General features: G+C 38.7%; 6 protein-coding genes and 1 long non-coding RNA gene across 13 annotated transcripts in view; 1 reads left to right on the forward strand and 6 right to left on the reverse strand.

Annotated features, from left to right (window-relative positions):
- Positions 1 to 999, reverse strand: part of isl1a (ISL LIM homeobox 1a) — a 5,584-nt gene extending 4,585 nt beyond the window's left edge. For all 4 annotated transcript variants that reach the window (XM_053480493.1, XM_053480495.1, XM_053480492.1 and 1 more), the window contains exons 1-2: positions 734 to 999; positions 141 to 330 (exon numbers count right to left, since the gene is read on the reverse strand). In XM_053480493.1, coding sequence (XP_053336468.1) covers positions 141 to 330; positions 734 to 965 — 422 coding nt within the window. In that variant the 5' untranslated portion in view covers positions 966 to 999. The remainder of the gene's footprint in view (positions 1 to 140; positions 331 to 733) is intronic.
- A 55,189-nt stretch (positions 1,000 to 56,188) lies between these two features.
- On the reverse strand, positions 56,189 to 64,561 carry LOC128509019 (uncharacterized). Its single transcript, XR_008355991.1, has 3 exons — positions 64,078 to 64,561; positions 63,485 to 63,531; positions 56,189 to 59,180 (listed from the first exon to the last, which is right to left on the reverse strand). It is a non-coding gene; the product is annotated as an uncharacterized LOC128509019 (long non-coding RNA).
- Positions 64,562 to 66,733: 2,172 nt separating this feature from the next.
- On the forward strand, positions 66,734 to 72,707 carry si:dkey-3h3.3 (uncharacterized protein LOC100144568 homolog). Of its 2 annotated transcripts, none has more exons than XM_053480472.1 (4): positions 66,734 to 66,982; positions 68,630 to 69,577; positions 70,859 to 71,076; positions 71,175 to 72,707. In XM_053480472.1, the coding sequence occupies exons 1-4, from the start codon at positions 66,959 to 66,961 to the stop codon at positions 71,242 to 71,244; spliced, it is 1,260 nt and encodes a 419-aa protein (XP_053336447.1). In that variant the 5' UTR covers positions 66,734 to 66,958; the 3' UTR covers positions 71,245 to 72,707. The 2 variants fall into 2 exon arrangements, with proteins under 2 accessions (XP_053336447.1, XP_053336446.1); XM_053480471.1 differs by lacking the exon at positions 66,734 to 66,982 and adding an exon at positions 66,999 to 67,321.
- Positions 72,708 to 74,966: 2,259 nt separating this feature from the next.
- Positions 74,967 to 130,567, reverse strand: parp8 (poly (ADP-ribose) polymerase family, member 8). Its single transcript, XM_053480919.1, has 26 exons — positions 129,890 to 130,567; positions 129,370 to 129,424; positions 104,848 to 104,885; positions 101,451 to 101,540; positions 99,156 to 99,223; positions 99,009 to 99,077; positions 95,100 to 95,194; positions 88,695 to 88,755; positions 87,519 to 87,609; positions 87,256 to 87,322; positions 87,024 to 87,152; positions 86,084 to 86,609; positions 85,731 to 85,784; positions 85,550 to 85,645; positions 84,383 to 84,475; positions 84,161 to 84,286; positions 83,999 to 84,064; positions 83,842 to 83,909; positions 82,947 to 82,995; positions 82,452 to 82,564; positions 80,719 to 80,791; positions 80,499 to 80,568; positions 80,283 to 80,356; positions 80,121 to 80,190; positions 79,926 to 80,010; positions 74,967 to 77,178 (listed from the first exon to the last, which is right to left on the reverse strand). The coding sequence occupies exons 1-26, from the start codon at positions 129,972 to 129,974 to the stop codon at positions 77,076 to 77,078; spliced, it is 2,514 nt and encodes an 837-aa protein (XP_053336894.1). The 5' UTR covers positions 129,975 to 130,567; the 3' UTR covers positions 74,967 to 77,075.
- A 16,622-nt stretch (positions 130,568 to 147,189) lies between these two features.
- pdzd2 (PDZ domain containing 2) lies at positions 147,190 to 239,956 on the reverse strand. 2 transcript variants are annotated; one of them, XM_053481132.1, is made up of 25 exons: positions 239,700 to 239,956; positions 222,586 to 223,483; positions 188,093 to 188,567; positions 180,527 to 180,672; positions 177,226 to 177,358; positions 176,924 to 177,094; positions 171,580 to 171,676; positions 171,341 to 171,489; positions 170,172 to 170,291; positions 169,788 to 169,902; positions 168,665 to 168,738; positions 168,233 to 168,449; positions 162,750 to 162,867; positions 162,397 to 162,529; positions 159,399 to 159,480; positions 159,104 to 159,207; positions 158,773 to 158,935; positions 157,927 to 158,663; positions 157,694 to 157,838; positions 151,576 to 154,252; positions 151,208 to 151,325; positions 150,965 to 151,066; positions 149,874 to 150,147; positions 148,728 to 148,862; positions 147,190 to 148,481 (listed from the first exon to the last, which is right to left on the reverse strand). In XM_053481132.1, exons 2-25 carry the CDS (start codon positions 223,077 to 223,079, stop codon positions 148,315 to 148,317), a joined length of 7,146 nt encoding a protein of 2,381 aa, XP_053337107.1. In that variant the 5' UTR covers positions 223,080 to 223,483; positions 239,700 to 239,956; the 3' UTR covers positions 147,190 to 148,314. The 2 variants fall into 2 exon arrangements, with proteins under 2 accessions (XP_053337107.1, XP_053337108.1); XM_053481133.1 differs by lacking the exons at positions 222,586 to 223,483; positions 239,700 to 239,956 and adding an exon at positions 208,469 to 208,808.
- Positions 239,957 to 248,166: 8,210 nt separating this feature from the next.
- golph3a (golgi phosphoprotein 3a) lies at positions 248,167 to 263,132 on the reverse strand. Its single transcript, XM_053481646.1, has 4 exons — positions 262,708 to 263,132; positions 254,160 to 254,291; positions 252,949 to 253,063; positions 248,167 to 250,944 (listed from the first exon to the last, which is right to left on the reverse strand). Exons 1-4 carry the CDS (start codon positions 262,915 to 262,917, stop codon positions 250,520 to 250,522), a joined length of 882 nt encoding a protein of 293 aa, XP_053337621.1. The 5' UTR covers positions 262,918 to 263,132; the 3' UTR covers positions 248,167 to 250,519.
- A 7,350-nt stretch (positions 263,133 to 270,482) lies between these two features.
- The window catches only part of mtmr12 (myotubularin related protein 12), a 28,238-nt gene continuing 10,362 nt past the window's right edge, over positions 270,483 to 288,358 (reverse strand). Inside the window, exons 5-16 of one of the 2 annotated variants that reach the window (XM_053481332.1) lie at positions 288,147 to 288,283; positions 287,979 to 288,066; positions 287,320 to 287,443; positions 286,511 to 286,586; positions 281,057 to 281,154; positions 280,531 to 280,655; positions 278,540 to 278,618; positions 278,367 to 278,437; positions 278,106 to 278,275; positions 275,101 to 275,277; positions 273,954 to 274,112; positions 270,483 to 273,268 (exon numbers count right to left, since the gene is read on the reverse strand). In XM_053481332.1, the coding sequence (XP_053337307.1) occupies positions 272,678 to 273,268; positions 273,954 to 274,112; positions 275,101 to 275,277; positions 278,106 to 278,275; positions 278,367 to 278,437; positions 278,540 to 278,618; positions 280,531 to 280,655; positions 281,057 to 281,154; positions 286,511 to 286,586; positions 287,320 to 287,443; positions 287,979 to 288,066; positions 288,147 to 288,283 (1,895 nt within the window). In that variant the 3' untranslated portion in view covers positions 270,483 to 272,677. Of the gene's footprint in view, positions 273,272 to 273,953; positions 274,113 to 275,100; positions 275,278 to 278,105; positions 278,276 to 278,366; positions 278,438 to 278,539; positions 278,619 to 280,530; positions 280,656 to 281,056; positions 281,155 to 286,510; positions 286,587 to 287,319; positions 287,444 to 287,978; positions 288,067 to 288,146; positions 288,284 to 288,358 lie in introns of both variants that reach the window. The other variant, XM_053481331.1, reaches the window with a different exon arrangement.

Here is a 288,358-nt window from a genome sequence, read left to right on the forward strand (position 1 = left end):
TGCATTAGCATATAGGTGCAGTGGTTTAAAGAAGAGGGAGAGGGCACCAGGGTGACAGCGCAAGCACCAGCCGCAGCTTCTTCACTAAATCATGAGAGCTTTTTTTCTTAAATGCATGTGGCTTAACATGTCTGTCTTACCTGATGTAGTCGCGTTTACAGTACGTCTTGCCGTCCCGGACAAAACAAGTGCACGACTCATCCAGATACTGGTTACACTCCGCGCATTTGAGACACGCCGCGTGCCACTCGAGGTCGGGCGCCACGCGCAGGATGTACTGGTCGTGGATCTGATTCCCGCAGCCCACGCACAAAGACACCAAGCGTTTCTCTGCACACCAAACATGGGGAGAAGTGGTTCAGTTTTTATTCCTAGTGCTCCCAAATGTTTTAATATAATTAGTAGCAAGAACAAGCATTAAATAATTTCTTTCCTGCAGTAATTTCGTGCGCTAATTGTAATAATAATAATAATAATAATAATAATTCAATTGCCAGTTACAGAGGGGGATACATTATTTAAAAATAATTTTATTGTATGCTATTTATTTAATTTAGTTGTTACTATGTGGGGAAAAAAATACTAATAACTTGTCACACACAGTTCAGTTTTCGTTTCCAGAAACAAAATGCAAAACATAATCTCCAAAATCCATGCACCATCTCTCTCTCTCTCTCTCTCTCTCTCTCTCTCTCTCTATAAGCTTAACCAAAAAAATAGTTAACCAACTCACTTTTCGGTGGGTCCCCCATGTCTCCCATGTCCAGAAAGTAAGGCGGTGTTAGGTCCACTTTCAAAACCGTGCGCAGGCCCGTAGTGCCCGGGACTTCTTGGGGGAAAAAAAGACTGCGGCTCCGAGGTGTCAAACTTCCCGGAATCGGGATTAGAGTTCGGGCTGTGTGCGTGTGTATGAGTGTGTGTGGGTGTGTGTGTGCATGTGAGTGTGTGTCTGAGCTCCAGCGCATCGAGGGGCCGCTCCTGTCCGTATCTCTTGTCTTGCTCTCTCAAAACTCCGTCGGCTCCGACTCTTCTCTCTCTCTCTCGCCATTGGACTGACGTAGGACAGCCACACGTCACTCTCGCGCGCTGCTGATTGGTCGTAAAAAGGAGCGAGCAGAGCATGGCTCATTAGCGCAGCGCGAGCGCTTAACGGGAGCCGCGCGCTCCCGTTACTGCCTTCAAACCTAAACCGTAATTTGTCCGATCTGGAAATGGGCCTGAACTGAATTATATATATTTTTTTAATTATAAAGGATTTTTTTTTTTTAATCATCATCAATCTCAATATGGCCTGGAACTTGAGAAGTAAATAGTATTTTTGCATTGCAATAATAATAATAATAATAATAATAATAACAATAATAATAATAGCAGCAACAACAGCAATAGAAAAAATGAGATTATTATTATTGTTGTCGTTGTTGTTATTGTTTTGTTGTTCAAAACAAATACAAACTATCAATACAACCTACAGGTTTAAAGATGTATTGGCGCATAGATTTTGATAGCTTGACTAAATAAACAACTGCAATTTTTTTTCCTGGTACGACTTAATACTACTTTATGCTTCTCTCCAGCGAGCAATGCATTTTTTTTTTTATTTCGTTAAAAGTTTACAGCTCATGCTGCAGGTCTGTGTTTAGGCCCAGGCCCACGCCTAATGACTGAAATCCACGGCACGCTTCTGCGCTCATGCTCTTTAAACCAAAAACGCAATTACGGCACCTAATTGCGGATAATGAGCGTTTAAAACGGCGTGAGGCACGTGGTAACCGAATCTCAACGGAAGAAAATGATTGGATAATGGGGAGAGAAAGAAAGAAAAAAGAAGAGAGAGAGCAACACTGTAAATCCAGCTTCAAGCTTCCGACTTAAAATAAATCTAAGTATTTGAAATAACCTAAAAGGCTCAATATTTTTGTTGAATATTTCCATTTTGCACAAATACAACAGAGAAAAAGCAACACATTTTAATGTTATATATATATATATATATATATATATATATATATATATATATATATATATATATATATATATATATATAATAAAGATATTTTAAAGATTAACATATGACAGGTATATTCCCATGTTTATTTATAGATAAAGTTAAATCATCTTGTTCACTACAAAGTCTTTGTCTCTCAAAAAAAAGCACATAAGCACATCATAAGCAGATAATGATTATAGCTTTATTATTCTTTGCATCACTTGTTTAATCTTGTGCTTTGCATGCGTCACAACTTTATAAACTTAAACACAAAGCATGCAGGTGTGTAAAAATGGCTTTAAGATACTTATGCTTTTTTAATTATAGAATTTCAAGCCCTTCTCGTGTGTTAGAGTCTGCATTTCTGCTCATAGCCTTATTAAAATCATTCTCTCTGCACGCTCTGTTAGTCAGGACTGGGTGATGCACTTGACTGAGATGAGGAGGCTGCAGAGCTGCACGAGCTGAGACGCAGAGCAGAAATACAGGAGACACACACGCCCTCTTGTGTTGGCACTACAGTCCAGTGTAACCAACCACCAAACAAAGGCAAGCTGAGGGGACTAAACCACTGTAGCTCATGCATGCTTAATACTCATCCTTACATTTTTTTTAGTTTGTCTATTTTTTATGTTTGCAGCATTTCCTATAGGTCATGGCTTAGTTTTAATAATGATAAATAATGATTATGTTTAATCTAAAATGTTCTTGACACTTGGCAAAGACTCTTGAAGCCCTAGTGCTTGTATAATGTGCACTGTATGTGGGGCTGTACTTATTTTAATGAGTGACTGATGGTTCATAGGAGCTGTGTAGATTTAATGCAGATGCAGAGCCATGATCCTAATTCTGTATGGCATGTCATCAAAGTTCACATATACAATAAGCAGGTGATGTGTGTCTCATTTTCAACAGACTATTATTATTTTTGAAATATAAGATGTGCCAGTAGAAATATTTTATATATATATATATATATATATATATATATATATATATATATATATATATATATATATATATATATATATATATATATATATATATAGCTTTTTAAATGCTATTGGTGTATACACATATTATTAAATCAACGAGCAGAGGTTTTAATTGATCACAATTTGGTGTTTTCATTAATGACATTCATTTCTCAGACATGGGGAACAACTGGTCACTGAGCTGAGCACAACATAGAAATATGGAGTTGAGTTTGTTACAGATTAAAGAGTTATAATTTTTCCTTTTCCCCTGATAGGTTTTTTAAAGATATATTTATGTGTTTTAAAAACATAACCTGACATTTTGTGAATGCACATTTCCTTAAGTCCCTCTTACAAAAATATTAGCCTCAAAACATACATTCATAACTGGTTAGATGAAATATTTAGTTATTTCATGTTTACAGTATGTCTTGTTATGGTGCCACATAATTGATTTTAGTACATTCTTTACATTCTTTCTGAGTTTCTGAAAAAAAAAGTATCTTTCTACTGATTTTAGTAATGTTCCTTAACAACCCCAACCACTCTTTATTTTTTTTTAGATTACCATGAAACCTTCCAAAATAGTAATTTTCATCTAGTGATTTTATGATCACTCAGTAATAGGGCTAGTCATAGAATGCTAAATCTTGGGTGAGGATTATAAAAAGAAAAATATTAGCACAAGAGGTTTAAATGTTTAGTCGAGATGCTCCAGTAAACATAAAATGCTTAAGAACTTAACCCCTTCTGTCGCAAAGTAGACAGATGTGTGCATTACAGAAACGCCCTCAACCCTGAATGACCTTAAACCATTTATAACACACTTAATAACAAAGTAGTTTGTGTTTGTTTTATAATACAAATATCTACAAATATTTTTGCAAAAAATCCATAAAAGGCAAAAAACAAGATTTGGGCTTTATGTTTACATAAAATTATCATAAAATCAAGAAAATACATTAAATATTATAATATATATGTGCTTTTTCTTAAGTTTATTTAGCTATCCAAGATGCTCTGTGGTCAACAAATACTTTGCAGTTCATTCCTTGTCATAGTTTGTTGTGGTGAAAATATCAATGCTTATAAAAAATATTTAACTGGTGGTCAACATTTTTATGCTTGCACAACCTTTTAGGACAAATGTCTGTGGTCAAATGATTAACCATCACCATCAAACAATGGAGGTTAACACACCCTAACTTATTCTGACTTATTGCTCTAAGGAATCATATCCCATATATCATACTTATACCACAACAATTTACAGGTTTATATCAACATGCTCATTTTAATACATTTCTTCCACACTTCATTTTTAGGACTTCTATGGCAGACTGTCCATATACACTAAACCTACTAATAGATGGAAGATGGATAAAAAAAGTGCAATGTAACATAGAAGAGTGTCGCATAATAGAAAAGTCTTCATAACAGATGAGATTGAGCTTTCTAGTTTAAAAGTTACATGACAAACTGCATTTAAAAAAAAAATCTGATTAGCTTAAAGCAACACATTTACAATAAACAGTGGCTATTGAAGGTAACAACTGTTTATACGTAGCTACTGTGGTGCAAGAGATAGAAGGAAATGCCTGGATTGTTGTTGTTGTTTTTTTGTTTGTTAGTTTTTTGATGTATGACATTGATGTTCATGGATATATATATAAAAAATTATATTTGACTAATTTCTCAAAGTTTTTTTTTTCATTCCTTATATATAGATTATGCATATGATAGTTTATAATTTATTGCTACTACTTACTTCATAGGCCTGCACATGTGAGTAAGTATGTGATGTATGTTGATACATACTGTATACATCGACATATTTCCTCTATTGTAGATTTTCAAATCATGGTTACTGGAGATATTTACTGGAGATATTTATATTGTACTTTACTGTCTTGATATTTAATACTGACTAAATCCTCATTGACTTGAAAACAATTGCAGTACTCATGCACAAGTCTAGTGCTGACTCTGCAAAGAACTTACCAAAACAATCACTGTTTGTTTTAAGGCTTTTTAAAAGTGTGCTTAGCTTTTCTTTAGTGTTACCACCAATTCCCACTGTATGGTAATCAGTTGAAAACAATCTAAAGGAGGAGTCATGCTAAATACCAGAGAGATAAGTAATGCTTCCTGTCCTTATAAAGTCACACTGACGGATTCTTTTCATCCATAACGCAAACTAAATGTATTTCTATTTTACGACCAGTTGCATGAGCATGAAGTGACATAACTTTTATAATTACCTGTGACGAGACCTCTCATTAACCTCCTCATTTCCACTCATCACCCTTCACATGGTGATGCTTGGCTGCATTCGGGAAAGCCATTAAAAGGAACAGAAGTTCCACATGAGGAAGACTCACTATTCACACACACACACACACACACACACGCACACACACACACACACGCACACACACACACACACACACACACACACACACACACACACACACACACACACACACACACAGCTTATGTAATGCTATTCACACCGTGCATTAGTTCCTCTTGAGAAAGTCTTGAAATGAGCAACGTGTACAGGTTTGAATTATGCCTCAGTGTTGAGAACGTTTGTCCTTGAATGCATGTTCTCATGAGCAAGTGATTATATTTACAGCTTGGGGAATTTAAAGGCTGAAAAAATGTTTTATTTTTTTTCTTTTTATTATTATTTATTTTAAAAAACCTTGCCATTAACGTGCAGCATTTCAAATCTTGTAAATGAGGTAATGAGGTGATTTATTCTGGCCCTGCTATTTTTTTTATGTGCTAGTTGTGTAAAGGCAGCATAAGCTGTTACTAACCCTGCTCATGCAGTGTGCTTTCTCAGCCAATTTTAGACAGATTGAAATTTCAATGTGCTTGTGAATCCAGGCCATTGGATTTCAGGCACAAGCCACCATCAGCGGCAGTAGCCAGTTTTTACGGCTCAGCAGGAGTCCTCTTAGTTGAGTGGCACAAGCAGTGTTCGAGACTTTTTTTTTTTTTTTCATGTGTGGTGCGTGTCGTGTATGACTGTGGGCATGTTTTAATGTATTTTTGGGAACCAAATGTCTTTGCACTAGAAAAAAAGTGTTGACCTTATGGGGACATTGTGGGGACATTCAGTTGTCAATGACAACAGCCTTATTTATTTTAAATAAATAAATAAATAAATAAATAAATAAATAAATAAACCAAAGCATTCCTTTTGGGTACTGAGATTAAGAACTAAGTATAACTGTAGCATGACAAGGTCCTCACAAGGATAAGAAAACAAACTTGCAACGTCCATAGACCTAATGCTCTCCTGTCTGCCTGAGGGCTCTTTAAACCTGATGTCTGTTTAGCTCTTTGAATGGACAAAAAGTCCCTGATGATGGGAATGCACCACATAGGGTATTTGCAGTGCAATATATGAAACAAATAATGGATAATAACAAATTATGAAATAAATAAGTAAACATTTTTTTAGTAAAAATAATTTTTAAAAAAATGTTCTAAAAAGATCTTAGTTATTATGCGCTACCAATACATTCATATCATGGTATCCAGTATTCCATTCATTATAATATTATAATTCTTAATATGATAGAAGTAGTCTGTTTTCTTAACACATTATAACCACAAAAAACAGATCTGTTTTCATGTTTTACTTTTGTTTACCTTTAAAAAAAAATCAATAATATATATATATATATATATATATATATATATATATATATATATATATATATATATATATATATATTAATAATTTTTTTAAAAGGTAAACAAAATTAAAATATGAAAACATCTATATATATATATGTATATATATATATAAACATATATATATATATATATATATATATATATATATATATAAATGCAATAAAAAACAAGCTTTATAATGTGTTTTAATAACTGCTATAACCTGTAATAAAAATCATAAATTATTATAATAATGCATAATAGATTGCATATACCAAATTACCAGGTTATGTTTTGAATATTAGGGTTAGGCAATGGGAAATACATCACAAAAATAGTAATACAAGTAAGTGTGTGTGTGTGTGTGTGTGTGTGTGTGTGTGTGTGTGTGTGTGTGTGTGTGTGTGTGTGTGTGTGTGTGTGTGTGCACGTTCTCCTGCCAGATGTGCTCTTTCTGTAACAATGCCTCGTTATGATTACAGCTTGGCACAGACTAAGGAACACCGCTAGAAACACACACTTCACGTATCAAAAAGAAAATAATGTAGAATCAAATAGAGGGCTTTCAGCACCACAGTGACAGGGCTTTTGGTGACTCGTTGCTTTGTAGTGTATCTGCTGTCTATCTCTATTTATCACGTCCTTGATCAGAACAGAATGGAAAGTGTTGAATTGTGCACTCGAGCAGAAGCCCACCTTCCTAAACTTTTCGCACCAGAATATTGTGCACTCACTTTTAGAGAATGTGTGAAAATGGTGCACTCACATCATGATGCTTATTTACACAGTCTCTCACAGTCTCGGAGGAAAAACATGCAGGCACCAAACACTTCATCTTTATTCAGTCAGAATTAATGATGTGTCGGTTTTGTTCCGTTTAAGAGCATTGTATAGGATTTGATCTAAGATTTTTAAACGATATCTTCCTTAAATGCATTAGCTGATATGATGCATCATGTTTTAGTGATAGCCCTTAAAACCCAGAGCATTTTAGTCTTTTTTTTGTTTTACAGTTTTATTAATAAACATATATGGGGCTCAGGATTGTGCAGTATAGACTGACAAATCCTTTTTTTCCAACTATACAAATATGACTGAGCTGCACAACATCTTGACATAGGTTTTATGCCGAATGCCCTTCCTGATGCAACACTCCTATTTTATCTGTGCTTGGGACTGGCACTGCATCCAGTGGCTGGGGTTTAAGCACTGGCTGGAAATCAAACCCGGGCCTTCCGCTTGGAGGGCGAAAAACCTACCACTGAGCCTCTAATGGCCCACAAACATGATTAAGCAAAATAAATAAATAAATATTTATTATCTCCATTTTTACTTGTATAAAAAATTGCTCTTTATATCGCATCTTGTGCAGTTGAATAGCATAAAATCATTCACTTTATATAAAAGCACCAATTTCTTTTTGTTCCTGTATTAGTAGGTGCTATACCTCCTGTTGAGAGGAGACTTTTTTTTTATATAACTTTAAAACATTAAGTTGTTGGCTGGTCTTTTACGCTTCCTATTTTTATTATTTACACCCGTGCTGTTGATACTGATGTTGATACAAGTCTCACATAGGGCAGACAGGGCATTATTTTTTTGCTTGCCAGTTACATTGAAATGAGAAATTCAACATTCTATCATCATCATCTCATCATCTATATTACTTTATCCTGTATACAGGGTCACAAGGGTTGGGCAGCCTATCCCATTGGACTTAGGGGTGGGGCCGGGTACACCCTGGACAGGGTTTCAATCCATCGCAGGGCACACACATACCCTCATTCACACACTATGGGCGATTTGGGAATGCCAATTAGCCTAATCCGCATGTCTTTGGACTGTGGGAGGAAAAATGTTCTCCCCATCAAGCATGAGGAGAACATGCAAACTCCATGCACAGAGACCTGAGGTGGGAATCGAACCCTGACCCTGGAAGTGGAAGGCAAAACTGCTAACCAATACACCATCATGCCTTTATGTTTTAATTTTTATATGATATTTAGGATGGGGGAGGTGTACTGGCCATTCTGGGGGGTTATATCTCCTCATCCACCTGTAAGTTATGTCTATAAATTAGATTGGTGTTTAAAGATGCGACCCTGCGAAGTGGACTGTACGATTTCAAACTGCTGGGAGCGAAACCACCAATTTCAAAGGGAGCTATGAAGGGTGTAGGGAACAATGGTTTATCGTGGATCATTATTATAGATGGCATATTAATGATATGACACAATAAGAATTTGTAATTAATGTTATATAATATATATATATATATATATATATATATATATAATTATTTTAATTAAATAAAGAATATATATATTTGATCGATGATTACCTTACTAAAAGATACAATAATAATTTCTTTAAACATCTTAATTAATAAAATAATTAAACAAGTTATACACAATTAACAAGTTACCAAGTTCATCAGTATCAGTTTGGTATCAGGAAAAAGTCACACAGATTTAGTTCGTTTCATGATTGTTACTATATGTGCATTCGTGACGTATTAAGTTTTTTTTTTTTTTTACTTTATACTCTAAGCAGTGTTCCAACATGTTTGTACGTAGTATCATATTTGAGTTTAAAGTTCATTTTATTCTTCCAATATTCTTTTGTTATGGCTACCAAAAGCATGCCTCACAGTCAAAAATCTTGCACACTGACAATTGCTTCCTTCTCATATACTACATCGTATACTTGACATCAGACCCTGGATCATTGTAATTATCCATATTTCCTCACATCATCTACACTAGATAATTACCATGTTCAGTGTCTTCTTCCTTCCTCTTGACTGGGTGACCACGATATACAACAATTTATTCCATTATCTAGCCTTTATGATTTATTACAAGGTCTATCATTATTATATCTTTCACCTTTCTGACTGATTAACCAACATATCTCATGTAGGTTTTGTACAAAAGGGAAATAAACAATAATCTTTTACAACATTAATGCCCTAATTTCAAATGATGTACACTATTTAGTGTGTCTATTGAAAATAATTTGTAGGATTACATTACATGTACAGTACTGGGAGGAAGCAATATGCAAATTAGTCTTGATAGTCACAATAGGGGGGTGAGTCAAAAATTATCCGCACTCTGGTTGTATTAAAATTTCTGTTTTGCTGCACTGTCTTATTAGTATTTTCCTTTTCAGGCTACTTTCAGTCTTTTTTTTTTTTTTGTTGGTGAAGTTAGTTATTGAAGACTACGCTGTATGAAGAAAGTGTTTTGTCACAAAAGTGTGTATGAAAGGATAGAGAGCATCCTCCCTATAGTCCTGACCTTGCTCCATCTGACTTTCACCTGTTCGATCTTCTAAAAGCAGCCCTAAGAGGATGAAGATGCACTTCTGATGAAGAAGTGAAGACAGCTGTGCATTAATGGCTCACAGTGCAGACTAAATTTTTTTTTTTATAAAAAGTATTGAAAAAGCAAAAAGATTACATAGGATAAAAGATGTATTTGTTAATACTTTGTCTAAAAGTTAATTAAAATAAAGTCCACAGCCAGAGTGCGAATCATTTTTTTACTCGTACATTCAGCTTTTTAAGGATTGCTTGCACAACTGTCTTGTTTAAATTGGTTAAATCGAACTCTGGTTAATTTTCTTCTTTGGTGCAGTTCATTTTAGCAGGTCTGAATGCAGCAATTACACTCCATTGTAGACCAAAACAACTGCATTGAGACCCCTTTTTGAATGTGATCTTAGTCTCGTCCCAGGCGAACTCTGGAGTAGGTTATTTGTGATGGGAATGTGTGAGCTAAGCGGCTCCCATAGGCAGGGGAACTTTTTTTATTTTTACATTTTTTCTGCTTAACAAATACGTCTTTGATTTAACAAGTTGAAGCTCACTAAATCGCTGTTCACGCTCAATATTAGCACCCTAGTTCAGTTAAGTTAACTTCGTGCCTTTTTTTTTTGCAAAGTGTAAAGCAGTTTTATGGACTTTAAAGACATTTTCTGTCTTTAAGTCAATTCAGCATTATGTTTTTTGTTGGTTTGTTTGTGTGACTACGTAATTACTACACTTAGGCAAATGCTGACTGTGTCATTTCTCCATGTTGCACAGCAAATTTCTTTCACAGAAAGTTTTAGCATTATAGAGCATGGATCTTCTTCCTGTGTTTATACAGCAGTATTCTCATAGAAAAAATGTAAATGCAGATAATCTAATCCAGCCACCCTAAAAATATTACCAATATAACAAATTTCCAACACTACACCCTAAAAAATGCTGGGTTAAAAACAACCCAATCTGGGTTGTTTTTAACCCAGCTGCTGGGTAACTATTGGACTAACTAAATGCTGGGTTAATTTAACCCAGCAAAATGGTTTAAATATTTAACCCAAATGCTGGGTCATATTTAACTATAATGCTGGGTTAATTCTACCACATAAATTGGTTAAATGTTTTACCCAGATGTTGGTTCATTTTAACTGGAATGTTGAGTTAATTTTACCTCACAAATAGGTTATTATTATTTTCATGTTTTACAGTAAATCTGTAAAAAAAATAAATAATAATAACTACCCACGTCTATTAAACAGTTAAATTACTTTGATTATACTGGTTTATTACAACAAAAAAAAAACTTAAAGGTTTTGCAAACCATACATATATGCAATAAACAACATCCTATTAAATGTTCATAGAAAAAACGTTTATTTTTCAAAAGCACAAGAACAGATAAGCAACAGTGACATCATTACTATACTATTACTCACAAGGGCAGAATGGAGTAATAACACAAATAGGCTGAGGCAGCTTCTACAGAGCAGGATCTCTTGGTGACATTAGATATCTTTTCTGCAGAACAAAACTATCCAGCCCTGGTTCCGTTTTAACATACAAACACTGTATGACTTTTTAAGTAGGCCTCGCTATTTCATAGCAACATTACAAAAAGTCCTATACAGGAGCACACTACTTTGGAGTATATAAAAATATAAAATGCCTTGAAGCACACATCAACCGCCCCAAGTAGTGTGCATTGCTCCAGAGCCTGTCCCACCAGAATGACGAATGCCTGAGAGCAGCGCTGGTCATTATCTCCCAACGTCAGGATGTACAGTAAGGGTACGGCCTTGACACTTCAGCCTGCTGGAGGTATTCCACCATGTTGGTGCCAACCTTAGAAAGAAATAAAAGAAAGTTAAAAATTTGTTGAATAACAAAGATTAAACTGAATAAGACTATTAATTTAATGTGTAATAGGATTTATACTAAATAAAAAAAATGACAAAGCTAGGGTATAGGTAACGTGAAACAAAAACATGGAAAATAAGCAAAATAAGCATGGCTTTTGGATTAAAGCTTATATATACAGTGGTGTGAAAAACTATTTGCCCCCTTCCTGATTTCTTATTCTTTTGCATGTTTGTCACACAAAATGTTTCTGATCATCAAACACATTTAACTATTAGTCAAAGATAACACAAGTAAACACAAAATGCAGTTTTTAAATGATGGTTTTTATTATTAAGGAAAAAAAAAAATCCAAACCTCCATGGCCCTGTGTGAAAAAGTAATTGCCCCCTGAACCTAATAACTGGTTGGGCCACCTTTAGCAGCAATAACTGCAATCAAGCGTTTGCGATAACTTGCAACGAGTCTTTTACAGTGCTCTGGAGGAATTTTGGCCCACTCATCTTTGCAGAATTGTTGTAATTCAGCTTTATTTGAGGGTTTTTTAGCATGAACCGCCTTTTTAAGGTCATGCCACAACATCTCAATAGGATTCAGGTCAGGACTTTGACTAGGCCACTCCAAAGTCTTCATTTTGTTTTCCTTCATCCATTCAGAGGTGGATTTGCTGGTGTGTTTTGGGTCATTGTCCTGCTGCAGCACCCAAGATCGCTTCAGCTTGAGGTGACTGAGAGATGGCCGTACATTCTCCTTCAGGATTTTTTGGTAGACAGTAGAATTCATGGTTCCATCTATTACAGCAAGCCTTCCAGGTCCTGAGGCAGCAAAACAACCCCAGACCATCACACTACCACCACAATATTTTACTGTTGGTATGATGTTCTTTTTCTGAAATGCTGTGTTCCTTTTACGCCAGATGTAACAGGACACGCACCTTCCAAAAAATTCAACTTTTGTCTCGTCGGTCCACAAGGTATTTTCCCAAAAGTCTTGGCAATCATTGAGATGTTTTTTTAGCAAAATTGAGACCAGCCTTAATGTTCTTTTTGCTTAAAAGTGGTTTGCGCCTTGGAAATCTGCCATGCAGGCCGTTTTTGCCCAGTCTATTTCTTAAGGTGAAGTCGTGAACACTGCCCTTAATTGAGGCAAGTGAGGCCTGCAGTTCTTTAGATGTTGTCCTAGGGTCTTTTGTGGCCTTTCGGATGAGTTGTCTCTGCGCTCTTGGGGTAATTTTGGTCAGCCGGCCACTCCTGGGAAGGTTCACCACTGTTCCATGTTTTTGCCATTTGTGGATAATGGCTCTCACTGTGGTTCGCTGGAGTCCCAAAGCTTTAGAAATGGCTTTATAACCTTTACCAGACTGATAGATCTCAATTACTTTTGTTCTCATTTGTTCCTAAATTTCTTTGGATCTTGGCATGATGTCTAGCTTTTGAGGTGCTTTTGGTCTACTTCTCTGTGTCAGGTAGCTCCTACTGTATTTAAGTGATTTCTTGATTGAAACAGGTGTGGCAGTAATCAGGCCTGGGGGTGACTACAGAAATTGAACTCAGGTGTAATAAACCACAGTTAAGTTATTTTTTAACAAGGGGGGCAATCATTTTTTCACACAGGGCCATGTAGATTTGGAGTTTTTTTTCTTCCTTAATAACGTAAACCTTCATTTAAAAACTGCATTTTGTGTTCAATTATGTTATCTTTGACTAATAGTTAACGGTTTTTGATGAGCAGAAACATTTAAGTGTGACAAACATGCAAAAGAATAAGAAATCAGAAAGGGGGCAAATAGTTTTTCACACCACTGTATAGTCTGCGTTGATTTTAAGCTAATTACCGAGGAGATGCATTGTCATAGCTGGGGTCATACTGGCACGTTACAATCACCCAAATATTAATACTTTCATCTAGTAGTTATCTGTACAGCTGACTGATAGTTAATTTAGTCTGAGTCACAAGCAACTTTGGTTAAAGAGGGCTACATGGTTAGCTTACATGCAGCAGTCATATTTGCATACTTGCCAAAGGGGGAAAGGTGTAAAATATTGTTATAACTCGGGAGAAACGCGGGCGACTTTTGACCGCGGAGTAAATTACTAGCTAGTGAAAAACGGGATGGTTAGCAGGTGCAGGGGCGGACTGGCCATCGGGAGCACCGGGACATTTCCCGGTGGCCTGACGGTCGTTCTGGCCTGCCGGCTGCCGCTGTGCAGACGATCAGCCTGGCATGTGATAGGCTGGTGTATAACTACGAATTAATTGACGGGTCTCTCAATCTACGAATCAGGCAATGGAAAGGGAGGGGAAGATTAGAAGATCAGGAGGAAAAATTACACTCCCACATCACATGACCCAACGTCAGCGACGCACTGCTTAATATCTGGCTATATCCGGAGACAGGGTATATCTGACTAAATCGTTCAAAAAATGGAGCGTAAACGCAAAGGAGGAGCAGAGAGTCAGCGTATAAAAAAAGGAAAAAAGCCCTGGCCGCAGACGCAGCAAGCTGCTGCAAAATCCCAGCCATGTTCGCCAGTAAGGGAACAGGTCGGTCAAGATTACATCTACATTATATTTATAATAATTTGGCAGACGAACACTTTCATCCAAATCACTTAGATCATCACAATCGATAAAACTAAACCAACAAACGAGTAACAATATGTAAGTGCTGCTGTGCTGTGTCAAGTCTCGTTTCGTCTGAAAAGGTGACGAAGGAAGCAGCAGCAGTAGCACTAGCGCTGCAAATGCTCCTGCTGTTGAGCTAGAGGTGGTGGACAGTTCAGCGTTTGAGTCAGAGCAGGGACCTTCAGGTAAAGTTAAAGATAAGCAAAACTAAACATGCAGGCAGCAGGCTATACTTTTTAAACAACATGTGCTTTTTTATGATTTATAAGATCAGTAGTAGGACTGTGATTTTGGGGACATACAACTGATGGCTGCACAATTATAAGTACAGATTATTGAACACGCTTATTTCATATTGCAGAGCAACTACATGTGCAGAGTGATAGAGAGAAGGATTCAGGGAAAGATTAAGGAGACAGTGAAAGCCTTTATATCTCTTTTGATTATTTTGCCTGTCCACAGTCTAAAGATTTAGATTTTTTTTTTTAAGTATCACCCAATTCAAACGCCTACTGGTGTACTAGTAGTGCTAATTACTTACTGTTTACTCTTACTGGTCTGTTTCACATAATGCCATAATTGAGTAAACATTGTTATCTGTTACTTACGCTGTTATAGGTTTTGTTAAGTTTATTTGTGTTTGTGTTTCTGATGCATTCGATATACTAGAGTTGAGCACTGAAAATACATAAAATGTAAATATTTCAACATGTGAATGTGTCTCTTATTATCTCTTTTAAAAAGCCAATTTTCTATTTGTCATTGGTTTGGTAGTATAAATGGTGTATTCCTAGTGAGTTGTTAAGGGCTATTTTTTTATTCATTTATATTGCATCTGGTAGTCTACCTGTTACAATAATAGGGTTAGCCTACAAGTTTATCAGTCCAGTAGATTACATGAATAGGGTGGTGGTGACTGCAGCAGCAGAGGTGGCCTGGGAGTGGAGTCCAATTCCTGGCCTGAATTATTGTCCCAGTCCGCCACTGAGCAGGTGTGTATATTTGTGAGAGGGTCAGTGTTTTGTAACACCCCAGCATTTTATTTTCTCAAACAGTGAGATTAATAAAGTTCTAATGTTAATGTGGTTGCTAACGCTAGCAACCTAACTAAATGCTAGCGTCATGCTAATACTACAGTTACAGTTTCGTCACCCTGCAAACATTCTACAGAGAAAGATAAAAAGCTCAGACATCTTATCCGTTTCTTTCACACACAGGTGGGGTTCTTTGGCTAACTATAGCAGCTATTGTCAGCTAAATTATCTTACCTCAGACCAGCCTGAAAGTGTAACCTTAACACGGTAACAGTAATAAATCTTACATATAGTAATAATATTTCAGTCATATGTGACTTAGGTGAGTGAACATGTGTATACAGACCTTGTATTTAACGTCATTTTCCCTTAAATGAACCGTCATCAGCGGTGTGGGAGCTGAAGAGAGACACGAAGCTCTGACTGACAGCCGCTGAATACACGGTGAACTTTGGGGGGGGAGCCAATCAAACTTCAACCCAGCAGCTGGGTTACACAAAAACTACCCAACTCTCTGTAAATAACCCAGAAAAATGACCCAACAGAGGCAACCCAGCGCTTGGGTAGAAAAAACAACCCAGCGTTTTTTAGAGTGTATTATCATTTTTTTGCATATAAAACAATCACAACATTTATAAAAGCCATGTAAATAATGTAAAACATGAAATAACTGTTTAAAAATAAAACTTAGTGGCTCCCTTTTTTCTTGCTACCGTCCTTGCCAACATTCTTGGGACCCATGGTGCTATGTCTTCACAAAAAAACAAAAAAACACATGTATGCACAACTTGTTCATATGCCAGGGTATCACTGTATCTCTGTTCCAAAACAGAACCAATAAATTGAGGCACATTCAGACCAGTGCAAATGAACTACAGGTTTTAAAATGACCTAAGATATTCTTAACAAAATGAAGTTAAGTTATTATGATGAATATTTGATTCCTTCTTTCAGATTCAAAATGCCAAAGAAATTTCGGATTTTCAAAGAGGCTGGATTGTTGGTCAGTCTGAGAGTGAACTGCCATGGCGGCCATGCTAATCATTAGAGAAAAGGGCCACTTGACACCAGCATGACACATAGTGTTCCTAGGCCAGCGTGCCTGGACTCAGTGCTGGTGCCTCGACCCTGCACTCAGATTGAGAGACACAATGAGGGTGATGATGTGTCAGAGATGATTAAACGTGATGCTGACTGCAGTTTGCTTGTTTTGTCCCTCAGGTACCTTCTTGCCTCCAGCTACAGTCAAGAGCAGATTTCAACACTTTTAAAGTAAAGGCACTAACAACCTTTCTGGAGCAAATAGTTACTGTAGGAGTCTGGGATTTGTTTGTTTGTTTGTTTGTTTGTTTGTTTGTTTGTTTGTTTTGGTGGGGAGGTTATGGGGATTAGTCAGCTTGTTCTGATCTCTTAATTTGAGTAATTAATAGCATGCCATAAGCAATTTAAAAATGTAAAATGTTTCTTTGGAATGAGCAAAGACTTGGGAGATCACACTCAGTAAGTTTGTTCATGTTTAAATCATATCTGATGCAATATTTAATATTTCTATTCACTAAAAATTGATTTCTGTTTTTGTTCGACTAAAACACAGTATTGGTGCTGATTTTATTTTTTATGCTGTCTGTCTTCCCTAAAAATTTCTAGTTGCTAACTTCATTTTGAGATGATTTTATATGTGCTCTAAAAACAGAAACTTTTTCAGTATTATACTGTCTCGCTTTAAACAATAATAATTTTTTATGCAAATGAATCATATTTCTTTATAAGTATTGATACGTAAGTTGGTGTAAGCTTCTAGAAGCATAATGACCTGCAAAAAATTGCTGCTTAAATATTTTTTTTGTTTAAAGCTTGAAAAGCAACAAACATGGTGTCTGTAACCATGTCAAATTTATACTGCATTTTTGCATTTTAGAATTATACACATTTTCAGGTTTGTGTTTTCATGTGAAATCTTAATTGGCCAAGTTTCATCTGAATGACAAATAAGATCATTAAAAGATTTTTTTTTTTTTTTAAAGTTATGGACACTACATACCGGAGCATTAAACTGTATTTAGGAAATGCATTTCTTTTTATCTGATAAAAATATAAATGTGTATGCATATTTACAAAAAAACAAAGCATGGATTAGGAGATAAGATTTTACTATTTCATCTAGTTTCATTTAGTTTTATGAAAAATGGTGTTATATGATCCTATCTGAAAAATCCCCTTTTCACTTTGTTAAGTCACTTTTTAGCACCAATACCATGATTTAAGATCAGTCTATACATTTGCAATGTTTTATTCAGCATTCAGTTAACCCTTCTCTTGAATAAAATTAACAGACATCTGAGGCAGTTTACTTATAAAGATAGGAAATACAGTACTGTATGTATCTGCTGAACTTGAATAAAATTCAGGCCTTATGTGGTGCTTGACTACAAAACAATACACAATCAGAGAGTTGTAATCTTCTCTGAAAGAGGAAAAAAAAACTTTTTTTTAGGTCAGGGCCTGAGTGAAAAGAGTAAATGAGATTTGATGCTTTTGTTAAAGAGTGAAGCGAAAGCGAATTTAGATGATTTATGTGCTGCCTGCTGGAAATGGTAATTTCCAAAAGAAAAAGCTTTAAGATTTAGGTGTGCAGGTTGGTATTAGTACTGATTGGGTGAATGGTTGTAAAGTTCTTTCCTCTAATAGTACACATTGTCTAGAGCTATTTGACTCCAGAGAGCTGATTTTAATGATTATTCTGCATACTAACATTTTGACACAACTAAACTTATGTTGAATACAAACTAACAGAGGTGACTATCAGACTATCACTGTCATAGCCACTGTCTAAGGTTTTACTGTTTATCAATGTTGAATTATCAGCTTTTTAAGCTCTATTATTTTGAAGTTGTGCAAGCAAGTGCAAGTTGTTCTTTTCTCTCATCTGTTCCAGTTTGGGATCACTGCAGTGGATTTCGCCAGTGGAGGTTTCAGGCTGGATGCAGTTCCTGATGAAACCTTTCCTGATTGGGTCCAACAATGTGAGTGCACTGACTTGTTTAACCCGAGGGATGGGTCTTCAGTGAGAACGGTTGAGATACAATGTAAGGTAAAGTAAACAAATGTATAGAAAAATGATGCGGAGGGCTAATATTTTTACCCTGTAGATTCATGCAGCTGATTACAAGTTAAATGCCCCCTAGATTTGATCTTAGTATAGGCTGATCACAATGTAACACAATTTTTGTTTTTGAATTGTAATTGTTATTTTCTATAAGCGTACATCTGGAAATGTTGTAAAATGGGTACAATTTCCTTTAAACTTTGTTTTTGCGATCGAGACAATAATATGATATAAATTTACAAAGTATACATATGAAAACTGGCAGGTTTAAACTTTCTGGCTTACACAAAGTCATAACAAGACCAAAATTATAATGCAAAAACATTTATTTTTAAATTGCGCAAAACAGTTTAAACGTTTTCCTTGCTTTATGCTTATGCTGTAAATTGTTTAAAGGTATTAGAGTCCAAATGTAGTCACACCCCCATGTCTTCGTCATATGCACCATAATATATAATATGATAAAATATAATATATATATATACATATATATATATATATATATATATATATATATATATATATATATATATTACATTTACATCAAATCAAAACCAGGGCAAATACAAATAAGATTCCAAAGCCTGTGCAATTTGTACAGTATGAATGCTGTTGGTTAATCGACTCAGAATATTCAGCAATCATCCTGACCATTGGCTTGTCGATCAGCATTTGTTAATCAGGTTTGCATTTAAATAAATATGACACACAACATTTGTGCTGTGTTTTTTTTTTTCTGAGCTGCTGGAAATTATGTACGAGATGGCAGATCAAACCGATATGCCGCATCAAGTGGAAAGTAAATCTGCTTTCTTCATCAGATTAGCAGGGATTTGCTGGGACAGTAAATGTGGGTTTGCTGTCCCCTGACAGACAGGGAGAAGCAGTGAAAGCTCAGCCGGCTGATGTATCAAGCTGAGGGACTGCTATGTTTGTCTTCTGGCGCCAAGGGCTTTCTGGGTTTGAATGTCTGTCTAGGAAAAAAAAAAAAAAGGAGAAGAGCAGGGGGAGAGGGGGTTGCGTTGGGTTAGTTGTGCTAATTCCTCCAGCAAGGTGATCATTCTGTCTTATCTGTAAGATGGTAAAACAAGCTATTGACCTGGAATTTGATAAGATTTTATTGTTCGTGATCTGTGCATGGAATAATGTCGAATATCTGACAGTGAATAATGATGTCTTTTTTTTTTTTTCAAACATTAGAATCAAAACTAGAATCATTAAAATTATACAGGTATGTATGCAATATATGCATGATATAAGAATTTATTCAGGAATATTTAGATTATAAGCTTTTCGCAAACCCCTTTTGATAGTACTTTACACATAGACACATCAGGAAGATAGGACTGCTGCTTTAGGATTCAGTGACAATGTAAATAATATCAACAGTTTAACATATCCACACTTATAGATTATAAACCAAAGATTGTTTTAAAAATAGGTACATTTAGATCCAACTCCAATTGAAGACACATTATTATCCTCAATTTTATTACCCTATTAAATGGACATGGGTGACAGATGCAACATGTCTGGGGCATTTTTGTTTAAACTTTCGACAGAAAAAGATCTTATCGAGTATCAAGGAGCGAATCATGGCTTAAAAAAAAAAAGACATCATGTTGCTGATGAAAAGCCCACTGAAGCAATGAAGTGCTCCTGATAGTCCAAATGAGGTCAAAGATTTCATTGTAAATGCCTGTATGATTTTTCCAGTAAGCATTTTTTTTATAATGTTGGAAGATGTCCATTTAAAAAACGAAAAATACGCAAAGAACATACACGCAAGTCTGTAAATTGATCAGAAATGTATGCATATAAAGGGTTTTTCACTATTCCAGAACCATGATTGGACTGATTGGTTCATCCCGGTCTTCCAGGAACTCCTTTAATGGCTTGGATCGAGTGATTTCAGGACAGTACTGGAGATGTGGCAATAACTCCCAGCTGAGTTCCTGTAATGTGCAAGTGGTGTTTATGTATGAGTGTGTGTACAGTTCCCACAAGCAGATGCGTCCCTTTCACAAGTTGGCAACAAGTTATCCAACAATTTTCAAGGATCTGTGGGCTCTGAGCCACCTTGGCCAGGAACGTCATTCACTGCCATATTTCCTTCTTTAATACGTTTGCACCATTCAATTTTTTTTTACTATGGCTAAGAGTCTCATCATCGTGCTATAATTAAAGTCTTCTGTAAATGTCAATTGGTTGTACGCCTTTATTCGCAAGAATGTGCATTTTAGAAAAAGTCAAGTTGGCCTATTTGCATGGAATTTGTAACTAATAACACAATGGATCTGTTCTATAATAATTTATCTACAAAAGGTTTAACTGCACAACATAACAGCTTCCAAAATCCTACAATGATTGCTGACTTTTAATACGTGTTTGTTAAAACTAGTAATCAGCAATAGACTAAAAAAAAATGAGATGCAGTAAATATTTACAGCGTTTGAATGTCTACATCCAAAACCCCTCTGTATTCTATAAGCAATCTTTAACTGGCCCAGAGAAAGCATAATCCAATTTAAATAATACTCTAACATGGCAAGAGGCAGCTAGAATGCAGCTGTTCTCCAAGTTGTTAGGATAATCTTAATCTTTGCTACGATCTGAACAAATGGACAAAACATTTCACGCCACCACTTCTACATGATGGCCCACAGACAGAGAGACTACTCTGCAATTTCCTATTGTATCGAAGGTTATTTTTTTCCCCCAAAAAAAATTGAATGCCACTGTTGAGAGGCTCTTGGAAAAATAACAGTGAATTAGACAGATTTTTGGAGTGCCATTTTTTTTTTTTTTTTTGCATTCATTCCCTTACCTACCACAGAGGCTGTACCTGCAGGTGGACTGGAGGAACTGAAGGAGCAAAGACAAGGTGGAACATTGGCAAGGCTGAGAAATAGAGGGATTTAACTACCTGACAGCCTGGAGCGGTACGCTGACACGACAAGTCATCTCATGTCAAGTGTCACAGGAAAGCCACACACAAACCCAGGCCTTCTACAGAGGGGAGTGAAAGAGTGGGAAGATGGTTAAAGGGCAAATCCCCCCCAGCTTTCCCTTGCAGTGAACAACAAGCTGCTTTCATGCTTCATGTAACTCTGGGGGAAACTGACACCTTTTTCAGTCGTAGTCACCAGCTTGCCTTGGGGAACTGCTATCTTGTCATCTATATTTTTTCATAAGGCCAAACAGGAAGTGGCCTGTTTACTTTAGATTCATTTTAGAAAAATGTGTGGGCCAAAAAAGCTACTTCTGAAGTTTATGCAACATGAAAGTGACCAATCTCGCTTCCCAAAAAATTTCAGCCATTTTTGGAGAGATGATTTTGATGAGTTATTTTCAGTGTTATACTTTCTCGCTTTAGACAAGAATGATTTAAAATGCATATTTCTTTACGAGTATTGATACAAAAATTGGTGTAAACCTCTATTGGTGTGAACATATGACCTGTAAAAATTGTTGCTTAAATTTAAAAGATTTGGTTTTTGGTAAAAGCTTAAAAAGTGAGAAATCTGTAGTGTCCGTAACCATGTCAAATTTGTGTTGCAATATCTTAACAATTTAGCATTTTAGAATAATAAATTTTTTCAGGTTTATGTTTTTTCATGTGAAATCTAAATTTATCCTAAATTACAGTTAAGATCACTGAAAAATTTGAATTCACAAAAAGTTATGTACACTACATAAAAGGGCATGAAATTGTATTTAGCGAATGTGTTTCTTTTTATCTGATAAAAAATATATGTATGCATATTTACAAAAAATGGAGCACAGATTAGGAGATAAGAAGCCTTAAGTATTATGAAAAATAGTGCTATATGATGCTGTCTGAAAGTAAATTTTTCCCCTTGGTGACACTTTTTAACACCAATACTATGCTTTTGGCCGTAACATATTAACTTTTGTTGACTAAAATAACCAGGATTTTTGTATATTGTATATTTTTTAGAATGCATTATTGACATGATTTACATTGTACCTGTTTCAACCATCACACTGACACTTAGCTCTTCAGCTAAAGATCTACTCTCATGTTTCACACTAAATACACACGGAACAACTCTGTAACCCAATAGTCACATTTGGGCTCTCTCATTGGCGTCAGCAAGCCCGCAGCCAGCTACAAAAAAGACATAACTGGCATTCCACCCTTATCTTTACACTTTCTAAATGGATTGGAGACAAGAGAACCACAACATTTGCTCGTAAGCAACAAGAGTGACCTCCATGACAGGCAGGCAATGGGTGAAGTCAGCTTTGCAATGCCCAATTACGCCTGTTGTGTTAGAGTTTCCATGATCCTATTGGTATAAACCCCATCATGCTGTAGTGATGTTTTAAATAAGAACTTTGTTAAAGCAGCAGCAGTGATGAAAGACAGAGTGCTTCATCTCTGCAGAGCAGTTTACTTTCACGAACAGGTGAGGCATGACGGAATGAACCAGACAGGTTATTTATGGTTTTAAAGTACAGCGTTGTTGAATTCTTGGTTCTGATTGGTCTGATTGATGACGCATTTTCTACTACAGTGGCTTTTTCAGGCTACCCAGCAAATCACAGGTCTATATTAATGCATTCATTAAATTATTGTTTCTATAGTAACAAGATACAGTATTTGAGGATTCTCTGGTACTTTTAAGTATGTAATTTTTGACATGGTGGGATTATTTATAAAGGCAATTTATATTTAGCATTTTTGTAAAGATGTTCGAATGTGACTACATTTTCCAAAAAGGGAAAGTCTTTAGGATTGATTTTTTTATTTTATTTATTTTTTTGTCTGGTTTATATTTTTTGATTTTGCCCATTTTTTGCAGTGTTTTGTTTTGGTTTATTTTGTCTTAATAGTTTTAAGACCAAGGACGAAATGAGAATTCTTTATAGCCGTTGTAAAAGCACTTGTACACATTCATCATTAAACAGAATTATAAATGATTATTAAACAGTTACTTGTTTAATGAGCAGCACTAGTAATTTTGACATAAGAGGAAGAGAACACTACAAGACATGTTGTAGGAAAAAAAAACTTTGGATTAGTAACAGGTTGGTAACTCCACATTATATCGGTCCAGATCAACCTCTCAACCTCATGATGTACATTATGTCATTTGTTCCCATCCCAAATCTCTATCGCAAAAAGATTAAAACACACTTGAAAAACAAAAAACAGCAAGTGAGCACCAGTTCTGTGAGTGGAGAGGTCCTCCTGATGAGACAGCTTGAACGTAAATCACCAGATTGGTTGGAGCTGTCAGGAAGGATGTAGTATCTTAAATAAGAATTTCTTTATAGCTATGGTAAACAGCAAAGCATCTCAGCATGCACAAAATATCCGACCTTGATGTGAATGGGTTTTCTTACGTCAGTCAAGAGAATGTCTTTGAGGGACTCACAAAAACCAGACACCTGAAGATTAAAACAAAAAAAACTTTTTTCCTTTTTTTCCTACTTTAAATGTTCAATATCCTCAGCTTCTTGTTCTTAGCTTACATGAGAAGACCCTGATCCACCATAAGGTTTGATGTCTTGTGCATTCTGAGATGCTCTTCCGTTCACCACTACAAATCTCCTGTCAATTCAGATCATGATGATCATTCTCCACTGATCTCTCTCATTAACAAGCCAATAGAGCCTGTACACCACACACTGGACTTGTGACACACCATTCTGTATGAACTCTAGATACTATCACTCTCTCATCATCTGTACCACTTGTATGGTCCTGTTTACAGGATCATTGGGGGCTCCGGGAGCATATCCCAGGAGACTTAGGACACAAGGTTGGGTACACCCTGGATGGGGTGCCAATCCATCTAAGGGCACCACAAACATACACGCACATACACACTAAGGGCAATTTGGGAAAATGTGGACTGTGGGAGGAAATGGAAGAAACCCATCAAGCGCGAGATGGAACGCAAACTTTATACACAACAACCCGAGGTGCAAGGTCACAGTGCTAACCCCTACACCCCTGTGCCGCCCTCTAAAGACTATTGTTCTACAAATCCCAAGAGATCACCAGTTTCTGAAATAATCAAACCAGTCAACATAGTAGAAACTTTTATGTTACACTAATCCAAGTCATACAGATCGTAATTTCTTTGTTGTAAAAAAAAAAAAAATGTAATGAAGCTCTTGACTTGTCCATGCACAGTTTTATGCATTGTGCTGCTGCCACATGACTGGCTCATTAAATGTATAGGCGAACAGGTGCTCCTTGTAAAGTGGACACTGAGCGTATATAATACAATGGTGAAATTTTGAGATTTCCACTCCCACCGTGCATATGAGACTTCCTGAATCCCAGTTTTTTTTTTTTTCCTCCTGGCACCTTTATTTAAAGTATACGCTGTGCTTTTGAAAAGAAAAAAAATATGCATGCAATACATAGGTCAAATAGATTAGTCCTTATATATATTTGCCATATCTGTTAAATACCATCAGAAAGATGATGAACAGTCACTCTGGGGAAATCGCTCTTAAACATCCAGAGGTTGATAGGTGAACCTCAGCACTCCGTAGGGAGGCAGAAAGAGTGATCCTGTTTTCATATGCTAGAATCATCCGCGCCAGCAATTATCATAGTGAATAGGGCCCGTGCAAGGTAATTGCTTTGTTTTTCAATTATTTGGTGAGGCTCTAGTAATTTACTTCATTCTATGAAATATGCCAATTAGACATTTTAATTACAGTTTTCACTGTATCACTTCTCCCTGTCTCTGAAAGAAGGTAATACTGCTATTAGCTAGATGAAGAGTTTGAGAGGGGAGAAGGAAAAAAAAGGCCTATGTTTCTCAAGCAGATTCAGATTGGTGAGATTGGCTTTTTAGCTACACACGCTACACTTAAAACCCTACCGGCTAATAACAGCAAAATGAATTCTGTTTGTACTCCATGTGTAATAGTAGAAGAGACCAAACAGTATTTCTGGACGCATCAGCAGGCCTAATGGTAGTGCAGAAAATAATGGTAACACACGATGCACTCATTTGTTTGAACATTTTTATGCACATAATAAGGCTTTGTGCACCAAGTGCCTTGCATTTGTTTTAGACACAGGTGGTCTATTATATGCCAGAGTTTTTATTGGGTGCTCTTTATCAGACCTTTCTTTGTGTAAGGTTCACATTTCTTTTTTTTTTTCCCCCTCGCTGTGGGATTTGGTGAAAATAATAATAATAATAATAATAATAATAAAAAGCGGGTTTGAGGAAGGGGGGTGGTGGAGGGGGGGGGTGTCAAAGGTGTTGCGGCAAGTCCTTCAATTTCGGCGTCATTCCAAGATAACCTTCCAAAATTCTTCTCATTACCATATTTGCCCTCAAGTGCCCCAATTTGATTTAATTTCTGAAGATAAGATTCTGTTTTCCCCAACCAAACAGTTGGACTCTCTTTTCTTTTCTCTTTGTGAGCACTTAGGCATCTGAAACGCAGACATCTGTCTTGAATTTGGCCATCTCTGCCAGCCAGCAAGGGCATCAGAGAGCATCATGCATCTTGTGGAGAGTCAGAGGCTTTTGTCTATACCTACTGTAACACGGGGCTGATGAATGATTCCAATCGCTGCCTCTCAGTCATATATAAAGTCATCCCACAATGTAGCTTTGCACTAAATTACGCTCACTCAATAAGGCTTGACAGGTGCGGGTACTTCACTGGGTTCTTTTATTTCTCTCAAGCATCAGATGGTCTCCATTTATCAGTGGCCAACCACCTACGCATTTCTTTCTCTCTGTCTCTCTGTCTCTCTTTCTCTCTCCTGCTTTCTATCTATTCATTTAGTGCATGCACACTGGAGTCATGAAATTGTTTGGGTCGTAGCCTGTTCCAGAAAAAAAAAAAAAAAGTATTTAAAAAAAAAATGCCCATTCTATTTAAAAGAAAAAAGGAAAAAAAAGTAGACGGTGAATTAACTCTTGATGTATTTGCGTATGTGTGTGTTCAGTCTGGCACAGAGGGTTTAGCAGCACCAATGTGGGGACGTTACTTCATTGTCAGTGATACATTAGCGGAAACTCAGGATTAATGAACATATAAACATTTCGGTAATCTCTGGAACTAGGTGATGGGTTGAATAAGTGCCGCCCGGCTCTGGGAACCTTTTTGCGAATTATATCTCCAGCACACGGAGTGGGAAGAGCAGACTGGGAGTTAAGGAGCATCCATTTGACTTCGGGGCTTACACGTAGAAGTATTCGTGTATGTAAACAAGTCTGACCTAGTAGTGCATTGTCTCCTGCTTGATTTATACGTCAGTGTTTATAACAAGACATTTCGGGGAGATGGGTATCATTTGTCTTTTGGATAACGTGCTGGTTTTTAAACTGTCTAAAGGAATATAAATGATCTCTCACTCTTATAGTCACATGAGGGAAACGATGATACTGTATACTGTATTTCCATTTCGGGTATTTGATTTTGCCTGTATTTGCCTTTTATGCGCATATAATCAAAAGTTTTGTTGGTTCTGAATTTAACATTTTCTTGAATTTGCCATTTTTATATATATCACATATACAGACAGCCTCATAGGAATTACTGCACGATTCAATTGGCATGAGCAGATCTAATTATTTCAGACACAAGCCTGGTCTTTACAATAAAAATTACAGCCCCCCAGCCTTTACAAGCTTCCAGCTTAGACTCTGACACAAGAGAATCAGCAGGTTACAGCAGCCACAGCCCCCCTCACAAAAAAAAAAAAAAAAAAAAACCTGTCCTTAGGGCTCCAATTAATCATGGCAGTCATTAGGTTCGTCTGTCAAGCTGTGTGTTCAGGCCAAGGGATTCCCTTTTAAGCTAAGCAAATATTAGCATTATGTGCATTCGGCTAACAACCTGCCCAGGGGAAATGAATGTAGCACAACTGAAGTCATTGCATTTACGTGGGGTGGGCAAATATTTTCCTGTGGTTTTTGAAAAGGAAGATTGTCTACAGTGGATCAACGGATTACAAGTAGGAAGTTTGAGTTTTACTGTTGTGGAAATAGTATTACAATACAGCATTTGGTGGGGGGGGGGGCGATGTGTGGTAATTCGAAACCATTTAGATTAAAATTTATTTACAAAGAGTTTCTCTTTATAAATAATAAAATGAAATGTTAAATATTTACGTATCAGTGATATAGAATATGTAAAATACTAAAAGATAAGAAAAAATAACAAATAGTACAATCAAACAAACAATAAATAGAAACCGGTGCATTAAAAAAAAATGTATAGTAATTTAAAAAATGAAAAAAATGAAAGAAAAAAAACAAGTACAAAAAAAATTGTGGAATAATTTCTATATTTATGATATAAATTTTTAACAAAATGCAAATAATCTTTGCATTTTTCAACTTTGCATTTACCTGGGTAACCCCACAGCAAAATTGCATTAATATAACAACCCAAATCTAGCAGTCATTTTTTTTTTTTATTCTTTAAATTTAAGAAAACTACTTTGGTTTTGTATTAATGCAATTTTGCTGTAGGTTTACACATTCTACAATAGTAATGAAAAAGGTGTGCAACTTTAAATCTAACTTTTAATACGCACTTACCAGTACATTTATTCTCAAAAATACATTCTTAATGAATAAATTAAATCTACTATATCGCAAATCATCTGTGTGGCTTTAACAGATCATATTAAGATATTTAATGTTGTTGGTATAAACATTTTTGACTTAGGGTTAGGGTTAGGGTTAGGAAAAAAAAGGGTTAGAAAAGTGGCCCTAAATAGAAACGGTTGTGTAACACTTCTTTAAAAAGTGTCAAGATACTCAGTAGTAAGAGTCAGAATTGTAAATCTAACTAAGTGAAATAAAGCAACATTGATATGCATAGCAACATACAAGTGTTCAGAGGGGTACAGGTGCTGCTGATGGGTAGGCCAGCGGTTATAGATCGTGATGCCAAAAAAAAGCTTTAAAAAAAAAAACTCTCAATAAAATATATTTTTTTAAAAGGCACACATAAATAACCATTTAAGTACTTAAATACTAAAAATTCTGGTAAAACACAATTAGAACTTACTTACTTTCAGCCATTCGTGTGGAAAATGGCCTTAGTGAGCAAGATTTTCTGCATCTAAATGCTACCTGATGAAACTGAATCCAATCAAGTCAAACAAGCTATTAAGAAGTTTCTTCTAATAGTAAAAAATGAATTACGCTACAGAGTCTGCCCTGCGACGGATTATATATATATATATATATATATATATATATATATATATATATATATACTGTATATATAAAATAGAATATACAAGATGGATAAAACTTAATCATATTTTGAATTTATTCAAGCCAACATCACAATGATGCTGAATGTGAAAACCGTAAGTGAAACTTCTTGTTCAGCTACACATTCTGAAATCGTTTGGACGTGATCAGTGAATCCTCAGTCAGTTTGAAATCATAGCTAATCAGGATGGCCTCTTGTTCCTCTCCCCATTCGTCCATATGGCCGGCTGTCAAAAGATTTCATGGTGGAGGCTTTTTTTTTTCCTCCCCTCCCTTCATCTCTCCTCCTCTTCCCAGCTGGAGAGACAGCCCTAGTTTTCAGTGTTTTACCCTCCCTAACCCTCATCCTCGCCCAGCCGGCTCTAAGCATATGACTGCAGGCGATCCTTCTTATTTACTGCCATTAGACTAGTGCTGAAGTGTGTATGTTTGTGTGTGAGAGCGAGACAGGCAGAGAAAACCAGGTCAAACTGTGTGATGGTTTATTCAAATCGAGCCATTTTTCAGACTGTCATTTTGAAGTAGCTATATTCACACTCAAGCATGTATACCAACATGTTCTGATGCCGTACTTGCTGTTGATGCCATATTTAACAGAGGAAGCCAAATTCACGCCGTAAAATACACTACTTGGGGGATGCACCAGAGAAAGAGAAAGAAAGTCACAGCACATCTTCAGTAAGTGTCCTAAATTTAGTCACAGGTCGTGCCCTTTTTCTAATTGAATGCTGTAAAACAAAGCCCGGCCCGGCAGATCCTCAGATTATAGGAGGCAGCCGACGGCCTTTTGGAGAGGGGTGTACAGCCAGGGTGCAGCCGTATAACTTACTCACTGGGCGGGACTTAATATATAATGCAATATACCCGCACTGCTGCCTGCAATTTGTCATTTGAAGTGAGATACAGATTATGGCTCAGGGCAGTGCATCTGTCCAGTAAGTGGCTAAAAGCTTCCCCAGCTGAGCCTGCTGATTCAGCCTCTAGAGCAGAGGTCAGTCTGTGCTTCTCCTCCCTCCCTCTGTCTGTGTGTGTGTGCGTGAGTTTGGATGTATGTGTGTGTGTGTGTGTGAGTGTGCATGTGTGTGTGTGCGTGTGTGTGTGTGTGTGTGTTGATGTGTGTGTGTGTGTGTGTGTGTGCGCGCGCATGTGTGTGCACTTGTGTTCTACCCAACAGTACAACAGCATTTGTTTTAATAGTGTTTAATATAGAGTTCATTGCAAAGAAACAACCTTATTAAAAAAGACGCCATAATACATCTAAAGTATGTCCATCAACTACAGTCTATAGTTACTGATATCCAACTAACTGAGAAATTATAAAATTATGTTATTAAATATAATAACATTATTATAAATTAATGCTTGTGTTTAAGTAATGAATACTTACTTTGCAACTTTATATATATATATATTTTTTTTTATGAACAACCAAAAGTCAAACTAAGTTTTTAACCTTTAAAAAGTAAAATTTGCTAAAACTGCAATGTAAAGACAATAATCTACAAAATCCAAAACATCTTAGGTTGAAATCTAAAAAATATTTACACACAAGAAAAAATTCTACACACTTCAACAATTGTTATTTATTCCCTTCTTTAAAACTCGAATTTAATTATGACAGTAATGTATAGTGTTATGTTCCCTCTAAAGATGTCAGTAGTCGCAGCATTGTTGATGCTATCATGTGACTATCAGAATAGAGGAATATGTGTACCATTCCAGTCGTTTAATTTTATTAAACATTACGTTGTCCACATGAAAAGACTCCACGGTATGGACTTTCTGTAAAATATTTAATTCTTGTTATCACTTGCACTATAGCAGCTATAAACCTTTGGTTCCTTAAACATCTTTTCTCTCTCCTGACTTTCTAGTCAAAAGAATCTTTTCCAGAGACTCTTTCCAAGGATGCTATATAAAACACAAAAATGTGTTAAATTTATAACTTATATATAAGGTGGTGCAGTGGTATAGTGGTTAGACTGTCGCCTTGCACCCCCAGGTTCTGGGTTCGAGTCCCACCCCGGGGTCTATGTGCATGGAGTTTGCATGTTCTCCCCCTGCTTGGTGGGTTTCCTCCTGGTACTCCAGTTTCCTCCGACAGTCCAAAGACCTTCAGATTAGGCTGATTGCCCGTAGTGTGTGACTGACCATGTGAGTGTGCATAAAGCAATATAGATGATGATATACAGCATAAAGCGTATAGATGATGAGTGAGTGAGAGTGGGCTTCTATATATTTTATACTGTTCTGTTATAAGTGAAAAAGTCCTTGTGTAAGCAGTCAAGAATAATGCATCTAAACTAGTACATTAATATGACCTTTGTAGTGTTAGAGTTGATCAAAACGTCTGACCAATCGACGAAGCCGGTAATGGTATTACCGTGAGTCTGACGTTTATATCTGGTTTATGTTAATATAACAATGACGCCTATTTACTAGATGCACATCTTACCCTTAAGCGTGTGAAATTGCGAGCGGCACACCGGTTCCAAGCAACTATTTACTAACACAGCATCCTTTTCTTAGCTGCGAGTAAGCTGCCTTAGTGAGTGAATAAATGGAGCATATTGACGTCCTGCTGCGCTCAGGTTGTGCTGTATTTGATCAATCAAAGCTCCTCAATGGGGAGTGGAACAAACTGATATATGAGGGGAGCTACAGTATAGCGAAGAGCGTGTTTATTCATTTGTATGTGTATCTGTTAGGTTGGTAAGCAATTGTGTATGTGTGTGTGTGTGTGTGTGTGTGTGTGTGTGCACGCTATTCATTTTGGCCTCGTACGCACTGCCCCTCTTGGTCCGTCCCTGCAATTTGCCCGCCATGCACACGCGCCTAAAATGAAAAGCTAGGGGTGTGTGTGTGTGTGTGTATGTCTGTGTATGAGCGTGCTGGGTGTGTGCGTGGGGGTGGGGGGGTTGTGGGGGCTGATCAACGAGCTCTTACAAAGCTGACATAAGTTACAAGCAAAAATTTTAATTAGCAGGGCGGCACATGGCGATAATTCACTGCCTCTTTTGTCTGTCTGCTTGTTTGTCATTGTGCGGGTCTATTCATTGCTTTCGGCATCTGCATGCCCTGGGAGGAGATTGAGAGAGTGGCAACACAGGCAGCATTTATACTCGGGGGAATACAGAAACTTAGCCATACACTCGTCACAGTGGTATTTAGAGACCCAGACTGATTAGTGGTTGTTGTAACATCACTTGTGCTCAAGTGTTCTTTATCCATAAATCTTTCAAAGACTGCTCACACGGCTTGTTTATGTTTGCTTTCATCGCACGACATCATGTTTTGGATGCTTTTGTGTCTTTTTTTTTCCTTTTTTTTGCTTTTGTACAGGCTGTGTTTATTATCAGCCGAAAATATTAAAGTACAATTAATGTAAGGATAATTTCATGTTTCAGCCCATAATTCATGTTATCAGGTGACATCTGACATGGACTTCCTGTCCATGTCATGTAACTTGACAGAAATTGACAGAAATCCGTGTCCAAATCGAATCCGGTCTTATCAGCAGTCCATCTCGTCGGAGAGGACGGCAGAACACCATCCACAGCTGGAAAAAAAAAAAACATGACGAAAGCCACATGCTTCAAATTAGTGTTCTAAAATAAAGCAGGACTGCATGTTACAGTAGAAATACCATCCCGCTATGCTGTACTGTACTGCGTATAAACTGGGGATCTGGATCCATGCATTCTGTCCTGCGCGAGCTGAAATGAGAACATTTGGCATCCATCTGTCAAAGTAGGTGAAATATTCACTGAAGCTAGTGTCACGTCAGCAGGAAGCAATCAAACCTATAAATATTTCACACGGCGCATTATGCCGTCTGCTACCCCACAAGCTCCGTGCATCCTGCCCTGTTGTTCATCTTTTATTTACCCCGGGGTGTGTTTGTGAAAGCACCAATAATTCTAGAGGGGTTCTGAAAGCCAGTACTGCTGCCATGAAGACCTGTGTGTGCATGTGTGTGTGTGTGCATGTGTGTGTGTGTGGGACAGAGGGTGAGGGGCTCAAAGCTAAAGGGTGGTAATTAGAGAAGAACCCCCTACACACACACACACACACCAAAGTATATATGCATGTAAACAGGCTCTTTTGAATATAAAGTGTTCTTAAACCCCGATAATGAAGCGCTAAATGCACAAGTCTCTAGAGTTCACACACCGAATGGAACTGATTCAAACTGAACAATCATTACTCCTTACAATCATCGTAAGCAGAAAAGCATCTCACATGAAATCCTGACATGGATCAGTTAGAATTGCAGAACTACCAACATGATTTTTTTTTCTCTCCAAGCTGTTCAGTTATGCATGCATGTCCTGAAAAGACAAAAAGCAAACGTGTGTGTATCCCTAACTAGCTCATTGTGCACTCCTATCTATGACCCCAAACAAAGCATGGCAATGTTCTTCCCACACCTCAGTCTGGTTTGTCCCATATCCTACAGCCCCCTGAAGCCTGAGGCCCTCCTGCTTTTCCTCCGTTCATTGTCTTCCTCACCATGTACATCAGCAGCACACTGACATGCTAGCAGGCTTGTTAGTGACCCGAGCATTCCCCAGGCTCAAACTGTTGCCATCTGGCCCCGGTGCCTCTTAACCTTGGGCGCTTTGTCTTTCGTTTAACTCCTGGTGCTCTGATTTATCACCGTAACCGGGTACACAGACCCCCCCACTAAGCTCACAGCTCAGGGCAAGATGTTGGCTAAAAGGGATTATTTATGGATTCGGGTTTGATCTTTAATTGAAGATGGTTATTATAACATAATCAGGCGATGAAGACTCTTTTAACAGAATGCATAATGAGAACTTCCTCCGTGACAAGTGACATGTATGTGCGGTTTTTTTTATAATAAATAATAATGAGTAAAAAATTGCAGAATGTATATGATTATAAATTGAACCCAGACCAACCAATCAGAACACCTTAATCAGCATGATGTAACTGTAGAATTAGATTTTTTGCTTATTCTTAATTTTATCATTGGCTAAATAAATAACCCATCCATCCAGGAACCTCTGTAGTCCAACTAGGAGGCCAATGGTGACTATTGTATTTATTCCCATTTTCACAACCGTGGTAGGACCTCTGAGCAACATTCCCAAGGCAAATATGGGAACACCAATTAACCTAGCCTGCATGTCCTTAGAAAGAAAACGGAGAACCCTAAAGAAACCCACCAAGCATGGAGAGAACATGCAAACTCCATGCACACAGACCCCGAGGTGGGAATCGAACCCAGACCCTGGAGGTCCAAGGTGATGTGGCTAACCACTAAGCCAACGTTCCACTATGAATAACACTAATTAAACAAACCTCAACCCCAATTTTCCTACATGCATTTAAAAAAATGCAAAAGATACATTGATTTATTAATTCAAATATCATCTATGACCAGTAAACCCTTCCGTAGAAAAGCCAAGCTCAAAACTCTCTTCTTTTTATCCCAGTCATTGTGCATGCATGTGTGTGTGTGTGTGTGTGTGTGTGTGTTTGAACATACCTCTGTGTCTCTTTTATGCAGGATATTTCTTGCGTGACTAATATTTCTGCATCTACAAGTTCACCCCAAAGAACAGAACCGGAGGCATTTCCATAAATTTGCTTAATGCAACAATTTCCTGTTAACAAAGGACAATTTGGGGGCCACAATGTTGCGTTTTGTGCCTTTCATCATGCTCGCCTGATTTTCATATAAAAGTCTTGTTTAAGGCACTCCGCACTACACAGGGCATTATGTCCCTGAATGAGAGAGACAGAATGAGAGACAGAGAGAGAAAGAGGGGAGAAGAGCTGTTAGTGGATATTCATTTATGGCCTGCTTTTTAGAAGGAAGCCTGGAAAACAATGAAATATTCATCATCGAAAGACAAATGGCACAGACAGGGAGAGGGCGCTAAATTATACAGGAAAGGTTAGGATCTAATTGAATTAGGATCCATGGAGAGCACAAGCTAGCCAACTGCAGGGGGTTCACGGTTCCACAAGTCTCTCTCTCTCTCTCTCTCTCTCTCTCTAACTAATTCCCTTGCTTTCTTTTCAAGCCCCTCCTCCAACCGTTCTGCCTTTTAATAATACCAATTTTCCAGCGCAAAATGCCCGCGTAGCAATAAATCGCAACACAAATTATTTATTCGTTTGTTTCCAAATCGCGAGGCTGTAATAGCCAGCGTGTTGTGCATGTGTTTGTCTTTGAAAATGGCTGTAATTGACAGCATAACCTACAGGGAGAAAGTTCTCCAGACATTAGACGAAATGAATGCGGATGATATGAGATAAATTAATGTTCCAACCGTCATTTTTTTTTTTTTTTTTTTTTTGGGGCGTCATTAATCTCAAAAATGCACGATCACTGAATGCGAAATGTAGATGTCTTGCTTTTCCAGGAAATGTCATTCTTTTGCATGATTTAAAATAGATATATTCCAAAATGACAATAAGAAATATGAATCTAAACAGATTTGCTGCCGAAATGTATTTAACTTGATCAACAAAGGCAAACCAGGATAAAGCCCACCATGCAAGCATGTACCACCCCCCCCCCCCCCCCCCAACCCTACACACACACACACACATACACACATACACACACAATCTCGCAACGCTGTTACCAAAATAACCTTATTAGAATCGAGGGAATCTGATTGTGTATTCCCCTGAGATTAGCATTTTACTAGTTAATTTAATTTGAAGGGAGGAACGGCTGAGCAGCACACAGCACAGGGGAGAAAAGAAAGACAAGTGCACGTCTCTAACAGGTGGCTGAGCCGACCTCAGCTGATGTAGCTTCGCCCTCTGACACTGACCTTGCCCACTTAGGTTTCTCTCTTATGTCGCTTCCTGTCCCCATCTCTCTCTCTCTCTCTCTCTCTTTCTCTCTTCTTTTTGTTTCCTCCCACTAAATAAATAGCTCTCCTTGCTTCAAGAGGTCCAAGAGAAAGACACCAGTAGGTAAATATGTTACAGCACTCGCAACAGCGGAAGCTATTCGAGGGAAAATAATTCCTCCTCCTGGTCTCCTTAGGGACCCTCTTGTCTCTACATTTCTTGTTCTTTTTTTTTCCCGAAGGGGGCTGGATTTACATAAAAGGAGCAGCAGCTATAGCACTCTGAAAGGGCCCCTAACTGGTGGGAGGATTAAGTGTATCATTGAATGGAATTATGTTGTAAATGACAGGGTGGCATAGGGACTCCTCTTGGCCCCCTTCTCTCCTCTAGTCCCCCCCCCCACCCCCATCCCTCCATCCGCCACACCAGTCACCCCCCACACACACACTCCCTCAGTGCCGTGGTCCCATCTGGTCCTTTAAAAAAAAATACCTAGTAGTAATTACCCACAGATGGCTTAGGGGGCTTGAACGTGGGTCGTCCAGCCAGGTGCCTGTGAATCCTGCTGGGCTTCTGCATTCACCACCAGGCAGCATGGAGAAGTGGACCTGGGATCACTGACCCACCACTTTATTTAGCTTTTCTCTATCTTTTTATTATTATTATTATTATTATTAAACTCAATCTACTGATTCATATTGATAAAGTGTTGCCATGAGGGCTGTATTCATGTATAGCTTTACAGCTGTACATTTATGCCACTCAGAAACACATACAGTACATATGACGAGAAAGGCATTTACATTGGTTTGTTTTCAATCAATCTATTTGTTTTGTAGTTGCAGTCAGGTTGGAACCTGAAATAATCTGTATCTGTTGGGTGTTTATTATTATTATTATTATTATTATTATTATTATTATTATTATTATTATTATTAATTAAAATTGTACATTTTGGTTATTAGTAATAGTTACTAGTTGCGTAGTTATTTGGGGTGTATATGAGGGTGGAGGGTATAAACATAAAAATTAACTACAGGAATCTACTCCTACTATTACTACTACTCCTACTACTACTACTAATAATAATAATAATAATAATAATAATAATAATAATAAAAATTGTAGACAAATTCCATGATCCGTCCTGATCTTTATTTTTTTCTACACTGTAAAACGATGCTAAAGGCGTCCAAAATATACAATCATCTCCTTTAAACAGTTGATGTCTGCTACTTACAGTATGCTCTGTAAATCCTTCATAACAGCTCTAATCTGAGTGGATGTTAATTGCTGATTTCTGAAGCTGGTGACTCTAAATGAACTTTTCCTCTGCAGCAGAGTTAAGTTTTGGTCTTGCTTTCCTGGGATGGTCTTCATGAGAGACATGAGTTTCATCATGGTGCTCGATGGGTTTCGCAAATGCAGAAATCGACAATACTGTTTTTGCAAGAACAATTCCAGAATGGCTGACCTTGGTGTCTTCAAATAACAAATAAAATTGTTGTTGTTGTTGTTGTTGTTATTGTTGTTGTTTAAGAAAAAAACATTGATTGCTCCAAAATGTAGAATATAAATCTAAATTTTATGTCAAAACTTCTGACTGGTACCTTGTGTGTTATATATGATAATATAATACATTAGAATATTGTATCACTATTTGTATAAATAAGTACTATTTAATATTTTTTGTATTAATTACAGTACTTTGGCTAGACTATTAATGCAATCTGCATCTCCATTCCTTTTATGTCAGCAGGGAGACTGCATGTTACTCCGGTTGTAAGTCAAGCTGTGTCCTCATAATGAAGGGATGCCATACTGTATCGATCTGTTGTGACTGGCCAGAGAAGAAAACAGAGAAAAACAGGAATGTTGAAGCCTTTGTAGAAAGTCTCATCTGAGGAAGCATATCTGTGTATCTTCTTATGTTGGAGGTCTTTGGTGCTTTTTCAGTGATAACCATTAAAAGACACTTTTTTTGCTCTCTTTTGGTGGGTGAGATGTGTGTGTGGTGGGTGTTTAGGGCATTTAGATTCATTCTACCATATGTTTCCCTACTGTCATAAAGCAGCTTTTGCAGAGAAACATGATGCTTTACAATGAATGGGACAGATATGATTTCAGGTCTTATCATTTACATCTCACCTACAGATTACGTCACGCTTATATTCAACACAAAACCCAGCATCAAAAGCATTGATTCTAGAAGAAGAAAAAAATCAAAGACTCTAATCACACCTCCTTTTGACACATTCCCCCAGAAGCCCAACGGTTTTAGAAGAATTGTGTCACATAGTGGCTGATTTTCTAAATAGCTCGTCTTATAGATTAGTATTGATCCCTTCCTAATTATGGTGATGATCACACACAATAGCTTGCATTATGAGATCCCGAATAACCGATTTCGGAGTAAAAACGTTCCTGCTTAGTTCTACTGAGACTAAACACAATTACACACTTGTTTGGAAAGTATAATAAACCTGAATTGCCATCACAGCACGTTTTTATAAAACCTCCAATCTAAGAATAGTTTATTAATATTATCCCAACTGACTTTATTATAAGGTCTTCGGTCAGCCGGTGGATTATTATTTTTTTTTTTCCATGCAGGCTCCCTGTTCTAACACCGAGTGCTATTCAGGCTGCTGGTACAGGGTGAATACAGTCACTCTCTCAGTAAACAATAGACGCTTGACCCCTGGCACAGACACACATAAAACTCCAGTGCCTCTCGTCAATGGCCCACTGCCTTTAACATTATTCATGGGGAGAGGACCGCGACAAAGGTATGATGCGGGACCTTTTCCTCCATTAAATTTGCAAGAGAAGCACGTTTTTTTAGAAGCCGGCCAATGGCACAGAGAAGGTGTCGAGCTGCGCTGGTATTGGCTGTGTAGCTCTAATAGCTTTGACATTCACGCTGGGCGTTGATGGAAATTACAAATTCAGCATGTAGTGCCCGAGAAGGGTCTCATTTATGAATTGCTGCAAACCTACAGTGATAAAGTATTTTATTTGATTGCGAAAGTTAGATATAATGAGCCACATAAGGTGTTGCACAAAGGAATTATTAGCGAAATCTTTTCACCGAGTCCTTCAGTGATGAAGAGTAGGGGTTCTCAAACCTTACAATTACTGAAAAACTCCTCAGTAAAGAACCTCCTCAGTACAGATGTATTTTATGAACATGAAGCAACTTACCAAATATTTAACATTATTTGAACAGTGATATTTGCGCTATTTATTCTAGCTGTAAAGCGTTTTTTCACATTTTACAGGTTATTTATATATAACAGAAAACAGTTATAAAAGTACATTCTACCTTTATTTCTCTATATAATCTACGGCAACGTACACCAATGCACTCACCGCATCATTTCTTTAGTACTTGGTTTCCATCAAGGTGGAAAGTTTGCTCAGTAGTGTTGGTGAATGATTGCGTGTTTAGTTCTGTGTCTGAAAACAAGTTATCTGTTGATTTTAACCTCATAGGACCGGCGCTTGAATTTTCCATGCATTTTTTATTTGTCCTTTGGGACAAATGCATATTTGGTATTAGTAAAAGCAGATGAAGTGTAACATCTAACTATTGTCTTTGAACAAAAAACAGAGTTTGACACACTCTCGTGTTTCTACTAATTAGTGTATTGCGTTTTTGCTTCCATTATATGACGCTATAATAAAGTGCAGTTAACACCCCCCCCCCCCCCCCCCAAAAAAAAAATTGTCTCCATATGAGGATGCAGGGTCCCAGAAGACTAAAGGATCAGGTGTTTCACTTGTTGAACGTCCATAGGATTGACCGCAGGAAGCTCTGAACCACCTCGGCCAGGATCATCATCGAGTACATTCAAATGTTTTATCGCGGGTCTCATCAAAGTCTTCTGTAAATGTTAGTTTGGCTGTATACCTTCATTCACAAGGTTTATCATCAGAATTTCATAATAATGCGCCCTGTACAGTATTTTTACTGTGAGATTTGGATTAAACCCAGTAAACCAAAGAAGCGACCAAGGAAATGTTCTAATAACTTAAATAATTCGTCAGGATATGTTATATACAGTAAAAGTTAAAAGTTTAGACACAAGTTTGGATTTATTCTCTACATTTTAGAACAATACTGGATTATTTTCAAAAAGATGAAATAGATACATATGGCATTGGGTAATTAAGTGACATTAACAGTCAGTTGTTTTAAGACACTGGAGTAGTTCTTGCAAGAACAGTATTTTCAAGTGCACGTCAAGCAACATGATGTAATATATAAAAAATATATATATATACATACATACATACACACACACCAAGCATAACCAGACAATTGTATACGAGACCCTATACAACGCCATAATTGTTCTGAAAAATGGATCCAGTATTTCCATCTCCATCTCCACAGAGCCATTTTGTCCACAATCATGGAACAGGTCAACAGATATGATAGCACGACTCCCACAAGGGCAGTGGAGCCTGGAGGCAGCCGGACTCCATCATTGCCCTGGAGTGCTATTGATTCTTTATTAAGCCAGTGAGGAGTTCATAGGAAAGGTCTGAGGAGCTCCTTCTCACAGTTATCCTTGAAAGAAAGGTGGCATTTATTTGTTGTGACAAAGAGGACTGAAAGCAAGGAACTCAGCATCCTTAAAGCATTCTTCTCCAAAGCCTAGCCGCTGCTTAGATTCCTGAGCGGAAGTGTTACATGACATAGCTCGTGAGTGTTCAAATACATTTTTAAGAAGTGTGGTTAAATAGGAAGTATTATATTTCTCATAATTCAGGGTTTTGCCAAAACATGATAAAAGACTTATATATATTTATAACGCAATGAAAGACTATATAGATTCATAACGCAATGAACCTCTTCGGATACAAGGATGTGTTCAGGTTATTCATCCATCCCACTTTATCGAGTGCTTTATTCTGATTGCTAATTCAGAGTACATCCCAGGAACACACACACACACACACACACACACACACCCACAAGTCTAGCGAAAATCTGCATGGTGGGTCTTTCTTCTGCTCCCGGCAAGGGGTCGCCACAGCGGAATACCCAGCCCGCACTACAACTTGGCACAGGTTTTACGCCAGATGCCCTTCCTGACGCAACCCTCCTATTTTATCCGGGCTGGGGTTTGGGCACTGGCTGGGAGTTGAATCCGGGCCTTACGCATGGCAGGCGAAACACCTACCACTGAGCCACCAGTGCCCTTTTAGGGGAAATCTGCATACAGTACCCAATCCACCTATGTGAAGCACATGCACAAGTGTATACAGGCATTTTATATTGCATTAGGAAAAAAATCAAGAGCCAATTCTGATCTAACATAATTTATTGCAATAACATTGTATTGTACATTTGTACATTGTACAGTTACACACTTTCTCACCCTTGTAACTTTATGTAATTTTATTCTACATGGACAAAAATTTTTTTTTTTTATATAGCCAGCATTTTACATATCTTAAGAACAGATTTCTGCCCATTTGCAGCAAGGTGTAAGATGCATGCACTAATTAGCTTAGACATCATGGCATTGTGTCAGCTGGACCACCGTGGACGAGAGTGTCCTCATGCTCCCTCCAGCAGCAGCAGCAGCAGACACAGTAGAGTTGCTGGCTGAACATATGCCAAAGCAGAGATAATCAGATTGTCTACTGTGTAACTGATTATTGAATATGTGCTTTACAAAAACGACCAAAGGAAAGTGACAATCTCCGAAAAAATATTAAATCCAAATGTTATGGCAGTTTGAAAATTTGTCTTTTTATCCAATACTATTCCGTTATCCATTGGGACTTTATTTATTTATCAAACAATTTCCTGTAATCATGCAGAAACTATTAGAGATGAATCCTGGCAATTAATGCAAGAAATGCTGCCTTGTGTTTGGTTTAATTTCAGCACTATCACGGTGAGGCTGGAGATTTTTGGAGGAAATAAATGCCAGGAATAATGAGTTAGGACTCTGACACCTATTTCCCGTTCCACTAACCTGGGTTGGCTCTTGGTGCAGGTGAAATGGCGAGTGACTGTTTTAGCTGGAACTTCGCTGTTGTTAGTGTGATGGCAGCGCTTCATCCGAGGGTTAATTAACGCTGAAATGTTCTCCCAGCCACCACAGCTGTGGCATAATTGATAGAGTGCTATTTACTGTGCAAAGTAAAATTATGCATGCAATACACTTAAAATATACAATTATAGCTGGGTAGTAATGTTCGAAAAGGTTGTGTTGGTTACATTTGCCTGATGTAATTAACGTTACTTAGAAGCAGGAGGGGAACATATTGGCAAGAACATGCCATAAATGGCTTAGGTTTGGGGGAAACGGAGAGCAAGAGAGAGATGGTAATTAATGTTGTGGGAGGCATGTTGTAGAAGTGTGGTGTCCTTAGAAATGAAATTTGATTGTATTTGGCTACATAGTATGTTTCTTTGTACTCATCGTTTTACTGTAGATTTTAAATACTATGCATACAGTATATGGAAGAATAACCACAGCGTATCACGGTATATCACAGTATATCACGGTATATAACAGTATATACTCTACAGTAGTTGTGTAAATGTCTTAGGCAACATATTATCTTTAGTACAAGTTTGTTATATTTGTTTATCATATCTGCATTATTATGTACAAAACTATTGAATATTTACAAACATAACATAAATAAATTACAATACAGAAGAATATTTGCATGCCTGTAACGAAAGCAAGTTTTCAGATGGAAACTAAAGAAACCTTCTGGGATTTGCATGAAAGTGTGATAAAGTTAACAGAAGAACTTATATTCTCCAGCACGCTTAATAAAACCTAACAGATTTACTTTTAGTACTGTGCAAACGTCTTGGACACATCCAAAAATAAATAAAATTGCATAAGAAAATATGCCTTTAAAAACACTTCTACATAAAAGATATTTCTATAAAAGAACTAGAGAGTGAGAAAATAACCAGTTAATACTTGGTGTAAAAACTCTTGCGTGGTGTTAGTAGTGTACAGATTTGTACAGTTTTGTAAGTAAAACAGCCGGGAGAATATGTCAGAGTTTTTTTGGTAACTTTTTCATACTTGTTTGCTTGTTATGAATAAATAAAAGCTATTTTATAAATTACTAAGTTAAATATGAATAAATAAATATCACTGGAGCTATAGGTGGCGGTAATGCAACTTACGGGATGCCAACCGCCGTATAACAAGAGCAGCAAATAAATAATAAATAAATACATACATACATATTTATATTTTATCATATAAATAAATATATTATAAAAATAATTATAGCAGCAACAACAACAACAACAACAATAATAATAATAATAATAATAATAATAATAATTAGAAAATTACCAATAATAAAAAATCTACATTAATTCACTTGTTTTTTTACATTTACATTGTGTATGGGTGGCGCTAAAACAAACAAAATCAACAAACTAAGTAGCTAACCAAATCAAACTAACAAAAATAATAGGTAAACAGACAGACAGACATACAGACAGACAGACAGACGCTTGCATTCTTATCCATAACAATAATTATTACTCATTTAAATTTATTTAATTAATAAGGAGTTTTTTATTTGTTTATTGGGGTTTTTATTATTATTATCACAGAATAGAAAGTATATATATTATTATTATAGAAAGTAATATATTATTTATATATTATGAATATATGTAAGGCCTGATTTCAAATACTGTTCCAATGTCTTTATTTCTTTCCAACAGAGTGGTGAATATTTTACCCACACATTTGTAAAAATATACTCCAAAACTGAGCTTAGCACCCACCTGCTATTACTCAATCATTGACTTTACTTGTACTATGTGTTTCCCTTTAGCTTGTCTTTACCTCCTGTCTGACGAAAAAGAAACTCACCCTCCCGTAATAAGTCATGGTCAGGCCACCTTTTATTACTCTCTCCTGGTTTCCAGCAACAGTTTCCATTTCGTTTGGGCCGAACGAATAAGGGGACTACACACGCCATCCATTGGCCTTCTTATTGATTTGCCAGGGTGTTGAAAAGGTCTTTGGTCATGCCCTTACCAAAGCATACTAATTTGCTCGATCAAGTCTGTCAGAATATCGACTGGGAGGAGGTACAGCTCGCGCCATTGTGCTCCCTTCAGCGGGGGAGCCATGCCGTGAAACAGGATTACCAGAGGTCACACAGGCACTGAAAGGATGTCCATCACTTTCTGTCTGAGAACACAAAAGGGGTGGGAACTGGGACGTGATTGAGATGTAGAAGACGAGAGGAATGGCGGAAAAAAAAAGAGAGGCGGGGGAGCAAGGAGGAAAACACTTCTTGCATGCAAATGATTGGCCTGTTAATGTATTCATGGCCTTCTCGCAGAGGTTTAATCACAGTGCATGCTTGGCAGTCCTTCAGACACTGCACTTTGAAATGTATGGGTATAATGTTTCAAAAATATTTTTTTGCTGTGATGCTAATGGCCTGTTAGCTGAAACATAGGCAAATAAGTGATGAATATTAGACAGATATCTCCACATGACCCGCTGCACTAATATAATAACAATATAGTAATATTAGAAACACACTTGCACCTTCAGCCAAAATAAAACATTGGGTGCATCACAGCTCTACACCTTTACCATGCTGACAAGCCGACAATCACTGAAACAGACACCAATGCTAAGATGATATTTCGATTGGGATGTGATGATAGAAATCTATATTTTGTCTATGATTGTAAAACTAACCCTAGTGACCTACACGAAGGAAAATAAGATATGTAAAAATAAACATATGTTTTAACATTACATTTAAAGGTTATTTTAGTCTAAGGAATTCTAATTCTTATTATTAATTTGTCCTATTTAATATTTATTTTAAAGTCATATACGGTATATATAAATATACAGTTTAAAAGTTGCTTCTACTCAATACATATACTTTCCATGTGTTCGCTCATTATGTTAAAGTTGTCTTCCATCAGTGAACCGCTGAACTCCATCTGGGATCACCCTGTCTCTTTGTTTAGCACGTTTTTTATTATTATTATTATTATTATCATTAGCCCTGTGATTCAAACAAATATCCAGTTATCCATTATCTCCTGGGTCTGATTGTGCACCTCTTTATGGTGATGTCAAATCCTCTTACCTCTATAGGTGAGACATCTGCCGGTGCTTCCTGGCTCATCAGAGGCACTCGTCGCTCACCGCCCCTTCTAACCTGATCACATAGGTATTTCGCTTTCAGCTCGCCCTCTGCGTTTTGTTTGTTTGATTTGCCGAGCAGGTGTTTTATAACCATTAAAGCCTCCAGTGTGACCCCGGCTCTGAGGAGTAGGCAAATAGAGCGAGCGGACAGTCGAGTCATGCGAGTGATTTTTTTTCTTCTTTTTCTTTTTTTGCCCTCAATGGAACCATCTGGTGACTGAATAAGAGGGGGAAAAAAAGGGAGGGGGGCGGAGGATGGAGAGTACATCTAGCTGTTTACCTTTGCCCGTGTTATTGTGTTTTTGGGGAAAGCAGAGGGACACCAGAGAGGACGGTGTCTGTACTGATGGTTTAAAAACCAATGATGCTGTTTACAGGAACAAATTTGTTAGCAAGCACCTGCCTTTTCAAAATGAAGTAGAGAAGCTGTCTAATGATTACGAAATTTCAAGCAGTTAGAAGAAGAAAAAGAACAACATAAAGTGAGTCACTGTTTTCTTTTGCGATAAAAAAGATAAATACTGTTTGGCAACAGTGATTTATTCCATGATTCACATGTAAAATTTATGTACTTCAATGTTAACATGTAGAGCATGTTGTCATTCGTCCATGTTTCATTTATTTTCACATGGGAAACGGGTTTCATATTTGCATGTGAATTTCTTCCACATTTTTTATTTCATGTTACATTTTTTCTATTTTGATGACATATTACTCATATGATGTAATTAAAATTTATATTTTATATGCAAATAGTTATGCTTAGGTCATACAACCAAGACATTGACCATTGTATAATTTTTTCAAGTTTTCACCCAATTACATGCAACAAATAGTCTCATGAAATGATGATTATGATTCATGTCAGGAATTTTTAAACCAAATTATAACATTATTGTAAATAATCTCCTATATAATTTTTATATACATATATATATATATATATATATATATATATATATATATATATATATATATATATTAACCTCTGATATTTTTTTAATCATTGAATTCTTGATTTTAAGCTACCCGTGCCTTTCCTGATAGACTAAACAAAAGTGCTTTTATTTTGTACTTTATCCTAGTAGTAATGTTGCATTGATTGTCCTCATAGCCAGTAGAGTTGAGTTGTTCGACTCATTTTCATATCAGAGGCAACAAACCAGTGACAGCATCAAGCTCTCAGCCTTGACATTTGTAAGACTGTTTGTTTAGAATTTTTCCAGTGGTGTCAATGAACGGACATTAATCCCAGCACTTATTAAACCGAGCGTTATGCTATGCCACTACATATAATTATGAAATTGATGATAATTGCTGTGCGACTCATTAATGACTCATTAGGCTATTATGTTTAAGCTCAATGGCATGCAAATCAGCCTGAATGAACATGGGAGAAGGAGATAAATACTGAAAACAAACACCAAAGGACAACTGATTAATTATGATCAAGCCATTGCAATTAAATCTCAGAGAGATCCTGCATTATTGTACAAACAGTAATTATTTTATGAGGACCTGAGAGTGATTATACAGTATATGTACACATTAGAATCATTACGGCTAATATTGTAATATTTTACATGAATTTATTTTTTTTATAGCTTGGTTAAAAATAAAGCTTTCATAATCTGGCTTATTGGTGATCTTATCTTTCTTTAAAATAAAAGAGTGGCACTAATTAAATATTTATAATTCATCTACTAAATATGCTGTATTATTATTATTATTATTATTATTATTATTATTATTATTATTATGGATTCATTATTAAAGTATTGAATATGTAATTATTTTATATGGGGTACAATATTATGCAATATTTATTTGTTTTTTATTATTTTTTATATATGTTTTTCTTTATTTATTTATTGGGGTACACCCATATATAACTTTACATAAAAAGTATACCAAAACATGATTTACTACAGCAATGCATACATGTTTGTGTATACACACACTAATTGCTGAGTGTATTTTTAAATATTTCTTTTATTCCACGTTTTCACATGTACGCCTTTTCAAAAAAAGACTATTTATTTATTCGTGTATTTTTGCATATATTTATTTTTGTTACACAAATGTTCTATTACTTTGATTACTCTTTTTTAAACAAATTATACTTTATATATTTATACTTATGTGTAAAGTATCATTTTATATAATAAGCATACGTATATATATATATATATATATATATATATATATATATATATATATATATATATACACACAAACTTATGCTTATTGTTTTTCTGTTCATTGTTATTGTTTTACAAGCACACATTATTATCACAGTATTTATCATCAGATCAATACAACACCTCTTATTACCTTAATTAATTTATGAATTATTGTAGATGATTTATTTTAAAATAATCTCCTTGTTTGGTCTTGTGGTAATAATAAAAAGAAAAACACACAACCTATAAAAAAAAGAGAGATGTTTCAATGTCCAGTGACTAAACCCTTAAGCAGCCTCTGAACTATAATAATTCAAAAAAAAAAAAAAAAAGCTCGACCCTTGCAGTCTAATTGATTTATTTACAATGACTCTATCCAAGTGGAAAGCCACTTTCATGTTGATTGATCACTGCAACATGCTGCAGATTTAATACCACAACAAAGCTCTTTGTACTAATAACCTGGGGACATTAAAGCTCTCGGGCGATGTTTCCATTCACTCCAAAGTGTGGATTTGCTGCTCAAGTGAGCAAGGGGGACTTGCTTTATGTCTTCCAGAGAAGCCGTCCACAAAATATTCCTCCTAATGGCAAATTATCGCTGTTTCTATTTCCTGAAGCAGAGCCTCTTGCAAATTGACGTATCTGTCCTCTGAGGGTTTACAGCTGCATTATGGCGTTTTAAAATATTAATATGAGAGTGCATTTAGCCCAGAGTAGCTGTGCTGGGTATTCTCTCATGGCTTTCATTTAGGTCACAAGAGACTGACTGTTTTCCTCTCTCTCTCTCTCTCTCTCTCTCTCTCTTTCATACTCTTGATTTTATCTGAATTGAATATTAAGCAATCACTCCCTCGTTCTCTTTAAAGCTATTTCTCTCACACTGTTGCTCAGAATAAAGAGCTTCCAGACATAAATTAACTAAAAGTCCTTATTTATCTGTCCTGGCCAGCACCCGAGTGACAGCCGGTGTGTCCTCTCCAACATCTCCCTATCAGCTTCAGCAGCTCAAACCATGATCATAACAGACTGCGTGTCACATCCTGTTACAATATCAACTGAACCAGTGCATCATGGGAAATCATAGTGCAGAGTACTCACATAGATTTCTAATTCCAATACAAAAAGGAGGAGGAGGATTTTTGCTTCCAGAGCAGGCCGGATCGCTGTCACGACTCTGAGGCTTTTAATTTCTTGCACATTAGAAGACAGAGGCAAGATTTATGTACATCACTCATGTTTGTGTAGGTAATATATTCCTGTTACACTGCCTAAATAAATATCCAAATCAAAGATTCTTGACTCTTGGTTTCTGCACCACGAGGCGCTTAAATGTAGTTTTTTTTTTATCATTAAAGATGCAATTTTTTACTATTAGTTTTTTTTTTCTGTAGGTACAGAATCATTCAAAATACTCAAAAATGAATAGTTGAGTAATAAAAAATGTAAGATATTTAGACTCGAATGCAGCTACAGTATCTAGTGCTGATCTTATTAGTGATCATCATTAACACAATCCATTTAATTTTATTCATTAATTAATTAATTTATCAATTAATTTATTTATTTATCTCATGATCAATGTTACTGGGAAAACCTGTAAGTCCAGGATTATAAAGAACAAAAGTTATTTTTTATATTTTTTATGATGTGTTTTTTTTAGCTCCTTTTATTTATTTGTTTGTTTATTAATTAATTAATTTATTTATTTATTTTTAGTTCTGTAACATTTGTACATTTTGAAAACAACATTCAAAAGTTCTCCTAGGGAATCCAACTAAAAATGATTAAGAATTTAAAATTCAGCCTTTTTTTAAGTGCATAAGGTGAACATTAAAAACATGTTTTTTTATTGCCTAATTAATTCTATAAAGATTTGTTTAATAAAAGTTGGCAATGTTAATTGTTTTTATTTTAAACATTAAAAAAAATTGTTAAATTTTTTTTTTTTATTTAAGCTACATTTTTTTACTGTGTTTTTTGTTTTGTTGCTCAAATTTGTGGCTACAGGTTCTTATATGTAAATGCAGTTAGAAATGGATCAATGGAGAAATAGAGCAATATGTAAGAAATCCTTACAATTTGCAATGTACTGTAAAGATAAATAATAACATAATTGGTGTTTTTTTTATCAGAAGAGAAAAATGCAAAAAAAATTTTTACTATTAGTAGTAAAATATTTCTTCAGTAAAAATGTGCCATTCACCATATAATTAAATCTAATATCAATATGTCCTAAAAATAAATATAGATTATTTATCTTATTTTACTATTAGTGTCTTATATTTCAACCAGTATATTAGATGTGTTCTACTCAGTGATTTTAATTTGTGTAGCTTAACATCAGACTACACTATATGGACACACAGTACTGTATAGTAGAGAACCTGGTGCATCTCTTTCAGGCTTTTCAAGGTTTTTTTAAGCATTATAAATAGCATTATTATGTTGGAAATAAAACCTTTGAAAGAACATATGACCTACTGTAGGTACAGAGTGTTCTGTGTGCTTCCCCTCCTGTGTAAAGGTATGTTTCTGTGCTTTTATAAGCTATGGCAAGGTTATCGGGGTCAGAGATGTTGTGCTGAGAAAACGTGACAGTTGTTGTGGTTTGCTCGAAATCGTTGCTGACAGAACAGTTGGAGCGACGTGTTTAAAAATTGATCGGGTAACATCCATGCAGCATTCTGACCCTGACCTCTTCCTCTCTGCCTTTTAGGCATCTCTTGCACACGTCAGCTGACTTCCTACAAAACAATGTTAAGTGGAGAAAGGTCTGATAGGGTGACGAGATATACTTATATTTATTTTGCATTATATTATTATTCATGGTTAAATAAAAATAGTTAATGAATACTTATTGGAATAATTATAAAAATATGTAAATAAATTATCTGGGCTCTCAGAAACACTTTTGACAAGATTTAATATATACTGTTACTATATATATATATATATATATATATATATATATATATATATATAAAGAAGAAAAAAAGAGGTTTCTCCTGGCAACCCTTCAAAGCAAACTGTACTTCTTCAGTCTTCTTCTAATTGTGCTGTCATTGCCTTTAACATTTAACATGCTCAATGAGGCCTGTAGCATCCAAGAGTTTTCTCTTTGCCCAATCAGACCCTGGGGGAAATAGAAAGTCCATGCCTGGGAAGATTGGCAACTATCTTAAATGTTTTCCACTTTTCTCAGACATGGTTTTATAACCATTTCCAGATTGATGTGCAGTAAAAATTGCTTTTCCAAGACCATTGCTAATGTCTTTCCCTCTTGGCACTGTACACACATATCTGAACACTCCAGATCAGCAAAGTGCCAAAACTTCTGGTTTTTAGAGTTTTGAACACCTGATGATGAGAGCTGATGATTAGCAGCACGTAGCTGCAACTACCCACTTAAATCCGGCGGCAGCAGTAGGGGGGTACTGTACTTAGTATTGCCCACATGCTTTTTTTTTTTGCATAATTTTTGTTAAATAAATATTAAGACATGCTATGATCAAATGACTTTTATTACATTTTTATACAAACAAATTGAGGATCTGAGTTGACGATCATCTTTTTTAAAACAATAAAACAATTGGAATATTCCCAATATTCATAATTCATATTTGCACATGCAGTCCTTTTTTAAGTGCAAAAAGATGGGATACAAAAAATACACATCTGTGTTTTTTGCACCCCCCCCCCCCCCCTCTTGTGTGAAGGTACGTATTATGTTTGTTTTTATGAGATGAATATGGCAAAGTGCATGCAAGCAGAACAGTGCAATATGTTAATCAAATTAGCACAACACATCAAAGGTCTTGGCTTTTACTAGGCTATTTTCATAGCACAATTCACAATGGCAAGAGGCAATACAATAAAAGCACTTGGCAGCAAAAGCGCTCATTCTCTTGGCAGAGGACCTGAAAGAGAGATGGTACGTACACTAAGGCAGTAAAATAAAGGCAGGAGCTTTACTGAAATCCTGACAAGGGAAAAATATGCGTTTTAAAATGATGAGATGAGTGCTAAAGATTTTGTCTTGAATCATGATATTAATGTGAAAATGATTTTTTTTTTCAAAAAGCTCAGGGTCAGTGTGACAGTGCTAAAGTATTAGAGATAAGACATAACTTGCATTCAAAAAGAAGTGTTTGTGTAATCCTCTCACTTACCGTAAGTGAGGTTTATGTTAAAATAAGTTGATTGTAAATGAAAAAGATGAAGCACCTGAGCCATATTAGGACATAGTGCACATCATTTTCTTTTTTTTCTACCAACTATCTTAGATAAAACCACCACAAATTATGGGTATTATAGCGATTACTGATGTCTACAGTGGATGAAGGAACTCTATGAGTAATGGTAAATACATTTAAATATTGAACAATTGCATAGCTTTTGCATGCAACAATATTTGGGGTTATTTAGTGGTTGGCACTGTTGTCTTGTACCTCCAGGGTCTGGGTTTGATTCCTGCCTGGGTCTGATTTCCGCCTCTGTGTGCATGTTTTTATTCGTCAAACCAGGGCTTTTTCTTGTGCAGAAAAACAGTTACAAGAGTGAAAACTACCTTGATTTCTCTATATAATCCCCTGTTATACTAATGCACTTATCCCAGTGTTTCACTAGTGCTTGGATACCATCAAGTTAGAAAGTATTTTCAGTACGCAAGAACCATGATCAGACTGCCTCCTTCACGTCTAAAACGCTGGCCTCCCAGGAACTCCTTTAATGGCTCAAACATGTGAAAATGTCTTGGAGTGAGGTCAGGACTATATGGGGGAATGTGGTAATAAAACCCAGCCAAGTTCCTGTAATGTGCAAGTGGTTTTGGTGAATGATTGAATGTTTCGCCCACAAGTCTTTCATTGATTTTTTTTAAGTGAGCTCAAAGCCACCTAGACCGGGGATTGTCATTTACAGATGTATGGCTTCTTTTTAACATTTGCACCATTCTCATCATCGTACACCTTCATTTACAGGAAATTTCATCACAAGTCCCAGTTTGACTTGAACGGCCCTCATATTCTTTTAAATATACCAGCCACTATTGATACCCAACACAATTATATAGTGTATGACTGTTTTCCTTCTAAAAGCATAGTGACAGATGTTCCAGTTGTCATTTATAGCAAACTCCTAAATAATTAAGTACACACTCAGCTGTCCATCTCCGTTATTAACAGGGGAGTGGAAGCAGATGAGCAACAACAACAAAAAAATGTGTCAACCTGCAACACAATAAGAAATAAGCTGGTCTGCTTATTATCTTACCTGCTTATATACAGTATGAGTGAAAGACTCATTCTGCTGTAATGTCCTTTCTATGTTCCTTACAACACACACAGGACTCAGGATTAATGTAGCAGGTATTCCCTGTCCACATCTGGCACGACGCTGCTCCTCATGTCACCATTAAAGTTTCAGATCAGAGCTGGTTGAAGCTAAGGAGACGCTTGTTCCAGTTTCTGTTATGTGCAAGGAGATCCCTGAAGAAGCACGACTGGAAGGCAGCCATGGGCAAGAGCATGTCAAGAACATCGGACATCGGTCTCTGGGTGCCGCAGTGGCAAAAAGGTTCTTGTTCTATTAAAGGCTTGGAGGACACATTGAATGGTACGTACTTTATATGCAGAAGTGACAGGTCTTGTCTGTCTTTACAGTAATTAGCGTTTGATAGTTCCGTGATTAAAGTGGTGCAGCAGTGAATAAATACAATGTGGATATATATTTTCTAGAACAGCGCTGCTCTGACAGGCTGTGACACAAATCACAAGTTTATATTAATATGTAGCTCTAATACAATATATTGATTGCGCAGAATAACCGAACACAATTACAGTATAAGAGTAAAAACTCCATTTATTTCTCTTTATAATCCCCTGCTACACTAATGCCCTTCTAGAAAGTGCTAGAAGAACTAGAAAGTTCCTTCGCTACACCAGAGCCGGGATCATCCGCTTTACCACTAAAACGCTGGCCTTCCAGGAACTCCTTCAATTACCCAAACATGTGGAAGTGGCTTGGAGTGGTTAGGACTGTACGGGGGTTGTGCATCACCCCCGGATGAGTTTCTGTAAGGTGCAAGTCTAGGTTGGTGAATGATTGTGTGTACACGTTCCACAGACAGATGCGTCTCTTTTGCAAGACAAGTTATTTGTTGATTTTCAAGGATTCAGGTGTTTTGAATTCTTCTGTAATTTCATTTTTGATGGGATTTTCACGTGAAATTTCTCAGTGGTTAAGGCATTGGACTACGGTTCGGAAAATCCCAGGTTCAAACCCCACAACCACCAAGTTGCCACTGTTGGGCCCTTGAGCAAGGCCATTAACCCTCAACTGCTCAGATGTATAATGAGATAAAAATGTAAGTCGCTCTGGATAAGAGCGTCTGCCAAATGCCTAAATGTCAATGTCATCACAAGTCCCGGTTTGACTTGAACGCCCCTTATATTAATAAACTAGCTCTAATACAGTATAATTTCTTACGTATGATATTCTATGATAATTTCCTTTAATAATAGAAGGCAAACAAATGGATAGGGGAAAAAAAGCCTTTTTTATTTACAAAACAGTCAGTCATTAATACAGTATAATGTAATATGGTATGTTTTCTATTAGGTGACATTTAAGTAATATTTATGGAAGGAGTCTCTAGTGTTACTGATTTATAGCAGTCAGTAAGTTTCCCTCCACAGGACAGACTTTAGGACGGACAAATTTACACTTACTGATTTTCCAAGAATATCAAAAGTTTTTTTTTTAACTACCTTAAAAAGAGAGAGAATACAGATGAGACTGGTTATACCTATTATAATATCAGCAGTATAGAGACATAACTTGTTTTACAGGCAGTCCTTATCATGCCACAGCCCTCCGTGTCTAGTAGTCCAAGGGAGAAAAATTGTCTGTGCTTTTAGGGGAAGTGTGGCATGCTTACACTTGTACATCAAAGCGACTAGACTGGTATTGAGACAGTGACTAGACAGTCTTGGTGGAAAGATGCTTTTTCATCCCTAATTAGTAGCTGTCGGTTCATAAGGGAGATGCTCCACGACATTAAATGTAAAGAAGCATTCTATTATATGAATATAACAATAAACAGTTAAACTGTGAGTTTTCTTATTTATGAATAAATGTACAATTGTAGTTTTAAATAATAAAATACAATGCTTTAGTCTAAAAGGGTACCTAAATCCCCTTATTTAATCATTTTTAGACATTCAGATGGATTACCATGCATGCAAACATAAATATATATATATATATATATTTTGGATTAGCTGGACTTTAAAAAGCCAATTTTAAAAAATTGTCCCTCTTATTGCAAGCTCATTTAAAGGGGAACCCTCTCCCAGCTCATTGCTCAGCTTTGCAGTTCTCTGAAGGGGCGTGGCTCAGGAGTGGCTCATTTAGATAGACACTGAAACGGTGTGTTCGGAGAAGGAGTGAACCAAAGGGAATTTAAAAAAAAGCATTATCTTTGAGTTATTTTAGCTGAAGCTTTAACAGACTTATTTTAGGGGAACATATCCTATTCTAGATTTTTCTGAGAGTGTATTGTAGTTTACAGGATTATACTCGGTCGGTTCACTGGTTTAAAGAAGGCATGCTTTTTCAAAATCAGACAGCATTTCACGTACAACCCTTTTCACTTGGGGAAGGTTTTCTAGGCTGCTTAGAATTGAACTCCTCTGTGCTGCTATACAATAGTGGGATCATTATGGAGCACAGCAAGAAGCAGTACTGCCTCACAGCTTAGGGGTCATTGTGTCCAGGTTCCTCCGGGTTCCCTGGTTTTCTCCCACCTCCTAAAAACGTGCTGGTAGATGAGTTTTTGCCGCTGAAATTCTCCTGAGAAGTGTGTGCATGTTACCTTGTAATGGACTGGTGTGTCATTTATCGTGTATTCCTACCAGACCATCAGTGCTTCTGAGAAGGGCTTTGGATTCATCGCGTCCCTGACTAGCGTAAAAAAACTTACTCAAAATGAACAAAAGACCGATACTATTGTAATGTCATATTTAAAGCTATCATTTGTTTTAGACTCGCTAAACCTGCTATGATTTTTCCCCCCATTGATATCAGTTGGAACTTTGCAATAAACAATCTGTTTTACCCAAAATTTTTAGCACGTTCCTCTCATCTTTCTTTCAAGACAAAAAGCCTTCCTGGCTTGAGGAAGCCTGCCAACGGCGCCTACTTTCCCGTCTCCATTATCTGTGTTTGCAGTGCACTCATCCAAAGGTAGCCATCTCATGTGGCCCAAAGCCCATCCACAATGGCACTCGTGGAAATATCTGAATGTGAGGTGAATATAATATCTCTTAATTAAAGAATAATTTCAAATGCGCAGAGCTCTGCTTTTCACGAAGGCTTGAAATGGCTACTCCAGCGCAGAGAGATCTGAAGTGGTGTTTTCATCCGATCCTGGCAAAAAAAAAAAAAAAAAAAAAGTGAACGTGCAGATTCATTATGTAGTGGGCCACAGGGTTGCTAATGGATTTTGAATTAAGGGAAACATTTTTACTTGCACGCCAATAGTGAGGTATGCCTGTTTTTTGTCCCGGCCATTTGAAAGCATGATTTTATTTTCCTCACACCAGTTAAGTGTTACCTTCAGTTGGGGATATGTATATATATATATATATATATATATATATATATATATATATATATATATATATATAATGACCTGTGAAGAGATCAGAGGTAACTATACACTGATTTATGAGTTTCTTCGTACACCGTTTCTTCAATAACCATTTTTAGCAAGTCCTTAAATTTGTTTAATACATCTGTTTACATAAAGATGTCAATGATTTATGACACATTACTTGATATTGTGCTAATAGCAACATATTATAAAAGCAGATTTGAAAGATCTAGTTCCTCAAGAAATGACTAAGAGACAGACAATTATAATTACATTTATTTTATCTGGAAAAAAAAGTATTGAAATCAAGTACCGGACATAAAGCACTTAGCATCTCATAGAGAACATGTGATGAAATGAAACATAATGTGTCATTTTATGATTTATTTTTGCAATCAGAAATTGATTCAGAATAACCTGAGAAATTCACCACAGCAGGTTTGCAAGATAAAATTTGATTTTAAACACCTTTCACGTACAGTATTTTGGAGCACATTTTTATTTTGTTATATGAATATAACCACAAACACATTTCATTCACAATTGCTGTACAGAAAAAATATATATATACACAAGACAAGAAATCCCCAACAAAAGAAAACTTTTTCATGACAAGAGCAAGAACATTTTTAAATATAAAAAAAAATTTTTTTTTTACAAAAATGCTGCAAGCTTTTTCAGCATCCATTGCTACAGCCATAGAAAAATGGTATCAAAGCCATCAATTTATAAATTTGTTGTTTACTGTATCATTAACTTAAATCTTTATTACTAGATAGCTTGAAGTTCCTCCAGCTGCAATAACTGTGATCTTTGATCGCAACACACAGTACATAAATGTTTTTTTTTTTTTTTGTTAATAACTTTTATCCTCTTTTCTCATTGTGATTGGCTTCTGTAACATGTACACCTGTTTAACTGCTTGTTAACACAATCAACTGATCAGCCAATCACATGTCGGCAACTCAATGCGTTTAAGCATGTAGACATGGACAATGCAAGAAAAGTGATTTAAGCGTGTCATGGTAGTGGGTGCCAGACAGGCCGGTCTGAGTATTTTTTCCAAAACTGCTGATCTACTGGGATTTTAATATACACAACCATTCTCTAGGGTTTACAGAGGATGGTCTGGAAAAAAGAGAAAATCCAGTGAGCAGCAGTTCTTTGGGTGATAATGCCTTGTTGATGCTGGAGGTCAGAGGACAATGATCAGACTGGTTGGAAAGGCAACAGTAACACGAATAACATCTTGTTACACCCGAGGTATGCCAAAGAGCATCTCTGAAGATAGAACACATCAAACCTTGAAGCAGCCGGACTCCAGCAGCAAAAGAGCACACCGGGTGCCACTCCTGTCTGAGTCTGGATTTCTGCTGCAACATCCAGATGGTGGGGTCAGAATTTGGCATGAACAAGATAAAAGCATGGATCCATCCTTCAGTTCAGGCAGCTGGTGGAGGTTTAATGGTGTGGGGAATATTTTCTTGCCACACCTTAGTACCACAGCCAACCCAAGTATTGTTGCTGACCATGTCCATCCCTTTATGACTGCAGGATGAACATGTTATGTCATAAAGCTAAAATCATGATCTCTTGAATATATTGAACTGTACTCAAATGGCCTCCACAGGCACTAAATCTCAATCTAGTAGAGCACCTTTGGGATGTGGTGGAATGGGAGATTCACATCACGGATGTGCAGCTGACAAATCTGTGTGATGCTCTCATGTCAATCTGGGGAAAATCTCTAAGAAATGTTTCTAATACATTGTTGAATCTACAGTACGCCATGTAGAATTAAGGTAAATGGGGGTCAAACCCAGTACTGACAAGGTGTACCTAATGAATACTGGATACACCACTAATGTATCCTGTATATAAAAAGACCACCGATTTCATACTTGCACCATATATCAAACTCGTATAGGTCAATATATTACATTTTCGTATGTGAAAAAAATGGGCCATGCTCTAAAAGTACTTTCTGCTCTACATGTACCAGTGTGTGGGCGAAGGTCCTCCAGAACACACACCGCCATGTTCTTGGTGGAAGAAAAGGACAGCCGAGTCACTTTCTCAGCGATATAACTGCCAATGGAGGGGCAACTTGGTCATGTGGAAGAGTTGAGCACTTAGCCTTCTTCTTCAAGTATGTTAAGGTGCTCAACCATGCACTTGGAGCTTTACACACACACACACATACGCGCGCACACACACTATGGTTGTGCATTAGACTGTACGAGATGTCCACAACACTGAGCAAAGGTGGTATCAAAGGTAGCACTTTAATACACTCGGGAAAGACTATACATTTTTATTACAGCTAAGTTCTTCTTCTCATTCCTGTATGCTGGCTTTTTGAAGACACAAAAGAAGAAGTTGTACAGTACAGTGTTGTACAGTGTACATGCTTAACTTTCGCTCTTCTCATTAGTGCCTACAGCAATGGAAGGCTTTTATGTCCATAGATTTATAGTCACAGAGCCAAGGACACTGCAAGTGAGCCAAGAGGCGAGCCGAACGCATAGAGGAATCCAGCTACTCATGGTCTGATGATCCTTATAATAATAAAAATATACGCAGTGAAAGCTGTTAAACCATGCATTATTATAATTAGTAGTAGTAGTAGTAGTAGTAGTCAAAGTATTCCCTGGTGGATGTTTACTTTAATTTAAAGTAAAAAGGCATCTATGATTTTACTACATCAGACAATGTTATGAATGATTAGCCATTTTTTCTTATAAATCAGTTCTTAACAGTAATGTGAAATATATTTTTGTTTTTCTTGACTATCCTTCGTTATAAGCTATTGTCAACGATTATTAAATTATTTGTAGTTTATTAATTAATAGAAAACAAAGCACTGTTTTCCGTAAAATGTCACGGTCTATGCTTGTTTTCTAAACTTTTTGTTCTCTTATAATTCTAAATCAATGCCCAATCCACCATTTATGTTCATCATCATCATCATAATAAATGATTAAGGAGGAAAATGTCAAAAGCGTCTCCAAGAAATTACTTCCTGAGCTTGGCCACTGTCTAAAAAAAAAAAAAAAAAAAAATTCAATGCAGTGGACTGGTCTATTTTCCACCCTATTTAAGAGTGTTTAATTTATGGTGGTCTCTGTGGGAACGAGCTCATTTGTTTACGTCACCTTAAACTTAAAACCCTGTCATGGGTGAGAAGTCCATTTGTAAATTCACCTCCTATGTGCTTCGATTTTCATACTCGGCTCCTCTTACATGCCCGGCCTTAACTATTAGTCTAAACAAAGCATTTGTCATCGTGTCATTTCAGCACCTTAAAGTGATGGCCTCAGGTTTTTCTTGCATGATTCTACGTGTCGAGGTTGAAGAATGGCCCCTTTTTATCCTGGAGTAGAGGATGTCTGTTCTTTATCAAGTTTTACACCAGCCAAAAAACCACTTCAGGAGAATCTTCAGTTCCTCCATGAATGTGTCAGGTGTGGTCTTGGAAAAAAAAAAAAAAAAAAGAGGTAGTGTGAATAAACTAGACTAAGATTTTTGCAATCTGAACTATTTTGAAAAATTTTCAAAATCAAGATTTTATCAAGTCAGCAGCTTAAAATAAATAGTGATGATGTTTATGTAATTTAACCGGACAGGTTTATGAAATTTAACCCTTTAAAATGGTACTCTTGAAATTCTCGTTCGGATCGGTTTAACACGAGCATCCAGGCATTACAGAGATAAAAGGTTTAAGACATCAGTCATTTGGCCAGTTCTGTCCAGTTGTTATGTCTCACATTCAGCTGTTCCTAATGTCCTCATGCTTTTGACATGGCTGTATGACTCCAACACACACACACACACACACACACACACACACACATCAATTCAGCTCATTTAAGTTGGCCTTACGTAGCACGGTAACACACTCATAACATCATAATTAGAATTTTTGTTTAATTTAGCTAACAATGATGAGTGAAATTATCTTTTTTAGCATTTGAGGTATTTTTATAGAAACTGGTGCTAGTTCATTTTGACTCGTGTAGGGAAAAATATGGCACGTAAGCCTCGCAAAGTGTATTTAAATCATTTTTCATAATCATAGGTTTTATGGTTTAAGCCATATTCTATATTTAAAATTAATAACACACATTAATAGGGTTAGTTACATTTATACATAAGTACATTTTATACACTACTGTGTGAAGTTTTTTTTTTGCAGAACAGCACATTAATACATTAGGGTTCATTAGAAAATATTTAGAAAATAATATTTGTCCAATTTTCTCCAAATGCATTAATGGAATTAATGTAACACTATAAAAATGGGTATAAGCAATGAATGTGATCTTTTTTAATAATGTTAAAACAATGTAGACAATAAAAATACAATACACAATTTTTTGTATGTTCTGTTAATATTTAGTTGATGTCTTATCCAACACAGTTTGCACATTATTCATGACGGAATGTAGTTTTATAACTGTATATTACTAATTATTAATTGACACTAGACTACGCACACACACACACACACACTCTCCACATCTCCAAATGCATTACTAGACTTAATGTAACACCTACTGTAGATATTGTACAGTACATTATGTCTAATGCTTATCCACTTAAACTCTCTTTTGTTCCTTATCTTAAGGAAATGTTAAATTGCTTAAAATATATAGTTGAGTGATGCGATTAATGTATAAGTTAACTTAAATAAATTAAATAATTGGACACAAATTACAGATTTAAGGTTTAATAGTGAAAACATTATCTTTAGCAATTTCCCCCTGGGATTAATAAAGTTCTTTGAATTTTTGAATCTTGAATCTGAATCTTTAGTTTTAGTCATTTACTTATCAAGTATTAACAGGATAAATAGATAAAACAAAAAAAAACTTACAGTGTAAAAGAAATTGTTGTCCACTTTCAATAGTATTATTCTTTATATTGATACTGAATTAAAGTGTCTCAAAACATTTTTTCCATTCATTCCGGTAGGATTCAAAATCCAGCGGAAGATACTTTCTTTTATCAGATAAACATGAGTACGCCTGTTTAATAAATCAGTTTCTTTCATCGTAAATGTAACAAAGGACAAATTACAGGCCATCGCTCGTCTCTGTGATGTTGTCTCGGTCTATTATATCATCTGAGAGGCTCGTAACAATGAACCTAATTGCGATCCAACTAATCCACAGAACCATCAAGAAGTTCACCGGCACGACCCAAGCACTGGGTCAAGTAAACAGTAAGTTATGAGGGCTGAGCTGTTTGTTTAGGACGAGGCTCGAACGCAATTAATTAGCATGTATGAATAACAATCGGGTCAACTCATTAGCTTTAGAATTATGCTTAGTCTTTTCTGACACTTACAAGTTCAGCCCTCGGGGCTTTTGGTGTCAGTCTTCATAAATATGCTGTATCTCCTTACACAAACGTGGCCTGAGTAACCATTAGTCATCGTCGACTGTCCTTTTTTTCCTGCTTGGAAAACGTCTTTCTTTCTTTCTTTCTTTCGTGTTCTTTCGTTAATGCACCGGCTCGTTCTTAAAATCTAGCTTAGGCAGGAAGGACAGTGTCTGGTACTGCAATAGAAATATCAGACTTCTGAATAATGCATAATGTTGGAGTTGTAAGCCCTATAATATCCATCACATTTGTATATCTGAACCATCCCCTGCTTTCTGACTGGGGTATCATTAACCTGACAACTTCTTTTTTTTTATTATTGATATTTTTTTAATCTTGCTTAATTGCAAAGTTATCTTAATTATTGTTTTCTATCTAAATCCTTCGGATCAGTTCCAAAAATGCTTTTTAGACATCTTAATTCTGCAACCCTCCCATTAAAATCAAGTCACATAAGATGTTACAGCCGACCTTTTATGAGGATTTTGCACTTTCATAAAGTCGAAAAACCCAGAGATCTAAGAGAAAGGTCACACAGTTTCAATAGTCTTAGATTATGCTCACATTACTAAACTTGTGTTAATGTCTCTCTTTACAGCACTGTATTCTCCTGTACACCTCTGAGTATTTAAATCTCCTGCCACTCATTGCATCTTTTGTTCGTTATATTAACATGGAAGAGCTGAGCTACTGTCACTGTGACTGCCTTAAGCTGGCACTTAAACGTATGTTTGAAAGGACGAAACGCCTATGCTGTGTGTTAAAAATATAGAAATGAGGGTAGAAATTCGTCGTTCTGGTTTGAGAACAAAATTATCCAGACTTTATTCAATAGAAACCTGGCAATACATGGCGCATAGTGTGACAGGGGAAGTTAAAGGCTGACAAGCAAAATGATGAGATTACTCCCTGGTACATTTTGCTCCTTTTAAAGAGAAACCTCTATAGCAAGATTTAAGCTTGAGTTAACATTCAGATAGCTGTACTTAGCAGAAATCGGGCATAGCTAATCCTCTCGATGGTTAAGAAGACTGAAATCCTCTTTCTATCTTTCTGTTTATTGCTTATCCGGTCAAGCAGCATTGTTATTACTCTTCTGCTTTGCTCTTGATATTACATAAAGCAGCTTTTCCCGAACACACAGAAGGTTTAGGCTGTTCATCGGCTTGAGCATGTGTGTTTACAGGGATCGGGACAATAATGTGAGTATGTGATACATGGGGAAAGCCTTGCAGTGTTTCACGTGACGAAGCAGCATGAAGAAGAGACAACGATGATGATCCATGAGACAAAAAGATGACACAGCGTCTCGTATACCCTAATCACCCAAACACAAACATCTGCAGCAGCACTGAATACAACACTGATGTGCATAATTTTTGTAAACATGCTGTAAAGACAAGAAAAAAAGTTAACAACCAAGATATTATTTTTAAAACAAGGGCTCAGATGCAGAACCCCAAAGCTGTGTTTCCCTTTCGTAAATGTTTCCAATTAAAATCCTTTTAGAAAGCCAAGATTCCTATTTATAAAACAAACCATCGAAGAACCATTATTGTCTAAGAGTGCATATCAATGATATAGTTGTACTGTAAACAGTGTACCAGCCTGCAATAGTCTAATCCCGTAATAATAAGCAGAGACCACATTAAGGTGCTCGACTAAAGCCCTTTGCATCCAAATATATGACAAAATATTTGGTGGGGAAATAAGTCTTTAATAAAAGCAGATGTGTGCAACACGGCATTACAGTTTAAACCAATAACCATCACTATGTATGTTTAAAATTATTTCAATTGGCATAATGATACAGTAGCTCTCTCTCTCTCTCTCACACACACACACACACACACATTGACACACTTCATCCATGTTTAGACTAGATTAACTCTGGCTCCTTTCTGGGCTAATATATAATCCCAAACATGGATTATGGACTATTTTATACAAAGCAATATTTATTTTAGTCTTAAATTTATTTATTTTTTTAAACTAAAAAGACTAAAATGAAGATCCTGTTCCTTTGTGCCTATTAAAACACAGTGTAATGTGCATGTAATGTAATAACTATAATACAGGCTTCTGACATTAAACTAAAACAGCATAATTTTGACAATCAGTTTATTTTATTTATTTGTTTAAAATAAATTAATTATAAGCAGCATCTAACACTTTTCTTTATGCGACAGACAATACCATCGGGATGAAGAATAATATTTTGTGTGTTAAAAGCTCCTGCAGAGTGTGTGTGTGTGTGTAGGCTTTTGGAGGCACCAGGCTGAGGATCAGATTAAGAGTTAGTTGGGTTTAATCCCATGGCTGCCTTTTGTCTCTTCAATATTACTAATGTACATGAGATTGGCTGCATTTGACAGATGTCTAAATCTCACCCGAGCCGATTGAGGAAGACTTTCTCTGCCTTTCCAAGCCGATTTCACTGTACACACAAAGCACGATTCACTCTTTAGTGCAAACATGAAAGAAATTCTGCAAGCATAGACACACTGGATTATTATTATTATTATTATTATTATTTACAGCACACTTCTATTATTAGCAACTGTTATTATTTTACAGTTGATCTGATAGATGTTTTAGGATAAATATTTATTTTGGAACAAATATATTTTTCATATTATGTACACACACACACACACACACACTGTGAAATTAGAAATTTGTCCAAAACATATTAATATAATATTAACAAAATAATATCTTATATTATTTATCCTAAAACGTCTATCAGACTGACAACTATTTTATTTATTTAAGCCTTCACACATTCTTCTTAAATAGAAATACAAGAAAAAGAAACAACAGTTAATTATAACATACTGTAAATTGTCATTTAAAAAAACAATACAAACATAAACTAAACTAGCTTTGCAATTGTTTGGTATAAAGTGTAAAAAAGTGTATAAATATAGGGTAAATATATGAACAGGCATGAGGAGTAAATATGGAAGAATAATAAAAACACCTGTTATAGGAAGCAGAAGCTCGCGCGCGCGCGTTCCCGTGCCGCAGTGGCCGCGCGGGCTGAAGCTCTCGAGACTCGCGCGCGGAACTCATCATTCCTTCATTGGGGGGGTCACCCAGTGAGCGCGCGCAGCTCGCTGAGCCGGTCCCGATTCGGTCCAGTTCTAAACACACAGCACCAAGCATTCTGCCTTCACTTCAGCTCCATGGTATGAAAAATGCATACAGGAGAAAGGAAAACAAACACACGCACGCACACAAACCGAGAGCGCGCGAGGTCCTCGCTTAAAGTGCAGTGCAACAGCGGCCCGGTTCTGTGCATGCGTGCCTTTTATAGCCTATGGGGACTCATACACAAGCTGTCTTTCTCCTGAGCGGCACGACTAAAACATGGTGGAGTAGGTGCTGTAAAAATCGATTAAGCGTGGATTTGCTTGATGCGCGTGTTGTTAAAATGGAAGTCTCGCGCTAACATAAGCTAATTATTAGACCAGGATGGTTTATGCACAGTGCACTCACTGTAAGTTTCTGTAATGCTTTTCCCGTCATCTAGCGGTGCAAGTAAAAATTATGCTGAAAGAGTTCTGTGCTAAAGGTCTCTACTGCCCTCTAGTGAAAAAAATATTTAACTACTCCCAAAAAAACATCAGCTTGTGCCTGCCTGTGTGTATCAGCTGGAGCGCAGGGTCAGACAGGTTACAGTGCTCCTGGAGCAGATAGGGTTAAGGGCCTTGCTCAAGGCCTCAACAGTGGGAACTTGCCAGTGCTGCGCCTCGAACCTCCAACCTCCCCATCAGTAACCTACAGCCTGAACAGTGGTTTAAGCCACCCACCACTGCCCCTAGCATTTTCTGCATGTGGAAGGGAACCCGGAGTACCCGGATAAGACCCACCACGCACAGGGAGAACATGCAAACTCCATGCACGCTGACCCTGAGATGGGAATCAAACCCAGACATTGAACGTGCAAGGCGACTGTACTAAACACTACCCCATCATGCCGCCAGCAGGATACATATTTGCTGTTAATAATCACTTAGCTATCTTACATACATTATCCTTAACCTTAATTAATATGGTTGGACTTTCCATGCCTCTCAAGTTACTAATTCTATGCCAATGCTCTGTTGGTGCGCTGTCTGTATGTACTACGAATCAACCCCTCCATTGCAAGACTCATTGCAAAAATAATAGATTAGGATGCAGAAGCAGTAGTTGACATGACCATGGTCCTCTTGTTTTTACAGACTTCAACCAGATTTTGTTGAGCAAAATGACACCAAGTGTACAAAATAAGAATAACAGCTTAAAATAAATCAGCTCTTCCACTGTTAGTCAGTATTACAATAGTCGTGAGAGCTTGCTGGTTCATGAATGATGAGGTTTATAATGTAGATTATAAGAAATTTGCACAATTAAATACAATCACACAGCAAAATCTTCCAATAGAGATAAGCGCAGCGGGCTCCAGATTTTTGGTGTCATGATTTAAGTTCATTAGAATATTTTTATCCTTTGATTAAACATTTCTATAGGATAGCACAGTGCACGGGGGCTTACTAAATCTGTTGATAAGGGAACTTATTCAAATCATTTACTATAAAGTTCACTCCAAGAATATTTTGGAGTAATGTTATAGCACTCAGTATCATTTCATGGATGACTATAATGTCAAGTATGATGCTTGTATTAATTTTCCTTTTCTTTCTTTCTTTTTACTTTCATTCTTTAATATCTTCTTTCAATCATTCTTCCTTTCCTTTTATTTTCATCCTTTTTTCCTTATTTTTCTTTTTTGTTTCTTTCTTTTATCACCCTTCTTAGATCAGTCATTAAAGAATTAACCCTAAGTCTAACCAGTTCAGTTTGTAAACAGACACTGGCTGCCAAAGTGTCTATGATCTATACTCCTGAGCTGTGACATCATAAAAAGCATGGATGGGTGGGTGAGTGACTGACTTGTAGCTTAGCTTGAATATGTGTTGTTATGAATATATGGAGATTTAGCCCTCCAAGATCACAGTGTAGGTTCACTGTAGTAGCTAAATGTTTAAACGATGATTAAGATATTTATTTAGTTTAAATAATTTGTATGACAGGACACTCCCAATAAAAAAGGGAGAATAATGCGTTAGATTAAAAAAAATGCGTTTTGTTTTTTTTTATAAAAAAAACAAAAAGTTTCTAAGGCATACTTGGTCACGTGACGACCCCTTGCCGTATAAAACTTGGTCAGGTGACTAAGGATTATCCCTTAGTCACCTGACCAAGTTATTAGTGAATGAATCCCTGGCAACACTTCCGGTTTCCTGCTCTGTCGCGTCATGCACGCTTTGATACAAAATGTGACGTTTAAAAAGGTACATCATAGTAAATATAGTTTTTGTACATTCACCGTACCTTTTATATCTTATTACGCGAAAATGTTAAAAGGTCAAAATAATCATAAAATAATCCGGAAACATTTATACTGTAAGTAAGCAAACATTACCGTTGCTTGGCAACAAGAAGAAGCGCATCTGCAAATAAACCCGCCATGGATAAGTAGTGTAAAACTCCCAAATAATGTAGTGATGATTGGGCCAGTTTTAACTTTATAGTAGTTAGAATACTTAACATGCCTCCAAAATTCAATAGGACAAAACGACATGAAGCAAAGTCGTCCATGTTTTTATTTAGGCGCTCATATTTCTAACATTACGGTACTTTTCCTGTTTGTTTTTTCGCTCAAACCGAAAGTGAAAGGCGCGCGCGAGATGGCGGGCTAATATGACTTAAACGTGAGCTAGTTACAGCAAAGGTGTATTTACTTTTAACATTAGCATTAGCTTTGTGACCAACTAACTACTGTGTGTTTGTGTGGGTGTGGGTGCTGCTGCGTGATGACGGAATCACCCTTACCAGAAGTGAGTCCTAATTCTCTTTCATAACCAAGACCTACTCTTAATATACTGCTTTTAAAAGCTTTACAATAATATTTAATGACCATGATCATGCATTGTGTCTTCATTCCTTGTATGCTATGACGTGTAATGTACTCATTATAAAGTTCTGTTTTGTTTTTCACTGAGCCATGCAACATGTACTGAAACTGGCAGAACAAGTTAAAGAAGACTATTGCATTCATTTCAGACAGCATTTTATTCTCGTCAGAAGGAAATAAACTGGCCATGGGGCAGGAATTCATCCAGTCCGGTGAACTGGTGGTCTGTGTGCCTGGAGTTTGCATGTTCTCTCCGTGCTTGGTGGGTTTCCTCCGGGTACTCCGGTTTCCTCCCACAGTCCAAAGACATGCTGATTTGGTTAATAGGCGTTCCCAAATTACCCACACTGTGTGAGTGATTGTGAAGAAGGACGATTTTGCTACATGTCGTTTTGTCTTCTTGGTTGTTGGAGACATGTTAAGTATTCTAACTGCTAAAAAGTTCAAAATGGCACGATTAACATGAAGTGGTTGTTTTTCTTTTACTGTGCCCCTTCCTGTGGCCAAGCAACAGTAGTGTCACTAGTGTAGAACTTGTTTGCTTACTTATAAATGTTTCCCGATTATCTATACAATAGCAGGTGGATTGAAGGTGTCAGACTATACACACACCTTTTACATTATTTAGTACTGTAGTGTTGTTGATAGTCTTTCAGCTACTTCTTTATCAAGGAGTCGCCACAGCGGACCATCCGAACCACACGCCACTTGGCACAGGTTTTACACTGGATGTCCAGTAGCTGGGGTTTGGGCATTGGGTGGGAATTGAACCTGGGCCTTTCGCATGGCAGGCGAGAAACCTACTACTGAGCCACTGAACCCCCAAACTAAACTAATCCCCAAACCCCAGCCACTTGATACACTGTACTATGGTATATTTTATCCTTTATCCCCAGACAATCAAACTATTGCACTTCTTTTTGAAGGTTCAATTAAATATTTAATATTACAGTTTTCAGATTGTACTTTGTTCTTTGATTATAAGTAGAGTTAGGATCTGTGACATATAGGAGTAACCCTAGGAGCTGTGACATATTAAAACCTCAAATACAAAACATATATAAAGTAAAAACTTATTTTAGAAAATTATTTTGGAGTCAGTATGGCGATAAATGAATTTCCACATAAAGTAATCATGGTGAAGGAAGTACAGTGGTGTAGTGGTTAACACTGTGACCTTGCATCTCTAGGGTCGAGGGGTCGATTCCCGCCTTGGGTTTGTGTGCATGGAGTTTGCATGTTTTCCCCGTGCCCATGGTGGGTTTCCTCTCACAGTCAAAGACATGCAGAGTAGGCTAACTGGCGTTCCCAAATTGCCCAAACTGAATGAGTGTGTGCGTGCGCGCATGTGTGCTGGACTGGTACCCTGTACAGGGTGTACCCTACCTTTTGGAATAGACATTAAGTGTCCCTTGACCCTGTACTGGATAAGAAACGGTAAAGAAAATTCATTAATTAGTGTGTGAAAGTAGCAGTAGACCATTGCAGCTTTTAGGTTTCTTGCTAGACGAGTTAATAAATCCCTGCCCAAATGTCACTTTTTTAACCTGCAGTGCCATTTTATTTTCAGATATTTCCTAACGTGACACTTCTTATCGATCACGAAGCATGTAAGGAGCCATGGCGAGTTTCTAAAAAGTCTGACCCAACACGCATCAGTGGAACCTTTAAATGTATTGAGGATACCTTTTTGGAACTTTCACGCAAGCAGAGTGGTCATAGTGGTCCGTACGGGGCACCTAAAGAGAGGAGCAGCGAATACGAGCACACATCACCCACGATGAAGTCGGCTTCCAGTGCGACAGTTGAACCGGTTGAGGTCGACGATGTCATCATGAGTTACATAAAACAAAAATGCTCTGCAGAGCTCAATAAAATCACTCCTTCTAAGATAAGCATGCAAGTTAATAAAACTCAGGTGACCTTTCACCCACAGGACACAGTCCTGGCTCAACTGGCAAGAGAGAGCTTTGTAACTTTCTATCAGAAAATCGCTACGACACTGCAGAGTAGATCATATGATTTAGACGCAAGGCACCATCAGCCATTGTTTGCAAAGTTTCCAGAGCTCCTAATCAGCAGTGGACCAAGGCAAACCGATGAAGTAACGCTCACTGGGAGATTCATTAGCCTTGAAAAGTTCGAGCAGTTTTTGAAAATTCCTTCTCCAAGACAAACCAACAACCCCGTGAACATGAGCGCTGCTGCCTCCAGCCAGGCGGTACAGAATACAAGCGCTGACAAAGAGGAAACCTGTTCCATTTGTTTGGAGCCAATGGTGAAATCAGAAATAAAAATGCTGGAGAAATGTAAGCATTCCTTCTGTAAAGACTGTTTAAAGCAAGCTTTTAAAGTTAAACCCGTCTGTCCTACATGCGGCCTTATATATGGTGCGCTAAATGGAACCCAACCCAAAGGAGGCAAAATGAAAGTCACGCATGAAAGGGATTCTTTACCTGGTTATGAAAAATATGGAACAATCGTCATTCACTATATCATTCCAAATGGGGTTCAGAAGGTGAGTATTACAAATTATTTTATATTATTATACAATATTAATAATTCTAAATGCTGATTGGTCAGGAGGCACTCTTTTTTTTTTTTTAATAATAACAGCAACAATGTTAATTTGTTTATTTAAATTCTAAGCTGCTCATACTAATATATTTTTGTTGCTGTAGTACAGTAACAACTAATTTGCAGAGACTTCCATGGACGTGGTACATAGACAGAATAACTAATGTTTAAATCACTGACATGATGAATTTTTTTGTAAGGAAACATTTTTGGAAAATTACAGAAGGAGTCACCAGTGCCAGATCTATGTAACAGTCAAGCTTTTTCCGACTTGAGAAAATCTTCATGATGGAGGCGTTTGTGGCTTCTTAATGTGAAATGCGGTATTTTTATCTCATTAAATTGAAGAGAAATGAGTAGAATATGTTGAGAATTACCAGTTTTTGGAAATTTGTGAACTTCAGGTTGCCAACAGTACTGTAGCTTGGTTTCAAATCCAGCCGCAACACCACCTAGCTGTTGATAACTCTGTCGTGACTGCAGATTCTGTCATGTTTTGTTTTTACTTTCTTTGATAAAAGGTCCAAAATGACTTAAAAACAGAATGTTATAAGCTTTATATTCGGTAAATATAACTTATAAAATCTTACCCTATTTTGTGTCAACTATTTGAGTTAAATCTACTAATCATCAGAATCAAACTGTTTTTATTTCATAAGACAATTTAATTTTTTCACCTCACAAAAAAAGTTGGGAAGTACAATGAATGAAATTTCTTGTGACATTTACAGAATACTTTAATCAAAGTATGGTTATGAGACTCTTAAATTTAGTAAAACATTTGAATGGTGCAAAGAAGGCCTTACGTCTGTGAATGACAGAGGTGGCTCAGAGCCGGAAGAGACTGCACACACAGTTATTACCATACAGTACAGTAATGACCTCACATCAAGCCATTTCAATATGTTTGGGCCATTAAAGGAGTTCCTGGGAGGCCAGCATTTTAGACATGAAGCAGGAAGTACTGAGAAAACGTTCTACCTTGATGGTATCAAAGCACTAGTAAAACACTAGAGAAAAAAAAGAATTTTTTTCAACTTTCATAACTATTTCGGTCTTCTGGACAATCAAAATGCCTCGTAAGATGTTTCAATTTAGAAAAGGTACTAAATACATGTTTTTACCCTACTCTAATATTCCTGTCATATTTGACCTGCCCATTTAGTATTTCATGACATTTCCACACTGTGATCTCATTTTCGTGTAACTACTGTATCTGTAGGATGAACACCCAAATCCAGGCCAGCCTTACCAAGGTGCTGTACGTTTGGCCTACTTGCCAGACTGCACAGAAGGAAGAAAAGTCCTTAAGCTCCTTCAACAAGCATTTGATCAAAGGTTAACCTTCACAGTCGGACGGTCATCAACCACTGGCAGAAGTAACGTTGTCACCTGGAATGACATTCACCACAAGACATCCCGCACTGGTGGACCTACTGCGTAAGTTCACACAGAAGCTCTAAAGACATTAAATCGGATATACTACATAGCTGTACTTGTACGTTCACTAACAATTTTTTGTTTCTGTCTTTGTCTAGTTACGGGTACCCAGACTCTGAATATTTGAAACGAGTCCAAGAGGAGCTGAAAGATAAAGGAATTTACTGACATTTAATACAGACTAAGCTTTGGCAGCCATGTAAAACTAGCACAGGACAAACACTACCAAAACTTGTGAAAACTTGTGTGAAAATGATTCCTCATGCACTTTCACAAACTGAATCCTGGAATATAGTATGCCTGTGCAATCAGAAAAAATTAAAAACTTTATAGGTGTGATAACCTGTTCATTCAGGTCATCAGCTGACTTAATTTTTTTACCACATTAGCTGAAGTAACCGTCATCGACATCAAAAGAGTTAAAAATAGTAGAAATAGTTAAAAAATTTTAAAGCTAAGAAATATTGTTGCAAGGGCCCAAGCACCCTGCGCCATCACCACCCAGGCACACCACACAACCTGTTTATCTTTTGAGCGTGTTAAGACCTACAAAAAGCCATCGCCGTCCGGGTGCACTTTGACATAATAGGGCTGATGTCAGCTTGGGCCCTAAATATTTACATTTGTGCTGTGTATGTATGTAGAATAGGCCGCAGATACTGGAAAAAAAGCATCACGCTATGATGTCACTGAACTTAATGTTAAAAGTTTTGTCTTAGCATTTTAAAAGTCACTTACAGTGCAAAAGATTTTATACCCCTTTAAACTTTTCCACATTTTGTTACGTTACAACCACAAACATAAATGTGTTTTATTGGCCTTTTTATGTGATAGACCAACACAAAGTGACACATAATTAAAGGGGGAAGGCTTAAAAGTGTGGTGTACATTTCTATTTACCCCCCTTCACTTTAATATTTGACTCTTCTGAAATTGTGGCTTTTTTTGACCAGGCAGTGTAAAGTGGTACCTCGGCATACAAATTTAACGCTCCGGAGGCGAGTTCTTAAATTTCATTTTGCAAAACACATTTTTTCATAGGAAATAAAGTAAATGCAGCCACCTAAAAATATTACAAATTATCCTCACTACAAGTGTAAGTGTAGTAAATAAGAAGCTAGTGCGCTAGGGTGTACTGTATCAGCCTTTGATCATCGGTTAGAGAGGGATTTGGGATTCAGCTTTTTATTAGAAGCTAGCTAGCTTTGTAGCTCACATTAGCAATGAATGAAACATGGACGGTTCAGAGCCGTTCAGGCTGATGTACCACTTATTGAGGTACTGTATTATTTCAAATAAAATGTTAATGACTGAAGTGTTATGATCCTTTTTTTTTCTTTATATCTGTTGAATAATTGTTCCATATGTTAAATTGATCGGAATGTACATTCACAGACTTGATTACTGTCTCTGACAATGAATATTAAATGATTACGTGATAACTAGAGAGGAGGTCTTTTGTAAAAAAATATTTTATACAAGCAAGTTTTCAGGTGTAGGAGAGAATCCAAAATGACAGATGGAACACATGTCGGCCACATCCACAAACTACTGTATTCATTCTTGTCGAATATGAACAAAACCTGGAAATGTACTTTCTGTTGGTTTCATTAAAGAGGAGATGAGCGTCATTTTTTCTTTCCCTTGTTTTACTGGATAAAGTTATTTTTTTTCTTTCAAGTACCACATTGGTCATGAAAATTTGAATGAAACTTATTACCTGAGTCAGTACACTAAACACACCCCCACATCATGTTGGTTCAGCACCATAATTCTTTATACAGATTGTTCATTATAGAGATTGTAGCGTATAGTGTACTTCAACATAAATGTTGTGCGTATATAAAATTATATAATTTCCTGAAGGTTAAAGCAGTACAGTTGGTAGTTTCTAACATTATTTTTTAATTACCTTTAAGCTACATATTCAATGCACAGTAAACATACCAATGGTAAAGTGTGTTGAATTTATATTCGACATATAATCTAATATAAACAAGCTCTTAAAAAAAAAAAAGTAATATCTTGCAACCTGCCATTCAATCCCATTAAAACAATCTATAAACAAGCTCTTAAAAAAAAAAAAGTAATATCTTGCAACCTGCCATTCAATCCCATTAAAACAATCTAAAGTTTAATAAATTGCAAGTACTAAAACTGCAGCTAGATATAAGTGGTGAAATAAAACCATAAGATTTGTAGAATAGAAGCCGACCAGAGACAACTCTAAGAAATTAAATTTCATTAAGTGTGACTGTTCTCCTAAATTGCCTGCATTTAAAAATCAGTATTTCTTTTAATTTTGTATGGGATTTGAAAATGATCTTAAAGTAGGTATCTTCTGTAAAGTAAAAATAATTGATTTAAGGAAGCTCAAAAGTCTGTGACTGAGCTTTAAATACAGGCATATAAACCCAAGTTAGAGAGAAAACTTTTTTTCAGATAACTGAAACTTTTTTTAACAGATAACTAGCAGCAGGTGAGATTAATTAAGTGCCGGAACAGAGAACCTGGGACCATATATGGTCAAGTGGCAGGCAGGATAGGATAAAATGGAGTAGACCATATAGAGAGAGTAAACAGGGACAAAATTATGGCAGATGTGACAATTGAACTGTCTTATTCTGCTAATGGAAAGAGTTTAATTTTTTAATAAGTGGAATAATGATTAAGGGAACAACGTTTTGAAGTATGTGTTCTTTGTAGAGGGAAAAATAAATTTATTCACAAGTGTCTTTTCATGTAAGCTTTTAAACATAAGACAAATTATTGAAATATGCATCGATATGGAGGGAGAAGGATGTACAAAACATATAGCATTTATAAGTAAATTCAACTTTATTGAACATAAACAGGTACAGAAGCTACTGTTTCCAGAACTTGTAAAAAGCCCCAACGCTCGATCTTTTTCGCAAAATAAGGAGAAAAAGTAAAAACTGAATACAGAAAATAGTTGGACTCCATGTTGTTCTGGCAGTATTTACAGAATGTACAGTTTTGTTATATACTTCCCAATAATCCTTCACTGTAAGGCACCAAATGCTAAGTGGCGTGAAAGTGAAATATACAAAACCATACAAACAAAACACTGAGCACACTTCATTTAGAAACCATATTCATGGGTCAAAGTTCTTTTAATTTAATTTTAATTTTTACTTTCATGAGAATGAATAATTGCTATCTAAAGGCTGAGAATTTACACTTTAATGTTTTAAAACTTTTGTTTAAAACTGGAATACAGTAATAGACCAGTGTTTAAATATATATAGCACTGTTTTATATAAGTGTTGAGCCCCCAACATTTCTTCATATTTTTGCTTCCAAAGACTTATTTTTTTAGTGTAGTCTTGAGAAATAGTTCTCCCGACTTTCTGGCGAGCTTTCTTTGTCTCTTATTTTTGCAGAGTTTTTGTCTCTCGTTTTTAGTCCAGTCCCTGTACCTGACAAGTGTTAGAGAAATGTTTTTTGTTTAAGCCACACAGTGCCCTTTGAATCATTTAAGCATAAAAAACAGGTCGGTAATTAGTATACTGCTGATGCTGAATACTGAGTGATTAGTACCGACGAGAGGGGAAAAGAGGTTGCTGCTGAGGTTGTTACATAAACAGTTAGTTTTTAAATCTATCCTCAGGCACTTTGCAGCCTGTCACAAATAAACGTTAGTTCCCATTTCTTTAATCTACATCATTTAATTTAATGTAATATAGTGGAACCTCGAATTGCGAGTGTTTCGCAAGATGAGCAAAGATTTTTAAGGAATTTTGACTTGAAAAATAAACAAGTCTCGGTTTATGAGTACAAAGTATCATGTAGCGCGCATGCGCTTCTTGTTTTGATCCCGAACGTCACGTGATCACAACTGAGCCAATGGTTTTTCTTTTTTTTTGCGCTGCGGAATTGTGGGTAATCATGTCCCCAGCTGGGTCTTTGTACGCATCTCTTACTGGTTTAATGAACATCCGTGCATGCGTGTACTGTTAACTATAATACTGTGACCACGTGTGTGTGCATAAAACATTTTGTGTCTGTATGCGTGTATGTACAGTGCTTTTGTACTGTTTATTATAACACGTGTGTGCGAGGGTACAAAACAAAAGAAAGTCTTATTAGAGGTTAAAGATCTATTTTCTCTTTCCCTGGGTCTCACATACACACACACCCTCCTCCTCTCACCTTCACCCCCTCCCCCCTCGCCCATTCTCACACACATACACACACACACACACTCTGCTTTACACAGAAACACTGCTCTGTCGCGATTCTTTTCAAAGGTAAAGTGCAGGTTAATTACTTTTTTGCATTTTAAGATGAAAAGAGGGGAGGGGCTGATTCCTCCTCTCCTCTCACTTTAGCTTCACACACACACACACAGCGCCTGCGCGCATAAACGAAAACAATTATCTGTCAGGATTTATTTTTAAAGTGCAGGTTAATTTGTTTTATTTTTACTTTATATTTTGTATTAATTATTTTTATGTATTTATTTTTTTTGGGCTGTGGAACGAATAATTTGAGTTTCCATTATCCCTTATGGGGAAATTCATTTTGTTCTGGTTTACGAGTGTTTTGAAATACTGGAACGAATTATGTTCATAATCCAAGGTTCCACTGTATGATGAAATAAAGGGTGGCTCAAGACTTTTGCACAGTGCTGCATATAGTTAAAAAATTATGCAAGAAAGGTCAAATTATTTGTATAAACAAAATCCATCTGAAGTCTCTTACAAATTTCATGCTAATTCAGTTTCATTGTACATTTATAGTTAACATCAGTCCAGATCTAAAAATCATGTTTGTCATTTAATTTTTGTTATAATTACAGAATAATACCTGTTTTTAGCACTCTCCTTTGACTGGAATTAATTTAATAAATGATCAGTGAATATTTTTTGTTTATTTATTTTTTATTTTTTTAAAGATGATCAGTCTTCAGAAAGCACCAGCATCATTTAAACTCATTGAATCAATTGTAAAGAAGTACTAGAATAACCATGAAGTACTTTCTCATTTGGATTGGACCCAAAAACATAAATATGCAGCAAGCTTTTATTTCACCTTAAATCAACTGCACAAAAAAAATATATACCGAAATATTTAAATACATTTGTAACTGGGTGCCAGTTTGTCTTCTATAAAAAAGCTATTAAAATATCTAAGAACACAAACCGACAATGTAAATGTAAGGAAAGCCACATGCATTTTGTTTTCCCATCAGTGTCATTCAAATATGTATTAAATACTTTTTAATAATTTTTGTAACTATAATACCAAAATGGCAACTTAATGTCACAGTTATTGGGTTGAAAAAATAGCAGAGTGGGATCAGAAGGGATTAACTGTGACTTCTTTTTGGGAAACTGTAAACCAGCAGCTACTGCCAGGTAGCATGTAAAAACTCATATAGCTCAGGAACATGGGATTTGTAAACACGACAACCTTTAAGCTGTCTAACGTCTCAGCTCTGCTCACCTTCGCTGAAGTCAATATGCAATCCATTGGCTTTAAAGGCATTTGAATATAATAAAGTTGGAACTAAAACTTTACGTTAAGAAAAAAAAAATAAAGTGCATATCAACACGTTCGGTAAGCACAAAGTCGTACTTTTAAAAGTCCAATCCTTAGTAAACAATGCAGAATGGTGTATTACCACAAAGGCCAAATAACATCCGGCAGAAGTCTCAAAATGTTTCAGAAAGAACGACCTTTTTTTTTGTTAATTAAAAAAGAAAAAGAAAAAAAAAACAGGCAGTCTGTCATCTAAACTGAAAGATGTACCACAGCCTTTAAAAATGTTTACCGTATTAAGAATCCTGGCAAAATGTTCAGCGTGAGTTTAGCCAGTGTAAATCCACAAGTATTTGATTTCGTAGTTTGGAAATATTTTCTTATCTTGTGTTTTGTGATTAGTAAAATACTTATGATAAAACCTCCCAAGCTCAAATATCCAGCTCTGAGTTCAGGAGGGCAGGTTTGGGCAGCGGTATTGCTTTTGGAGTCGTTCATCCTGTGGCTGTTTGGTTGCCAATGACTCGTAAGATCTCTCGATGGATGGAGGGGTCCTGTGTGTTGATGCTTGTGTCGCCCACCTGTCCATTCTCATAGCTAGTTGAGGAGGAAAATGGATGAATGAAACAGAACAGATTTTAGTCATTGGAACAACTACATTTAATAAGATTATTCCACAGCATGGTTTAACTCTTTGCAAAGGTGATGTAACACTGAGTCTTGAGTGTCAAGCTGTAACATTCAGCGCTGCATGTTTTCTGTGATATTAAAGCTCCCATATTTTATTATTTCTTTAACAAGTTAAGGTAGGTCTCAGAGCTCCCCCGAAAGTTTGTCTGATAACATTCTGAAAATCTCCTCAGATAATGCATTTTTTTTATCCCCTTGGTGCATTCCTCCTTCAAATGTACCTTCTGAATGCCTAAAAATGACAAAAAGCTGTATAATCTGCACGCCCCTCCTCCCCCACTGTGTTCTGCAAGGTTAAATAGCTTATAATTAAACAGGATTTGAAGATTTGAAGTACAGTAGATCCCTGTCCAGTCACAAAAATCTAAAAAGTATGTGTATATATACAGTACAGGGGTTGGACAATGAAACTGAAACGCCTGGTTTTAGACCACAATAATTCATTTGTATGGTGTACGACCTCCTTTTGTGACCAATACAGCATCAATTTGTCTTGGGAATGACAGGTACAAGTCCTGCACAGTGGCCAGAGAGATTTTGAGACATTCTTCTTGCAGAATAGTGGCCAGGTCACAACATGATGCTGGTGGAGGAAAACGTTTCCTGACTCGCTTCTCCAAAACACCCCAAAGTGGCTCAATAATATTTACATCTGGTGACTGCGCAGGCCATGGGAGATATTCCAACTTCACTTTCATGTTCATCAAACCACTCTGTCACCAGACTTGCTGTGTGTATTGGTGCATTATCATCCTGATACATGGCACCGCCTTCAGGATACAATGTTTGAACCATTGCACATGATCTTCAAGAATGGTTCGGTAGTCCTTGGCAGTGACGCGCCCATCTAGCACAAGTATTGGGCCTAGGGAATGCCATGATATTACAGCCCAAACCATCACCGATCCACCTCCATGATTCACTCCATACAATCCGGGTTATCATCATCCCTTTCAGACAGCTTCCTCTTGCGTCCACGGTTCCTATTGTTGGATGTGGTTCGTCCTTCTTGGTGGTATACTGACATTACCCTGGATACCGTGGCTCTTGATACATTATAAAGACTTGCTGTCTTGGTCACAGATGCGCCAGCAAGACGCACACCAACAATCTCTTGATATGTCACCCATAATGTTGTGTGCTAGCAGGCAAAACTGTGCTATTACTCTGCTAATTAAACCTTCACACTCTGCTCTTACTGGTGGATTGTGCAATCAAAGAAGATTGGCTAATAGGATGGTCAAATTTAGCCAGAAATCCTTCAACACTAAATTGGCCAGTGTTTCAGTTTCACAGTTTCATAGTCCAACATACTGTATATACAGTATATATATATAATTTTGTTTCTCGCAGCCACTGGCCAGGGTTTTCCTGAAACTTCGAAATTTGCTGCAGTTCATTCTGGGATACTGTATTAAAAGAAACTCTTGAAATGAAACAAAAAGAAAGAGAGCGAGAGAGAGATCCTTTTGTGAAACTATGTAACCTTAGCCATGACCGTCAAATCTGTAAAAGACTATGATTCAGTATTTGTCGAAATGTAATGAGATATTTGACATTTACTGCAGGCTTGTCTGAGGCAGCATGTGGCTGAGTAAATTGCATTCCTGACACAAATTTTACATTTTATTTCATTTTTTACTCCCGTAATGCTCTATAGCACATTTTAAAAAATGCTGGTGTAACTTATTCATTCTTGGGGCTTTTAGATATTAAATACATTTGTCATGATTACCACTACATTTTATCAATCTTTTAATTCTAATTTTAGTTTTTATACATTATTCCTTTTATACCGCCTGATTTCCAAGGTATACGACATACTGTATGTTATATGGTGGAAGTTCCACATAATCATATAAACTGATATATTAAAAAGCTTTCACAAAGAAAAATGTTTTCTGTGAGAGGACATTTAATTTAGCATTTTAAGAATGAGTCTCCAATGTCAGTGGTTTGTAACCATCAGTATGTTTTCAACATGAGAATGTTTTCAACATCATTTTAGGACAGATATACTGTATTCTTTCATTCTATTAACCTCAAGAGAGAGTAAATAATTAGAGTGGTAAATAAATAAATGTTTATCTCTGTTGTAACTTCAAGTTCACAAAAGTTTTCTGCCATGGGAAAGTTTGTAGGATGGAGAATGTTGTCCTTTCCTGGTTTCTTGGTATCAGTAACTTAAAGAGAAAGGAAAATTCTAACTTTTTTATAGCCTTTACAATGTAAATGATAACATAACCTAGTTTCGGGGAAGTTCCGCGACATAAAATGCTGACTAAAAGGTATGATGTCATTCTGTGGTTAAAAAAAAAAAGAAAAGTTGTTAGTAATTTGCCTCTGATAGAAGATCTCTGTTTTTTTACTTATGATAAATAAATCATTCTGACATTGTGATTTGAGAACTGAAGCACTATATAATAAAAGATTATTACATGTTGTTTTTCATTATACGGCTTGAGCAATGAGAAAAACACCTCAACAAAGGTTCGGGATATCTATAGCGGTTTACTTACGAAAAACAGGACGTTGTCTGGATCAAAGCAACTGCTATTCCCAAGTTTATTAGAACCCTAATAGTTTACTAAATGATATTAAGTGGCATGAGTACAGCTAAGAGTATAACAGTTTCATAAAAAAAATAAACTTACACAAAGAAAAATCGTGTGCAGACATGATCAGTGTTTGGGACTACCCAGATATCTCCATGCTTCTGAAGGTCCAGCGAAGTAATAACTGAAAAGAGTGAATGTTAAAACAATTGTAAAGTGAAAGGCATTTACAGTACTGTATAAAAGGCAGTGGCATTGTTGGACTGTGTTGAGTATACATGCTGTATACTGTACCTTCACATAAGGCTATGCATTTCAGATTGCGACTCTGCAGAAACTGTGGGTGCTGACCTCTTTTCTGGGACTGCAATGAACACAACAAAAAGAAAATCGCCTGTCTGCGTGAGTTAAAAGTACAATCCAAGAAGCAACTTAAAGTCTAGGATGAGTTTTTACCGGCAGATGAATGTTGGTTTTGTTTGTTGCAGTTTCGTCTTTCGACGCCACTTTCTGCGGCTTTTTGTTTATCCCTTTAAGAAGCAAACGAGTTCCATAAACATGTGTCAAGGTTACTATTGCTATGTAGACATATCCATGCTAAGAAAAAGTTATGTGTAATTTTCAAAGTGGAATGTGTAATATTAAAAAAAAAAAAAAAAAACACAGTCAGACCTGAGTAACCAAAGGATATGCTTGACAGTGGGCTGAGATAAATTCCACTCCCATAGATGGCGCCATGGAGCTGTGGTTAAGACAAACAGAGCTGGCATGACGTTTTATAATAAGTAAAAGGTTTGTGTGTATGTTTCTATGCAGGGTGCATTTAAAAACACAGACATATACAGTAGAAGAGGTTGGTATGCTTTAGAGCTTGATTTGTGGTGTTTTATACCTGGAGTTTCGTCTTGGAAGCCACAACCAAACCATTCCTCAAAATGGAGTGCCAGTTCTCTATGTGCGAGCCACTGAAACAGATCAGAACAATCAGATTTAACAGCAAGTTCTTTTACTTCATGATTAACATTTCATTCATCTTCTATACCGCTTATCCTATACAGGGTTACGGGAGCCTGGAACCTACAGTAATCACAGGTGACTCTGGGTACGAGGCAGGGTACACTATGGACAGGGTGCCAATCCATTGCAAGACACACACACACTAAACAGGCAATTGGGAATGCTTGTTGCACGAAACCCACCAAACACTGGGAGATCATGCAAACTTACAGACCTGAGGTGGGAATCGAACCCTCAACCTTGGAGGTGCAAGGCCACAGTACTAGCCACTAGCCACTGTGACACCCATTTGTTAAACATTTTCTTGGAAATAAGCAAACTCACTGTATGATTTCAAATATGGAGTATAATTAATAAAATCACATGTTTACAGTACATGTTTATGAAAAAAGTTTGGAGCTGTCCTTCATTTCTTTTAAATTAAGTTAAATTTAATTATATAGATTAAAGAAATAAGAACAAAAATTTTACTGTGGCAGGCGCAAAGATAAAATGCAAAATTTGGTGTTTTATTTAAAGAACTTAGCAGTAACCTCATTTACCCTCTGTTTTGTTCCAACCACTCAGCATTCAGCATCACCAGTATACTAATCAACAGTCTGATCTTCTGTCATCATCTGCACCTGTTTCTCACTGGTTCATGCCTTAAGTTGAAGTTTGTTTTTAATACTTTAATAATTTATACTGTGTAGTAGGTCACTGTGTGGTTTTGAGACTGGTCAGGTACAGGAAAACAGCCAAAAACATGCCAAAAAATAAAGACAAAAGGTCCTTCAGGAAGTCTGGACCACTATCGACACTGGCTTGAGGACTTGTGATGTAAGGGATAACAGAAACAACAGTTTCGCTGGTGTCCCACTGCAATAAATCTACAGAAAATATTAGTACAGTACATATAATGTTCTGTTCTTTAATGAAGAAAATATACAGGTTTGAAAAATAAAACACTTTTGCTCTTATAGGAAAATCCTCCACTTTAGTATGGTAAGGTACTACACCACTTCATTAGAATATTTCCTTTTGTTCTTTACATAATGTACATATTTAAAGTTTAATAACAGAAGTTGTAAAAACAGTATGTAATTATTTATTGAAATATAATATGTCTCACTTATATCCACTCTCATTCACTCACTCAACTCATCTTCTATACTGCTTTATCCTGTATTCAGGGTCACAGGGACCTGGAGCCTATCCCAGGAGGCTTAGGGCACAAGGCAGGGCACACCCTGGACAGGGTGCCAATCACTCCCAGGGCACACACATACTCACACACCCATTCAGACACTACAGGTTATTTGGGACCCCAATTAGCCTAAGCTGCGGGACGGAACCGGAGTACCCAGAAGAAAACCCACCAAGCACGGAGAGAATATGCAAACTTCAAGCACACAGAGACAGGAATCAAGCCTGGCCAGAAATCGAACCCGTACCGGGAACCAAACCCTTACCCTGGAGGTGCAAGGCGACAGTGCTAACCACTACACCACTGTGCCGCCCTACTTATATCCATAAAATGTTTATTAATTAAGGTGAATATTTTGTATCAGCATAATATCTATAATATTTAAATATAGAAATGGCCATGCTATCAGTGGTGTAACTTACTGGAAAGCAAATGTACTCCCAAAGTGGCCTTTGGCAGCTCTAAAGTTGGATTCTTTGGCCGGTGGGCTGCTGAGTAACAGGAATTGGTGTGGGGTGTGCATAAACTTTAGTTGCTGTTGGGAGAGAAAAAGCATTTACAAAAGACAAACTTGAATCTGCTGCCCTGCACAGGATCGGGGAGGCACTAGTCATGACCTTGGCTTTAGCTACAGTTCAATCCAATCAGTACTGGGTGTGTTTGAGACGTTTCATTATTCTAATAACTGTTTTGCAAAAGTTCCACAAAACTTCACGTTTTCTAAACTAAATGCAAAGCACTGCTGTTGCAAATAAAAAAGTAATATTAATTACAAGCATATTTCATAACCTAAAGCACCACTATAAATTCTACTAAAATTCCAGTATGTATGCCTCCAGGACTCCTACAGCGCCTTAAATTAAATACAATCTGCCTAAGTGTTCAGTCTGTAAAGAAATAAAGAAAAAAAAACTTACTCTGGTCACTGGTAGCTTCACTATGTGAGACCTGTTACTGGATATGACCCTGGAAAAAACATTTTTTTTTTGTTAGTTTTTTAATACCTTCATACACATCATTTATCCCAGAAAGCAAGTGATTCCAAGACATATACGGGTGAGTTTAGGCACATAAATATGTTCATATCAGTTTTGGCAATGGTACAGCCATAAAATTATGACAGGATCAAACAGGATCATGGCGACCAAGGGATCATGTCACTGGGGAACAAAGGAACTTCTGGTCTGATCCCCCACGAAAAAGCCAATGCAGCCCAAATCACAAGAAAAGGTCCATGTTGGCCACAATAGAAAGGTAGCAGAAGACCTAGTGCACCATAGCCTGCAGCACAAAGAGCCCAAGGCCACAGACCCAGGGTCCAAACTCCACAGATCCCAATCCGATCGAGCACCTACAGTATGAGATGCACCAGACTAACAAGTCTTCCTCAACCTACAGCAACTCAAAGACCTGCTGCCAATGTCCTGGTGCCAATCATCACAGCACACCGTCAAAGGCACTGAGGAGCAACGCCCCAAGGGTCCGGCTGATCGATTCCCAAGGTTTTCACGGCATTTGGAATCTGAATCAACAACGACTCATGTACAGGACAATACCACATATTTAACGTTTGTGCAGCATTTGAGCTTTGCCCAGTGTTCTAGATGAGTCCAGCTCAAGGCAATATGAAGGTCAATGAATCATCGCTTATTTGCTATCTCGGATCTAAAATATCCATTGTCACTACAAATGACCAAAATCCTTAAAGACACCAGTGTCACCATTACCGCTTAAAGGAATGTGATTAAATGTCAACATTACTGGTTAAAGAAATGTGAGTAAATAGCATGGGCATGGAAAAACACTTCCTACCATTGTAAGAGTGGGTGAGCCAGGGGATCGATTCTGTCCATCTGCTTCTTTATCTCCAAATATGGTGCCTGTTTCACAGAAACAAGCATTTTAGACACAAAGCACAGAAAATAGCAAAATACAGACCTAGGTGCATTTCAATCAGATTATCAAATACCTGGGTCATTTCTCTGATAGACGTGAGGCTATCAAGAGCTTTCATCACCCGGTCGTAGTCCTTTTTCTAAAAGAAAGTGTAGCATTATTTTAAACAACTGTCACAATATGAGGATAAGTGCAACATAACTTCTAATGTACAGTAGTGAAATGCTGATCATACCCTTGGGTTGAAGGCCAAGGACTGAGGATCACTGGGATCTACCACAGACGGATATGGCTCAAAAATGACTACTTTTCTCGGTGATTCCAGTGCAAAGCGACACATGGCGACCAGCAAGTCAACAACCTGCCATTAGTTTGAAATCATGCGCAAGGTCAGAACAGCTCTGAGAACAAGCTAAAGTATGAAGCAATGATAAAAACGATAAGTGTGTATGCCTACCTGGGCACCCGTGGCGATTTCATGAGCAGCCTCGTTCATGACTCCTAGCGTTTGGAAGGCGAAGACACACAACTCTCTCTCACACACTGTGGGCTACAGAAACATAGAAATGTATGTCATTAGCAAAATGTTGGTTAAATACTGTACCGACCAAAGGCTTAAATTTAAGCCACGCTATAAAATGAATTTGTCCAAGACCATGTTATATACTCAACAAAACTGTGTGAGATACTGAAGTGTACGTCACTGTGGTGAAGCAGAGAAATATTTTTTTTTTTATTTAAACACGAGCGAATTGTTTATAAGAGACATGAGATGCAGGCAGTGTGTGTGTGTATGTGTGTGTAAAGCTGTTGGTTATACTGTACCTGTGCTATAGGTAGGGAGTTGTCGCCATGTATTTAAGTGAAATTAAAACTGGTAAAGGAGGAGGCGGATGATTGTGTTAACTAAAGTTTTGGTATTTCTAAAGTTTCTCATAATCTTCATCAACCTTTGTAATTAAAAAGGTTTTATGTGCAAAATCCAAATACAATACTTTTTCCTTGATCTTATTTTCTGCCACTACTTTCTGTTAAACTCCCTTAAAAAAATCGCAAAGTATGAGTCTAATATAATTTTTTTTAATAAGCCTCAACCAACATGTTATTGATACTAAATACCATACTTCAATAACCTCAAACAGAACTGCAGGCTGGTTTATTCATTGTGCCAAAACTGTGTGAGATGGAGTTATGGCTTTTTGAAAAATCACACCGAAATCACCCCTTACAGTATATAACACCCTTTTTCAACACCCTTGTGGCTCAAATAAATCATGTGCAAAGTCTTCTCTCAGTGTGCAATACTAGGGTTATATCGTTTCATTTTTAAAAAATTAGTTTTTCCTAAAACTCCAAAAATGGAGTTCTCATTTTGCTGTCAAATTGTTTATATTAGTAATAAAAAAGGGGATGTAGTTCCCTTCCTAAATGTTAAATAAATGAATTCTAACAATGCACATGATCAGCCTTGGTCTTTCTAAATATCAACCTATTTTTTTGATCATTCAACAACTGGCAACTTCAAAATATTACTTCAAAAGTATTATAAGGTTCCATGTTAACTGGCATCTGTTATCTGTAATTTCCTTGGTTTGTGCCAAAGTTATACTTTCTGAACCCTTACCCTGAGCATTGGTCCATTTTGAAAGACATGAGGTTCATCACAGACCACACAGAACTCATTCAGGACTGGGATCCTCTGCTCTGCATAATCCATTGTCTGCGATAAACATTAGATGCATTATTAAAACATCTGTTATCTACCTGTGATCAGCTCAAATGAGTGTGGAGGGGTTAATGTTAACCTGGACGAGAAAGCCGCGGTCTCTGACGGGTATAGACTTGGCTCCGTTGTTTGGCTAGTCAACAAAAAGACAAACAACATAACATTCCAGACACCACTGTAATTCAAACCCTATTTTATTTGAAATTAAAAAGGGAAAAGAGAAAACATTATCTAGTGCACAGAGCAGAGAGAGAAAAGAAAAAAAAGCCCTGCATTCAATGCAGCCCTGCACTGCATTATCATTTTCATGCTGTAATTTAGATAATTCAGCTCATAAAGAGCTTGATAATCAGTTAAGTCAAATCATGTGCATTAGAGCTGAGTGGCTAAACGATGCATGCAGTTTTTATACCAAAGCTTCAGTAAGCTTACCGGTGGTGCCGGAGAGAGCGCAGGAGCCAGGATGCCTATGAGCCCTGAGGTGAGCGAGAGGCGACGACTCTCTCCAGACGGCTCCTTGATCGGCTCACCTTTGGTCATCTTGGCACTGCTGGAGCAGGACCTGCCGAGGAGCCGGTGGTGGTGCTTGAGACCGTCTAGCTCGTCCGTTCGGTGCAGGAGCCGGTGAGGTTTCAGACTGCTGCTACTGTCGGCGCCTGTGCTACGTTCACACCGAGGCTCACCTAAGCCGGAGCGTTGCAGGAGACGGTGAGGCCGCGAGAGCACGTTCTCTTCGGGCCTCGACAGGAGCCGCTGAGGTGGTTTGAGGCCAGGCGTCTGCTCTGACAGCGAAGGTCCCAGGAGTTTGCGGGGCTTTCCGGCACAGCCGTCTACCTCAGGCTTCACTGCGCCCGAACAGGTACGGCGCAAGAGCCGATGCGATTTAGACACACCATCCTGCTCGTGCTTGAGTTTCTTTTTGTTCTTTGTGCAGCCTGGTGGGGGATAGCTGGGGGACCTCCATTAACACAGAACAGCAGAAGTATAATTAGAAAACAGAAATCAAGGGGGAAACATTACTGTGTGTGCGTGTGTGTACAATTCCTCCTAATGTTACTTGTTTCTGTAATAATGTTTCTTTTTGCATCAGATCTAAACCATTCACACTGAGAGAAAAAGTTGACATAAAGGGAGATTTTAACAGCTTGAGATAATCAGACACATAATATTTTAACAAAATCTAGCAGTCGTCAGTGGTTAAACTCAGTGGTTTTTAGAAGAATGAGTTTAAATGTGTAAGTAATATATACCACATCTACACCAACACTTGATCTTAGAGGCGCACCAGCTGTGGAGTGTCAGGTTTTATACAACAGAAAAAAAAATATATAAAAAGGACAGTTGAGAGCTTGTGCTTGTGTGTTGCTCTTACCTGCGGAGTGTTGAGAAGATGTGCAGAGGAGACTTCACCTTCTTATCTGTCTGCTTTTTGCTATGGGGGCAGTTAAGCTTGTCTTTAGTATGATGCTTCCACTGCTGTGTGACAAAGGTCTGCATTATCCTGATAAGAGAATCAAACAGTATCATGAAGTGCAGAACAAAACAGTTTTGAGGTTGGATAAAATCTGATATAGTAGCTTTTTTTTTTTTTTTGTAAGTCATACTTTTTCAGTTGATGTCCCAGGCCAAACCTGTCTTTTGTGGACGCTTGAAATACGTCAACGGTGGGAACTAGAACAAAGCAAAGGACAAAAGCGGACACTCTTTAGTAAGTATTGTACTAGTGTATGGTACTACACTATTACATCACATAAACCACTACAGGCTTTGGGATATATTTTTTTTTAAATGATTTAAGCATGTATGAAGACATATTCAGTAAGCATGTAAATGTGTATATGTATGCATGAGCATTTTTTGCTCTGACCTGGTCCATTCAGATACTGCGTGAGCGAGCAGTGAAGACGTATGATAAAAGGTTCGGTCCTGATCACATCCCAGGCAAGGGCAATTTCCTCCTGTGGAACAATTAACAGTAGTGGTAAGTTTTCTTACATACACACAGGGATCTAAAAGTCTGAGAACAAAAAAAAAAAACTACAAAAACGGGAAATAAATTTTTTATAATCGATTGACCACGTTAAGGTCAGATTTTTCTACTGACGCATGTGTTCAGACAACACTCCAATAGATGCGTGATCTAAAATGGATAATGAGGTTTTTGCACCAAAGTCTAGAGTACTGTACATGCCAGCTCAGCTGCAAGCTGTCATCAAAGGGGATGAAACTTTCATACATTCATTTAATTTCTATACCGCTATCCCAGTAGACTTCGGGCATGAGGAGGAGTACACCCTGGAATTGGGTGCCAATTCATCGTAGAACACAAACACACACTTTCGGGCAATTACAGTGGGGATCACCAATTAACCTAATGTGCAATGTGTTTGAACTGTAGGAGGACACCAAAGTATCACACATCAAACCCTCGACCCTGGACTACAAAGACGAAACAAATGCAAAAGAAATATAAAATGAATTTCATCATTTAAAATCTTCTTCTTAACATACTAGTTTTTGTCAATAATATAACTTGTAATGAAATCTGTTGTATTAAATTCCAAAAAGGGCGGCACGGTGGTATAGTGGTTAGCACTGCCACCTTGCACCGCCAGGGTCGGGGTTCGATTCCCGGCCAGGCTCGATTCCCATCTCTGTGTGCGTGGAGTTTGCATGTTCTCCCCGTGCTTGGTGGGTTTCTCCTGGGTACTCTGGTTTCCTCCCACAGTCCAAAAGATATGCACGTTCCCAAAATTGACTGTAGTGTGTGTTTGTGTGTGTGCCCTGCAATAGATTGACACCCTGTCCAGGGTGTACCCTGCCTCATGCCCTAAACCTCCTGGGATGGGCTCCAGGTCTCCGCAACCCTGAATACAGGATAAAGCGGTATAGAAGATGAGTGAGTGAGTGAGTAAATTGCAAAAAAAAAAAAAAAAAACAGAAGCATTTTCACTTTGCTCAGACCTTTGGACCACACTGTATATACGGTATAAACACTTCTGCAGCAAACAGTGCCATGTCAAAGTAAATATTTCATACTTACATCGAGGAAACTGACATCAATATGTAGATCAATGTCTACATCATCAATTGCACCATATTCCCTAAAAGGACAATAAAAGACATTTACACCTGATATACAAGTTCAGATGATTCATTCACTGTTAGAAAACAAACACTAAACGAGACTTTCAGTAATGCCATACTTTAAATACTTAAAGCCATATCTAAAATCATAAATAAAAATATGTAACACTCGTTACGCATTTTCAGAGTTTGCATTTTGCACTTGTATGTATGTGATTGGTCGCTTCACACGCTTCACTCAGGGAGCCCTCATGTCTCTGTTTTCCTCTGGCTCTCCCTTTTAGTTATGCTGTCATACTGTAACTAATACATCTGTTTCACCCAAATGAGGATGGGTTCCCTGTTGAGTCTGGTTCCTCTCAAGGTTTCTTCCTATCACTATCTCAGGGAGTTTTTCTTTGCCACTGTCGCCGTTGTCCTTGGCTTGCTCATCAGGGACAAGCTTATCATTTCGATTCATACAAATTCACATCTCATACAAACTTAAATAATACTTTTGATTGTGTAAAGCTGCTTTGCGACAATGTCAATTGTTAAAAGTGCTATACAAATAAAATTTAATTAACTGACAGTTGGTGCTTTTTGACAATTGTATGCCTGGGTCACACTGGAGGATAATCAAGCTGATTTTCAAGGCAGTGGTAAAAGTTTCATTTATTTCAGGCTAGTCTGAGTGCATTCCTTCCCAGACACCATCCTGTGGCGTGAGGCGTGTAAAATCTTAACCCCTATAATCTACTCAAAGCGCATTCATAGCTCTCTATTTATTTATAGCTCGGTAGTGTGTGGTGTTTTATTTTGAGCAAATTGTGTATAGTGTTGATGATTTGCATTGATGTACATTTGCACTTATAATAATGATAATATTTAATTATTTGTCACATGTACTATACCTTACAGCACAGTAAAATTATTTTTTTACAGTTAGAAAGCTGGGTTCAGAACACAGGGTCAGACAGGATACAGCACCCCAGGATCAGATTTTAACAAGGTTAGGGTCCTTGCTTTATGGCTCCAGGTCCCCGCTCAAAAGTTCCAACTTGCCAGTGCTGGGGCTCAAACCGCGACCTCCCGTTCAGTAACCCACAGCCTTAACCATTTGATTCCCCACTGCACTTCTGGTGGATGCTAATCTGCATTCTTGTACTATGCAATGACAAAATGATATCTATCTATCTATCTGTAAAATCTGTCAGTACATCTGAGAACATTTAAATTTGGTCTCTTGTGAAGTGAAAACAATAGTGAGAACACACCAAACGCAAAACCAGCATGCATTTTTGGCAACTCTTTGCCAAGATCTATCCCACAGAATGGAAGACAAATAGACCCAATCCACACAATCTGTGGTCAAACACAACCTTGACCACAGATTTGCAATACAATGTCTAAAAGTTTAATACAAGTTACCTGTTTTATACAAGAAATATCACAGTATGCAAAATAAAAAAATAAAGATTATGTTCATTATCTATAGCTCGCAGCTACTGACCAAGATTTATTAAATTCTCTCATTTTTTTAAGGCCAACTGATACTCAGAAAGAGCAATCATTTGGGATGTACCTCCCTCTTCTATTAAGCGAAGCTCAAGACAATTACCTGAACTTCTCTTCTATTACAGGATCTATTAGCAACACATTATATTCATTTGAAAGAGACCAGAAGGAATATAGCACCACTTTTTAGACTGATTGGTTCTGGCAGAAGACCAGCGTAAACATAAGTGAAAACAAGTTACTTACACTCTAAATTACAGATTTTAAAAGTTTTTAACTATTATAGCTCAGTCATCATGAAACTCACCTTTTTCTAAAACTGATCAATTGAGTTCCCTTAATTCAAATAAAAATGAAATTTTTAAACATATATACAGTATATATACACACACATATTCTCCTTCCTCTTCTAAGGTCTTTGTACAGAAAACAAGGTCATTGTGGTGCATACACATTTTAGATAACCTCTTTTCTCTCCCAGTCTTTACAATATATCTCACAATAGAAATGATTCTGATTTCTACTCTGTTATTAACTGCTGCCATAATCACAGCCAATCAACCACACTTGTATAGCTATTTTTATATAGTTGTTTAAGTCAGCTAGCTAGTTCACTAACAGTGTTAATGTCTTGTGTCTGGTCATTTTTGCCCCAGACTATTGCTTTTGTTGATGTTAAGGGTGATGTAGAATATTTTTCCCGGATTGACAAGGGGGAAACAAAAAAGAAACAACATAGAGGCCATGAAACATCGAAATCCACTTTGGCCTATGCCTGTAGTGTATTATAGAATGCTTATTTGTTAGAAAAGGAATCCTGTAAATCACTGTACAAATTAAAAATGATTAGCATACATTATTCTTGATGTTAAAGTATGTACAGTATGGGAATGTATTGGAAAAATGCTAATTATTTTCTCACCCAACTCTTCAAAATTTCCACAGCGCTCTCAAAAAAAGATTAAGACTGAATAGCGTTTAAAGAACACTAAAAGCGACAAAGTTTTATACAAGGTCTTAAAAGAGGACAAAATTTTCAAGATGAAAATTAACTTTTTTGATGATGTGGCTTTTTGTCATTTTTTATTCCTAACATAAAATATTCTTCTTCAAATTTAATTTTTGATGATGTGGTTATTTGTCATTCTCTATTGTTCAAATGAAGAAGGTACTAATCTTCTTTTTACAAATAAAAAATGAAAAGAAATAATATTCGCCCAACTTTTCATCATCTACAGTAGGACAGGTAACAAAAGCTTGGCTCACTTAAGTAAAACAAAGTATATCAATATATTATAGTGCTTCATCATGAGATCTAATTTTGATGTTATTATTTCGGCCAGAGTGGAGTTTCAGCATTGTCTAGACAGAATTCTGTTGGACTGATCTCGCAACCCTGGAGACCACAAAGTGAGTGTGCTCAAGAGAGAGTTTGAAACAAAAAACAGACACAAACCCCAAATATAACACAGGAGCAATACTGTATTTCACACTATATGATGGTTAGATTTTGCAATTAGATAAGATTTAATCCACGGTTCACATGCGCGCCAAACCACGGCGGAGGGATTCACACAGATCACCTACAGTCGGTTTCACCACAAATCTTTACACTTAACACACTTTTCACATGCAGACTGTTTCATTTCAGCTGTAGTGGTCCAATTACTATGCTGCTCTAAAATATGACAAGCACAAAACAGACAGGCCTGTCAAAATAGACATAACAACAAAACCAGACAAAACAGATGTCTGTTTCTACAAAGGATAAGCTCTGCGTTTGTTTCAAAAGGTTCTCTTTCATCAATTCACACAAACACGGTCTAGAATTCATAAAATATGCTTTTAATAGATGTGTTAGCATGGATGACCAGATTTTAGATGAATCATTCTTCGAGCAACAGCTTGACAGTGTTTGTAATGTTTCCCACCTACTCTATGTATCAAGTGTGCACATTTTCTCAGGATGTTAGGATTACAGCTGCTGTCACGATATGCTCTGGTTATAATGTGACTGTAAAAAGGTTTGTAATCCAACCCTGTATTATGGCCATCAGTAAGAATGAAATCTTGAAATGAAATATTTACCTCATTGCTAATGAATATGTCAACAAATACGGTGGTGACTGAATGTTTGTGAACGCTTTAGAATTTTCTAAAGATCTGCATAAATAAGATCTAAAAAATATTCTGATTTTCACACAAATCAAAAAAGTAGATGAAGAAAAGCCAATTAAACCAACGAGACAAAAAAGTTTTTTTTACTTTTTGAGAACAATTATATTTGTATATAATAAAAATATGTAAAATATACTATATATCTAGTGAAACCACCCATGTACAGCAAGAACTGCAAATAAGCATTGCTTTGTTGTATTTTTATTGTGTGTGTGTATATACACCCGGCTTATGGTGGAAAAATGAACATTCAATGCACGAGCAACAGATCTGGTTGACATTCCTGCTGTCAGCATGCCAATTGCACGCTCCCTCAATGCTTGTGGCATCTGTGGCATTTTGCTGTGAGACAAAACTGCACATTCCAGGGTGGCCTTTTATTGTGGGCAGTCTAAGGTACACCTGTGCACTACTCATGATGTCAGATCAGCATCTTGATGTGGCACACCTGTGAGGTGGGATGGATTATCTCAGCAAAGCAGAAGTGCTCACTATCACACATTTAGACTGATTTGTGAACAACGTTTGAGAGAAATGGTAATGTGTATCTGGAATGAATTTTAGATCTTTAAGTCCATCTCATGAAAAATCGGAGCAGAAACAAAGGTGTTGCGTTTATATTTTTGTTGAGTGTATATATATATATATATATATATATATATATATATATATATACACTGTGTAAAAATAGGTGTTTTATTTAGATGTTTTATATCCATTACTCAATTTGTGTAATGCAAGAATCATCTGCCTCCCTTTTGTTTTTTGTTTTTTTCCTGGGTAATAGACTACAAAATAATTTTATATTTGTGGAACCCTTACATTTTGATTAAATGCAAATGACAAATTAAAAAATTCGTTTCAAAAATGACAATTTGTTTGCATTCACTTAAAATACTTCTCTGAGGTGTCAACATTTGGCAAATATACTGTATATATACACTCACCTAAAGGATTAGGAACACCTGTTCAATTTCTCATTAATGCAATTATCTAATCAACCAATCACATGGCAGTTGCTTCAATGCATTTAGGGGTGTGGTCCTGGTCAAGACAATCTCCTGAACTTCAAACTGAATGTTAGAATGGGAAAGAAAGGTGATTTAAGCAATTTTGAGCGTGGCATGGTTGTTGGTGCCAGACGGGCCGGTCTGAGTATTTCACAATCTGCTCAGCTCCTGGCATATTTACCCACAACCATTTCTATACATACAGTACATGTATGTTGTTGTTGGTCTTTAGGCTCCCATCAAAGGGGTCGCCACAGCAGACCATTCGATCTGCACAACAACTTGGCACAGGTTTTACGTCGGATGCCCTACCTAACGGTATCTAATCTGAGGTGCTGTTTGTTAATTGATGATTTTTAAGGCTGGTGACTCTAAATGAGCTTCTCCAGCAGTGGTAAGTTTTGGTCTTGCTTAGCTGGGATGGTCTTCATGAGAGCCAGGGTTTTAGAATTTTGGTATGAGCTGCTTCTTCGGGTGCTTCAAATACTGTATAATCTATAAAATTCTGTTGCTTTGTTTTTCCACTTTGGTGTGATTAAGGTAGTCATGCTGAGACCAAAAAAATGGTGGTGTTGTTCATATCAGTGATTGCTTGGGAATTGTTCACAAAAAAAAGATGAAAACAAAATCGAGCTTCTCACTTGTGTTGTCTCTTAAAAAAAAAAAAAAAAAAGATTAGATTTGTTCCTCTTAAGAAACCCAAACAAAATGTCTAATTTTTGTGTGTAAAGTAATAACCTCCCAGCAGCGTTTTCATTAAAAGCTGCTGGGAGGTTATTACTTCCATTTTCCCCCCACTTCTCTCATTTCACATTTTTGCTTCTTTTGTACTCACACAGATTTCTTAATTGAAGCAAAAACCAAACTGCATTATTACTTAGGCAGTTTTCACACCACCGTTTGGTATATCATTATCAGCAATAAAGGATTGTTGATGAACATTGGCAGGAAAATTCATTTAATTCTTAACGAATAGTGAGTTGTTCGCCTTTGCTATGACATTTAAGGCAGAAAAATCCTCAAGAGCTGCTTGTCAGGCTTGACTATATATACATGCAGTTGTACTTAAAGTGGGATTTCACATTGCGTATCTGTTACTGTCCCAAAAATAGGCAAGCTGTTATATTTAGTTACTTTGCAATGTAGGAAGTTTGCCAGATGCATATTCAACATAAAATATACGGTACTATATATTTCCTTATATCCGCTCACTACCAAGACAGAGTTTTTACCGCCACTTTAACCTTCTACTGTACCTATATCTAACACATACTATATGTTTTTCATAAGCTAGCATTTTTTAAAATAAATAAATAAATAACCGTATGCTCCTCTTCCCAAGTAACAATGCAAGCTTGCAAAATTTGTTCACTGTAATATATTAAGTTTAATAACATCAACTGATAATTATTATTATGAAAACAAAAACTGCCTATACTGTACTCTACACATTATTGTGATTCTCTGATGGCATGATGATAGTTTTCTTCTTTTTCTTCACTGAATTGAAAGGTTCTAGTGGTTTCCTCTCTTATATTCACTCAGTTGTAGCACGTATCCTTAAGCTTTAAAGGGCAAACACAAGACTTTAGAAGGAAGGAAAATTCCTTAGAGAGGTACAATTGAATTTGCTGACTAAGGAACCAGAAGAAGCACAAGAACAAGCACGTACGTACCTGAGAGATACCGCATGATGGCCATATAACTCCCTCACGGCTACTAGGTCAGCCTCCAGCTGTGGGTGTTTGTGAAGTTCCCCATCATAATTCACCTGCCAGGAGCAAAGACCACACACACACACACACAACACACAACACACACACGTGTACGTCAGAGGCAAATGTTGAGCCATAGGCAATAAAAACAGCAGTGCAGTTTTTCAACTTTTGCCAAGAAACTCTAGGAGACCAAGGTCAGAACTTTTTCCACTTTGAGACGCAAAGTTAAAATATGTCCTGAGATAGCACCAAAGATAATCCATTTTATATGCTATCTCCAGGATGTGTTTATTCTGTTCGGCACTGTGGTGATGAAAAAAGGCTGAACTCCAGGAAGAGAGAAGGCGTCAAAATCCCCCATGAGATCCATGAATAATCTTTATGTTTGCTCAAAGCTAGTTAGTAGAAGCACAGAAAAAGCAAGCTGCATTTCAGCTCAGAGACGACACTTATCAAACAGTCCAGGAAAAACAGGACATTATAAGTATTCCAGATTCAGCAGCGGAGCAGAGGTATTTCTTTAAGAATGCATGCTATGATTGTTCCTGAGAAGAATCCGTTCTCATAGCATATAACACTACAAATCATTATAAAGTTTGTTTTCAGTTTCAAGAGACCTAAGCGACTCGAAACTCCTATGTTAAGTTTTATAATTAGCATGTGAACTTTGGTAATGAAAATCTGAGGTGATCTGTCTGTTTGTGCACGCATTACGTAAAAACTACTAAACCAATTTTAATGGGGCTTTCACAGGTGTATTTAGCCGAGCTTGAGGAAACATATAGGCTTTGTGTCATCGCAATCGACCCATGGGCCCAAATTTCAATTAATTCCAAAATTCAACAGATGGCGCTGTGCATTTTTTAAAAAAAATGCAGTTAAGTTTCACATGAACGAAGTGGCGGGCACATCTACTTTATTGTAATAAAACAGAATTCCTGCATGGTTCACCTAAAATCATATAACAATTTAAACATTTTATTGGCTTTAACATAAAACACCAAACAGCTACATACAGCAATTTCCTCTTTTTTATGTTCATAACAAGGCAAATTCACTTATAGTCATTTATCAGAATTGCATTCATAAATCTTGCTTTTTAAAGCAAACAAACTTTAAGTTTTTAATTTTTGCATGGTCTGACAGCTAAAAAGACAAAACAAAGTTAGTGGAAATCTTTCTTATACATTTTGCTATCAGAAGTGATGATCAGCAATAGTTATAAACATAATAATTTCAAAAAACACAGAATCAAATCCAGTACCTTTTATAGTAACTCAAGCTAAGCGTGAGTATCTACAGTAACGTGAGTTCTATCTATTACGTCCAAACTAACATGTTGAGCTCCTTTAAGCACCATCACTTCATCACCTCAATGCTGAAATATAACTTTTCCCCAGAGAATCTAAAGTGATGATGATGTAGCCTTCGGTGATTGAGCGCTTCCAGAACCACAATGGATGTCAAAGGCGTAATGGAGCCACATTACTGTGAGCGAGTGCCAGTGTGCGTTCGCAGCCACCGAGGGCATTAGAGGATCCATATTCATCCAAACGATGGCCGCTAATCAGTCACGAAAGTCTACAGTGAGTCTGGTTCACTAAGGGGAATGCGAGTTCACATACCCTGGCTTTACTATAATGGATTTTCTCCAGTTAGCCGGTATATGAGTCATTTAAGAAGGGCTCGCTGGTGTGGACATTCATATTTGTATGATGGAAACCTTCTCTCACCTCTTTTAGTGTACTGGTAGCTTTATAGAGCAAAGAAATCTGAAACAGGGTTAGCTGTGGCTGGTTACAAAATTCCTTTTAGGATCTTTTCTTCACATTATTAACAAAGACGTGGACTGAATGGACTGTAAAGTTCAATTCAGAAGACTCCGGACCAACAGATTTCACATTTAGTTCCCTGTTTGTTTGTATGTATAGTTGCCTAGTGACAAAAATAACTGAACAGTTTTATTTAGCGATTTGACACAACTATTGCAAAATTATAATTGCATTGTAGGGAGTTAGTTATCTGCATTGATGTGGGAATTTTCTTTGCTAGCTCACTAGTATTGGATGGCTCCTGAAGGGAACTCTTTGGATCCTTTTTATTGTATTAATGAACCTTTAGAGATTGTTGTGGGTAAGATTCCCCAAAGATCAACAGTTTCTATAATAAAAGGACATCCAAGGAATACCTATAGAATCGTGTTACAGTATTTCTCTCTTGTTTTAAACCCCACAGTCCAAAAACATGCAGATTAGAATAATTGGCTTTCCCCAAATTGCCCATAGTAAGTGGGAGTGTGTGTGCCCTGTGATGGATTGGCACCCTGTCCAGGGTGTATCCTATCTAAGTCTCCTGCGGCAGGCTCCAGGCCCCATGACCCTCTATGCAGAATAAAGCAGTATAGACAATGATTGAGTAACTCTTTTCATTGCTGTTGGTTGTTTAAAAAAAATGTGTGATTGTTTTGTCCCTGGATTATGTGAGGTCAATTTTTAATTAGTTTGGTGGGTTAGTAGGTCGTTTTCCTCTAAATACATATTTTTCCTTTTTTGTTGGTATATCATTTGGACTATAATAAGAGCTGTATTGCTATTTTTAAGTACCAGAGCACACCTACCACAGGTACACAGAAGTACAATTCCTAACACTTTTCACATAATATTAACATTTTAGCTGTTACAAAATAAAATGTTTTGCTGCTTCCTTATTTAAATAGTTATGTTAACTACTATAAATGGGGAAAAAATAAATTCAGTTATAAATCGTTATGATTTTGGGTGTAGCGATCCACTGTTTTAAAAACTATTTTTAAATTTATAAGAGAGATGAACCGGTCCCACTGACCTATTTATACATTTTCATCCAGTTTGATTAGGAATAATAATTATGTGTATTTTTGGTGTAATTTAATTTTAAGGTAAAAATTTATAAACTCTTGTAACTAAAGCTAGTTTGGATTGTTTAAATGCTGTGCCTGGATTTAAAGTGAGAAAACACATGTTATAAGAAACAGGCTACATTTAATCAATCAAGGTTTAAAATTGTAACAAAATCGGGGGGAAATTTAATATCGAATCGGGATATTCATAAAATCAAAAATATTCATAGAATTGCAATTTTAATTAAATTGGCACCTAACTATTTTGATAATATCGCATCGGGAGGTAACCAGTGATTTCCATCCCTAATAACTATCTACTATCTACTGTAACTATCTAACACAGTTTGATTCTCTTAGCTGCTAAGAGGCTACCAGCAAGTTTTAAGATGGAATGTTTTTTTGCATGTCACTCAATGTAGGACCTGAAGTTGTGAATCATTCAATTTCAACTTAAATTATGCTACAATAACTTAGACTATTTTACTGTTTAAAATTTATCATGCATGATATACACTTTACTCATGACTGGAATTTCAAGCTCTTACAGAAATAAATGAATTTCCACCTGGATTATGTGCATATTATTTCTTATCTCTGAACATAATGTAAATTAATACACAGTTATTAAGTAAAACCGTTAATAAAGAGCCAGATATTCTACAGTCAGACAGAGTATATAACAGTCATTTCTTTGCGTTGTTTTTGCTCACAGCTTTGAAGCTAACTGAAGGCCCAAGTCTGAACACTCAATTTGCTATTGGATAACATAATGCTTGGTTTCCATTTATCTGCATTAATGGCATTTTTCTGAGTCAGTTAAGTTTCCAGGTGACGAAAACACGGTACTGAGCATGAAGCGTTTACTTTTCCAGTGGGCCAGCTTAAACATCTGGGATTTATGGTTTGTCATGTGCTACAGTAGGAAAATGAATTTCCTGATAAATTGCAAATAAGATACAAATAAAAAGGCAATAAAACATGCATACCTGACCACCATAGTAGAACTCTTCAGAGTCATTATCTCCCTCTGAATCCTCTTCTACAGTGTAATGGCACTGCAAAATACAAGTCATGAGTTATGATGCCATGTGCAATTCATATTAATGAATGAATATCTGGTGTATCTGTCTTACCGGGTTTTTATCAATCTGAAGCCTTGACTTGATGGAGAGACAGCTGTCATCGTTAGCTGTCCGTATCTCTGCGGAAAATGTGAAATCAGTGATGATAATCTCCACCCACAGAGCTGTCTATTCAAGTTATCCTGCTTTATTAGAACTTTTATCAATCTTTTGCCAATTACGCATTACATCAAAACAGAAAATCCAAGTTCTCTATTGCATTGACTTTGCACTTTTTGAAGGAGGCATTTTTCCCTGAATCACTCCAGTAGATACGTCCACTGTCAGTTACACTCTCGCCCTGTGCTGCATACTGTATATAGCAAGTAAGCCTTGGATTACTCATTTACATTTATTCCACTAACCACCATTTAATACTAAATCTCGATAAATGCCTTGCGGGCTATAGCTCTCACTGCTTCCATGTCATCACTCCTGGGATTTGGACCTGAAGCTTGAGGCTTTATCTACTGTGCTACAGACGATCAGCTACTGTATGCTGCTAATGATTTTAACAATCTCTTTGTTTGTCACACCAAGTCATACTGTAGGAGGTAATATTTTTGGTCTAGACGTACTGTAGAAGTTATGAAGCTGATAAAGATCTGTGAAATACAAAATGTATTATGTCTAGACAAAGTTGTGCTGATAAACATCTGAAACTGAAATATAAAATAGAGCTCTTGCTTTATTAAGAGCAAAAGTGGAAGCATCGGGCTTATGACTCACAGCCTTATGACTCTATACCATCTGCCATTTACGGATTAGTGACACATTAAAGGAGAAACCAGCGTCTCTGCTATGGTTTGGATCTATTTTCTCATTTAGATGGAACAGTGACTGCAAAGCAATGCAAATTTATTCTGCCTGATTATCTTTTTTTCTCCCTGTGTTAAACATTTCTATCCTGAAGTGACTCTGCTCTCATTTACAGGACATGAGGGCTCACTGAAACCGATGTAAGGGTGTGAGTCAAAAATGATCCGCACTCTGGTTATATTAAAACCTAAACTGTCTTAATAGCACTTTCTGTTTAAACAAAGAATAGCGTGCAGTGATTTTTTTTTTTTTTTTAAGGGTGTACCTAAAAAACACCCGATACAACTCACAGAAGAGTGTAAACAGGAGAAGTTGGATATCTGAAAACAAAATCTGGACTGAAACTCTACGGAGTGTGAAAGTTTCTTCAGCCCCTCAATCGCCAACCACGGAAAAGTCAAATATCAGCTGAAAAATTGTTGCTTACAGATTTCTGGGATTTTCGAGGCCCAGCATTGGAAGATTATCAGGAAAAAGTTAAACACTCAACAGTGCTCATTACAGTTAGAAACTTAAACTGCGAATTAAACTCAAAGGTCTGCTCTTCAAGGACGCTGTGATCCCGCATGGTAATGCACATCCTCTGACCACACTGTCAACAACTTTTTAAATTAGTTAAACCATCCTCCCTATAGACCTGATCTTGCTCCATTGAACTTTTAGCTGTTTGGCCCCCTGAGCAACGATTCACTTCTGATGAAGAAGTGTCTCCTTTAAGTTTCTTTTCTTAAGTTCATGTAAATAAATTCTACAGCCAGAGTGTGGACTTTATGACTCGCCCCCGTCCATTATATACTATGGCCTTTACAATCACTATATTCCAACCCAACTTAATCGTTTTCTTCCTGGGAATAGAGTACACATCTGCACAAGGCTCTTTCTTGAGTACAAGTAGCTTATTATCTAAAGTACGAGATGTTTTGCAAGACAATTTTTATTTACGTTCGGAGGAAAAAAAATGAACAGTTGCAATAATTATTTCAGATTTAAACAGCAAAAGAAACAAGAAAAAACTATTAAACTCTAGACTTAAACTGTATAATTAGTCCCAGAATGTATGACAATGTACTGATTTACTGACTAACAGAAGATAATGGCCATCTGTAGTCCTTTTTAGCTCCAAAAAAAAAAAAAAACCTACTGAGAAACAATATGTGTGTGAATCACTTCGTAACTGAACAATCAATGAACTCAGGATAAGCTGCTGAATTTAAAATTACCATCTGGTTCGAAACTTCGTGTTCAATTAAATGGACATGTTGAATGACAAAAACTGAAATCAGCCTGCGTGCTGTGAAATGAACAGACTATTTCAAAAAGCATCCACAGATGCCCAGGAGTTGTAGACGTATAAAATTAAAAAGTCTAATTTCTTGCTAAACTACAGAGTGTTCTGCATAGCTTCATCATTCTATTATTGTATGCATTGTTTTTCATTTAAATTATAAACATAAAAAGATCACTCCTATAGAATCAGAAAGGCTTTACCTGTTGCGATTCTATGAAAGATAACTGGTATGGGATCTCTTGTGACTAAAACATCATCGTTGTTCTCAGAGTTTGAGACGTATGTGTTGTCTGAAAGGGAAACACCACACATCTATTAGTATTAACATGGACGATAGTCAACCAAATTACAGTATGGCTTTAATAAAGCCCTAATTAAACAATTCTGATTAATCATGTTTACATGCACACAATAATGACACAATAACCAGATGAACAGACTATGATAATTGAATTTTGTCATACGTATCTATTCAAAATACACAATTCATTTTCTTGTAATGCATAATCAAATTAGCAATGAAAGTACATTTTTCATTTCTGGTTCTGCACAAGTACTGTGGGTTTTTTCCCTCTGTTACTGTGTTGGACTAATAAATGAATGATTGATTTTTAACCTTACAAACTGACAGTTTTTGTAAATGATGACCGAATCTAAGCCAGGAAAAGCGCATATTAATCCAAAGTCCACTTTACACTATGACAGAGATAGGATTAAGCTTGAAAATACTGGGCGCCAGTTTGGAAATGTGGTCTGGATCAGTGTTTCGGTATCATTCTGAGATTTAAAAGGAAGCCGGTTGTCTACTCTAAACCGCTAAAAGAAGAGTTGACAATAATGAGATTTTAAACACACAGCTCATCTTGTGAGTCATTCTACATCACCAGGCCAAAAGACATCACCGTTTCAGAAGGGTCAAATTATTTTGCTGCATCAAAGCAAAGAAAACAAATAAGGAGATTGGAAATGACTGAGCCTGGATTAAGAACCTTTCATCATGTTATAAAAACCTGGATGTATAGTGCTATACAACTATGCGTCAGGTTTGTGAAAGAAATGCGTTTAGGGGAAAAAAAAAATATATATATATATATGAATGAAGATAAGAAGGTTGCGTGGTAAGAAATCAACAGTAAACCACAGCTAAGTTTAATAGTGAAAGTAAGAGCATTTCCATACACACAATGTGATGAGAACACATCACATGATTTGGAGCTAAACAGCTGTTTGGCCATAAGAAGTCTACTTGGTAGTGAGAGGAATCAGAAAAAAAGGCTTTCATTTGCTAGGGAGCATAAAAAATTGGACTTTGGAGAAATGGAAAAGCTCTGTTGAACTCTGATTCACCCTATTCCAGAGTAACGGATTCATCAGGATAAGAAGAAAAGCACTCGAAGCGATGCACCCATCATGCTTAGTGTCCACTGTACAGTCCTCTGGAGGCAGTGTTATGATCTGGGGTGGTTGCTTTAGTTGCTCAGGTTTGGACTTAACAACAGTATGTGTCTCAATAAAATGCTGATGACTTGAATGTACTGATTGACCAGATTGTCACACCTGTGTCTTTTACTTCACTGATGGCACAGACATATTCCAGGACTCAAATTGTGAAAAAGTGGTTCTGGAAGCATGAGGAATGATTTTCACACCTAAACTGGCCACCACATTTTGAGTGCTGTAATCAAAACTAAAGAAAATCTGTTTTGGGGTATTTTTTGGCCAGGCAGTGAACAATAATAATTAATTTGGCACTGATATACACATACAGTAAAACACGGTGATTTAAAAGGGGACAGACACTTAGGAATGTGCTGTTATAGGGAAATAATTAACTTCAGGGGGGCTACAGTAACACCGTGTCCTGGATAATAGTTTTATTCCCGACTTTGGCAACTAGAAACATTAGCGATGAAATCAGACAGAATTTAACTCTTCAAACCTGCATGGGAAAAATGTCAAGATAATAAAGCACATTGCCAGCATCCAACCTGTGGTTAATAAAGTTTACACTAAAGTATTGTGTAGTGATAAAAGTTTTAATAATATGAGGACACATTAAAGTTTCAGGCTTTAAGAAGACTGCAATGACAAATACACATATTTATGCACTTAAAATTGATGTAGCGGTGTAATGACTGAGTAACAGCCAAATAAAGTGCCATTTTAAATAAAGTGACCCATTGTTGTGAAAAAAAGGGCTAAAAATGTGTTCCTATGCTGAAGCAGTAGGCAAATTCAGCCATAGCTACATTACCTGTGATTTCACATGACACGGCCTGCAGGGGCTTTCTTGCCGGGCCAATTACAGTTCATTGACCGAATTAAACGCAGACTAAAAGACTCCGGCTGCTTGTCATGCCGGTGCAGCGAAACTTGACATGATCTTTAAATATGCTGTTCATTAAACCATGACAAGCAGGAGGAGAAACAAAGCCAACTACTATACTATAAATGTCATTATGGTTAATGAATATGTACCATCTACAGATATATTGGTTTTGTTTTATGCATACAGTAGCTCATGTGTAAACAGGTAAAATAATGTAATATTCCTACACTACTAGTCAAAAGTTTGGACACAACTTTAAATTCTATTTTCTTTCCTGATTTCTATTTCTTTCTACATTGTAAAACATCCAAAATATCCAATAATTCTCTTTGAACAGTTGATATTGAGATGTATCTGCTATTATGATCTGTAAACCCTAGTGATTTTTGAGGCTGGTAACTCTTAAATTAAATTCTTTTTCTTGGCAGCAGATGTAAGTTTTGGTCTTGCTTTCCTGGGATGATCTTCATGAGAGTCAGTTTCATCATGGTGCTTGATGGGATTTGCAAATGCACTTGATAATACTGTTCTTGCAAGAACTATTCCAGAACAGCTGATCTTCGTGTATTAAATGATAACTGACTGTTTTTCTTGTTGTTGTTACGTAATTACCTTATTCCATTTGTGTTATTTTGTTTTTTAAATCTCCAGTATTGTGCTAGAATGTAGAAAAAAACATTAAACAAAAAAAAATGGAAATAGAAGGAGTGTCCAAACTTTTTTTTTTTCCAAAAGTCTAGAGTCTTAGAATAGACCCCTCATTTCTTCATACTTTGCTTCCAAAAAGCCAGACTTTCTTATATTTCTGATGTAGGCCTGAGGAATACTGTAGTTCTTCAGGCTTTCTGAAGGACCACCTTAACTCTTATTTTTGGCAGGTTTTTCGCTGTTCGATTTTCACCTGTTTTCTGTACCTGCTCAGTTTCAGAGGAATGTTTGTTGAGCTTTATAGTGATCTATGAATCATTCACACTCAAAAATGCATCTAACTTAAGTGATAAATAACGTTTGAATTGAAAATGAATGAGTGGTGGCTCAAGACATTTTAACAGTACTTTATTAGACATATTTGTCTTGAATAAAAAAGATAAATAATGTCGACTGATTTCATCGATTCACTGTTATTATATATGTCTTTTTGTACCTTTTTGTACCCAGTGAGCCCTTTTGATTAATTCCACAGACCCAAAAAAGTGGCCATGTCTGGACCCAAAAGCATGTTTCTTTATTTTTATATATAAAAGAAGGGAAAAAAATAAATACTTTACCTGGATAATCATCAGAGACGTGTACAGAGTAGGACACACTGCAAAAACAGCAACAGAATACAAAATCAATAATCACAAAATTGTGACAATAAACTAAAATCAGAAACAGTTGTCTAATTACTGCTACGAGGCAACTACACACTGTAAACTCAAACCTGAGCGAATTATAATTCACTCTGACTCAATCAATAAATAAATCAGATTACTGAAATCAAACATAATTATGGCACAAAAGAACGGATGATTTATTTTTACAACTGATCCCTTTAAATCTCTGCTATAATGAAATCCTCTCCGCTTTACTCAGCACATTTTTTTTTCCTCAAATGATTTCAGAGATCAGCATCGAAATCAGCCGAGCGTGCCAACAGACATCCTTCTACCAACAGCCCTTCTTTATATTTAGAGCCAGTGCTTTACATATTTCCAAAGTTGTGCTATAACTGGAAAGGTGTAGTACAAGTCATGCACACAGTAGTGGATCCAGGTGTGATTCGTATAAATAGGCTGACGGTATGTGAATTCGTCAAGCATTTAAAATCAGATTATTCGCTGTTAACAAATGTCTTACTCTGGATATATGTTTAATCCGAACAAAAGCAGCTCATTATTTTCTTCATCATCCGTATACACACTTTGTCCTATCTGATAATGAAATAATAAATACTACTGGGAACTTGAAGAACATCTTCAATCAGCATTTTATATCCTCACCTTTTGTCGATATGACTAAACATAAAACGAACCCTGTACTTCGTGTTTTACTTTGTGACTGCAGACGCGTGATTAACCAAAATGAGATGTAAATCCGTAACCACTGTTTTTCTGCATAACTGACAGAGCGGAGGCTCTGAGGTCACAAGAGCACCGAGCACATGCCCTTAAAGCTTTAACAACTAAATACGATGTGTGTTAAACGTTTCATCAAGTTAATGTGCTGATGAAAGCAAGCGAGCTGGCAACAGCTGATTATGTTCAGTTGCACTAATCCAGATTTCTTCAGCATTTTTACTTCATCATGGTGTTAATGACTCGAGCCGGACATTATGTGAAGAGAATGTTTAAACCTAATTATCACCTTCGCTAGGAAGGCGAAAAATAAAGACGGCTAGTTCACAAAAGTAAATAGTGTCATAAATTAAAAAGGCCATTGTGTTAGAAAGCACTATATCAAAATAAAGTGAAGCTAACTAATGGGCTCATATTCAGGCTGATAATGAGCCAGGAGAGAAGAAAAAAAAAAGGGGGGAAAAGTTTCCAAAAAAGTACATTAAAGATGTATGAGCCCTCTAGGTTTTCATTGTAAAAAGCCAAGAGCAGGTGATTGTTAGCAGCATGACCACAATACATTTTGGATAGCGCTTGAAAACCGCTGGCAGACACCCAAGAGCTCACATTATCTCAGAGTAACTGATAACTTCATGCGAAATGAAAAACGAGAGACACACACTGAGGTATTAAATGGAGGAAATAAGATTATTATGAGAAAGTAATATGCTTAAATTCAGCACCCTTATGAGTCCTTCAGGATTTCTACAGAATGAAGATGTGCTTATTTAAAGCATCTGGGGGTAAAAATGAAAGATTTCTCTGCTGTATTATTCCATATTCTACTACATTATTTTTTATTGTATGCTGAGCTACTAATCCACAGTTCGGGAAGTAATACTGCACCTTAGCGAGTTCTACTAAGCATTGACAAGCATTAAAAATGAATCTTGCTGATAAAGGACAGTGAGCCTTAAAATCTTTTATCGAATTCAGAAATGTAAGGTTTATGAGCCTGATTTTTAGGAGATCCTTTAAAGATGATGGGATAAACGATAAGCTGCAGCTAAGACTAAGGCTATGTTCACACTGCTGACCAAAGTAGTCCAAATCTTAATTTTTGCACGTATGTGACTCATGTCGGTGTGTATGGGCAAAATGACATGGAATCTGATCTTTTTCCATTTTGATTTGGGTCACTTCCAAATGTTGTCCTAAGGCTCTGTTCATACTGAAAGCCTATTGTTTAATTCAGATTTTTTTTTTTTTTTTTTTTGGTCAGATCGGATTTGCATGTCACAACGCTTGACATAAGTGATCTGTGTCACATAGGGTAAAAATTTTTTGTCACTTCAGGCTGGTGATGTGAACGTAGCCTAAATCAGATACAGATCTGATTTTTTGCAACGCGACCTCAGTCTGGACAGTCAAATCGGATTTCATGTGACTTTTTTTTACATCAATACCTGGCGCTCATTACAGTTTTGCACTAGAAAGGATGGAGAATTACACTGAAGGGGGATTTCAGTGGTGGGAAAGTAAGGTATCGGGACAAAGCTCCGCCCACTTTTTCCAAAAAGGGAGAGATAACATCCACACAATCCGATTGAAATTTATTTATGTTTATGTGAAGCCTAGTAAAGCTCACATTATGCAAGAGAACCAATAAAAATAAACTAAACTGATTAAACATATAGGCGTGTTGATTAATTCAGCATCACATTCTTGGACATACTTGGTGCAGGTATGATTTCAGCAGCACAGCTGCTTTGTTGGCTAATACTAAGTAATAGAAATGAGGCAGCAAAAGATCTTTTTGTTTTATTTAAAATAGATAAAAAGGTAACAACAGTGATAAATAATGTGTCCAATGTCAGATTGTTAGGCTCCGGTGCTTAAACTAAAAGCATCACAGCTAATAAACATTTAGGGTGATGTTGCTGTAAAACAAAATAAGAAGCAAAGTTAGAAAGTGTAATTTTGCTAAAACTACTCCGTGTTTAAAGAGATCTCAAAAGAAACGCGAACCTGTAGGTAATAGCAAAGGAATGTCTTAAAGTTAAAAACTTAAAAATAAATAAGGACATGAGTTAAAGAAGCTACCGGATAGCATGCCTTATTCACGGTGAGCATGAACACGTCATGTGTGCGCATGCAGGTCAGATCTGGTCAGATACGGTTCACATTTAAACCTTGTTCTACAGTAGATCTTGTTAAGCAGAACAACTTTCGGTATTTCTATCTCTACTGAATCCTTCTGGTGTACCCGGCCTGTGATGGCGCAGGTGCCTGGGCCCGATCATCACTGTGGCAACTATATTTATAACTAAAGTCTCTTCTTTCCACTCACTCATAGTGGAAGCACCAGATGAAAGTCTCGAAAGCAGTCATGCACCTGTGTGTGTGTGTGTGTGTGTGTGTGTGTGTGTGTAGGGTGTATTTTTCCCCCCTTACAGCTGTAATGGAAATCTATGTGTTGACCAGAACATACAAGATCACAGATGAGTTTCATAGCCGTTATCTGTGCTACAGCTACAGTCCACTTTAACCTCATGCACAACAACACAAAGGAAATGAGCCACCCACAACACCCACTGTTTGTGTATATATACTGGTGGTGCCACAGTATGTGCCATATCTGATTCTTTATATCTTCTCTAATGTTCCATATCTTGAGCAATTAAACTTTTAAGGTTGTTCACTATTTCTACCTCGCGATTTCAATGTAAACAAGTTTATAATATTGACGTAATCTCTTTCTACTGCGCCAGGTGTTTAGGTGTCACTCTGCTGACTGGATCTAAAAATGGATCATAACTATTTTATCCGAACCATTTTGTTACTGTGATCAATGATCTTAATCTCAATGTGAGGTACATGTGCTCATCATGGGGAGATTTTTGACTGAAACACTTTTAGAATAATCAAGTTACTACTACTTAAAAAAAGAGCTGTCTACATCTTGTCCTTGCGCCGTGACACACCACTTACTAATTACACAGCACATGACTACAGAAGGCCATTAGGACACACACACACCTACAGACAAGCTGTCCTTTTACTACTACACTACATCCAGCAAGGGATGAAAAAATTCTCGAAGATTTTAATTTAATCTAATTACTTTTCCTGATAATGCAGTAAAGTAATGCATTACATTTTAATTCATGTAATTTGATTACAGTTACCAATGTCAATAACATCACGTTACTAACGTTACAAATGGACATGCACCTTAATCAATCCAGGCGATTCTCGGGTATCCTAATTCCGACCTGTCTGACAATTTTCATGAGTTTTTGAGCATGTTAAGACCCCTAAAAAGCCCAAAAAATAAAAAAATAAAAAAATCCTTAGAAAAACAAGAGGGTCCTGCGCACCCTATAGTGCTTCGGCCCTAATAAATACAAGAATTAATAATAAATTCTTAATAAGTCTCAATTAAAAAACTAGATACGCATTTCCCCCTTAGTGTTAGTTTTATGTAAACCATTCTTACAGGACAGGAACAATCACGTGTTAGAAGATTATAGAATAGTAATCCTAGTAAAGCTAGAATTGTGCTGTGCTGTTTTACAAAAATAGCGCATATCTTTTGAGCAATCAGTTTAGAGAATTAGCTGCTGTGTGGTTTCAGCTTTCAGTAATGCAGACTCTAACTAGCAGTGAGAATGAGCAAACCAAACACATCAAGATTATGGGTATTTTTGTGGGTAAATCGTTGAGGCATGAATAAGTAAGAAAATACTTGGTGGTTGAGGCATCAGTGATCAGAAGGTCATAGGGTCAAACCCCAACACCACCAAGTTGCCACTGTTGTATCCTTAACACATAACTGCTCAGATGTACATTCACATATAGGCATTACTGTAGATAAACACTCTCATGCAGAGCGACTTACAAATGAGCTTTAAGGTTTTCATCAATGGATAGATCCTTACACTGGGATAGATCCTTACACTGGGATAGATCCTTACACTGGGATAGATCCGTACACATTTTTATTAAAAGATTGACCCAAATGTTGAAGAAGCAGGTAGGTCTTTAGTCATCATTTAATGATTTGCAGAGACTCAGCTGTACGGACATCTCAAGGAAGTTCATACCACCGCCTAGGTGTGGGAATAGAAAACAGTCTGGATCTCTGAGAGAACTGGTGGGACCAGCCAAGCCGTGCTGGAGGATCAGAGGGACCGTAGAGCCGTGCGGGATATGATTTAAAGCTGAGAGTTACAGTAAGAAGGTACTGGGTCGTTTTTTGTTTTGTAGGCGAGCATCAGTGTTTTAAATTTAATGCGGGAAGCCAGTAGAGGAAGAGGAGAAGTGGGGCGGTGTGGGAGAACTTGGGAAGGTTAAAAATGAGACGTGTAGTTTTGTTCTGGATCAGCTGCAGAGGACGGACGGTGGACGGAGGCAGACCTGTCGGGAGTGAGTTGTAGTAATGCAGTCTTGAAATAACAAGGGACTGAACAAACACCCACGTAGCCTGTGTAGTTAGAAATAGGCGAATTGTTTTAATGTTGTTGGGAATAAGAAATTGACAAGAGCGAGTACGGCTGGAGAAAATGACGGTTGATTGTCCAGAGTTACACCAAGATTGCGGGCAGTGACTAAAGTGTGTATATACTGTATATATATATATATATATATATATACAGTAAGTGTAAGATGTATATATAATAAGATAAAAACATTCTGATTCTGAGTAAGGGCGTCTGCCAAATGCTGTAAATGTAGAAAACAGTGTTTGACGTCTAAGGTCATATGACACTGGGGTCTGGAGACGCAAAGTGTACAGGATAACAGCACCATATAAAGATTATCCACAATGTGTACACCGTCTAATCCTCAGCAGAGATCATTCTTCAGGTGTAATGTATACTGTAAATGCATACCTGGATACCGCTACATTATTTATACACCTGCAAAACTAGGACAAATGTTTGAGCCTTTGTATAACAAAGGGTGGTTTTAAAAAAGGTTGAATATTTCATATTTGATACGAAATTCCAGTTATGACACTGAAGCAGCAGAAAGCTGGGAGTGAAATGTGAACTGTGCTCTACATTTCTCTAGCTTGATTAAGTCTTCTCACTTTCTCAGCCTCACAGATCCATGCTGCGTTGCATCAATGGTGTTTCATTAGGGAGCTTTGACAGTTGTGTAAGTGTTGTACACACCCATCATATCGCATCATAATCATGAGGTGTGTTGAGATCCGATTCCGCGTCCCATTTCTAGTTATAGAGTTGTTCTCAGCTGCCGTTTTCTGTGAAAGCCATAAAGCACGGCCCTGCGGCGTCCGCTGCTCATAACCGTGACCGAAATTGGACTTGATTAAATTAGGGCTTAGTAAAAACCCATAAAAAAAGCACTGATAAAATATCTGCTGTGGTCAGTGACGCTCTCTCCAGAGCCCTGCAGTACAAAGTGGAGCTTCGTTGTAGTCTTTAATTGATAACACTGAGCTTTCAGTTGAAATTGTATCTGTGTCTATGGTACTCTTGTGTACATTCACTGGATGAGCTCTTAAAACAAACAACATTTATATATTTTCGAGAGTTTAGTGCAAACTGCTTAAACTGATTTAAAAAAAGAAAAAAAACTAGAGGAAATCAATCTCTGGTCCAACTGGAAACCAAGTGTATGGTTTGCTTTAAGTAGAGTAAGTGGTTCTCACCTCCGGTCCTGCAGGACCGACCACCTGACCTGCGCTACTTAGTGTTGTTGTTTTTTTTTCAGCTTTTAACACACTTGATTTATCTAATCAACTAATTAACTTCCTTTTCTAAATCAAAAATACTAAATCCAGGATCGGAGTTGAGAATCAGTGCACTAAGTGAGTTTTGATGTGTGTTAATATACTGTACAAGTCACAAGCTGATTACAAGAAGATCTTTAGGATGTAAACGCTTAAGCTAAGAGAAACTGCATAACAGCATATTTTGTGTATGTACAGGTTTTGAGCCACACCTTTCATAATTTTAAAAAATTAAATTATGAAAACATGAGCAAATGTTTTACTTTGAAATGCTGCAGCAGCGACCTCATTTCCCCTCGTCTGTTCCAACCACTCAGCTTCAGCATCACCACTATACTAATCACCAGCCTGATCATCTGTCATCATCTGTACCTGCTTCTAACTGGTTCAAACTGTAGGTCAATGTGCGGCTTGACAAAAAAGAAACATTCCTCTGAAACTGCTCACGACTAGAATTACTGTAATTTCATGTTTCTAACTTTCTATGCTATTATATCTATTCTTTTTATGTGACAGACAGTCATAAAGGCATTTCACTGTACTGTATATCATACTGTGTATGGTTGTGTACAGTACGTGACAAAAAATTTTATTACAATTTGAGAGCAGAGCCGAAAAAGTCATTCAGGAAGCTTAGGTATAACTATCCAAGACTACATAAAAAAATACAAGAAAGTTTGGCTCTTTGGAAAAGAAATGAGGAGTGACTTAAGACTTTTGTACAGTACTGTAAAACTGTGCATCTGATTCATTATATACATTAGGAAGAATTCATCCTGCTGTTAAAACCACACGCCACACAAAACAATGCATTTTGGGTGTGGCTTGATACAGTCTGTCCAGGCCGAGTCTGAAAGACTTTACAGTAATGACTGATGTGCAGAGCTGCCAACAAGGCTAACACACAAGACAAAAAAAAAAAATATCACACTGTATGTTAATAAACAAGACAGATTTTTTTCGCCAGATGTGCACCAAGCACACTAATAAACCAACCTGACAATAAGCAGCTCAGATTTTTTTCCCCAAATACCCAAAAACACAATATTGTTTCTCACTTATTTTTATATATCTCATGGGGAAACATCCCCCCTAGATAAACTTTGCAAATAGTGAAAGCAAACACTACCAGGAACAAACGCATCTTTCGTATCTCATGTAATCTCACTTTCACTGAAGTGCATTTCCTGACCAGAGTTTAACCTTAAAAAGAGCAGAACCATGTCATTTTCTAGTGTCTTTAGTATCAGTGTAGCAAATGGTCTAAAATCTGCAGAGATGTTAGCGCTTGTGTACGATATGAAGTCCTGTCCAGAAGCGGGTACTAGGACAGGAGAAAGACAAACCGTAAAAGTAAATTTTCAGTACAGTGCAGTAAAAACCCAACCTAAAAAGGAAACAATTCTAAGCTGTGTGTTATCTTATTTTTTTTTAAATCTCATCACGATTGCATTATTTCTGCAAGTCCATTTCCCAGTCACAGTGACACTTGATATTCATAAACTGCATGAGCAGCTATAATTGACTGAACTTATTTTGAGCGTGCATTTTTTATTATTTGATTTTTTTACCAAGAGGAACCAAAGTGCAATCCCCCAAAACATGAAGTAACACAACTTAAAAAAAAAAAAAAAAGGGGCACAGGAAATATATCACTTCCTCTCACGCACACCGCAGTGTCAATGTTTTCATAGACAGCCCCTCCTTCAGCTTCCTGATTGTAATGCAAGGCACCACCTCTCTGAACGACTGTGACATTTAAAGACCTAGTTCACGCTTACTGACATATCATGAAATCGGATTTGTAGTTCAGGTTAAACTTTCTGTCTTCTGAAGCTGAAGGCTGTGTGTAATCCTGAAGACGACTGTTATGAAGTTCATTTCTCAACCAATCCGGAAAAAAAAAAACACCATCACATATTCCTCTGCGACTGGAAGAACAAATTGCCGCTAAATACTAGCTGGTGACCAACAGTTAGCACCCGGCCGTTATAATTTATAGGGGTGGAAGTAGTTTTAGTTACATCTCGTAAGTTTCTTTTTAAATTTCCACTTTTAAATTTTAGTTCAATTTAGTTAAAATTCTAGAGTTCCAGGGTTAAATCCCAAATAGTGTTAAGCGTGAAGCTAGCTACCTATGTACAGTAGGGTGTGCACTCCACTGTCACACCAAGTTGCACCCTTGATCAGGGTTTGGAGACTAATATTGAATTAGCCTTGTGTTAGAAGCTAGTTAGCTTTGTGGTCATAAATAAAAGAACACTGAGGGTTCAGATGCGATTTGGAACAACATAAAAGGAATTATCAAAAAGTCACAGCTCTCTCTAAAAATAACAACGTTATTAGAAAGTGCTTCTGTGACTGATTTTCACTGGTACTGGTTTCGCTGCATTTGAGAGCCATGATGCATTTCACAGGAATGTTTTCGAAAGATGCAGTGTATGGCCAGCCGTTGGGTTTGTCCCGTTCTCTAGTCATAGTTTCTGCATACTGTTAAGAACTTAAGGGACCATGGGTGAATAACGCAGTCAGGCGTGATGGAACGAATATTAAGCGGTATAAATGCTATAACGGTGATAGTCATTTTAATTCAACATTATTCCAACGTTATTGTTGTACAGTATTATTGTACGGTATATATTATATTGTAAATAGTTATCATGATGCTGGACTATACATGTAAATGCAGCATAAACTCTAGGAAGCCTATACAGAGAATGTTTTGAGTTCTGGTGTTGGTTGCTTGTGGAGTGGCCACATAGTCTTGGCAACCCAGACCACTAGCTGCCGGGGCTCATAATGTGTTCATTCGTCATTTTATATTTGGCTGACTGAAGAGGTCGTGCCACAGTGGACAGGGGACTGAATTGAATTCAGTATTTATCAAAAAGTGGTCCTGTGCAGCAAGATGCAACACTAGAATCAATACGAGTAATGCATTCAAGCGACAAGACAGCCCTGAAAATAACCTGAAAGAAAGTCTTAAGTAATAAAAGAAAATCTGTTTACAGTTTCCTTGTTGGTGCTTATTAATGAAAACTGGTTTAGATACAATTTGTTTTAGATTTTAATTTCGTGTTTAATGTACTGTATTAGTGTTTCCATTGCAAAGAAATCTGCATTTTTTTTGGTAAGTAATTGACATTAGAGGTTAGGATGGACAGGAGTCTCCTGGGAACACCCAATACGACATCATCACGATACCGACATGCTGATTCGATCTGTATTGCAATTCTGTTGGGATCATGATTTTATAAATATCCTGATCGCTTTAAAAAAACTATTTTGGAGGACAAAATATGAACCGCAGACAAAATCAAAATACGTAACTAAATCATTTTATCCCACATCTCTATTATTAAGTAATAGACAAAGTTTCTGGATTTTGTGTTTTGTAATGAAGGTGATCTTTTTCCAGCAGAGAGAAAAGAACTGAATTTTTTTTTTTTTCAAAAATCTTCAGTGAGCCCAAGTTTCTACATGACATTGTACTGACCTTGTAGTACTTTTGCAATCACAGAATGAAATGATGGTAAATGTTCCTGGTTGTTTCACTCTCTATTGCCTAACACTTTAAATTAGATAGATCTGGCTTTTTAAAAAAAGTGTTTTTTTTTAGTTTAAAATACACTCACAATATCACTCACTGAAAGTATTTTGAACTCATGAAGGATTTCAGAAGCAGACTGCAAATCTTTATACTGTGTATAAAGCAGGAATAACATAACACAGGGCTTAGATTTCACATTATTATGAACAGTTATTGTCATTCACTTTCCATTTCAAGGAAAACATACCTGGTTAATGTGAAATGAAACTGGCACGCACAGACATGTAGAAAAAACGCTACTGAAGCCAAATATTATTTTTTATTTTGCCACCACACCCATCATCAATAAGTGGAGTTTTAATAATGAATAAGACCACATTTCAATAAAAACCTGCAGATGATTCAGTCTTGGTCCATGGATGGCCCTAATAAAAGCAGAATGAATGAAAAATATTAAAAGCCTTTACTCTGTATTCATAAATCTTTTTCGCAAGTCCGCATTATCTGAACCGATGCTGCTGGGGCGAGCATACCTTCAGCATACTTCAGCATACTTTCAGGTGCATTCCTGAAAACCTTCATATTTAATCACCATCTTTCGAGGAATATATTAGAAAATGTGCATGGCCACATGAAATAAAGAAGAAGTACACAACAGGTTATTTAATGCGTGATGGCTCAGGAGATCTTCAACTTCATTTGACTTGAAGCAACTCCATATTATTTAAACTGACACACAGGCAACACATAACAAATAAGTCTATACAGCTTATAATAAGTAAGTTGGGACACGCCTTCTAATTCCATGGTGATTCTTGATTTATTTATTTTATTGATATTGAGATGTATCTGCTACTGTACTTGTGATCTGTAAAACCTTCAGATCGGCTCTAATCTGAGGTGCTGTTTGTTAATTGGTGATTTCTGAGGCTGGTATCTCTAAATGAACTTCTCTGCGGCAGAGGTAAGTTTTGGTCTTGCTTTCCTGTGATGGTCTTAATGAGAGCCAGTTTATCATGGTGCTTGATAGCTTTTGCAAATTACACGCAACAATACCGTTCCTGCAAGAAACGATTCCAGAAAAGCTGACCTTCGTGTCTTAAAATAACAACTGACTGGTACTCTAGACATAAAATAATGCTGCTAGGGACCAAAATCGAACATCACAACGAAGAAAAATGTGACCTCGGTGAGCGTGATGGTGGTGGTGGTATGGGTGTTGGTCCAACATGAGCTAGTTCAAGTACAGTATTACAGAAACTTCAAAACATTGAACCAGCCTCTAGAGTTTATATGAAATAGTGAAAAAACCAGAGTGAAACACTAAACAGCAGCACTGTGGAGGAAATGCCTTGCTGATGAGAGGGCTCAGAGGAGAAAGGCCAGACTAGTTCAACCTCACAGTAAGGCTGCAGTGACTCAATTAGCCACTAACACTACAGTGGGCACAAAAGCGCCTCAGTGTAAGGACAGTCTCTGAAACCAACCCACAATAATAATAATAGAGTTCCCAACAAAATACAGATGACCGTAAAAGGAACTAATGTGAGAAACAACGCTTCAGTGGGGTTATGGTAAGTCACTGAGTTCCTAGGACAGGTCCACAGTACAGTACATGCACAGAATACGGTAGTAACTCGGTTAACCGGATAAGTGTTGACAGATACGTACCGTGACAAAGGATCCGTTCGTGCGCAGTCGCTTGTGAATTTTTACCCCATTTAGTCGTGGCTGCTTCCCAGCTCCCAGTCTGAGGAGGTGAAATCTAGCACACATGCCTCCTCCATAACAGCAGAAGCCAGCTGGCACGTGCCCTCCGATTGCTGTTCATGCAGCGTTATAGGGCAGCTGAATGCACTTGGAGTAGAGCACAAATTGCCCTTTTTCTGTATAAATTAGCTATCAGACATTGCTCTGTTTAACAGCCAAGAAGAGAAGAAGGCCATCTTTTCCACCCAGAGAGCATGGCTAATTATGCCTGGTTGGATGTCGATGGGATCTCCTCACATGAGCGACTGCGCTTCAAATTTCCTATGCCAAGATAATCAGAAATCTGCACACTACAAGAAGGAAATAGTTACCTATTCACACTTTTCACAGTGAACTACAGTAGGTGAGCATTTAACGCACAAACGATTAGCTAGAGGTGGTAGTGATGGTGGTGGTGGTGGTGGTGGTGGTCGTGCCTGGACTGTTCAGTCTTTGTAGTAGAAAAAGTGTCTGAAACATACTGTAGGACGAGTCAAGACAAATCCTCCACGTCCACCCACTGACACATGAACAAATTCCCAGCACTCCTGTCCTCATGTTCTCACTCCCCCATTCATAATCATGCAGTCTGTTGAGACGTTAATGAAACACGCTATTCTTTGAAGAATCGTGATTGATGCATGGTATGTTATATTTCCACACACACACATACAGACTCATCTGATCATTTTCATTACATCCTGTACATGGTTGGACGAATGATTCAGCTTGACGACATGCAGTCCATCTGCCAGTGCATTTTATCTTTCATGGAAACGTGTTTACTAGTAAGGCTTCCATTTTAAAACTGTATTTGTAAGACTTTAGTTGTAAGCGCAATAACACTGTCAAGGATCTTGTGCATGAAATATCTTATAACCTACAGTAGCAACTTTGTTACGTGCTTTGAAATTGGCCTGCTGTACAATATATCTTCAAGTTCTGTGTAAAAGAATTAACCAAGACTGTCCCCGATAATTAGGCTGCAGTTAGCCGTGAATACAGATATACATTTACATTTACGCATTTGGCAGACGCTCTTATCCAGAGCGACTCACATTTTTATCTCATTACACATCTGAGCAGTTGAGGGTTAAGGGCCTTGCTCAAGGGCCCAACAGTGGCAACTTGGTGGTTGTGGGGTTTGAACCTGGGATCTTCCGAACCGTAGTCCAATGCCTTAACCACTGAGCTACCCCTGGCCCCAGGATATACTGTACAACCTAATTTTTAAAACCAATAATTTTGAAAATTACTTTATCACAAAGTTATGTTGTTGTTGGTCTTTCAGCTGCTCCTGTCAAGGGGTCGCCACAGCCGACCTTTCGATCTGCGAAACAACTTGGCACAGGTTTTAGTCCGGATGCCTTTCCTGTCAAAGCGCTCCCAATTTATCCAGGCCTGGGACCGGCACTGCATCTAGTGTCTGGGCATTGCCTGGGAATCGAACCCGGGCCTTTTGCATGGCAGGCGACAGACCTACCACTGAGCATGGTATGAGGTGGTATCAAAAAGTTTCAAGACTAGTTTTGTAACACGCCAACAGTTGAAATTCGACTGTATCCAGTTGACAAATCCGATTCAGAGATGTTTGACATGATCTGCAATGAGTCATTCAAACTGTTTTAAATGGCACGCCCACTTCAAGAGCAGGAGACCATCACTGAAACATGACAAGGAATCAGGAAGACCTTCAACGCCCAAGAGTTCAACGCCCCGAAAAATGTCGAAACCGCAACTTATGCATTCCGTAACTTCTGCATGATGAAATAATAAAGCACTTTCTTGTAAATGGAGCTAGTGTCGAAACTTGTCAATACCACGCCGTACAGTATAATGGGATAAATGTAAATCACACCGGATAAAGGTAATCTCCCAAATATTGTAAATGTTTCCTGTCTGATCTGGCTCAAGCACCTCTACTTCTAACAGTTATATTTATTTAAAGTATAAAATCTACTCTGAGTATTCAATAAACATTAAAATTCTCTGTAACTTGTGGCCTGTATGTTGATTGTGTAAATGTCATTTCTTGTACAAAGCGATAATCTTTTGTTTTTTTTTCGGCCCATTTTCTGCTCCACACTCCAGTCCAGCAGGTGACGGTATTGCACCTACCGCGGATAAACTCAAAATGAAGAAGACGTGATACTCTTGCAAAACTTGAGTATTTGGAACACGAGTACGTGGAAGCAGTTTCATTCTTTTCAAAGTGATTTAGACCAATTAACATTTGTAATTTTACCTACATAATTAAAAAAAAAAACATGAATCAATTCTGAAACATCCAACGAAAGATCGATCAAATTGCATAATCAAATAAATCACACAGCTCTAATAATTAAACACATCAGAAATTTTTGTTTTGAACTTCATTTGATTGATGGTATTGAGTGTAATTGTGTAATGAGTAACTGCATCCACCTGAGACGAGTCTCGAGTAGACTGGTGTTTCACAGACGGATAGCTTTTAATCTCTTAGAATCCGAACCAATCTAACAATGTCTTTCTTCCTTGGCAGCGTACAAAACACACTGCAATTCTCGCTGCGATGTGCTTTGATCAGAGAGCGGACGTTATGCATAATACAATTATCACACACTCTCCCCATGAGTAAGGTGGCAGCACGTGGAATACTTGGTCAGGAGAATTTTTGAACAGTGGTTTTATATTGAAAGATTTTTTTTTCATGTAGATCAATCAGAAAAGTTAATTCTGCTTCTATTCTGTTTAATCCTGTGGTACTATATACATAATATACATATATAAGACTATATACATACAGTACTGTACATACAACAGTACTTTTCTTATAGGCTGCTTTAGCTCTTTGTCTCATCTTCCCACTAGCGTACTTCAGATTTTATTTAAATATGACTACAGCATTGTGAACATTGAGCAGCTATTCTCAGCAAGAAAGTCTCTGAAGCACAGACAGTGGGTCTGAGATTTTTTTTGTTTTTTTTTAATTTTGTTACAGATGAAAAATTCCCAAGCCATCGTTACCAAACATATTTACTACAGTGATATTATAGAGATTACTCAAACGTCTAATTGAAAGTTTAATAACTAAAAGCTCTGCAGCCGTAATGAATAGACAAACTATTACTATACACATTAAAACATACACAGCCTCACCGAAAGAAAAAAAGCACCAATCCTGACTCTACCCAACATCATCACACGTTCAGCAGCAAAAACAAACTCCATCAGCTGCAGAAGTCACAGCCAGGTCAGAATAATTCCTGCGATAAGAAGAATGGACCGGTACTAGGTTCTGCCCCGTCTCAGAAAGTGTTGGGCTGCATTAAGGAAAAGGAAAACATCTAAGGAGGGTTAAAATTACTGGGCCTGGGTTGAGAAACCTTCAACACTTTATCAAAACCTGGAAGGATAGCTCTGAACTCTGAACTGTCAACTTTGTGGAAGAATTGTGGCCATGAATGGAGGTCACTTAAACACTTGAAGGTTAAAGGATGGAAGTAAAAAAAAATATATCAACAGTAAAAAAAAAAAAACGAACTACGTTTAATATTAAAAGTAAAAGCATTTCCATACACACACTCAACACAATGTGATGAGAACTCATAGGATTGGGACTAGACAGCGTGTGGCCATAAGAAAACCAATTGTTAGTGAGACAAATTTTTTAGGGAGCACCAATATTGCACTTTGGAGCAATAGAAAAAGGCCATGTGGCCTGATGAGTTCAGATTGACCCTACCCCAGAGCGATGTGTGCGTCAGGGTAAGAGGAGAAAGTGTATAAAGTGTTGCACCCATCATGCATAGTGGCCACTGTACAATCCTCTGGATGCAGTTTTATGATCTGGGGTTGCTTCAGTTGCTCAGGTCTAGACTCAGCAACGTTATGCGGCAATAATATGGAGTCAGCTGATGACCTGAATGTACTGAATGACCAGGTTATCACATATATGGAGTTTTTCTTCCCTAATGGCAGAGAGATATTCCAGGACACAAATTGTAAAAGAGTGGTTCTGGGAGTATGAGGAATCATTTTTATACATGAACTGGACACCACATTGTGTGCAGTAATCAAAGCTAAAGGTGTTAAAATCGAACCTATACAGTAAAAATAAATAATTAAATAAACAAACCTGTGAGAAGCCACGATACTCACACTTTTTTTGTTTTTTTTACAGAACAATAAGCAGGCAGAAGGCAGGGCAGACAGAAACGAAACCAGGGGCGTTCAGAGTGACTGCATTGTTGTTTGTGGTCTACAACCCACGCAATTTAACACTTACCAGAAGTGTCTGCCTTTACCTTAACAGCACGATGAAAGGAAAGATATAATGCATGCTTCATCAGATCATACACCTCTTCCGTATTGAAATAAAAAAAACGATATATACTGTAGGTTCTTTAAAAAGGAAATTTCATTAAACTCTAAACCGCAGACTTCTGCACACAGCGACACTGAGGCAAAGAGAAAGGTGCTTTCCCATTAGAAGAATAGTTCATGATTGCTCAAGATCAACAGTTTATTGTGTAAGTCTGAAGAAAAAAGTTTTTTTTTTTTTTAAGAGCCTTGTTTTCCCCAAAAATCTTAAGAATCTCATCCTTAAAAATCAAGACTACACTACGTTATCGTGTTTTCTACCTTCGAACTGGTTCAGCACACATAAACGGATAAAGCAGTGTATGCTCATATACATCTAAGTTTGGATACCTCTGAAAGTCCATCTGTGGTGAGCATTTCACACACTTAAACGATTCTAAATCTACAGTATAACAAGAGCAGTCACGTGTGCTGCCACCCTAAAGACGAAGCGGTTGCTATGAAACCCTGCGGGCAGACTGAACTGTCAGGGTGACTGCAGGGTATTTTCCAAAATGACATGCATCGCTGGACAGAGGGCAAGACTTTGGATCAGATGTTACCTGACAGTCAGAGAGTTGCTGTATGTGGTACCCAGCATTACATACAAAGCTGAAAAAGATCCTCATCAGGCGTTCTTTTAAGGATTTTGTTCGGCACAGGAATCACCACAATACGATACTATTACGATACCCTAATCCCAATTTGATTTTGCGATTCTGTTAGTGGAGCGCACCGGTTTATTCACTACACACTTGTCTCAATAAGTCAAACTAACCTGTACAGTAACTGGATACAGCATGGCACAAAAATACATGTGGTACAAACCTAAACATTAAAGACATGACTAAAGAGGAAATTCTGCATAATAGGGCATATTATACAGAATTTCTTCATTAGTCATTTTTAGATATTCAGATGAGTGTGTGCACACTGACAAGAAATAAATAAACAAAACACTGCCTGCCTTTTTTTTTCTTTTTTTGTATTTACCATTGCTAAAATGAGTCAGTTAGATTTTCCCCAAATATAACCTCATACCTGGATTTTTTTTGTTTCTTATCAGAATAAATTTGCATTTACATTTATATTTGTGCTGCACTTCTCTGGGGGTCATTTTTATTGCCTGAACAGCATAAAAGCAAGTCACATCAAATGCGCTAGTTTTGGCTGTATAAAAGAACACACAAGCATCTTTTCACTCACCTTCTTTAAAAAGTGACACAAGGAATTTAAATTTTTCCCCCCATTAAGATTTATATATACTGTATATATACAGTGGGTACGGAAAGTATTCAGACCCCTTTAAATTTTCCACTCTTTGTTAGATTGCAGCCATTTGCTAAAATCCTTTAAGTTCTTTCTTTTCCTCTTTAATGTACAGTACACACAGCACCCCATATTGACAGAAACACAGAATTGTGTGGTGGTGGCAGCATCATGCTGTGGGGGTGTTTTTCAGCTGCAGGGATAGGACGACTGGTTGCAATCGAGGGAAAGATGAATGCGGCCAAATACAGGGATGAAAACCTTCTCCAGAGTGCTCAGGACCTCAGACTGGGCCGGAGGTTGACCTTTCAACAAGACAATAACCCTAAGCACACAGCTAAAATAATGAAGGAGTGGATTCACAACAACTCTGTGACTGCTCTTGAATGGCCCAGCCAGAGCCCTGACTTAAACCCAATTGAGCATCTCTGGAGAGACCTAAAAATGGCTGTCCACCAACGTTTACCATCCAGCCTGACAGAACTGAAGAGGATCTGCAAGGAGGAATGGCGGAGGATCCCCAAATCCAGGTGTGAGAAACTTGTTGCATCTTTCCCAAAAAGACTCATGGCTGTATTAGATCAAAAGGGTGCTTCTACTAAATACTGAGCAAAGGGTCTGAATACTTGGGCCCGTGTGATATTTCAGTTTTTCAACTGCTGTGCTGTGTGTACATTAATGAGGAAAAAAATTAGTTTAATGATTTTAGCAAATGGCTGTAATATAACAAACAGTAAAAACTTTCCATACCCACTGTATATATGCGTGTGTGTGTGTGTGTGTGTGTGTGTGTGTGTGTGTGTGTGTGTGTGTGTGTGTGTGTGTGTGTGTTAAATGTTTTGACTACTTATTCATCGAGGGACAGTTCAACACTGGACTGAACCTCATGACTGGATCTATTCCTACTGTCTCCGTGACTCAGCATCAGGTCCTGAATTCGGAGACACTGCTACTGTAAAGTTATTTTTACTGCGTGTTTAGTGAGATGGCCTAATGCATCAGGCTGACTGTTGAACCAGGTGAATTTGAACTTAGTCACCAGTTCGAATGGTAGTTTCTGTGGTTAGATGAGTAGTCAGAATGTACCAGGGAGTTTTTGTGCATTTGCCTGATAAAGGCTAAGGTAGGCAGTATGGATGGGAATCAGCAGGGACAAGTCGATATAAGTCGATATAATATTATTGTAATAACTAGGCGCTGGTTTAATTTGTATTGCTTTCGAGTTACATATTTCCGCAGACACGAACGGACCGTGATTCTATTTTTGTTCCAATCACAGAAGTAGTTCACGTGTATTGTACAAAACTGACACTGCAGTGCATTAGATAGCAGTATTTACAATTATAAACAATATTCTCAGCGTGTAAGTGAATGTATAAAATGTCTAAATCCCAGTATATTTTATGTGTGTGCGTGTGCGGGTTGTGGAAGAAATGAGTCGGTCTCACCAGTTTGTCCTGTCCTGTAAAGCTGTCCTGATCCTAATTTTAGAAGATCCTCAACAAAACAGAGCTTACAGTCCAATACAGTGGAAATCAGCTCTGAGACAAAATGGCGTCTGGGATTCCCCTCATGATTTAAAGGCGCAAAGACAGCACTGTTACTGTACGCTTGTGTGAGATTCATTTCCCTAGGTAGGCACGCTTACAGTTTTTGGACACATGATGGCAAAGGAGACAGATACAGTCAAGTGGATTAGTATGTTTTAGATTGTTTATTTGTGTCCAAAGCATATAAGACTCACTGTCTCACTTAAAAACAAAAATCAGACTCACGAACATGCTCCCAAAACGAAACCTATTCGTAAGCCGGGGACTGCCTGTATCTTGATTTGTTTTTTTGGGGTTGATTCAATTACAATTATAAATAAAATTTGCAAATACTTCTTTCCTACTGCAAGGGATGCTGTGCTGCCTGCCAACATGTGAACAGTTTCAAGTGCGCTACATGCAGGATTATAGAGAATTGGTGATGTTTTGCTATCAAACAAATAAGTTAAAATTTAAACAAAAAATTATAGGATAGGCCACTAGTAGTTAGCCGCTAATATGGAAAACCTAACCTTGTTCCACTTATTCTAGCTCCATACTGGCCATATACCATTATATATCGTTAAAAAGGTTAACGTAGAAGATGTCAGTAGTAATTCCACACAGAGTAGGTCTGTTGCTAATACAACCACTTATTTCTTTTGTCAGTAATGCCTGAAAACAGCTAAGAAATGCCTCAAGCAAGTTGTGAAAAGACTAGGGGGTATTTGACTCCTTTTACTTCTATTTAGGGGAATCCCATTTCCTCTTTTCTGATTGGCTTAAACCAAGCTCTTCTACAAAGGAACAGTCAAGAAAACACTCCAACTTAAAAGCCACCCATCAGCAGCACACTGAGTACATTCGTGTTTTGCATTAAATAATAACGAATATCAAACCAACAAAACCTTAACAATTTTCACACTACAGATAAGATCTTACATCTCTACACAAGGGTGTATGAAAACCACAAAGTGAAACAAAGTTGATGAGCTGTTATCGCTAGTGTACCGGTTACAATATATTAACCATATGAATGCTATACACTTATAAAGAGCTTTCTTATAGGAAGAAGTCATCTTTGCCAATGGAAAATGGTAAATGTGTACCGGGTTTTGTATGTATACATGCAAGTGTGTACTGTATGAGCTATGCAACAAAACCTTGTGTGAGGGCCCAGAGCTCAGCTGCTCAGTTATCGTAGTGGCAGCTGATTCCAACCTGTCTGCCAATTTTCATGACTCTTTGAGCATGTTAAGATCCCCAAAAAGCCCCGGATGTTGGAGAATAAAATGATAAGGGCCCTCACACACTATGACAACATAGAGCTGATTTCATAGTTCTTGGGCCCTCATTAGTAATTGGTTGTAGAGAACATTATTGATCAGTGATTGATCATTCAGAGCAATGGTTGTCCGTGATTTGTCACTGAGAGCAATACTAATTAATGCTTGGTTGCTGAGAGCGATTTTAAACATTCATTAGACATTTAGAGCAATGTTAAACAGTGATTGGTCATTCAGAGCAATTGTCATCAATGATTGATCATCCAGGTGCAATGGTGATCAGTCATTGGTCATTCAGGGCAAAGGTAATTAGTAGAAATAAAATCAGGATATTAATAAAAACATGTTACTTACAGAATCGCAATACAAATAGAATTTGCATAATCCGTGATAATATTGTATCTGGTGGTCCCTGGTGATTCCCGTTCCTAGTAATTAGTACCAGGTGACTTGTCATAGAAAGCAATCTCGAATAGTAATTGCTCATTCAGAGCAATGGTGATTAGTAAATGGTTGTTGAGAGCAATGGTGTTCAACCAACACTGAGCTGGAGAGCTATATCTAGTGCAGGATGATCACTATAACCTGCTCAACGAGTTGTTAAGTACATCATGGCAATACAGTAATAAAGAGGTCTGAAAGGTCATCATACTGTATCTAACAACAAACACAAGTTGAACACACTGCTGCTCACCCTGTTCTTATCCAAATGTTTAATAGTTACATAGTTTTGGTCTGTTAAGTTTGCACGCACAACACTACTGCAAAAGCTCGCTCAAAAGGCAACAAATGCAGATGATCAGAGTATCAAAGGTTTCACAGTCCAGCAAAAGTAAAAAGGAAATCAAGTGTGCTAGATATCATAAAGGAGGTGAGATGTTTATAGGTGTCCAAGCAGAATAAGGGTTATTAAGGCAGATATAAATGAGTATATGCGGTAACCCGCTCAGGGCTCTGACTACCGAATCTCTGACTACCGAAATCAGAATCGACCGATATTAATGAATACCAATCACAAGGGTGTGGGGTTTTTGGGAACTTTCCAAACTTTCCACAGTGCTCTGTTCATTGTGTAGTATTATTTATTTATTTACTATTTATAGCTGAAAAAGATATCTATTCTAAAAAGCACTGCACAAATATAATTAAGATCTGAAAAAGTTTCATAAACGTAAAAGTTTTATTTATTGGAAAGCAACATATTCATTTCTCTTATTATTTTATTTAAATTATAAAGAAACTAAAACCAGTAGAATAGCCTCTGCTTAACTGAAAACATTGAAAATCTTCCCTTCCTTAATGCGCATCAAACGCCGAAACGCTTATCGAAAAGTGACTGTCCTGCTGTACTCACTCATTGTAACATGCAGCACATGGAACAAAGCTGCATCAGTGAATAACAACTTCGAAACTCTGCAGCGAACATTGCAAAATAAACACAGACATCAGTCACTTTGTATTTGGCAAGCCAATCATGGCTACTCATTAGTAAGCAACGAGAGCAGACATTTCTTTATAAATATCAGAATTTCTCCATTTTGAAGAGACAGTCTGTTCCTCTTATCACACACAATGTGTGCAGCCGTGCTGAATAGTCGCTCACTGTCAGCCCGCAGGCATGGAGCGGTGAGGTAAACCCCGGCCAGAGCTGGGAACCGAACTTTTTTCTCTCTTCATTATTATTTTTGTGATAATGGTTTAAGTCTTTGTACTCTCTGCAGAGTAAGGCTCAAGCTTTTTTTTTTTTGAGGGCTTCTGCTATAGGTGAGTGAGGGAGGGTGACCTTACAAGAGTTGGCTGCTGCCTCCGTGGATAACTTTTCACACTCAAATTATTTATGGTGCGTTGTTCTCAACTTTTAAAACCCAGAGCATTTTAGACATTTTTTGTTTAGTTGTTTTTTTTTTTGTTTGTTTTTTTTTAAGAAAGCTTTAGGATCGTGTACAACATGGGCAATACTGAATTTTTGATCATTTTTACCAACTATACAAACATGGCTGGGTCGAAAAAAAAAAAATTGGCCACGTGTTTTTAATTATTTAAAATATGTTTCACGTATTTATTATTATTAATAATAATAATAATATGCTGATTTTGAGAGTGATTTCATATTCAGGTAATAATAAAAAATTTACATGTTATAAAAGTAATGATAACTTTCGTTCTCTGACATAAAGGCAAAGTCCGATGTCTCAAGCCGCCGCCCCAATTAATACACACTGTCAAAGCTTCCATATAAGCACACATATTGCTTATTTAATCTTAATTAACCTATGCTGTGTTGCCTACGCAGATCTGTGCGGCTTGAGTTTTAGGTTAATCGGCGAATAAGGTTTGTTGTGTTAAAGGTTTTATCAGATGTACACCTACAAAAAAGCCTTTGCATATTGCAAACTTGACGCCTTACAGACTTTGTAATTTTCCTAGACTGGTGACGGTATGTTGATATGGCTGTCAACTCATGTACTTTGCTTCATCACAACAGTATTGATTTATGTAATCGGCCAGTGGAGAGACAACCGATCTGTAAAAATTATGTGATTATCATCCGATTTTTAATCACCAAACCATGAGTGAGTACAAAAGTTTGCACACACCAACATAATAAAGAAGTACAGATGTTGAATGAGATGTTATAAGGGGTCCATGCTATATGAAGTTTCATTACAAGCTAGGTACAGGTAAACCTTTAAATGTCATGAGCAGACAGTATATACAGTACTTAAAGGGGCCCAAAAAATTTACACACATTTGAACAGTTGTTATCTACAGTATGGCCTTTTTTAAAACTCAAACTGAATTATGGCAGCGATGTGTAGTATTATGTTTCCTTTAAAAATGCCAGTAGTCCCGCTATCATGTGACAACTATCAGAAAAGAGGCATATACTCATGTTCATGCTAAAGTTTGTATACATTTTTGGGCCTCTCTGTATATATAGAGATATCTGAGAATACAGAAATTCTCTGGTAAATGCCTTTAAATAGCATTTATATCCTCTTTGTTGAAATATTCAGTCTAGCTTCTACAGTTTGCTCGGCCAATATTTTCGAAGTCCCCAATCTGTTGTACAATGCCTTCTTCAAATATGAGCCAGAGACTGAAAAGGTCATGAACAAAATAACATTTTTTTTTTCTCACTGACTATTTCTGCTGACTAAGATTTTAGATTTTTTTTTTCCAAAGAGTAAGTGTTGCTACAACCACAGCTTCAGGGTACATGTTTCGATCCTAGGGTTGAATTACTGGAAAATATATTGTTGTGTCCATGAGGGTTTCCTTTTCAGTTCTCTCTGCCTATTGTTTCCAGGTACATTTTAGTCGCTCACTCACTCGCTGGAGTCCCTGGAAGCTATCCCAAGAGACTTAGGGTACAGAGCGGGGTGCACCCTGGACAGAGTGCCAACCCATCGCGCACACTCTCATAGGCTCAATTACATACTACGGGCAATTACGTTGTCTATACCGCTTAATCCTGTATACAAGGTAGCAGGAAACTTAGTACCGAGGCGGAGTATAAATTGGGAACGGCAATTAGCCTAATCTACATGTCTTTGAACTGGGGGAGGAAACCGGAGAAACCCGAGGGAAACCCACCAAGCACGTGCAAACTTCATGCATACAGAGAAGGGAATCGAACGTGGCCAGGAATCGAACCCTGGTGCATGCCAACAGTGCTAACCACTAATCCACCTTCATGGTCAATTTGAAAACGCCACTTACACATGTTTTTTTACCGGGAAAAACATTCCACCAAGCACTGGGGAAACATGCAAACACCATACGCACACACACAGACACCAGGACAGAAATCGAACCCACACCCTGGAGGTGCAAGGTATCACAGTGGCTAATCACTAAGCCACTGTGCCGCCTAGTAGGTGAACTGGCCCTTTGATGAGAATGGTTGTTTGAATGGGAGTATGTGCGTGCGGTGGGCATGTGTGTGCGTGTGTGTGTGTGTGTGCACAGCATTGAGAGACAGACTGGCATCCCAGCTAGGGTGTATTCCTGCTTCATGCACAATGTGGAATCAACCAGACTGCATGACAAATCATCACTCAGGGGAAAAAAGACAGAAAGGTTCATATGTAGATATCTGATTAAAAATATTGGCACTCTGTGTGTGTGTATATATATATATATATATATATATATATATATAAAACCTGAAGGAGGTGAAGAAGCTGCCAGACATCCTGCATGGCAACATTTCAGTGTCATGATCACAGTATCACACAGAACTAAGACTCCTGTAATTGCATTTACCTTTTCGATCCCTTCAAGTAGGTAAACGTGAAGGTCGCGTCAGTGAATCGAAAATCTGCAACACAAACAAGAGGGGAAAGAAAAGGGAAGGTGTAACGCAACACAGTAGCATGTATGAACCCTATCCTGTGGAGGGAGGCATTCTACACGCGCGCAGACTGGAAAGGAAGGTCCCTCTCAACAAGTGTAGTCTCCATGGCAACATCGCGAGGGGTTTCCGCTGTCATCGGATATTGAGGAAGCGAGCGCCTAATTAATATTTACACAGCGTACTCATGCTTGTTTACACTCTCTACGAAAGCATTTCATATCCTCTTCTCCACAGACGAGCACAGTGAAAGTGTCATGGATCGTTTAAACATAATATATATATATATATATATATATATATATATATATATATATATATATATATATATATGCGCTGCACTGATATACAATAAACAGCATTGCTATACCGTTTGTATGGAGCTAGTATGGACAGCCAAAAGCTCCTAACGCTAGAAAGAAAGAAACTCACCCGAGAAAGGGCAGTCTTTATCCGCCTGGCACCTCTGTATTACGATGTCGACGTCTTTTTGAATCCTCTCTTGCCTTGAACACATCCCCTTCAAACTCCAAAACCCTCAAACAGAACGGCCTTGCTAAGAATTTCTGTAAATACTCTTATAAACACTGATGTTTTGGTATTTTTTCTTCTTCTTCTTCTTCTTTTTTTTTCTCAGTCGTGTAGACAGTCCCAGTGCTGCTGCTGCTGCTGCTGACCCAGGTGTCACTCCGGCGACTCACGATATCTCATGTCGTCTCAGCAAAACGTCTAATACAAAAGAACATAAATAAATGTTGTTGTTGTTGTTGTTGTTGTTGTTTTGGAAAAAGAAAATAAATAAAATATTAACATAAAACAAAAAAACTAAACAAAATAAAAATATAAAACAATCCCGCAGCCCGCTCCGCTCGGTAGCCAGAGGAGGCTCCGTCTGTCTCGCAGCTGAGAACAGGAGAAATGTCAGTTGGACGGCGGAAGCATCGCTGCTCATCACTGCGCGAGCCTCAACAATGGCGATTCGCAGCGAGCGCGAGCCCTTAAAGTGAAACTACCGCAGAATACAGAAGCAGACGCGATACCAACCGAAATCAGCGATCCAGAGTCACCAAATCGCTCTCTCTCTTTCTCTCTCTCTCCCTCTCTCGTGTTCGTGTGTGTGTGTGTTTCTGTCTGTCTCTCTCTATCCGATCTCCGATCCACCTGGAATCAAATCCAGCCTGCTGTACTCGTGATGAATTCATACCCGTTGTGACGTAACAAAGGGAGGAGTTAATGCAACAAAATAATTAAATAAATACAATAAAACTAGAGAATAACATTTCCTAAAGAAAATGTGAGCGGTCCTTGCCATGTCATCGATAAGGCCGACGTCACAGCTGATGTTGGTCTCCATGTTAAGTCTAAGGGACTTTTTGGCTCGCTTCAAGCACCACTAATAAAACGGTTGATCTTACGATAAGAGTGGACAAGACATGACGTCACAGCTCATACATGTTTTACATTTGCAGAGGAACACCATGTATATATAAACTGCAGCCATTTGCTAAAAGTTCTTTTTTTTTCCTCATTAATGTACACACAGCACCCCATATTAACAGAAAAGCACAGAATTGTTGACATTTTATCTTATTTCTCACCATCTTGGAATCCTTCAGGTGTTTTTTAATGTGTCTTGCATGAAGAGAGGCTTCCATCGGGCGTTGACTTTTAGAACGTTAACCATCACTGCAGCCCTCCACCTCTTTATATATACAATATATTGCCAAAAGTATTTGCTCACCTGCATAGGGAGTTACATCTAATTCTTAATCCATAGGATTTAATATGATGGTGGCAGACATCTGGCAGCTATAACAGCTTCAACTCCTTTGGAAAGGCTTTCTACAAGGGTGTGTTTATGGGAATTTTTATCCATTTCTCTAGAAATGCATTTGTGTGTTGAGACAAAGATGTTGGACGGGAAGACCTGACTCACAGTCTCCACTTTTAATTCCAAAAGGGGTGAGGTCAAGACTCTGTGCAGGCCAGTCAAGTTCGTCCACACTAAACTCGCTCATCAATGTCTTTATGGACACTATAGAGGAATTTGGAAATGCCAATTAACCCAATCTGCATGTCTTTGGACTGTGTGAGAAAACCAGAGAACCCAGCGGAAACCCACCAAGCTTAGGAAGAAAATGCAAACTCCATGCAGACAGACCCCAAGGCGGGAATCAAACCCAGCCCCTGGAGGTACTGACCACTATGCTACTGTGCCACCTCGTTAGACATATAATACAGAAAATGTGTTTGCCAAAGAAGCTTCTTCTGAAGGTTATGCAACATGGAAGTGAACAATCTTGCTTCCCTAAAAATTTCAAGTTGCTAACTTCAACTGTTTTACAGAGATGATTTTATACATGCCCAAAAGTGGCCATTTTTCAGCATTACACTGTCTCGCTTCAAAAAAGAATAATCTAAAATTGCAAATTATTACTATTTTGATTGTATTAATCCTAAAATTAGTGTAAGCATATAGAAGCATATGACCCTTTAATTGTTGCTTAAATTGGTTTTTGGTAAAAGCTTAAGAAGCAGAAAATCTGTAGTGTCCATAACCATGTCAAATTCATACGACAATATTTTAACAGTTTAGTATTTTAGAATAAATTTTTTTTTTAGGTTTATGTCTTTTCATCTGAAATCCAAATTGACCAAAGTTCATCTGAATGACAATTAATATCATTGAAATATTTGAATTCGAAAAAGTTACAGACTTTTACAAAAAAGGGCATTATTTATATTCAGCAAAACAAAAAGAAAGCATGCATAGGGAGATAGTAAGTATTAAGCATTATCAAAAATGGTGTTAATATGATCCTATCTGAAAAATTCACGTAAAAGTAGGTGAGACACGTTTTAGCACCAATACCATGTTTTGGATGATAGTGTTCGTCCCCACAGAAATCTGCTTAGTTTTTATAGACCTACAATAACTGCATACATGTATCCTGAATAGAGATCTAAATTCTAGGACAAACATGAAATTCAGACCTCGGCTCAAAGAAAATTTTCTATCAATTTTTCCTAATGTACTTCTATCAGAAGCAAAAATGTGTAGTTAAAGTCTGTGCTTCTTTCAAACTATCACCTACCTATAGCTTTGAATAGCTTTTAATTAAGTGCTGTTGTATGATCAGTACTATGAAATTGTGGCTAAATTTGATTCCAGAGCTAAAGTGGATCGATCCGATGGAGAAAGAGAGATGACTATCGCTGATATCGGTTCTACTTATCCTGTATCACAGAGGGCCTTGCGGGGGTGCACCCCGGACAGGGTGCAAATCCATTGCAGGGCACACATACACACACTCACACCTCAAACCACAGACTCTGGAGGTGTGAGGTGAGAGTGTACTGAATAAAAATTGAACAAGGTTCGGTGGTCTAGTGTACAATAAAACACGCAAACAATTAAAAACCCATGCAGATCCTGACGTCTGCATGTTACCATTACCTGAGAATGGGGTGTGCAGTCAACTCGCTGCTGCTCCTCAATCTGCTCCAATTTTTTTTCCGCAGCCCTTACAGCAGCCTGTCGTATGTGCCGTCTGATCCGGGGTTTCATTCACTTGTCGTATGCGCTGTATGACAGCTGAAGACGCCTTTTGGGTTCAGTAGCTATGAGGTCACACCTGACACACTTGATCATGCTGCATACTCTTACTGTTGGGTGAGGAACTCTTGTGACATTCTCACATTATGCCATAAAAATTTATGATGACACAGAATTACTGTTTTTTATTTGTACTGTATTTTTTGCATGGTTCATTTAACAGTCGACTATTTGCGCGCAACTTAGCCAGCGTTTGGGTCCGTTCAGTTAGTAGGTAAGCACCTGAAAGGCCTCTGTGAGGTATATCATGAAAGTGAGACTGTTGAGCATGTACTACACTCATGCAGGAAATACTGTATATGCAGGACAGGCTAAATATGATAAACTCCCAAGAACTAGGGAGAGTCAAAGGCAATGTTGGAAGTCTTTCAGAAGTCACTGATCAGAGAAGGAAGCATTTTTTGTTTTTTTGAAGACTGGACTGGAAAGTCCGCTTTAAAAGACCAGGAAGTTGAGGGAAGTGATGGTGATGTACTGTGATTTATAGCACTCAAAACATTGTAAACAACAAGGAAGAAGAAGAAGCTACTACTTATAAGTTGAGTGAATGGCTGTGGTTGACCAGACCATGCTTCAATCCAGAGTGTCCCAGGGGGATGATATTATTTTTATAGAAGATAAAGATGTGATACGAAATGGTTGATTAGTGGTTAGAATGGTCGGCTTGCACCTCCCAGCTGGTGGATGGTTTCGATTCTGAATCTAACATCCAGTTTGTGGCCCTGGCCTTTCTGGTTCTTCCCATGCTTGCTGGGTTTCCCCCCATAGTCCAACCACATGCATTGTCGATCAACTGGTGTTTCCAATTTGCCCGCAGTGTATTATGGTGTGTACAGTAAGTTGCCAGGCAACTAAAATTTAGCGATGATGGCTTGAATGGATGGATGGATGGATGGATGGATGGATGAATAGATCTGATACAGAATCACATTCGTCCAATGTATTAAGCCAATACTTACAAACCAAATTGAGTAGAATGGAAGCCTTTATTTATCTATTAGAGTGCAACACAACCAGTTTTCGTCACCCACCTCTGTCCTTAGCCGTGAGCCACTTTTATTCCCAAGTGTATCCAAGGTTTTGTAATTCTGATGTGCTGCAGGGACGCCCTGGTTTCCTTTTTTCTAATGTTGTCTAAGGCTGTTTCAGGGACATGGTTTTGTGTCCTTCTCATTGCATGTCCTTAAACAATTTAGTCGTATCCAATTCCCACCCATCACTAGGGGGCCAGTCAGTCAGGGAGGGCCAAAGACTATCACTTGTTGCCTCCGAACCATGTGACGCTAGCCAACCGCATCTTTTCGAACTACTCACTCATGCACTATTGGGAGCGGCGTAACACACGCAGAGGACAGCGCTATCCTCTCCTTCCACTTGTGTGTGCTCACGGACGCTCATGATTGGCTGTGGAGCCATGACTGATGTGAAAGCGCTAAGTGCCTCCCATCCCACCCCACTGAAAGAGCTCGGCCAATCAGCTCATTTTAGGCACCCGAGTGCATGAGGCTACAGCATCACCCGGGAAGCAAACTTGATCTCCGCATGATAGGGCGAGCACTTTTATCTGAAACATCTTTATTTGATTTTGATTATTTTGTTACTGTTGTTTTCTGGTAATTTCAACCAACATGTTCTGCATATTCCCTAGGCAGGTGTTATGAAATTCCTCTGCCTTCTGTATATTGATATTATTATAGTATATAATAGTACTATAATACTATATAATAATAGTATTATAGTAATAGTAATCACTACTGTCAAATCGTGTGAAACTGAAAGTAAATCTTGCAACAGCAAATCTGCAGAAAAGCAGTGGCTACTCAACCAGTGCCCCACAATATACTGTATACTGTATATCAGTCATTCAACTAATGATCAAGTCCTCATTCTCAGCTCTATACATTTAAAATTCCAATAAAATACCATGTGATTCGACAGATACTATGTTAATATTTTATTAATTAGTTCACCTTTTTATACATTGTGCAACCACATGGCAGCGTGCTCACTGCCTAATTTAGATTTACAGAGTCATTACTTCACCTAGAGGTAAAAAATGTACTGTAACATTTAATAATGGGGCTCATTGAGGTGAGATTCATGCTGCCCCATGCTTGAGCTGTGAACTTTTTCTTTTGTGGTGCAGCAACAGCCAGGGCAGACATAGACAAAGTGTAAGTGCAGACAGTGTGTGTGAAGTATTATGGGGATATTGCGTCGACTTTCCAGCTGTGCTGTTATTTTCCAGCTTCCAGATTTTCTTCAAAATAATTTCTCTATGATGTAGCATCAGTAGTGGTAATTCAGAACCCTTTTTTTTTTTTTTTTTACAACCAGCTGGTAAAAACGTCTATGACCTCGTGTTTTGGCAGCATGATGTTTATTTACAGTAGCATTTTTCGAAGGAGTCTCCAGTGACAAATGTGAAACTCTAACTTTTTCTAGTTCATTTTTCGTTTTCTCTTATTAATTTTAAGAGATTTATTGTAAGATTTATTGGAAATCTGAATGAGGTATCAGGCCGCCTTAAACCACAGACCCAAAGTACAGTATGCCCATACTGTATCTTCCAGTTGAAAACACAGAACAGTAAGGCAAAGTTTGATGCTTTAGTTCTGGCTTATTGACAGGCTGTATTTTGGAGTTATTCCAAGAAGACATGCCAGCTGTGCTCCAATACAGCTTCAGTCAGCAGTTGGACATGACCCATCCTCCAAAGCTGCGCAAGAGTTAATCCTAAGCACAGACGTTCCATGAATGAAAGCGACCCCTAATTTAAAAAAAACAGTCGATTTCCTTTCCTTTTATCTTTAACCCTCTATTTCTATGAGTTGCTGATGATGAATCACATGAATTGTTTAGCACATGGCACTCTCATCATCTCCATCGAGACAGCATTCAGCGTTCAGCGATTATTAGAACGCACCACGGCACGAGGCGCTGCTTTATTTCCGAGGCCACAGCTGAGAGCCAGCGGTGCCCTGTTCTGAAAGACGCGCATAGGGTAAAATCTGTCGACACAGTTCTCTAGGAAACGCTGGTTGTAAAAACATGCTGAGGTAAGTATGGGCATGCAGTGAGGGGCACTGTAAGTGTAGCTGACTGAGAGAGTGAAATTCTCGCACCATTGAGTTGACTGCTTGCTGAAGTCGGCTCATTAATTCCAATTTCACAGAGAAGCAGATAGTTGGTAAGTGTGCCATCGAGGCACCCGCGTGCACTCTGATACACTTTATCATCTGCTCTCCATGCTACGTAAAGTCGGCTTAAATGTCGGGAGACTGGAGACATTTTCATCAACATAATCGTAGTATTGTACTCAAAATCTTTCTTTTTTCAATCTCTTTCCCTCCAAGAGCCACCGGTTTATAGCTATAATATAATACATGTACATGAGTTTATTAACACTGACCTGGCACATTAGCTTTTTTCATTTAAAAGAAATTTTAAAACTTGTACAGTTCACTTTTAGGAGACAAAAGGACAAATCCCACGTCCTACTGTATATGGTTCCTCATTGAAAGGTCACGTCTGTTGCCTTTGACCTTAGCACTAGACTGTAACTTCTCACCACAACAGTAGGACGTCACAGGTCAATGCAGCCATCCATTCTTGGCGTGAATAAAGTGATAAATGGGATAAATAGGATTCCTTTTGCAGGTTTTCTCCTAATTCTACTATAGAAGCAAAGGTTTTCCTTAAGAGACCAAAAACCATTAACTATCTAAAGAAATTTCACTAAAGGTTTACTCCATCCATCCAGGAACCTCTGTAGTGCAGCTAGGAACCATGGAGGCCAATAGTGATCATTGTACCAAATGTACAACCTTGGTAGTGTAGGTCCTCTGGTTAACATTCAAACACTATTTTAGGCCAATTAGCCTAATTTGCATGTGCTTGGACTGTGGGAGTACCTTGAGGAAACCCACCAAGCACAAGAAGAACATGCAAGCTCCATGCACACAGACCCCGAAGCAGGAATCGAACCCAGACCCTGGAAGTACAACGAGACAGTGCTAACCACCAAGCCATTATGTCGCCCAGAAGTATACAGTATATCCACAAAACACAAAACACTGATAACAATTATAGATCTCATTCCATCCAAGGTTTCTTCAGGTGCTTTCTCTTTCGTACCCCCACAACAGACGTTTTTCTATTTATTAATTAAGTCGCTTTAAAAACATAGAACTTTTGACGATCCGAAGTGCCCTAAAGGAATCATTTTTCCTTATGAGTGTAGCACTTAGAACACAAGACACTCCGACTCGAGCAGCATGTGAATCCTGGGAGATGTCAGATGTTTTATTTATAGGGCCTAGGGAAAAGGTGAAGCGAGGAAGTGCAGGTGCTGTGTGTGCATGAATTTCTCACAATGTTGGAGGCCTGTGTTCCTCAGGGGCGATCTGTATAACATGAACAGAGAGATGAGATTTTATGTGGCTCACAATGCATTAGTCTCCACTATTTTCATTTCATCCGCAGCATTTTTTTATACCTCTCTCAGTGAGCCGGCAGGTTGCGAGGCAAATGCTGATTAATTACTTATGCACTCTTGGAAGCAAATGATTCCTCAAGGGTTTTTTGGAAATGTGCAAGTGTGGAAATGTTGAAGTCACCTTTTCTAAAAGAGAGACCGCTGCTGAAGGTTCTCCAAGAGAGACAAACCACATGAAAAGCAGTTTCTATAAATCGTATGAAAACTCAACCCTAGTCTCAGCTTTGGAAGTTCTACTTACAATCCATGGAGCATCTTTTGTTCACCTGAAGATTCCTGAAGATTGCAATCCGATTGAATACTCTTGAACATTGTGAATGGATGAGCTGTTTGATGAAAGCCAGAGGTCAGGGGTGGCTCAATGCTTAAGGCATCGGTCTTTGGTTCAAATCCTACAACCACCTGTTGTGGTCCCTGTTGGGCCCTTGAGTCCTTAACACTCAACTTCTCAGATGAATAATGAGATCGAAATGTAAGTCACTCCGGATAAGGGTATCTGCCAAACGCCTTTTCTGTCCCACGATGGATTGGCACCTGTTCAGGGTGTACCCTGTCTCCTAGGATAGTCTACAGGGCCCTTGTGACCCTGTAGGTCCTACAGGTTGTGGGAACATTTTAAGCATTAGGGACTTAGACTTCAGACTTAATGGTTAAAGGGACCCATCCCATTGTACACTCATTTACACAAAACTCCACCCACAATATTAAGGAGTTTCAATCAGAGTGAGAATGCTAACTATGCTAACTAGAATTAGCAAGTCCTCTCATGACTTCACTTTTTAAGCACACTTGGACACTTACAACTCATGCTTTTAATAATTAATGTAAATATAAAGGTATCTTGGTGTATCTGTAAAATGACTAACAGGAGGACAATACAAATAAAAACAATCATTACAGACCACAAATCAGGGTAACAATCTTAGTTTTTCTAGGATAATGGTTTAAACAATTACTGTTATTATTTTAACATGTATATTTTTACATTATTAGTACATTGTAGGAAATAAAACTGTATTAACTCCTGGACCTTCAATGCAAAAGTCTACACTACAGAGTTTTCCTATCATGGAGGTAGAACCCTTTCTGAGGATTTTAAATTATAGTATACATAGGACCCCTGCGGGAAAGTCTAAACATTTTTTTCTAATTGATGTTTTTAAGATGTAACAAAAAATTCAAAGTGTAGTCAAGATTTAAAGATGTCTTATTTCGTTCCACTGAACGCTCCCCTAAAGGGTTCTTCATAACACAGTTTTTCGATATTATGTGCTATAGGTTTTGTTTGGGTTGTCGCTATTGGTGTTATTAATTTGTCCTCAGGGGCCCTTTGGATGTGATACAGTTTAACCCTTTAACAAACCTTTAAACTTATTAAGAAAAAAGCAACAGGGAAAAAAAATGCATTTTTTGTTTTCTTCAGGCATTCATATGTAACAACAATCAATATGCCCTTTCCAAATGGTTGCGATATCACTTAACGGTAGTAAATATTCAAAAACCAAGGGGAAGAAAAACATAAAATGGTGCATGGTTTTCGGGCACGAGATCTACTTTATTGCTTGTGGAAGCATTTATAAAGTGTACGAATTAAAGACTGAGTACTGCTTTTTTTAAGCACCTCAACCAAATGGTAGAGATGGCTCAATCAGGTCAAGTTTAATGCATTTTGTAATTTTTCCTTGAAAATGTGTTCTAATAAAAACCTTAAAGGGTTAAGACTGTTTATACATTTTTTTAATAGTTCATTGTGAAAGTATTCCTTTAAAAAAATTGGAATTTTTTTAAAGTTTTTAAAAAGAACCCTTTTAAATGTTGCAATAGTTTTTAACAAACATGGATATACAGTAGAACTCAAATGTTTGGACACACCTTTTAATTTAATGTTTTTTTGTTTAGTGATTTAATTACTACAGTACATTCTAGAACACACACATACTGGATTTTTTTTCAAAAACTATGAAATAACATATCTGGAATTAAGTCATTAATTAACAGCAACATCACCAACAACAGTCAGTTGTTACTTTAAGAGATGAATGTCAGCTGTTCTGAGTTTTTGCAAGAACAGTATTGTCAAGTGCATTTGCAAAAACCCATAATCAAACCAACTCTCGTGAAGACCATCCCAGGAAAGCGAGACCAAAACTTACCTCTGCTGCAGAGAAGCAGTTCATTTATCATCATTAACAAACAGCACCTCAGATTAGAGCCGTTATGGAGGTTTTACAGAGCATAAGAAGCAGATACATCTCAATATCAACTGTTCAAAGGAGATTATCGCACATTTTGGACGCCTTCATCATTGTTTTTACAGTACAATGTAGACATAAAAATCAGGAAACACCATGGAATTAAAAGGTGTGTCTAGACTTTTGATTGGTACTGTACTGTACATAAGCATATAGTAAGCAGTACTGTATTCTCTGTGTGCCTGTGTATGTAAACCCCTTCATTTTGTATGGGTGTGGTGCTTTGGGGGAAGGGAGGGGGACTTGTTTCTGCACCTTGACTCTTAAGGTCAAGATGCTCAGCAGTCGTTTTAATTATGCATTCAGCCAAGTGGAAATCGATGCGGGGTTTTCCAGGAGGTAGCCGGTGATTACATTAACAATTCATTGCTTAAGTGCGATGAAAAATATTTAGGAAAAATGCATCTAAGGCATTTGGAATATCCGTCATTAAGTCAGCGCAAAAAAAATAAAATCCATGCTTACACTTGGCTCGTGTTCATTTGTCTTAGACAAAGGAGAAGGGTGTGAAACTGTTCAAACCTGGGGTTTTCATACTTGGCAGGCTAGGCTGTAAGAGCACAAAGGACTAGACCTTGTGAGTAAGTCAAATTTACAGGAGTGCTGAATGATCAAATAGGATCTTTTAGAGGGGTTGGATTCATTTTTACAACAGGCACTTGTGCTGACTACAAAGGAAAAAACATTCAGATAAAAAGCCAGGACCATACTGTACTGTATATTTGTGAATTTCCACATAAGGAGCAAAAACTGGTACAAAGAAGAAAAAAAAAAGCAAATGTCTCGCTGCGTTCATGCTTAGTTCACTCCATTGTCCTGACTCATTTCTTTCTGTAAAAGATAATATGTTGTCCATCAGGAATCAGGCAGAGAGTAGATTTATTTAGCTGGCACAGGTAGGAAATGCGTGAGCTCATTCTTGCTTGTCATCTGTAGGATTAATTCATGAGTCTTACATCATGTTTTGCTCCTACCTGACTGTCGCTCTCTCTCACTGGACCCTGGCCATGAGACAATGTCAGTATCTAAGACACCCATGTCTACCAGTGGCTACTGTACCTACATATAGAAATACAGACTTAAACCATACTGTATTAAAACATACGGATAGTAACATGTATGTGGGGTTTTTTTTTCGCTGTCATATAGAAACCTGCTGCTATAATCACTGTGCATGTATCTGGTTTAAAAAAAAAAAATAGGTACTACAGTATCTTATAAGTTATTTAAGGATTATGTTTAAAATATAGTTGCATGCAACGATGAGCGGGCCCAAGCACTCTGCGCCATCGTCACCTGGGTGCAGCAAAAGAGACAGCAGGCAGACTGGGCACATGCATTTAAAGGGGACATACCAGTATCATTATGACATTATTTTAGAAAAAGAAGAATTTGATATTTTTAGACCTCCAGAAAGCCCAAGATGCTGGAAACAACCGTCACACTATGATGTCATTCAATACAATGTCACTCAATATGATGATGGCACATAATATAATGTCACACAGAAAGCTATTAACCACTTTTTCAGGCATAAGTTAAAGGCGTCTTTATGGCTGACCGCTTGGCTGAGATGGTATAAATCCTCTAAGAGGGGATCAAAATTAATTGGGTGCATTTTGCAAACGACCCAAAATATCTGCCGTCCTGTTGAGTTGAGCCCATGACATGCAGTGTGAAGGTTGTTTAGTTCAATGAGCTTTAAATGTCTACTGGCTTTCGTGTGCATAGGTGCAAGTGTGTAAGAGCTATGCAGCAAAATCTTTAGAAGAACAAGAGGGCCTTTACGTACACACTATGACGACATAGGGTGATGTCATACAGTAGTCCTTGGTCCCGTAAGTAAACAATAGTACATTATAGTTCCGGATATTGTTTATTATAATCTGATATTAAATATTCCCTGTATTAATATGTTTATTCTAACTTTCTTATCTTTTTTTCCCTTTTATTTATCTTGCTTTTTTTCATCACTGACTCAGAGGGCTTTTTTATGCAAAAAATAAATAAATAAATACATCAAATGAACGCACCCATATTGTTGGTCTGTGTACAAACGGCAAATAAAATCTCTTGAATATTGAATGCAAATTATTCCTCCGGTGATTTGCTGAAATTATTACAAGCATAGACATTTAGTTTCTTGTGTTATGACACACAGCATTTAATCTATATATAAATATTTAACTACAGTGTAGCTTTATGTGTCTTTTTTTTTTGCAACATCACACCCAAAAACACTTTGACTTGCCAGCCATAATAGAGAAAGACAAAGAAAAGAAAAAACCCCACCAGGATGCTCTGTAAGAGAGGTGCTCCATGCGTCATCGCTTATACAAATGTTAAATAATTAAATCCTGCTGAAATCATTATTTTTTCATAGCTGACACGAGAAAGTTAACTCTCAGTGGCAGAGCCGCTTTTGGACTTTATTGTGCGCTCTGTATGACTATATAGGCTAACACAGGCTTATTCGGGGCTGAATAAAACATGAGCTCACTAAGAATTAGCAGGGTTTTTTTTATGATTCGAGAGTGAACACGGTCCCGCTTGGACAGTAGAAGTTCTTTAAGAATGCACGCCAGCCACTCGATGAGCAGTGGTTACACCAACGAGCTGTCCATTTTAAACAGCCTGGCACATCTCCCTTTTGAGCAAGAGTCTTAAAAATTCCAGACCTGGTCCCGTTTTCTCAGAACACAATCATTCAGAGCTGGCTGCGCTATTCAAAGAAGGGCAGCAAAGTGAGAAATTAGATGTCGCCGCTCCGAGCTCCGAGGAGGGAAATACAGATAAAGCCATGTGCTTTTCATTACTTAGCTGTGGGGTCAGAACCTGCGAGTGTCGGGTGAGTGATGATTGCTCGTTTGAGATGGAGGTGAATTATGACCAAGTTGCAGAGACGCTGGCTGAAATTAAAGACGTAACCATCGATGCATCCTGGACGAGTCAGTGACCCTCCAGACAAGTGGACCTACATCATAGCAAAAAGGCCTTACAGGATAACAAGGCCACCTTTTATCAACCAATGGCTTTTCCCATTAATCGTGTGGCCGCACGGCTGTTTAGTCCCAGTCCTTTGACAGTACTTCTCGGTTTATTTTGTCCCGATGCAAGGTAATAATTGAACCCTTTGGTCCCCGGAAAGTAGCCCTACAAAGACGAAGATGTACTTCTGATGAAGAAGTAATAACAGCGATGCGTTCGTGGCTCACAGCTGAGCGTAAAAGAAAAAATATTCAACAAGGGAAGCGGATTATGTCGAAAAAATTATGTATTTTTCTTTCTTTTTTTCCAAGTTAATTAAAAAAAAAACATTTCTTCAGCCGGAGTGCGAATAATTTTTGACTAACCCTAACCCTCGTACATTTAGGTACCAAAATATGTTAAATAGATAAACATTTTCCTTAATTGTCTTAACCAGTTCAACCAACGGCATGGGACTCAACTGGACAACAGGACAATCAATCAATCACTTTATCCCACTTGAGTATAGACAGCACACCACGCCTCTTCTGGAACTGGATGTAATCTTTCTCATCTCAGAAAATGCATGTTGTTCTATATACGTCCACAAACCCAAGTATCGACTTGTTCTCAGAACGAGACAACCACTTACTTTCTTTTTCTTTGAATTTACTGCAGTCAGATACCGAGCGCATTCCATACTCATTACTAATCTCTAATGCGATACCACTCACACCGAAATAAAATGACTCTATCAAGTAAATTGGAACTTTAAGTCCATGAGAATGTTGCAGGATTTCCTTCTGCTCTTGTGCATTTGCTAACCGCTCAAAAATGTGTGACTTTGCTTGAGCAGAAACAGGAAACGTGTGATAACCGAAAACTTGTGACATTTTCTAGATGATCGCTTTTATTGACGAGGTGTCACTGCTATACCCTTAACCACAGAACCGTATGGGCAGTCCCTTTATACTCTTAAACTATTATATAATAGTATTTAATTAGACATGTAAATCATTAGAGTACATGGCAGACATCCAGTCAGGATATACAGTAGCAATAGGTATGTGTGTGTGTGTGATGTTGCTTACTTAATTATATATACACTCTGTATATATACATACATGTCATTAATTAATATCACATGAGAGGGAGTGCTGTTATACTGAATATCAGCACGGCTGTGAAGCGGTTGTAAGCACAAAGGTAAAGCTTTCATGTTAAACATATTACAGCTGTGCTGATATTCAGTACAAAAGCAGTAGGGTATTGCTTTTATACAACAGTTCCATAAACACTAGTTGTTTATCAACAGATTATTATTTGTTTGTTTATTTACTCCGTTGTTTTGCAACAACTCATACTGTATACCTCCGCGAATGGCTTAAGTTAAAGAAATATATATATATCATGAAGGTGGTGTACAGTCCTGAGAAAGTTAAGACAGTTGATCTTATATTTCCAAATAATTTTTCTGAGGTTCTGGGGTTGAATCCCCAATAACGTTAGATAGAAAGCTAGGGCGTATAATCCCTTGTTACACACACACAGTAGTGCCCTTGATCAGGGCTTAGAAAGGGATTTGATATTCAGCCTTGTGTTAGAGGCTAGTTAACTTCATAGCTCATGGTAGCCATGAACAGAACAACACGGACGGTTCAGAGGCAAATCAGAACAACTTCCAAGTGTTGTTTAGGATTATTATATAACGTTATAAAGGTGTGCTTTCTTGCTAAAATGCCTCTTTCCACTGACCTACTTGCAACCAAGTTAGTGTAATTAACGATTGTTAGAACATGACGTGACATGATACTAATAGTTAAACGTCCAGTGCTGTTACGCTCTATTATCACCACTCGTGGAATGCCTCTCCTTCGATAGGATAACTTTGAACGAACTGTTTTTATCCTTATTTTGTTAAATGTATTCTGTTATAACAGTATTATTATTATTATTATAACATCTGATTTCCCTAAAAACTGCATTTTCAAGCAATTTTACAGTATATGCAGAATACACAAAAAATAAACGAATCCATGCTTTAATCGCCGAGTTTGGGACAACTTCCTTGCATCTTCAAAAAGTTTGTGCATGTGAAAGCTGGCACGCTGCTGCATCTCTACGCATCTTTGGTGTAAAAATAGCCTGTTTCTCAGCTGCTGCATCAACACTGTCTGCTCCCACCCCTGCACATCAATACGAGCTATTTTTAAGTCTTCTGGCAAAAAGAATCCTTCATTAATTACGGTCTAAATAAACATTAAGAAACTTAGGATATTTCGAAACCATCTGCAGTTTTATCATAGTCTAGCCGTCGTCCGAGTCCGAACACAGATCCATATTTAGCGGAACATCTTGCGCCAGGTTTTAATGAATTTCTGGCAGTAGGAAAGTGATGGCAGGACTCTCAGGGGTCTCTCGCTGCCATCTGCACAGGTACAACAGTCGACCGTGTTGAAGCGTCTGCAGACTCGTGCCAAGTGGAAGGTTCGCTTTAACACATGTTGTTGCAGTAAAGGTAAAAAGGTCCTCATGTGTCGAGTATCTGTATATTAGGATGACTGAGCTGTTCGGAGGCCAGACAAATTTCAGCTATTAGGCAGATATATTGATGTACAACAGTGACGAAATTCCTCAATAAAAAATAGCATTGCAAAAACTGAATAAAAACGTGCTGCAATAAAAATATTTGAACTTTTCTTCATTGATTTTTGATTTGATCTAATGGATAAAACTTACAGTATTTACAATGCTTTAAAATTTTAATCACTGCGATGTATTATAGACAAACACTATGTCGCTAAAAGTATTCGCTCGCCTGCCTTTACATGCATATGAACCTGAGCAACATACAATTTTTAATCCATTCTTCAGCTCTTCGCAAGGTTTAGGAGTGTGTTTATGCGAATTTTCGACTTTTCTTCCAAAAGGCGCATTTGTGAGGTCAGACACTGATGTTGGACGAGAAGCCATGACTCACAGTCTCCGCACTAATTCATCCCAATGTTCGAAAATTCCCATAAACGCTCTTAAACCAGTGGACATCATATTAAACCCTATAGATTAAGAATTGGATGTTACTCAAGTTCATATGCTGTGTGTGTGTGTGTGTGTGTGTGTGTGTGTGTGTGTGTGTGTGCCCTGGGATTGCATTGTACCCCGTCTTGTGCCCTCTAAGTCTCCTGGGACAGGCTCTGATTCTCTGTTCACAGGATAAAGTGGTTTATTAGGAGATAAACCGAATGAATTTAAAAGGTCAGTATTTTCGCATTGCACTATACCTAAATGCTTGAATTACAGTTTCATTTGAAATATACTATAAAACTACAACGAAGTTGCAGTGCTAAAAATTCTAAGCATACAGTAAACGCTGTGTAAATGCGGTAAGGATTTCTTTGCCATTCAGATCAAATGGCAATGCAGAAATTGCTTTGATTAGTTCATGTAATTCAACGTGCTATTTGGCTTTGATGAATTTGGACCACTGTTACAGTATACTGTACTGTACGTCCATACGGATGGCCCCTTAACACTTAAAGCATTTTAGCCATTATATGTTTTGCTGTTTTTTTTTTTTCTTTTTTCTTTAAATAAACATATATAGAGCTCAGGATTTTGCAGTATACTGTACATGTAGGGTGTAATATTCTTTTTTCAGCACAAAATATAAAGGAAATATGATGAACTGAATTTTAGTTCATTTTAACTAAATATACAAACATGACTGAGTTAAAAAAAAATGAAAATAAGTACACATAATGACGTTTTTATGGGTTTCTATGATCAAAAAATATTAATAATAATAATAATAATAATAATAATACGCTAATTTAGAAATTTCTTAATTTCTGCGACGTAATTCCCATGGTTCTGCTACTGGTAAATTGACTCTTTATAAAAGTAATAATAACTTTTGCTCTACCTGACAACACAAATACACAGTTTGGAGGTCTGAAACCTCCATGTTAACACAATCCAGCAATACTTAATATAATATTAAAAAAAATAAAAAAAAATTTTTTTTGACCTACAGTATGCTGAGTTGCTCTGAGACTATATGAAAAATATGGTCACCTATCAGTCTTATAAAACATCTGGACACTCCTGGTAATGCATACAGTTCTCTGATTTCATTGTGGAAACACATTGCAGGAAATCATGCAGAAGCAGGTTAAGCGGTTCACATCATGTACGTCAATGGAACATATTCTCAAATGCTTTTCTGCTCACTCCGGATCAAAAAAAAAGTGGTTATTTAGGCAGGACAGTGGAGGTGTTACATTCCACATGATTCTTTGTGAAGAGAATTTAAGTAGGTAAAAGACACCTGTAAATATGGGCAGGAATTGCATGGATTTTGACAACAGCACATTTCACGCAAAACAAACAGTAGAAATAATTCAACTGAAAAACTGATTTTTTTAATTACAGTATAACACAATTCAAATATAATGTATGTCACAAATACGTTTTGCACAAAATGCCAGGCCTCTTTCAGGTGAACTTGAACATAAATAAAAGGTCCGCATCTACTCAGAAATGTAGCAAGAGCTCACGCATAAAGCTGCAGTACCGTCGTGGGTCAAGACTGAGGGAATGTTAAGACAGAATGCAATGAAATAAATAACAAAACCGCACTGAAAAAACAAAAAAAAAAAAAAAAGTCATGTCTCTTTACAAATGGTTGTGATTAAGAAACGCATGTGCGAGTGTAAATGCAATCCACAGACATATCCATATTCCAAAATGCTGAATCGAGATAAGCTGCGGCTCGTGATTGCAATATTTACACGAATCATTCATGCAGAATGTGATTTCAACATCGAAAGCAATGTCGATTCAACAGCTCAAGGTCTGTAAAATATACACGCAATTAGGTTCTGCAAAATGTTCTGCAGATAGTCAGGAAAACAAAGTGATTCAAAGCATTGCTGGTGAAATGTATGACGCTTTCCAACATGACAGCTACTAGGTTTCATCAGAAGTGTGTTATATTGCAAATACAATAGCTGTTTGGGTTTTTTTTTTCTTTTTTTCTGAAAACATTCCAACCCCCCCAAAAAACAAGCATGTTATACAGGAACTGTAAAATCTTTTTGGGGCTGTGAGCAGGCTAAAGAAAAACAAGTAAGGAAGATCAAAGCAAATAAAAGGGACACAATTTCACCAAATGTCAACATAAAAGCTTCAAGTCAGTCGAGCAATCAGAGAAAGAGAACTTCAGAATATTTGGGTAGGATGCTTTTTTTTTTGTTGTTTTTGTTATTTTTTACAAAATAAATCCGTTTAGAGCAAAAAAAAAAGGAATTCCAGGGTTCAGGGAATTACACTGTACAAATAAGTACCTGCTTAAGCTACAAAGATTGCACAAATACTCATAGAGGAGACTCCGAGCCCTCGCAAGAAAATCCGAGATGTGGTACATAAGAAGGGGGGTGAAAAAAAAAGTCTTCGTATGTAACAAGAAAGAAGAAGATCAGCTTGTCACTGCGTTTACATGCAGCAGCGCACAAGTCCTCTGAGGTCATACAGAGGTGCGTGGTTTCCTAATGACTAACTGGATCGGGCCCTCGGACGCAGTCTTTAGAACATTCCAAGCGTCGTAGTGCATCAGGCCCTGTAAAGACTTCCCGTTGATAGCCAGGAGCTCGTCTCCGACATCAATAACTCGAGAGAGATCGGCGGCACCTCCTGAATAAACACATATAAAAGACATACAAAATGCACGAAAATGCATCCTTAGTTACACTTTTTTTTTTTTAAACACAATGATTTATTTATAATCAAGCTCCTAAAAAGGTGCAACCTACAATTTGAATATTTCTTGTTAAAGAAGCATTTAATTCGCTTTGCCAGCATGATGCTGAGTGATGCCTTAATAGCAACAACATCCCCCCCTAGTGGAGTTCAGGAGTTCAGATGGGAGGAGGTGTTTACCTCGGAAAACGCGTTTGATGTAGAGGGGACGGTCGCCATGGGCTGAAGCTTTGCCCCCCTCCAAGCTGAAACCCAGTCCTGCTGACGTTTTCAGCAGCTCCACGCTTAGCGCTCCATCTGGCCCAACCTCCACAGCTACGATAGAACACACAGAGCACACGAATGCTGAAGAGTATCCTTTGATCGTACATGCTAATAAAATTATTTAAATATACTACCAATAACAACAAATAAAAATTATAATAATCACCATCGTCATCATAGTGATGGCAAAAAATAAAAAGTGTATTTTTCCCCACTCTAATACTAAAATCAGGGCCCTGATATCCAACACTGACATAAACATCTTACCAGAGCTTTATCTTAAGCCAGGAAAATTAACAACAATCATCGTTAACCCTTTACCATCCTTCTCATCTTTTGGGTAGAGCACATTCAAGTTATATAACAGTTATTGTTATATAAAACCAATATCACGTTTAAGGTCGCTCTATTATATTGGATATCAGCACTTGTGTTGTACAGACCTACCATTATGTGAAGTTGTGTAATTCGAAAAATGTGTCAAACTCAACCTAATTGAGCCATCTTTACCACTCGGTTGACTATGCCACCGTATGCTAAACAAAAGCCCAAAGTAGATCTAATGGTACTAACCTAAAGGTCTAAACGTTAGCATTTTATGTGTCTTTTAAAAACAATTATTTTAAAATGTATTGGTACTTTTACCATGAAGTGACATCTCAACCATTTGGAAGAGGCCAATTTAGGGATATGTTTAAAAACAAAAAAAGTATTTTATTGATATTATAGCCCCAATCATGATGCTGAAAGGTGCAAAACATAAAAATAAATAATTTCCTCTTTGCTTGATTCATGTGTCATTTGTGTCGTGACATCAGTCAGTGATCAGATTCTAGAAAAATACGTGAAAAAATATCAAATACTGATATTTTGTTTTGATCTGCTACATTCCCACTGAAAACTGTAAGTATTTAAAGGTATTAAAACATAGGAAACCTGTGCTATCCACCCTCTTCTGTATTCATGAACTGACAGATGCATATGATTGGCTAGTGCCCCTGTGGTTGATATATATATATATATATACATAGTTATTTATTTATTTATTTATAATTTTTTTACCTGCTCCATTTTCCCTGTTGATGTCTGGGAACGCTGAAGAAGAACACGTTCTGGGTTTTATAAGAAGTTCCTGTCTAACTGTGACCGGTTCACTGTCTTTGCCTCTCTGGATAACCACAAGAGCCTGTTTGGCTAGCTTTGTCTGATGGAGACAGGAGAGAGCCTCGCCATGGGTTCTCCCACTCAGACTGCTGCCGTTTATGGACAACACAACGTCCCCACGACGAATGGTACCTTCCAAGCCAGCAGCACCTTGTGTGAATACCCGATGGATCTGTCGAGGGGGAAAATATTTCTTTTTTAGACACATTAGATATATGATAAAAAATTATTATAAGGGGTGTTCAAGTCAATCTGGGACTTTTCTCAGGCATGAAGCCATAATACTGATTATAATAAAAAAAAATAATTCAAGGACAGTACAGTGATGAGTCTCGTAGCTGCTGTAAAATATTCGAATGGTGCAACTTTTTAAAGAAGGGTGTATGTCCATGAATGATGGTGAGACCCTTGATCCACGAAAATCAACAGACAACTTTTTTTTTTACCAACTTGGAACTATACAGGCATTCATTTATTCATATTTAACACCACATCTGGAAGTTATTGCCACATCCCTGTACAATCCTGACCTCACTCCAAGCCATTTCCACGTTTTGGCCATTAAAGGAGTTCCTGGGAGGCCATGTTTCAGACCTGCAACGAGCACTCTGCTCATGGCTCTGGCATATCTTCATGGCATTTAAGCACTAGTGAGACACTGGGATAAGTGCATTAGTGTAGCATGGGGAAAAAAAAATATATAAATATATATAAAGGAAAAAAAGAGTTATAACTCTTATTAACTGTGTTGTGTTATTCTGCATCAAAAGTCCCAGTTTGACTTGAATGGCCCTTGTAATTTCACTGTTAAAGCATTAAAACATAATGAATATACTGGGAACATGCTGGCCAAAATAATCCTATACAGTAGACACATCTAAACTAAAAGCAATTAAAATGTGATTGCACAATAGGGAAATATAATAACACAACATTAAAAAAGATAAATATAAGATATAACTGTAAGGAGTGTAACTAGGGACGTTTACAGTGATGGATTTCTGCTCCAGGTCCACCCCACCGGCGATGCTGAAACCCAGTCCGGAACCAACATCTTTTATCAAGATCACAAAGTAAACATCCTCGTTAACCTGGACAAAAACATTTAGACATACATTGATTAGAGTCCTGAGCAGGAAGAATACATCTGTACTAAATATAAACTAAGAAAGCAGGTGATCATATTACGGTTATTACGGCTAATTTTCACATATCATGTGTTAGAACATTACCTCGGAAAGATTTTTAACCTGCTTTATCAGAGTTATCACATCCGATGCAGCCGGAAGGGAATTCAGGACATCCTGTACCTTCTTCTGCTCCGCAGGCGAAGATGATAAATCTTTCAGACTGTGATAGGAGGAACAGGAGTTATAATGCATCGTGAAATGAAAATGACAAATTATGGTACTCGGGTATTAAATAACAGGATCAATAAATTAGTAGGTACTTAATTACGCTTAAATAACCTTTCCCATCCATGCAGACTTTTTTTTTTTTTTTATAAATCTCATTATTATAGACGGTAGTTGTTAATGTTTAGTTTTCTGCAAGCAGTCAAATATTACACAGAGTCAACTAGAACACATTGCCTACTCACCTAACAGACCAACTTGATTGTCTCACACTTTGCTCTTGTGCATGCTCCCCAGGCTCCGACATGCTTATCCTAGTCACGATGGTGCACTGTGTGTTGTCCGATGGGGGCTGTGTGGGCATTGCAGGTTGAATTTCCAGCTCTGTCTTAAACATGACATCGCCAGGGTCTTGGGAGAAGTCCTGAGTGCATAACTTATCAAGCTCAGGCATGCTCAGTGCCCGGAGTTCCCTCAGTTTCGACCGTGATATCCCACCATTAAAACGAGCATTGCGGGAGCGCAGGACCGGTGGAGTATGTTGTACTGCACTGGACTCAGGTACGGTACCCTCAGTTGTCACCCTTTCCTCTGGACGTGGCCCAGCGGATTCAGGCGAAGGTGTTGGTTCAGAATCGCTCGTAACTGCTTTAGAAGGAGAATTCTTTCGCTGCAGTAAAGAAGAGTGACCTGCGTTTAAAATGTCTACACAGGAGCTAAGACTCCTTTTCAGACCGCGATTATCATTGACCTGGTCTGGGCCTGACAACCTCTTGTTGAGAATGGCTTTGGGGACGATGGCGTAGGACTGGATGTCGATGCCTTTTATGACCGGACGATCAAAACTGGCCAAGTTCTCGAAGGATTTAATTCTTTGCTGAACAGAAAACGAGTGTCGTTTGAGAATATCGCCATCTGTTGAGTAGCTCCTTCGGTCCAATGCTTTAAGGTACAGTTTGGATTTGCCTGGTTTGAGACTCGTCTCTGAGGTGGACATGCTGCTACACACTTTGTCGTCGGGTTTGGTTGAGCTTTTAATCGAATCATTTTCCTCTTGTTTAGGCGTAAAAGAGTCGCATGTTCCCAATGAGAGTTTGGGTGCTGAATCTTCATGCGCCGAGTGGCTTCCTTGAGTCTTTGTTGAAGTGGTATTTGCAGTTTGCTTGCTTGCTAGAACCGGTGCCGATGAAGACGTTGGGGATGAAGAAGACGACAGGCGCACTTTGATGAAAGATCTTTGTGTAGCTGCATTCTCACCTTTCGACGCCTCACTTTGCGCATGATGAGAACTTTTATATTCTGTTTCAGATTTGATAGTTTTATTCGCTTTGAAGGTGTTGGACAGATCTGAGGGATTCTTCTCCTGGCTTTGGTCAACTGGTTTATTAAGAGAGGAACTACTCTTCTCTTGTGATCTACTGATTTTTGGACTACTTGTAGGAGTGATTCTTTTGACTGGTAGTTTAGGTGACTGAACGGGAGAGCAGTGAGCCTTTTTTAATAAAGGGTTTTCGGCTTTGGGAGTCCTGCATCCTGTTTCCTCTAATCCTTTGCATTTACTCTTAATACTTAAACCTTTAAGTTTGGAAGAACAGCTTGATTTCTCTTCGAGTTTGAGTCTGCTGTTTAAGCTGGGTGAGAGGGGGTTATTGTTCAAAGTTTTATGATTCAAAGGGCTGGACTTGCTGTGATTTTCAGAAAGAAGAGACTTGGAGTCGTGCGTTTTTTCCTTCTCTGTGTCCTTTGTAGCTGGTGTACTGGATGTTTTTCCACTAGAAATATCTAAAGCCTTTGGCTCCGTTACAGATGACATGAATGGCACTTGCACAGTGTCGGGTCTACACGAGGTTAACACTTCATTTGAATGCATTTTTGATGTCCTTTCTTGACTCCGCTGTCTATTATTCTGAGCTTCAGGGGGATTACTGACACTTGAAAGTGTCACGCTGTTTGTGACAGGTGCCAAAACCTTTTCAGCTTTACTGTCTGATGGCTCTTGATTTGACAAATCTCCCTGAGTCACACGTATTGTCTGCTTTTTTTCTTCAGAAACATGCTCTTCTCTCAAACCAGACTCTGTACTTGTAGCCTGAGGAACGAGTGGACTCTCTGGTTCTGTAACAGAAGTAGAAAAGTTTGCCTTTTTTGAGTCCTGTAAGTGCGAAGGTGCTTTTTGAGGTACTCCGTCACCAATCAGCTCCTTGTCCGTCTGGTTTCCTGAGATATCCTTGTTAAGAGTCGGATAACTGACCTTCTCTTGATTTCTCTGACTGACTACGCTGTAACACAGCTCGACCTCCTCATCAGTGTCAGTGTCCTGAGTATCTTTACAGTCACTTTGAGGCTTTTCATTTTTCACAGCAGCGTCTATAGCGGAGTCACTCTCAGAATCGCTATCCTCTAACATATCGTACATGCTCGGCTTCTCCTCGCATCCTTTCACGGAAAGGTCTGCGTTTTCATCCGAGAGCTGACTATAATTCCTGGAGTAACTGTTCAAAAATGTCTTTCCTTTCGGCAAAAGGCAACCATTGTTCCCTGAATCCAAGACGGAGAAATCCAACACGGTTGGCTGTAGTGATGGGTTAGTCAGACTTTCCTCGTTTTCTGGGTTGCTGACGCTATTTTCCGCACATACAGGCATTTCGGCAGGAGCAGCGGAAACTGTCTCTGAGACTGACTTTGCATTGATTTCAGATGGGTTTAACTCGTTTCCGACTTCGTCGATGTAAGTCACAGGAACCTCTTCACTGTGGTTTGTGTCCATCTCTGTAGAATTCGGTTCTGTCAGGGGAAATCCTGCATTTTCAACCACAGTTTTGTCCGTGCTTGTTTGTTCCTCTAGGGGAGCTCTTGCCGTTTCCTGATTATTAGACGGTTCAGTGCTAGAAGTCATCATCAAAGTAGAGAGACGATCTACAGCTGAAGAAATGAACAATATTAAAGGGGTTAGATAGAATTATTTCACAAAAACAATTTAATGTTCAGTAGACAAGTGTGATGGTATAGTTATTATAAGGTCAAATGGGTTATACTGTATGGTGTATATAAACAATGGCTCTTTTTTTTTTAGCTTTTCCCTCATACAGTAATTACTCTCTCTATTTCCCTACTATTTGATTTCGCTTTTTTCATGTTTATCATGAAAATATTTCTGTTTGTCCCATATAAGTTAAAGATTAAACTAGGGCTGTCAATATTAATTAATGCATGTAATTAATTTAGAAATTTTACTGCATTACTATTTTTTCATGTTTAATAAAAATGACCAAGTCTGACCCGTATGGCTTCCTGTAATCGCGGCGTTGTTACCCGGCTGTGCATGCTAACCGCACATTTAACACGGATGATAGGAATACTAGAGGAACGATCACCAGGTGATGGCAAGTTTCATTATAAAAAGCTTCTAGATTAAATTTTGGGTAAAAACAAATTTGTGTGCTCAAGAATACATTTAATGTAAGATCTGGGAGTGGTGTCTCAAGCAATTAAGAATATAGGTTGTTAATTTTCGGATATGAGGACCAGGGTTCAAGTCTTGCCATCAGTGAGTTGCCTCACCCCATACTACCCAGCCATTGGATGCACTGCCGGTCCCATTAGAGAGATTTTAAATTAAACATTTGTTTAATGTTAAAGTTTCAGCTATAATAAAACTGCATAATCTGTTTCCTCTAACCAGTCTGTCATGCATTTCTTTATTCAACATACAAGTCAGAGTATTTTAAAATTGTGATTAATTGTAATTAATCGCATACTATGACTGTGATTAACTAGATAAAAAATTTGAATCGATTTACAGCACTAGATTAAATACAAGTCTGAAAACATCAAATATCAATCAATCAAGTACACACTGAAACAAGGCCCTGCAAAGTTTTTTTTTTTTTTGCGGTATAAATGATCTCGAAAATAGCTTTTTTCAGAGACAGTAAGCTATTCAGACACATTTCCATAAAATTTCACTGCTTTGAATTGCAAATGATATTTACACACAGAACCACTGCTGTGGTCTCAGCCCTCACAGGCAGCCGGCTATTTTTTTTAAATCACATCCATACTTCATATATAGAGTTGCATGAATCTGAAAAATGAGCTACGGAGTCATAAACCCAAAATCTAACTTATTATAACACAATCTTGATGCAAAGTAAATATGACTTCTATGTTTGAGATTTTATTGCTGCTAAAGGCCTAGGAAGCTACTTTTGCTACAAGGGCTTTCCTGAGAGACTGCTCTCAATCGAGCCGTGGGACTTCCTAAAGTTACATTATGCTATTTATACAGTATGTGCATGGCATTAAAACTTCATGGACAAGTTTCTAGTGAATCTGACTCACGTTTACAACAATTATAACAAAAAAAAAAGAACAATCACAATTTAAACAAGCATTAGGACATACCCAGCAGGAACCTTAACATTGGATGACCATTGTCATGTAGTTGCGATGATGTCCGCCATTGGAACAATGTTGTTTTTGACCATTAGAATGACTTTGATAAAATGATGTTAAGGCAATGATGAATGACCCAAACAGAATGATGCAATCACAACCTCCAACCTTTATTTGGAGCGTGTATGGTGATCATGATCCATTGGCACAACATCCGGCCACATCCACAGTCCCTTAAATTTCTAACAGACGTCTCAGACATTAAGTGGTTTTTATGGGGTTTTTTTACCTTGTTTGCTGCTTTTCAGTTTAATACGCTAAATTGCTGTTATCTGGTGTATATATTTATTCTGCTCAGTCCATTGACTTGGTATTACATCGCCACACTGTGTTACATCTTACTGTAATCAATGTTGTTCCAATGGCATTTCTTTAAAAAAATCTACATAATATTACCAAATTACTATTAATGATGACAAACCAAAGATTCTTACTTGGTACCTAAATAATTACTCTGGGTAAGTAAACAGACTAGTGGCATTAGATTAATAAAATACCATGTTATTGTGTTAGCTAGCTTGCTCTATAATGAATAAGCAGGTCACTTCACTGCCTTATGTACATTTACAGTAAATAGACTGTGGAAGAAGAAAAGAAAATTTCTAATTTTGCAGATGTTAAGCCAGATATCTCTATATGATTTTCTTCATCTCATCTCATCTCATCTCATCTACTCAAACAGGATCGCGAGGGGGCTTAAGGCCTTACCCAGGGCACAAGGCGAGAAACACCATGGACAGGCTGCCAATCCATTGCAGGGCACACCCAGACACACACACTATGGGTAATTTTGAAAAGTCTATTATTCTAATCTGCATGTCTTCAGACTGTGGGAGGAAACCAGAGTACCCGGAGGAAAACCCACCAAGCACAGGAAGGACATGCAAACTCCACTCACACAGACCCTGAGGCGGGAATCGAACCCAGACCCCTGAGGTGCAAGGCGACAGTGCTAACCACTTCAGATCAAAAACATTTAGACATAAATTATGTTTTTTCATATATATAATTTTAAAGCATATGATTAGTATTTATTTATGATGTATACTTCAGTTCACACCAGTACCCCCTGGTGTGCAAAAGTATTACTGCAGAAAGTGTAGCAAACATTTTTGGAACTAAAAAACAGTTGTTAAAACGATCCCGTTTTAAATAAAATTGAAATAAAATCAAAAACATATCAATTGTTTATGTCATTTGTGTGCTGTGTAAATTGCTGATTACTGTGCAAACTGTATTTCAACTTTTAAATTTCCAGGCATGTTTTTTGTTTGGTTAAACTTCTTTTAAAAAAAATAAATAAAACAATACCAGGCGATCTACATACTACATCGAGGCTAAGGCATTTCTACATTAGCACTGGGACTAAACTCTATGGTCGCTATGACAGTGAATGGATTCATAGTCACCACTGTTACAAAGCCGGTTGACTGCAGTTCCATGGGAGGTGGAGGACACGGGCACTGGCAGAAAGGGAAAGTCTGTTGTGCTCCAACGTCTTTAAAGGCAGCATGGGGAAAGACAGACTGTTCTCTTCATTACAGTGCACAATCATGACTCAGATTGCAAGTATTTAGTGGCTCTCATGACTTGGACTCGGCGGTTATATTCTCAGTTATTGAATTTGCAGAGACATAATGAAAAAGTCTTTCCATTTCGGAAAGATTAAACATCTTGGAGCACTACAGTCTATTAAGAACTAAAAGGGTAGATGAAACCCTTGAAGAAAATAAAATCATTAACCAATGTTTGTCACCCGTTCAAGGTAACACGGCATCCCTGATAATGAACATCTTTTTACTTTATTATACTTAAAAGTAACGCAGCATGTTAAAAACTAAATCAGGCGCTGCTTTGACTGTAAGCTTGATGCAATAAGTAAATACTTAAAGATCACTCGTATCCTACCTGAGACTGGTTTCTGTATCTCTAAGGTCAGTGTGACTGGCAGGTTGTGCATGAGATCGCAGATTTCCTGATAGGAGCAGGTGCGCACTGGAGTGTCCCCAATGGTCACGATTTCATCTCCTACATTCATTCTCCCCTTGGCTTCCTAATAAACAGAGATGAAGGAGCAGACTGTAATTTTTAGTCAACAATATTGAAAAACTGATGACACTTTTCCTTAAAGAGCACTCTACCCTCTCGGCAGCGCCTCCAGGCCTGAGGCCAGTAATCAGCACCCTCACAGGAGATGACTTGATTTCTAGGTCAAGTCCAAAAGACTCAGATTCACTGCGCTTAAGAACAACAGTCTCAATAGTGCAGATCCCTGCCAGTTCACTGAGTTCGCCTCTCCTGCAGTGGTGCTGCGTTCTCCCTCTCTGAGTGGCTTGGGTTGGTGAAGTGACATCCTCAGGCTTGGGTTTCTGTGCCGGGTTGGGGCATTCGATACTCATCATGCTTTTCACACGCGTCACAGCTTTGTGCTCCAGCTTGGGCGAGCGCTTAGCCTCTTTCCTGGCGCCGCCGTGCTCAGAAGAGAAAACGGGTAGTTCGGCACCGTTACCTCCTCCTCCTCCTCCTCCTTCCACCGACTCCAATGAGCTGCTGTAAAAAGGAGTGACAGCTTCAAGCCGGTTGCCCTCGCTGCTGTCTTGGCTTTCGTCGTCCACTTCCAACGACGAAGCCGCGGCGCCGATGCCCGAGTCATCCTCCTGGTGCTGAGCGGCGTCCTCGTTTCCTTGTTTTAGGTGACAGAAAGGTCTTTCGTCTTCATCTTCATCGCTGGCATCTTCATCTTCATAGCAAATAACGCAGCGCTGACGTAGGAGAGGGCTACGGACCGACCCGGGGCTGCTGGTCACGCTAGGTTGCCGGTCCGTGGTTCGATTACCAGGGCCGGATGATCTAACACAAACGCTACCCTCTTTATAAGCTGTAGACAAAATAAATAAATAAATAAATAACTCCAGTTAGGATTTAATCGACTTCACGGTACAGTAGTGATACAGGGCCATTCCAGCTGGCTGGACTTTCCGTGTTACCATGTAAATGAGGTGCTGGTGACTCATCCACTGAGAAACTGCAGCTCCTGCTGTTGTGCAGCATACCATCATCACTCGAACCCATCGCTGAAAGGGAAGACTGGCTGGGGACGTCATGGGAGAAGTACTGAGACAGCTCGGCTTCCGAGCTTAGAGAGGCTTGCTGAAGGGAAAAGGGTTTGGAACAGAGATGAAAGTTGAGAATAAAGCTCAAAAATCACCAAAGAAGAAAGAAAAAATTTTTTTTTTTACATATGCATTTGAATAAATATCATGATGATAATCTTTTTAAAACAAATTTTTTTTTTTTTGGAAAGAGCTGCTTATTTACTCGACTGGCCGGTTCCAAAAACCTCTTCATCGTCCAGCTGAGGGCCTGGTTGCCATCACCTTGCCTGGCCTTCATCATGGGAGAAGGGCTTTTGGATGATTGTCCTGCATACAAAAAGCAGTCCGTCAAAGGGTGAATCGTGAGCGCAAATTAAAACAGCATAACTCATATGTGCATCTGAGCCAAAAAATAAAAATAAATTAATTAAATAAAATTAATCAGCAAAGCGGCACTCATTTAAGCAGAACCTTCCATCGAATAACTGGGACGATGAAATTGAAGAATTCGTTCTTACCTAGACTGTAGGAAGAATGACTGCCCATGCTGTCTCTGTGGGTAGAGCGAGTGATCACTTCGTCCATCTCCTGCTCAGACATCTGAGACACACACACACACACACATACAGATGAAGGTATTTTAAAAGTGATTATATAAACTCCATTGCATCTGTTCAGTATGTACATTAGATAACAGTACATAATAGTTTTAAAATAGTTTTAAAGGTGAGCTTTAATGGTGAGTGACATTACACCTACATATACGGGGTGTCCCAAAAAAATGACATCATTTCGTAGTCTAACAATAGCCAATTACTGCTTAAATGATCTCAAATTTAAACAAGATGTTGCTCTGTGTTGCTATGCAACAAAAACTTAGGTCACGTTTCATACGAATTGCAAAGTCCGTTATAAAATCTATATCCGTTATTATTATGTTGTTGTAATATTTAGATTTTTCAACATGATGTCTATTTAATTTCGATTGCCCAGGACATGTAGTTACTCAGATATTCATATTTCTAATGATGATGTCAATTTTGTTTAGGACACCCTGTATATAGTTTTAGTGGTATCACTCAGTACCTATGAGGTCCTCTAAGACCTTTCCTTCTGAAGATAAACTATTCGGGGTGCTGTTGCCACCAGGTGGCACCACACACTCCATGCAATAGAATAACAACTTAATAAATGATGTGCTGACTGATGCTGGGATTCTTTACACACGTCTGGAAGCGAGTAAATTACAAAAAAAAATTATAAGCAGAGTATTGTGGAAATGTGAACATATATAATGGGAAGTTTATAAAGATCAAAAACGATATTAACTTCAACTACACTTCGTGGTCATCAAATCAAATCACCTCAAATCACTTCAGCACAAATCACTTTAAGCATATTTGCACTGCACAAGTCACTTTTAATATGTGGATTGCACAACCTTGGACATAACCATTCCTTTATTACCATTTATTCGGCTGCTCTTATTGTTTTACATTTTTTCATATATTCTCCATATATTTTCTATATTGTGTATTTTGTGTACAGATATTTTATTTTTAACTTTTATTCGTATATTTTTTATTTTTATTTTATTCTTCTCTAGTTAAACTTACCCTTTATTTTAATTTTCATATTTATTTCCTATTCATATTCTTAGGTCACGAGCAGTTGTCTAAGCATTTCACTGCATATCGTACTGTGTATGACTGTGTATGTGACAAATAAAATTTGAATTTGATTTGAATTTGATTTGAAGAGTGGAAGAACAATAGGTTAATAAAAGTGTAATGCAGTTAATCCAACTTTTTTGTTTAAAAACGTAATTTGTTTTTTATATATTAAAAAGCAGAAATTATAATATGAGCTTATAATAATCGTTCATCTACTGTACAGTAACAACCATATCTTGTTAAGAGTTACAGTAGGTCTGGATCTGAAGCCAAATCTAGGAACACTGCATAAAGCATGTCTTATCATAGGGCACCACACACACACACACACACACACACACACACACAGAGAGAACAGTCACATAATTATTCAACCCTACATGCAATTTAGCATAACCCAGCATGTTTCTGGGAGGGGAAAGAAAAGCGCAGTGAGTCTGCTCACATATAGTGATCCAAATACCCAGTGCCGCTCACTATACTGCCCTGTACATGTATAAACTTATATTATTATTATTATTATTATATAACTCTTTGATATTATGCACAAGCTTGTTCCTAAATCTTCATTTCATTATATTATAATCCTCACGATCACTCACAACCACCATAACTCATATGAACGCCTTACTAAAAGCTAGGAACTGTTACATATACTGTACTCTATGTAACGAGACTAGACGGATTTTTGTTTCTGTTTATGTCTGTGTTAAGGAATGTGAACGAGTCCGCAGACAGATTTGCGCCTGCAAGCTGAAGGTAAACAGGAAGCAATTATGTGTGGTTTATGTGAGTGAATAAAATGCCAGAATCTACAATTCTCTGGCGTTCGAGTCAAAACGGGATTTCTGATTGTGCAGAATACCAAGTTACACAGTCACGAAAGTTAAAACCGACCTTAATTTCTCTAAATAATGCTCCTGCTACACTAATGCGCTTAGTGCTTAAATACCATCAAGGTCCCATCATTACACCGGGGCCATCACCAGGGGTCTGCTTCGTGTCTGAAACGCTGGCCCCCCAGGAACTCCATTAACGGCGCAAACATGTAGAAATGGCTCAGGACTGTACGGGGGATGTGGCGATAACTCCCAGCCGAGTTCCTGTAACCTGTTGGTGATGGATTGTGTGTACAGTTCCCACTAACCTGCAGCAGTTTTTCAGGATTCTGCACTGGGCTCCGAGCCAACTCAGCCGGGATCGTCCTTCACGGTTGTGTGGCTTTCTTTAAAACCTTTGCAGCACCCGCATGCTTTACTGCGGCTGAGAGTCTCATCACCGCACTGTGCATGACTTTACGTCTTCATTCGCGAGAAATTTCATCACGAGTCCCGGTTTGACTTGAACGCCCGTGATGAGAAACTCTAGTGCTTAAATGTTTTTAAAATCCTCACACCTATACACATATACAGACCTTGTGGCTCGGATACATTAAAGCTCGACATACTTGAACCCATTTCCTCCTCTTGTCACGTGGGAGGCGTTACAGCCGGCTTCACGCCGCTAACTTCATGCTCCGTTAGCTTTAGCGACCTTTTTTACCGCGTCAGCATATTTCAACCACAAACCCCCTTGTGGCGTTACTCCACCGTGGGCTGTTCCTCAACATCTTCATCTATTAGCGAAAGGGAAAACCCGATCCAGCTGCACACGGGCCAAAGGAATGTTGTTTACGTTTCTGGTTTTCAAGCCTTTTTTTTTTTACATGACGATTAAAACGTTAACAGGTGAACACCGTTCTTTTTTCACGACTGCTCATGTGGCAAAACGGGAAAAAATGCTGATGGAGATCGTCTGGAGACATTTTTAGCTATTCCTAATTCCTAGTGTTTGTCTGACGTACCTTGGGGTTGGGATGTCGGCTGATGATGAGGCTCACGGGGCCGGGCCCGCACTCGCTCAGGATGGCGTAGGCTTCACTCAGCGCGGCATGTCTGAGGCTCACGGAGTCCACCTCTAACACCTGGTCCCCTCGGCTAGACGTACAGACAGACGGTTATAGAGATCGCCTTTTAGAGAGTTGTTGATAAGTTATGGTGCCATAAATAAGTTATGGTTTCGACTGCAACGATTAAATTCTTTGTGTATCACAGTAGTAATACCAGTGTGATATCGGCTTAAAAAGTTACTACAGGATAACCTCCTGTAGATGAACAGCGACTAGACAGTCGCATTAAGAGATTCATTTTGCAACACCTGAGTCTGCCATCCATCTTGGCCACAGATCCCGGAGCCAGGCTGTGAATGTAGATCCCAGGAGCGCTGTTCTCTAGCGTTAAACAGCAGGCGCCGATCCCCAGCCCCACACCAGCCTCTGAAACACACACACACACACATGAGAGTGGGTTACGGCTGCCTTTGTAAACAAGCTCATTAGCCTGGAAATGAGCAAGACGCATTTTAGGTATAACCATTTCATCCAAGTGTAGGCCGGGGGATAATTAATTACAGTGGAACTTTCTTTTGAACTTCTCTTGGCTTGATATATATATATACTGTATAACTCCAAATCCACCCGGATGAATTATATCGAATAACATTTAACATTACGATCATAATATAACATAAAACATTCACTTTGTTGAAAATTAAACGTTTTAAATGTGATCATCATGAATTCAAATAATTCACCCAATATACAGGGCCGTGCAAAAGTCTTAAGCCAGAATTTCTTGTATTTTAATGTAGTCTTAAGGAATAGTTCTCTAATAGGCTCTCCTTCCTGTCTAGTCCAGTTTACTCCACACGGTGACCTACGAATCATTCAAGCTCTAAAAAAAACCTTCAATCTTAAATGTATGACCGCGTGAGAAACAAGCGCAGATGATCGGATCAGTCATTAGTACACCGATGCTGAATGCTGAGTGGTTGGAACAGACGAGAGGGGAAATGAGGTTGCTGCTGAGACTGTTACATTACAATTTTTAATCTGTAGCTGTAGCAGTGTGCTCCCTATTGAAACGAAAACTGACCCCATTTTAAAACAGGCTATTTAAACGCGTATAACTTGTAAATAAATTCACTCACTCTCTCGCTCATAGTCTATACGGCTTTATTCTGTATTCAGGGGCGCGGGGACCTCCCAGGAGGCTTAGGGCACGGGGCAGGGTACACCCTGGACAGGGTGCCAATCCATCACAAACACACACTCACACACACAATTTGGGAATCCCACCACTGTGGGAGGAAACCGGAGTACCCGGAGGAAACCCACCAAGCACAGGGAGAACATGCAAACTCCATGCACACGGAGACGGGAATCGAGCCCGGACCCTGGAGGTGCAGGGCGACAGTGCTTGTAGGTAAATTAATTAATAATAATAATTGATTTAGGATCCACTTTAAATGATTGTGTCCTATTAATATGATGTCATCCTCGATAATAATGATAATAAATATCTAATTTCTTTTTCGAGCTCTAGTCGCAATGACTCACGGGACATTTTTCATTTTACTTTTAAGACCCGTTGTTCGGGAGTTCCCTACACCGTTCACAGTTCCCTTTGAACTGAACCTTTTCGCTCCCTGCGGTTGGGAATCACACTTAACATGGCTCGACACGTTCCGAACACACCTTCTATCTTCTTACGCACTTTGCAGCATGTCGCATTAAAACATTCATTTACATTACATTTTATTCTACATTATGTAATATGAAGATATCAGCCATGGCTCAAGCCTTTCGCTCAGTACTGTAGATTTACATTCTCTCTAACTAAAGCTAATATTCTGCACTTTAACTTCATTCTTTGTCACACATTGTCAGTCTTGAGTCATCTTTCCTGGTTAATTTCTATTTAATTTTGTGCCTGTGAATAAAAGTGCAAGCACAGATTGTCCAGGTGCACTGGATTTAACCAACCAGTCTCTCTCACACACACACACACACACACACACACACACACAATAATGAGTCAGTTCCACTGAGAGCAAGTGTAAAATAAATTCCCTCAATAGAAACCTGGAACAAAATCAGCACAAGTAAACGTTATTTGTTTAGAATACACTCTGTAATGTTTCCTTTTAATTGCATTGACCTTGTTGATACTATAACTGTAATATATTGGATTTTCGCTCAGACCTCCCAGGTTGTGGGTTCGAATCTCGGCGCCAGTCCGTGTGCGCGGAGTTTGAATGTTTCGATCCCGTGCTTTGTGGGTTTTACATGAGTACTCATAGGTCACTTGCCATCAGCTATCCATGATGAATGATGATGTCGCCAAGCATTACATAACTCTCACTCGTGCTCCCACTGTAACCCGGGCAGGAAGTGCAGCTCGTTTCCCTCTCTGCGGTGTTCTCCCAGGGCCTTGTGACTTCCACAGGGTGGAAAAAAAAAATTTCCATATAAACATAATGCCCCTTCCAGCGGCTGTGAGCATCGAGTGCATGGAGAGGAAACCTTTGATGACTTAGGACGCAACAACCAGAGTGCATAAATAATAATAATAATAATAATAATAATAATAATAATAATAATTGTAATAAATCTCAGTTTGGGCAAATGGATCTTTCTTTTTGTCCTTTCTGGAATCCAAATAAAGGAGTGTCAGACTACTCATTAATTCATGAATGACTTTATATACACTTACAGTTAAGTCTTTCAGGAAACACTCATTATTTACAGCGTATTCAGAACACAAAGTTAATAAAGAACTTATCAAGTCTTTAAGGAAATATACTGTAGACCCCAGGGCAGAACCGTGCAACAGCAACTCTGGATATTAACCTGGCTCAAAGTACAGTGCTGTGGAAAAGTATTGACCCCCCCTTATTTTTTCATAATAAATTAAATTAAATGTAGATAAATTAAAGAAATGGAAAAAAAAGTTTTACTGCAAAAAACTGCAAAATGCCTAAAGATACACTTTTAATATTGCTTGTTTATGTAACAGCCTCAGCAGCGACCTCATTTCCCCTCCCGTCTGTTCCACCCACTCAGCATCAGCAGTACAGTATACTAATCACCAGCCCGAACATCTGTCAGCATCTGCACCTGATTCTCACCGATAGCCGTAAGTTGCATGACCTGGAGAGCTATTCCTCAAGACTACATTAAACATTCAAGAACGTTTGGCTCTTTAGTGGCAAAATATGAAGAAATAATGAAGACTTTTGCATAAGACTTTAGTTTTCTTTTAAATCTTTAGGGGTTGTTGTTTTTTTTTGCTTTTTGGGAAATGTTAAACGAGTTAAGTATTAAATCTTCTCTTTGCTGTGAGATGAATTTTGGCACCAACACACTTTAGATTATCATCTTTCACATCATTCAAAACCCACAGTTCAGTATAGCAAACCCATATTTTAGGTAATTTGCCTGTATGATTGTAAAGATATTGCAAGACTATGTTGTGCTAGAATGTCACAAACTCTAGCAGAAATGAATCCTGTGATACTAATGTACTAAATCTTTCAATCATCCCTCCAGTGATTGGCCGTGGCAGTTATAGAACTTTCGGATTCTTCCCCCTTGCTTGGTGTGTGTGTGAGACTTATGTCCTATATGTCTGAAAATCTTTTTAAGCAGAAGCATGAAGACAGCAAGATTTCGAAGACAGAAATTTTATTTGATAATTCACATTACTTCTCTAAATGATACCAAAATGAGATGTCAGGTTACTTATGACAAGACGAAACCCACGATCTGTAAAAAGGCTGTGAAAGGAAATCGTGCCTCGACTTTAAATGCTCTCATAAATAAAGAAAAAAAGAAAAATCCTAATAAAAATAAGTACAGAGAGATTTCCCATGGAAAGGGGTACGGCGAGATTTCCCATGACTAATTTATGACCAAAATTTGTAGTGAAATTGAGCTGTGCCCATGATATGACTTTATAGTTTCGAAAATAGCAATGACATGCAATGCACTGATGGACAAGCAGACAAGATCACTACATACACTCATTCTCTCTCTCTCTCTCTCTCTCTCTCGCACTCGCTCACTCATTCTCTATACCATGTATCATGCACAGGGTCACAGGAGGCCTGGAGTCTATCCCAGGTAGTGATGGGAAGTTTGGATCATTTTAGAGACTCTCGTTCATTAAAATAAACAAATCTTTTTTTAGCTCATTTCATTCTTTTGATCAGGAATAAAATAAAATGTTATTTTTTTTATAAACAGACCCCCAACACGTCTACATACACAAATTTTGCCTATAGTTCCAGTAATTAAAATATTACAATGCAGCTAAGGACATATTATGATAAACAGAACGAGCAGCTCACCTCTCATATCTTCTGGTCCGAGTCGTTCATTCTTTTAAATCTATTGCACTGCATAGTGTCTGTGGGAGTCACGTGACAAAAGAACGAACGATTCGAACCAAAAGACTCGAAGGTAACTACTCATTTCTGTTTCATTTTGTTACATAACCTACGGAGGATTTGCGATGCCCAGTAGAAATTGAACTAATCACTCTATAAGGAGTCACGTTATAGACTCGTTCAAAAAGAATGAATCGTTTATGAACGATCCATCACTAATCTTGGGGTAAAGGACGAGGTACAGCCTGAACAAGGTGCCAATCCATCACAGGGCAGGCCCAAACTTACATACTACGGGTAGTTTGGAAACACCAGTTATCTACTCTGCATGTCTTTGGACTGTGGGAGCAAACCAGAGTGCCCTGTGGAAACCCATCAAGGACGGGGAGAACATACACACTTCATGCACACAGACCTGAAGGCTGTAAACAAACCTTCGACCCTGGAGGTGCACAACGCCACTGTCCCGCCACATAACATATGGTGCATTTGTGCAAGTCACACAGTGACCTATGGATCATTCAAGCATAAGAAACATCCAACTTAAGACATGAAGCAGTGAGAAACAAGTGCAGATGATGACAGATGATCAGGCCGGTGATTAGTACATTGGTGGTGAGGTTGCTACTGAGGATGTACTCAACAAGGTTAGATTTCCAGCCAGTGCCCAAACCCCAGCCACGGGATGCAGTGCCGGTCCAAAGCCCGGGTAAAATTGGAGGGTTGCGTCAGGAAGGGCATCCGGCGTAAAAACCTGTGCCAAGCTTGTACGCCCCTTTTGCAGCCGAAAGACCAGCAACAACAACATTTACTGTAGGGACTTCATTGCCTGTTGCAACGTTAGAATACGTTGTTCCCATTTATTTCCTTTAATTTACATTACTTAATTAAACATACTATAAAGAAATGTATACAGTAGGTTTGTGCAGTACTGTATCTGTATTAAATTAAATAACAGATTCAACTGTTGAATAAATTAGTGGTTCCCATGGCAACAAATAGCATGTGGTCATGACGTTGGTTTTGTTTCCTGTCCTGTTACTGATTTGCTGGCTCACTCTGTTCAACTTATCTTGATTAGGGTTAACCTTCTGTGTGTGTTTACACACTCTGAGTGCCACCTTTTAACCCACGCAGCTGGAATTTTAAGCCTAACAAGTCAAAATTTTTATACTTAGATCTTTTGTCTTATTTTTAATTGCAGATGATTTATATCGATCTCCCGTCTGCTCATATTTTGTCCCGGACTGTGATTCCTCGGCTTGTCCCACTAGAGCGCATAGTACTAAAGATGATCATACACAGACTTAAAGTCTTAGGAACATCTGAGCAAAAGTGCGACATCCTAGAAAAATTTCCATCAAACATATATTTAAAAACAAACCAAAAAAACCCACAAAAAAAACTATTACCTTTATTTAACGTGACTTCCATGATGATGCGGTCTTTAGGACCTGGTCCCTTACGGTACTCCCCTTCATCGAAGCCCGCTGGTACAGGGGTGCTGCTGCTGGTGTTGGAATTGGGCGAGCTGGAACGGCTGAGCAGGGTGGGCGTCGGGCACGGGGTCAAGCTCGGACTCCTCAGACGGGTTCGCACAGTTAGGGTAACGACCCCTTTCTTTAGTTGCTGTTTGTTTTTGATTTTAAGGAAGAAATGATAACAGAAAACATGATGTGACAAAAAATGCATTATAATACCCTTATTTCTGCATGATTTATATTTTATAAAAACATGCTTAAGAAATAAGAAATTAACTTTTCACGATCGGGGTGTGTCCAAGAACTAATCCCCCCCCCCTTGTCCATTTTTTTACACACTGCTGCGACGATGAAAGGTTTTACCTTGAAAGTCTGAATGGCCTGCTGATGCGTGAGGCCTTGAAGAGAGTCACCGTTTACTTCGAGGATCTCGTCTCCTGAATAAGAGGGAACAAAAGAGAAAAAATATGTATACTGTCACAAAACACGTGTACGTTATATTAAAACAATTTTACACCAATTGAATGATCTATCGCAAAAAATGCTCAGCTTAGGAACTATTATAAATCCTTTATATACCGATATATACTTACCTTTATATAATTATATACTGAGCAGTAAATTAATATATAATAATCAGTATTTTATTATAGTGCATTGAAAGGGAAGCACACAGTAAATAATTTCAGGGATATTCAACTAAAATTAGGTAATCCCATTAATTTTGGTTCGGTTCACAGAACATAGACCAGTTGTTTTCAATCTTCCCAACAGCCTGCGTGTTTTTATTCCCACCGAGCAGGAGCCACACCTGATTCCACTTGTGTAATCAGTTCATCTTGGTCTCCAGTCGACTATAAAACGTGCCTCATATTTGGCAGGAATAAAACAAACGGAATGAACGCTGGGTTTCGTGGTTCAAAAAATAAAAGCTCATCAGTTACTAAATAATTTGCGCTGACGTTTGCGATTGCATAAGCGATAGAAGATCGTCTGCAGAAACCGAGCTAGTTTGTGTGCTGATAGATTACAGGGGGCCATAAATAAAATCTTTAACATATATGTGGAGAATACACTACTAGTTAAATGTTTGGACACAACTTCTAATTCTGTGATCTTTCCTGATTTTTATTTCTTTCTACATTGTAAAACAGCGCTGAAGACGTCCAAAACATGCAATAATCTAAACGTAGAAGGCGGGAAAGATGGGAACTCTAACCTAACTTTTAAATTGGAAAAAAACACGTCTTTTTTTTTGCCATGCACGTCTTAAAACAATTAGACACTACATCAGCTCAGCGTCCATGTAAAGAGCTAAGTTGGAATCTCTAATCAGAATGATATCAATTAGATTAAAAGAAATATTGCAGCGTAGCTACTAAGTGGTCCATTTGTTCGTGCACTGATTTACACTCCTGCAGTATTTCAAACCCATCACTAGATCATTCTCATTGGTGGTATCATGTCTCATGGTAGTATCTCTCACCCTCCTTGAGTCTACCATCGGCTGCTGCAGCTCCATTGGGGAAAATGGTCTTGACGAATATCCCCATTCTACCTCGCGCAGAATCTTGGCCTCCAACAATGCTGAAACCCAGACCCTAGACAGAACAGATAGACAAAGACATTGTTTTGCATTAAGTACTTCAGTTGCGGGTACACATTATAGCTCACTTACTCACTCATCGTCTATATCCTCTGTACAGAGTTACGGGGAGCCTGGAGCCTTACCCAAAATACTTAGGGCACCTAAGACTTAGGATCCGAACATCTAAAACCTAAATCTTTATTCGTTTTTTTCTACATTGTAGGCCAGAGATGTGTGTAATGTGCCCTCTGTGTTAGAAGCGTGTCCAGAGTGGACACTCACCTTGCCCTGTCCTTTCATCAGGACGATGTTGGAGATAATAGACGGTTGCGCCAGTCGCCATGGAGACTCCACTTGAGCGGTACTTAGGGAACGTGCCGATTTCTTCATGACCTGATATTCCTTGGTAAGATGACAAAGAGACGCATGAATAAAGCATGAGAATGATCAGACATGTTCATATCTTTCAGTGGGATCCACGAAGCAAGCAAGCGTCAATATTAGCATGTTGATTTGTTTCAGTCATACAACAACTTTAAGGCATGGACCTGTACCAGATTATTCTCACGACATATCAGATGACGAGTAATGCCTCGAGGGTGAAACGTTAAATAAATAGTGACTGACAAAAAGTGAGTGAATTTGATACTACAGAGAAACACCATAATGCGGTATTTCTTTTAAATTAAGATTTTATGCCTTAGGTTTTCATCCTATAATTATTTATATCATAATCCCAAAGGTCCTGATTACTACTCTTGCATACACTCTTGACAAAAAGGTTTATGTTAAAAGCAGGAAAAAGTAAAACCCTTTTCGAAATGTCCCAGTTCCCTTCTTCTTTAAGTATGTAATTGTAAAAATGTCATAAAATTATTAAATCTGCTGCCAATTCAAGGCGATGAAATGGTGGCTGGCTTAAAAAAAATGCTAACAAAAGACAATCTAAAATCATTTCCCCCCATTTTTCATCAGCGTTCAATTGTCATAAGATCTATCCAAAGAGACTTTTTTATGACAACCCACCATGATTGAACTTATTATGGTTATTACACACTCAGTCATCCTCTATATCGCTTCCCCAGTAGGGTTTGGTTCACAGGAAACCTGCCTGAGCCTATCCCAGGGGACTCAGACATAAGAAGGGGTACACCCTGGGCAAAGTACAAATCCATTTCAGACACATCTACAGCTACCAGCTGCATGTCTTTGGACTGTGGGAGGAAACTGGAGTACCAGGAGGAAACCCACCTAGCAAGGGCAAGGTGAGACTCGAACCCTTGACCCCTGAGGTGCAAGGCCACAGTGCTAAACACTACCCCACCTACACAGTAGGTATGTGCCTGTTTCAGTTGTACTGGGTTTAATTCTAACCTCAATAAGTCAAAAACATAACTAACTTTAATAATTACGCAACCGAGGTACAAATGAGAACCTGTGAAAGAACTGACCTGTCGGATTCCCGCGGTGTCCAGCTGCTGTGGGAGGGAATGTTTCCGCCTACCGCGTGCTGGTTTCTCCACAGCGTCACTTCCCGCCTCGCTGTTTTCCACTATCAACTCGTCATCCTCTCCAACAGACTCCAGACGACTGCCACCACCTGATTATGGCAAAATGACAAATATGTATACACTCGAAACTTGCTATAGGTAGACAAAGAAGTCCGGATCCCTATAGTCCCATTTCTGACCTTGGGATCTGCTGCGGAATTTCATAGGTGTCGGACTGCGGCATCCCTTCGGTCCCTCGAGTCGGCTGTGCTCCTCCAGCTTATCCAGCTCTGTGAACTGATAGGGGACATATTGACAGATTGATACGGCAGTGAACTCAAAGCCCAAACAGGAAAACCCAAGGCTTTAACATCAACGTTAAAAGGATTCCAAGTGGTGACAAAAGACAGAATGCTTTTCTTTTCTTGAGCAACGTCCTGAGAAAACAAAGATTCTTGCCTTTTGTTGGCTCTCTAAATGTTTGCGGAGGGTCTTAGGAATGTCAAACACACCTATTGCTGAACTTTATTTCATTCTAAACTAAATTAGAAAGAAAATCAGGGGAAAATAAAAATAAAAATTCTATAAATTAATCTAACTCTAACTCTATCCTATTATGAAATTAAACGCAGCGCAGCATTTATTTTAACCAAGATTAATAGATTACTAGAAAAAGAACTAGTACTTGTACTTAACTACATATTTCTACATATAACTACATATTTCCCATACCTCTACTTCGTTACAGTAGTTTTATTACTATATTTTTTTACTTCAACCCCACTCCAAAGTACAGCAAATATCAGTGCTTTTACTTCACTACATTTCTGCATATTGTTGCATTACCTAATCACAGTGGTGTGTATGATTGGAAGTGGGAATTTCATCACCTGCTGACTATTCTGCAGAATTATGTGACTTGCCTTTCCTTTGAGACACACCTATCAGGTATTTGAAATCAGTTGTAGACAGCGACAAAAAACACCACGTTCACAATCGGGAAGTAGAGAGAAAATTTTTGATGCGTACATCTGATAGTTAAGTAAATTTTTACTTAAGCACACATGTAAATAGAGAACTTTAACCTTTACTTGAGTAGTATTTGCTCTATGGAATCTCTACTTTTACTCAAGTACTGTATTTGTGTACAAAAACAAAAGGTTAAGGATTATTTTCCAGGTTTTCTATCATTGCATAAAAAAATCTCATTTAGACAAGTGAGCATACAAGGGATAAGGGCTTTGTCTCAAAGTCTCACCAAATACCAGCAAGAGATTTGACCTCATACCCTTCCAACCAGCAGTCCAAGATCTACCATTTCCCTAGTGCACAACTTCTGGCTTCAGTGCAAACTAAAAAATCCCTTTATAGAAACCTGGGATGCCTGGGAAGCCCTATAAGAATGGAACAGTTTAGGGGGGAAATCAAGAATTTAAGATAAATGGTTTAATGTTTTTTTTCTCTCTGTACACTAGATTGCAATTTCTTTGTAGGCATACCTAGTGTTGGAACAAGCACAGAGGTGTCATAATCTTCTAACTGAGCCAACCACTATTTGTTCCTCACTCTCCACTCTATCAGCTTTGATTTCCCTGATTTTGGATCATGTCATGTCCAAGTGACACTTTTGACAGTAAGTGGTTTCCTGGCAGCGAACCCTTCCAGAATGCACAAGGCTGGTCGAAAGCATTAAAGATGAGAAAGTGACCACGAATTTTCTCCAGTCCTTATGATTTGATTAAAGCTCGATATTAAAGGCGATCAAAGGGGATATTAGTTGTCTTTTGCAAGATCCACACAGTACTGCTAATTCCATCACATATGGTCTTCTCCGTGGGCTTCCCCGAAGCTGTCCACTTCCAAATCTCACAAGACTTAATTTAACGGTCACAGCCGTATGCCTCTCCCAGGTCTCTTTCTTTTGTTACTCTCCTCTGCATTCCTCCCCTCCCTTTTTCAAACTGCGCTACACCTGACAGTTACAAAAAAAAAACTTGCCAAGCAACTGTTTGCTCACACACACACACGCTCACACACATGCACGCACACATGCACACACGCACGCACACCCACCCAACCAGTGTCAGTTCACACCATGGTAGACATTCAGACTTTCCTTACAAAGACTATGTAGGACAATAGTGTGTGAGAAAAGTTTGAGACGCGTGGCTGATGTTTAACTACCTGACAGGTTATCATGCAATAATTATAATTAACTATGACAATGTTCCAGGGATTTGCTGAGTTGTAAATGGAAAGCCATTGTAAATTATTTCATTATGCCCAGTGCAATAGGGGTTGAGGTTATCCAAGCCATGTCTACAATACATGGGCAATATTTCTTTGATCTGAATAAAATGATTCCTATTAAAGAATCCAACTTATCTGTTTACTTTGAGGCTGATCTAATAACATGTGCCCTTATGTGCTCAAAGCTAAAATTTAATCAGGGTGGAACTTTTCTAACATGCGCAAAGTGGTTGTGAGCACTGTGAAGCGTTTAATCTGAAGAATTTTTCTCCAACTTTAAGGTTAGGTTAGGCTTCCCATATCTTCCAATAAAGCCCACCTTCTGTGTTTCGATTGGGTCCAAGCATCTCATCTATGATTGGTTGGATGCTTAACCAGGTGTAAAATGGAGACCCAATCAGTGCCCCTTCCTCAGCCAGAGACCCAGTAGATAAGTGTTTGATATAAAGATAAACACACACTGTCAAGAGTTGTTTCCTCGACTTGACAGATCAGTGAGCCTTGGCCATCCATGACCCTGTCACCAGCTCACTGGCTTTCCTCCCTTGGAGCACTTTTGGTATGTCCTGACCACAACAGCCTGGGAACATCCCACAAGAGCTGCAGGTCTGTGATTGCTTTGATCCATCACAATTCGGACCTTTTCACTGTAGCTGCAGTTACAATATCTCATTACAACAGCACTTAGAAGAGGGTGAGATCTTTATTAAGCAGCAAGTGAACATTTTGTCCAAAAACTTGATGCATCTAAGGCAGAAAAAACAAAGACCAAATTGAACAAGTCCAAAACTTCAGCTCTTGATCTAAAAATAATACAGACACATGTCCATCTAGATGTAGACTTATTGAACCCTGATCTGTACTACGTTCCCCCTGACGAGAACACTGACCACTCAAGACACAAAGAAGGCATGGAACAAGACTCTTCTCCTGTCTGTCTAGACAGTTAAATCACTGTCTGACTTCAAACATCCTCACCAAGCACTTATATTAGCACTCTTTTTAGTACTCTTGAGGCATGAGTAACATCGATTTGTATTCTGTTTTCATAACTCTACTATAACTTTCTTCTCTCTAAAAGGGTTTTATTTTAATGGTAATCGTTCGGTGCTCTTATGCATGCTACTCTTTCTACCTATTGTTCTGAAACTTTTGCAAACTTTGCTGTAAAAGTGTGAAGTATTTGCTAAAATGTATTTGCTATTTTCTAATATTTTTTGTTGCATATTTGTCACACTTAAATTTTGAAAACAATAGTTGACCTTTTTGGAAGGTGTGCATTCCATTAAATCTGGTGTAAAACTAACACAGCATTTCATAAAAAGAGCATCATACCAACAGTCAAACATGGTGGTGGTAGCATGATGGTCTGGGAGCTTCAGGACCCGGACGACTTACCATAATTGATGGAACCATGAATTCTGCGCTCTACCAGAAAATACTAAAGCGGAATATCTGACCTTTGAGTTTGTAACCTCAAGCTTAAGCACACACGTGTTATGCAGTGGGAAAACGATCTGAAACCCACCAGAAAGTCTAGCTCTTAAGCGGCCTAGTCAAAGTTCAGACTTAAAATCCGATTGAGATCCTTAAACAGGCTGTTCATGATTGAAAACCCTCTAATGTGGCTGAATTAAAACAATTCTGCAAAGAAGAGTGGGCCAAAATTCCTCCACAGTGTGTACTCATTGAAAGTTAAACGCTTGATTAGGGACAGGTAGGTTTGGACAGCTTTTTTTTTCTATTTATAAATAAAATCATTATTAAAAAACAGGTTATCTTTTTGTAACATTAAGGGAAGTGGTGGCTTACGCGGCTCAGGCTCTAGGTTGTTGCCTTGGGAATCTAAGAATCTGGGTTCGAGTCGTGCCATCGGTGCCCATACTTCCCAGCCACTGCATGCGGAGTTACAAAAATAGGAGGGTTGTGTCAGGAAGGGTATCTGGCGTAAAACCTGTGCCAAGTTGACAAAAGCAGCTGAAAAAAAGTTTATCTTTGTGTAATAATAAAAGTGTGACAAGTATGCAAAAAAAATGTAGGTATGGGGAAAATACTTTTTCAGAGAACTATAGCCATAATTCCTAAAAATACAACCTTTATATGCACAGCATCCTTTTTTTAGCTTTTATTCCTTTTTTTTTTTCCTTTGCTTAACTCCAGAACACATGACGTTCCCTCTGTGCTGCAACTCCGTCTTGGTTTGTGCCTCCTGGGTCGCATCTACAGAAGAACGCTGCCTGTTACCCAAAATATACTTTTGGTAAACTTTCTGTAGAATCAAACCCGGATCAAATCACGTTCTCACTGCAGTCAAACAGAATCACTCTGGTGCTGTGTCGCTGGTTATTTTACTTTCACAACCGAGTGCGATCATAATGTTTACGCCTCACCGTGTCCCTGACCAATGTATCCTACTACGAATATGTTTTCTTTTTTCTACTGCAGGCCATAAAGTACTTTGGAAAAAAATGGAAATGCACATGCATACACATACAGTACAATCCATCCTGCATGACCGCACTTAATAATAATAATAATACAAAAAAAAAAAATTTACCTTGAAAAACATTCTGTTTGGTGTTTCTTAATCAGACTGCTGCGATTCTGAACCCAGGCAATTTCAGATCGGATCTACGGACAGTCTCTAACGTACGTTAATGTGAAATCTTATCGTCAGATAAGGACACGAGTCCTGTCACAACACCCTCACTGCAATTTTAGATATCAGAAGTTCTCCCGATATAAACAGTGGTGTAAACGAAGAACGCTGGAAACACCAGGCTCATGAATGCTAATGCGATTTCTTTCTATTTAATAGCTTAACGTTTTACATCGGGCGTGTTTTTTATCTCGTGAGCAGAAACAAGCTGGAAGCTGGAAATCAGTGGTGGTGGCGTTGTTGTTGTTGGTTGTAATGTGGAGCTAGACTGCAATGCTGACATTTGAAAATGTGTCTGAATATTTAACTCCGTCATGCTGACCTTTGCATTGTCTCGGTGCAATGATTGTTTTGTGAATGTAGGATTAAATTACGCTTAGCTGCGGCTTGATTAAACATTAACGCCGTCTGACAGCACTCAGGTTAAAGGAAACCAATGATTTCTGGATTATACCGGTCGGAAATGCCACGTTACACGATGCTAAGGGGTGATTATGGATCTGTGATGAATCCATAGGATAGAAGAGGACAAAACCACAAGAAAGCATGGTTAAGCAATCATCCTGGGAGTTAAAAGAGGCTGGCTGAGATGAAAGACAGAGATAGTGATGCTGATAGGCATCTGGCGTACGTACTGAGTACTGGGTGGGCAGGGAGAGACTGCTGGCTCTCACGTCCTCCAGATCCGGCCCCAAGTTCTTCTTCCCGTCCCCGGGGGAAGGCGGAGCGTCCTGAGCCGAACACGTGCTCACGAGATCAGGCAGGCTGCTCGATGGGTATTTGTGGAAGTCCACTTCAGACTCATCCTGACGCAAACAAAGACAAGAGAAAAAGGGGAAAAGATTAGGCCGTACATTTGTGAACGCTTTATGCTTAGATTTTGTTTGATCCTCTAGAATCAAAGCTTCTGATTTTTTTTTATTATTATTAAAAGTACCCTGGAAGCCACCACCAGCTGCACGAGGCCTGCAGCGGACCGGAGAATAGCCACGGCTTCCTGATGCGAGAGGCCGACCAAAGACTGACCGTTGATCATCAGCAGCTCATCGCCTGCCTTGAGTCGTCCGTCCCTTTAACAAACACAAAAATGATTGGATAATAAAAAAATGAGTGCTTTTCAATAACAACAGTTCAGTTCAATCTACTGGGGTTCAACTCACTGGCTTATAGTACTGTACTGCATGGATTCTAACATAGTACGGTTTCCATGGTAACAACTCGGTCACAAGGGCTTGCATAAAACCAAGACTAAAAAATGAACAGAATAAATATTGCACTGGAATTTAACAGGGTGTAAGGCTTTGAGTAAAGTTATTTAACACTCATGAAAGCAGTTTAATGGAAACATTCCTTAGATGTTTTGGTCCATACTGACATAATAGCATAATGCTGCAGATCTGGTGGTTGCACATCCATGCGTGTTCCACCACATCCCAGAGGTGCTCTGATTGGATCTACTGGAGCTTATTGTCATGTTCAAAAAAAACAGTTTGATATATATATATATCCCCCCCATACCATCACACCATCAGAACCTTCGATGGATCCATGCTTTCTTGCTGTTTATGCCAAATTCTGACCCCACCATCCGAATGATAGAGCAGAAATCCAAACTCGCCAGACCAGACGATGTGTTTTCAAATCTTCTCTCGCATTTTCAATCAGATTTTGAGCGAATTGTAGCCTGTACTCAGCTGACAGAATTATTGCCTGGTGTGGTCTTCTGATGCTGTAGACCATATGCTTCAAGGTCCAATGTGTTGTCCGTTCAGAGATGTTCTTCAGCATACCTTGGTTGGACCAAGACATTACTTGAGTTACTGCTGCCTTTCTATTAGCTCCAACCAGCCTGGTCATTCTTCTGTGACCTCTGACATTGACGAGGCATTCCCGCCCAGAGAACTGCCAAAATCACTGAATATTTTCTTTGTGAACCCTAGAGATTTGAGCTTTGAGTGAAAATCCCAGTAGATCAACAGTTTGGGAAATACTCAGACCAACCCGTCTCGCCCCAACAACCATGCCACGGTCAAAGTAGCTTAAATCACCTTACATCCCCATTCTGATACTCGGTTTGAAGTTCAGCAGATGGTCGTGACCATGTCTACATGCCTAAATGCATTGAGTTGCTGCCATGTGATTGGCTGATTAGATCTTTCAACACTGCTACTGCAATCAGTCACTTCAGACAATTTCAGAACAAAACCAGCGACAGCTTTCTTGATTTTTTTTAACTTGTCATGTTGGAGGTTCGCAGCTGGCCTAGAGCCTATCCCATGGTAGACAGGGTACAGCCTGGATGGTGTCCCAAATGGTGGCGAGGCACAAGCAAACACACTCACACACACAATCAGTACCCTAAGGGCCATTTGTAAAACGCCAATTTGTCTACATGGGATGTCTTTGGATTGAGAGAGGAGTACCTGGAGAGAACCCAACAATCATGGGGAAAACATGCAAAATACACACACACACACACACACACACACACACCAAGTGAAGACAAAACTTTGGGAACGGCAATTAGCCTCATCTGCATGTCTTTGGACTGTGGGAGGAAACCAGTGTACCTGGAGGAAACCCACCAAGCACGAGAAGAACATGCAGACTCCACGCACACAGAATCCGGACTCGAATCGAATGACCCGGACCCTGTAGTTCCAAGGCGACAGTGCTAACCACTCAGCCACTGTGCCGCCAACAAGCTATTTATGCATTCAAATATTCAAACCGGGTAATTAAAATTCAGAGTGGTCTCTTTTTCGCTAATGAATCCATGGATACTCGAACCTAATAAGGTACCATACAGGAATCAATTTCCATGCTTGATATGAAATGCTGCGTGACAAGATTTTGTCAGACGTCGTGACAAGTCTTTACAAGAATAATACACTTTACTACCACTCCTGCCGTCACCTTACTCATAACCTATAATGATTTATGACAACATTACTTTTTTTGTCTTATGAGGGCTCTAAAACAGCGGTGATCAAGTGTAAAGGTTGTAGTTTTACTGGTGACGGCGCCAACGTTTCCTTTCTCCACTTTAAGAAAGAGGCTAAATCATGGCAGTCGTGTATAAACAGCCCACCTTCACTGGCGAGATTCTGGCGAGGAGGAGCAACGTGTGGATTTTCTCCAGAAATGTATCACGTACTGTATGCTAAACTCTTTTGTCATCTGTGAAAACAAACCCCAGGGTGCAAACCACAAAGCGGTGTTTTTCTTCTTAAACAGTTCCTGCAAAATTTATAATACCACCTAAGGGGGGGTCTAGTCGAAGTGATTTTAATCTAACGTCAGTTCTTGGCTCATTACCATCCAGCTGTTGTGCTTTCACAATCCTCTGCCAATGTGTGCTTTTCTGACTTACAGAATGAAGCAAGTCAGCATTCTCTCTAACTCGTTACAGCTTCAATCAGGGCCTGAGTTTAAACAAAGCTGACCCAGCTATATTACGCGTTATTATTTATAAGATTCTATTTTTAGATTACGAGAAGGCGAGGCAGGGTTCGGGGTTTTAAAAGAGGATGGGAGTTCCCTGCAATTTAACAAAGGAGATAAAGATTGCATGGAAACGCATAACCGGGATACAACCCATACGGACATATATACATCGATTTTATACTATGCAGAATAACAGAACACGGTTATGAGAGTAAAAACATCCCTTTATTTCTCTGCTACATTACCGCACTTATCCCAGTGTTTTACTAGCGCTTGGATACCATCAATGTAAAGAGGTTTCTCAGTATGCCAGAGCCATGATCTTCACGGACCGTACAGTGGATGAGGCAATAACTCCCAGCCGAGTTCAGTTTTTTTTTTAAGCTTTTCAAAAATCAGGCGTTCAGCTCCCTGAATGTTCATGGGAACGACAACAAAGGGGTCGAGATGGTTTAAGGTCTTTGAGCTTTGGCGAGTCAAATCACCGTACTGTGCTTGAAGTCGATCCGGTTTAACCTGACAAGTCTCGGTTTGACTCGAACGCCCCTCGTATAGCCGTATGAATTTCAAAATCGCTTAAACACAGGCCGGCTTTGAAGTGCGATGAGCGTGCACTTAAGAAGCCATGATGCTTTGCATATGGATGAAGCGCTGATGAAGGGTGTTGTGCTTGATTGCCACTTAAAGCCTGAAAGGTAAGGGTTTATTATTTTTTTTTTTAATGTTAACTTTTTATTTACTCACTGATATATATATATTATATACTAGAACTAGCTACAATGTGAGGTTACCTCTGTACAGCTCCTCCTTGCTCCACGTGAGCCACAATGATGCCGTGCGGTGAACGTTTGGAGCCACGGCCGCCCGTAATCTGGACCCCCAAGCCATCCTGCCCCTTCACCATGTGCATCTTCCAGATACGACTGCCCTCCTTGGGCTGAAAGGGACAAAAATGTCATGAAGGAATCATTATGGAAAAATAATCAGAGAAACAAAAAGCTTCAACAAGAAGAGCTTAATGTAATGATTTATTCATTTTCTTAACAAGTCAGTCAGTGTTTTTTTCCTGATGCAATCATGTGTTTAACCTTGGATACAAAGATATGAGCAATGCAGAATTGTTATTATATTACCATTGTAATATTCATTAATATATAAGAAGCATGACTGTAAAGGAATCTTTATTCATTTTTCAACACTATTTAAAAAGATGCATTTTATCTCTAAAGACCGCCAAAGGCCTTCGTCTCATGAAGGAACGATCAGGTCTTGATGCAATTACACCACACGCAAACCGACCTCTGTGAATCTCGTGAGCTCCAGCTGGTCTGCGGGTTAAAATTAGATCATGCACATTGAATCACTTCGCATCACTTCACTGCCTCTTCTTCTGCACGCTAAAAAATGTCATGTGCAAAGTGTTATTTCCAATATTTCCGATCGAGCAAGATGCTGGAGCATGCCAGCGCACGAAAGCGCGTTTGTTACTTTTCCGCAGGACGCCGGAGCTGAAAAAGAAAGCACGCTGATGGCTTTTCCATCGCACACGGCCAGAATTCCTTTTCTTTAGAGAGCCCCATAAATACCGAGTGAGATATGTTAGGGAGCACCTGCTTCTGACAGCTTCTAAAGCTCGAGTCTGCGGCTCACAGCGTCAAAGCAACGTTTCATTAGTCCCAGTGCATCCGAAGCTGTTAACGTCACTGGGACAAGAGACACATTCTGGTAGAGTAATGTTCCAGCGCTTTCGGCAGGAGGAGAAGGAGCTCAGGGGGTAAATATGCAGAACAGAACAGTGGATCGAGTTTAAACTGGTGTTTTGGGTGGAAATAAAACGCAGAAAGGGTGAAAAAGGAAATGTGTGATGAGTGTAATATTGGTTTTATTTACAGAATAGTTGATTTTTATGAGATGTCACAAGTGCTCTTAGTACTTTTAACTCCTTTTATATAAATAAAAACTTTTGCTGCCTTAAACTTACTTGTACTGTATGTGCACAAAATGCATTTCCACTTTTTCTTGATGATTTGGGTTGCCAGATCACACCGACAAAATCCCTCAGAGCCATTGCTGAAACTCACCCACTACAATTAAGGGGAAAAACTTCTGGCCTCAGTACTAAAAAGTATCCCTTTTATTATTATTATTATTATTATTATTATTATTATATTTAAATTAGTGAATAAGAAACATTTTTATTTACAAAATAATGACTGATGAAGTCAATAAAGAATGGCTTCATCATTAAAAATTATGCCTCATGTTTCATTAAATGTAACAATTAACTATTGAATTTTATTACATTGAATATTTTCCTTAAACATCGGACACAGCGTGCACATCATAGGATGTAGAATCCCTTGTTCCACACACCAAGTACTGCCCTTGTTCAGAGATTAATGATTATTAGAACACCTATGAAGTCTAAATTAAATAATAATGTCAGTGCTGCTACGCTCTAGATCAGCACTTGCGCAATACGTCTCATCCAATCAGATTATTCGGTCAGAACTAAATGCTGTATAATATAAAATAATCTGCTTGATGAACAGCCTCATCACATGGCTGTATGTTAAATCATCGTGCTGATTGTGTGCAGTTAATGATATTTGCTGTGGGAAGTTTTTTATTTTGACATAAGGCCTGTTTTGTCTTTAAGTGGTGACCAGAGGTCAGCAAAGCACATAAATCCTGTACCTAAGTTGAGATTTCCTAGGGCAAATATCACTCAAGTAAAAGTAGAAGTCCTCCATTTACTTGTGTAGTTGAGTAAAAGTTCAAAAGTATTATTATTATTATTATTATTATTATTATTATATTTAAATTAGTGAATAATAAACATTTCCATTCACAAATAAATGACTGAAAAATTGGTCCACATCATTAACCCACTACTACACCCCCGGTGGTTGGGTAATGCAACAGCATACAGAAATGTAGTGAAGTAAAAGTACAGATATTTGCTGTACTTTTGAGCGGAGTAAAAGTACACAATTGTCCACTGATAAAAATACTGAAATAAAGGAGATATAAGTGGAATATGTACTTAAGTACGGTACCGAAGAACATGTAGAGAGTTACACCCCCTCTCTGGTGGGGACACAAACTTAACCCCCACTGTGTTGGTCATACTTTAACATACCCGTGATTATCATATTACAGTTCTGATTCTCTAACCGAGACGCTAAGATGAAGTGCTGAATGTTCCGTCACGTGGACATGATCAAGGACCCTCTGTATTATACCGACCTGAACCGGCGACATGAAAGAGACTCAGCTCCTTTTTAATGCTAATATTGTCACATCAAAAGTATTCATCTAAAAGACCATAAGAGGCCAATGTGAATGATGCTCTTGGCTGCGAGAAGGTAAGCAAGCAAAAAAAAGGACCTCACATTTTTATAACAGTTCGAGATTAAATAAAGTGCTGTTTTTTTTCACACGGGTTAAAGAGCTGGAGTGTGTGTGTGTTAAAGCTTGAGAAACACCCACAGATTTAACTTTGTTAGCAGTTCGAACCTGAATCTTCTATGGAAGTGAAATTATATCGATGCTCTCGCTTTTCTGTATTCAAAGCAGGTCTGCGAATGTTGATTTGTTGGGTTTGTTTTTACACCAATACACGAGGGTCAGAGCATGTTTGGAATTCAGAGCCTGAGAAAGTCTGAAGAGACATCACGCAACATTTCTGACGTGCTAATGGACGAGCTGACTCACTCAGCATGTAGGCGCACGTTGGAAGCTAATGATGAGAGTGGAAACACCTTGCTGAAAGGCTGCTGAAGAGGGTGAATCACCAGCGCCAAACTCCTGCGAGCGCACGAGTCAATCTATACTCGAGATACTTTTCCAGGGGATACTTTAAATACTCTATACAGTATACGGAAACCCCAAACATTACTGCGACATTAAGCGATGTGTGACAAGATACACTATATGGGCAAAATTATTTGGCCAAACTTGTTAATTTTTTAATTCAAATGTCAAGTGCCATTTGTAATGCTTCAGACAATCCTATGCTTCCAATTGTGCAGCAAGTATGGGGAAGGCCCTTTTCTATTCCAACATGACTATGTCCAAGTGCACAAAGCAAGGACTATAAAGACATGAAGAACTTGACTGGCCCTAACACAGAGCCCTGTGACTTCAAACCTATCGAGCTACCTTTTGCATAAATTGAAATGGAGATAGCGAGTCAGGCCTTCTCGTCCAACATCAGTGCCTAACCTCATAAACGCTCTACAGAATGAGTTCCCACAGAAACACTCCAAAATCTTGTGGACAGCCTTCCAAGAAAAGTGGAAGCTGTTATAGCTGCAAAAGCGGGATCGACTCCATATTGAAGTGTATGTATTTGGATACAATGTAATTGCAGGTTTGGCAGAATACATACGCTGTGTGCGGGAAGCTGTTATGTCCATCCTGATCTCCGATCGGAAATCTAAACACTGTGAGAAACCTAAGCGACGGTGGAAGTGACATAAATCGTTATCAATGCTCCAAATAAATGATCAAATTTCTTCGTATTGAAGTTATATAACGCATAGTTGTGTTCGGGTCATTCCTTCAACGATAGCTCAACTTTATTTTATTAGTTATTCCAACTTTCAGAAACACCTTTGACCTGACAGAAAGCGTCATCACATCTTTGTTACTGTATGACTACATTACAACTCTCATCCAAGAATACAAATAAACAAGTGTGACAAAGAAGACCTGTCGCATTTTCTCCAGAATGCTCAGTAAAAGCTTCCGGCTTATTTATTTTATTAATGTTTAGTGCTCTTTGTTGAAGTTTCTTTTATACAGAAATGTTTAAGGTTGATTTAAAATGTACAAGTAGGTAATAAGTAAGAATAATATTCATAAAAATGACGACTGATACCGTGATCGTCTTGGCCTTTTACATCTATCTATAAATTTATTTATTTTTTATAATTGTTTGGCGCAGCCTGTTCTTTTAGTATGCTAATAAGCCCCAACCCCTCTTCCACGGCACACAGATCATGTGACCTGAGACCTAATTATAATTTTCATGGCGGTCACAGAGACATAAGCGGAAGCGGTCTAGAAAAATCTTCACTTGTTTGGGTTTCCAACATCTTGTTTGTTTTGACACTTGTCCTTGTCTGTCATGTGACTGTTGATTTGCATACTCATTCATATTCATTAGCATCTGCCAAAGATGGGCGTGTACACAGGATCAGACTTGTCGAAATTGTTACACTGTTTATACAACACATTGTATTTGCTTTAGTGACTTTATTTATTTATTTATTTTTTATTTATTAATATACATTTTAACAAGTGTGATATACATTTTAAGAACTTTTAATTTCATTATTTTTTAATGCATCATTTAATTCATCGACATCTTTAACCGGCTCATCACGCAACATATTATTTAGTTCACAAATCACACAAATAAATGATTTTATGCGTAATTTTTGTGCAAAATTATTTAAAACTAACGCCGAAGTGTATACAGCATAGAAAGTCACTTGTGGAGGAGTTCAGCTGAATGATGAATCTTCCCGACCTGCTCCACATTACACACTTGTCGGCTGCACTATGATTTACACTGATGTGTATATTTTTCAGAACTAAAACGTCTCCACGAGTGTGTGCTACATCTCAGAGTTATTACAAAAGCACGAGTCATACCATCAGTCATCCATTGTCAATCACACACCACATAACTAACACGTCTTTCATCGTCGTGTAAAAATAAGCAGTGCTATAAGCAGCTGTTGGCTGTTGTGATGCTTTTGCTAAAGACGCGTGTTTCATTTAATCTACTTTACCAAAAATAAGACAGATATAACTTCAAGCGGATCCTGCTTCTCTAAAGTGGTTTAAAAAAAAAAAAGAAAAAAAAAAAAAAGAAAAAAACTCTGTTTGTTCTCTGGAAAGGAAAAAAACTTTCTCGCCTTTGAAAAGCTGCATGACGGGTCGAGATCAAACTGCTAGAACTTCTGGTGCAAACCCTTGGAGCTGATGAGAGCAACCACGAGCAGATGAATTCATCTGCCTGAGAAGCCAGAACGCTTATTTTTGAGCTTCGTAAGGCCTCTGTACTCGAGGGAACGCCACACAGTTAGATTAGATCAGAAACACATGCCTTTGGCCACGCTGCGGTTTCTAAAATAACGCCATGATGCACTGGAGAACTGTTTTCATTCTAACTGTTCGGAAGGAAAACAGAGTAACTGAATGAATTAAGCTTATTGAAAAATGATGTCGAGATCACAGCAGATATTTTAGATTTGGATCAAAAAGAGTCATGCTGGTAAAGGATTGTACAGCAGCACAAACACAGCAGAACCGATTGTACACCAACATGATGGCTGTAGGAGCCCTAAGTGCTACTAGTACACTGTGAAGACTGATCACATAATCAGATAATGAATACTAACGCTGCCAAACATTGTCTCGGTTTAATTCAAACTGCACATTGCCATTTTTTTTTAAAAACACTGTTGTCTAATTCGTCTTAAGCAGCTATATTTCTGACAGTTTTAAAGCATAGAAAACTACTTAGAGTATCTAATATGCTTTGAAATGCTGTGCAAATTGTATTGTTCATTTAGTTTTTTGTCATCTTGCACACTCCAGTCCAGCAGGTGGCAGTAATGCACAAACCACCCATAAATTAAAAACTACAAGACAAAGCGATACTCTCATTTTTTTTTTCCAATGGAAAACCTCCGGCTCTAAAAAATGAGTCCAAAGTGGAAGTACCAAAACATGCAGTACCATAAATGTCCACCGGGGGCCGGATCCAAAAGTGAGTCAATCTCCATTTAGAACAACATTAAAATATTCAAATCTGTCCAAATTAAAATGTCCATTTGTGACAATTGTAGAGAGGTGAATTTATATGCATCTCATGAGTTAAAATTATATTAAGCAATAAGTTTACCTGTAATTAGGGGCGTGGCCAATTTGACTCACAGAGGCATTGCAGGTGCCAAACTAGCTGGCTGATATGCAGCACTTTTGCTAACTAGAATCGTTGACGTTTAACTTACAGTACCACAGGCCAATCTATTGCACGGCACACACATATACACACTCACACACTCATTCACACACTAGGGGCCATTTTTGGGAACGCCAATGAGCCTAAACTTCACGTCATTGGATTGTGGGTGAAAAACCACCAAGCACGGGGAGAACATGGAACCTGGATGGGAATCGAACCCAGACCCTGGAGGTCTGACAGCTAACCACTAAGCCGTGAATCGATTCTGAATCAAAAACTAAGCCAACAATTCAATTAACTGAGTCGATCAACAAAAGAATGTTTAAATCACACAGTTCTAAATTTACATTTAGGCATTTGGCAGATGCTCTTATCTAGATCTTCCAAACCGTAGTCCAATGCCTTAACCACTGAGCTACCGCTGACCCAAATAATAAATAGCAGGAAGTGCTTGTTAATACAAGATAATGACGTTCCCGTTACAGATCTAAAACGAAAGCAGTTCAAGAACACTACGGACGGGTTTTGTAGAGAAAGTCACGCCTGTTTTCCTCGAGCAAAGTCTCACCCTGGTGCAACTAAACAGGGGGGTGTAAATTCCCACACCAATTTGCAATGCTTTTTATATTGGAAGAGCGAGCGGGGTGTGGGGGGCTGGGGGGGTGGGTGGGGGATTGGCGGGGGCTGCATCGGGGGGGAAATATGCGGAGGCTAAAAAGCTTGCGAATACACATACTTGTGCACACAGACACATGCAGTAAACACACGCCCATCATTCTGTGATAAAATGTATGAACTGAAATTTGCTGCAATTATTAGGACTACTATTTGTTCCCGTCTTTTCAGACTGATCACAGCTAAAAATGAAAGAAAAGGCTAAAAAATGATCAGAGTCATCATAACCTGGTCGACCTGAGCCATCTGAAAAACTAAAACCAACACTCTCAGTCTAAACGTACTAATAGCTCTAAACCTGTCTGATCATGAAAAAACAATAAAAGTGTACATTTACTTCTTGCATGTGTGCGTTTGTGTATAAATGGAAACTAATGCATACAGTATGCATTAGTGGTGCAGTATGTATAGAATTTCTTTGGTGATTAAACTGTCTGATTTTTCCTGGGAGTTCCTGGGAGGCCGGTGTTTCAGGCATACTGGGAAAACATTCTGAAACACTGCGCTATGTGCATTAGTGTAGCAGGGGATTAAGTAAAGAATCAAAGCAAATTAAAGCAAGTTCTACTCTCATAACTGTGTTCTGTCATTCTGCACAATCAAAAGTCCCGCTTTGACTTGAACGCCCCTCTTGTCAATGTAATGTAACATGCGTATTTGCTTGGTATCAGTCACACTGAATCTATAAAGGTGTTACCTGGCTGGATGGTTCATTCCTTCCCGTGTGAGACCTGAAGCTCTCCGACAGCCGTGAGTTCGGGCGCCCGGACACAGCGGCAGTGCTGACATCGTTGCTTAGCACTACGGAGGGACCAGTGACTGGACGCTCCTCGGTCGGCGTGCCCAGCGGAGAGCTGGGCTCTGAATGTGTAGCCTCGGTATCCATGGAAGAGTAGCCATTTTCATGCTTGTGATCTCGGACGCCGTTTCTGTCCTTGCTACTGTCTCGGCTAAACGAGGAGCGAGAGATGACGCCAAATTTGCGGGTCCGCTTGCCGTTCTGAGAGGGACTGCCCACCGCCGGCTCTGAACGCGCACCGCCGCAGTGCTCGGTGGGAATTTCCGCGCAACCACCGCTGCCGTTGCATGCAGGGAGAGAGGCTTTGCGCTTGATCCTCCGCAACATGATCAGGTAGACGTAGCCGCCATTCCAGCACTGGTCCGCCAGGTAGCTGAGGAGAAAGGAGGAAGAAAATGAAATGCAGTGAATTGAATGGAAGACAAGCTGGAAAAAAATCCTTTAAAACGCATTTTTTCGCTCGTAACATAAAACTAGTTCAGAGTCTATGAGTAACATCAGTGATGGAGGTTTGTACAGTGAGTCAAGGAGTTTATTTGAATTAAACATAGTGCTCATATACAGTAGGCTTGAAAACAAAGCAAATCACGCTCATCCATCTGGCACTTTTCCAACAGGCGCTAGCAGACTTTTCAGTATCTACTGGGTCAGATCTCATATTCGTGTGATACTATTTGTCCCTGCAAACCCAGTGTTTCCCAAATAACAGTACAGGCGTTACAGGCCGCCACGCCAACGAGACCCACACCATGCCAAACCTTAGGGCACAAGACGCGTACACTCCGGACGGGGGTGCCAATCCATTGCAGGGCGCACACACACTCATTCACACACTACAGGAAATTTGGGAACGCCAATTAGCCTAACCTGCATGTCTTTGGACTGTGGGAGGAAACCGGAGTACCCGGAGGAAACCCACCAAGCTCCACGTGCACAGAATGCGGGAATCGAACCTGGCCGGGAATCCAGACCTTAGAGGTGCAAGGCGACAGTGCTAACCCCTAGGTCAGAAGAAAGAATTTGAACATCAGCGTCGTTAACGTGTAAGGTGATGAACGTGAGTGAGTGGCGTATATGATCACAGAGAAATCGGTATTTTGGGAGCAAGCGAGTCAAATTATTAGCATGCATCAAGAAGCAAGACGTATTATTAGCACAGATTTTAGTACATGCACACAAAACCTTCATCTCTAGAGGAACACTCCATCCCCTTATACCATACGGTACATATTTAAACATGTGCAACTTTCCAATCTGATTTCTACAGGAAGCTCTGGTTGTTATAACTCCTACTATAGCTGAGACAAATTCGATCAGTCATCCATCAGTCTCTAATCACAGGAAGGCCAGCGGTCATAAGTAAGTCATGTCAGACGCTATATCTACAATAGGAATCGGAGCTTTCATCATGATATATGTGATGATACCAACCTCTAAATGCAGATGGCTAATATACTGTAAGTCAAGCTTCATAATGAATAATCACAAAGCCGATGCTGCGCGTGTGTACTGTCGCTAAATATTAACTGCTTACGGAAAGCATGTAGTCAATCATTTCTTACTCGTTTTGCACGGTTTGGGATTTCGATGTCACATGGTGCCACATAAAAGGTGACCTTGGGACGAAAGGTCACGAGCATAAAGCATAAACAAATGGAGAATTATAAAAGCAGAACATAACACACACCTCGCATCGCACTCGTTTTTTTTTTTTTTTTAGGAGAGACTCTGCCATGCTTACGGAGAACAAAAGCTCTGGCTCATAGACCTCGCTAACAATGACTGGGAAACACACTAACAAAGCTTTTGCTTACAGCCACAAACAGTAAGCCTGATTTACATAGGCAGCGATGAGCTACTGAAAGAACTGTGTGTGTGTGAGAGAGAGAGAGAGACAATGTGCATGTACCAGAGCATTACAAAAACAATTCTTTCCTAGTCTTGGTGAAAATCTCACGAACAATACCTGTGCAACAAAAACCGCGTGTTCATGGATATGACTCGATTTTGAACGACTTCCTTGAAATTGTTCAATTGACCTGGACGGAAAACAAGTTGTACCTCTACAGGAAACTTTCAATGTGCTCCGTGTCCTTGTATTGTAATAGGGGTTTTTGTGTGTGTGTCGCCTAGAATCATAGGCAACACATAGGAAGCACTATACATCATCTCATGTCGACTTTATACTGATTATCAATTACATCGGCCATGGGCACCCAAGGGTCACCCATGCGTGTGGGGAGGAAAGGCTAGCCCGCGTGGTCCGACCCCATAGAAAAACCAATGCAGCACAAAGTGCTGAATCAAAAAGTCAATTCTGGCCAACGTACAGTAGGGTTGGCACCAGGACACGCAGTTCCCCACTCCGATCATGCGCCCATGGGATGCACCAGACAATCAAGTCTGATCCGCGGAGGCCCCATCCTGCAGCTCACAGCACCAGACTCCACAGCACACCTCGAGAGGTTTTAGGATTCATGCCCTAAAGGAAGGAACCAGATGCTGCCCTGGGGCACAAGGGGAATCCAAAACCTAGGTGGTTATAATGTTAATGTTTAGTTAAATTACTGAAAATACACTTCGGTCTCCGGCCCATGTCTGAACATTCTGACAATCTATACAAACCAACAAAGAAGTCACGTGCAGGAAACTGCAAATCTGCTGAGAAGCTGATTCCCTAAACCAGGGGCTAGTGTTCGTGCAAAAAAGGTCCAGATGTTTCAGCAGCCAAACACTTTGAATCCAGTCTTTTGAAACGGAGCTCCTCGCTACATTAAAGTTTCAGCCTGGGTGAGAGAACGCACTTCCTGCCTGGCTGTGTGCATGCCAGTGCAGAAAATAACAAATCTCTGACCCAATTCTGCCATGTTTTGTCTTCCCATAATCACTCGAACCAGCGACGTTTCCTTCCTTTCCATATAATGCAATATTATCAGATCAGTAAAACAGGAATAACGTGCAGAAATGTGCAAAGTGGCTTAAAACAAAGGAAGTCAAAATCTATAAAGAAGATATTCTGGAATACTGGATTTTTGTGTACAATATATAGTGGTGTGAGGAAGTGTTTGCCCCCTTACCGATTTTTAATTCTTTTGCATCTTTGTTACACTTTAATGTTTCAGATCATCAAACAAATGTTACATATTAGTCAAAGATAACACAAGTAACCACATCAGGCAGTTTTTAAATGAAGGTTATTATTATTACGATAAAACAAAATCCAAAACTACATAGCCTTGTGTGAATAAGTGTTTGCCCCGCCCCCTAAACTTAATAACTGTTTGGGCCGCCCTTAGCAGCAACAACTGCAATCAAGCATTTTCAATAACTTACAATGTGTCTGTTACAGCACAGTGGAGGAATTTTGGCCCGCTCATCTTTGCAGAATTGTTGTAATTCAGCCGCATAGGAGGGTTTTCGAGCATGAACCGCCTTTTAAAGGTCATGGCACAGCTTCTTAATAGGATTCAGGTCAGGACTATGACTAGGCCACTCAAAGTCTCCATTTTGTTTTTCTTCTGCCATTCAGGAGTGGACTTGCTGGTGTGCTTTGGATCATTGTCCTGCTGCAGAACCCAAGTTCACTTCAGCTTGAGGTCACAAACAGACGGCCGGATATTCTCCTTCAGGATATTTTGGTACACAGCCTAAATGGTGTTTCCAAATTGCCTGTGATGTGCGAGAGAGTGTGTGAATGTGCATGTGTGTGCCCTGTGATGGACTGGCGCTCCGTTCAGGGCGTACCCCGTCTCATGTCTGGGAGAGACACCAGACCTCCAGTAACTCAGAATAAATAAATGAATCCATATACCAACTAAAATGATGACATCACACATGATGACTTCCATGATCTCATTATCCATTGTTTGTTGTTGTTTTAGGATTAATGAGCATTGTCCATATTTTTGCTTACCTTGTGCTAACCCAAGCATAGCTCACTTTAGATCCATCTGACATCCTTAAATTTTGGCCCTTTATTAAAATGTCGTCGGCTTCAATCCAATTTACTCCTTGAGCAGCACATTTATTGGCAGCTCCACAAACAAACTGTTTCCAAAAAAGTTTGAAGCACTTTTTAATTGTCCGTAAGGTCATTGTATGGCGGTTCATTCAAATTTCCCAAGAAGTTCATGACAATAATTCGGTGCAGTTTGAGTCCGAGTTTCCTGTACTTAGCTTTGACCTCAACCTCACTAAACACATCTGGGATGGAAGGCTTCTCATTCAATTTCGAAATAGGAGAGCTCCTCCTCTCCTAACACCAGTCCCTGATCTCACTAAAGCACTGGTGGTTGAATAAACAGAAAATTTCGAAATCGAATGAGAAGCCTTCCAAGAGGAGTCAGGCTTATTACAAGAATAAAGAGGGACTAAATCTGGAACGGTTCCGGATCAGAGAAATGAACAAATAAAACTATGATTGTGGGTGTAGTTACGCCGTCTTAAAGGTGTTATAGAGTGAAATATTATACCTATATTAATTAATCTGACAGTGACAATAGACAGAATATGGTCCCTTGTTTGAGCTGAAACTGAAGTCTGTGTACCAGCAGTGTAGTGGTTAGTACTGTCGCCTTGCACCTCCAGGTTCCAGGTTCGATTCCCACCTCGGTATCTGTGTGCATAAAGTTTGCATGTTCTCCCCGTTCTTGGTGGGTTTCCTCCGGGTACTCCGGTTTTCTCCAGCACTCCAAAGTATCTGTAGCCGAGAGTCTAGAGAGCAGATGGCATTCCTGAACGAAACTGGAATTTATAACCCTGGCTGTAACTGGTGCAGGATCAGTCTGTAGCTGCGTGCAAGATTTTTCCGATTAAATTTCAAGCAGCGTGTATAAAAATGGTGCGATGTACAATGCAGTATAGCGCGATAAATAGTTCAGGAAGCAATGCTTTAGGCGTTGTGTAGAGACACCCTCACAGACACACCGTAGGCCGGGTCACGTCAGCAAAAATACAGCCCTCTAGACGCCCCCTCACTCCACCTCTATTGCAGATACAGTATAACTGCATGCACACTTGGTGAAACAGCAGCAGCAGCAGCAGGCAGTCTAGGGAGGTTAAATTGTGATGTAATTCGTTTTTTTACAGTGAGGTCAGTCACTAACACCTGCCAAACTGCAACCACTGGCAATTACAGTGACCAGGCCAAAACGCAGACCGAAACCATAATTATGCTGAATAGCATGGACATGATTATGACAACAACCGAAACTGGATGAAACTATATTATTGATGCTAGTATCTGCACTCTTACATCAATCACAGTGACACTAGATCATCATGGACGTCTGTGAGCTCAGGCAAAGCAGACGGGACGGACAGCACTTTCCTCCACGAGTGTTACGTCACCCAGACTCTAACCAGACTGTAGAGTTATTGACCTCTTTTTAAGTGACGTGCTTATCAATAGATTACATTATTCCACAGTGGTTTCTCAGCAGACAAATAACACACGCCTTAAAAAGTGAAATTTTGCAAGACATTGGCCCGGCAGTGCGAAGCATTTGTGGCATCTGGGCTGCCGAAGCGAACGCCGTTTGTTTACCGCATGTCAGCCCCGTGCCTACAGTATGTTGCGCATGCGCAGAGGTTGCATGTACGTCCTAGATCCGTTCAAAACGTTTCTGCATCAGTGGAAAGCCAAGTGAAGCTTTTTTTCTTTTTGCATTTTGTGCAAGAAACGAGGATGTAGCAAAAGGAAAAAACGAAGCCACTTTCAGTTTAGTTTTTTGAGCAGCCGGTGCCAAGAGAAATCATAAATTAAGGTTAAGTGAGGTTGAATGTCTATATATTTAATGTCTATATTAATAAAATTGCATTTACATGTGTTTGCTAAATGGGCCGGGATTGTTTTTAAATGCAGGTCGACACGGTCGCTTAGTGGTTAGCACTGTCGCCACGCACCTCCAGGATCCGGGTTCGATTCCCATCTCTGTGTGCATGGAGTTTGCATGTTCTTCTTCACAGTCTAAAAACATGCAGATTAGGTTAATTGATGTTTCCAAATTGCCCGTAGTGTGTGAAAGAGGGTGTACCCCCAAGTCTCCTGGTATAGGCGCCAGGCCTTGCAACCCTTTATAAACGATAAGTTTAAGTGTGTGAGTGAGTGTTTTTATACGCAAAAATATAATTACAGTGTTAGAAATTGGTAATATTGGTAATAGTTTTGGGTGGCATAAACACATTATCTAAATTTACATTATTTCCTATAGGAAAATATGTTTCACAATACAAATGTTTGCTTTAAAAACTCGCCTCCGGAATGGATTAAATCTGTATGCCGAGGTACCGCTGTATGTCTAACTAACTAACTGAAGTGTGTAACTGAACACTGATCTTCATGCCTCATGTTGCTCTTAGATACCACTTGCTGTTAAAGCCTTGGCTCTAAATACTTTATGACACTCATAACACACTGGTGATGATTATATTCCCAAAGATTACTGTAGGATGATTATGGATGCATGTCTGAACATCTTTCCCCAAGGACTCACCTTCTGGGAGAAAAGTGTTAAAAGACGCTTAAAAGTAATGGGATTTTTGTAAAGTGCTGTAGGGCAATTCCATGCAAAGATCAGCTTTCCCATGGGAATAAAAACAGGCATCATTCATAGGGATCCTGTGAATCATACAGTAAAATCCCTACATATGACGACAGCATGACTAAGTCCAATGCTAAGGAACAAAAAGCACAAAGAAGCACAAGAACCATGAAAGCTATAAAGAGAGAAAGGAAAAGAGAGAGAGTAAAGGACTAGATTTAATTTAATTATGCTGAATTAATAATTTCATAACTACTATTTTTTTTAATCATGTGTACATTCACCATTTAAGCAAGTTGTTTATACGGTTTGTAGAGAACTGATTCAGACACGTCGCATCCATGATACGACGATGTCACATCCTTTACTCCAGTTTACCCGAATTCAATTATTTAAAATTTTCTAATTCTATTTTTTTTCGGGGTATATACATTATATATATATATATATATAAATACGGAAGTAAGAGTCTGATGAAAGGAAATAATGCATAAGGATTATTATAAACATTGTCCTGACTCGCTCCACTATGTAACTTAACTCCATGTGATCTGATAAAGCCCAAACAAAGGTAAGCAAAGCAAAGCCGTGACCTCGGCTCTGGCACGCTCTGGGTTTCAGACCCTTTTTTTCTTCCTGGAGCTGAGTGTCGGTTAGAGCACTTAAGAGTTACGGAAGCACGAAGGATTTCATGAAGCTTTAACAAGCCTGTACTCGCTTCCCAGGGAAAAAGGAGCCGGGGAGGATAAAGCCGGCTACGCTCAACCTCCGGGATCACAGATCGCGTTCGGGAGCGACTCTCGTGTAGGAGAGTTAGGAAAAGACCGTTTCAGATTGAATGATGTGTACACTAGTGATGTTATTTATTTTTTTATATATATACATGTTGCGATTCGTCTATAATCCTGCAGGTGGTGCACTCTAAACTATTCACACACAGCATCCTGTGCAGCAGGAGCAAATAAGTTTTCAGGTTCGTTACAAAATCTCGAAAGAAAAAAAAATTAATTTAGGATAGATTTTTAAGTATTGTGATAATATTTTTTCGCTGCTGTATCCCATCCCTATAAACTTCCCCTACAGACATTTCTCCGTCCGACGCCGGTCCGACTCGTTTGTCGCCGATGTATAGTACAGTATAGCTGCAGCTCGGTCCATTCATACCCAACATAGTGCCATTCATAAGGTTAATAAATAACTCCTACAATGGCACTGAAGCAGAAAGATTATTTTGACAAAAGCAGAGATTGTAATGGATCATGCACAACAATAGAAAGAATTTCCTTGAAATGTTGTGCTGTTATAAGGGCGGTGCTTCGCTGGCGCTGGCATTAGTGGAATAAAAGCAACAGGGTGTGAAGTTATGGGAATATAATAATAATAAACGACACACAGGTACTATTTTGAATCGGCTTTGTTTCCAATAACAGCATGTGTCCAGAAGTGTTTCATTCCTCCTATACCACTTTTGTGCAAAAAAACCCGAAAACTTTTTGATTTTTTCTATGCACTAATCATGTATGTTTAATGATGTGGAATGTTAAGCTCCTGTTCTGAGTTACATAGAAGCTATAAGACCCCCCAAAAAACAGCGTCAAAAAACCTTTATCTGACTTTACCTGAGACTGGAGACTCCTTCCATGAATCTCAAACAGACATAGAATAAAAAACCTAGTAGAACTAATGGACTAATGTTGAGTCTTGCTGTTGTAGAGAATTGTAGGCTCAGTGTGTTAGGGCTCTGAGTTACTGATCGGAAGGTTGGCGGTTCGAGCCCCATCTCCACCAGGTTGCCAATGTTGGGCCCTTGGGAAAGGCCCTTAAACCTGTCTGCTTCAGGGGTGCTGTATAATGGCTGGGATAAGTGAAGAATAACGCATTTCAATGTGCAGTAATGCACGGTATATATGTGACGAATAAAGGCTAACCTTAACTTATTCATATAATAATAATTATAGAAATTATTAACTATCTTCAGTAATTCCTGCTCTTTTCCCTCTCTTAATATAAACAACAATAATAATAATAATAATAATAATAATAATAATCATAATATATTAATAATCTATATAATAAATGACAACTCCTCAGACACCAAGGTATTTTTGAACTTCTACAAGGAGAACCAAAACAACTTGGCAATCATGCATAAGGGCAATCAGGCCTTTTTATTACACCATACACAGATCATTACATAACGAGAAGCATGTGATATTTACACTCCAAACGTTAAGAAAAACTTTATGGACCCTCTAACATTATGACCTTTCTTGTTGTCAGCAGGATCATGGAAAATAGTGTGCGGTTCATTATAAAGACACAGTGACTGTAAAGTTGAGAAATTAGCAAAAAAATCTGTCATTTAATCCTGAGAAGTAAAACAGAAATATGCATAAAGTGCAATCTGATTTCAGATCTCATTTCCATCATGTGCAAGAAGACATTTAGTTTTAGCGCAAGAGGATTCTTATTAGTACCGCCTGCTGGTAAATATAGCACCGGTCAAAAGTTTGGACACACCTTCTAATTCAATATAGAACAATACTGGAGAGTTCAAAAGTTTACTCAAAGTTCATTTAGAGTTACCAGCTTCAAAAATCACCGATTAACACTTAACAAAGGCGTTACAGAGTATAAGTAGCAGATACATCTCAATATCGAAATAGTTTATTGCATATTTTGGACGCCATATCACAAAAGACCATGGTGTTAAATGGTGTGTCCAAACTTTTGACTTATAGGCTACAGTAACTTACAGAATTCCTAACTACTCTACTATGTAAAAATATTTTCACATCTGGTTATTTCTGTTTCGATTTCACACCAGAATTTTTTTTTTTAAGCTTCCTGCATCCAGCTGCAGAACCAAACAGTTCGGCTTTTAAGCCCCTTTTCACTTCTTCGCATTTCTTCATTTCAGTGTACATTTCATGGCCACATACTGTACATTGACAAACCCACAACTACGTGTATATAATTGTGCAGGTGCCGATAACTAAATATATATTTGGATAATTCGGATGACATAAGAAAAGGTGCACCAACAGACAATAACAAAAGGGCACGGCAAATAATTGCCTCGGTGGTTTCTGAAATTTTCGTCGCGGCAACTGGTCGGGGCATGACCGAAAATGCAGTTGTGGGTAGCATGAGGTTCACACCCAGCACAGGAGGCTACTTCCGTAAACGGTATAATAGACACCTTTTTTTTATTTTTTTTATCTTTATGTAGAAAGTATAACATCAGCATTAATATACGACATCTGGAATTATTTATAAACCTGCTGTTGTGGAAAATCTTTGGACCAATCGGATTTAAGCACCAGTTGTATAGTTGGAAAATTATTTATTAGTAATATTTTTCGTTTATTTTCTTAATAAGGCTCTTTGGTACCACTCACACACATTCATACCTTGGTGCAATTGTTGTGGCTGCAAAATAAACTGAAAAAAAAGTGGGGGCGGTATGATCAGAAGGGTTGAGGGTTCGAGCCCCAGCACCACCAAGTTGCCACTGTTGACCTCTAGGGGCGCTATAGCCTGACTGACCGTGCACTCTGATCCCAGTTGGGATTTGCGAAAAAAGGTCCTGTAAGGTACATGTGACAAATAATTGAGAAGTATATTGTACTGAGCACCGCTAATCCACCCACCAGGACATTTCTGGGAGGTAGGAGAAAACTCCCCTAAAAGATTCCTAAGGATACCCACCACCAGAGCCCCAGATACGACCAGGCCCACCACACTTACCAATTATAATTGATGAGTGTGACACAATCTTTGCATTTCTGTATGTCCAGTTGGAAACCCATATCCCGAATCAGCATCTATCTCCAGGGGACACTCATTCCCATCAACGTCTCTCCTTATGACAGACAAGGACACGTGTGCACCTGGCCATCACGTGCCGCTCCGTCCTTGTGAATAAAAGTGCAAGTGAAAACGAGCACGGTAAGGCAATCGCATTTCTGGGTCAGGCTTTGGATCGCACAGATCGCTTTTCACTCTAATCCGCCCACCGCGCAGCCAGACGGAAATTCCTTTCGGAGCTCGAATAATACTTTCAGCTCGCACTTTTTCCCTGATCGAAAGGAGAGGGGAAAACGCACCGTCTCAAAGCACTGGCTCGCTGCCTGCCGAGATTCTCGCGGACTCAAAGTGAAATATCTCTAGAGTCTGGACCAAATGGCGAGAAAAAAAACAACAAAAAAACAGGCAACATCTGTCGTGCTGCTGCAGTGAGAGATCCACGTTGCTGTGGCGTCGTCCCTGACGCCATGGGAGAAATCCGACTGCTGCGTCAACTCTGGATCGTTCCTGTGTGCAAGTCATGTTGGCTCGATGACGAGGTCTATGAAAATCGACTTTTGTATGTATTTCTGCTGAATAACAATTCAAGAAAACACCGTCTCTGGAAACGCTTAAAAAAAATCAAAAAACGCTAACACAGTATACGTAGTACTGTGCAAAAGTCTTGACCCCCTTTATTTCTTCATATTTTGCTTCCAAAGATCCAGACTTTCCTGTATTTTTAATATATTCTTGAGAAATAGTTCTCCAGACTTCCTGAAGGACTTTTTGTCTCTAATTTTTGCCAAGTTTTTGTCTTTCATTTGCAAATCCAGTCCCTGTACCTGACCAGCTTCTTAGGATTTATTTCATTTGTTAAGCCACACAGTGACCTATGAATCATTCGAGCACCAAAACCAGAGCCAGTGGAAAACAGGTGCAGATGATGACCGATAATAGGGGTAGCTCAGTGGTTAAGGCATTGGACTAGGGTTCGGAAGATCCCGGGTTTAAACCCCACAACCATCAAGCTGGCACTGTTGGGCCCTTGAGCAAGGCCCTTAACCCTCAACTGCTCAGAGATAAAAATGTAAGTCGCTCTGGATAAGGGCATCTTCCAAGTGCCATAAATGTAGAATACTGGTAATGATGATGCTGAGTGGTTGGAACAGACGAGAGGGGAAACGAGGTTGCTGCTGAGGGTGTTACAACAACCTGGCACTGTTTTTTTACGCCGGACGCCCTTCCTGATGCAACCCACCCATTTTATCCGTGCTTGGGAACGCCACTGCATCGCTATTGGCTGGGAATCGAACCCGGACGGCAGACCTAGAAAAGAGGCGTGGCTCCAGACTTTTGCACAGTGCTGTACTACACATCATGATGTTTAACAATTACATTAGCACGTGAAATCACTTCATCCCTGTTATTAACAACAAACGATAGATGCAAAGGACAGACCGTATGAGAAAGCATGCAGCGCTGAGATGAGATGAAAAGATGAAAGGAATCTGTCCCACATGTCTCTGCAAATGGACCCAACAGACTCAAATTCCTAAAACCTGCAGAACTGCTTTCCTCCCTGCAATCACGGCCCCATGCGAACAGAAAAAGAAACTTGATTTTATCAGCTCACCGTGTGATAAACTTGGGAGCGGGTGGGACACGACACCTGAATGCACGCTCTGGTTCAAAGTTTCAGGATAAGCCTAAGCGTCTTAGAAATTCTTAGAAAGATCACATGTTGCAGAAAAACATGTTAATCTTTAAAAAAAAAAAAAAAAAGAAAAAAGGCAGATTAGCTAAGGCAAATACCGCTAAGAAACGAATATGAGCAGTCTGAGCGGAGAAGCTTTCCATAAATTGGGAAAAGTGTGTCAAAGTGCAGGAGCAGAATAAATAAAATAGCACAGAGCACGTTTTAATGGCTGATGCTTGGCACGGACCGAAGGCACTTTTTTCAGATGATCTTAAATCGACTGCGATTATAAGTGACACCTGATTCATCTGGCACATATTATATAAACTACGCAAATATTTTAAGAGCATATGGTGTTCATTAACATGTCAGGCTGCACTAGGGTTTAACCGTTTTCCACCAGAGAGCCTCGGAGACCTGGAACAAGCTGGCTTTATCTCAAAGCTTAATAGTTTACTCAGTGATGATTAAAAAAGATATAATGTGTTTTTTATTCAGTTCCATATATGCAATCGACGATCTCCTGGAGCTGACCATCTACTGCCATATGAGAGGTTCTACTGTAGGTGATGTTTACACGAGCATCATGAACACATCAAACATACGCATTTAATATATCGACCAATTAATCAACACAATTCCTAATGTAAAGGTAGTATTTCATATTTAGTGTCAGTCAAAAGTTTGGGCACCCCTTCTAATTCCATAGTCTTTCCACAAACCAATGCTGAAGGCATCCAAAATTTGCAATGCTCTCCTGTATCTGCTACATTACTTATGCTCGGTAACTCTAAATCAATCTTCTGTGCAGCGGAGCTGAGTTCTGGTCGTGCTTTCCTGGGAAGGTTTCATCATGGTGCTTGACGGGTTTTTTAAGCGCACTTGGCGATATTGTTCTTGCAGGAACTGTTCCAGAACAGCTGATCTTCATGACTTCAAATAACAACTGAGTGTTGTTGTTGTTGTTTGTAGGCAGCACGGTGGTTTAGTGGTTAGCACTGTTGCCGTGCACCTCTAGGGTTCAGGTTTCATTCCCACCTCGGGGGAAATCTGTGTGCATAGGGTGTGCATGTTCTTCACGTGCTTGGTGGGTTTCCTCTGGGTAATCTGGTTTCCTCCCACAATTCAAAGACATGTAAATTAGGCTGATTGGAGTTCCCAAATTGCCAGTAGTGTGTGAGTGTGTGTGCCCTAAAATGGATTGGTACCCTGTCCAGGGTGTTCCCTGCCTCGTGCCTTAAGTCTCCTGAGATAGACTTCAGGCCCCACATGACCCTGTATACAGGATAAAGTGATATAGAGAGAGTGTTGAGTCTGGTACGCCTCGAATGATAATTTGAAATGTCGCTGACTTGGCAGTTTGTAAGTTATTCCTAAGTGGACCGTAGTGGTTCCGATACTTCGTAGGTGGTTCGTGAATCTTCATAATGGATTGAAATAGAAACTCCCTGTTTAGTCGAGGTGCAACGATGGCTCAGTGGTAGGTGTTGGGCCATGTGGAAGCCCCGGGTTCGATTCCCAGCAAGCATTTCCACATGTTTGCGCCTTTAAAGGAGTTCCTGGAAGGCCAGACATGAATCATGGCTCCGGCGTACTGAGAAAGCCTTTCTACCTTGATGGTATCCAAGGACTAGTGATATGCTGGAATAACTGCATTAGTGTAGCAGGGGATTATATGGACAAATAAATAGAGTATTCACTCTCATAACTGTTCTGTGTGTGTGAACTGTACTTGTGCTCTAATCTTAGCGTGCTGATACACACATGCACCTCAAATGCTCTGGAAAAAAAACTGCCTTTATATTTGGAAGGTTTTCAGAGCATTTCCTATCTCAGACAGCGAGACAGAGAGAGACGGGAAGAGATCATGACTTCCACATCCTGGTGCGCACTTTGCATTACTTACTATCTGCAATTCTGATTTGCTCTATTCCTAAAATAGCCGCCAGCGTCCCAGAGCCTAGCAGATATACACACACTGCCGGACTGGAAGACATTCACCTTACACCCCGAATCTCACCTCTAGGTCACGCCGGCTGCAATTTGCAGGTCAAACCATTATCTCCTCCGCGTGAATCGTTGCCTTGACCCCAATCGGGGCTGACAGATTGGGTCATAAAGAACACAAAGCTCATGAGGCAGGCGGGTCAATGAGGCAAAACTGGAACGCACCTCACTGTATCGTTAGCAGAGCCTTTATTTCTACGTCAAGTGAAACACTGAAACAAATCCAAGCTAAATATTCGCCACCTCCAATTGAATTTTTTTTTCTAATTCAACAAAATCGTATTGATGTTGGAGGATAAGATAAGCTAAGAGACTATTGTGTTTGCTACGGAAATTCCTGGGAAATGTGCTAGGGGAAACCGAAAGGATTTCTCTCCTCCAGAATGGAAATGGTGTTCTGAGCACGTTGGCTGGAGCGATGGGGAACTCGCTTTCATAACCTCATACCTTCCTGAGAGCAGACAACCGCCAGAGGTTTATATAAACAAGCCTGGGTGTAGATGCGGCGTCTAAACAGCTGACCAATCTGGAATCTCTGAAATGCCAGCCAGCATAAGGTTCCCATTATCGTATCATGATCTGAATGCAATTAGACGCTGGCACAAGTCAGACCATGTGTTTTTAAAGAACAGACCAGACAAAGAGAGAGAGATGAAGATCTCATCCTTTTTGATACTGAAACTCAGCATTCATGCTAAATTTGCCAAGAATATATTACAACTAAAAACCGAAAACACTGGTATCGGCTTAGAATGTCATAATCCCTAACATTTATAATACCAGGGGTGTTCGAGTCAAACTGGGACTTTTGATTGTACAGAATAACAGAATAAAGACTACCCTTATTTCTCTATAGAATCAGCCATGATCGGACTGCCTGCTTCACGTCTGAAACGCTGGCCTCCCAGGAACTCAAAGAAGTCGTCGTCCCGAACATGTGGAAATGGTTTGGAGAGAGGTCAGGACCGTATGGAGGATGGAGTTCCCGTAACGTGCAAGTGGTGTTCCTGAGTGACCCACAGACAGGTGTGTCTATCCTCGGGCGGGATCGTCATTCACGGACGTAAGGGGTTTAAGGGGCTAAGAGTCTCATCACAGTACCGTGCTACTATAAATAAGTCTTGTGTAAATGTCAATCGCTTTTACACCATCATTCCTGAGAAATTGCATCACAAGTCCTGTGAGAATCAGCACTGTGAGAATCAGCACTAATTTCATACACTTTAAACATTGAAAATAAACAGTGAAAATTGTTGGCCATGTAGATACCAAACAGTCTTTCTATTTAAAAAAAAAAAAAAAAAAAAAAAAAACACACAGTAAAAATTTCCTGCGTATGACTGCCAGCAAGCAGTTCCTAAGAAAATCTGATGATGAGTTGTGAGTTAAAAAAAAAAACAAAAAAAACAATGAACGAATAAACAGGTTTTTGCCTTGGATTAAGAAAGTGGTTTGAGGAATATTTGATCATCTACAGATCAAGATTCATAACCAGGGGATTATCAACGGTAATAGATTTTTTTTTGTTCATTAAAACTATGCAGTAAAACAAAATACATCACATCACACAAGATAAAACATTTTAAAAAACATCGGGGTCAGTCACAAGTCAAGTTTAAATCCAGCCCTAGCCACAAGCAAATTACAAACATAAATGACAAAATGACAGAGATCATCCTCTCTGAAATTACTCCCACCGCAGATACAGATGGGTTTCCACTGCTAAATCTGTTAGTGCTGCGGAAAACAACCGAGGACTGTAGAGAGAATCATATTCAAGACAACATACACCGCTCCCTGCTGTATTCTGTAGTGTGACTGAACCAGAACTGCTATAAATGCACAGCAGCAAAGCAGCGAGTTTGCATGTTCTCCCCGTGCTTGGTGGGTTTCCTCCTGGTACTCCGGTTTCCTCCCACAGTCCAAAGACATGCAGATTAGGCTAACTGGCATTCCAGAAATTGCTCATAGTGTGTGAATAAGTTTGTGTGCCCTGCGATGGATTGTCTCCAGGGACAATCCAGGGATAATCTCCAGGCCCTCCAGCTCGACCCTGTATACAGAATAAAGCTGTATAGAAGATGAGTAAGTGAGTCAATTAATTAATGCTATACCTGAATGTGGTTCTTCCTCAAACTGGTGCAACACACAATTGTCTAGACTTTGTATGCTCTGGCTTCTGCACGAAAAAGCCCAAAATTGAGGTCAATCAAGATAGGTTTTGGCGAGACTGGAGCAGAAGACCTTGAGTGGCCTGCTCAGAACCTTCACCTCATTCCCAATGATGTTTTGAGATGAACTGGAACGCTAATTGGCATGACAGGCCTTCCGGTTGGTCATCACTGCCAGACCCTACTTATACTCACCAAATCACATTCCAAACTTCTGTTGAAATCCTTGCCAGAGAATTAAGAGTGGAGGCTGTTAGAGCAGCAGAGGAGTTACAACTTTATATTGATGCCCATGGATTTGGAAAGGGATCTTCAGCAAGAGCATACACTGATCAGCCATGTCTACATTATGACGACCCGCCCAATATGGAGTAGATCCCCCCAACCCCTTTTTGCCAGCAAAACAGTAATGCACTGTGTTTTCTCAAAACCGGGAACATTCCACAAGAGCTGCAGTTTTGGAGTTACTCTGCCCCTTCTGTCTGGCCATCACAATTTGTATCCTGTCACAGTGGTTACAGTTGCAATATCTCATTACGCTGGCACCTAAAGATGGTGCCAGCGTAGGGTATAATATTAAAAGCAGAAAAAATGGCCAAGCATAAGCATTTAAGTGAGTTCAACAAAAGTTAAATTGTGATGGTTAGACAACTGGGTCAGAGCAACGCCTAAACTGCAGCTCTCGTGGGATGTTCCCAGGCTGCAGTGGTCAGGACATGCTAAAAGTGATCCATGTCAGGAAAACCAGGGAACCGGTGACAGGGCCATGGGTGACCAAAGCAGATCTGGAGCCAAGGCTGGTCCGTGTGGTCAGACCCAATAGAAGAGCTTGGGTAGCTCAAATTTCTAAAAGGTTAATGCTGGTTCAGATAGAAAGGTGGCAAAAGGGGAGGATCTACTGAATACTAGGCAGGTGGTCATATATTATGGCTGATTGCCTCCGAGTGGTGCAGTAGTAAAGCTGATGCTGTAACCTCTCGCAGCTAAAGGTCTAGAGAGAGCTGATTGCCCGAGCTCTTTCAGAGTGAGAGGTACTTGGTGCTCCCACATTAATCACGGCTCTACAGCCAATCAGGGGCATCTGTGAGCTCACACAAGCGGAAGGAGCGGATAGCGCTGTCCTCCGAGTGTGTTACACCGCCCCCAATGGTCCGGGAGTGAGCAGTTTGAGAAGATGTTTTATCTACAGTGGTGGATAAAAGTAAGAATAGTTTTATCCTTCTGGCTGAAAAGTTGTGCTAATTAACTGAAAAACCAGTGAAAAACTGGCTATGTGACAATGGGATTTAACTTCTGGAGCCATGACCTGGGTCATCACCAAACCTAAACCTAAACGCAATAAGAAAAAGAAACCGTCTTCTATTCATGATCTTCAGGAAGCAATTAACCAGACATGGATTGAGCGAGTGACACCAGAGTACTACAGACTTATTTTTGACTCTATGTCCTGCCGGATACCAGCAGGTTTTGATGAATTAAGGACTTCATATTAAATGCTGATAGTCGTACAGCAATTTCATTGCATAAAATAAATTATTCTGATTATGGTTTTAATAACTTGAACGCCATTAAAACATAGACTTTTACTTTTGGTGTCCCGCTAGTGTTCAGGGATCTGCACTCAAATCTGAGAAGGAGAAATCTCAGTTGCTGTTGTAAAAAAGCTTATACAAGGCATTAAGAGCTTCAAAAGGAAAACTATTGAAAGTCTGAAACACTACAGGCTTTATCAATTTACCAATGTAGGGGCAAAAAAACGACTAAAAATACCAAAAGTGGCGGGATGATGTCTTCAAAAATTGCAGTTTCCTTTTAATCCACACCAAAGATAAAATAGCACAGTATGTATAAGTGATGGATGTAAGCGTTCACACCCAAATAGCAAATTTGAGCGATTCTAAAGAAAGCACCCATTTATAATGATTTGTTTACAGGGAGGATGTGGACTATCCCTCTATGTCTGGTGTGTTAGTGGAGCTAATGTAACTTAGAGATAAGTAGATTTATCATCTCCACTTACTCACCACTCCATCTCAGTCAGAAATACACCACTTCCCATTGCACAGTACAGTAAGTGTCAATGTGCACAGTACATGAATGTGGTGTTTACTGTAGTCTGTCTGTTTGAGAAGATACTGCATGTTTCATAAAGTTGGCAATCCTGTGATAATATCCTTAGACAAAAATTAACTCCATAATACCGAAGACTTGATGAATGTATTGTATTCTTATTGGTTTACTCTAGTAAGGAAAATTACGTTCTCACTGTTACCTGGCGGAGACCAAGCTTACATTCCACAGTGTTATCACTACATACTTTTTTATCGCATACATAAATACATATATACCTGACCAATAAACCCATACATGTTTGTTGAGCATCCCATTCCTTCTGCTAATATATATAATAACCTCCATTCCTCTGGGAAGGCTTTGCACTAGATTTCGGATGAGGATTTTTGCTCATTCACACCTAGAGCATTAGTGGAATCAGGAGCTTTTGTTGGTTAAGGAGGTCTGGGGTGCACTCAGTGTTTATTCAGTTTATCTCAGAGTGAAGTCTGTGTAAGACCCTCAAGTTCTTCCACTCCAACCTTGGCCAACCATGGGTTCATGGTCCATGTTTGCACAAAAGAGGACCGGGTTCGGCACCTAAATTCGTGCCATGCAACTATAATGATCCAGCATATAAGGATCCTATATGATTATGTGATTCCAACTTTGTGGCAACAGCTTGACGGAGCAGTAGATGTGATGTGATGGTGAAGTGTTCAAATAAGTTTGGCAATATATCATACATTTACTGTAAAACTAACTAAATAAATAAATAAAAAAACAGCGATATATCCATCCAAGGGTAATTCACAGTGGAGACGAGGGGTTGTAACCCAACAATAATCGTAACTGTCCAGTACAACCCTCTCAAGTATTATATCATATATAATAATGAAGTAAAATATTAACTATTATAAGCCATCATAAAGTTGATGTCTTTTTCCATTTAATGGTATTGCAAAAAATAACACCCCTGCGCGTGATTTGGTTGTATCTATCCCACCCCACCATGCCCTCAGCAACCCCCAACAGGGGTGTACAGCAGATCTCAACCCCCAATGATGAACACAAAGTCATGCCCTTTGATATATTGTGTGGTCATGGGGAACTCAGGACACAAGGTGGGAGATACAGGATGAGTTGTCAACTCATCTCAGTCCACAAGCAAACACACACTCACAAACAACTACACACAACACACACACACACACACTTACACAGCCAATCACACACTATGTACAATCTGGAAAGTCTTTAAACTGTAGAAGAAAACCAGAGTACCCGGAGGAACCCCACCAAGCACAAAGCAACATGCTAACTCCATGCACACAGACCGGAGACAAGATTCGAACCGCTAACCTCGGTGGTGCGAGGCAACAATGTTAACCACTAAGCCATTGCATTTCCAAGTTATATATCTAGTTACTCAGTGTTGTACAAATGTTAGTTTTACTTCAGCCTCACTGTATACTGTGTGTGAGAAATAAACCTGATCCAAGGCTATTAGGGAGGATTGCCCTACCTCTGGGTGATCTGCATGGATCTTTCCAGAACAAATATAGCTTGTGACAGCTTGCAACCTGTTTAAGGCTGTTTGCAATCATGCAAATCTGTAGGCTAAGTGTATACATTGTGGAAAGCATGGTTATGAGTTACGACCTTTTTTAGTATTTGCACAACTGGGGTGTTGGTCCAATATGTTAAGATAATTTGAATAAACAATACAGTAAAAACAATATAGCGCACTCTCTTATTTATATATAGGGAGAAATAGACATATACTAAGAAGATAGAAGTAGAGTATGTGGATAGATAGATAGATAGATAGATAGATAGATAGATAAATAGATTATATCTATAATTACTATAGATAAATCCTAAATGTATTTTCACTGTTTGAACAAGTCAACTTTTTTTACTGAAAAAAAACGAAAAAAAAAAAAAAAAAAAACTATATACTATAACTAATAAATGCTATTCTTGTAAAAGTTACACAGTTTTTTTTTTCTACCTGAAGAGTCACTTCAGTCTCATCTTCACACCTCACGCGCAGGCAGCGCGCGCTTCCGAACACTTGAGCTCGCGCGAGCGCTCCAAATCGGCTTGTCTTTGATCACGCGCGCGCCCGAGCGAGCCGGTCTGTATTGCTCGCGTAAGAACACTGCTGCTGTCTGCGCTCGAGCTCCATGCCCGGGGTGTTCAGTCCTCAGTGCAGTGCAGGCGTGCTGCCCTTCTCCTCAGAGACATCCAGACTTATTAGAAACGTCGTTAATAGCGCGAAAAATCCCTTCTGACCTCGCCATTTCAGCTGCACAGCTCCACACACACAGATCTTTATGTGAACTGGCAAAGTCGGATTATTTTTTGCTCTTGTCCCTCCCCTTTCCCTCTGTAATAGACAGCAGTGCACTGAAGAGTCCACACCACTTCAACATGACACAAATCTCCTGAACTGCGTATGTGTGTGTGTGTGTGTGGGTGTGTGATCTTCCACTGTTTCCAACTATTTGTTCCATCTTTTTACTTCCATCCCTCAAATCAAAGAGCCAGTGTGAGTTACATACAAGGAAATTATTTAGAACCCTTTAATTGGCCAATTTTTCTAGAGAGAGTAAAAAAAAAAAATAATCCTTTTTTTTTTTTTTGTTCTAGTTCAGGTAACACGAGAAACAGTTATGCCTTGATTTTTTTTGGGGGGTGGCCAAAATTTTTGGAAATCTGAGCTGTAGTCATTCAGCACCACAATTTCCTCCTGCCTTAGTGCAGTGATTGCTCTGGGCTGATTCTGATGGACCAACCCCCTGAAGCCATCGTTTACTTTCAAAGCCATGTCAGGTCTAAATAAAAACGACATATCTCATTTCATATCAGGGATAAATTCGTATTGATTCAGACTCTTGGACCACCTTGTATACATCAACAAATTTTTTTTTTAAAGGGGGAATCATTTTTTGGGGGCTGTAGGCATAACTACAGGCACAGATGTACCCATCCTGATTAAGGCTTTGTACCAGTGGGATTGCCATTTATAATAATTTATTCAGGGGTGTTGTGGATCCTCATTTCCATCCCTGGAACTCTGGGGGCCACAAATCCAACCTGGATGGGACAGGGGTCCATCTCACGGCACCCTGTCTAGACATTTAAGAACATTCCTGTAATTCCACTGACTGGTACATTCCTAATATGAAAGAAATATATAATAATATAATAAAATAAAATAATATGGAAAACCTTACAGAGAGACAGGAATAATATTGAAAACTGAACACAGAGACAAGAACAATATGGAAAACTTTACAATGAGACAAAAATAATATGAAAAACACTGCACAGACATGAGAATAATATGGAAACGTCTGTAATGAGACAGGAAAGTTATGGAAAATTTTCACAAAAATAGGAATTTATATGGAAAATTCTGCACAGCGATGAGAATGATACGGAAAATGCTGCACAGAAAGGCCAAATAATACAGAACACTTTACAAAGCGACAGGAATTATATAGAAAACTCTGCAGACAGACTGGAATAATATGTAACAATCTGCATAGAAACAGGAATAATAAGGAAAACCTTACAAAGAGACATTTGGATTATGAAAAAGTCTTCACAGAGACATGAAGAATATGAAAAATCTGCACAGAGACAGGAACGATATAAAAAAGCATGAATAAGGATATGGAGAATACAGAAAATCTGCTCAGAGACAGGAAGAATGCGGAAGAGACGGTAGGACGAGGACAGAGACAGTACCCTGTGGAGCTGTAAGGTGGCAATGCAACTCATTCTCCGCCCCTTCGCTTTTTTTTCCTATGTTAGACTTTTCTTGATGCACTGTTCTATATATCCATAAACACATGTTGACTTTTTGTATTTTTCCAGTCCTATATAGACACTTGCACAGAGTCGCCTGGTTACTGAGAAAATGTCGGTATTCGATTAGCATCAGGTGTCAGACATCAGTCCAAACATGAATGAAAAGGGGGACTTCCTCTCAAATGATTCTAATATTAAAATAACAATTAAAGTAACAATTCAAACAGACAAGGCAGAGTGGCACCATTTTACTGATCTGCTCTACGAGCCGTGTGTGAGGGACGGAGTGAACAGAAGTGAGCATAAGCACTCCAACCCCAGATTTATCCACGAACAGGTCCTGGAGGAGAAAGAAAAAAAAAACCACAAAGCAGATCCAGATTTGTTGAAAGATGTTTCCTTAAGCTGTGACTTACATTTTAAGCTGGTGATGTGAAGAGGGCGAAGTTTCCAAAGCAACGCCTGACGTGTTTACGGCAGAACCAGTTCAAAAGCAGACATGCTTGTAGATAGTATTGTCTAGACTAATCACCAAATCTTTGATCCAATCAAAAGTCTGCATGCTCTAACTGAACAGAGGACAAATTCCTTTAGCATTGTGAAGTCCTCGGCATGAGGAGGTGTCCCCACATGGGACGGATAAATCAGATAAATGTGGCAATATCAGTTCCATACACAGCACCTGAGTTTCCACTGGCTGCTTGTCTCCTGCCAAAGTCTCTTTTCATTACGGAGGACATCCGGTCTCCGGCGGCTGTCTGGGCACACATTCCTCACATAGCTCTGTGGAATTTGAGTGGGGAAATGTCCTAAAGACACTAACATCATTCACAGCCAATGCCTTTGAGATCCAACTAAATATATGTGAAAAAAACAGGATTATTACAGTGTTTAATAATATATTTAGTATCACCATCTATAGTGTTCAGTACAATTACTTTTTATAATATGCGTAAATCTTGTGCAGCATGCGTCTTTCTCTGTGCCGTATGGGTAAAAGTGCAATATATGTAACTTTCTGTGCAATATGCATACATTTTTGTGCAACATGCACAACGTGTCTCTTTTGTATTACATGCAAAAAATAAAAGAATCCCTTCTAATACTTTCTGATCCCTGGTCCTTGAAAACTGACGACTAACTTGTCGCCAACTTGCAAATGAGACGCATCTGTCTGTGGGAACCATACACACAATCAATCTTTCACAAACACCACTTGCACATTACAGGAACTCAGAAATACCCCTGTACAGTCCTGACCACTCTCCGAACCATTTCCACATGTTTGGGGCATTTAAAGAGTTCCTGGGAGGCCAGCGGGCATAAGTGTATTAGTGTAGCAGGGGATTATATGGAGAAGTGAGCAGAATAACAGAACAATCAAGAGTCCCGGTTTGACTTGAACAACAACCCTTGTGTTCTTTAATTAAATATAAAGCTCTTTCGTTTTTCCATTTTAATTGGTTATTAAACACCTCTGATCCAATGAATCATGGCATGGCATCTCATGTGAATGTCAGTGGAACTGGAACGATTTGTCTTCAAGTGACATGTGGACAAAGCCACAAAGATCTCCAACACATACTCTGACCTTCATATCACATGACTGATGCTTTCTAAACAAAGCAGGAACTGAAAACGACTTCCTGCGTTACAGTAGACAAGCATCGACACATCGTCTAATATTATATGATATCTGATAAGATCACAATCGATCAACAGTCAACAACTCCAGAAAGGTAGCAAACATGACCACTTTATTTAAAGCATGCCGTCTACTGTATATACAATACAACCTGTTTACACTGCCCTCCAGGGTGTCCCCCACCCTGTGCACCCAGACCTCCCTGAGACAGGATCCATCAACACCACACACCCCATCCCACCACACCCTATACAGGATGAATGATCAGGTGCTGTCGAGTACTTATTACATAAGCACTGTATATACAAACACATATCTGAGTGGTGCCACGTGGAGTGAAAAAAAACATTGTGCTGCCATCTAGTGGACAAAACACACAATCTGCCCTTTACACATTTACCTCCATATTAACCAGATTTAAATAACTCACAGCAGGGATACACATGTGCTTGATCACTGAAACATAGACACTTACACAGTGCAGTGATATTTAGTATGAAAGCATCCACAATAATAATAGTAATAATAATAATAATAATAATAATACAGAGCACACACACTATTATGTAGGTTAGAGAGTTTTTTTGTGGCCGACAAACAAAAAACTGGTATAATGGGACTATTTTTTCTTAATGGACCAATAAAAATTTAGTGTGGTTCTTTTTCGTTCAAGTCAAACCGGGACTTGTGAGCAAATTTCTCATGAATGAAGTAAAATAATCGCCATTCATACAAGACTTCAAGCACAGTATGGTGACGAGACAGTAAAACATTCGGATGATGAAAACGTTAAAAAAAAAAAAAAAAAAGCTGCTTGCAGAAGAAATGCATCTGTTTGTGGGATCCTGACCCCGCTCCAAGACATTTCCACATGTTTGAACCATTTAAGGAGTTCCTGGGAGGCCAGGGTTTCAAATGTGATGTAATTTTATTATGAACATATAAAGGCATTTTTTTCAATAAAGTTACCAAAAAGTTGTTAATTGTAGTTCTGAGAAGAAAAAAAAAAGAAAGAAAATCAAACACAACCAAAATAAGGTGTTGGCAAGTTAGAGTTTTAGTTAATTAAAAGAGTAGAAAAATACAAACTTGTTCATGGACATTGCAATCAGTGCATCTCTACTTAGGACAGTGTTAAAAATTCCAATAGAAAACATTTAGATTTGGGTGGCACGGTGGCTTAGTGGTTACCACTGTCGCCTCGCACCTCCAGGGTCCGGGTTCGATTCCCGCCTCAGGGTTTGTGTGCGTAGAGTTTGCATGTTCTCCCCGTTCTTGGTGGGTTTCCTCCGGGTACTCTGGTTTCCTCCCACAATCCAAAGACATGCAGATTAGGTGAATTGGCGTTCCCAAATTGCCCATAGTGTGTGAATGTGTGCGTGTGTGGGCACCCAGCAATAGATTGGCACCCTGTCTATGTACCCCGCCTCATGCCCCAAGTCTCCTGGGATAGGCTCCAGGCCTCCCGCGACCCTGAATACAGGATAAAGCGGTACAGACAATGACCTGTCTCACAGTATTTTATCCCTTTAAAACTATCACTCTAAATAGCTGCTTCGTGCTTTACCAATAAAACCAAATAGAAACCAACGTGTACTGTAAGTGAGTACGATCCTTTATGCGCGTATAAAACGAAACACTCTTCTCACACTGAGGTTCGTCGTTAAAGGATTAAACAGTAAACTAAATGATTTTATTCCTCATCATCTGCATGCACATGACTATTTATAGTTTATATGATCAGTCATGAGCCGGGTCGTAAAATGGGAGATGGCGCCTTTTCCAAACACCTGGCTCTAAAAAAAAAAATAAAATAAAAAATGCTTTCCCCAGGTCTGTGTAAGCGCTCACATCAATCTCCTAACATCCAAACATTTACTTCGCAAAAAAGCATGGGAAAAGTGCGGAACATCACTACTGCCAGGGAAATTCTGTCGACTCTTTCATTATGTGCTGATGTGCAGTATCTCTGTAATCTGGCTCACGGATGAATGACGCAAAGGAGAAAGAAATACAGCGAGGCTCTGATGTACAATAGCGTGTGAGGAAAAAGACTTTCTCAGCCACACTATGTGAATTTGGGAGATGCCAAGATGCCAAGAGGATAATACACTTTCTAATACTGCCGTTTGGAAAAGAGAAGACTTGAAAGGTGAATTAAGGTCAGATCTCCCACACGCCAGAAAGAAGGTCTTCATGAAATATTCTCGGTGTACAAACGCAGTTGATTTAATCACTATAGCAGTGTTGTTCAACTGATTCCTGATTACTCTCTTCATGCATTAAATTGTCCTCCTTTAGCTTCAAAGGGACAGTTTGACACTCAGAAAGTCTGTCTCATATCAAAATTGATCTTGTGTATAGATCTCGTGTAAAAAAAAAATTGAAGATAAAAAGAGCGAAAAAAAAAAAGTGTGAAGTTTTTTAGTGTAAGTAATCGAAGGCAAATTTCACAACCCTCGTTCCATGCAAAAATGTATTCCAAGGTTCAGTTGAGACGCATGTAAAGCTTTTGCAGTCCCACTGAGCTAAATCAAATTGGTATTTCTCAGGAGAACTATGCATTTACTACAAATTTAACTCTTTTCTTTCCCCTATTTATTTGTGGAAAATTTTTTAATAATAATAATTTGCACTAAATACATGATATGTTGGCATACATTACTGCATGTCTTTGGACTGTGGGAGGAAACCGGAGGTTCCATTTCGGGCATTTCCATACATACACTATATGATGAGAACTTACAGGATTGGGTCATGGTCATGTGGTCAGATGAGTCCAGATTGAGCCTATTCCAGAGCGATGTGTGCGTCAGGGTAAGGAGAAAAGCAGATGAAGCGATGCACCCATCATGCATAGTGCCCACTGTACCATGCTCTGGAGGCGGGGTTATAATCTGGGGTTGCTTCAGTTGCCCAGGTCTAGACTCAGCAACGTTATGTGGCAATAAAATGAAGTCAGCTGACCACCTGAATGTACTGAATGACCAGGTTATCACATCTGTGTAGTTTTTCTTTCCTGATGGCACAGAGATATTCCAGGACTTAAACTGTAAGACACAGATGAACTGGCTACCACATTGTGTGCTGTAATCAAAGCTAAAGGTGGTCAAATGAAATTTTAGAGCGTGAGACTTTCTCTTTTGGACCAGACGGTGCATGAGTATTTCTAACAGAAGAAAAAGAAGAAGAAGAAGAAAACGATTAATTGAGCTGAAGACTTTGCTTTTCACCTTCATTATGAAACGCTTTGCTGCCAGGTTACTGCGGTTCACTTTAAGCCGTATCCAAGGTTTCTGGAAAATCTTTTCAACCACTCTTAAACGAGTACAAGGCCACTTGAAACCTGCTTGGCTGCTATCGATTGTGGCTTGGCATGCACGAGGATTAAAACTATTCACATTTCCTTGATGATGAAGCCGGTTCTGCGATTTATGGAAAAAAATACATCATGGTTTTCTCTTCGGTGGATCACTACTGTCCTCATAAAGCTCGCTTTCTCAATGAGCATATGGAGAGCACTTTGCACGAGCTGAGCTATTTTCCATGCTCTCTATAGACAGCTGCGGAGCCAGGCTGTAAAAACAAGAGGGGGAAAAAAAAGGCCAGAACACAGAAAATGGCAAAAGGACATGTTTAAGTAGGAGTGCCTTCCTCCTCATCATTTTGATTTCGTTTGTGGTGCAGGTTTAACTTCAGCCAAATACAGAAGGACTGGCAAAATTTTATTACGTTCTGTCCAGCCAGTTTTGCGTGATGCTGTGACAAAATCTGGCTGGACAGACATACAGACATACAGACACACAGAAAATTTTCTGAGACTGGTTTCAAGTCCTCCTAAGTATGAAATGTAAAGCAAAACCTTTCTTTTATTTATATAGATACAGGTTATATGAACGTGGTGAGCACGTGAGATGTTCAGGTATAAATAAATTCGCAACCAAAATAAAAGAGCTGCCATAATATCAAGAACAATAATAGAAAATAAGAATAAATATAAAATCCTGTAAGCATAGTCAAACCTTTACATTGCTTTGTTGGTCACCTTCTCACACAGGAAGCTACATTAAGTTACAACATGAATTGTGCTGCACTGCGTTACACAACCATGTTCGTGTTTTGTGTTATAAATGCAGCACACCCGCTTGCGCATTGGCCCTTTTACTAAAAGCTAGCAGTAATGAACCATAAATTATCCATGATCAGTAAGGATCCCTTGCCATCCTTGGCATGCATGTGAACCACGGATGAATAAAGTTTAACCATCACAGGGAGAAACAGACTTTTCATCCTGATATTTTTACGTGCCCAAGTCTCCACTGCACGCACAATTTGTATTTTCAGTCATGCATTCTCTCTCTCTCTCTCTCTCTCTCATGCACACAAAAACTATATTTTTGCCCACTCGACAATTTTTCCTTCCGTGCCATGGCCGCGTGCTCGTCAGGGTTGCCAGATCACACCGAAACCTGTTTAGGTAATGCTGAAACCTTGCCAACTCTGATAACAAAAAGAAAAAAATAAAATTAAGCAAAATAATATCAGTATTGGACCGTAAACTGTAGGTCAATTATATATGCACATACTTTGTTTCACTAAAATTCCACCAAATGCATTATTGTTGTTCTTGTTATTTTCTTACTTGTTTTTATTTAATAAATGTATTTAAAGAAATCTATACGTATATAAAAAAATAATCTGATCCATGACTAAAAAAAACTGTGATACAGTCTGAGCCACTCTGTCACTCTGTCATTCTTGATGATGCCTGCTGCTTGCTCATTAAGGACAAACTAATAATAGATCCATGTAAAGTATTCCCCCCACATATGAACATTCGAGTTACGAACTTGTAAGTTAGATCACAACATACTGTCCTGTATGTACTGTCCATTGTCACGTGCGTGCAGCGTGTCTCCCAGGATGTCCGGAAGCACGCGCAAAAGCAGCGGTGATAGAGCTGGTACTGCTAAGAAGCGCCAACAAATAACGATGGAGACAAAAGTAAAAAATAATTGAGAGAACAGTGAGAGAGGGAAAAGATACCTGACGTTGTTCGTTCTTTTAACATGAATCGTCCAACCAGAGGCAGTACATATACAATGTTTGTTAGACTTACGAACAAATTGGACTTATGAACAAGCTTTCGGAATTGAACTCGTTTATATGTTGAGGACTTAATGTATACATTTTTCAATTTATATCTAGATTGTCCATCTTTGAAAAAGCTGATTTGTGACAATGATCATTGTTTAAAGCACTATACTAATAATTTTTAATTAAATGTATATTTGTGGTAAATTATAAATATAATATAAACCTATGATTTATGCAAGCAGCCGTATGTTGTACAGTACACAGTATGTACATTATTCAAAGCCCAAAAAAAACAAACAGTATGGACAACTAGGTGTCTGGCGTCCAGGTGATTAAGGAACTATACACAACACCGTTTTAGTGCATCCAGTGCTTGAACTCATTCCCAAAGCACCGTTTCAGCGTGGACAGATATGCATCTGTATTGTCTGGACAAGACCTGAACATAATGTTAACAGAAAGTCGGCCACCTGCGTTCCCAGGCTTCTAACCTCCCAGAACCTAGACGTGAGCAATATTATCCTTTCCACAGCCACAACACTCGCAACATGTGTGGCTAGTTTTCTGCTTTCTCCTGATCTCTTCTAAACATCCTCCACCGACAGCGCTGCAGAAAATCTCAATCACATTCTCAGGTCATTTATAAAGAACAGACACGCTTTGGTAATGGGCAGGACACAATCAGACGGTTCTCTGTGCTCCGTTTGGTCCGTTTCCAAACCCAGCTGCTGTGTTGTGTCTCTGTCAGAGCTATCTTTGCAGGCTGCCGTTTTGGGTGTTTTTTTTTCCCCCTCAGGAGAAAATGAACCACTGTTGTGGAAAACATCTTGGTCTGAAGCCGTCCTAGGAACGTCCTGTCTTTACACAGAGTGTGCTTGCTTTGCCCAGGTTGGGCAGGAATATGTGGTAGGTATTCTTCCTACTCTTAATCATTACCAACCACGAGGGGCGTTCAAGTCAAACAGGGACTTGATAAAATTTCTCATGAATTAAAAAAAAAAACAAAGCTGACTGACATTTACAAACGGCTGCAGGACAAACTCAGGACGGTGATGAGACTCGGGAAAAAAAAAATTGAATTGTGCAAAACATTTTGAAGAAGGCCATACGTTGTGAATGACGTTGCTGGTCAGGGTGGCTCATAGCTCACATGGCCAGTACAGTCTTGATCTTGCTCCAAGCCATTCCACTTTTTTTTCCCCCCAATTTTCTCCCTAATGTAGTCGTGTCCAATTCCCCCTCTCTCTAGGGGGCTCCCACGTTAAGGCTACTAGCTACTCAACCTGGCGATCTCTGGATGATAGGGCGAGCACTTTACCACTGCGCCACTTTAATTTCCATTAAAGGAATTCTGCACAGTCAAAAGTCCCAGTTTGACTTGAACGCACCAACAACTAATATGAACATTCGAGTTATGAACTTGTTAGATCACATGTCCGGCAAACTGTCCACTGTCACGTGCATGCAGCGTGCATTCCAGGATGTCCGAAAGCATGCGTAAAAGCAGGAAAATAATTGTGAGAAAGGAGAGAGGTAAAAAGATGCCAGACGTTGCTCGTTCTTTTAACATGAATCGTCCAACCAGCAGCACGATTTTATAAAACAAGGAGAAGATCATGGAACAGCTTAGTTTTATACTGTGTATAGCTAATTGTGTTAGTATCCTAGTACATAGACAATGTTTGTTGGACTTACGAACAAATTGGACTTATGAACAAGCTTTTGGAATGGAACTCGTTCATATGTTGAGGATTTAATGTATAAATTTTTCTGTTTATATCTAGATTGTCCATCTCTGAAAAAGCTGATTTGTGACAACGATCATAGTTTGGAGCACTATACGAATAATTTTTAATTAAAATGCATATTCGTATATACATAAATAAGTACAGAGGTTTTTTTGTCTTCGGTACATCCCCTTTTTTTTATGACAGTGTGCACTCAAACCGGCATGGACTTCAAGTTTGTGCAAAACCTTATAATCCAGTTTAGATTTAATTCATTGGCGCGTCATCTGCACACACACACCAACCGAAGCATGCAAATTAAAGAAAGAAGCAAGGAATAATTAACTGATGATGGAATCATATTCTTCAGACTTTATAATCACTAGATATCAACCTGGATGAACATTAATAAGAGAGTCTGACAAAAAATGTGTTTGACTGCGCTTTGCACCATCATCATCATCATCATCATCATCAGTGAGAATCAGTCATCTTGCATTGGATTTCTAAATGCTTAAGTTTTTTTTCATGTTTACAACATGTTTTTGTGTAACGGTCATATAACGGTAGTGTATGATGTCACACTTAAAAATCAATTTAAAACCGTTTTCTTAGTAGACTATACAGACCTCACATGCTTGGCCCACCACTGTCTATGACTGACCATTTTATAATTCCTGTGGCTGTTCAGTTTGCCAAAGGAACCAATTAGGCTTACAATAAATGGGCGCAGCAGTATGGCTGCCAGTTAGCAATCTATGCCAGTTCCCATATTGTTCCCATAAATTCCCCCACAGTGGGTATCTCAGACCAGTGAGGAAGGGTGGATGGGACAGATCAGTAGTTCTGTTCTAAATCCATACAGTCATGGGAACATGTTCGTAAAAGCTTTGGAATTTTATAGATGACTGAACAATTGGTGTGTAAAATGTTTTTAAGACTAGTGAACTGAATGTAGCCCTAAAAGAACTGTTATTTTAAATACCCCCCAAGGGACTGTAGGTTGATGTAATAGAAATACAAACCTCCTGAAAAGAGGATACTGCAGACATACATCCGAAGCAATAAAAATGAGGGACCTCAGAAGCTTGTAGTTCAGAGCTACGATTAAAATGTTAAAAGCCATATACATAAACCCTTTCAACAGGTTCCATTGTCGAACCCAACATCACAGTGTTTCCCATAAGAAATGGTTTCTCTACTTCCTAGGAAGCCATCCAAACTAGCTAATCAAATGGGCTATAATCAATGAAAAGCTAAACCAAAGACATTTCAGAGGATAACCTCCAGGTCTAAAAAAACGAGTCCAATGCGAAAGGCACCAAAACATGCAGTTCCCCAAATGACCACTAGGGGCTCCAAGAGTGAGTCAATCCACATATCAGTCCCATGATAAAATGCTCGACCTTACAACTCAAATAAACAGGTTTACAGTCTAGTACAAAAAAAAAGTTTTAGTCTTTTGATTTTCCATCCATGACGACTTCGAAAGGTGTTTTTTTTTTATTGAACTCATCAGTTACTGCTATGCATCTTTTAGCTAACCAGCTAACTACAAATGTTGTAGACTAATTTAGTAAAAGAAATGCAAGAGTTGACACGGAATAGTGTGTAGGGTATGGATTTTAATCAAATGCAAATCAGATCCATAATTCTGTTCGAGAGTGATTCACAAATGCACACTGCTGGTTCGAGAGCTCCTGTGTAAATCCATGGCGTCATGAAGTCTCTGGATTTGGAAAACCCCTACTCTCTGATTTGCGAAGGGAAGTCTATATGCACGAACTATAAAGATGTTTGAAATTTTCTCCATGGACCACATCTTCTCCAATTGTTTTACACATTACGGGAAAACCTTATTTTCTCCACACCAAAAGTTCTTAAGCGTGACAATAATCTTAAAACCAGTGTTTTGTAGGGAATAAATGCACCGTTAAGCCTCTTATTAAAGCCCTTATTAAGCCACTTATCCCCCAGCTGCTCTGGGCAACCGTGCATGCTGCATGCTTCGTTTCATCTGGATGTAAGAGCGGGATATGCACCGAAATCGATTCTACTGAAGATAAACATTGAGGACCTTTCCGTTTGATTGTATTATAATTCAAACCATCTTCGGTTAAGTTTACCTTGTTCTCCATAAAACAAGGCTATAAATTTTGGCTTTAAGGATGAAATCATAGTTGAAAAGTTGTTACAAGTGAAATCCTTCAAAACAACTCACAAACCTTTTCTGACAAACTAGATTATATATATATATATATATATATATATATATAATTTTTTTTTTTTTTTTTTTTTTTTTTGCCTGGATGAAGAGAAACCACATTAAATGTGGAATTTCATCAAAACCGTTTGCTTTTCCCAGACATTGGCGTGCTCCAAAGTAAAAAAAATTAAAATAAAAAACCTTTCCAAAAGTGCTACTGGCTAGACAAAGCTAAAAAAATGAAAAGGCATGATACAAACCTCATTCTTGCTGAATGAACCAGGATTAATATGTGTAAAGATCGCTCTACTTGATATAGCAACGGTCAGTATCGCTCCAGATCACTTGGTGTTTTGGATAAACTATTAAGTTCACCTGGGTCATGTGTAAAAATAAAAGGCTACGTTCACACTGCAGGCTAAATCAGATTTTTTTTATTTGGCTCATATGTGACTCAGATCTGATTATTTCATGCCAATATGAACAATTCGAACCGCATGGAATATGACCTTTTCATTTCTGCTTTGGGCCACTTCCATGTGTGGTCTCAAATCAGATACAGATCAGGTCGGAACAGTCGATTCAGAATTCCTGTGACTTTCATCTCAATCCAACATGGTACTCATGAACTCATGATACTCCTCACAATTTTGCGCTGAGAAAGATGGAGGATGCCGATTTCAGTGGCGTAAAATCAGGAGCTATACACCGACTGACCCCCCTCCTTCAAATTAAGGAGAATAATACTTACACAACCTCGTTTCAAATTTATATATAATTATGTGATTACAGGATCCACAAATTCATAAATGAATTGTGCTTTCCAACTATTTATAAGTGCAATATTTAAAAAATATTTCAGCATCACGGTTTCAATTTTAATGCACATATTACTTCCTGTTTACAAATCTGAAGGCTGATTATTAATCATATCTAAACTCTATGACGTAGACATGATGTCATGCATATACAAACACCAAAGAACCGACTCTGTCTGATATTACATCACACTCATATAAAAGTTCTAATTATAATAATCTTAATCTAATATTCGACTGGCTGAGCCGCGTTTAAAAGCGTTGCAAAATCCTACACACACACAAGCATACAAACATATACACACACACACCTGTAACTGCATTAAAGTGATTACATTCTGTATTAACGCACAGGTTTTACCAAAAAGAAGCCATTCTGCTCAAAGAATACATCTTGTACCTTTTGTCCATCACTGTATGTTGCTTAGCAACCAACACTACCATAACGAGAAAATTTATATTTTTCTATGTTAAATAAGGGCTCTAAAATAGCTCGGATGTGCAAAGAATAAATAATTTCACTGTGCAGTAATGTATATGTGATGAATAAAGGCTGAAACTGAAACTAATTCATGCTTTCTAATAAAGATTCTTTAAAGGTTTGATTAAACGAATGGTTTAATAGAAGAAAACTTTGACGATGCAAAGTGATCCCTATGTGTCTTCACATTATGGAGCAAAAAAATACATTACTGCGCATATATTATTATTCACATTATTACGATAAGGTTTTGGATATGCTGGTTTTAAAAACATCCTGATCCGATATATCATCACAGTAACTCAGATCTAGATCATATAAAAGAAGAACTCTACCTGGCTCCGGAGACGTCCACTCCAACCATCAGCTGGCCGTTGAGAGACAACAGCTCGTCCCGCAACTTAATGTCTCCACATCGCGCCGCGGGGCTCTTCTTCTTCACCTCCGTCACCCAGATGCAGCCTACGTCCAACACGGGGCCCTTATCGCTCTTACGGCGCCGGCGCCGCACCTTCTTCTTCCCTTCAGGATCCCCGAAGATGGGGATGTTCCCAAAGCTGAGCCCAAACTCAGGCCCATCTCCTTCAGCTTTGCTTAAGCAGACCGCCCGCACCTCAACATCCGCTTCGTCCTTAAGCGTGCTGCCGTTGCACGCGTAGCTCTCGCAATCCGTAAAGTTCAGCTGGATGTACTCTACCAGCTTGCGGACTGCAGCCTGACACGGCGAAGCACCGCCCGCTTTCTTCTCAAACTCATCCTCCTGGTTCAGCTTCAGCCAGCTCTCCAGGAGAGTTAGGTGACTCAGTGCGTTTTCCTGGGTGATGGGCATCCTGGCTGCTGCTGCTGCTGCTCCTGGGCCTGCCTGGGCCTTCCCTGCATGGTGGGTCTAATGGTTTTCGACTCTGGGATTATTCATACAAAAGTGGGGTCAAATAAGCAGAACGGTGCTGGTCTCCATCTGATACAGGCATCCCTCGGACTTCCGGACGACAGCACCGATGTCCCATAATGTTACATTTGGCCTACCAAAGACCATGATGTCATCCAGGAAAATTAAGACAGAGGGGGGAAAAGGGCTTTTCAGACTAGGAGGGGTAACCAGAGAATGTGTCACGTTAACTGGCCTCCTTGGGTCATTCCAAATCCAATTTCCAGCCCAGTAAAAGCAGGAATTCCTGCATCACTTCCACTGTGGAGCTTAGATCCTGACTTCCAGACGCCACATTCGCTCACCTACAGAGGAGACAAAAGTGCTGGTATTAGTCTGAATAAAAGGCCATCCATAACACTGTAATGAGCTGTATAGATACCAACTGCCAAACCACTGGCCAGATGTTACAATGGTGCAAATTAAACTTTTTTTTTTTGGTATGATAGATCTGCAAACCACATTTCTGACATACTTTAACTACGCACTCTTCGCCCTGACCACAATCAAATTGCTACTTTGGGTATGTTCTCAAAATAACATGCATTTGTGCTCTAGCAAACCACATCCACACAACTCACAGATGCACTTTGGTTATTATCAAACACTTCTACATGCCTTTAAGCTGGATATTAAACTAAATAATAAAATGTTCGCTCGTTGAAAAACATCTAAATGAAGAACACAACACATCAGTGGTAGATTACAGCTCACTGCTTACAGTACAACATACTGAACACAACAGTACGTACAAATGCTTCACTGAAAACTGTTTATTCTGCAATATTAGACATTAATACTAAAAATTTTAGTACGAGATTTTCTAAACTACAAACTGGTGCAATTATTTCCATTAAGCATAAAATAAATAGATACCAGCAGTGTAAATGTGTTAATGCAAACTAGTAGACTAAATCCCATTTCATTTTTTATTATCTTTGTGAGGACCTTTAATTTCTCCACATATAAAACCCTAGCACCAGCAACCTAAAGGGAACAGACAGTCCACTGGACGAACGATCCGATGATTTCCAATAAGCTCTTAAATCATTAGATACTGCTAGGAAAATGTTAATATAAACCTGTAGACTAAATCCCATTCAGATTCTATCTATCTATCCATCTATCTATCTATCTATCTATATAAGGGGATGGATGGATGAACAGATAATCCATGGTGTATTGATATGAATGGAAAAATGGATGGGTGGTCCAACGACTTTCATTAGGAATCATTGGGAAAAATGATAATGCACATACATAGACTACACCATTCAGAATCTATCTGGATAAATGTGTGATGGATGGATGGATGGATGGATGGATGGATGGATGGATGGATGGATTATCCATGAAAAGCATTAAAAAAATTAAACACTATTGAAAACAATGTGCACACAATAAAAAAAAAAAGTACACACAATAAACTTAATCAGATTCAATCAATCTGGAACATATGGATGGATGGATGGATGGATGGTAGGATGAATGGATGGACAAATGGTCTAATAATTTTCATTAGGCTTTTAAATCATTAGATACTATCAGAAAAAAAAATGTTATTGCAAACCAGTAAAATAAATCCCTTTCAGATTCTATCTATCTATCTATCTATCTATCTATCTAGATGGATAGATGGATGGATGGATAGATAAATGAGTAAGCATTTAAACATTTAACTCATTAGATACTATTGTAAAAAATTTTTAGTGCAAACCAGCAGATAGATAAATGGATAGATCTGCACTATCTATCCATCTAAATGGGTGAATAAGTGGATGGATGGGTGGATGGACGGATACATAGAGGGATAGAACATCCAATAAATTCCTTTTAATAATAAGCATTTAAACCATTAGATACTCTCAGAAAAATGCATTGCAAACCAGTAGACTATAGCTATCTGGATGGATGGATGGATGGGTGGGTGGATGGATGGATGGATGGATGGATGGGTGGGTGGATGGATGGATTTGGATGGATGGATTTGGATGGATGGATGGGTGGGTGGGTGGTTGGATGGATGGATTGGATGGATGGATTTGGATGGATGGATGGATGGATGGATTGGATGGATGGATTGGATGGATGGATGGGTGGGTGGATGTCCAAATGACACGCTAAGCCTTTGTGTTAGAACAGGCTTTGCCCTAATTCCCCCTATTCCTGTTTAACAGCCTTCTGCTGTCACATCCTGGTGCAGTTTAAACAATGTAAAACATGCCATTCATTATCCCTGACATAATGTTTTCTCAAACTAGGAAAAACCGATATACAAGTCTAGCTGGTGAGTCTGGAGGCTGTTTTACTGTTTCCTCTGCTCTCTGACATTAAACCTGTTTACAAACAGTCAATGGCTGCAAAGGAACTCCATTCCAATAAGCAGTAACTGTAACCACTTGACCCCTTCCAAGTAGCAGGACGGCTTTTATCTCTAAAATCTGACAGATTTCCTTGAGCATCACACATCCGAAGCGACAACGGATGTTTCCAACAAAAAAAGTTTCCCAACAACCAAAGCTCAAGCATGTCTTATCGGTGTTCCACATGCATGCTCACTTGACACGAGGAACATGTCCATGGACCGAATTTAAGAAACATGCATGTGGGACCTCTGTTAGAGACATCAACTTCTGTCTGTTAGACCTGGGGGAAAAACAATGCTAGAGCTTTCCCTTGTACACAAAGATTCAATTTCAGAATAAATGCTTTTCCTGTTACCGTTCCTTTATGTAGTCCAGAGCAGTGACGTAATGGAAGCTAAAAATAAAGACTGATGCCATAATCTCAGCACATTCCAGGACGTAAGAAGCCCGGGATTCTAGGAAAAGACAAGCCCATGGCGCAGAAATCCGGCGATGTTCGGTCCAAGATCATTTGTCGCACTGCAAGGGTGGTCTTTCCGAGTCACTCTGCTTCTTCCATTAAGATTAAAACTGTAGATATTCTTGCCACTTGTTTCAATATTGTACTTTTGTAATTGTGCTGCGTTTTTGTCTTCCATGCTTCTGAAATTGGAAAGCCTTTTTTTGTTTTCCTAGCAGTGCCGTCTTCAACACAAAAAAAAGGAAAGAAAGAAAATCAATCTCAATGCAGCGGTTAGAAACGCAAACTGGCAAATAACAAACTTGGAAGCCAAATGCGGGAGAAAGAGTTTACTTAGACTTTTCTAAAGCAGGTCTCTACAAATCCCCACTAATCACAGAGAGCATGAGCAGGGACGCTTTGAAGGGGCCCCCGCCGCAGCTCTACGGGGTTCTGCCCTGCTGCCGAGGCAAATGATGGGTCATTATGGCTTGGCTCCATCTCTGATTTCGTCTCCGTTTTTGATCTGATAAATGTCTAATTATACAGGTAACAGGTTTCATTGTTGGGACAGCTGAGAAGAGAAATCCTCAGCACGTCATTAGTCTGGCCGTAGACTAAAGAAGTGGAAGCGATGCGAAAGTGCACAAGATACTGTAGATTACGTGGACATGACTGCATAAAGCTGAACCTTCCTCTCGGACTATTTTTGTGAAAGATGCAAACACAATGTACTAGAGAATCATAATGACTATGCACGAGTTGTCCACTATAATGGAACATTATAAGCCTGGTCTATTACAGGAAAATAAAATACAGGACTCGGAGCAAACTGGTGCTTCCGCTTGTTGGCGATCAAGCTAATGCAGAGCAAAGTGTAACTCAGCATCCTTTAGCACTTTAGTCTTTTATTCATGAACTTCAAACAATATGGACAGTTTGACGGCAAAAGAAGATAAATCCATTAGTTCAGTTTCGAGAAAAAATAAATGAAAAATTAATACTGCAAACTGATTAAGAATATTTTATGCATGTTTTCTTTGATGTTAAAAACACAAATGTCAAAATATTTTGTCAAAACTTTTTTGGGGTATACAAGCGTGATTTTTCAAAACGCTATAATTCCATCTCCGAAGGGTTTTAGCACAAAACTGATGCATTTGAAAAGTGCACTTCAGTACTAATAATACGTTAGTTAATTACGTTTTAAAAATAAATACAGCAAACTCAGACTTTCTTTTTGTTTTTGTAGTAAGTAAAACAAACAAATTAAATTCGCAGTTAATTACATCAAGGAAAAAGTCTTGAGTTTTGGTGCACATGAAACATTTTTAATAAAAAAATTGAAAATCATGAAAAACCATTATAAACAATTCAAAAACTTTAGTTTAAAGCATCGTCAGCCTCCTCCTCCTCTACCAGTTTAGGTTTTACTTCGGTACAACAACAGCTCCCAACGATAGTACGGGTATGTGCCGTATGACGTCCATTCATACTTTAACCAGTCCAACAGTTTAACCCTAAAGTTATTTCTTCATCACATCACAGTTATCATGGACAAAACCAAAGAAAGTGAATGCAACATCAACTCTCAGACATACAACTCATGCATATCACGTCTCATTTACACATACATGTAGTATATTATATTATACAGGTTGCCCTTCCTGATACAACCCTCCCGTTTTATCCGGGTTTGAACCCGGCACTGCATGTAGTGGCTGAGTATTATGGGGTGTGGCAACCAACCGTCAGCAGAGCTTGGACCTGAATCCTCAGATCCCCGAATCAACAATGTACTGTAGAGCCTTAGCCGGCTAAGCCACCACTCCCAGTGCTTACACCATAGTATCCTACATTCTAGTTCATAGTTCTACATAATGACCCATTTCACAAAGCATGTTAAGTGACGTGTACCTAGAGTGACTTGGGCTAGGGGTAGCGCAGGGGTTAAGGTGTTAGACTACTGATCAGAAGGTCCTAGGTTCAAACCCCCAGCACCCCTAAGCTGCCACCGTAAGCAAGGCCCTTAACACTCATCTGCTCTGATGTATAATGAGATAACGACGTCATGGATAAGGGCGTCTGCCAAGTGCTGTAAACCTAAATGTAAATTCAACAGCGGTGAACGTCCTTATCTTGCATGTAATGTAAGGTGTAAACGTCCTTATCTTGCATAAAATGCTCTCCAAAAACATTCAAACCACTCCCAGCATTGTTGAACTGTGAGAAGCGTCTTCTCTTGGACTTTGGATGTCTTCGGCATTGTTTTTTTACAATGTAGAAAGATCTCAAAATCAGGAAGGTACATTAGAAGAATTCGAACGGGTGTCCAAACTCTTGACTGGAAGTTGTACGTGAGCGTATAATTAGGCTGACAGACCTGGCATGTTGCCAGATGGGATATTAGGTCAGAGGAAAGCCCTAGCCATGAGCGGCTAATGCTAAGGGATGCACAGATGGCGCTGGCAGAAAAGGAGGCCAATCTGCTCATGGCATGTTAATCTCGTGCATGGAATGAAAATTAAAATAAATAAATAAATAAAAAAATAAAAAAACAGCCATGCATCCATACAGAAGTACTGGAGCAGACGTCTAGCCACATGCACTCATCACTGGTGTCTACTATATACAACAGTTCTGCATTGGACAATACTGAAAAATTCATATGTTCATTTATATGCTCATCTAAGCTGTATTCCAGCCTCGTCCTGACTCTGAGCCTGCTCGACACTGCACTGGGAGGGCGGGACTTTATCGACCGGCAGATGACATATCCATGCGGCACTCAGGATATCCGAACGAGAGCATGTGTGCATGTATGTGTGTGTGCATGTATGTGTGTGTGTGTGTGCACGGCCAGTGTAAAGTGAGACGTGCTTTGTTTCCAGTTCAGCGGCGACGTCCACCCCCTTCCTCCTGCACGGCGACATATGGCCACGTCGCAGCCATTTTCAGCCGTTCCTGAACGGCACATGTCACACACACACAGTCTTCATTCCCGAAACCACGAGACACACTTTAAATGGAATTGACTTTAATGGACTCCCACACAAGAGCTGTACAAGAGCTATCAAACGAGGTCCTTACTACACCGGCGGATTCACAAAGAAGCTTTTAAGATGTGCACTTAATACAGAGAAAGAACATGAGGAGGATTTTAAATCGGAAAAACAATAAGTCTTATTTCATTAAGACCTTACGAGTTAAAATACAACTGGGAAATGGGATCCTAATTCACTGATCGTTTTTTGGGGAGACCTAAATATATTTATATTCATATCCTATGTAGGGTCACATGGGTCTGGAGTTAGTCCTAAAAAAAACTCAGGGCACAAGGGGGGGGGGGGGGTACACATCCTGAGTGTACACATAATGACTACAAATTCAGCTGAAAATGCTCTACTTAAATCTAACTGCATTGAGGAATTAGTCAACACTGGGATTTAATATAATAAGAATAATATAATGCATGTTCTCCCAGTGCTTGGTGGGTTTCCTCCGCATACTCCGGTTTCCTCCCACAATTCAAAGACATACAGATTAAGCTTACTGGTGTTCCCAAATCGCCCATGGTGTGTGCCCTGGATAAAGCGATACAGACGGTGAGTGAGCGTGCCGTCATCTTTCAGACTTCACTCCAAGACATTTTCACATGTTTGAGCTATTAAAGGAGTTCCTGGGAGGCCAGCGTTTCAAGTTGTGAAGCAGGCCGTACGACCACGGCTGAGTAAACTTTCTACCTTGACGGTATCCAAGCACTAGAGTTTTTCGACTCTGAAGCTACCTGAAGCGATGCCCTTGTCGCTCACGATGATGGATTTGAATGTGGGAGGGGAATCTAAGGTGTCGTTCGGCTCCAGATATTGAGCGTCTTTTGTGTTTCCGTGCTCATGAATGACTGATGGGTTTGTCGAGAAAAGCATCCCCTTTGTGCCTTCTATAGCCAACATCTGCGCAATTTACACAACTAAAGAACCAGGTGTATGCACACCGTCTCTCTCTGCTTCCCGAAACAATAATAAAATCTGATTTATTACAATAAATAAAAGAAATACGGTTCTGACAGAACAAAGGAGGAGAGGGTGTCCTGAACGCTTTCCAGTTGGCCGCGTCCCTCAAGTGCACTTCATCAAGAAAATGAACCAAGGAATCTATTATGCCTTTTTTTATTATGAAATTTTTCTTTAAAGTATAAAACGGTTATGTATATGCATGTGCGTCATCACTATAGGAAGAGAGGCAAGAAGAGGTGAAGAGTCTTACATGTGGATCATGTGAGTATAATGAAAAGCATGGGGGGGGGGGGAGGCAGAGAGCCATTTCCAGTTGTGTTTGTGAGAACGGCGGGGGGCTGCTGGGATAAGAGCAAGGGACGTGTCAGAGGTGAGCCGCCGTCGGAGAAAAGAAACCCCTTATTCACGGCTCCGGGTTCTTCTGCGCAGAGACAATGCAGGCCACTTACGCTGCCTTCTCATATGTAAATGATGCCCTACTCAGGCCGCGATGTGCACAAGCTGCAACAGAAAAGAACAGCTCGACTAATCAACAGCTATCTTAAACTTTATTTATGTTGTTTAAAGAATTGTGGGAAAATACGTCCCCCTCTTTAAAGCTCTTCAGACGGAGTACGGCTCTTCAGATGCGAAGCCGCATGCGTCAGCGTTAGAAAGACGCATTGAGAAAAATACAATACGACAAAGACATTAACGGGACCGACACAGCGGTTATTCATTCACTCGAGTTACAAGGGTACGGGTTACTGCGCGTTCACACTAGTGTGTGTGTGTGTGTGTGTGTGTCTCCATAGAGTCGTGATTTCAGAGACATTTTGACTGAGATTTGCAAGTGAATTTTGATATATTTTTTTTTTATTAAAGTTTTTAATTTCTCTTTTAGTCAAATTCAGTATTTGACACAAAACCTGGACGGTCAGGAAAATAGCAAAAAGAATATAATATTGATTTTCCAAGTCGTTTCCACGTTAGATGGTATGTATCATGATAGAACTGTAAAGCATAAAAAAAGAAAAATGTTATAGACAAATAAATATAATTATTAATGTAAAAAAATTATATATTTTTTTTTTATTATTTTTTTTTTAACTTATTTATATATAAAGGTTTTTTTTGTTTGTTTTTTGTTGTTTACATTTGTATTTATTTAATATATATATACATGTTTGTTTGTTTGTTTATTTTTGTTTGTTTTTGTTTTGTTTAAACTAAATAAACAATAAAAGACATTTTAGACTTTTAAAGATGAAAGTACCACATTTTAACATCATTTTAATATCCACTTGGTTTGTAATTATTTTTTTCATTAATTAATTTATTTATTCATTTATTTATTTATTTATTTTAGACTCCACGTCTAGGGTCAAGGGTTCGATTCCTGCGTCGAGTCAGTGTGCATGTCCTCCCCATGCTTGGTGGGTTTCCTCTGGGTTCTCCGGTTTCCTCCTAAAGACATGCAGATTGATTGGCGCCCAAAATGTCCAGGGTGTACCTCACCTCGTGTCCTTTGTCTCCTGGGATAGACTCGAGGTCCCGGCAACCATGTACAGGTGTCATGGAAACTATTAAACTATTTAATTTTCCACAAATGTTTTTCCTAATTTGGTTTTTCCTAACCCAATTTCCGCCAGTCTAGTTAGGACACTTCCCCATCAGCTACGTCCACCAACCAGGAAGGCCTTCCTTCAACGCACCTGCTTTGACGCACATAAAGCCAAATCTTTCCGTTTTGCTGCACAAGCACTGTTCGGATGCGCACTGAAGAAAGCTCTATCCGCCGCTAAGCTCATGACACGCATGATTAGCTAGTACCGCTATGGTCGATATGAGAGTGCACATACAGTAAGCCAACCATCCCCACTAACTGAACCCAGACAATCCGCTCTCTAGGGTCCCAGCCACAAGTGGCTGTAGCATCTTCTGAAATGATTGGGCCAACGCACTTCCAATTCGCCACTTCGGAGCCCCCATGTATTGACAATATCTACAAAGTCCCAGAGGAAACTGTCCAGTTATAATGGAAGCGGTGTTACTATATACAAGCCATTTAGGACATATAAAGATAAAGAAGTAGGCGTAGGTTGTTTTTGCCTTAGCTGTCTGATATGAATTAGATTATCTGCACCTTTAATGCTATAATAAAGGAGGCCAAAGCCGTAGTGCATCAATGACAATCTGCTAAATGATCATCTGAGATTGAGACTGACCAACAGTGCAAGAGTTTTTTGGGATTACATCAAAAAGGGAAGCGTTTTAAAGGACTATTTGTATGGATGTCCAAAAAAAGTCTGTCCATGATGAAGAAGAAGAACCCTTTCAACCAAAACAAGAAAATAAAAGTTTAAAGTTAAGAGACGGCTTTATGAAGTAAATACTTCACTACAAGGTGCAAACAGCTGGCAACGTTCAAGAACAAAAAAAGCCAGATTAGATTTAGCCAAATTCTTTGGCCTCATGAAACCAAAATGAACTTGTACCAGAATGATGGAAAGAGAAACGTATTGAGAAAGAACGGAACAGTTAACGAGCCGAAGCATACCACATCATCTGTTAAACATGATGGAGGCAGTGTTATGGCATGAGCGTGTGTGCTGCCAGTGGAACCGGATCACTAGTGTTTATGGATGACCGGACTGCTGGTAAAAGTTACGTACCGCACTATACTGTCTGCTCAGATTCTGCAAAACGGCTTTATATTGCAGATGGATAATGACTCGAAACATACAGTTAAAGCTACCCAAGGCAAAGAAATGGGATATTCATCACTGTCTGCCAAATAATCTCAATCCATAGGCATAGAGCATGCCTTTCACTTACTGAAGACAAGACCGAAGGCAGCTGCAGTAAAGGCCTGGCGAAGCATCTCAAGGAAGGAAAACTCAGTATTTAGACATGTGCACGGCTTCCAGACATTCATAGATACGAGAGTGTGATTGCACGCGATTCCAGAATCATTGACAGCAAAGGATTTTCATTCAACTTTTAAAGGAAATAATAATTTGTAATTTTGTTAGTGCGTTCCATTATTTATGACCCAGTTCCAAATTAGGGTGGGCTAATGAAAATGGCTAATCCCACACTTTTGATAGAATGAAATCCTAAAATATACGACTTTTTTTTTTTTACCAGGCAGGGTATAAAGAAAGAGAGAGAGAATGAGAGAGAGAGAGAGAGAGAGAGAGAGAGTTACATGCAGCTCATTTCTCTCTTTTATCTAAGTAACTTTCTGTTTTATTTACGACCACAGCATCCTTTGGAAAATTGCCTTCCCGCAGGATACCATTTACGTTAATCAAATAAAAAAAAAAAAGCCTATTAAATAAAAGAAAAAGAATAAGAAACTGGTTCAATCTCATCTCGAAGTTGCACACAAAGGAAACCAGTGACCTCCATTGTTTTAAAACGCTGCATTGTGCTTCCACGCCAGATGCACAGCAATTCTGCGCAACGCCTCCACGAAGGAAAGAAACAAAAACAATACTTAACTTTAAAATATATATTATTTCGACATGTCAATGCAAAATGAAAAAGAACAAGAAAAAAGAGGGGTGTATGTGGGAACATCGGTATAGTAGCGTATCATTACAGAGCATCAGTCAAGATCCCCTGTGGCATTCTTTCTGGGAAGGACTTCACCAAAAGGCAGCACAAGGCATCATTTAAAAGCTATATATCTATTTATAATATCAGCTGGGTTTTTTTTTTTTTGCAGCGAATGATCTGTTCGGTGAAAAAGCAGCCACGACTCCTTAAGGGCGAAAGAGCTAAATGCGGGATGCGCCGAATTCTTTCTTTTTTTATCTTTTATCTTTATAAACCAGGGCCTCCTACGACGGATAAAAGACTTTGTTTCAATTAAATTTGTTATTGAAAAAAGCAACGTGCATTTCCGAGAATCTTCAAGCCCGTACTGGAAGTGTGTGCATGTGTGCGTGCGTCTTTGCGAACTGAATAGATTGTAATATAATGCAGAGGCAAAGCAAACTGATCGCAATGTCAATATGATGAAGCCTCACATCTGGCCAGATTTAATCCCCCGGAGCATCGAGGGAGGAAGTGCCTGTTAAAGCTCGTAAAAAGCCCGATGAATAGAGCATCTTATGTAGGATATCCAAACAGTCGAGTGCAGCTGTTACGTCTGTCTCTTTTCACACTTTGTTGCGTTCTTGATCGTGACGACATGGTTACTATTCGCTACAAGTCGGGACAGGTCGTTCTTAGATATATGGAACGTACACATCAATTGTATATATATTTTTTTAAAAACCTGTAACGTGGCTGGATTTCAGTTTTGCCACCTCGAGAGCTTTGTTTTTAAGAAACGAGATGAAAGCATGATGTCTGGGTGCATGCTACTATGCTGACTCAGCCTCAACCGCTGCCAACAAGTGCATTTTGGGTAATTTACTCGAAACCAGACTGCTTTCAGGCTTTGCGATTAGGCATTCAGAGTTTTGAAGAAAATCAGCCTTGCTGACGCAGATCGCGATCCGGAGTCTTATCAATGTCTACAATGTACCTACTTTAAAAACACGTGGGCTTTGATGTGTACAGATAGTCATTCCACTGATCTGAAACAAAGCCACTATTAACACAAAATGCTCAATGCTGGATCTTGGGAACATTCAAATGTAAATAGCTGACCTGGAAAGTTTCGGGATTGTTCGAAAGCCCAGCGTCAAAATGATGACCGCATGCTCTTAAGGTTCTCCAGGTTTTTATTTTTGTGGTTTATTTACTGGAGACTTGGGGTACGAGGCGGGGTACACCCCTGGACAGGGTGCCAAGTCATCTCACACAAATGCAATTTATGAACGCCAATTACCCTAATCTGCATGTCTTTGGACTGTGGGAGGAAACCCACCAAGCACGGGGAGAACATGCAAACCCCATGACATGCAAACCTCAGAGACGGGAATCGAACCCGGACCCTGGAGGTGCAAGGCGGAAATCTGTATTTTGGCTTAGATTCTTACTATGTACGACCAACATATGGTATATACATAGGCATTTCTTATTTTTATTTTTTACAGTTAAGCCTTGTTCTATGGAGATTTGATACCGATCACAGCTGGTGTGTTTTGCGCTCTGCGAGTTTGTAGTTACATTTCTTGGAGAGGTGCACGTCTGACTTGCCCACAGGGTATGACGTAGACTTTATGTGGGAGCGGAAACCAACAAGGAAAACCAAACAAGCTGCATGAGATGTATAGGGTCTACGCATCATGTACAGTGAGCCGAGCTGTCGACTCCACCTGCTGAAACTGGAGACTCCTTCCTTAAATATTAACCAAACATCTCGTTATAGAAAGCGTCGACAATTTTACTATGTGTCTTTTTCGCTATACAGTTTAAACCCATGATCCGATTTGCGCCGCAGAATCTTGAACACCTTTAAATGTTAAAAGCTCTAAAAACCTCTAAATAAATAAGCGACGCCACCGAAGCGAGAGCAAACAGAGGAAGAGAAAGATGGTTTGTCTTTTTTTTTTCTGTGGATGTTTACAAAATCCACTGAAAGCTGGAAAACAACTGGCGCTCGGTTTCTGTCAATGTGGGTGTGATGGTTTGGTCTAACACTAGGTGACTATAATGTTTTCGCCAGTTCAGGAAAAAATGACCCGGTGCTTTAGAGTTTAGAGTTTTCCACAAACATTTCAACACATTGCTGAAGGTAAGACGTAACTCATGTAGGGAAATAGAAATTTTACAGGATGTGTATGTCATGACTCAGTAGAGCTGAGCGGTACAATGATATAATGTTGATATTGTAATAAATAATGCCACGATACACTATTCTGAGATACTGCAGATATAGAAGCTGATGAGTAAATATTACAATGCACTCAATATTTTAATCCTTTTCAGCATTAAATAGTTTTTGTAAACTATTAATAAAAAAATCACTCGGTTATTCATTGTATTTTAATATCGATAATAATAATAATAATAAACATCATAGGATTATTTTAAAGCACTGGGATGTAGCAGGGAATCATCCAGGATAACCCGATACGATATTATCACGATACCTACGCACCGATTCGATCTGTATTGCGATTCTGTTAGAGTCAAGATTTTATAAATATTCGGATTTAATAGTGTTATTATTATTATTTAGATTTTGTTACAATTCTAAACAAACATTAGCAAATAATTCAAGTCAAGCCACAAAGCCAATGTATGAACAGTTTAGCATGCGCCACCTGTAGGATTACAGAGGAACTGCAACATTTTACCATCTCAAATGAAAACATGCACTACCAGTCAAAAGTTTGGACACACCTTCTAATTCCAGTAATACATCCAGTTTCATTATGGTGCTTGATGGAACTTGCAAATGCACTTGATAATACTGTTCTTGCAAGAACTATTCCAGGACAGCTGATCTTTATATCTTAAATTAACAACTGGCTGTTGCTGTAATTACTTAATTGCCTAATGCCATATGTGTTGTTTCATAGTAAAAAAAAAAAAAAAATGGATTGTTTGGTAATGTAGAAAATAAATGCAAACTTGTGACAGGTACTGTGTATGTATGCAAGCTGAAAAATTTGCAGTCAGCATGGCAACACATTGGTACACAAAGGAAGCATAGTACATTTTTTCCCTAACATATATAACATATACCATAGCCACAATCAATTATTCCTTAATGAAATTAGCCCATGAGAAATTGCACTGATTCACTGGGTGCTTATGTCATCAAAACATTACATCACAAATCCGCCTTTAGCACAGGATGTCGCGCTATTGTGTTATTATTAATAACACACACACACACATACAAAGACAGAAGTACAGGGGAAATTTCAAAACAATGCACCTCCATGGAGGACCAAAAGCTCATCCAGCACTGTAAACTGAATGTTACAAACCTTATGCGGGTCAAATCTATTACCTGCTGATCTGCTCTTACATGTCATCTTTCACTCACTGATTTAACCATAAAAAATTCATTCATCAGACTTGAAATCATGAAACCAACATCTCCAAACCTCTTGTTTACTCGCCTTCTTTGCTTTTGACCCATCTCTTATAAGAGCTGAAGATTACACGAGGGAGCTGCAGGCTTCTCGAATAAAAGTGCTTAAAATGATGCAGTGAAGATAAAATAAAGTTTACACAGGATTGTTTACTCTAACGGATTTTACTGTAACTGTCGAAGCTGTAGGAGCTTTTGGTAGCATGAGTAGAATAGACAAGCACATATCTTCCTGAGTGGTACAAACTTTAACTACTTCAGCTAACAGAAGCATCTGAAATAAGGTCCACCTTTTTGCTTAACATAGGACATTCCTCAGCTAAGGGATACTGGGCTTCTGTCCAACATGAGGACTAACAAAGGGGTTCTGCACAGGAGACACTTCCTAAAAAAAATGCCTTTGCTCACCAAGGGTTTCTGTCCAACATTGGACTTTTACCTACAAGGGGTTTTGTGCAGCCAGAGGTTTCTGCCCTACTTGGGACCTTGACTATAATGTGCTCTAAAACTATAAAGTGCTCTCTGCAATCAGGGGCTTCTGTCCTACTTTGGTCAGTCAGAAGATTATGTCCAATAGTGGACACCACCTATCAAGCTAATGCTAACCCTAACCCAAGTCCTACATGGAACTTTGATTAACCACGAGCTTCTGACCAACGTGGAACTTTCCCAAACCAAAGTCTAATATCCATCATAAGACTTTAATTACTAACAGGACACCAATTAGTCATGCCAATAACGAGACTAATGTCCAACATGGGACTTTAGCAAACTAAGGACTTGTGTCTAACATGGGACTTCAAAATTCTTATTGTTGTTGTTTTTTCCAATTAGAATATGGGTCCTCTATTATTCTCTCATTCATTACTTTATTTTTAAGCTACTATAACTTTTTATCTAACAGCTTTTATCACATTTTACTGCATATTCTATATTTTGTAACATATGTTGTAAATTATGTTTGTTTCCCCATCTACCCCAGCATTCTCAGGAGTAAACTATCTATCCAGTGATGTAAACTTCAAAGCACTTTTTGTAAGGCGCTCTGGATAAGAGCTTCTGCCAAATGCAAAAGTGTAAATATAGTAAACAAAGTAAGAATTTCATTGTTATAGTACATAGAGTTTAAAACGCTTAAATCTTTAATTTAAGAGCTCATGCCCAACATGGGACTTCACCAAAATAAGAGTTTGTGCCCAACATGATACTTTTATGTGCAGTGGTGGCTCAAAGGGCTAAGGCACTGAGATATTGATCGGAAGTCCTGGATCCCCAGGTCCACCAGGTTGCCACTGTTGCCACTTGAGCAAGGCCCTTAACCCTATCTGCTCCAGGGGCGCTGTATCATGGCTGACCCTGCGCTCTGACCCCAGTTACGCTGGGATATGCGAAGAAGGAATTTCACTGTGCTGTAATGTATATGTGACAAAGAAAGGCTTAACACTTTACCAAAGTAATCGTTCGTATCCAACATGGGAAGTGACCAAAATAAAAGCTCATGCCCAACATGGGACTTCATCAAAGTAATCGCTCATGAGACTTCACCAAAGAAATCACTTGTTCCCAACATGGGACTTCACCAAAATAAGAGCTCATGCCCAACACGGGACTTCACCAAAATAAGAGTTTTTGCCCAACATGATACTTTAAAAAAGTAATTGTTCGTACCCAACATGAGACTTCACCAAAATAAGAGCTGGTGCCCAACATGGGACTTCACCAAAGTAATCGTGCATGAGACTTCACCAAAGAAATTACTTGTTCCCAACATGGGACTTCACCAAAATAAGACCTCATGCCCAACACGGGACTTCACCAAAATAAGAGTTTGTGCCCAACATGATACTTTAAAAAAGTAATTGTTCGTACCCAACATGGGACTTCACCCAAGAAATCACTTGTTCCCAACATGGGACTTCACCAAAATAAGAGCTCATGCCCAACATGATACTTTACCAAAGTAATCGTTCATACCCAACATGGGAAGTGACCAAACTAAGGGCTCGTGCCCAACATGATACTTTACCAAAGTAATCATTCATACCCAACATGGGAAGTGACCAAACTAAGGGCTCGTGCCCAACATGGGACTTCACCAAAGTAATCGCTCGTGCCCAACGTGGGAAGTGACTAAACAAAAGACTTGTGCCCAACATGGGACTTCACCAAAGTAATCGCTTGTAATCACAAATTCACCAAACTAGGGTCTCATTCCTAATATGGGACTTTAACAAACCAAATACTAATGCATAACGTGCAACTTCACCAACCCTGGGACTAAAACCCAACTTAATCCCTGATCCAGACGTGTTACCCCCCCTTCACTCTCCAACCTAACCCTGGTGTCGAGGTGTGGAAGTATTTACACTCCTTTATTCCACCCTGAGTGTCTGAGCCTCTAAACTCCCACTGAGACGGTAAACACCAGCGGCAGCGGCAGAGTTTCCCCTGAAATCCACGGCTGTGTGTCAGAGGAAGAACCTTAAAGCTCCTCACTACACGGACTGGCGGATAACCGCCACAAAAACACACAGTTTTCACATCACCGCACCGTTAACTGGTTAAAAGAAGAGATGTTTATTTACAAACGATGAAAAGCTGTTTTATTTTCCCGACTTGAAAGAAGTCTCGTGCATCAACACGTAGATCAAAGGAACCCTGTAGACATTAGAGACATTCGGTGTATTAGGGGGAATAAAGCGAAGTTAGACTTACTGTGCATTCATTTCCTTCATGCTACTTTTTCCTGAATCCAGAACAGAACCCTGCTGCGACTTTGTTTCAAATCCACTGTGTGTGTGTGTGTGTGTTTCATCCAGCTCACTTCAAAAGCCTTTCAGAGCAAAACCCTCATTATCCTGAAAGCCTGTTTCATCTGGAGAGGGAAAAAAAAAAACATCAATAAAATAAGCACTTTTGCATCATCAGTGGATCATTCAGATCTCCTTTGCTCTTGTTGATCTTTTCGCTGTTATTTTATTTCTTTTTTTAAGTCAGTAAGTATATTTACGGTGATGTACCAACTCCTGAGAATACGTGGGGAAAGATGAAGCGGGATTTTTGCCATTTGGGGGCAGAAGTACTGGGGGGGAGGAGTCTCTACCTTCTAGCCAATCAGACGCCAGCCAAGTTTAAGCCCCGCCTCCTCATACATGTCTGCCAGGTCAGTCTGTGAAATACTGCCTGTTACTGAATAAGGAACATATGCTTGCAGGTAGACAGGGTGCAAAAGTTTGTACTCAAAGTCTTTTCTTTTTTTTCCCTCCTCCAAATGCAAAGTAATATCTAGGGTTTTGTTTTTGCATTTTGTTGCAGCCTTATACTGTATATCATTACACAGTATATCATTTATTTCAGTTTGTATTTATTATTATCCTGGTCAGATCCAGATTGAGTGAAAGGAAAATACACCCTGTATGTGAGGTCCTTCATTCGACAACATAAAGAAACACACACGTTCACAACTATGTGTAATTTAGAGTAGACAATCCACTTAGTGGTTAGCACTAGTGATGGGAAGTTTGAATCATTTTAGTGACTGGGTTCTTTGAATCTCGTTCATCAAAATGTCTACACGTCTACATACACAAATTTTGCCTATAGTTCCAGTAATTAAAATATTACAATGCAGCTAAGGACATATTATGATAAACAGAATGAGTAGCTCACCTTTTATATCTTCTAGTCCGAGTCGTTCATTCTTTTGAATCTATTGCACTGAATAGCGTCTGTGGGAGTCACGTGACAAAAGAACGTACGATTCGGACCAAAGACTCAAAAGTAACTACTCATTTCTGTTTCCTGTACATAACCTACAGAGGCGTTGCGATGCTTTGCGCATGCGCACCCTGTAGAAAATGAACGAATCGCTCTCAGAGACTAGTCGTTCTTCTGAGTCATGTTAAAGACTCGTTCAAAAAGAACGAATGGTGTAAAAACGACCCATCACTAGGGTCGAGGGTTTGATTCCCTCGGTTTGTGTGCGTGGTGTTTGCATGTTCTCCCCATGCTTAAAGTGTGCACCTGGTTGTGCCCTGCATTGAATTGGCACCCTGTCCAGAGTTTACCCTGCCTCATGCCCTAAGTCTCTTGGGATAGGCTCCAGGCCCCCCTGTATATAGGATAAAGCGGTATAGATGATGAGTGAGTGAATCCACCTACCTACAGAGTGGCCTGAATCCATAAGCATTTTATTTTTTTTTTTTTTTTTTTTTTTTTTAGGGCCCAGGCACTATGATATCAGCTCTATGTTGTCATAGTGTGTGAACAGCCCTATTGTTGTTTTTTTTTAGGATTTTTTTTTTCCAACATTTTGGGCTTTTTAGTTCTTAACATGCTCAACAACTCATGAAAATTAGCAGACAGGTTGAAATCTGCTGCCATTAGGAGGCCGAAAATTCTGGGCCCCGGGTGTGGCTTGGGGCCCTCACACAAGATTTTACTGCACGGCTCTTATACACTTGTATGTATGCACATGAAACCCAATACACATCTAGAGCTCATTGAGCTGAAAAACTTTCACATGTCATGGGCTCAACTCAACAGGAAGTCGGTTATTTTGTGTCTGTTGCTGAAACGCACCCAAAGATTTCTGATATTCTGTTCTTAGGAAATTCCTCCGTGTGATCGCCACCAAACCAAGTCTATGAAATCTAAAGACATTAAGGGTGCAAAATTGGGTCAGCCGTAACAACGCTTTAAAAGTATGCTGAAAAGTGGTTAATAACTTTTTATGGGACATTATATTGAGTGACATCATGTTCAGTGACATCATATTGAGTGACATCACATTGAGTGACATCACACTGAGTGACATCATAGTTTGTTGCTTTTTTGTCAGCATTTGGGGACCTTTTTGGAGGTCTAGACATAAAATTCCCCCTTTTCTAAAATGATGCGATAACGGTATTGGGGTATCCCCTTTAAATGCTTGTACCCGCTGTCTTTCTGGTGTGCCCAGGTGGCAATGGCACAGGGTGGTTGGGCCCGCTCATTATTGTTTGCAACTGCATTTATTATTATATTATTTTTTTTTACACAACAAACAGAATTAAAAGAGGGGGCACTAACTTTTACACATGACTGTATTTATGTTACCTTGACTGTATACCATTTTATACCCTTATATATTGCACAATGTGCACATCCTGTACATCCTATATCTTTCTTTTTTATTGTTTATTTTGTAAATTGTAGATTTGTACAGTATATTTGTCAAACTTTTTTGTTATTAAATAAAAGTACAAGTTTTTCCTATAGCAGTAAAAACTTTCTATTCTATCATATCTTTCAATTTTAGGCCACAAACAGTTGTATAAGCATTGCACTGGATATAATACTGTGTATGGTGACAAATCTGACAAATGAAAGTTGAAATAGAATTTTGGTAAAATTGTGTATATTTTTGGGTCGATGGAAGGAGACCAGGGACCCCAGACGAAACCCACACACCTGAAAAGAGAACATGCGGAATTCCTGAGGCAACAACTCGAGCCGCTGTGCCACCGAATATGTGTAATGAAAGCGGATGTGCATCAAAAAACACATCGCATATGACAAAGTTTTTCTTCGGAACTGTGGTGTAAAAATATTGACACGCTTTATCTTCCTGCAGGCTACACTTTTAATGAGACCTACTTTTGGAAATTCCTTCTATTCAGATCTGTCCAGGCATGATAAAGCTGACGGGCAAATACTGTACATTTATAAATCAGAACTTACTCATACCTGTTATACAACAGTCAAAAGAGTTTGTCTTGTAAACCACATTCAGTTGCGAAAGTCACAAATTGGTGATTAATTCAGGGAACAGAATCCAAACAAAACAGTCAAAAGCCGTGATAGAATTATTCATAAAGTTCTCTTAATCTGACAAGGTAGAATTGCTTCCAGTTACGGAAAAGGGCTAATCTTTAAGGGAAATGCTCTTGTGCACGAACGAACAAGTCATACCTCGAATGAGATGCACAGCCATGAGTCCGGTTGGCTTCAATTACAGTACGTTTGTACATTTAGATCAGAGGGAGGAAAATCAATGTGACAATGTTGACGCCGCTGTTCAACAGTACCGGATTATGAGGAGTATAGTTTAGCTCATGCTTTTAGAGTTTATTTAATTATATTTATTAAATCAAAGTCTGCGGCACGTAGTGGTTAGCACTGTCGCCTTGCACCTTCAGGGTCCGGGTTCGATTCCCGCCTCGGGTCTGTGTGCATGCATGTTCTCCCCATGTAGTGTGTGAATGAGTGTGTATGTGTGTGTGCTCTGCGATGGATTGGCACGCCGTCCAGGGTGGGATAGGCTCCAGGCCCCCCGCGACTCCGTATACAGGATATAGACGATGAGTGAGGGGAAAAATCTGCTGTTTGCTGGGTCAGGGTGAGTGTCCAAGTGTGGGATTCTTGTTAAGATCATCTTTGGTTCACTGGGAAACTGCCACAACATGTTAAACCATCATGGTTTTTGTACATCTAGTACTGCCAAACTAAGCACAGTGAAGACGTTAACATGCTAGGACAGAGACATCTCCATTCAGACTTTGACAGATGATTTAAGACAGTGTCTGAATGCTTTGGAATAACCAGGAATCCCCTTTCTGATCATCTTTCCCAACAAACAACCCACACTTATGGTACACCAACATATAGGACATACTGTACATTTACTTGTAATTCTTCTCCTTTATCCTAAACTCGATTTTCTCTTCTTCTTTTTTTTTTTTTTACCCGCACGTGTTAAGCTTTATTTTTTAAGATGTGCAATAAATGGAACCGTGAGTCATCTGTGAATAGTGCGCTCATCCTTGCGCTCGGCGTAGAGGTAAACTTAACACCTCTTCTTCCTTTTCAATCTGCTCAAACAGCCTGAGCTCAGTGCCATCTGTGGAGCAGATGTTAGGTAGATCATGTTAGGCCTTTCGGAACAACACAGGCTGTTACAGGAGGGACGATCGCTGCTGGATTTTCGATCAAGACCTTTTGATCATTTCTTATGAAATACTGTATATAACGAGGATGGAATTAAACACAATAGCGTCAGATGAACATAAGAAACGATGGAGGTCGTCAGCTGACTTCATATTATTGCCTCATAACGTCGCTGAGTCTAGACCTGGCCGACTGAAGCAACCCCAGATCATAACACTGCGTCCAGAGGATTGGACAGTGACACGCCCATAATCTGGAATAGGGTCGGCCTGAACTCAACAGACCACATGACCTTTATCCAATGCTCCAAAGTCCAATCTTTATACTTTTTAGCAAATTAAAGCTTTTTTTCCTGATTAGTCTCACTAAGTGCTTTTTTATGGCCACACAGCTGTTTAGTCCTAATCCTGTGGGTTCTCATCACATTTTTTGTGTATGTTCAGTACGGAAATGCAGGTCTTGATAATATGTTGAAATGTTCTTAACCCAGATCCGGTGATTTCAAATCCCCCTAGTTGTTTTATTTTGCTTGATGCAGCCCAAATTTAACAGTATAGTATATTTCTTCATGGTAAATATGTTACTTGTACTGTAGGTGTGGTGGAGTAATAGAAAACCAACAGACCCAACAGTCATGATTGGATGCACCTGATTCTGTGTAATTCAATCATTAATTGAAATAAGGCGTGTTCAAATAAATAGCAGTGTGGAGCTCAATTAGAGAGGTAAATTATTCTGTGAAGAACAGGTGTTAAACAAGTTCCACTTACAGTATTTAAGGATAAAAGCAGAAAAGGTTGTTCTGTGTATTTTCATCTGAAAATTAGAGGAAAACGGGTCGTTTCAGACATTGTTCAGAACAACAACGTACTTTGATTTAAAAGTTGATTAGAGATGGAAATAAACATACAAAGAAGTGCAGAAAATGTGGGCTGCTCTGATAAAATGATATCAAATGCTTTAAAGTGGAGATCAAAACCAAAAAGATGTGGAAGAAAACAGAAAACTACCATTCGAATGGATCAAAGAGTAACAAAATTGGCAAAGACTCAGCCAATGATCAGTTCCAGCATGGTCAAAGAACACCTAAAGTTACCTGTGAGTACTGTTACTATTAGAAAACGGCTATGTGAAGCCAGGCTATCAGCCAGAAGTCCCATTGTTGGTGTTGGGTCTATTCATCACATTTCAGGGATCATGGATCAATTGGAGTACATCAGAATACTTAAAGAGGTCATGTTGCCTTATGCCGAAGAGGAAGTGCACTTGAAATGGGTGTTTCAACAAGACAACGACCCCAGACACACCAGCAAGCGAGCAGCAACTTGGTTTCAGACCAACAAGATTGACGTTATGGAGTGGCCAGCCCAATCCCCAGACCCTAATCCAATAGAAAACTTGTGACATTTAAAAAGCTGTTTCTGAGGCAAAAAAAAGAAATGCAAAGGAATTGTGGCATGCACACAAGATGCACAAGAAAGATTAAACTTTTTCTTCAACTGGTGATTCAGAAGAGAACGTGCAGGGTGTCCAATGCATTTGTGTGATTTCAATTCGAAGTTATTATATGGATATGGAGCTTTACTCATAATTATTTTGAACACAACTGTATACAGTATATATATATATATATATATTTATATATACAATGACACTGATAATACTGTATAGATGTCCTATCTGATAGGTCAAGTCCTAGCACTGGAATCTGAGAGCCATGAGTGACCTGATCAGGCTGAAACACCGAATCGAATGCTTGTTTATACAGTGATGGCTCGGGGTGACATTAGATATGAGTCTAAAATCTATATCTATAAATAGATACTTGACAGTGAGACGCTTGGAGCTGAGCAATGCATTATTGATGGCGTGATAATAATGTGGATCGACCGGAACGTCTTTGAGAATTACGCCTGCATATGGGGTATCGCTATTAAGTAATTACTAGCGTTTGATCTTAGTATTAGTGTGCAGTTTTGCTTTGAATATTCAACTTTCGATTGTGAGCAATCTGGAACACAAAGCACGAAATGCACACACACACACACACACACACACACTAACACATTCACATACTATATTTATTCGTTTATTCAACTTAGCCAATCCACTAACTGTGAGGTTTTAGTGAGGTGGGAGGGAACTCACAAAGACACAGTACCTAAAAGCCGCGCACAGACAGTAACCCGAGCTCAAGATTGAACCGGGAATCCTGGAGCTGAAGCTATGGTGTGAGGCGGAAACGCTACCCGCTGCATCACCGCTGCACCCGGAGCACTGGAACATTGATCTGCCATTTAAAAATCCATATTAGCAGCATGACACTACCATGGCCTTCAAAACCCTGCAGGTGATTCGCTGCCTCCTAAATATGTAAAAACATCCAGAAACACTGACTTAGTAGTGTGTGTGTGTGTGTGTGTTCTGTATTGTTTCACATATTGGGTTGAGGAACCATGACTTCAATCAACCCAGACGTAAGAGCTCGCTCCTATGGAAGCCAAACACTGAGACTGTTTAACACACACACACACACACACACACTCACACAAACTGTGCTGAGCTGAGCTTTAGTCCCAATTTAGTCCCAGAACTAGAACTAGTCAAACACTGTGATGAGTGCATTAGTGTAGCAGGAGACTATATAGAGAAATAAAGGTTTTAGAGTTTTTAATCTCATAACTTTGTTTTGAGAGTCCCAGTTTGACTTGAACACACTTTATAGATGCCATCCCGTAATCTCCAGAGAAAAATATCTTCAAATTAAATTCGTTGACATTGAATTGCATTTCAAATTGATTGTGAGAGAGGCAAGGAAACACCTCCTGACACAACATTAAAAAGAACCTTCAGTTTAATGATGTGAAGGTCTTTACGATTTCCACGTGAGTCCTTGTGTTAGATCATGTTACCCTCTGGACTTCCTAACAAACAACTCATCCTGTTAACTGCATTCATTCATTTTTATCTCATCTGCCTGCTTTTTAGACTCGCTAATTGTATATAGCTCATGCAACATCTAATATATATATATATCTCCTAATATCCCTACAACACTCAGCACGTGTGACTGGTTAGGAGAAAAGCCCTGAGCTAAAACACCACATTCACATCAGAGCAAAGTGAGGATCCTGTGCTTGTTTATAAGCATTAACAGTTTCCAGGTGTGACACGGCTCCACGACGGTGGTGCAGAGACGACAGCAGTGAGGCTCAGGGGTTAGAGTGGAAACCAGACTTAAGATCCTGAAATACAGAAGCACGGAGACGGGAGACCAGGATTTTGACCCTGAACTGTTTAGTCACACACATGGTTGGATTGGAGTTTGCATAAATGTATAAAATTTATACTGGGGCTCAGTTAAATTCTCAAAGGTGTTGATAAATTTTCCAAATCAGCAGACCAGAGGATAAAGTAAAATAGCAGTGTAGTTTTAGATATAGTAGTTATAGATGTTTAAAGTTGCTAAAAGGTAAGCAATAACAGGCACAAACTTCTACAACACTATAACAATCAAGATTAAAGGTTTTAAATGTATAGTTATATATTATATATACACAGTATATGTATTTCCATATATGACTTAAAAATAATAAATAAATAACATTACAGGAGAATATATGCATGGCTGTAAAGGAAAAAAAAATAAAGAATACAGCTTGCTGGAGAATCTGAGTTCTTCTGGTAACTTGGTCACACTCGCTCCTTTCTATTTTTATGCAAATCCCAGGAGCGTACATTAGGTTTACAGCCATGCATATATTCTCCTGTAATGTTATGTATTTATTAATTTTTATGTTACATATGGAAATACTGAATGATTTTGTACATAATTATTTAGCCATGATAAACATAACAAAATTGGTACAGCATATAATATGGTGCCTAAGACTTTTGCACAGCACTGTATATATATGGCAACCTGATGCAGTAGTGGAGCAATAACATAATAATATAACCTCACCATTGATTAATATTCTATAACAGCATGCCTGAACAGGATGGTGAGAACAGTGGATCAACATCCAGCTGGAGATTTCTGCAGGTTCCTGCATGTTTTCGGCAATGACATCTAAAAACCACACAGACTTAAGATTAAAAATAAAATACGGACCAAAAAAAACTAACGAAAAAAAAAAACTGTAGATATTCACTGTAAGCTCATGAAGATGAAAGATGTGTGGGTTAAATATCCCTCATCATGCACATACACATTCAGATGATAAAACAAAGAAAAGAAAGAATGAGAGATGAGTGAGTTTTTGAGGCACTCCCGATACCTTAATTTATTTGGTAATATGAAAGTGTACATATATGCATCCCCTTCGTAGTGGGCTCTAAAGTTACATAATGATTTCAATTTTCTTTACCCAAGAAGTCTTCTCTACATATAGGTACAGACGTAGCCAAGTACTGCGAGATAAGCATTAATCATGATGGATTACAAATCAAGCAGAAGCAAGTAAATGTAAAATTATTGCTTCTGAAATGAGTAAAAAAAAAAAAAAATTATAATAATTTGGCAGCAGAAGAATGAAAAGGAACGAAAAATGAATTTCAACAGATAAATGTCTGATTAAAAAAAAAAAGCAGTTAACATTAAAAGCTAAATTAAAATGTTTAATTTAGGTAATAACAAAAACACAGCATTTCAGAATATAGACACTTAATGAATTAGCTGACAAATATTTAACTGGAATGTCTTGTTAAGCTTCTGTGCAATCTGCTTCCTTCTTATCTCCAAAACCAAAACACACACAACAGAAATAAATATGACACTTAGAAGGAACCGAGTAAAGCATGAAAGGCGAGTCTTAATCAAAATGGTCACTTGAGGTTTTATTTTATTATTCGTGAATCAGTTTGTAAGAGGAATACATAAACATGAAAACAGAAGGGGGAAAAATAAAGAAGCAAACCGTTTTCTAGACTCTCCTGCGACATGGATACTGGCATCAAGCTTTTTCATTGCATACTCGGTATAAACGCCTCGTTCTGACCGCACGATAAAATCTAAATGTCAATATAAAGCTGTTGTTTGGATTTAGTGGATAGCTGGGGCTCCGCTCTGAAAGACAAAACAGTAACGCTAGATTTAAAAAAAAAAAAAAAAAACTCTCCAGAGGAAGGCAGGTATCTGATACCAAAAATTAAACAATCCCTTCTTCACACAGCGTAATCAAAGGATAGGAAAGAAGTAAATTAAACAAAAAAATAATAAAATATTGAAGCCTAATCACAGACATTCTCTTTACACATAAAACTTAAAGTCACGGACAAACGTAGGATTTTAAAAGCGATTCGCTCAGTTGTTCATGAATGTCATGTTGAGGAATAGCTACAGTACGTGTTGTAATGTCGAAGGTTACGAGATTACCCGTAACCGAGATTAGGCACATAAAAGTGGTGTTTTTTTTTTTTTTTTGTAATGTATGTACAAGGAAACTGCTGATTAGTTGATGCTAAAGTGACGAAGCCAGCGAGAGACGCGGTTCAAACAATAAAGGGTGACGTTGTGAGAGGTCCGAGAGGTAGCACTTTAAAGTATTAGTGACGTTCACGACAGTGAAAAATAGAAATGTTTTATGCTACTGATCGATACAACTTTTTTTTTTTATCATTATTAAATCTAATCAAATGTTTTTTTCACATTTACCCTGGAAACATCCACACACACTAAGGAGGCTGACTTACTTCCACCACGATTGGTCAAGTCTAGAGCGGTCAGCCTTGGTGCACATGATTAGACTCAACCCATCAAAAGGTTTGCAATGAAGAAAAAAAATAAAAAATTCAATAGATCCATTAGTGCCTTCTGCGCTGATGATGTAACCCTACAGGTCTGGAGCTAATCTGTGCCCCAATGGGGGTATTTGGTGCTTAATAAAATCTTGTGGTTGCACTGGAGCGCCACAATCTGTGAACCAAAACCGCCAAATCTGGGGTGATCTGAAACAGCTCGACGTGGAGACTTTTTCCATCCTTCGGAGACTCTTTTTTAGCAATATTTCTATCAAGTGTTTACATTTCTATTAAAAAAAATAATTATAATAATCAAACAGGAATATACCTTTAAAACATGGGGAGATACTCACTTTCTTGTCTATAAACTTTTGGACTTGCATTAACAGGAAAGTAAACCCAGATTTGCCCCTCAGTACTCATGGACAGATTACTGAAGAGGAAAAAGGAGAAGGGGGAAGTCCAGTTAAGCAAAGAGTTTCAGTTGCTCCTGTGGTTTGTTCAGACAGTACAGGAAGCACTTGTGCATTTAACTGGACAAAATAAAAGTGAAAGAAGAAGAGGAAAAGTCAGGCATGCGTTCCTCTGTCCGGGTGATCGAGGCTGGGTAGAGAACGTAGAAAGGAAGCAAGTTATCAGCAAATCAAAAAAGGAGTACATTATGGGGTGGGTGTGTGTGTGTGTGTGTGTGTGTGTGTGTGTGTGTGTGTGTGTGTGTGTGTGTGTGTAGGTGACCAACACAGCTCTGTAGAGAGTTATCGTTCATTTCAGATACAACCCTTTCTGCCTGTTATTTTTTCTTATCTTTCCGTTTTTTTCAGTAACCAGTCAAACGTTTGTCTTTAGTGCTTTACACAGGCGCGTCCTCATTTGGTGAAGGCGGCCACGACGGCCCAGAGCAGCTCGTTGGCGTTGCTCTTCATGCTCTCGCCCTCGGGCTCGAGGTCGAGCAGCTGTCGCACCCTCTTCATGGCCAGGTCGTACTGCTCGTCCAGGAGCGGTGCGAAGGCGTTCTCCAGCACGTCGGACGAATGAGCCAGGAAGATGAGTGCCAGTAGACGCTTGTCCATGCGCTGCGGGTCGTTCACCCACTTTTCCAGGACGGCTTCCTGTACCTTCTTGATGAGGCGCTGCTTGATGTTGCTGTTAGTGAGCGGGTGTGTCGTCATGTCAAACAGCAGGAAGTTCTGCTTCTCTGTGGTGAGCACGCCTTTCTCTACCAGGTTCTTGGCGAGGCGTTCGCGCACGTTCCGGAGCTGGTAGTGGAGCTTCAGCGGGTTCCATGTCTCGCCTTTGGGAGACAACGGTCTCGTTAGTCATGTACGAAATTAAAACACAAGACAAAAAAACAAAAACAAAAAAAAAACAAAATATTCTGACAGCAACATTACAATAAACAGTAAATGACTTATGAATGAATGTTTTAAGGCTCTTTGATTAATGAGTAAAGCTTCACAAAATAGTTACAATGTCGTAAGTTGCTTTGTGAAACTTGAAATAACATCTTTTTTAAACCGTGTTTTAATAATATATATTACCTAATGCAATTTGATTGAAAGTGTAACTATTGTATTGTTTCCTTTACTTTTGTATTATACATTGAAATAGAAATATTTGTTTTTAATGATGTTTCTTTTTTCTTTTGTATTTATACACTACTGTCCCTACATTTTTTCTTTGATGTAGAAATAGGTTTAAACTGGTATTTAGATACCGAGGATGCAAATTTAAAAGTTTTTAAATATTTTTTTAACCAATAGTTGAACACCTTATGTGTATCCAAGGAGACTTGGGGTATTAGACAGCGTACACCCTGGAAAGAGTGCCAATCTACCACAGGGCACACACACACACTGTGGGTAATTTTTGAACGCCAGTTTTTTTTCTTATGTGGAACGAAACTGGGGGACCCGAAGGTAACCCACCAAGCACGGGGAGAACATGCAAACTTTGTGCACACAGACCCCGAGGCAGGAATCAAACCCGGACCCTGGTGGTGCAAGACAACAGTGCTAACCACCACGGTGCCGTGTCCTCAAGAATCTGTCTGGCTCGTCTGTACAGCGCTGACAAATATACAACTATTCATGTTGATAATTGGTCAGTGTTTGCTGAAAGTGTTTTATCACTATAACAGCAATAACCTTTGTGACCGAGCGCTCCATGAAAATAAGAAAGGGAGGAAGGGGAAGTGGATTTTAAGCATTAAGCATGACGGCTCAATCTGGTGTGCACCTAAGGAATCTCAGAAATCGTGTAAATAAGTGTGAGCATGTAAGGAGTCTGGGTAGTAACGGTAGGTATAATTAATGTTATACTGTAATGTTATACAGCTGGGTTGTAGAGGTTATCACAGCATGCAAAATAAACGATATCGGTTAACACATTTTAATCAGTTATTTCAGCATAACATCAATTCATCAAGATTTCATCATCTATCTTAAACAACTACAGACTTATATCGTGCTAAAGTTTTTTTTGGTTATAATTAGTTATGACTGATGACATATACACTATGTGTGTGTTTTTCTCTCTCTCTCTCTCTCTATATATATATATATATATATATATATATATATATATATATATATATATATATATATATATATATATATATATGCAAAACCCATCAAGCACCATGATGAAACTTTGTTTGTTTGCATTAAGATTTATTGCCATATCAGCTTCCCAGGTTATTTCATGGAAAGATTCAGATCAAATATTAGTTGGTTTATTCAAACCAATTTTAGGTTATGTTATAATGTAAGTGATTTAGAGAGTTGTGGGTAAGTAAAAAGGATATAATAATATATAAAAATAAATAAATATCACATTATAGCATGGTCTTGTCCAGAAGAACAAGGTTTTATGATGAAACTGGCTCTTTTAGGAAAGGAAGACCAAAACTGACCTCTGCTGCAGAGGAGAAGTTCATTTAGAATTACCAGCCTCAGAAATTACCAATAAACAAATAGATTAGATTCATTATGAAGGCTTTACAGAGCAAAAATCACAGACACATCTCACTATCAACTGTATAAAAGAGATTATTGCTTATTTTAATGCCTTCAGTATTGCTTTACCAAAAAAAAAAAAAAAAATCAGGAATAACCACAGAGTCAGGAAGTGGTCGCAAACTTAAGTGGTAGTGAATATTAATTGGAAATTTGTTCGAGATTTTTTCTGTCCTTGGCCCATATCAAGACACACAATACATTATGAATGTATAAACTGAGGCGCAAAGGCTGTGCAAAAAACATCAGTGTAATAAAGAGGAGTGTGCTTTAATCCTCACCGCTGAGGAGCTCGATCCAGGTCTGTACGGTCTCTGGAGGCTGGGTCTCTTTAATGTGTTTCAGGGCTTCGTCAAGGAGCACGTCACCGGTCGGAGCATCGGATTTACAAATGACCTGTTAATAAAATGTGCCAGATTTTTTTTTACACTTCTTCCTTCTTCCAGCAACACAGAGATAGAGTTCACAGTACACTGAAACCCATAAGGTCAATGCTTCAGAAACATTTTATAAAAGGCATTGTGAGTAATAAACAAACTTATTAACTATAGTAATATAAACAAGAATACAGGTTAGGGTTTGAGAATACTGAAATATAAATGAGAAGGCCATAAGTGACTCTAGAAGACTGATACTACTGCTCGGAAAACAAATATTAAAGAGCGCCCCCTTGTGAGCAGCACTAAACACTGCAGCACAATTTATCAAAGCTTAAAAAAACAATTTTTTGTGACTCAATCACAAGTTATATCAACTTAATCAGCTGCCTTATATATATATATATAAAAATAATAATAGAACACTACTAAATAATCAGTTTATGTTTTTGTTTGGATTAAGTTTTGTTAATTTTTTTGTGAACTGCTGACAATATTTCTCCTCAATTTAAAATATAACTATTCTAATTTAGAGTGTATATTTAAAGGGAATGACATCATCACAACACATCAGACAAAACCCAAGATCATGCAGTATTTGCAGAGCTTTAATAACGCAAATAAAACTGAACGCTTACAATTTGTAAACATAAATTGTTTTAAATAACCTTTTGGTGGAAGAACCACGATTTGCAATTACAGCTTTCACGTGTTACGACATGCTCTCCACCAGTTTATCACATTTCTTTATATCATAAGTTTTGCAAAAAAGCAAACAAGCCCAGCTTTGCTTGATGGTTTGTGAACATCTTCCTCTTGATGATTCCAAAAGTTTTTTGCCCCCAGAGCAGTATATAAATAATTTTACACATATAATAGGTCTGACTCATGCATCCCTGTCTTTTTATGACACTACTTGGAATTAGGTGTCAAATCATCAAGCTGTACACACCAACAAAACTAAAAAAAAAAGAAAGAAGAAGAACCCAAGATGTAAGAGGCATCATTAAAGAGCTGGATTTAACCCAAGGAGATTTATTTCTCTCTGGAAATGATTTAAAAGAGAGAGAGAGAGAGAGAGAGAGAGAGAGAGAGAGAAAAAAGAGGAACCTCACCTTTCTGGCGAGTAGGCTTTTTCTCCTCATGCCACAGGCCTCCAGTTGTAGTCTCCCTCGTAGGGCCAGCTCTATGAGCATGCAGCCACGCAGCCCTGAAGATATGCAGTCGTTCCAGAAAGAAGTGTATCCCTGTGAAAAAAAAACCGGAGGTTAAATCCGCAGTGCTGGGAAATAATTTATTTACAATCTAAATATTTATTATTATTTTTTATTCCAGGTAACCTCTGTACAGGTCTTATATATTTAACTAGGATGCTCCATTCTTGACACTGTCAAGGAGTTGTCCAACTCTGTCATGGTTTAAGAGCAACTTTTGTTTATATATTAAACAAAAAATATGGTTAAATTCGAATAAGTGGGAATAAATATTCAGTTCATAATAGAACTGTAGAGTAGAACCTCGGATCACGAGGGTAATTCGTTTATAAGTTTATAAGCACAAAACTTTTTTTATTATGTACGCGATGATATGTGACCACAGACTAAGTGAAATTCACGCTGGACGAGGGACTCATGCATTTGATCAGCTGATAGCGGCAGCTTTGTGTGCTGGACCCAAGATGGCGGTTTCTGGGTCGTGGTCCGAGGAGAAGGAGTTTCTGAGTGTTTCTGATCACACTTAAACATGCTTTTAATTAATTCAGTCGGCCTTGAGTGTTATAATAATGTCTGCTTCTCTGGGAAATGTCTTTCCACTAGATTTTGGAGCATTAGTGAAGTCAGGCAGCGTTGATAGGGTGAGAGAAGGTCTCGCGTGCAGTTGCTGTTTCAGTTAATCCCAAAAGATGGTAAAATCAGGGTTCTGTGCAGAACGTTCCAGTTTCTCCACATCTACTTTTATCCTACTTTGAACATGCATGGTATATTTTATGACTAGGGTTGAAACGATTCCTCGAGTAACTCAAGTAATTTGATTACAAAAAATGATGGATGCAAAATCTTCTGCCTCAAAGCTTCTTTTAATTAATATTAAAAGTTTGCGTTATGTTTTTGCGCAATTATTTGTTTGGCGTGACACAGCGCGTTTCCAGGTGCAAGCCGCCAGTAAACACAGACAAAGTAGAAGTGCTTACGTCACTCACAAAGCGGAAGGAGACGCAAACAGTTAGCTGTGTATTGATTTGAGAGAGCGTTCTGCTGCGGGCTGCAAAATGGAAGGGAGCGATAAAATTATATTAAAATTGATTTTAATGTGTGCCTTAGCTGTTTGAAACTTAAAGTCATTTGAAATACCTAGTTTTAGTTTTTGCATCTGAGAAAAGGCGTTAAAATAAGAATGTATGGCACTGTAACGCATTTAATTCATCTCAGTCAACTTTAAGCTATTCCTTGTATTGTGAATAATGACAATGTTTATTTTTGATAAAATGCTGTATGCAAAAAAATAAAAGTTGATTTTTCTAAAAAGAATACCAATTAATCTTTGTTTCTCTTATATATTTTACATTGCTGTTTAATTAAGCAAAAATACATTTTATCCGTTTAATTTTTTTTGTAGAATACTCGATTACTAAAATATTTAATAGCTACAGCTCTAATTTATGACGCTCACTAATACTTAAGACTTCTGAGTAATGTTACCGCACTACTGCTAGTCTGGTCAAATAAGTGCAGGGCATTAAAGACTAAGAAATTTATACGACTTAAATCGCATATAATCCCCTGTGTAACTTGAGTAAACTAATGCAGAGCTGATTAGGGATCATCATGGGCAAGAACCTGGGTTTTAATGTTACTGATCCTCGGGATAACTGGAATGACTTGTTCTACTTCATTAAGCAAGGCTGGTACGAGTCTCTCTCATTGTGTACTCTGTGTCTTGAATCAGTTTACCCAGCCCTTCTGTTACAACGATCAGCCCTAACACTGAAACCACTGACGAGGCAAGTAAATAACATAGATTTCGTTATAATGGCACCTGAGTCATGGGGTGGGATATATCATAATAAGATGCAGGAATGTGCAATTTACTCAAGTGAAGAAGAGACGGCATGAGGATGCACTATGAGAAAAGACAGCATCACAATCTGGACAATGCATTTACCTAAACATTGGTTTAGACCAAATACACAGCTTTACTGCAACAGCATTCCCTGATTTCAGCAGCTTTTTTTTTCTTTTTTTTTTTTCAGCAGAACAATTCGCCCTGACACACTGCGAAAATTGTCCAGGAATGGTTTGAAAAACATGATAACAAAAGAGGTCAATTTAAAATGTTGACTTGGCCTCTAAATTTCCCAGAACTCAATTTGATCAAACATCTGTGTCGCCTCGCAACTTTCAGGATTTAAACAATCTGATGCCAACTTCTTAGATCTTGTGGAATCCGGACGTAGACAATATCAGCAAGGTGGTTTTAAAGTTGTGGCTGATCAGTGTACTGTTTACCAGGATACAATGAAGTAGTACTGAACAGCTGCAACAGCTGTTGAGGATTTTGTTTCGTATGAAACCAGAGTGATAGTGGTTAGTTCTCAGTTATATAAGAACAACATTTGCAGTGTTCAGCAGGACAGAAACACTAATGCTTATATAGAAGACTACGGACTCCTCAAATGTCATGTGCAATATTTTCTGCTTATGTATATGAACCAGGAAGGAAGACATGCTTGTATTTTTAGATACTGATAGAGAAAAATGCTTATGTACTTCAATGATTGCTATAGAATTTAAGAACTTTTATGGTTGATTGAAATGTGCAACTGTACTTGTAAAATACCCAAGAGTACTGTTTTAATTCCTCAAGACAGGACAAAGTACCTTTAAAAAGTTCTTCTTTTTATTATTATTATTGCTTTCCTCTAATCTTAATTGTATTTGTGTTTGTATGGGGAAAAAAACTCTAACTTTGTAAGCTTGTTAATCAATCTTCTAATCTTTGTCTCTTAATTTTCTTTGAAGAAATTTTTTTTTTTTTAATCACACAAGAGAAACAACCTGTTTGCGCTAATGCCTCAGAAACGAGCATGTTTACAGCTATACAAAGTTAACGATGAGAATTTGTGATGCTGTAAGTAAACAAATACAGATAAACGAACGCTGAGACAGAGACGCTGCTTTTTCCGAGCTCCACCAAACTGACCAATTTTCCAGCTTAATGTTCTAACTTTTTCATTCTCTTACGAAGAGTGAACATATAACATGAGTATTTTATAAGATATTCACTCGAAACGGCTGTTATATCAATAAGTTTTAATTGTTTTGCAGCATACCGCTTCTAGCCAGTTTTCTCATTAGCATCACTAGCCTGTTAGCCCGGCTATCACAAGTTTTTTTATCACAAGCTTTATTTTTGTCACAAGTTTGCCTACACTGATTACAACCTATGTCGATTGTGTGTCTTCCTCTGAGTGCAGGTGAGGATAAATTGGAGCTGCACTCTGTGGATTTGGAGCTGGAGGTCAGGAAGAAGCAGATCAGCGACCTACAGGTGAAGTTGGCCCAGCTACAGCAGCGGAAAGCCGCGCTGGAATCGCCACAGACTGGTGCTCACCGGTCCCAGGTAAATTCTCAGCATGGATCATCGTATCTGGACATCTTCCCACATTTTAGCGAGAGGTTCAGTAGATTATTTGCCTTTAATGAATGGTTACAATCTTGGTGTCAACGACAGAGATTACCCTTTGTTGATAACTGGAATGTTTTCTGGGAGTGTCCTAGGCTCTACCACACCGATGGCCTGCACCCTAGCAGAGCTGGAGCAGTAGTCCTCTATGACAACATCTCCAGGACACTACGAACCATCTGACACTACGAACTGACTGACAATCTGGCAGTAAGTCATACCTAAGATTCCAATCATATTAGCCACATTACAACTCACCATTCTGGTAGAGGCGCACACATAGCTTGTCCTATAGAAATTGTGTCTTTTCACTCCGCATAGTGAGAAAATAGAATAAATTTGTTAACTTCGCTCGAAACAATCTGATAACCATAAAACCAGAAAAAGGCCAAATAAGTAATCAAACTCTACCTCTAAAGTTTGGACTTCTCTACATCAGATCCCTTGCGGCTAAAGCACTTACTGTTAATGAAATGATCTCAGATTATTGCCCTGACGCACTTTGCTTCACCAAAACCTGGCCTAGACCAAATGAATATATTGGTCTGAATGAGTCTACTCCGTCAGGATATTTCTATAAGCACGAGCCCCGTCTAACTGGTCATGGTGGTGGTGTCGTCACTATCTACAACAATGTACTCACTGTTACTCAGAAAACCAGTCCCAGGTTTAACTCATTTGAAATGCTTATAATTAATGTTGCACTCAGGAAAATATATAATAAACCCTTGAAATATTTTACCCTGGCCACCGTGTACAGACCATAGGTTGATTTTCTTAAAGAGTTTGGACATCTGCCGTCAGACCTATTGATTAACTCTGACAAAGTGTTGAAAGTCGGAGACTTTAACATTTATGGACTAGCTAAACTCCTTTGGGGTTAAACAAAATATAACTGGAGCAACTCACCGCTTTAATCAGACACTAGATTTAATTAAATCCCATGGTATAGATGTCTCTAACAGATTTTATCTCAAAGTGATATCACAGATCATCACTGCCTGATATATACTCTACCTGTAGAACAGATTAGCTGTGTCTCTCCATGTTATCGATTTGGTAGAAATATGAATCCAACTACTAAAGACAGATTCACAAGTAATCTGCCGGATCTGTCACAATTTTTTATTAGTCCCCTAAATGCAGACGATCTAGATGAGGTGACTAATAGCACGGGCACTATTTTTACCAGTACATTAGACACTGTTGCTCCCATCAGATTCAAAAAAAGAAAAGATAAAACACTTGCACTATGGTATAATAGTCATACTCACGCCCTTCTGTCCCTTTATACCAAAAATATTAGAAAAGGTAGTATCAGCTCAAATATGCACATTCTTGCAGGAAAACAATATCCTCTAAGAATTTCAGTCAGGTTTCAGGCCCCATCATAGTACAGAAACTGCACTAGTTAAAATTGAAAATGACTTGTTTTTAGCTTCGGACCAAGGCTGCATGGTAATACTAGTCTTACTTGATCTTAGTGCTGCATTCGACAAAATAGATCATTATATTTTCATAGATCGCTTACAAAATCACATAGGTATCCAGGGACAGGCATTAAAATGGTTTAGATTCTACCTGTCTGATCAATACCATTTTGTAAATCTAAATGGAGAACCGTCTGGTGTTATGCCAGTGAAATATGGGGTTCCACAAGGACCCCCCAGTTTTAGGACCTGATGATGATACCCAGTTATACATCTTAACAAAACCAGACGAAATACCCAAGTTGTCTAGACTGAGTGTGTCCAGGATTGGATGACCAATAACTTTCTTTTACTAAATTCAGATAAGACCGAGATATTACTTATTGGCCCAAAACCAGTAAACACCAGCTCTTACAATTCAGCTTGCGTTTAGGAGGATGTACTGTTACTGCCAGCTTGACAATAAAAGACCTGGGAGTTATATTAGACAGTAACTTGTCCTTTGAAAATCTCCACTATCACAAAAACAGCCTTTTTCCACCTTAGAAATAGTGCCAAGCTTAGGAACATCTTATCCCTATCTGATGCAGAAAAGCTAGCTCATGCATTCATGACCTCCAGACTGGACTACTGTAATGCATTACTAGGTAGTTGTCCTGCATCCTTAATAAACAAGCTACAGTTAGTCCAAAATGCAGCCGCCAGGGTTCTCACCAGATTAAGAAAATATGATCATATAACCCCAAGATTATCATCCCTGCACTGGCTGCCTGTTCAGTTTAGAATGAATTGCAAAATAGTATTATTTACATACAAGGCTTTAAATGGTTTAGCTCCCACATATCTAGCCAGTCTCCTGATACGCTACAATCCACCACGTTCCTTAAGATCACAAAACTCCGGACTTCTGGTAATTCCCAGAATATCAAAATCTACAAAAGGACTACAAAAAAAAACCTGTTCTTTATTTTTCTACCCATCCCGAGGCATCTCGAGATTGTGTTGTATAATTTCTATCGGTTATCACCCAAATGAGGATGGGTTCCCTGTTCAGTCTGGTTCCTCTCAAGGTTTCTTTCTTTTGCCATCTCAGGGAGTTTTTCCTTGCCACCGTCGCCGTCACTCTTGGCTTGATCATCAGGGACAATCTCATTATTATCTAGATACATTTTTCTCGCACATACACACTAAATTTTCTTTTCAATTTTTCTTTTTATTTTTGTGAAGCTGCTTTGAGACAATGACCATTGTTGAAAGCGCTATATAAATAAAATAGAATTTAATTAAATAACAGATGCTAATCGTAGCTGTTGAAGGTATTTAATAGTGTTACACAATTAATTGCTTAAAAAACGAAATCGCATTATGAACCTGTGCAATTGTTTATTTTTATAGGCAATATACACATAGCTGGGAATTTATGTAGTTTGTGAGTAGTTTAAGTTCTTTTTTTCATTATTATTATTTTGAGCTGATAAATATATTTAAATATTGGCAAACATCCTCTTAATAAGATCATGTGCCATTATATAGTGTTAGGCAGAAACGATAGAGTCCGTCCATGGAGCTACCCGTGCCTTCATTATTTAGCGTTAACCTAGATAAACATGTTTGCATACAAAATGGTACATTTAATAGTTACCATTGCAATATGTGCAAAATAATCGCAATACATTTTCTCTTCCATCAAATCGTCAGCCCTAACATTCACTACGTCAAAGTCTTTTACTTACATTAGTTTTAAAAAAAAACTCCTTTAAAACACACATCAATAAAGGAATGTCAATATTTACTCTGCAGTCGAACAGTCTGTGTTTATTTAAAGTCCTCTATTTTACCATTGCCTGTGTTTTTTAGCCAAAGCATAAAATACAGAAGGCTTCGCTCTCATTATTCGGTGCACATCTTTATTTCTGTGTTTTATTACTTACATAACTTAGGGTCATTAATATTATTATTATTATTACTACTATTAAGGTTACATTGATAAAAATCACAACTTATTAAACAGTTATTACACACTTATGTTCTACATCCTGGACAGGGTGCCAAACACACACGCCACAGGCTATTAGGCAAATCTGCATGTCTTTGGACTGTGGTGGGAACCCGGAGGAAATCCACCAAGCACACCAAGTCCAAGCACACAAACCTAAGACGGGAATCGAACCCTCGACCCTGGAGGTCTGAGACCACAGTGCTCATCACTATGCCACCATGCTGCTGCTGCGATAAATATCCTGGAAAATATTAACTCAGTATGCATACTAACATCTGATCCTGACATTTCAATAACTGGATTATGTGTTACAAAACAAATGTAACATTACTAAGAGGACTTAACTCTTGGGTTAAAAAGTGGACAAAGTTCTGGGTGCAAGTTAAACAACAAGTTTCCAATGTACACTGATTGGAAAGTGTGCGAGAAATTATTTGGAAATTAAACCTCATTATTTCTCATAAAAAAAAAAAACATTTAGTTACGAATTAGGTTTTTTGTTTTGCGTTGTAATTCACGTATTGCCACTTTGACTTCAAACGCCTTTTATATATATATATATATATATATATATATATATATATATATATATATTTTTTATACGTTTACAATAGAGATGAACCGATCGGCCAGTGATGAGAATTGTCTGGTTTTCAATTCCAGTGATCAGACTATATAATCATTTCTGTACCGAGCGCAGACGCTTCAGTGTGCCGCAAACAACAAATGTTATGGCGTTATGGCATTACACACGCTTACACCAGGCTTAAATCACATTTTCACCCTGTGGTAGAAGTGAATTATTAATCAAGTTTGTTTAGAAATTATAATTATGATGGATGACAGAGATACATGCTGCTCAGTTAAAAGTTAAACTCTTGTATTTTAGGTTAGTTTGTATTGTTTTCGAAGTGAGAAAACGACTGTTATAAAGAACAGGCTACATTTAATTACTCCTTAAACACTTTTAAAAGTGTAGCAAACTTTCGTGGGGAAACGTAATATAGAGTCTGAATATTGATACATTCGTGATACTTATACAACCCCAATTATAACCGAACCGGTACCGAGGTATCGTGATAATATCGTATCGGAATGTGACTGGTGATCCTCAGAACTACTAGATACTAAGAGTTTTTTTTTTTTTTTTTGAAGAAACAGCTGATTGCTAAACTGCCTGCTTTGCTAACACTACAAGTCAATCAAGCTAATGTTACCTAGCTAGGTTGTATTTTCCAGCTAAAATAAAAAAGGTTTTCACAAAACACTCATTTGAAATGTAGACCTGCTAATCTAAAATCTAAACAATGACTAACATTACAGCTAACAATTGTTGCTTTCATGACTTAAGTTACAGCCGACGTCTCCCAAACATTAGCTAGCATAGAAGCGACGGCTAACAAGCTAACTGGCTTTAACAGCTTTTACAGCTCGATTCCCAAGTAAAACTTATTCCGCTCCTGTGAAATTTCATTAGCCGGCGATTAAAGTTAGCCGGTTAGCATGTTGTCAGCTCAGTAGGTGAAAGTTACATCTTTCAACCGAACCAACCTCGCGGTCCTTTAAGCCCAGGAGCAGCACTTCCTCCATCAGGGTTAGCCGGGTTTCCTTGGAGTCGCCGCTGTCGTCGTCGTCCTGCTCCTCCCGGCGGAGCTCTTCGTCCTCCCCGCCCGCACTCTTGTCTCTATCGGCAGCGGCGCTGCGCGAGGCCTCGGTGCGCCTCTGCACGAGGCCCGAGCTCCGCTGACTCAACGAACTCATAGTGTTTAGCCGCACTCAGGAAAGAACAAACACACACACACACACCAGCCTCCCCAGACACACTCCTGTCTGAGGTTGGAGAGTCTTTCAGTCTTTAGTCTGAGACATAAAGCTTAACCGGATCCTATGGAAACCCAGCCAGCGGTGACTGTCGATCGAGACCGCAGTTTTAAATCCTCAGCCTCGGATCGCACTTTCCTCTCGGCTCGGTCAGATCTAACATGGCGGCGGGCAGTGACGTCATCAGTGGATGTGGCAGGGAGCCTCAGGTAACACGGAGCCCTGAGACAGCTAAGAGCACAGGTTTACATTCCCACGGGTAAGAGGCAATATTTCATGGGGAAAAAAAAGCAATAAAGATACATCAAACCTTTTGTTCCTGACTCTTTTTTAAAATTAAAAAGAAAGAAAAAATTACACACAACAGATCAATATAAATGCAGCCTGGACCATAACCCATACGACTTTGGGCATGAAGCGAAGGTCACCCTGGATAAGGTGCCAATCCATCGCACCTTGTATGGAGACACACACTACAATGTGTCTAGATATTTTTGGACTGTGGGAGGAAACCGGAGTACCTGGAGAAAACCAGAAGAACATGAAGCAAACTCCACACACAGACCCCAAGAAAGAAATCGAACCTTTGAACTCTTTGTCACCGTGCTGTTGCCGCAACACATTTCCAGGATAATATTAACTTAATATGGCATCACATTGGTTTAGTGGTTAGCCCTGTCACCTTGTACCTCCAGGGTCCGGGTTCGATTTCCACCATGTAGTTTGCATGTTGTCGCGTGTGCTTTCTGGGAACCTGGAGTATTTGCATGTCACCCTAATAAAGATGGGTTCCCTGTTGAGTCTGGTTCCTCTCAAGGTTTCTTCCTATTGCCATCTCAGGGAGTATTTCCTTGGCACCGCCGCTCTCGGCTTGCTCATCAGGGACAAACCGATCATTTTGATTAATACATATTTTCTCACACATTTCATAGTTATTTTCCTACTTTTGTTTTGATCCAGTAAAGCTGCTTTGTGACAATGTCCATTGTTAAAAGCGCTATACAAATACATTTGAATTTAATTGAACTGGTGGGTTTCTTCTGGGTACTTCGGTTTATCTCCACAGTCCCAGTCCCTCAAGTGGCCTCTACGGTCCCCAGTTGGACTCCAGAGGTTCACATAACATAATGTGCAAGTCTTTGGACTGTGGGAGGAAACCAGAGTACCTGTAGGAAACCCACCTAGCATGGGAAGAACATGCAAACTCCATGATACGAGATGGGAATCAAACCTTCAACCCTGGAGGTGTAGGGCCACAGTGCTAACTATTACACCACCATACAGCCTGTAACAAACCTTTACTTATCATGAACATAAATATGTCATGTCTATGATTTATTCTTTTCTCGGTATGAATAATTGTATAACAAACATGCATCTTTTGAGAATTATATTTATATATATATATATATATATAAAACTATATAACTATATATAATAATATAATATATATAAACCATTTATACTGTAGCGTTTTTACGCCTGAAGAAATGCTGGAGAGACGAGCGAGCTTAATTGCTGCCCAATACAATGGCTGGGAGTACTTTATTTAGCATACAGCCGGTATGGCATGAGCAGCACCTTCACTCAGGAGCCTACTTCTAATTCAGTGTCAGCCTGAACTAGAGCACATTTCACATGTTACACCCCCAACACACACACAACAGGGCCCAAGTCACTAACCCAAACACCTTTCCCCATCATGGTGAACACACCGACATCCCCGCAAGGCATGCTGGTCGTCAGCCGCCGCCCCGCCCACGCCACACTGCCCCCACCCGAGCTGTGACCGTCCCTGGTCACCATGACGAACTTGGTTTCGAAGGCGTGGAGGCGGTCGGCGCTTGCGGGCACGAGTTTTGCTCCACCGGGACCGTCTTGCGCCTTGCCAGCCGCACGCCGGGGAAACATTGAACTCTGTGGAGGCCGGACCGCCTCAGGACTACGTTTGTGTTCATCCCTCACCTGCCAAAGGACGCCGGCGTTCCCACCGCCAGCGCCGACCGCCTCCACGCCTCCGAAATGGAGTTCTTCTTGGTGACCAGGGACGGTCACAGCTCGGGTGGGGGCAGTGTGGCGTGGGCGGGGCGGCGGCTGACGACCAGCATGCTTTGCGGGAATGTCGGTGTGTTCACCATGATGGGGAAAGGTGTTTGGGTTAGTGACTTCGGCCCTGTTGTGTGTGTGTTGGGTGTGACGTGTGAAATGTGCTCTAGTTCAGGCTGACGCTGAATTAGAGGTAGGCTCCTGAGTGAAGGTGCTGCTCATTCCATTACCGGCTGTGTGCTAAATAAAGTACTCCCAGCTATTGCATTGGGTAGCAAATAAGCTCACTCGTCTCTCCAGCATTCTTCTCGGCGTAAAAACGCTACAATACCATACAAGTCACAAAATGTTTTTGAATTTGATAAGTACTCAACAGTACAGATAACAGTACCCTGTTAGTGATAAAGATGGACTCCAGCTTATCTGTGCTAACATAAAGGAGGTGTGTGTTGTCAGAACCTGTTAGATTGACAAACACACAGTACAATGGAAAAGGAGCTCAGGTCAGATCTGAAAAAGAGAATGGAACAGTTGTACAAACAGTTGTACGTAGTGGAAGATGGAGCTATTTTGCCAAGGTCTGGAAGAATACTCAAACTGTCACCCTGTAGCTGGGAGGAAAGTGGTATGGAGGGTGAGGAACAACCCAGGAACCACCAAGCCACAGTCCTGCAATGACCTGGAAGCATTAATATTTACAGTAAAGTTTGTTTAAGAAGAAAAAAAAACACCCTGCACTAAAATCAACACATTCAAGCTCGACTAAAGTTTGCCGTTGGCCACATGGATAAAAAAAAGGAAGGTTTTGACCAGAGGTACAGTATATTTAGAGAAGTAATAGTGAGGCATTCAACCCCAAGAACACTGTACCAGCTGTTTAGCATGGTGATGGTGGTGATGGTGGTGGCATTATGCTTTTGGGATGTTTTGGTGCCAGTGGAACTTGTGCATTGCAGAAAGTGGACGGAATAATGAAAAAAGGACTTCCTCAGAATTCTTTAGTATAAGGTCAGATCATCAGATAGATGACTTAAACTTGGACAAAGTTATGTGTTCAAACAGCACAATGATCCCAACAATACTCAAGGCTGGATGTGGAATGGATAAAGCAGGATAACTTCTAATACCATTCTTTAAGGGTCTCAAAAACTCTATAAAAAATTTGTGGTCCATGCTTACAAATCAAGTCAGTGCCAGGAAACCAACAAATTTAACTAAAAGCCATCAATCTTTTTGTGACAAGAAGATTGATCCAACCATAATTCTCCCAGAAGCTTACTGATGGCGATCAAAAGCGTCTGCTAATGTTGAAAGTTCCTTCGGGAAATATTAGATGTGCTGAACGTGTGTCAATTCCAGGAAACCTCAAATAAATTTAAAGTTGTGCACCAAATTCTTGGAATTTTCTTCTATAAATGATGTACAGGCGGAACAATGGCTAAGTGGTTAGCACTGAACCGTGCAACACCAGGTTCCGGGTTCGACTCCTGTTTGCATGTTCTCTCCATGCTTAGTGGATTTCCTCCCACAGTCCAAAAGTCCATATTAAGTGACTGCTGTAGAGTAATCACTTAATCCTCCAGGTAATCTCTAAGCACACACATTTTGCTTAAAAAAAAAAAATTTTTACATAAGGTATGTGGTTAGCAACCTTCTTCTTATGGTTCTATAGCTTTGGCCATTCCTATAAAACAGTGAACATTTGTCTCAATAATCAAAACGTGGTTATTTATTGACTCTGACTGTGCTTTAAAGCAGGTTGTCTCCCAATCTACTACTTCCATGTCTACCTTCAATTTGTCTGGTTTTTATTTCTGGCAGCGTTGGGAAAACACTTCACATGGTCACAGTTTGCAAATTTACATACTCAATCATAATATGTTTCTCAATCATGTATAAAGTTCTAGCATTTAAAGTCTGTTTCTTCCAAAAGTGGAAATAACCCAGAGTCTTACTGACTTTCACTGACTGCTTTATCCTGGTGAGATTCTCAGTAGAGCTGGAGCTTATCCCAGGAACTATGGGCGTGAGCCAGGAATACTGGCTAGATGGGATGCCAAGCTGTCCACACACACACACCCAGACATTCACACTCTTATTCAAACACAAGAGCAATTCCGTATATGGGCATGGTTCTAGGAAGAGGAAGAAAACCGAGAACCCAGAGGAAACCCCGCTGAAAAGCATTGGGACGTTTAACTCTATGGATCAGTCTGCATCACAGGTGCTCTAACAGTCAACAACGAGGGATTGTACACGCTAGCACACTTGCTACAATGGCCCACGATCACCGGTCATATTTGTTGCTCCTTAGTAAAGCTTGTAAAAGTATTCTAGTCTAGACCGCTGTTTATTTGTAGCTCCCATACCAAGCTTATGTGTTCATCGCTCTGCTTGTCTCACCTCTCTTAATAAGATCATGGAGCGCCAGATTAAGTTGTTATTGCTAAAGTCACCAACTGCAATTCTTCTTAACACCGTACACAACTATTTTTAAAAGTCAAATTTTAATTCAGTGGTTCTTTCTAATTTAGATTTTTTTTCTGCATTGTAAAACAAAAATAAAGTGTCCAAAATATGCAATAATCTTCATTGAACAGTTTGTTTGAGATGTGTCTAAAGGTTCTAATCTGAGGTGCTGTTGTTAATTGGTGATTTCTGAGGCTGGTAACTATAAATGAACTTCTCCTCTGCAGCAGAAGTAAGTTTTAGTCCCGCTTCCCTGGGAAGGTCTTCATGAGAGTCAGCGTCATGGTGCTTGATGGGTTTTGCAAATGCACTTGACAATGCTCTACTTGCAAGAACTATTCCAGAACAGCTGATCTTTGTGTCTTATAATAACAACTGACTGTTGATGTTGCTTAATTTCAAATACCATATGTATTATTTCATAGTTTTGAAAAGGTTTGGCCTTTGATTATTAATCATTTCAATTTTTCAGATCCTGAAAGCTTTCGTCGTCTTGAAAGCTTTCTTCTGTACAGGAACTTACAAAATAGCTTTGTCTTAAAATGAGTATAGTGTAAAACAAAACCACTGTAAAGTTCACAAGTACAGAAATGTGAAAGCTGAATGCTAACCACGATAAAATCATTACTTTATTTCAAATGAATCTCTTGCAGTGCAAAAACCAGTCCAGTGTAATTCTATACTCTGCTGTAAATTCCGCAATTATTATTATGCATATACACTATATTGCCAAAAGTATTCGCTTGCCTGCTTTCACATGCATATGAACTTGAGTAACATCCCATTCCTAATCCATAGGGTTTAATATGCTGTTGGTATTATGCTATATTTAATATGCTATAACAGCTTCAGCTCTTCTGGGAAGACTTTCCACAAGCTTTAGGAGTGTGTTTAAGGGAATTTTTGACCATTCTTCCAGAAGATAATTTCTGAGGTCAGACATTGATGTTGGACAAGAAGGCCTGGCTCACCTGGTCTCCACTCTCATTCAGCCCAAAGGTTTTTTATCGGGTTGAGGTCAGGACTTAAGTTCTTCCACATCAAGGTCACTCATACATGTCTTTATAGACCTTGCTTTGTGCACTGGTGCACAATCATGTTGGAAGAGGAAAGGCCCTTCCCAAACTGTTCCCACAAAGTCGGGGGCATGAAATTGTCCAAAATGTCTCGAAATGCTGAAGCATTAAGAGTTCCGTTTACTTTAACTACAGGGCTGAGCCTAACTCCTAAAAAAACACCTCGCATCATAATCCCCACCAACCAAACTTTACACTTGCCACACTGCAGTCAAAAAAAGTACCATTCTCCAGGCAACCGACAAACCCAGACTCATTTATCAGATTGTCAGACAGAGAAGCGTGATTCATGACTCCTGAAAAGATGTCTCCACTGCTCTAGAGTCCAGTGGCGGTGTGCTTTACTCCACTGCATCCGCGATGTAAGGCTTGGAAGCAGCTGCTCGGCCTTGGAAACCATCCGCTGACCCTGCTCTGTGATTTGATGTGGCCTACCACTTTGTGTCTGAGTTGCTGTTGTTTCCAATCGCTTCCACTTTGTTATAATACCATTAACAGTTGACTGTGGAATGTTTAGTAGCGAGGAAATGTCACAACTGGACTTATTGAATGGGTGGCATCCCATCAGGGTACCACGCTGAGCTCCTGAGAGCGACACATTCATTTACAAACATTGGTAGAAGCAGCCTTGTGTCTAGTTGCTTGAATTTTTTGTAAACCTGCAACCATGGAAGTGATTGGAACACCTGAATTCAATAATTTGAATGGGTGAGTGAATACTTTGTATAGTGTGTGAATGATTGAAGTGACTTTTAAAGACTCTTTTAATTGATTAACGACGCATGCCATTACACAACTACGACACTCACGTTTATGCATAATGATTGTGTATTGGATTGTTATTTGGAGTAAAGACATATTGTATACAGTAAAGTGAACTTGCAGAATAAACTTCACATGTTTAAGAAACAAAGTAAACAAAAAAACATAACTCACTCCAAAGTAAACAATTAGCTTTATGTAACAGTGTTTGAGCGCAAACAGGCAGTAGTGCAATCAAGTTATGGGGAAAAAAAACAACAATGACAAAACAATTCTTCATAAAACAAGCACTTGATTCTAATAATTAATTCATAAAAGGCAGTAGAACAGAATTATACATTAGGCACCCTGTATGTGTATAGTTAAAGAAAAAAAGAATACATTATCCATACAGTGATAAAGGCACAATTCTTTTGCTATATTGAATATTCTAACAGATATGTAAAGGTAAAATATATTGCAGAAATCTGTACAGGGCAAGGAACAAACTCTTAAGGTGGGACTAGGAATTTTGGGATTAAGCTTTATATAATTTCAAGTCCACGTTTTCATTAGATTACTTGGTGGTTTTACAAGAAGTTTACCAAGGCCTTGACGTATTTGAAATAAACAATACATAAGCAAATCCTTAACCTTTTCTAACTTTCACCTTTTTAAACTTTTTTTAGCTGCATTTCAATTATTTAATTAAAGCATTATCGAAAAAATATAATAATAATAATAATAATAATAACAATAATAATAAAGTATTTCTGGTATTTTCCTGATTTTGGTTCCCTGTGTTTAAAATGCTTAAAAAAACAAAACAAAAATTAAAATAAAGAAATCAACACATTAATGAAGACAATTAGATAAATAATGCATATTGTGTTCATATTTGCATGTATGTATGTATGTATATATATATATATATATATATATATGAATGTTATCTGTGTGTGTGTGTGTGTGTGTGTGTGTGTGTGTGTGTGTGTGTGTGTGTGCATTAGCTACCCATTTAAAAATCTGCAGTCAGTAGTTAAGGCACAAGACCTGAAAACTGAGGTATGCACAATAAGGCTGAGCAAAAACTATATGCATAGTATACAGTATATTATACAACAAAAAAACAGACAAAATGTGTAATAATGCAATCGGGGGAAAAAAATCCTGTTTTTCTTTGTTGCACTCATATGAATTCTCACATACTCATATTCAAGTTCTTCTGAACTCTACAGCAACACTAATCTCATAATATCAGCTCAAATAAACCTTTTACTATGCCCCATAATCATACACTGATAATGTAGAACCAACATCCTTATGCTACTGGTGTTAGTTACAAACAACTGGTCCAGTTCATACTGGACTGTGCAACCTTGTAACTGATATATATTACATGTACAAAATAAACACAATGCATTCCTGATTTAGCGCTTGCATATATGCTTGCTTAAGACTCTTTCTGTCTTTCTCTTACACACAAACACACACATATACACTTTGGTTTTTTTATGGCTCAAGTCAGGTTAAATTTGACAGTAGGCTCCACCTAGAGTTTAAACAAAGCTTTATCCCTCAGATACACAGCAGACAAAGATCCGCTCTTAAACCTTATTGGCCTTATCTTCAAATCACACAAAAACACAGGTACGAGTCAAAGGTTCGACCACACCTATTTACAGTAAGGTTTTAACCATTTTCCACTTTCTATAATAATAGACCTCTTACCCTCTTACCTATTAAACGACAAACGCTTTTCGTCCTCTCCTAAAAACCTACATCGGAGCTCCTTTAATATTAGATTCTTCAATTTATCCTTATACTGTAATTGAAATAATGGATCTTATTAATGAACACTGGCAAATGGCAAAGCTCTCAAAGCTAAAAAATCCTACTAGCATATGAGTAAAAAAAAAAAAAGAAAAATTATCCGCACTCCGGTTATATTAAAACTTTTGTCGGTCTTATCAGTGCTTTCCGTCCAAGGCTACTCTTCCAGTCAGTGTGTGCAGGTGTGAACGTGTTACAGCAGTTCATTTGTAAATGCAATGCGAGCAAAAATGGATGCCACGCTTGTGATTTGCACGAAAGGAGAGCAACGTTCAGTTATTCGTTTTTGTTTTGTGGTCTGAGCGTGTCCACCTCGTGCCGAAATAACTTACAGAATAGCATAAAAAGAAAGGTTTGGATATCTGATAATCAAAGGAAGGTGAAAGTTTCTTAAAGAGAATCATTACTGGTGACGAGACATGGATTCATCACTCAAGAAAAAGAAAAAGCCGATCGAGGAAAAGTTCAAAAGTCAACCATCAGCTAGAAAGCTGATGCTTACAGTTTACTGGGATCCTCGAGGCCCAGTATTGGAACATTATCGGGGAAAAATGTCCGGTAAACAACAGTGCTTATTACAGTGAGATGATTATAAACGACCTGAAGCCTAAACGTCTGATAAAACGCAGAGGAATGCTAACCAATGCCACACTGTTTGCACTCTGCAAAAACTTTGTTTTGAGGTATTGAATTCTGATCTCGCTCCATCGGACGTTTGGTCCCCTGAACGCCGCCCTACAAGGATGAAGATTTACTGCTGATAAGAAGTGAAGACAGCTGCGCATTAGTGGCCCGCAGCTCATCCCCAAAAAATTTTTTTTATGAGTGAACACGAAAGCTGGTCGTCAGATGAACAAACTGTATTGAAAACCACGGAGATTGTGTCGAGAAATAATGCATTTGTCTTTTTTTAAAGTTAATTGAAATAAATTCTGCACCCAGAGTGCGAATAATTTTTGACTCACCCTTGTATAATTCACTGCATGAGCCTTAACGAACACGCACACATTTCCTTTGTTGCAGCACTTCTTCTACTTTCCTTTTTTGAATCAGTCAATAACATGAAGCCACCAAATGATGCAAAATCATCTTTGTCTAAATTGAACGAATAAGAAATTTGATCCTGACACTTTAACACATAACACAAGTGTGTCTTGTACAAAATTTTTCTCCAGTTATATTATATTGTATACAATTTGAAGTCGACTGGTCAATAAAGGTCACATTAATGACATTAAACTGGATTTATATAAATATATTTCTTGTTTTTTAATGCTCTTGTGATGATCTGAAAATACATTTGTTCATATCAAGGCTGAATATTGAGGCCCCTATATTTTATATTTCACTACAGCACTCCAATAAACAATGTATCTTGGTGTGTAGGTTTATTTTTCCTCTTAAAATTCTTGAATCTTCCTTCATTAGCTTTATTATTTATTTAATAAGGCGTGGAGAAACCTTTGACTTTGACTACACACACTCACTCACACGTCACTTCAAAAAAATCAACCTCTGAACACGTCTCCTTTCTCCTAAACAAAGCTTATGACTTCACCGCTTTCATCATCTTGACTCGCAAGCTTATCACTAACCATAAGACTATGTAGAAGACTTGTAGGAATGGCAGGCTTGGAGCACCAGGTCCGACCAGAAGCGAAGGGGAAAGAGGACGAAAGACGCAGAGAACCTCGTGTCAGTGGTATCGGCCCCGTCTGCAGCCGGTGGCTTCTAGCCTGCGTATCCCAGCATCCCTTGTGCTCTAGCTCACTCCGGAGATCCTGCACTTGGGCCAGGAGCTCGTTAAGCTTGCTCATGACAGCCACAGAGCCTCCACCTACGATCTGGCTGTCCGGGATCCAGCGGAGACAGCGCTGCATCCACAGACGCAGGGATGGACCAGACAGACAAGGCAGCAGCAGGCCGTGGGGGTCGGGCGGGCGACGCTGCCAAGCCTCATAGAACTCGTTAGAGGTGCCCGCCACCGAGCTCTCGGGCGACGCCATCCAGCGGCTGAGGCGCTTTACACGGAGCAGCTTCTTCAGGCTGTCTGCCTCATCTTTGAAGAAACCCTTCTTGGGAGGAGTTTTAAACGCAGAGCTGGGCAGGGACAACTGCCGTTGGTGCTGCTGAGCGAAATGGAGGAAATCTTTTAAATACAGTATCACAGAATGTTGTTAAATTTAACAATACACTTAAACTCTGGATGGCGAGCATAATTCGTTCTGGAAGTGTGCTTGTATATCGAAGCACTCGTGTATCAAAAGCAAAGAAATAAAGAAAACTCTGATCATTTGTTTCAGTGCACTCACACTCATCACACGCACACTGACTGACCAGATATCATCTATAATCCTGCAGAGCGTGCGCGCAAGAGAAGAACCGTTGGCCTAGTTGTGGTCACGTGTCGCTTGGCAGACAAAGCACATGCGTCCTACTTATGCATCAAGACCTCGCTCGTTTATTAAGTTACAATTTATTTACAAATTTTGCTCGTCTTGACAAACGCTCGCAGACCAAGTTACTTACAATCCAAGGTTCCACTGTACTGAGATTTAAAAATTTGTGTGGGTCACAACAAAACGTAATTGAAATTAGGCTTTGTGAGTTTGTGCTTTTCGTTTGTAGTAAGAAAAGAATATATATTCAAATTTATCCAAAACCACCTTACACGGTTTGAATTCATGCAAATATTTATTAAAATCCGATTTTGTCATTATAATAATTGTTTTAATGTGTGATTGATTGATTGATTGTTGTAGCCATAAAACTGTAAGTTACGATAAACATAAAGCACGGTGCTCTGTTCACCTTTCCCCGAGGAGCCTTGCGTAGGGGTTTCTCTTGCTTGAACTTCTCGCTGTACAGAGGGTTAAAGAAGAACTGCTGAGCCTTGGAGTCAAACTGCACCGACCAGTCCCACACAGCAGGGCAGGTCAATGGGCCTCTTTGTGAGGACTGAAACTCAGCCTGCCAACAAAATCAAGCAACAGAAGGGATGTCTGTTAAAAAAAAAAAAAAAAGAGTAATGGACAAGGACATACATGGGCTAACAAAACTACACAGAGAGACCCTGTTTGCCATCTTGGCCTGATGAGTGTACAGTTACCTTACCACTCTACGAGTGTTTGATCGTCCACTCGGTTTAGAATATGTCTAATGTACCAGCGCGTTCGAGTCAAACCGAGACTTGTGATGACATTTCTCACGAATGAAGGCGCAAAAACCGACTCACATTTACAGAAGACTTCAAGCACAATTTGATGATGAGACTTTTAGCTGGAGTAAAATTTAACCGTAAAAACTGTTTAAAATAAAACCATGTTTCTGCGAGAGGTGTCTTAGAGCCCACTGAAGTTGTTTCTGTGAACATTCAGTTGAAAATCCACAGTCGCCAACTAGCAGAAAAGACGCAGCTGTCTGTGAGAACTGTACACACAATCATTCACCAACACCATCTGTATGTTCCAGGAACTCGGGTGGGAGTTATCGCCTCATCCCTCGTACCGTCCTGACCTCATTCCAATCCATTTCCACATGTTTGAGCTGTTAAGGGAGTTCCTGGGAGGCCAGCGGTTCAGACATGAAGCTGGCAGTCCGATCGTGGTTTTGGCATACTGAGAAAACGTTCTACCAAGATGGTATTCAAGCACTAGTGAAACACCGAGATAAGTGCATTAGTGTAGCAGGGGATTATATAGAGAAACGGAGGAGGTTTTTGGTAGTTCTGCACAACAAAAATAAATAAATAAAAGAGTCCCGCTTTGATTTGAACAGCCGTAAGTGTCTGATATGCTACCTCAGAGAGCAGGTTCATAAACAGGGATATGTTGGAAAATACCTAACCATACAAAATCCAAAGCCAAACAACTGGTAAATATAAATGTTAGACAAAAGTAAAAAAAAAAATAAAAATTCAAACTCAACACTGTTTGACATCATAGATACCAAATGCTACCTTCATCGTGCTTTCCCTCTGATAGGCGGAATTAAAGAGGAAGGTGCTAAAGACTGGCACATGAAGACTGTCAGACAGGACAGTCAGGTATGTCTCGGAGAACTGGAAGGCTGTGCTGTGCTGTTGAACCAGCTGCCACACACACTCCAGGAAGAGCAGGAAGACTGGGGACTGACACTGCAGGAAACACAAGCACAAAAGACACTCAATCCTTAAAGGAAGTTTAAGATCTTTGGGGGAAAAAAACAAACATGATTCATTCATGCATTAATTCACCTTTAGCTACCACTTTATACTCGTCAAGGTCACAAGATATTTTGAGAGCACAGGGTATGAGGGCAGTGTACACACACACTTATTCACACCTACTGTAAGGTCAAATTAGCCAGGTCATGTACAGCGGGAAAAAAAAACTATCACTATTGATGTCACGGTGTGATACGAAAAATAATGCAGAAAAATATTCATTGACAACCTTTTCTGTGACAAAGACGAGGCGATGACGGGACGTCACGGATGATATATTAATGAACAGTGACGGTAACAAATCAGTGCAATATTGTTGACAAAAAAAAAGGCAAGACTAAATGCGTTTAAAAAAATAAAAACTAATAAAACATCCATCTTTATTTTCTTCAACATTTAATTTGTGTCACAATCCGCGGCACACACGGAGAGTTTGTGTGTGCGCGCCTCACAGGCGTCTGCACGCAGTTCATATGTCCTTGTTGGAACAGTTAGAAATATTGATGTGTATATGTGTGACTGTTTCATAAATGTGTATGCCAGTGTTTCATGAGTGTGTGCATGAGTGAAGTTTGACTTAAGCCGTATACAGCGCTCGTACATTTCATTTATATTGGACCGGAGAAAAAAGGTCGATGTGTCGTAATATCGGAGGGGAAACATTGTGGGAACACAACTGCTGGGAAAAATACCAGAGAAGCATAAAAGTATACCATAATGATTACCCAGTTTTACAGCCTCTTTGTGGCAATTATGTTACCATGTTAACATAATTATGTGGTGCAAACACACTAAGTTAATAGGTCCGCAAATGATTGTGATCCATATAAGCTACAGTATCCCTACAACAGTCCAAGTTTGGAAATTCATCTAAAAAAAAAAAAAGTTTCAAAAGACAATATGGACATGCAGGAGTGGCTGTGACGGTTAACAATAAATATAGTTAGCTGAAAACATCAAATGAAAAAAATGTTAAGATAATTATTTCGTAAAAAAAAGAAGAAAAAAAAAAAGGGGGTTTTGACTAGATTAGATTGACTGTAGAGTTAATTAATAATCATCTTACTGATAATAATCATCTTAAATGTTGCGTTTTCATTGACTAAAACCACACTAAAATACTAGAGGGATTAAAACTAGACTAAAATGTCCAGACTTTTAGTCGGGTAAAACTTGACTAAACAAAAATAGGATAAGATTGACTAAATATGATAACAACTAACAGGGACATTTATCCCGAGACTAAGACTCAGAAGACTAAAATTAAAAACAGCTGGCAAAATTAATACTAGTACCGAAGACTCTATGTCCAGTCAGATCCAGCTGGTATTGAAAAATAAAGCTCTTTTTACTAAATACTGACTATTATTCAGCAATTTCATTTTTATTAAATGTCAAAGTATTCATATAATCCTGATTCTTATTTATTAATATTTTTTAAATAATGACAATATCATTAAAACATTGGATTTCACTTTGTCTCAATACAGAAGTAAAATGATTACATAAATGCACCCTTCCTGTCGCAACCATTCCATTTTCTAACCGGCCGGTGGCTGGTTTGTATGAGGCGTATGGTCAAGGGTCCAGCCCAAAGACCAAACAGTGGGGACTCAGTGGACCCTGACCCTCTGATCAGAAAAACCCAGAGCCTCAACTTTAAGAGCCACCACATCCCCTAGACACGCGTAAAATACACCACTTGGACAAAATAAAAAAAAAAATGCAATTCCACAGCGGCCTGCAACCTTAGGAAATTTGTAAACTGTTAAGAATTGTCCAACACATTATTTAGTTTTAAAAGGATGCTGCTGAATCGTGAACTTTACTAAAGAAACACGGTCAGGAAAAAAAAAAATCGAAATCAGGAATGACCGTAATCGGTCCTTACAAACAAATTGGGAAAAAAAGACAGTAGAAATCACAGCTTTGTTAAATTAGTGAGACCAAGAGCATTTCGGTGTGATGAGAACTAAACAGGATTGGAACTAAACAGCGATGTGGGTGGGAGACTAAACCACAGGATTGGGACTAAACCACTTGTTAGTGAGACTAATCAGGAAAAAAAAGTCTTTAATTTGCTAGGGAGTATAAAGATTGGATTTTGGAGAAATAGAAAAAGGTCATGTGATCTGATAAGTTTAGACTGGTGGTCTTAGCATAGTGCCCTCTGTACAATCCTCTGGATGCAGTGTTATGATCTGGGGTTGCTTCAGTTGCTCAGGTCTAGACTCAGCAACATTACGAGGCAATAAAATGAAGTCAGCTGACGACCTGAATGTACTAAATGACCAAATTATCACATCTACATAGTTTTTTTTTTTTTACCCTGATGGTACAGACATATTCCAGGAGTGGCTCTGGGAGCATGAACAATCATTTTCACACATGAACTTTGTCCACCTCATTGTGTGCCGTAAGGTGATAGACTAAAATATAAGCATGCACGTGCTGTCTACTAAACCAAGCTTCAAATTTAATACCTGGTGAAAATGTGACTGTGTACGCTGTGTTGTACCACATCTCCAAACTGCTGGCGAATATGAGTTAGCATGCCAGTCAGGGATTCTTCACCTCTAACTGCTGTACAAAAACTATTTAAACATCAAAGGTTGTGCATTCTATCCCACATACGCATAGATACACATACAGACTAATTATTGCCGGCTTTACGCTTGTAGGCTTGGACACTACAAGCCTCTTCCGTTACTCCATTTCATATTAAATTACTTTAACTGTACTTAGCAAGACTTAAGTACCTCCTTGTCCTTCCCGTGAAGGTGATTACATCGATCGAGGAAAGCGTGGCAGCCGGCCACCCACTCTTTCTGCACCAGGCCCTGGAAGCCAGTCAGTGTCCTGTAATGAGGATCCAGCATGATCTGAACCAGGCTGGAAATAACGCAGCACAGGTCTGTACCTTCCTCCTCTGGAAAAAAAAAATAAAAATAAAAATAGGGATTGGAGCAACTGCTGTCCAGGATCTTAACACTGAAACCTCTGTCTGGTGCAGCACCTACCCATTATAAGGACGTTGGTGTTTTCCTTTTCGAGGCACTCTACCACTTCGACTGCTTTGTGAAGACACTGCCTGCAAATAAAAACCAACAACACGAGGATTTCTCCAGTTATCGTCTCCTCAGCTTTTAAATGTGCAGAAATACAAAAAAAAAAATAATAATAATAATAATACCTTATGATGTCTAGCCAGCCTGAGCTTTCAAGAGAGGAGAACCACTTGACATCTGACACCCAAAAATCAGTCGAATTATCTGTAAAAAGAAAAAGATGAATGATAAAAATATACCTGCGGTGGTGGCCAGCAGAACAGATGGCCATGACCTTACAACGCAAAAGCCGTCTACTACATACAGCAAACAACAAATACATGAAACCTTAAACACAATATTTTTATTTATTTAATCTTTCTACTGGTTTCACATTTCAGAGAGCCAACCTACTAACCCTCCCCGTATACACACAGCACTGTGCCAAAGGCAGCATATTATATGCTGTACCAATTTTGTTATATATATGTTTATCATGTAAATAAATAACATTAGAGGAGAATATATGCATGGCTGTAAAAAAAAAAAAAAAACAGAATAGTTGCATAAAAATATAAAGGGGCGAGTGTGACAAAGTTACCAGAACAACTCATATTCTTCAGCATGCTCAGTAAAACCTAACAGCTGTTTTGTTTTTTTTATAAAACTGCACAAATCTGTGTCTAAAACACCTGATTTTAAGCAATGAGTTTTCACTCCAAATATTGACTGTTTATTTTATTGTTAAATAAAATGCATGTTGCTCATGCCATAATTTTATATGTGCCCAAGACTTTTGCACAGAACTATAAGTAAAACAGCTGTTAGGTTTTACTGAGCTTGCTGGAGAATCTGAGTTCTTCTGGTAACTTTGTCACACTCACTCCTTTCTATTTTTATGCAAATCCCAGGAGCGTACATTAGGATTTTTGTTTCCATCTGAAAACTGGTCTGTCTTGTACTATTTTTTTTTCTTTCTTTACAGCCATGCAAATATTCTCCTGTAATGTTACTTATTTATTGATTTTTAAGTTATATATGGAAATACTGAATTATGTAATACATAATTATGCAGACATGCTAAACATATATAATATATGTCCTCAAAGGACAATATTATAAAAATGAAACTTGGATATATTTAAGGGTAGTCAATGTGCAGCTTGTATAATAGTATAGATTTACTGTCCTCTGACAATACCAATATATATAATATCAATATACAGCCATTATTGACAAAATAGCTGGCAACAAAAGTGTTAAGTCTGCATGTTGAGTTGTTGTTAGAGGACAGTAAATCTATACTACAAGCTGCACTATGACTACTTTAAAATATAATTAATATAATATAATATCCAAGTTTCATTTCTATAGTATAGTCCCTTGAGAACATATAATAAAGCGGTTGCTGAAATGTGAGGGGTGCACTTGTGGGGTGTACTAGTATTTGTGAGATACTGTATTGTGTGATGTGTGTGTGAGTGCGCGTGTGTAAAAAATGGGTCACATAGTCAAATAAAAACAGCACAGATTAAAAAGATCACGTTTTTATGGTTGTTTTTGTGACATCATTCCCATATTTCCCATATTTCCATATTTCATAATGAAGACTTCTACATAGCTCTACATGACATATCACAAAACCCAAATCCTTAGGCTCAGTTTGTCTAAAGCCTTTCCTGTCGATTTTTTATTTTTTTTTCCCCTCAATCGCCTATTGACCAATTTAGCTCACACAGATCCACTTGCTCTTTCTGGGGCTTTTAAAAAAGAGGCCGTTCACTGTACAAAACTGTGTTTCCCCGCAGAGCCTGTGTGACCGTCAGTACGCCCTACTTATTCATTTTACGGCAGCTGCCATGCACTGCATTTACTGCCTCTCAGTACACCGCTCTCACGGTATCAGAATAAACTGGTACAGGAGTGGGAGGGCAAGAAAGAATTGTCTGCTACTAGTTAAATCGATTGTTCTCCCGGACAGATTTTTTTGAACCTGTACAGTACTTTGGCTGCCTGCCCATGTATCCTCTATGAATGTGAAACACTGATGAGATATACGCACAGATCTGCATTAGATTACATTAGATGTTTTTTTCCTCAACCCCAGGAGATATTTTTTGATGAAGGAAATACTTGCCAATGAGAAAGAACTGCTTAAACTTGGTGTAGGACTGCTGAATGTCCTGAAGGGAGGGGAGCGTTTCTGACAGATCCTCGGTTTTAACAGAATAAAGGTGGTTTTGAGCCACAGCTTGAAGCATTCTGCAAAATAAAACAAAGAACAAATGAGCATTTAAACAGGGGAAGTTAAAGCTCATTGTTTTAAAAAGGATAAAACCAGTAATGCCAAAAATATTAATAAAAAAGTATTTTGACATTTCTATAAACAATGGACATTTTGACCTGTCAGTGTTTCTGCATACATTTTGAGGATAAATGTAGCTTAATTCATCAATTTTTAAGATCATATCCCTTAAAAACAAGGCATTTTTAGCCATTTTTTTGCATTACTATACATCAAATTCTAAATCTAAATGAAAATATTTGTAATATCTTAACTTGCATTATAAGAGCAGAATTTTCAGCAAATGGTGAAATGTAGATCTTAATTTTATGATAACCAGAAGAAAAATACAAGACTGCATATGCCTTATCGTGTGTACCTGTCCATGTAGGCCTGTACCACGCCATCTTCCTGATTTGTAGGCACAGAGGAAGATTTAAATAAAGCACAGCCACTGTGGTGAGACCAGCACCAAACCTTAAAAACAAAAAATAGAAAAATAAAAAAAACTGACATACGACAATAATTTTGTTAAAATGCACTACATCGCTCCTACAGACTTCAGATCTCAGATTTTGAAGTGTGGCTGTGGGGATTCGCTCATTCATTTATTTATTCATAAAAGCATTAGTGAGTCCAGGAGCTAAGGTCTGGGCCCATATTCACAAAGTTCTTAGAATTCTTTCAGAGAGCTCCTCTTAGCTTTAAAATTCCTAGCTGGGAGTCCTAGACTAAAAGTAATTTAGGAAACTTCTCAGAGCAGCTCTGAGTAAGGAAAGTACAAAACCCTTTATCTTAGTAAGAAGGGTGGTTGACTCCGTTGCTAGGGATGGTGCAGCAAATCAAGGACTGTGATTGGTTATTTAAAAAAAATAATCTGTAAAGGTCTTAAAATGGACTCTTTGTGAAAATAAAATATATAACAATAGAAAGGACAGTGAAATCTTAATATATCATATAATCATGAATGCAGACCATTTTATGCAAAATTTCTGTTATATGCTTCTTCTTCTTTGTCTTTCGGCTGTTCCCTTTCAGGGGTCGCCACAGCGAATCATCTGCCTCCATCTAACCCTATCCTCTGCATCCTTTTCTCTCACAACAACTAACTTCATGTCCTCTCTCACTGCATCCATAAATCTCCTCTTTGGTCTTCCTCTAGCCCTACTGCCTGGCAGTTTCAACCTCAGCATCCTTCTACCGATATATTTACAATCTCTCCTCTGAACATGTCCAAACCACCTCAATCTGGCCTCTCTGACTTTATCACCAAAACATCTAACATGGGTTGGCTCTCTGATGAACTCATTCTTGATCCTATCCATCCTTGTCACTCCCAAGGAGAACCTCAACATCTTCAGCTCTGCTACCTCCAACTCTGCCTCCTGTCTTTTCTTCAGCGCCACTGTCTCTAAGCCGTAGAGCATCGCTGGTCTCACCACTGTCCTGTACACCTTTCCTTTCATTCTCGCTGATACTCTTTTATCACACAACACACCTGACACTTTTCTCCACCCATTCCAACCTGCCTGTACCCGCCTCTTCACCTCCTTTGAACACTCTCCTTTGCTCTGGACCGTTGACCCTAAGTACTTAAAATACTGCACCTTCTTTACCTCTGCTCCCTGAAGCCCCACCATTCTTTTGGGTCCCTCTCATTTATCTGTCTTGCTTGCTGCTGCTGCCTTCATTCCTCTGCCTTCCAGAGCATACCTTTACCTCTCCAAATTTTCCTCCACCTGTTCCCTGCTCTCGATACAAAGCACAATGTCATCTGCAAACTTCATAGTCCATGGAGACTCCTGTCTTACCTCATCTGTCATCCTGTCCATCACCAGAGCAAACAAAAAGAGGCTTAGAGCCGATCCTTGATGCAGAACCACCTTCACCTTGAACTCTTCTGTCACACCTACAGCACATCTCACCACTGTCTTACAGCTCTCATACATGTCCTGCACCACTCTAACATACTTCTCTGCCACTCCAGACCTTCTCATACAATACCACAGCTCCTCTCTTGGCACCCTGTCGTACGCTTTCTCTAAATCTACAAAGACACAATGCAACTCCCTGTTACCTTCTCTGTACTTCTCTGCCAGCATCCTCAAAGCAAATACTGCATCTGATGTACTCTTTCTAGGAATAAAATCATATTGCTGCTCACAAATGCTCACCTCTGCCCTTAACCTAGCTTCCACCACTCTTTCCCACAGCTTCATTGTATGGCTCATTAGCTTTATACCTCTATAATTGCCACAGCTTTGCACATCTGCCTTGTTCTTAAAAATTGGCACCAATACACTTCTCCTCCATTCCTCTGGAATCCTCTCACTCTTCAAGATCTTGTTAAACAGAAACAGAAACTCCACCTCTCCTAAGCACTTCCATACCTCCACAGGTATGTCATCAGGACCAACAGCCTTTCCACTCTTCATCCTCTTTAACGGCCTTCTCACCTGACTTCTACTAATATTTGCTACTTCCTGTTCCACAACAGTCACCTCTTCTACTCTTTGTTCTCTTTCATTTTCCTCATTCATCAACTCCTCAAAGTACTCCTTCCATCTTCCCATCACCCTCCTGAAATTTGTCAGTACATTTCCATCTCTATCTTTAATCACTCTAACCTGCTGCACATCCTTCCCATCTCTATCTCTCTGCCTTGCCAACCTGTACAGATCCCCCTCTCCCTCCTTACTGTCCAGCCTAGCAAACAAGTCCTCATATGCTCTTTGTTTGGCTTTTGCCACCTCTACCTTTACCTTACTCTGCTTCTCCCTGTACTCCTGTCTACTCTCTTCAGTCCTCTAAGTGTCCCACTTCTTCTTAGCTAGCCTCTTTCCCTGTATACACTCCAATACTTCCTCATTCCACCACCAAGTCTCCTTGTCCACTTTCCTTTTACCTGATGATACACCAAGTACCCTTCTACCTGTCTCCCTGATCACATTGGCTGTAGTTGTGCAGGCAACTGAAAGCCCCTCCTGACCACCCATAGCCTGTCTCAACTCCTCCCTAAAGACTTCACAACATTCTTCCTTTCTCAGCTTCCACCACTTTGTCCTCTGCTCTGCCTTTGTCCTCTTCGCCTTCCTTACCACCAGGGATATTTTACAGGGATATCCACTCTTATGTGTCACCCTATGTTCCTGCCTCTTCTGAAAGAAAGTATTTCTTCTACTGCCATTTCCATCCTCTTTGCAAAGTTCACCACCATCCGTCCTTCTACATTCCTGTCCTGAAGACGAAACCTGCCCATCACATTTTCATCACCTCTGTTCCCTTCCCCAACATGTCCATTGAAGTCTGCACCAATCACCACTCTCTCACCTCTGGGGATGCTCTGCATCACTTCATCTAACTCACTCCAAAATTTCTCCTTCTCTTTTAACTCACATCCTACCTCTGGGGCATAACCACTAACAACACTGAAGCTTATCCCTTCAATTTCCAGCTTCAGACTCATCACCCTATCTGATACTCTCTTCACCTCTAGAACATTCCTTACAAACTCCTCTTTCAGAATAACTCCTACTCCATTTCTTTTCCTATCCACACCATGGTAAAACAATTTGAACCCACCAATTACCTGTAACCCATTTCAGATTGATGGGGGGGCTCAGCTTTTACTAATTTACATAATTGTAGGACAATTAGGTCTATTTAAGTAGCACTTTTGGATGGTATGTAGCCACCAATCCAAGAGAGATGGAAGGAAGTACAAGAACAAGGACACCAAATTGGGCAGAAGAGCAGTGTTTACTTTTAAGTTCAGTGTTCAGAGAATATTTCTTCTTCCCGCCATTTTGTCCTCTGCTATAGAAACTCTTAAGCCTTTAAAAGTCCTCCTCTCTACTCTAAACAATTTTTACCTTAAAGCTGTTTTCAGGTCTAAAATGTTTCGTGAATCATTTTCATCTTTCTAAGATTTTGTCCTAAATTTAAGGGGAAATTCTAAGAAATTGTCATAATACTAAGAATTTTCTTAGAATTGGCACTAGGAGCAACTTTTAGGCTTAAGAAGCTTTGTGAATATGGTCCCTGATCATCAACCTTGGTAAAGCTGGTCTAAATGGAGCTCACTTTGTGCACTTTCTCTCTTTGTGAGATTTTGTTTAACTTTATTTTCCAGTATTCATGTGTGAAAATTATTCCTCATGCTCCTGAAACCACTCACTTACAATCTGAATTCTGAAATATATATCCATGCCATCAGGGAAGTCAAACTCCATAGATGTGATAATCTGGTCATTCGGTAGCATTCAGCTCATCACATGATTTCATTTTATTGCCAGATAAGGTTGCTGAGCCTAGACCTGACCAACTGGAGCAACAAGACAATTTGAACTCATCGGATCATATGACCTTTCTTCCCATGGCTCCAAAGTCTAATCTTTATGCTCTCTAGCACATTTAAGCCCTTTCTCTGATTAGTCTTACTACCAACTCGTTTTCTTATGACCATACTGCTGTTTAATCCCAACCCTGTGTGAGAGTGTGTGTGTGTATGTGTGTGTGGTTGGAAATACTCTAACCTTCCTTATTAAACATAGCTTTAAATTTCTGCTGTTGATTTCTTTACAATGCAACTTCACCAAGTGTTCAAGTGATCTCCAGCCCTATAATTTGTCTTTTAATAAGACAGACACTCTTATTTTTGTTTTCCGGGCAGGAAGTGTCTCATGTTTTAAACGCTGTATGCTGGAATGTTCAGAATGTCTGATTAATGCGTGCACTATGAAGACTCTGTAAGGAAGTCCAGCTGCCACTTGCTGACTCAGAATGGTTAAAAATACTTGTGCCAATTTGCACATCTATTCGAAGTGATAGTTTAGTTTTACACCAGTTTGGTTGTGACTTTTTTTTTTTTTAAACACAAAGCTACAAATGCTAAACAGATGAGACATGCCTGTTCAAAACGGAAGCAAAGAGAGAGAGGGGGGGGGGGACTTCTCTGTCAAGTCATGTTTAAACAGCTTTCTCATCAACTTCTTTCATCATATCAACATCACTAATCAGATGCATGAAAAGTCTGTAATCATCAAAGAAAGTCTGTAAAACCTCGTCCCTTTCAGCCTAATAATTGACATACGTAATGTACGTTAATGTACTAAAATGTTTTGCTGGGGCTCCATACAGATTATTGTATACCAACAACTCGACTTTTCTTATCTTGGTGATAAGAATACATGGGGTGTTACAAATCAAAACAGGACCTTTGTTCGAATATCAGAAGACAGTTATGAGAGTAAACGCTACCTTTATTCCTCTATATAATCCCCTGCTACACTTATGCACTTATCCCAGGGTTTCATTACCATCAAGGTAGAAATACTGGAGCCATAATCAGATTGCTTGTATTACGTCTGAAACACTGGCCTCCCAGGAACTCCTTTAACAGCCCAAGTGTGTGGAAACAGCATGGATCAAGGTCAGGACTGTACTGTACAGTGGATGTGGTAATAACTTCCAGTCGAGTTCCTGTAATGTGCAAGTTATTGATTGTGTATGATCGTGTGTACAGTTTCCACAGACAGGTGCGTCTCTTCTGCAAGTTATTCATTTATTTTCAAGGATAAGGCTCACGGAAACGACTGCAGTGTGCTCTTAGCCACTTAGGCGAGATCATCATTCATGGACGTACGTCCTTCTTTAAAAAAATGTTTGCACTATTCTAATTCGAATATGTTACTGGAGCTAAGAGTCTAATCGCCGTACTGTACTTAAAGTCTTCTATAAATGTCAATCGTTTCGCGCAATCATTAACGAAAAATTTGATCACAGATCCCTGTTTGACTCGAACATCCCTCGTATATATAATAGACACACTTACAGGTAACCCGTTTCCTGGAAATTTGGCTAAATCCTCATCGGTGACAGCTGTTGGAATGATGAAGTACTTTGGTAATCTACAAAGAAACGTCAAGATTATGTGACTGAAATAATAAAACATAACCCCTTATTGATAATAATATTATATATATATATATATATATATATATATATATATATAAAAAAGGGGGTTAATAAAACTAGTAAGGGTAATATTATGATGAGGTCAAATGGAGTTATTTCTTAAATATACACTACCGCTCAAAAGTTTGGGATCACTTGCAAATCGCTTCTTTTTGTTTAGTGATTTATTTTCTACATTCTACAACAATACAACCAAAACTATGAAATAAGACATATGGAATTAGGTAATTATGCAACAACAAAGACAGTCAGTTGTTATTTAAAGACACGGAGGTCAGCCTTTCTCGAATCGTTCTTGCAAGAATTACAGTATTGTCAATTCCTGCATTTGCAAAATTTATCAAGCACCATGATGAAACTGTCTCTCATAAAGACTATCCCAGGAAAACAAGACCAAAACTTACCTCTGCTGCAGAGGAGAAGATCATTTACAGTCACTAGCCTCAAAAATCACAAATTAACAAACAGCACCTCGGGTTAGTGCCGTTATGAAGTCTTTACAGAGCGTAAGTAGCCGACACATCTCAATATCAACTGTTCAAATGAGATTATTACAGATTTTGGACGCCTTCCGCATTGTTTTACAGTGTAGAAAGAAATAAACATCAGTGCTCCCCTTTGAAACTTTTGAGCGGTAGTGCGTTTCACCAATACATTATCACTTACTTTATGGAAAGGTCAAAGTTCTCATTTTTTGTGACTATTTTACAGTTTCCTTTGGTCCTTTTCATTTCTTGCACCCAGTCATGCGATGAATCAAACATAACAGTCTTATGTGTCGTCTGCATTCCTGTAAAGTCCGAAAGAACACATTCGGTTACGTTTGCTTGCTTTAGTTACTCATTTTAGATGCACAGCATTTCTCCCCCTTTTACTTGATATAGTTCTAGCTTAAAAATTTCCACCCTATCTAAAGCATTTACAAAAGCATGACAATCAGACAGCTGCTCTGACAGTTGGTCGTGCATTTGCACACTCACTGTGCAGAGACAACGCATCACCGTTGTAAGAGGCATGTCGAATGTGACAGCTGCAAATAGCAAATATTCAAAACGCTTTTCTCCACTTCTCTCCCGATCGCCGAGCAGAAACTGACACTTCCTTACCTTTAAATGTATATATTCCTTACCTTCAAATGTATATTTGTACTCTATGTTTGATATTATTACTGAATAATAACTGATTATATACTTTTAGACATACTTCACGAAGGGATAAATATATCCTGAATAAAAACGTACTGTACACTTGTATCGAATCACATATAGATCACAGATGATACCATTTACATGAACTGAAAGTACACTGAAGAGGAAATCTGATACCTGGACTTGCTGCATGAGCGTAAGAAAACGCAAAAACACATTTCAGAGACTTTGGCTCCAGGCAGTGGTGAACAATACCATGAAAGATCTGAAACCAAAACATAATAAAATTTATGAGTTTGAATTCATGTTTGAACATTAATTGTGTGAGAAGCTTTAAGCTTCAACCTTTCTGGCGTCCTCTTCTTTGGTGTAGGTTAAGCAGAACTGAAAGACGCGCAGGTCTTTACAGTGAATGATGATCTTCGATGGGTATTTATTTGTCACAACGCCTCCAGTTATCAACTTTTTCTTCTCGTCGTAAACTGTGGGAGAGATGAGAAAAGTATGCTGTTAGATCTTAATAAAAAGAAAAAATAAAAGAAATCATGATGTGTTAG

Source organism: Clarias gariepinus, chromosome 21 (assembly GCF_024256425.1).
Source record: "Clarias gariepinus isolate MV-2021 ecotype Netherlands chromosome 21, CGAR_prim_01v2, whole genome shotgun sequence".
Taxonomy (NCBI): Eukaryota; Metazoa; Chordata; class Actinopteri; order Siluriformes; family Clariidae; genus Clarias; species Clarias gariepinus.

What these genes read in the sequence shown, in the direction of transcription:
- si:dkey-3h3.3 (XM_053480471.1), top strand. Translation starts at nt 67,247, where the DNA reads ATGGGGCAGGAATTCATCCAGTCCGGTGAACTGGTGGTCTGTGTGCCT. An exon ending in GCATGTTCTCTCCGTGCTTG is followed by an intron (nt 67,322 to 68,629) that starts GTGGGTTTCCTC and finishes TTTTATTTTCAG; the next exon opens with ATATTTCCTAACGTGACACT. An exon ending in CGCACTGGTGGACCTACTGC is followed by an intron (nt 71,077 to 71,174) that starts GTAAGTTCACAC and finishes GTCTTTGTCTAG; the next exon opens with TTACGGGTACCCAGACTCTG.
- parp8 (XM_053480919.1), bottom strand. Translation starts at nt 129,974, where the DNA reads ATGTGTTCAAGGCAAGAGAGGATTCAAAAAGACGTCGACATCGTAATA. An exon ending in CGTCTCTGATGATTATCCAG is followed by an intron (nt 101,541 to 104,847) that starts GTAAAGTATTTA and finishes TTTCCCTTTCAG; the next exon opens with ACAACACATACGTCTCAAAC. An exon ending in GGGAGTACATTTGCTTTCCA is followed by an intron (nt 80,792 to 82,451) that starts GTAAGTTACACC and finishes GATCTGTTTCAG; the next exon opens with TGGCTCGCACATAGAGAACT.
- pdzd2 (XM_053481132.1), bottom strand. Translation starts at nt 223,079, where the DNA reads ATGCCCATCACCCAGGAAAACGCACTGAGTCACCTAACTCTCCTGGAG. An exon ending in GTGGACGTCTCCGGAGCCAG is followed by an intron (nt 188,568 to 222,585) that starts GTAGAGTTCTTC and finishes CTTTCTCCTCAG; the next exon opens with CTACCTGGCGGACCAGTGCT. An exon ending in CATCAAACGCGTTTTCCGAG is followed by an intron (nt 148,482 to 148,727) that starts GTAAACACCTCC and finishes GTGTTTATTCAG; the next exon opens with GAGGTGCCGCCGATCTCTCT.
- golph3a (XM_053481646.1), bottom strand. Translation starts at nt 262,917, where the DNA reads ATGAGTTCGTTGAGTCAGCGGAGCTCGGGCCTCGTGCAGAGGCGCACC. An exon ending in TGGGCTTAAAGGACCGCGAG is followed by an intron (nt 254,292 to 262,707) that starts GTTGGTTCGGTT and finishes TTTTTTTCACAG; the next exon opens with GGATACACTTCTTTCTGGAA. An exon ending in AAAGCCTACTCGCCAGAAAG is followed by an intron (nt 253,064 to 254,159) that starts GTGAGGTTCCTC and finishes TTTTATTAACAG; the next exon opens with GTCATTTGTAAATCCGATGC.